Consider the following 282,697-nt stretch of genomic DNA (forward strand, 5'->3'; position numbering starts at 1 on the left):
TAGTTTAGAGCAGTTGTTTAATTGTTTCATATACGTAAAACCAAGAAATTGGCACTAATGTATTTGTAATTTTTTCATTAACACAAAAATACTGCATTAAAAACAATGGTATGGAAACGCACAAAGGCATTTCAGTTAAGGCTTCTACACATATTGCATGTTTTGTAATTAAACATGTATTTTGTAAACTCATTCTGAAACTTTCCAAGTAACTAAACAAAAAAGCTCAGTTAAACTCATATTCCACTGTGAGGCTTAATGGAATGAAAAGTACTTTGTAAAATAGATAATTAGCCATCAAATTTTTTATTAAGTGTGATTTTAAATGGCAACCTCAAACCTCATCAATTTAAATATGCATATACTCAGACCCTCCCAAAAAGATACACTGCAAAGGCAAGCCTGGTTTGAAATATTGATCCCATTAAGTTCATTAACTTAATCCCTGCTCAACCATCTAAACAAACTACTGTATTTCACAATGAGAACGAATCTGGCTCTTGGCTAGCATCGCGTTGTCTAAGGAATACTTGGAAGGCCAATTCCCAGTAATAATGCCAGAAATCAAACAATGATGTTATTCAAGTTTTTCCTGTACTGATGTGATGCCTTAGCCCAGTTTTGCCTGAGCTCCATACTTGGAGGGCAAAAGGACACTTCTTACCATGCCAACGTGACAGAAATGTCAAGCAGCAAAGAGAAGGAGTTATTAGTCTCATCTTCAGGAGCTCAACAATTCTGTAAATCAAACACACCACATCTGGAGAAAGTGTGGTAGCAACCTACACGGGAACACTAAGGAGCGCCTCATCCCCACCTCCTGCAGCCAAATCATGACAAGAACCTCCAGGGCAACACTGAAGGGGAGCGGCACCCTGAATCTCTCTATTTTAATGTACAAGGCAGTGCCAGCCAGAATTTAGCTCTACAGTTTTGCAAAAATACCTACACAAGAGCCATAACAATTTACAAAAAAGGTTAACAGCTCCTTCCCAGAACGCGGCCAACAGCTGTGGAACATCTTTTAATTCTGGTAGAACTCTTTTTTCCCCCCACCCCCCAAGATTACCACAGCATTTAAAAAATGTCATGAACACTGAATTTTTGAATTCCTTAGATTTGCTGGATGGGCATAACAGAACTCAAGTCCTCAACAGGGCAGCAGCAGCAGCCGCCCTAGTTATTCATGTTCCCATCCTTGTTTTAAAGCAACTCAGGTAACAGCATAGGAAGTTACTGGCTCTTTAACATCCCCCTTCAAGTCTTTCATCTGGCTACTCTTAACTTCACTACTAGAAAGTGGAGTAATTCTCCAGGGAACTTTGACAACTGCACACCCTTTACAACCACACTTAGACACACACATTAAATAAAACAATGCAAAATCAATACATATTAAATAACATATAGAAATAGGTTTGGGGTTTCAGGTGATACTTTCTTGAGAAATGGATTTCAAACTAGCTCTTGTCTAGGTCTACTCAGGAGATTGTTTCATCCTGCAATACATCCGTATTTATTCACAGCTGTGATGCTTTCACTTTGCCACTTCAATATAAAAGAAAAAGAATGTTGGCTATCATGATCAAAACCCACCAACTGCCACTATTACTACTGCATCACTACATAGAAGGTGGGTTGCTGCAGAGTTTTTCTTTTGCTTTAGTAAGCATTTTCTTGTAATTTTAGGAGAAGTTTCCCATTCCATCCTAACACAAAACAACAAATATCCTTTTGGGGGAAATCAATCTCTAACAAAATAGGTAGAAGTAGGAACTGTGAAATCCAAGTTTCTTTAGAAGGAGCAGTGAGTAACACTACTGCTCCTGCTATACAAGATAAGGAGAAATCGGAACACTATTCCTGTGAATGACTTTGCAATAGTTATGTGTCCTGACTGTTGAGAAATTACAGGATGTACATATATCCTGTTGGCAAGCCAAAAAACCCCTGCTTGATTAAAGGATGTATTTAGGTATTCATTAGCTGACCAAACTGTTGCCACATTAAAACTTCTGTGTCCTGTATCTACATCAACTTGAAAGAACTTGTTATCATCAAGATCTTTGTCAAGAGAAGTAAATGAAGATGAAGAAAAATGAAGTGTCCTCTTTTAAGGAATTATTAAACAAAATCCCTGACAATCCAATCCCTTATTCTAGCAAATACTTTTTATGACATCTAAACCCAGATTATTTTATGCTTACTAACTTCGTGGTTTTTATGTTTCCTAACTCTGTTTTACAATCTTCCTTAGACTACTTTCTTCATAAGATCTATTTTAATCTCTAGAGAATATTTAGCCAAATCAGGTAAGCCAACTGCTATCAGCATTAGTAACAGAAGCAGGTTGTTGAAGACTGTACAGCAGTCAAAAAAGCACTGAATACCTGATCTTCTGCATCCATCTAGTTTCTTTGGCTATATAGGTACCAATATTTACAAAATCACCTTGACTTTATGCACTAGAGATAATCTACTTTGTAAAATAAAAACCAAAAGTATAAAAGTTTTCAATCACATTTGGAAATTGTAGCATACATAAAAAGATCAAAACCAAATATATACAATATAAAAATACACTTCTTTCTTTATGAAAGTTATAATACATGGCTATAAGACACAACATGTTGAGCCGTCAGTCACAGCTACAATATTTGCAGATGCTTGTTCCACACTATGGCTGAACTCTGGGTATGGTATCTCCCTGGGGAAATTCCTCGATTTCAGCATGAAACATCAGTTCTAAAAGAGAAAGAGAAGAATTATGTTTTCTTTTAAAAGTTTCACCTGAATACGATTTCATTATTCCTGAAAAGTGCTCTGGCATTCCCCCAAGCCTCCTGCTTTTCTTCCCAATCATAATATCAAGAACTCAGCAATGGCAAGGGCCACCACTGTCTTTAGAAAACTACTGTTGCCCCCCAAAATTAACAGAATTAGCAATGATGTTAGCAGATGATCATATGCAGTATCATCCTGCATTCAACCTGGACACTGAAACAGAACTCTAAAGTAGATTGAGGGATTGTTGAGAGTGTCAGACTCAAGAAGGAAGCTTTCTCTTTAGAGACTCATTCGTTTATGGATATATCTGCTCCATGTATCACAGCGTAAGTTAGCAACACTAGAACCTGGGATAGAAAGAATCATGAATGATACTGCTCACAGCTAGCTATCACCACGGTAGCTCAGGAATGGGAGATAGCCTAAGGTCAGCAGTGAAGAGCTCCTTGTGGAGAAATTCAGCTAGGCACGCTAAGCAGCTGATGAGGTAGCCCTTGTGGAGCTCTGTGCTGCTGAGGGTAGAGTTTCTCATATCTGGGTTCCCTTACATGTCTATACTGCACCCTCAACGTAGGTGTACTTTCTGTCTTGCTAACAGCGCATTCAGCATATATACCAGGCTGTTTGCCAACAACTTGTCAACATGGTAAAGTTACACAATCTGTATGTGCAACACTGTGGTTTATCCACTCAAGTTTGAGATTCACATGTTTTTGCTACCTCATCCTTAGTAGACTAAACTTTCTCTACTATTTGGGATAAGTCCTAACAGAATTTCTCTCTTGAAATTTCTGAAGCAGGTTTTCTAATCTTATAAGGCACTTGTAAATATCACAAAAGCTCACCAAAACCTGAGTTAACTGGTCAGGTTAACTTAACTCAAGTCACTGGCTTCCTTGAGTAAGTCCTTATTATTTAAAAAATAGGTTTTAAATATAATTTAAACATCTATTATAAATTTTACTGTCAAAGATTGTAAAGGCTGCCATCTAGATTTTTTTTTAACTCTTCAAGTGAGTTATTAGAAATAAGCAGAGTAACTGAGGCCAGCTGAAATACAGAAATCTGTACATTAAAATTCTAAAGTAATCTTGAAGAAGCACGTTGAATCTTCTTCAGCCTCCCAAACACAAATCTGTGCTTCAACTCATGACACTCTTTGGATACCGGTTGACTTGTAAGTTGAAACTTACAATTTTTATGTACAGCATAGCTTCAAGTCACAGGTTGCATGCACTTGACAGGAAATCTGAGTTATGATACACCTTTTGGATCCCAGTTTGAACAACAAAAGGAAGAAGGCCTAGATTCTAGCAAAGCTTCTTCTAAGAAAAGGGAACGACTTGCTTGCCCTCTCCTCCAGCCTGGACCAACACAAGCAGTCCTCATTTGAAGTCCTGTTCTGCAAGCACAAATCTGACTTTTCAAAGCTCGGGAGTTCCCACAACTACTGCAATGTTCCATTGAAAATACTACTGAACTCGAAACACATTCAGCATTTGCAAACGGAACATTAATAACATCAGGGAATTTTCTAAAACACAAGCAGAATAAATACATTTCAAATATTCAAAATACTGTTAAAGTAAAAATTATTTTTCCCTTCAATGACAAAGAGACACATGCTCTCTCATGTTTCAAAATTCATGTTGCTTCAGCCAGGACAAACAAGGCTTTTCTTTCCTTTTTAAATTACTGTTTTTTCTTTATAAAACCAAACACGGACACCAGCATGCTAAGAAGCACTTGCTTTGGAAAGTTGCTAGGAGATGCCTGTTTTTCCTCAGCCACAAAATTTCTCAGGACTAGTCTTGAACACCAAACGCAGAGCACAGCAGATAAAAGCCTGAACAAACAACATTTTGCCTATTAATGTTTCCTACCTTCACTGTGGTCTAGCTCTGGTCGGTAAGACAAGAAGATCCAACTTGCCCCAACTAGAATAGACACTACCAGATTCACCACAACCCATGGCTGAACAATTTCTTCCTCTGTACCTGCCGTCCTGAGAAAAGCACATCAACCCATCAGTCAGGGGTTCGCTGGTACATACAGGTTACAATAATAACTTCAACGGAGTATCATAAAAACAGGCTTGCTAAGCCAGATGTGAAAACAGAACTACTTGTACCATCCTGATGGTCTTGCATTGCAAAGGTGTGGTAAAGAAAGTGACTACGAAAGACAGCGACTCAGCTAAGAAACCCCATTATCTCATAGAGAATGTCCACTTGTAGATTTCAACAGCAAATTCCTTTTCTTGGCCAAGAGACAGAAAATAAAAATCAAAATGCATGGTCAAATTTTACTGTGGTGAAAGACACCGCACAATGTCGTCAGTCGATCTTATTTTTAAGCACTTCCTTATGAAGCAGCAAGGCAAGTGAACAGCAAGTCAGTAAAGCCTGTCTGGAAGCCAGTGCAAGGTCTTGTGTACAGATGCTGTGGGGTGTATGAGATAGGGCTTTAAGAAGGTTATGATTTAAGTTAGCTGATGCTTTTCTTACTTTTCATAACAGCAGCAGGTTGTGGTTTTGTTACTAGAATCTAGGCTTTTTAATAAACAACTCAACAAACATTTATAGAAGCCCTAAAGAAAAAAAAAAAAAATCTAACTGCCCAAACCAGCAAATTTTCATGTAAATGCTTTTGTTCTACTTCTCCTGGTCTATTTTAAAAACTCGTGCTACTAGAGTCTAAGTCCATTAAATATCTACTTCAGAAAGTAACAGTTTTGGATGTGATCTCCTAGCATGAAACAATGCTTCATATTTAATGCCAGCTGTGTCTGCTAAGCCCCTTGCATCCTGTGGCAGACACACCACTTTTTCGTAAGACCATGACATTAATTTCTTGGACAGACTAGACTATCTCCTTCAAAAACAGTGTTGACTCTCTACGGAACGTCCTGCCCTTGAACACAAAAGGATTACCTCAGTAGGGTCCCATTTCTCCAGCAAAAGAGATTCTTAAGGTTCCTGCCAGATGACATTTTCAGCATCATTACAACAGGCTCTTGTTTGAGGTATAATGGATTTGCGACCAACATGACCGAACGCATCCTTGAGTTCTCATTTTTCAGTGAAATTATCAAAGATTCAGGACAAGGTCAGACAAAGGCAGATTTAGTAATGAAATCCTTCATTAATACTTTCTTATGTATGTTGTGTAACCTTTTCAATCCACCAGTTTGACTAAGGTTCCCAAGTGAGCTATGTTATAATTTACAGAAGTGATTTCTTAAGTTTCCTACCAGATGCTGCCATTTTCCGAAGGTGGTGTGTAGAGGTTAATTCTGTCACATGTCATCTGCTGGCTTAAGGATAAGATAAGAGCAGCAAAGTACACTGGAAGAAATGGAATTACTAGTGTCAGATACAAACCCCCAAAATGCTGTCCCATCATGACATGATAATTATCACTACATTTTCTTTCCTTTCACTCCACTGCCTCCAATGATAGTCTCCTTTAATTCATTCTCTCTTCTTCAACATTCCCCTGACCCATCAAAATCTGGTTTCTGCACTTTTGCAATCCATCAGCTGCATCAAAGGTGGCATCTTGTGATTCTGGTCTTTGCTAGGTCTGTGTCCTGTATTCAGAAGTGGGAAAGGAACTATCTCACTAACAGCCCCACTAATGCTACTATTGCAAATGCTTTAAAAAATACGTAGCAAAGTGTTCATAGCCTTTGAAACCTATTTTCAACTACTGAGCAAGTCACCTATTCTAAAGCAGAAAATAACCAGGGAGGAAGATTTCACTGAAAACAGTATGTAGGATTTTTCCATTTACTGTCTTTTCTGGACAACTTCCTATCCACTTCAAAATACTTACAGAAAGAGGCTACTGCTGCTGGGTCTAGGGTAAGAAAGCCCCTCAGTGCAACTGATGCTTTTGCCAAATCAATCCTGATAACAAAAACAAGTGTCATTAACACAGCCCAGTAAGATAATAATACTGTTCCTCTAACAGTATTCTGTTGTTCTTTTACTTTTTGCAAGATATCTTCTTCTGCCTCTGTTACAGTGCCTTAATACACAACTATATCCCACACACGGCAATGGTCCTCATTATGCCAAATCCAACAAAGACTGACGATGTAAGGAGGATGTTCCATGAGGTCCGTAGCTTTCACACTGCAGTCCTTTCTGGAACAGGGAGAATGTGGAGAGATCTCTTCCCTCTCTAATCCTTACCATTCGTTTCAGTGTCCACACCACCAACCGAGTTATGCTAACATAACTGCTCACATAGCTTACACCAGTACAGGAGCAATGAAGAATAACTCAGGCCTCCTCCCTGCCACCACTCCATGAAAAACAAGTCACAATTTCTTCCATAGCACCGACTCCTCCCCTGGCTTATCATGCTGCCATGGAAACTATCTGTAACTAAAAGAAACATCTATAACATCTATGAATCTACTCTGTTTATGGTCTTTTTTGGTCCTCTGTCTGTTCATTCCCACTCTTAGGCTGTAGTGCAGAAACCCCAGCTAAGCCAGGAAAACTGTTTACACAGCTATGTTGCAAACCTGACTGGGGAATGGATTCACATGAAAAGTAGCCTGATAGAAACATTAGTTATTCTCCACCCCTCTCCCCCACAAAAAAAACAGGACAGCTCTTCCTTCTGGTTCACCTCATGATCACACAAAACAGCACCAGCACACTGAAGCAAGGCTGCAGGCAATGGACAAAAATGAGTAACAAAGGTCTGAATGCACAAGTACACCCTTTATCTGTATAGCCAGCCACATGTAAAATCATTCTTTAAGTGTATCACGTTAAATCATCAACAGTAGATCAAAATGTGCCATAGGAAGGAGAAAGGAACATATTGCACACAAATTACATACACCTTTCAAACACAAACATATTTTACCTGTCAAAGGCTGAGACTGTACTGATAGACAGCAACAAATAGAACAAACTTTGAGCTGGATATGCTAGTGTCTTATACTGCTCGAGCAGGTTAGAAACTGTGGAAAGCTGATTTCCTGCCAAAATGTAGATAACAATGATGTTCCATACAGCATACCCAGCAAGGAAGCCATGGGTAAAGAGTCCTATCACCCTGAATGGAGAAAAGAATATTAGACAAGTTTAACATCTTGACTTCGTGAAGAATTACAGATAGAAAAGGCCTACGAATCCATCTGTTCAACCCTGCTGCCGTGACAGGATCCCAGCCTTTCAGAGATTGTTTCTGAGCGCTTTTTCTGATCTAGTTTTAAAAATTCTAAACAACGGGACTTCTGCTTCCTCCCTTGACAGACTGCACCAGAACCTGAGCACTTAACAAAGAAAACCAAGATATTTTGCCTGATCCTATCACTACTTCACTTCATTACTGCTACAGGAATCAAATACTTTCACTCACTTCCTGTAGCTTCCCAAGACCACTGCCCCTTACACTTAGGCGATGCTCTTAAACTTGTCCTCGAGTCAGTCTCTTCATTATCTTCCTTGCTAAGAAAAAGCTGAGAAGCAAGCGCAGGCTTCCAGATAAAATACACCAGAAAAGAAAATGGCTGTCATCTTCCCATTCTTTATCACAACACAACCACATATTAAAAAAAAAAAAATCATTTTTTGCTATTGTGTGCACGTTTATGCCCCAGTCCAATTTCACTCCTCCCTCTTTTTCACCAACCAGGATTTTTCTTTGAGAACTATCTGAATTCAGGTATTTTTATTCTGGTCATATAGCTGATGGGCGAATCTCATTTTATAACATATTTTTTCTGTAGGTCTCTAATATTTTTGTTATCAGATCAATCTCTTGCTATTCAGATTTTGTCTGAATCTTTGCAATATGATTTCCTTAGTTATAAGCTGCATTTCATATGTGATGTCTAGACTAGAAATAGATATTCTTGACAACAAATACCAAAAGCCAAAGGACTGAGAAACTTTATACCTGTTGCATCCCGAACCACCATTTGTTAGGAATATTCAAAAGAAATAAAGATACATCACAATGATAGAGAAAAGGTGCTAACTTTCAGGGAGAAGGGGGAAAAAAAAAAACCCAACCCTGATTTCTGCTTATTTACATCAAAAGATTTATCTTTCACCTGAAACTTCGGTGCACTGAGAGGGCGACATCTCTGGTAGTCCACGAAGCCTTCACATCCATAAGTACATTGATATTTTCAGTGGTTTTAATCAATTCTGCACGGTCAGCTGCCTGAAAACGCCCTGAAAGGATGAGGAAATCAGTTTTAGAGAGTACTGTTACCTTCCATCGTCATTTCTACATGAATACTTATTAGTGTTAAAAAGCTGTAAGTGTCAGAAGTTCCATCAGAAAATTTCTTCTCCCCACTTCCTGCCCTTTGTCAGCTTACATTTATACCAGGATGCCTCTGTCAGTGTGATGCATCCTGGTGGGTCAGGCTATGAATTTAAGAATGTGAAAAGCGCTTTGGGTAATTACTCAGTGTTCCCTGGTAAAAAAAAAAAAAAACAACAACAAAAAACCAAACCAACTTCCACTTGAAAGAATTCTTGCAATACAGTAAATGATACCTTCTTCTCAAGGTACTGTGACAGTATTAGGTCAAATAAGCTCAGCTGGGTACTATCAAAGAGCCTTTTTCACCCACATCATGGAGTTAAAAAATTCAACCAAACATGCCAGCACAGCAACACTAAACATTCACTGTTGAAAAATTATCACGTATATTTATTTCCAAATAGTTTTTGTTCTGGAAAACCTTTTTTCTAATTCTTCCCAATACTGCAATATTTGGATTTTAAATACAATAATGCTTCCTTTAATTGCAAGAATATCCTTAAATTACTTAAATCACAAGATGTACTTACGATTTTTTTCAACAAACACTTTGCTAACAGGCTGGCTAATTCCAGTGGGAGCAGCAAACACAGGCTGCTGATCTGGGCTCTTTCTGTGCTCATCTTCAATGATGTCTTCCTCCTCCACTTCCAGCTCATTGGAACAGTGCATTTCGGCTGGCCGAGGTCTCCTGTCAGCACAGAACATACAATGCGGCCCAGAAAGAACAGGAAGTAAAATGTAAAACCTGAAGGCTCCTATGAACATTTAACATGTCTAACTTGACTGATAAGAACCGATCAGGCTACTGACCTGTATATTACCCCCGTTTATAATTTCAAGGACTAAAGTTCTCGTGGAGTTAGTTAACTAAACCCATAAAGCTAATCCTTGATTTTGGGTTTTTTCTCTCTATTTAAATTCCTTCCTGTGTCAAACCAACAAGGTGGGAAGAAATACATATCAAGATATTAACAATTAGAAAAAAAATATACAAACTAAATACAAGGCCAAGAAAGTGGATGCTTTTGGTAGAAAGGTGACTAAAAGGTCGCCTGATTTAAACGCATAGTTCTTGGAGAAAAGGGAAATAAAAAGGATGAGAAAGCAGTTAAGTTTCTCATAAAATTAAGAAAAAGATAGTAAGAATGAAAGAAAGCAGTTACACATTCTAATATTTTCATGTATGTGACTGAAATATTAGGCTCATGTAAATGTATTCAGAGCTGTAATGCATCCAGGTATGCATAAAACAAACAAGTGAAGAAAGTTAAGTCTCAACCCTGGAAAGAACTGCACACATACTATTTATTGCACAGGCTGAATGGTATCGTGGGCTTTAAGATTTTACATTTTCGTAATGTGACAATGTAAAGTACTACTCAGCCACATTCACTATCACAGTTATTCCAAATTATGAGCTATACTAGTTTTGTCTCACTTTGTTCTTTTTCTCTGTTTGCGGATCACTGTTTCTTCAGCTTCAGGGACATCCATGCCATTTCCATTCTGAAATAGGGATGCAACATTTTGCTGGGTAAAAGAGGTCTCAGAATCTGAAGATTTAAAATAAACCACATGAAAGTTTCACAGCTTTCATAAAAATGGAAATACATTCACTTAAATACGTAAGTAGTTATTATATAAACAGTGGCAAAAAAAAGTGATGGTCTTCTGAGCTTTGAATGATATAAAGGATCTATTTTATCACTTCCAAAACTGTATTGCCATTATTTGCATGAGGGCTTGTACCCTACGGAATCTGAAATCAGAAACTGAAACTCTAAGCTACCATTCACTCAGAGATTACTTTCAGCTGTTGGAAGTACAAAAGCACATGAAATGTTTTAAGCCAAAATACAAGTTGGCCAATCATATTTCTATGTTACCAAGTTTTATTCAGTGCTCTTTTCAATCTACAATTATTTCACGTACCTGTAGGTACTTTCTTCTTCTTGCGTTTCCTCTGAGGAGGGACATCATGAGGTTCAGGAGTTAGGGGCTCACTGCTTTCAGACTGCCGACGAACCGCTGCTTGGACGATGTCATCTGAAAACCAGATGAAAAGATCCACCAACCTTAATTCAGAGCCACTGAGAAACAGGCAAGAAAAAGCTGCCTTTTGCTACATTGTGCAGAACGTCTGTATTTGCCCAGCTTACAGCTGAGATGAAAATATATTGGCTAGGAAACAGAAGAGTTGGGAAACAAATGTGGTAAGTAAGAATATACAAAGGGGACAGCTGACAGCCCTCCTTTCACCCTGACAGTTTCATGCCCAGGAGGAAATTTAAGTACCCAAGAAGTAGCACAATTCCCATTTGGGCATACAACAGAGGACTGATTGAAAGAAATCTACCACAGGAAAGAACTATACCTCTATATTTTTCCTTTCTACATGCAAAGATTATAATGCAAGGGACAAGAAAAAATTAACAGTTTGTTACAAGCTGATTCACACAGATACGTGCTAAGGCAAAATAGCGTCATATCAAAGGGAAATTTAAGCATACACCACAAGAATAAAGGAGGAGCAGAAAAAACCAACACTGAAGGATGTTTACTCCAGTCTGAGAGATGAATTACTGCGCTTTGGAGGAACTACATTTCTGTGACAGGTTAATATGAATTCATCAAATATTCTAGCAGCAGTAGCATCAATTTGCATGATCAGAAGTAGAAAGACAAAGTTACTTCTCCATTTTACATCACATCTGCCTTTTTATAGCTCTTCCAAGTACTGCATTTTTTATGATAACAACCAAATCTATCTTTGTTTTCACTTCGAGCACAGGTTTTCCCACCTTTTATAAATCTTTGCTGTGCTAAAATACAAAATTAACCAGCAAAGTAATGGCCAAAGCCAAGGCGTACTTTGCACCATCATTCAGCTCACTGAAAACAACAGTAAACAAAACTTGATCCTTGGGAAACCCTGCTAGCAACAGCTCTACTTGTTGTGTTTAAAGGTCTTTCAGTGAGGCCTCAACTGTACACTCTTTTAAGCAAATAAAGGAGGTTTACCCATCAAACCATCATATGGACCCAAGTCAACTGGTTTACAGAAATCCACTAGATTCTATCAACACATTCTGCTTTATCAAAATAGATCACACTTGTAATCTTGCTTAAAATGATATGTTTGTTCTGCAGATCTGCTTCTTGTAAAAATACAAAGCTCTGGTGCTAGTCATCTTTTAGGCTCTTAACTCTTCGATGATAATGGAATGATTAACTTGTGACTTTATTTAGCCAAGGACTGAAATTGAGCCAATTTGTTGAATTAGTTTTATCTTAGTTCATTCAAAAATTCAAGCACTTAACACATTCAACATAACAAGCAACTTACAGCTGGAAATGACTATTTAATGAAGTATCCAAAAAATTTTAAAAAGGAAAAAAAAGCAGGAATAAAAGAACTGTTTCAGTTCAGTATCAAGACATGCTGTATTAGCAGTACCAGGAGAAAGAGCAGAGGATGGAACAAGTTACTTTAGTTAGCATTACAGACCTGTTTTAAAATGACACCACTTTGGGGAAAAAGATTGCAGTCATTCAATATAAAATAAATTGTAATAAATTAGCTGAGAACACTACTCAAAAATGGAGTACAAGACTGAAAGCTGTGTATCTGTCAGGAGCTTGGCTACAGCACAGGTCTCACCCAGGATTACAAACACAGTTTTCAGTCTTGGCAGGACCTTACCTAATGGAGTCTTTCCTTTGGGTTTCCTTTTTTTGGGACGACTGAGTGGAATTTCATCTGCAGAACATAAAACAGAGGCATAGGTGCACAGCATGGAGAAACTTCCATTTCTTTTTTTTAACAGCCATTCCACTGCTAGTTAAGAAAGTGATTCCTTTTTACAAGTGAAGACATCCTTCACCTTTTACAGGTGAGATGACAATTCACCAATTCACACGAGCAGGAGGAATACAGAAGGTGGCAGGAAAACAGGATAAGAAATCTGTCTTAAGTGCAACAGAGGCTAAATATGCACATGCACGTGTGTTAAGTGAAAAACTGAAATACTCTGAATAATGCTCTGAAGAATAAAATTCTTGTTTAGAGCACACTGACAACATTTCAGTTACCTTGATTCAGTATGGAAATAGCAAACAGTAAAGAGAACAAAGAAAAACAACAGACAGTTCTAGCAATGGCAGCACAGGTATGCATGCACTTTAAATAATCAGCCTGCATTTAGGAAAAGCATAAGGCTCTTTAGCATCTTTAAAGAGAGGATGAAGTGACACCAAAAGGAACTACCAATGTTTATAATTCTCTTTAATGCCAGAGTAACTCACCTTGGTTTCCACTTCACATTTAAGGAGAAAAGGTGTTGAAGAGCAGTGTAAAAGGAACAAAGATGAGAAGAAAGTTAATTTTGAATCAATTACAATTCACAATAGTGAAATTCACACTGCTGCTTTTGTGATGCATTTCCTTATCCCCACTCCTAGTTCTCTTTATGAGCAGTTGTGTGCAACAGGGTTAAGGGTACGAAGCAATCGTCAAGACTCCACACTTTGTTCGTGACTATGCACAGTTTCTTCATTGGCTAGCTGTAGATCAGATTAAAAGCTTATCACCTGGCTAATTAAAACTTGTCTTACTGCCTGATATGTAACAAACCAACAAAAGTTATGAAACATTTGAGCACGTACATTACTAAAAAGACACTATATGTTGTCAATCATGAACATCATATTTGCTTTTAGGTACTTTGAAGGAATTCTGAAGTACCATGTCATAAAAACTATATAACTGCCTTTCCTTCCACACTGAAAAAAAAGCCCAAATTTTTCCCTATACTATGTTGAACTAGTAGACACCTATACTCCTATTCAAGAATATCTAGTCTAATTTCAGCAATTCCTGTTCTGAAGGATTTGTGATTCAAATACACTAAAGAACACGAAACAAAACAAAGAGGGAAAGAAGAAGAGATTGAAAAGGACATCAATAAAACTAAAGTAGATGTTAATAAAACTGAAGTAGCTATTTGCCTGAAACTTTTTAAAGGGTTTATCTCTCAGAGTATTAAAACTGAGGTAATATAGTAAAATTTCTCAGCCTTTGTAAAACTTTAAAATGCCTTGTATTCCTTGTAGGGGTTCTGGGACAACAAAGTAGCAAGAAAAGCAATTACTTTTAAAGCTGTTATGACTACTCAGATGTTTATTACACTTATTTCTCTTAATTTCATTACTTTTAAAAACACTGCAGTACAGATTCATGATCAATTCCACAGAATGAACTGATTTTACCTTGGCACCGGAGGGAGGGCACGAGGCGGGCACTGAAAGACAAGAGAGACCAAAGTCAATGTCTGTCAGTGTGAAACCCTCTCTCAGAAAACAGCTATTTCCAGATATGGTCAGAACACACCAAATTATGTTTCGCTTCGTATGCCTGTTAAATAGCCAGAGACTCCTGATGGAGATGTTACATAAAGTAATATGTAAAAGACGCAGGAATAATATGCTTTTACTAGAGTTCTGATGGGCACCGCATTAGGGACATGTACCTAACAGCTGTGTGCAAGGCACAGCTTGCATTTCAATTTCACTTGAATAATTTTTACTTTTCATGTAAGGTACTGTTTTCATTGGAAAGTTTATCAGTCATTCTATTTAAATATCAAAATACTGCAATAATTTATGCATTCAATATACTTGCACAGTATACAGCGTGAGCTGAGTATTTTCTGTTAATGAAGTTGTAAATTCAGAACAACAGTGAAAGCAACAAAAGCAAATAAGCTTATTTATGAAAAACTTTTAAATATGATAAGACATTAATTTTCATATGATTTTGAAAACATTTACCAGCAGGCCAAACACAACTAAAATCTAAAAGTGTCTCCTGTTAACAATCTGAAACTGAGCTCTTGCACTTTCTCTCATCTAGAAAAAGGAAGGCAGTTTACTTTCAGATTTTGCATTATATAATTATATTGAAAGAGTATACACCAATAAATATTTCCCATGCTCCAAAAATTCAGTTGATATCAGAAATAAAAAAGGCTGTAAGACTGGTAAGACTCAAGGATCCACAAACTTACCACTTGTTTCTTTCCCATATCATTTGAAGCTGTTCCCTGAAAGAGGCACTGTGAACGGGTCTATACTCCCTCACACTGCTCACGCTGAACCTCAGCTAATTCTGAACTAAAAATAAGCTTCTAGCAGCCAGGATTAGCTGGACGTGAACCTTCCTGCCCCTGGGTTAGGGCCCAGTACTACTCCCATTTGAAACAATGGCAGTTTGTTCTGTGGCAGCAAACGTTACTTGCACTGAAAAACCCGTAACTCCATATGCTGGTACAGGTTCCAGTGAGCAAGTTTTACTCGGGTTTGTTTACCCAAAACAAATGGGACACCTTCTGGAGGATTAGGCCTCAAATCTCTCACTTGGATTTTGGCCATGCTGAATACTGACAGCAAGTGCCATTTACGCAGGTAGAGAACAGCACACCCCGAGCGGTATCCAGCAAACTGGTCATGACTGGTTACAACATACAGGTGCACCGTAAGGGAGAAAAAATATCGATAAAGGTCAGAGCTCATTACTTTTATTGTTTCCTACATTCTTGTGGCAGTAATTATTAAATGTTCAGGATAGTTGATATTTTAAAAAACTAAAATCTAAAAAAATCCTAAAAACTACAAAAGCCCCTTTTATACAGCATTCACTGCCTGCGCAGTAGTATGTCTGTGTTCTGTAGTACCTATTTTGTTACCTTCTACAGAACAACTGAAAAGTGAATTAATTTCTGTATCATTTAGTCCTTGCAACAAAGGAAATCACATGCAAGCAGGCAGTGGTGAATACTTATCTGTCCCATCTGTATGAAAGTCCCCAACTCTGCCATAAAAATACCAGCTTTACTCTATTAGTTTCCAGCTTCTCAGAGTCTGAAGGAACTCACTCCAAGCTCCATAGAAAGGGTGAGTTTGGGCACAAGTTTCCAGGGACATTTCGTTACTGACAGAAGAGCTGCCGAGTGCTAAGGCAGCCATAGTGCCCCCGAAGCCAAGACACTCCCACAAACCAGGTAGCCGCTGCCTTAGTGAAACCCCGTGTTTACGCACATGAGCCAGGGCACAGGACGGTGGGACACACCTGGGAACCCTCACTCGGGGAAAACCCAGCCGCCGGGTGTCCGTCCATTCAGGGATGCAGAGCAGAAAATGCTTTCACTCGGAAGTGCGGCTCGTATGAACAGCAGCGAGCAGATGTATTTACTCTCCGAGCGTGGGGAGCTAAGCTGCCACCACCAGACCTCGAAAGCGGTACCGAGGGGCAGTTAGGTACAAACTCGAAGGTTTAAAAACATTTAACCAGCCTTTACAGAGTTAAAGCTTTGCACACGTAGGGTTTTTTTGAGAGAGAGATATACGGATGAAAACAATGAGGAAATGCTTGCGCCCCCAGCAAAGGATGAGCAGAAGCGTGCGACCCTGCGGCCGGCTACATCCCACCTCTCGCGGGTAGCAGCAGGGCGGGCACCGCCGCCTCCTCGCCGGAGCGGGGATGTAGGAGCCGCGCTGCCAGGGCGTCCCGCTCCCGCGTCGTACTTCAGCTCCGTCTCCCCGGCAGCAATTGCTGCCGCTGACAGCCCCGGTACAACTCTTCAGCAACAGTGCTCAGGGCGGACCAAGCTCCCGCCGCCGCCGCCGCCCACAGCCGGGCGCTGCCGCGGCCACCGGCACTTTGCCGCCCTGCCGCCTGCTCCCCGCCCGGCCCCCTCCAGAGGCGACCCCGCAGCCCCGCCGCGGGCAGAGCCGTCCCCCGCCCGCCCTGGCCCCGCCGCGCCCTCACCCCGCCGGGGCCCGCCCGCCGCGCCGCCATGCCGCGCCCGCCGCCGCCGGTCTCCCGGGCGCCGCGGGGAGGAGCCGGCGCTCGCTTCCGCCCCGCGCCGGGGCTGCGTCCCCCCAGCGGCGGGGAGGTCCGGCCTCCCACTCCCACCCGTGTTCGCGTCGTCGTCGTCGTCGGCTCCGTTCGCAGAGAGCGCCCATACCGGCGCGGCGGTATGGGACCGGCTGCTGCCGCGGGTCCTCGTCCCTCGGGCTGCAGGCGAGCAAAATCAAATGCACATTAGTAGGAAAACGAGGTTTCTAGCCTACTACAATTTGCACAGTAAACAATTATACACAGTAAACAGAAAGAAAAAAAAAAGTGATAAAATTTTGTTCCAGCACAAATGGCCACAAAGCAAATGCAACTCTGATGAGAGCATCATTCTTTTCTAGTAGTGAAAGCAGATCTGTCTGTAAGCAGACACATGAAATATAGGCAAGGACAAATGCTGGACTAGGCAGCAGAAGTGAGGAGCTGTCATGGACCACCAGCACAGAGCTGGCACCAGTCTCACCCTCCACCTGTACTTATGCCACACCAGTGATATACCTCTCCAGTTTTACCTCTAAACAAGGAATGCTAGGCCTGACTCCAGAACAAGCAGGCATGCTGGTAGCTGCAATATTCAGCTTTGAATAAACACTTTCTAGACTGTTTAAATTGCTTTTCTTGATTTTCCTCCAAGGTGAGGTAGGCCAACAGCATAATCAATCTGTGTTCCTCAGGGGGCAAGACAGCTGCAACGCAAGGTGAAGAGAGCAAGGAACTTGTTTGCCACAAGCACTGCACCATTTGATGAGTACAGCGTGCTACCATAGAGCAAACCAATAGGAAAAGGGGCTTCTGACTTTATTTGCCTCTTAGGTAAGTCCATGTTCTGTCAGTTTTTACTCACTTGAGTTGATGGAACAAAAGAAAAGACATGCTACATGTATTGTGAAGATAACTGTGGTTTCTAGAATCATTTTTATTGTGACACCACCATTCTGCTCCTGTCTTAAAAGGTAAGAAGGATAAGCAGCAAACCAGTACCTTCATAAATAACACTTTTTGCTTAAAGAGAGCATGCACTGGACTGAATATTGACTGAGTATCATTTTTCAGTAAGGCTTCCAGAGTGTACAGGTATTACAGTACCAGAATGACCATAATAAAAAGGAAAGGACTTTTCCATAGCTATGTACGAGTAAATTATGCAGATACATGCAACAAAATAGATTTTTCTTTATTCTTGTAATTGAGCGCTCACAATATTTCCTTTTTTGTACAAAAGTGGATGCAACTGAAACATAAAAAGCTGGAGAGCTACGCAGAACATAGTATGATTATACCTCCTGTAGCAGCTTCTTTCCTAATCCTCTTCCAAATCCCTCACACACAAAGATAAATTCTTGCAATCCTGACATTAGGATTATTCTTGAAGTAAAACATAAGCTGTAATCTTTCTGAAGCTGCCTGCTGCTCAGAATTAGGGCTGCGTGTCTGAGCATATCCATATCGCAGGGACCCACTGGGGCTCATCCTGTGCACGATGGACTGCAGACAGCAGCTGCGCAGATGCTTCTTGTAAATTGTCATTCACAATCACTTGATCAAAGTACTGACCAAACTGAGCTTCCATTTTCTTAGCTGAATCTTCCATCTCCTGTAAATCTTCTTCCTGTGAGACACAGAGTAAGTCTACAAAGTGTTGTGTAGAGAAACATACCTGCAGAGCACCTTGGGCCACGTAAACAAGAGGTGAGTAGATAGTGCCAGTGTACTTTATTTCATTTACAGTGTGCTATAGTAAAGTACACCCGCTACAGTCAGTTCCAAGTCTCTGAAACAGAGCTCACTGCCATATCCTTCCCAAGGAAATACCTTGGGTCTCAGTATACTCCATTTGCCCCAAAAAGGTTGTTCTACTGATGAGTGCTGGCAGAGGATGTTAGGGACTCGAAGGCAAATCCACTAACACTTGTGTTCTCATTCCACATTTTATTTCCCCAATGTTCATGTTTGTTTCTGCCATAGCAATCATGATTCATCTCCATATACAGTTATGGACTGAGGTTGCCAAAATTTTAAGATGCTAAACTTGATTATGTTTTGCATGGAAACAATTGTGACAATGCACTAGACACATTGTAAATGCAAGATATGCATTTCCTACAAGCAGGATTAGTGTTTTATCTATAGAACTTAGTATAGAATTGATATTGATACTGTCATTAGCATACATGAAATAGCAGTACATTCTTATAACTACATGAAAAAATATTTGATTAAATTACTGAATGAAGCGCATTCCAGGTATTTCAGTGCAAACAGTAAACGTATGTGTTGACTCAAATCTTGTCACAAGGCACTTAATTAAAACAAAAATATAAAAAATAGCCTCTCCTTTAAAGACATTTTAAAGCAAAATGCCTCAATCCCTTAGGTACAAATTACAACCCTTCTGCTTCAAAGCAAATCTGGAGGGGGAAAAAAATCCCAACAAACCAAACAGAAAAAGACAAGAATAACTTAGATTTGATCCTAAAGACACAATAATCGTTTTAAAAGAGTTAACATAGTAACATAGTAGAATGCATTATATTCTAAACACAGAATCCCAGAATAATAAGCTGAGTCTTTTCCCAAATCTCACCTTGAATTTCATGTTCACATAATAATCTGTAATGATCCTGGCATTTTTACGAGTCTGCCTCATGCAGCTTATGCTGGATGGCTTGATGAATATAATGTAGGGCTTTAATTCATGAGTCCGGGCTACTTGGATGCCCTGCAAATGAAGAGTAAAAAGAAGTTAAAGTATTTCAAGTGTATTCATCCCAATTTTACTCCCATAAAAAGCCAGTTGTTTACAACACGCTGTTATCTCCAGACCTAGCAGTAATCTTTTTCAGGAACACCTACTTTAATATGACCTCACTAATAATCCAGACATTGTTAAGCAACTGTAGCATACCAATCACTTAATTCTGCTTGGTAACCTTATTAGGAGATGCTTTCAACTCCAGGGAGTGACTGGACATTGTCATTAATGGATCTCTACAATCAGCATTAAAGGTGAATCTGAAATCTGTTTTTTTAACTGCTGGGGAGCTACCTTTGGAAAAAGTACACCTTTATTGCCCCATACTGGAAGAAAGTATCCTGCTTTTGGAAATCTTTGTGCTGTGTAACATTCCCTGATGCTAATAAGCATTTTTAAACTACTGCAGAGCAGTGGAGGGAACTAGAAAAAAGAAAATAAAAAAGGAAAAAAAAGCACAGCATGTAAAGTTGGCCAAGCCACCAGATTTAAAATACAAGTATGCAACTCAGCAGTAATTCTCCTACCTCACAGCAGTTACTGAAGAGTAGCTATGTGCCATTACTTCATACCCTTCCCAAAACTTGTCCTTCACTCGCACCTTAAAACACTGATAGTGGCACATCTGTTCAAGTAGCAAGACTACATTCCCCCCCCCCCCCCCCCTTCTCCCTTTTGTTTAGGAGAAGTGTAGCAGAAGAAACCAGGGACATTCTTAGATCTGAAATGAAGACTAAAGTGTGGCCTAGTCTGCCCCTTATAGCAGTTTGGATTTTGAGTAGTACCCCACAGGTCATGTAACTTAACTTCTATTTTAAACAGCACAAACCACTGCTAACCTAAGGCTCTGACTATACTGGTTCTGCGTAATTAGAGGGAAGTCTCTGAAAGTTACTGAGTTATGGTGCCTCTCTTTATATTCAGTTAGAAGAGATGCTGAAACCCAGTAGCCTAAACAGCTCCTAAGTACTAAATATGCAAATAATTCAGAGAAGTTTAGGGAGATTTTGCTGGACACAGCTTTAAGTCTCTTAGATATTCACAAACTCAGGCCTTTATTAGCCTTATCTTCATCAGCAAATTCAATGCAAAGAGAGAAGGGGGGGGGGAAGTAGTGTCCAAGTGAAAACATTAGCATGGTAAGTACTTCTGAAAGTGTTAGAGGTAATAAAAGTAATTAAGAAAAAAAAATACAGAAGAATGCAAAGATTGCATTCAAAGTTTTTTTGCAATGCCCAACATAGAAACATCTGGTAATCGCCCTAATATTTGAAGCACCTCTTGCCAGTATCTGCTACAGCATATACGCAAGCTGCCTTTTCTCATATAGTAAACATTTACAAACTCTGGTCCCTAGATAAGCTGTGGTCTACACAGCAAGCACTCGCTGGAGGTTCTTGTAGAGCTGTTTGGTCATGTGCGCCAGCAGCTTACTCCCAGCTGTTAAGTTACTTCTGAATAGAAATAAATGCGTGATATAATTCCCTGCTTTTGCTCGATTACTTTAATAGTTGCTGCTTTTACCAAAGGGTGTTCAGAGATTGCTAATGGAAGGATAGAACTCTCAAGTAAGAGGGCTTGGAGGAGGAAGAAATCCCATGCAACAGTCTCCACATGAAAGAATAATCCTTGCTTTCAGCAAGTATGAAAACTCATTTGTGTACCATTCCACCTGATAATGCAGCTCCTGACTTGGAAACAAATGAACTATACTGATCTGTACATACCTGTCACTGTAGTATCCCCCCCCCAAGCCCCATGCAAAGAATAATCTATTAGTAAGCACCATGAGCTCAAGTGAAAAACAAGACAAAGCAACTAACACTGTTCTAATAGCACAAGAATGTACAGAGAATTATTTTTCCTTCCAGGAGATACGAACTCTAGATTCCCTGCTCCTTTGCAACTCACCTGTGGTTCTAAATCTATTACACAGATCTTCCCTTCATCGAGGACTGTTCGCACTGCATCAATACTGGTACCATACAGGTACCCTCTGTATTCCCCATATTCCAGCATTCTGCAACAGTGGTGAGGAAGGAGGAAAACGAAAGAGCACTTCAGTCTCAAAAAGGTTCCATTTAAGGGTGAAATCTTCAAATGTAATCCAGTGATCAAGACTGAATGATCATAAAACATAGTGAACACTGGTGAACAACCTCCACCTTTGCTCTTCGCTACAAAATCAGAACCATTACAGTTTGACATCTCCAAAGCATGCATTTTTTACTCATCTTGTTGTTGCAAATTACGTGTTTAGAGGTTGCGATTCTAATGATAAAATGCTTGTCATTTATATAGTACAAATAACTTCATAAATCAGAAGATCTCAAAGCACTTGGCACAGCTCAAGGAGTGTAGCTTCTGGTGCTGAGCTGGTCTGTCTTAGAGGAATTACTGATGCATAGAAAGGAGCAGACACTTTTGAAAGTTTAGCCCTTACAGTTCGGCTGCTTATGTGGAGATTGTCATCACTGCAGAAATTCTCCAATGGAGTTGTAGATCAGGAATAGGTCTGACTCACTGCTCAATTTTAGAAAACAGTCTGGTTTCCAGGAGAGTTAAACTCAACTTACAAGCACACCAAATGAGCTCATCACTGGAGATCCCACTTTCTTTTAGAAGGATTCTGAGATTAATTGTAGAGGAGCTTATTTGCAACTGCACAATCACAGTTTTTGAAGCAATGGGCTCAAGTAGTTTGACCCAAATTTACACCAAACATACATAGTAAGTATGAGTGGAGGAGCCCAGACTTGGGACCTAACTACAAAACTGTCTTTTCTTGGATCATGTTACATTTTAAGTAACAAAAGTGTAATTCGTCTCTCCTACTTACCTGTGGCTATACACCATGTTTTCAAAAGTTTCCTTTGATACGTAGTGATATTCACGACCGTTCATTTCATAACTCTTCTGAACACGAGTGGTGTCTGAAAGGAGATATACAGACACACACACACAAAAATCAGCTGCAAGTAAATTCTTGTAATTTTATAAATGAAAATGAGACAACTTTCATGAAGGACTATAAATCAGGATTTTCATAAATAATAAAATGAGTTGTTTCCATTTGTTAATCCAGAGCAAAAGCTTTGTCTACTCTACTGGTTGCCCAGTGGCAAGTCCTTGAAAATTAGCAAAGCACATCTGTATTTCTTGGAATGGAAGGAGAGTGGTTTAATCCAAATATCTGCATCTCAAACCAATCAGGAATTGCTTTGGAACTGGTTGCACAACTGTTTTCACTCCTCTGAGGTAAAATTGATTAAGTTCATTCGGAAACATCCCACAAGCCTTCCCACACTTGCACCTTCCCTGTATCTGGGATCTTAAGCACAAAAGAATTCCTGAATTTTCAACCAGTTTCAGATTCATACATTTCCTGTTTGGTTATCCAAATCACAAGAACCAAATAAGCACAGGTAGAAACAATTTCAGTTATTACGTCAGAAATTAAGCTGTGTAAGTCTCATCTGAGACCAGAAGGCTAATAAGGAAAGCTGCAAAGCCTATTAAGCACCAACTTCTGTTGCCTTCATTTTCGTATCTGATCACTTAAACACTATGAACTTACAATATCCCTAAGCAACATTCTTATTTTTAAATCTAGGAAAAGCAAACATCAAGATTAAACAAAATCATGCAGATAATCTACTGCTACATAAAGCTTTAAGGGAACTGTAACTTGAAAATACCTATTATATTTTAATATTTTAAACTAACCCTTAGAAAAGCAAGTGACTTTGACTTGCAGTAGAGCTGAAAAAACAGCCATACAGCAAAGAGTGTATGAATACACAAAGCCAAGAGGGAGGTACTTAACATCTCCTAATCACATTTGAAGGAGGTAGTGGGGGAAAGAGGAAGAACATTACATACGAGGTATGGCACTTTGAAACTCTCGTGGGTTACTTGCGATAAGCCTTCGCCTTAGCTCGTTCACACCAACTCCTGCAGGACCTGTAAAGTTGGAAAAGCAACTATTACTGACAGAGGCACTTTTCGCATGCACCCCCCCTCATCTTCTAACACATTGCACACACACAAATGAAATGTAAATAAGTTCCCCAAAAATGTACCAGAAGCGACTGAAGCATCTTGATTGATTCTGGGTACAAATCGCTTCCCAGCAATATAGTCATACCCAGGGGGCAACTCAGCAATACCATTTTGAAAGAAAAAATTACCATCAAATACTTCCAGACTTAAAAAGTACAATGGATTTGCCTTTACCCAGTTTGCTTTATCAGGATCATGGAACACTGCAGAACCACAGCTTCCTTTCAGTCACTATCATTAAAGACTACTTGAGAGCCTGCAGCCCACTTAATACAGTATTTCCTATAGCAAGCATTATTAAAGGCATCTTTTTAACTTTCCCTACTGCCCATGATTGAGATTTTTCTAGTCTTGAGTTTAATTTTAAACATTCTACCATTGCCATATCCATGCATTTAACACTGGCTGTAGAAATGCCTCCATGTAAAGATGTTTTCTAGTACGCTACAAATGTTTTCTCATCACTTTCTGTACCAGTCCCAACTGAATAGAAAACTGAACCATTTCCCTAGTAAAATTCGTTATCAACCAGCACTCATAACCGTATGGCTTTTTCTAAGGACTTTACTATTATTTTTTTTAAACATTCACTATATCAAGCAAATATGATGATACACACATTAAACTTTAAAACCAATAATGGTGTCAAATTACAGACAGTCATTCTTGAAATGCTGCTTTGAGAGCTACCTGCACAGTCTGCAACCGCTGCAATCAGCAGCGGGAAACCTCAGTGGATCAGACCATGACTGACTGTTTCCTCCCCTCTGTTACAGGTTGTGAAATTTGCATGAGAAAGTAATTAACCTCTTACCCACTAGTATAATTAGTCTGTTCCGGTCTGCTGGGTGCCGCTGGTACCTAACCACCTCTTCATACGGAGCTGCAAGAGTGCTGTAACAGCTGCTGGGGCACCGAGTGTAACATGACTGCTGGTTGGTCCGGGATTTCCTGCGACACAGGCGCATGCTTCTACGGAAACCAGCTGTAAGGGGCAAAGACATCAGTACTGCAAAATACACCCGAGATGCAGGCAACTAGTTCTTTAGCCTAAAGTGTCTCTAAGCCACACAACATACTGGTTTTTTGAGCTTGTTGCAGGGTGAAAGTTAGTGGATTTCATTGTTGCACTCGGTATGTCAGCTTGGTAGAACCTCTGAGCATTGAAAGACAGCTAAAGAGGTGGTCAAATCTCACTGAAAGTCACCTGAAAATTAGCCCAGAATCAAAGACCCCCAAAACATCCCCAGAACGAGCCGAAGGAGAAGTTTCTGGCCACATAAAGCATCACTAGGGAACAGGTCAACTGTGTTTTGATAGCGTAGCTGGTTCACTCTCCTAAAGCAAGTCTGGAACATTTGCTCCAGCCTCCAGAATGAATCCAAATATTTTAAAAGGTCACTATGGTTTAGTAACGGGGGATAGGTTTGTTGCTCCACCTCACCATCCAACTCTGAAAACCTCACTTTTAGGTCTACTTTTCTAATGAAAGCCCTCATGATTACACTCAATGGATGACAGACAACATTACGCTCCAGCACAATTAACCGTGAAGTAAGGGAAATCTTAACAGCCAGTCAATTTAAAATAGTGGTGGCCAGGTCTCAGTAGAAACCTAACAGGAAGAGAGATTTAAATGGTGAGAACAAGCATTAGGAGGAGGAAAGAGACTTCTAGAAGTTTGGAAAACGGAGCAAGTAGAATTCAATTCAGTAAGTCTTTAGGTGAAATAAAGAACAAAGCATTTTATTTAACTTCAGACAAGCACTTAATCTAGATCAAGCCCCAAACATCTTACTTATCTTTAGTCATTGCGTACCAATAAAGACTCGTTGACCAAATTCACCAAATTCTTCCTCTTCTAGAATATGAAGAACAAATACTCATGAAATAAAAAAAGAACAGTGAAAGCTTAAGAGCTAGATGACTAACAATTATTGCTGATCCCAAATGAAAAACAGTGGTTCAGTAAACATATGGAAGTACCACGCCTAATCTAATAAAAAAAGCACAATACTCCATAATATGAAATATTCAAATATTTCACATGACCAATGACTAATTCAAAGGACCAATATTTCTGTAAGAGAAAAATTAAACTTAGAAAGGCTTGGTATTTTTCTAAATTAGATTTGAAACTCAACATTTTATCCGTTTCATTCCTAAGATAACTAGATGCCAGACAATGTTTTGAAATACTTAGTGAAAAAAACTCCACATAATTTAAGCTTTTCAGGTGAAACGTAACTAAAGAATTCTTGTAAGCTATAACATTACAATAACCAACAAGTCAGTAGCTCAAAACCAGAAATAAAAAATTTGTAACTCAGTTTCTGCCCAATAGCATGCTTGGAAAATGCAACATGCATCTGCTCAGATCTTTCAGGCAGAATGAAGACCTAGTTTTATTATTTCTTTTTAATCATCTTTGGATCAGTGATATCTGTGCTCCAACATCCCAGACTAATCTATTTCCTCCAATTCTTTTTGTCCCCATTCTCATGCTGTTCCTTGTGAAGGCTTAACCATTCAGGTGAGCCTTCTAAATCTCTATTTTTTTTTTTTAATGAGATCTCTCCTATAAGGATCAAAAATATCAGTTTTCCAATAGATCAATGCTCTAACAGTTTAGAAACTATTTTATAAAGGTGATTTGAAAACAAATAACTAGGAAAAAAAAAAATGGTGGCAGCAGTGTTTAGATTTCTCTTCAAAAAGGACTCCTGATTTTTCCCTAATCATGCAGGTAGTTATCCAAGCTGTGTATTCCCTTTATTTAGGCCTTGTTAAAGCAAGAATAAGATACAGAAGACATAGGCATATCTTTAAAGGCAGTAATTGTTCCAAGGCAAGAACATTATTTTCATTTGCAAAGCATGAAACATACAATCTTTTAGCGCTAGATTCTTGGATTGACGGTTATCTCATAAGCATGCAAGTATCAAAACAAAATTAGATGCATCTTCTTTCACATCTATACACTTCACTACTTGTTCCTTTAAAATAGAGTTTTATTCCTACATTTTTGTATGTACTAACAACTCCTTGTTTATGACTGTAGAAAAAACTACTTGGCACAAAACTGCTCGTTCAGGGCAAAGGTCAGAGTACTGTTCAGCTGATACATGCCTGTATCATTTCTATCTTCAGGTCTTTTGAGCCGTCATTCAAATCTTTTTGAGCATTTCTGCTCTATCTACCCTCTGTTCTATGGTATGGAGTGCAGTGTGGAATCCTACAGGGAACAAGCAATTAATCTACCGGGTATTGTAAGAGGAGCGGTAGTTCCTGGTAATGCAATAAACACAGGTAAATTCTAATAGATTACTGCTTACAGGAGACAGGGAGAAAAAAAGTTAGTGTTACCTTCTTTAAGCTCCTCTGCACATTCAGACAGAGACAGACATAAAACAATTAGTTTTGAGAAGACAGTCTATACTACGATTAAAAAAAAAATCCAACCAGCATCGTCCAATGCATTTAGGAAATTTAGGAAAGAGGTACTGCAGGCTCTAAATCTAAAATATGCCTGTACGAGCATGAATTCTCAGTTCCCAAAGAATGAGAGACTCAGCTACAGCATCTATGTCAGTATTGTACTTGCAAAATACATCACATGGATGTTCAACTACTGGTTAATTTAAAGTAAAATGTAGGATAGCAAATATTTGCACCTTCATTCCTCTGACTGTCTGGATACAGCAGAGACCTGACTCAGCACTGAGTAGTGAATAGGATTGCAAGAGTAATCCCCAAGTGCAGTTATAAGAAACATCCTAGCCTGAAAACGGAAGACTGCCCTGTAGACCTGCCGGTTCTGTCTTAAAAGCTCTTGGCATTGCTTGAGAGGTGGAAGAGAACGAACCACCTGTGATAAGGGGAGAAGATCTGACTGGCAAGTAGGAACCATGTAGAGAAGAGCAAGTGTGAAGTGGAATGACATTTTCTCCACAAGATTACCAAATATCTCGAACAAGAAGTTTAGCAGTAGTAGATTTATTTTAGTGGAAAAACAATTTATTTTAGAAGACTTTAGTTCTGCAGAACTCTGAATATGCTGTAGACAGGTAGCTGTTCCCTAAAAAAACCGCAAACGACCCCAAAACTGGCTTGGTTTAAAAAAGTGCTGATTGATTATATGTCCTGTACATAAATCATTCATTTTATAAAAGCATTTTTGTTTCTTGTATGCCAGCCATGCACACAATCAGGAATCTAGAACAGCTCTCTCCTTTACCATATCAACTCCTGTGGCACTGGGGATTCAGGCCTCCATTACCCTAAGGTAATCCAATTATCTGCTGACATCAGTGCAGCCCCTGCTGTCACAGCTTGCACGGGTATAACTGATGAGGATTTGATAAACAGAAATGGTACTGATGCAAGAGAAGAAACACACTTGTGGGATAACAGGACAAAAACCTTACTACTAAGGTAATCAGAGAGCAAGAGGAAGACTTAAGGCAACAGAATTTTACATAATGGCTTTTCAAGCCAGAATGGCTTCTAAAGCTAAAATGGCATTCTGTTTTTTGTCACCTGCTTGTTTTTAAGATGCTTGTCTCTGAACACCCTTTTCTCAGCAGAACAATAGCAAGGAATTTGGAGTTAGGTCAGAGGAACTTACCAGACTCAAATGTTTCTTCATCTTGTTTAGTAATCCAGATAGCAAATATATTAAAATAAATTCAAAATTTAATTATTTTCCTCCTATAGAATTTCAGAATCAGAAATCAATTTTCCAGCTCCTATCAGTCTGTCTCACACATACTTTTCCCACTTCCCTCTACACTGAGGTGGAAAAATACAGCTCGCCATACTTGAATTAACTGTCTGGTCTCTCTCCACCCAGTCCTACAGGATCACAGCCCTCCATGAGGGGTTTCTGAATTACCTTGGGAGAAGGAAGAATGAGCTGTGCTGCTTTAGGGAGCAAGTCAAGCTAAGAGTCTTCACATGTACTATTTACATGTAAAAACCTATTCTTGCTCAGTGCCTAAAAACATATCCTCCTGAGATCAGTTTATTGACAATGAATTGTGTGGGTTCTCCGAGACTACAATCATCCGTGGCATTAAATCTACATAGGCAAAAACTACGGTAACATTATGGCCACAGTTGAAAACCTGAATCAAAGATGTTGGATCTCATTCAGGCAGGTATTTTTGGGGTGGTCCCTTTCAGCACAACACTTCACTATAAGCACCGTACACCAGAACTGCAAACAGCTCATTTTAATACACTGATATAGGATGAGGTTTCCAGGGTATGAAAAACAGAATTTTCTACCATTAAGTTCACTAGGAGAATGAGTGTTTTTATCTGGGAAACAAAACGAGGCTTTAGCTACTACCTTGAAGCAAATAGAATAATTTCCAAGTGAATTCAGTTACCTGTTTCCACACACTTCTCATCAATTTGCATGTCATCCTCTACAGATCAACAGAAGGAAAAAAAAAATTCATCTGAATCAGAAAACCACTGGGGAGGAAAAAACCTTACAGATCTTACACGACTGAACTCAGACATCAGAAAGAAAATATTTGAAGCTCAGATCAGCTTTAGGCATCTTTAAGGATTTTAACTGTTAACTCCAACTTACTGATGTTCCCTGTCTTTAGTGAGCAAAAGGCTCTTCTTAAACTAGTGCTCTGAAGGGCTTGTGACAGAGAGGCAAACACATCTAACTTGACTTCTCCTTTTGAAATCATAAAAGGTTTAACACGGCTGTCGCTCTGTTTATCCTGTAGATATGTATTTATTAAGTATTACCATGACAGAACATAATTTTCCACTCACTCCCTTCTCTCCTATAGCTTTTAAAAGTGTGTATCTTTCCAATATGCTTCACTCAAGGAAAGTGTTTTGCTTGGCTGATTTTATTATTATTTTTACAAGGAAGAAAGGGAAAAGAAAAGATGGATTCAGCTCCCTCTCCATCCCCAGACCACATCAATTCACATCCCTGAAACACGATCTCGTGGACGTGGGCAGTCTCACGGGCTCACAATACTGCACTGGGTGTGTTCTGTTCTGGAGTGCCCCTCCAGATAGGCCCAGTAGGAGCTATTTTGCAGTTACAGGGCAATTATCAGGGCGTCTGTCAACCATATTCTGCCCATATGTATCCTTTAAAGAAATACTTCTCAGAGCTGCTCAGGTCAGCTGCTGAAGATGGGAGAGAAAGAGAGGAAAAGAGGAAGAGGAAAGGTAGTCTTTCCTTCCTCACAGCAACCCATCCAAACTGTCAGTTCCCTACCAGATAATGCATAGCTCAAGTTTCCACTTTAAGACAATGTAAGCTTCTACTATCTCAAGTGAAAAAAGGCTTGATTTTGATTCTGCTAAGCACACAAAATGCCAAGAACTTGGGTTTCTTTTGCATGTATTTACCAAACTGCCTCAGTTCTGACAACTTTTTAAAAAGCTTGTAAAACCATCTGCTATACTGATTCCGGATACAAGAACACAATGTTGTCCCGATACGATCTCCTACCTTCTTCCACAGTGCTTACTGCCCACAGCATATCCATTGAAGCAGTTAAAATGCAATATAATAAAATGCAATGGTGAAAGAGAGCCCCAGCTCTAATGAACTAAGCAATCAGTGCAAGAAGAATTCTAGGCAATGAAACACACTCAATCTGGGAGTTATCACAAGAGAAAAATTAATTTTATACTAGTATAGAGAACCATAAAAGAAAATGAGGAGAGAGGAAACAGGAAGAACATTCTTTGTCTGGGAATAGTTGCATGTGTACAGAAAGTTATAGTTGGCAGAGGATAATGTTTCTGGATTGTCACCATGAATAAACTCATGGGCAGCATAGCTTATCTTACACCTCAAGGAAAAAAGTTCTCTCTTTCTCTCAATAGTTTCGATGACAAAGAAACATTCTAAACATATCGCATGGCATCTTCCAGTGCAGAACTGTTATCTGTGTCCATGGAAAGCCAGCCTAGTACAATTGTCACCTCAAGACTTACACCCAGTTCTCCTAGAGAGAACTGGCTCTCCTAGAGAGCTCCTAGATCTTACAGACTTCAGAAGGAGTTGAATTCACAAACTTCTCTCCCAGTCAGATCCCAAGTACACTGGAGACAACAACTGCCACCATCAGTACTCCAGGTACAACTACCATTAAGTATTTATTTTCCTGGGGATAGTTAACACACTTCTGAGGTTACAATATGGCTCCAGAAACAATGTCTTTGAATTAAACGGAATCGTATAAGCTTCTATTTCAGTATCCCTGGAAAGAGAGACAAGACCTTTCTTTACTACTCTACCATTCAAGTAACTTTTCACTCACACATTGATGATTTGAGACAGAGATGGGGCTGGAAAGGCTGAGACCACCAGAATTCTCGCTGCTTCCTACATAGAAAGAAATTTATCACAGTTAAACAAATAAAACAGTCCACAAGCACATTATGCTCCAGTCAGATTCACTGCTTACACATAAGATCAATCAGTACTGAGCTGACAGAACACACCAAGAATGGAAACATTACCAATGTTTTAGCCCACTGCGAAGTCCTGAAAGAAAGCCAACAAGCTATCTGAACTATTTAAAGGCAATTTCCAAATAGCAGCCCAGAAGTATTTAGAATATTTTGAGTTTATATATAAGGACAGGAAGATAAGCCATACTGTGGTACAGTAGAGGGAGTGTGCTACTGCTATGGGTAGTAGTACTACTGCCTCTGTTACTACACAGACCCTCTTGCTTGTAGCCTCAATCACAACCTAGTTTGATTTCAACTTTCATTATACAGACCGCAGCTAGGTTTACAAATAGTAAAAATTGAAGCTTATCATCTATAATTGCATGGCCTTATGTTTTCCTGAGGGTAACACAGACAGGACATGTGGTTAGAGGATCAAACTGAAAAGTGTGCTACAGCCATTTAAGTACTCTGGTTCTGAAAGCATGTAGTGTAAAAATAATAGGCTATTTATGCAGAAAATAATACGCAAGGGATCCTTGTTCTTCCTTGAGCCTGTTTTTTTGTTTTGGTTTTTTTTTTTCCTCTTTCTTTTAATCTGGTCTACTCAGTTTTGACCAAAGCTGAAGAGGTCATTCACGCCTCACAGGACATCTTGGGGGAAAAAAAAACCCAAACAAACCACTCCACTGTTTCTTGATGCAGCTATGCCCTTATACTATATGTTTAGTATCCCACTCTTCCGCCCTGCCCCCCTCCCCCCCTTTTCTTTTTTAAATCATAGATGATGGTCCTAAACAGTTGGGGCCCTTAACTTCCACCCATCCTTCAGCTGCTACACTCCACTAGATGTCTGCAACTAGCATAGAGACTAGGCAACTGCTGTGAACTTCTTAGACGTCAATTTAAGATGATATAGGTGCTTTCAAAAGCTCGTTCTCACATAGGTACTCTTAAGTGAAAGAGAGCAAGAAGTCGAAGAACAGAAAGAGGAAAGATGTTTGTCAGATGTCACTCTGAATCATACTGCTATATAACTTACAAAAATTTTAAATAGCAAAGTCTGAATAACTGGCTAATTCTTGAACTGGAAATCAGAAAAATTACGACTTCTTTACCTTTTAAGAAGATGATTTGAGGGTATAAGTCCAGCACAGGCACTGAGATCTGAAACTTTCCTGGCCTGCCACCAGAGAACATCATTCTGGTCCACAATTTGGAGTATTTCACCCTTCTTAAAAGGCAAACCTGCATCAGCGCATGGTATGGCAGGATCTTGTAAGGGCCAGTAATCTGCCATTGCTCGCACGTACAGCTGGTAAAGAAAATATAAAAGAGTAAGTGGAAGCCATGGTTAGAACAGATACAACATGAGCTTTATAATCACAGGGCCAGATATTGCTGCTACTTAAGTCAATTCATGATGAAGTCAAGTTTTAAAAACCAGATCAAGCCCCAAACCCTATCTGTTCATTAAGGGAGGAAAAAAAAAAATGTCTCGTACATTGTGAAAAGAATTGACCTTCAACCTCTAGATCACTGTGAAGACGTCTTCATTACCCATCAACACAACTATATTTCAGCTTACTATCTTTACTGCTTCGGCAGCGGCATATTGATGTCAGCTGAGAGGTAGCCATAAAGGCAAGTAACACTTTAAGGATTGCAATAAACTTCTAAGCAACACCATTTCTTTGTATCACACCATTGGACATTACTGGGGTAACTGTAGTAACAATCCAGGAAAAAAAAAATGTCTCTTACTGTTGTTTGGTTGCTGACAGGCCGATCAGAAACTGGAATTAATTTGAACATAATTGTCCCCTGAGACAGGGCCTAAATGATTAGAAAAGGATTAAAATATGACTGGTATTCAACACAAATAACCAAACATTGGCAGCACAAGCTTAAACACAGCATGTCTTTGAGGTTACTATAGTGTCTATATTACAAATAGAATTTAGGCAGACAGAGTCAATATGACAATACTGTATTTTTTTCAAAAGGAAACTCAAGAATGAAACTTCAAAGCCTTGCTAAATATTTTTAATTCAATGAAATCTATGTTTCATTATAAATATATATAATTTCAACATTAATTCATACTAAACTTTTCTACTGAAATCTAATTTAAATTAGCAGCAGGGTCTGGTTAGACAAGTGATGTAAAGGGGGGAGGAAAAAATATACATATTTAAGAATTAGGCATTTCAATAGAGTTTGTATTTCTTATACCTAGAAATAGTACCACCAGGGATATAACACATAGAAAGAATTGATACTGATTACATATAGCAATACCTTACTGACTGGCACTGACACTTTGCAGTGAAGAACCCTGAAAGATTGCGGGCAAAATGACAAGTAACAGGGACAGCTCAACAGATTTCTTCATGAGAATTTTGACAACAGTAATTACCACTGCCCTTTTTTGCAAGGCAAGGTATGTAGCTTACAAGCTCATTCACTCTGCTTTAGGGCATTTTGTAACATGGACTCTTATTAGAACAGCACCTTTCCACTACTTTCTTGTGGAATATTAACCTAGTGGAGCTTCCAGAAAAATTATGAATCAGTAAAGCCTGAACAAATTAGTATTTTTCCCAGAAGCTGCAGGTGGAATGGTCACAATTAAGTTAATTTCTGTCCGGAACAGAGGTTAAATTTAATTCTTGTTTCATAGATTCTGATTCCATGAGCAGTTGCTAACTTCATCCACCATAAGGAAACAATCTGAATTTTCTATTAAACATTTCAGACTTTTTCCTCTAAGAGTGTGTGGGTGCGCGTAAAAGAAACGGCATACAGTTACTCTTAAGGTACAAAGTAGAAAAAAGATTCAAGAAACATTCAATACCAGAATGTTAATAACTTGCTCAGGCTCAAGTCCCTCAACGGGAACTCCATTTACTTCCACCAGTTTGTCTCCAGCATACAGCAACCCTACAGTGAAAACAAGGATGAAAGCAGCAGCAGGATTTTGTCACAGCATAGATTATCTTGGGTAGGCAAGGCAGGGACACACAAATATACCACAGGTTTGGAAGTCAGCATTAAAAGTTTCCATACACCAGGTATGCAGGAAGGCATTTTGGATTTAGGCTATATTGCCCCTGGATGGGACTGCAGACTTCTGTGGGTCACAAGAAGCTTGCATGCGTCAGTTTTCTTATTTCCTCCCACCTCCCCCATACAACATGTTTACAATCTATTGATGATTTGCCTTAAAAGTAGCAGAAACATTTTAATATAGCTCCATTTCCCAAAGTAATTTCTGAATCTATTCTAGCTAAACCCATTATGTTAATAGACCATGAGACTTGGAATCAGACCCTTAAAAATGCCAGGTGCAGTGGGAGGCCTTGGGACTCCTCTCTGTCCTTTACAAAGTCTTCACAATATTGTTTACTTTTACATTTTCCTTCAGCTCAATTAAAACATTACTCAAACTAGGAACTTAATCAGCTATTGTCTACAGTTTGAGTTTTCTTCAGTATACAAAGGCCAGAAAATACTAAAAGGAACTATTTTATGATGATTACAGTTCAATTTTACTTCTGATGTTTTACATTTTTGTTACGTTACATTTCCCAAGGAACACGGAACACATTCAATTCTAGGATAACAAAATAGTAACATTTCCAAGGAAACTCCTTGGAAGATAATGCTACCAAAGTGTTTAGTAGCCTAGTGCCAAAAAGTATTACTACATATTCCTTAAAGCCCATTATCTTATAGAATCACAGACTACTGATGTTTTTCATTTCTCCATTAGGGAATGAGCTGCTGGTATTCATACCACACTGCAATTTGGGATATTCCTAATCAATCTCATGACAGATTTATCCAGGTATTGGTGCCAAGAATGCATAATGAAAACTGAATTTGTACCTCAATTCAGTCTCAAACATAGCACATTCATATGAAAATTAACAAAACCAGAATCAAAGTCACTGCAACGTATCACTATTTACAGTGCAGTCCAATGTACACATCTTCTTGCTCTATAATGGAAGACTAATTGTAGAAGCTAAGCTATTATCTTACTTCAAATATCTTCTTTCAAGTTCAATTTTTTGTATCACTTTGTTTTGAATTACACGTACCACTTCTGTCTGCTAGCCCACCATGGATCACACGGGCAACCGTTATGTCACCTGTTATCTCATGGCGTTTAATGGTGGCACCCTGGCAAATAAAAACAAAGAAAAAACACACTGATCACTGAAGAACCCCAGTATGCTTCCTTTCACATCGCAAGTCTGATCTCTGCAATGACAAAAAGGCATTGAAAGGTAACACCACACGGATCTAGTGATAATGTATCATTATTAGTACTAAGTCCTTCAATGTCTTCAACTTCCATCATACTAAAATAACCTCACTGACAGAAAAGATTTCTTACAGTCAATCTCAAATATTACAGCTATCTTTTCCTAAAAGAGATTAGTTAAGCTATACAATGTTTTCCGCTTATAAGCGCAAATGATTTCTAAAGAACCTTTCAGAGTCTCTCCTCCACTTACTATTTTGGCCAAGGGAATAGCTCTCAGTCCAATTTACATTTTCATAATACGAGATAAAAACATCTGCCAAATGTTCAAACCCTGAGCAGGCAAGGCACTGAACAACCTGCTCTAGTTGTACTCGCACTGAGCAGGGCTAGATGGTCTCCTAAGGCCCTTTCCAACCTCAACAATTCTTGTGATTCTGTAAAAACTGGACACGAATGCACACAATCTCTGTGACATTCCTGGAAAGAAACCAATATGCGTGTGATGCATTATCAATGCTTGTGTAAGTTAAAATAATTTGACAGACATCAGAAAGCTCCCTCACCAGAGGCTGGTTGTTTTTCACTAAGCAGACAATCCTCATAGCTTCCTCATTTTCAGGTATGTTGTCTGGCAGTGGTGGAAGGGTTGGTTCAAAGTCTTTCTGGGCCACAGTATCATGAGCAGATAGCAAGGCCTGTTACAAACAAAAACAAGCAAACCAACCAACCCATAAGCAAAGTTCATACAATAGAACAGCTTTAAACAGTGACTGGTCAGAAAACAGAAATCAGCAAATAAGTTCCTATGTGAACATAGATCCCTTTCACACACTGACGTTTTATTCTTTCCAGTTGGAAGTTCAAACTGTGAAATAAAGTTTTAAGAACAGTTGCGCTCTCTGGAAAACTTACAAAAGATGAAACATTTCTATTTGGAGCTCTAGGGTAAAGAATGCAGGTTTTGCAATTACAAGGAAAATTTGGTTTTATATGTCTGCATCAACCGCTCAGAATTTAACTTTGTAAGAAACATCTCTCTCAAACATAGCCCTTAAATAAAATGCAGCCCACTGCAGGTACTTCAGATACACAGTCCACATCTGATTTCACAACTAGGTTAGTTCATGACTAGGAAACTATGTCTCTTCTGGCTCCTTTGCCAATTGTTGTGAAGAGCTGGCCATCTGTTTCCATTCCCAATGCAGACAGCTCTATGAGGAAACTTTTTCTTTCCTTATGCAGGACTTGCCTTTAAGTGTGGAGCACGCAGTAGTCGTCTTAGCTCTTTGATTTCTCCAGACTGAGGGGCTTCACGCAGTAACTCTGCCACCTGATAAATGTAAGAGAGAAAGCACAGAGACTGGTTCTGGAGGACAATTAATTTGGAAAGCTCCAAATTGAACTTAGAGGAATATGGCATGGTGAGAGTGTTAAGCCCCCCACGTTATATGACTCAGAGCATACCCATATGGTTTGCTCTACAATTGGACAATATGACCACAGCTGCACACCACTCAGCCAGGCTTAATTTAGTTCAGGCACAGTGCCATATGCTCTAAATTAGTTTTCTCTCCTATGCCTCAATGAATTTCATCACTAGTGTCAGTTTCTCCACTTAGTCATTAACTCACCCACTAATTCAGAAATTTAAGAATTAATCAGCTATTATGATTAGAAAACTCCAAAAAGCTTGTCCAAATCATCATGTCAGACTGCTTGATTGTAGCCATAACACTGAACCACACAGTTACATGGGAAGAAAAAATATATGGCCAGTAGTTAAATAATTTGTGTTCATTACTCTGGCCAGGGCTCATGCAGTCTAGTGACCACAACTATATGCATTTCTCATCCCCTCCTCTCTTAACAGTAAGAGTTATCGAGTAGTTTGACAAATGTGCAAGGAGAAAATCTTTCAAGTTTATACAGTGTACTCAGACCTGAGACACAAATACCAGAACACTATTATCTGCAGCTAAGTTGACTAATTTGGTATGAGTAAAGCAATACACTATGTACACACAGTCTTACCTCACGATTCAATGCACGTGCCTGCAGCGTGACAGGAACTGGTCTTTTTCCGAGATAGTGTTGGAGGCATTCATAAATCTATTGCATGCCATGACAGAGAAGACAAGGCAATGATGATATGATCTGTTCACGTGATTATACAGATACATACACAACACACAATGGACCATGTTGTATTTCTAGGAATTTCTCAGTCCAACTAGAGACAAAGAGCTTGCAATCTCAATCCTTAATGTCTAATGCATCCGGAATTGAGTCTATAATTCATTGCCTGTCCATACTATCATCCAGCTAGCCAGTTATGCTGTAGCTTTGAATTTTCCGGTAAGAAAAGCTGATTACACAGGGCAATAGCCTGATGGCGTCAATTCTCTGACTTGTAGCTTGCTTTCTTCCTCTAGTTACAGGCATGATTAACAAAGTAAATTTAACTTAAAACAAAATAAATTGCTGTATTCAAAATGGCCTTACAGACATTCTTATCCACTGCAAGTTTTTCTTTACAATTTAAAGATTTTTAAAATCCTTGTTAGAGGAAAAGCAGAATTTGTACAGAATTTGTCCGAGAGATACAATTCTGCTCAAGAGAGAAACACCAGCCAAAACTCTGTTCTATAACAACATAAAATCTTCAACTACACATCAGATTAGTGTGGGCAAAACCAAAAAATATAATTTCACAAGCATCCATGCCAAAAAGTAGGATGCATAGCCATACAGAGATTTAAGAATAGAAGAGACAGCTGAGCAGTGCTGTGTTCAGCCTACATCTCCATCCCCCGGCCTTAATACGGATGTGTAAAGTAGAAGAGCTTTAATGTCTAGGACATTATGAAAGAGAATACTTTTTTTTTTTCTTTAAAAGCAAAAGTGTTTTTGTTCACCTTGACTGCTGATGTTAAGATCGACATTAGGACTATCAGCACTTAGTGTAAATAAGCATTTATTGTCCTGATATGGCAAAATAAAGTAGCTATCCCCTAGACATTGTTCTCTAGGAAACCTTTGCTTTCACATCTAAGTATTACTTTACCTTTAAAAGTGCTTGCAGCCAGCGAGATCTGAGCAGGTCATATAACATGCCAACGCCATTGACATCTCTTTTACAGAGCAAACTCAGTTCTTGTAGCACTAGAGTCAGAACATGAGATATACCTGAGCCCAAGAAACAGAAAAGCGCAAGACACTTCAGTACAAATAGAAGACCAAAGCCAAACAGTGACCCAGGCCTTCAAAAAGCACCTTTCCTCAGTTTATACTTCCAAGAAATGCACTCATTTCCTGTCTGCTTTGCTTGTTTCCTGCAACTCTGTTGCATAAGAGTTTTATTTTATTATTAACCAGCAGGGCTAGGTCAATACTAGCAATTTTCAACTGACCTGTGAGAAAAAACACACAGGGAACTTCACACATATCAGTCTGGGTTCAAGCTTGTACCTCCTACTGAGAAGACGTAAACATAAAAAATTGCCTTGTTCATTTCATAGGCTTTTCTTTTGGATGACACACTGTTTAGGCCAAGGACCATCTGTTTTTCTCCACTCTTGAGAAGTGCAGACATTTTGGAGAATATCACTAATGAAAATGCAAATTCCTGCCAAATACATACCATTGTCACAGACACCCACAACACATACCAGGAAAGGGGAAGAACCATTCTTACTATTAGAAGCAGCACTTGATTTGTTAGCAACAGTATTCTAATACAGTGGGAAACCGAAAAATCCAGTGTCTTTCTAAAATTGCAAGGAGGCAGAAACTAAGAGGTGACAAATAGGTAAGATGTTACACAAAGTCAGGCCTAGATACAAACTGGATTGTTGTGAGTGCATGGAATTTAATTTTACCTCAGAAATGACAACAGATCATTTCTGATATGTGACAGTCTTCCCAAGAAACACAATGTTTGTAACAGCACTAACACAATACCATACCAAATGCTAGGAGTTGGATTCATTAACCTCTAAGGGTTCTTAAAGAGATCATAAGAGTTGGATGCCTGATTCCCACTGCATGTCAAAGGAAAGTAAGTTCTCAACTCTTGTATATTTGGTAAGCACAAGCTATCTCTTTGCTTTAGTGCCAAAGTAATCATACGATACAATTGTAACTGGAGACTTTCCTTTATATTTATCTGTTTACAACATTAAACTTGGCGTGTTTCAATGAGTGATATTGTAATACAAGAAAAATGTTGAAATAAAACCAAGACACTAGGAGCTTCTAAAGTTACATCAGCCAAAGTAAAAATAATAATTGCTTAAAACCAAGGCTCGTCCAGCGGACCCAGAATAGCTGAGTACTCTACTGCAGACAATAGCATCAGCTGCTATCATCCAGTCACCACAGCTAACCTAAACATGGACGCCCTTCTTATTTCTTTCCTGAGCACAATTTTTATAGCCATTGACAGTTAATTGTTTCCTGTATCAGCTCTAGACCTCGATGTTACCAACACTTATGTGAGATCTATCTTCAGCTTTAGTTTCACTGAGGTATTTTCCTTATGCATGAATTTATACAAGTACTTGCCTGCTAAGTTTCCACAGATGGGACTTTTGCCTCAATCGTCAGGCAGAATTATTGAGTATCCAAACTGGGAAAGCCTGGAAATGTACCTCATTATCAAAAGAATCATCTGTTTCTGGAAAGCAGACATCTAAGCACTTACAAAAATGATAAACTCAGTGAACCCTGATTTTCCTGTGGGGCTCACAGTATCTCCCAAAACACCACTTTTCTTAAAAGGATTCTCTTCTACAGGAACTTCCTAGTGCCTAGCAGAACATTACCTTTGGTGGAGACACTTTTTCAGATCTTTTCCTCGTTACTGGTTGCTTCTTTTTGAGATGACTTGTACTAATTATCTCCCAGAATGCTATCGCTACATCAAACTAGGCTCAAATAGACCAAGACGTTCCATACAGAAGCTCAAACCTTCAAACTACAGAGAATCATTTCCTTAAGCAAAAAAAACCCCTCTTGCAGTTAGTAGTCATTCTTGATACAGCTGCAGAGACCCTTGACTTTATAAGCCAGAAACAAATGCCAGGTATTCTTTTCTGACACACTCTAAATTAACTGCATACCACCATTAAACATCAAGAATCATTCCAATTATTAAGTAGTAATACTTCTAGACACATTCATCTCTCTCATGACTCGATGGAAGAAGAGTTACAGAGACCAAGGAATAAAACTTTTTGACAGTTTTCTTTCTCTGAAAAAGAGATGCAAAAGTTACGAGTACCATTATCTTGACTGCAGACTGTTGGCACCTCCATCTTTTCCTTTATTCACGGAGATTCCACCCACTTCTTTGAGTACTGCATTCACGCCAAGTAGGTTTCACAAAGATAGATGCTGAACTAGGGAAAAGAATACACTCATATCAGAATACCATCAGGTATTTTAGATTGATAAGAAAGCAGAATTTAAAAGAAGGGGGGCAACCACTCATATTTGAAGTGCACAACAGGTTGCAAGCATAAATTAAATACATGAGTCCCACCTGTAAATGCAGTTACCCACCAGCATCCAAAATGCAGACAGATGAACCTCAACTGCAATATGACATTTTATTTCCTTCATGGAATTGTCATTAGCTTGCTTCATTAAGCCATCTAAAATAACAAGCTATTTGGTACGTCTTCTGTTCCCCAGCTTTTTAAGTGCACTACCATGGAAAGTTATAATTTTTCCTAAAGACTGTTAAAGCTTGTTTCACATAAATATAACTTGGGAAATAATCATATTCAAGAACATATTACATTTAATTCCTCTTGTTATTGACACAATATTAAAATTGAAAGACTCTAGAGTTTCTACTGAATTTTCATGGAGCAAAGACATCATTTTGCAAAAAAGGGACCCCTGTTTCTATCACTGTTAGAATTTAAGGTCTTTGAAGGATTTTGTTCCACAAAGATTTCATTATTTTCCATTTCTTCACAGTGAATTAAAACACAAAAAAACCCCAAACCCCAATAAAAAAACCCCACACCTTACCTTACTGGTATCATCATCTCTCTCAGGCAATTTATAATTGGTTGCCACTTTCAGAGATGGAGTCAAAGTAGTTATCTGCTTATCTAAAAAAACCCTCCTATATTATCTTTCATTATAAAAAGCAGCATATACTACCTTATTATTTTTTCTTTACATTTTAAAATAGGATTTTTTAAGTAATGCAGGAAGCCAACACTTACACTAATTAATCTGTATTTGTGTTGCACTGAACTTTTCGTGTATAAAAAATAAGCCTTCTAAGACTTTCTTCCAAATTCCTTCCCTCCCTTAAAATTCTGTGGCAACCTATCACTAACCTATAATGTTCCCTTAGACTAAAATGGAGGAAACTCTCCAGTCTACTGCTAATAGGAAACAATGCAGTACAAGATTGCTTCAGAGAATTCTCAGAACTCTTCTTTGCAAACAAGTATGGAAATTCCCTAGGGAACACCGTATGGTGCATTTATACCCCAAAGCATCAGGAATCTATATATGAAAGCTCTGAAGTAATTCAGAGTTGATCCTAGTTGATCTAACTTCAAATGACATTTGATACAAGTTTGAAGATATTGTCATGATTACCAGTATTGTAAGATTACTCTTAAAGAGTTAAACGTTTAAACTGGTCACTCAGGAGATGATTCAGAGTACAAGTTAAAAAACTGTAACATCAGATATCTGAGCACCTCAGCCAATAGTGAACCACAGTGTGACACTATGCACAGTGAATGCTTTATCAAATTCTGTTAAATATACAGTAGTTTATCTCCTGGATTAGTAAAGCAACAAGGCACCCATTTTCCTCTAGATTTTTCTGTGGACAGAAAACATCAAAGGTACAAGCAGGAAAAGTATTATCTTGATCTGCTTATAAAAGCAGAAGGCATTACTGTCACTTTTACTGCACTACTTAATACTTATTTTTAGAACATGCTTCCTCTCTCCTGTTAAATCATAAAACTGCTTTCAAAAGCCAGTGGAAATTAAGGGAGACCCCTCCCCCCCGAAGTTATGAGATTATGATTCAAACATTTTATTACTGAGTATCGGTAATTCATTTCAAGTTACCTCTACAGGATACTCAGTGATACATTTTATTGAAATTCTAATCCAGAGACTGCTTTTAAAATTATGATTTCTTCTTTCAAAGACTAATACAAATATAGTTTGATCCTCCCCCAATACCCAATGCAACTGGGTTTTGAGCTGCAATTATTTCATTTTTTTTCAATAGTCTGAGTTCTTTTCCTTTAAGAGTTTGCCTTCCCCTTTGTTAAGCTTAGTTGATCTGCTTAATGATGAATTTAACAAAGCAGACCATATAAATCCAGTCATGAATACCTGTTTCTTAATTACTGAAGACAGAAATCTTTACTGTGGGATGGTACAGACATGGAAAGAGGAATCCCTATGTTGCAAAGTACATTCAGGACAGTGGCGCTCCTGGTTTTCACTGAATAACAGCAATATGCAAACACAAGTAACTCTCAGCTTGGCTGATCTCTGTCCCTCCCCTGTTTTTGGAAACTAAGAGTCTACAGCTCCAGATTCAGTAGCAGAAGCATTTACAAAAGCGATGATACTCAATCTGCAAGTTATGTCCTAAAAGAAACTTCTTCCGACAACTTATCCCATAAGCTACATTTCAGAAACCCCATTTCCTATTATTATTACTAATTCTAAAGCTTCTCTAGCTTTAGAAGGATTTTTTGGTGTTTTTTTAGGATGGTTTAGGTGATTTTTAGGATGGTTTTTTCAGATTTTTCAAGAACTAAAGACAGACCCTGCTGACATTTGTTGGTTCCCACGTACAGTGGCTGTTTACTTTGCTTTATATAGTCTACACAGACATCCAACAGCATACTCCAATTCAAAATCCTGATTACAATTTTGTGGTAAAGGATGTTTGAAAACAAAAGAAAAGAGCATGTCCAAACATTTCAGAGGTACTATAAGGGAGCTAACTCCTGGTCTATACATTGTATTTCACATACTGAAAGTCCAGATTTAAAAATCTCATCACATACATCCCTCAAAAAAGCCCCAAAACCAACCCAACATTTTTCCCCTCAAAAAAGAATAAATGTGTAAAATCCCTGTTATAATGTAGCTGGGCTTTCTGGGACAACTGCTCTAACCCTAGCTGAATTTGTTTGGCCAACTTACATCTAAAAATATATTCTGGTTGTCAACTGTGATCAACTGTACTTATTACTATGCATCTGTTACCAGATACATGATTTTATAGCAGTTTGTTCACTCAAAGCATATATAACTTTTATCCATAAAGATACTCTGCCACCCAGAAGGCTCTCAACACATTGTACTTACAGTAGCTTCCCATTCAAAGCCCAGTTCTCTCCAGAATAAAACTCTAGTTATTTCAAGTCTAGATCTGGCTCTTCCTATGTTTTGGCCTATTTAGCTTCGAAGCATCAGACTGCGTGCCCTGTAGGCATGTAAGTAGGGTAGGTCCCTGCAAACACATATAGGCAAACATGTGAAAGACAAGAAACATTTCCAAAAGCTTTTTGGTTTAACTAGTTAAAAGAAAGTTTAGAAGACCCCTTAACCTCAAAATAGACAAGCAAAACCCCTCAATTTTTTTGTAGAAGACTCCTCAGATGCATACTGAAAACTGAATCTTTTTTCTTGTGATAACTGTAGTGAAATTACCACAATCTTAAAACCTGCTTTGTTCAAGTAGTGTTGTCTACCAAACCAGCATGTCACCATATTGACAATTAGCACTGCTTATATTGTATTACAAAACAGAGAAAGGAAAAGAGGAAAAAAAAAACCCCAAAACCACAACCATCTCTAGTATAGTCTTAGGAATACCTTAATCAAGATCCCTTTCAGCCTCTGGGAGCTGGATCATATTTATTTCTTCTTAGCTAGGATAGATCTTGCACAGCACAGTGACTCAGAATGGGAAAGAACTAAACCAAAGCAAGCAAGCAAGTTACCCTGTTGCTGTCAAAGAAAGAATATTCTACAATCTTCCATTGAACAGTTATTTCATTTTTAAATACACCACTGAGAATCATCCTGCAAACAGAGACAAAGAAGAACAGTTCTGGAGATGCTAAAATACTAACAATATTGTTACCCCTTTAAAATACTCAAGAGATTAATTTGTTTTTTTTCCCACAGAGACTTGTAGCTTCTGGTATCACTACTGCTTCCACAGAGAACAGATGTGGGATTAACTTGAGTGTGTTTAGAAATTTTAGACACAGTGTTTGTCTTGAAGGGCGACGTCGGATTTCCAAGAAAAACTGAGAAAGCAACTGAATGCTGATTGCTTGCCTTTTTGGGTGAAATCCTCAGGTATAGCTATCAGAGAGCTGCTAGGGTTAATAACAAACATGGAGTTAGTAACCTTTCCATCCATTGTTGCCTTTTTAAACTACAGAGTTTATGCTCACACTGACAGAAGCAGCATTTAAACATCAAAGTCTGTCAAGTTCTTAACAACACAGCTCACCTCATTCATAAAGTAGTAGCTGTTTCATATTTTCACACAACAAAAGGAAAGCAGCTTCGAACCGTGAAGCCTGGTTTCAGCAGCTGTCAGTAGCAATAGATGATTGTCATTTCCAGAAGAGAGGAAGAATAATATCTTGCTTCTGTGCAGTTTTTTAGAAAAAGACCTAAATTGCTTGCTTAAGGGGAAAGGTCAGAGTTCAAACAAACTTGTAACTACTACTGTGCCTTCATTTCCTAAGACTTATATCTACACAGACTATAAGGCCAGAGCTCAGGGTCTCCTCATCCCAGGGATCTAAATAAATTAGATGGAAGTTCTTACTAAAGGGCTTACCTGACTAATCTCCCAGCCAGTGTAAGGTCCTTCCCATTCACATGCATTGCACACAATTACAGATGCTCATTAATAGAAGACATTTCTCTTTGCCTGTTATTAGGGACAGAGCTGGATATCCACGCCGAGTGTGCCAGAATTTTGAGTCAAAGGAGTCCATCACCTCATGTCTACAAACATCAGTTATCCCAAATTTGGGCTGCAGGGCTTACTTCCTTCAGCAGCAGAATGTGAAATTCCTTGACCCTATTTGTCAGGCAGACCAGAAGGTCTTATTGATACAAGGCTAGAGTTGCAAGGGAACCCAAGCCCTGCTTTTAATACAGTTTTCAGAATTGTCTTTAAATGGACAATTTCAGATGCTGTCAGGCCTCTAAAGGGGACAACACCAGAGAACCTGACATTCAGAACATCAACCCCCCTGGCTCTTACAAGCTGCTTTGGTTAATATGCTTGACAAGGTTATTGAGCACTTCTAACATGGAAAACTACTCATATCTTTAAATTTGTCAACATTAATGATTTGGCATATTGACGACTGCAAATTAGCTTGAGGGCAGGGAACACTCTGAGAAAGCTTTTGTTGTAAATAAGCCAGTATAAATCAGCAAACCGGAGTAGGCAAAAAATGGTAATAAGAGGCATTCAGCATCTCTCAAATGACATGCCCTATATTCAGGACTTTTTTGTTCTGCTTTAAACAAACTTAATTAGGCTAGTCTCATCACTGAAATCGGTCAGCTGCTTTTTCTAGTGTAAAAAAATCTTGCTTTTTGTACACTTTGAAACTTGAAAGTGTTTTAACTAAAAAAGCAACCCTAAATATTAGTGGAATAAATTGACACATTTTAAGCAAAGGTAGATACCTGTCCTTTGAAACCACATATCCTTATCTTTACCTAAGAACCACTTATTGCAAGTCTGAGGTTGTACAGGTTAAAAAAAAGACTGAATAAATTTTATGTTCATGTAAGGCATTCTGTGAGATTTAGATAATCACACCTGCATACGTAAGGTTGCCGATGGAACAATTTATGCTATTACTCTTTGTAATCAGATATATTCAGTGATGTTTCATTCCACCTCCCTCTAAAACAAAAGCTTACAGCTCCAGTGGTGGTGCGAGTACATTGTTTACATGGGGTAAATGCCACTAAAGCATCGCTTCCTAAAAGAGCAGCGCATTCAGAGAAGAATACTTGAGTGCAGAGCACTGTAGTCATGTGAGGCAGCCAGCTTTACTTCCAGCTGTTTACTGCCAGCAGCCTGGCCTCACTAAAAAAACCCAAACCAAACAACTACCTGACAACACCGCCATATTGATACTAAATCAACTTAGAAGTACATGGCTAGGTAGTTCAAAGAAAGGATTTGTTTTACAGTCCCGTATCAGTCACATATCTTTCCTCTACATTCTCCCTCAACATACCAGGACAGGTGGTTCCCCAAACTGCTTATAAAAACAAATACAGTTAGGAAGTGAACCTACTTTTGGCAAAATAAGTCAATAATGTATAGCACCTGGCATTCAAGTCAGAATACTTTGTGAAGATTAGGAGCGAGGAAAAAATTCTCTTTTGAGCTCCTACTCCCCATTCACACATATCTCTAATATTTAGCTAATGGGAATTAAACAGATATCAAGTTTAATTAGCTTTGCTGTAGCTATGCGAAGAAACTAATTTCACAGTTGCATGGGGGAAATGCATCTGTGCAGTACAATGGTTTCACTACAATGCATATTTTCTTACCTGCAAACACCACAGAATACATCATGTTCAGCTCATGCAGAAATTCCAGAGGGAAAGAGTATTTGCTGGATGTTAGTAGAGCAAGTAACCTCACTGCCCTAGCTAATCTATGGACATCCTCTCCTTTCTAATCCGCAGAAACCTAACCTTAGAACTACTCATTACCAGGGAGAAGAGAACAAATCCTCTTAACCCTTTTCTTGCATAAAAAGCCTACTTTAAGTTGTCTCCCACTTAAGTAGTTTCTTATTCTCAGCAACTTTCCCAGTCAACAGAGCACGCATCTCTTAGGGTCTGTCTGCAGCTACCATGCCTGCAATTACAATGAGAATCTGTAATACTGTAACACTGGTCTTCTGTTGCTGGTTATAGGATTTCTGCTGCAGCACAAGAAATAACCAGCTTTCAATTTAAGGAAAAAAAAAAAGAGAAAAAAGTAATTACCATGAAGCAATACAGCTGGACAAGTCCTGCAGGTTAACTCATTTCTTTGTTAGCTACAGAAATACAACAAATCAAAAGCTGGTCTGTACTGATTTCCTAATGCATCACAGCCCACATAGGCTGTAAAGTGGAATCTGTGTCAGAAGCACATTTAATCCTAGGATTCTCTTCAGCTAATAACCGAGCTACATATCGGAAAGGCCAAAAATAATCCAGCCCAGGCTGTCTGCTTCCATTAATCAGCAAACTAAATTCAGTAGCGATACCACTACTTTTCGTAAGAGGTTGTGTATATACATATGTGTGTGTGTATATATGTAAAGACAGATGTATTCTTTGGTTTTTTTAGTTCTCAACTTTGCATCATTCACAGTGAATGAAGTTAAACATTTGAAGTTGCTACATATTTGTAGATACATCTCCTTCTTGAAAGGCAGGAAGATTATGGAAAAACTTCCCATGTTAACCATTCTCAGTTTAAGGCACAGAATCAATATGGGAGTAAGGTCATATGAAACAAAGCTTTTCACACATCAAAGCTGAAGATTAAAATCCTTCCTTTCTTCTGAAACGTCTGAAGACAAACACACACTAACACTGAACAGTTACAGGGGAAAAAAACCAAACCTGTTTTTAATGATTACACTCCTACAAAAGGTGAAATAAATCCTGAATTCAGATCTTTGCAGATGAAAATTATTGCCATCGATTTGCTCAGTTGTTCAGCGTAGCTCCTTTTCAGAGAGCAGTTCTGCTCCAACAGGTTTCAGTTAAATATTTTTTGTACATTGAGTTCTAAGAGATGACTGCCTGGAAAGACTACATCTAGCACAAAAGATTAAGTGTGCTTATACCTCATTATACTCTCCATCCTTAGTTGTGTATCTTTTCCCCTCCCGTCTCAAATTAACTTTTTATAGTTTCCCTTTTATTCATATTATTGCTTATCTCTCCTCAAATTATTCAGTATAATTTAAAAAATAAGATTAAGCTTACAAAAAATTGTTTTCAAACATGAAGTCTATTATCTGTACATTCTATTATCACTATAGTCTGTTGCAAGTATAACAAGTATAACAATAGTTTTAAATGTCATCTTGCCAGAATTACTTTCTCCTCCTCTGATAAAACTAAAAATAATTTCAGAAAGACCAATCATTTTTACTTTATTATGAAAATTGCTACATTACAGTCACTGTTCAAAACAGTACTTTGACATACGATTTCTTTCCATTTAGGTGCCAATACACAAGCCATGATTACTATTTCAAAAATATGATTAGCATTATCTATGGTAGTTTGACATAACTTAAGCCATTATAACATACTATAATCTGTTCCTCCCTCCCCCTTTTTTGAGTCAGCCATGGTAAAGAACAGTGCCTACAATACCCAAGTTACCCACTAGTGTTATTGGTATAAATAAAGTTAACCATAAACCACAGAAGAACACACACACAAAAATTGCCCAGGGAAATTGCTTGTTCTCTACATGTTCAAAAATGCAACAAGGTTAGCTTTTTTCACTCTGACACATAAGTTAACCGGCAAAAGTCTCAAACCTAATCCATTGTCAGCTTGTTCAAGAGCACGTTCCCATTCTCCTATCACATGGGCTTCCAGAGAAAGCGTTTGTCCTCTGACCTCAGGGTAATGAAACTGAACACTACAGATTTCAAGTATTTAATTCAGTGCCAAAATTTGAAGTGGTCAGTGCCTTTCATTTATTTCATAAACAGAAAGAATGGTGAATGCCTGTATATTTATAATTCTAGTAAACAGGGAAGTCCATAACAGTGTGATTATTTCCACAACAGCACATTAATACTGCATTCAGCAATGCTGTTCAACACAGATGCCTCAAAACCTTTACAGTCAAACACACAATAGGTTACCCATTATAAATACTAACATATTTCTATTTTTTAAATAAACAAACATAATAGCTTAATTCAGGAAGACTGAATGGTTCTGTGGTGCAATTCATTTTCTTTAAACATCTCTGTTGACAAACCAGGAATAATAAAAACAAACCCACTGTTTTAGAAGCCATGCGGTCCAGACTTTCACATGTACTCTATGTAGATGCCATGCCTTTTTGCAGCATTGTTAATTTAAAAGGAGTAAATAATCTTTCTGTTAGAAGAGGAAATTATTTCTTCTTGGCAAGTACTTGACAAACCAAGTCTCTAGCTTCATCACCACTTCACAGATAGCCTCTGGCTGCAGTTTTCCAATCTTAAAACTGAAAGTTCAGAAGAAACAACGGAATATTTTCATCTGTAACAACAGAACTGTAACAGAGTATTTTCTAAGTGCCATTTCAGGGAAGAAAGTGGGTATTAGTGAAGTTCCACTGAGTAGATTATCCCACAGAGCCAGGTCGTAAATGATGGTCTAGGTAAGCTTTTCATGTTGAATCTGGTAGTAACATGCCTGAATTAAAACAAAGTTCAGTTTAGCATACATACCAGTTCTCAGCAAGCTGATAAAGCATCATACACAAAAAGGTTGATGATTTTTTTTTTTTCCTATCCAAGAAAACAGAGGACTAGGCTTTCTACAAGCAGTGATGACACAGTGACACTCAACACATGAGAATCTTCTGATATGTAAACCAGCAAAAAGAACAACAGGAGATTTTAAGTTACAAATTATGTCCAACGCCTAATGAAGCAAGATAGCATGATTTGGGACTGTGAATACTTTCACAGCTCCCAGCTTTGCCAAGATGAAGTACATTTTTTTGCTCACAAGTCTTTCTTTGCCCTTTGACAGAAGGACCCAAAAAAGGAAATATTTTCTTACAGGACAAGGATGCAGGGATTAAGCGTTTCAAAAGCACTCAGACTGAAAAGCAAAGGTTTCTATCACCTAGATAAATACCCTGACCTGCTGCCGATAGCTATTCACTCCTTAATGCTGGTTCAAATATGCGTTGGGTCAGCCATGACCAGAAACTTACTACGTATGTCTCAGACAGCACTTGCACTCATGGAAAATAAGATTCTGCTTCTACTACACACATTCTTTGATAAATTTTAACCAACTCAAACCTTCCCTTTTTGCAGCACTATAAAAATAACAGGTATGAAAAAACCTCTGCACCCAACTATTTCCAATTTGCACAGACAGAAAATACAACCATTTTCACCTAGCCGCTCAGCTTACGATTTTTATTTAAGTTTCAGATTAACAGCCTCCCTCCAAAACAACCCCACAAAAAAACTCCACACAGCTGAACTGTCACAAGACCCACTTGTTTGAACAGTTTTGAGGTACCAAAACAACCTATTTCTATTATGGAGGTCCTAGTGTACACTAGGATATTCATCAAAACAGATTCTTTTCCTTTTTCCATACTTAAAAAGAGAAGAATACTAAGCAGAATGTTGAGAGTGACACAGTAAACATCCCCCCCCTTGAATTCCTGAAGCATCTTGATGTAATGTTAAACATTATTGGAATGGCTAGTCTCCAAAGCAGCACTTCATTTCAATTTTTATAAAGAGAATATGGTTTGTTAAGTTGCAGGGGAATGACAAGCTCCAGGTGATCACTGAGAACAGTCAACAGCAAGCAATATTACATTTGAATAAAGTACATTTGCACATTGCGCCATTTTATTAGCGGTACCTGCAATTGTTAGGTTATCGTAAGTTCTAAGTTAAGTTTCCTTGCTTAGCCTAGCTAAAAAATTCAATAAAAATGTCAAAGAAGTTACAACCTAATGTTCATACAATTGTCCTAAGCTGATCATCATTGCTCAAAGCTGATTAATTTCCGAAGAAAGCTTTTAATAACCTTGAATAATTTTCATACCTTCAAGGTAGTGAACATGATGCCTTGCTCCCCATGCTGCAGATAAGGATCCATCAGGTCTTCAATTAAGTGCACCTCAGACCCCAAATTCCTTATCCTGTCACATGGGGGAGAGGGAAAGACAATAGGTCAACAAAAGATACCATTATAATGTTTTTACTTTTTGTACATGGTGTTGTGCAAAAACCATGCTTTTCCCTAACCTCATTCTGAAGTCACAGCCATTTCACAGTTAACCGTTCAAAACTTTTTCAGGCCAAAGCAAACAACCAAAATGGAAAATTTACTAAGTTATAAAAAGCTAGCAATTAGTCCTATAACAAGAAGCAGGAATGTTTAATATAGGTAAAAGTACTCATACTGCCTATGCTCAGCTTATGACCGATGCCACTCTTAGTGCCTACCTGGCTCGTAGCACCACATAGAGAAAAACAGGAAATAAGTCATCCATGGACCACAGAAAATCTTCCTGAAGAGTCTCAAGTACATTCTGAGAGATCTCTTCAAAAGTCTGCTGGATCACCTTCAACTTGTCAGCTGGGGTAAACGTGGTACTATTTGGAGAGCAAAAGCAAAACAGGATAACAAGTTACATATCTGCATCTAAACTAGGAAGGCAAATTTGCTTGCTTGCAATAGATGCCCCGCTGCCCAAGAAGATAAGCCAGATCATTCGCACCACAACAGCCATGGCTGTGTAGTACCCCAGGCTATAATTACTGGATTAAGACACACTACTGCAAGTGAGACTGTCTTCACAGTTTTAAGATGTTTTAACATAGTGGTAAAGGGGCAAAAATTCCTTTCTAAACCCCTTTTAATTTCTACTTAAATTATTACAGCAGAATTCCTTATGTCAGCTAACAGACACAGAAAAGCTCCCCATGCACAGGTCATTTTGCCATAACTATTTAGAAATTCACATGCATATTTGATTAGACATCCTCACGCTTCTGATTCTAAATGGTGTCCTATGGACACATCTCTGTCGCATTTATGAGGCTATACTTCATTCCCCATTGGGAGAATTTGCTAACATTCTTGGCAGGAACTCTGAAACTTCTTGGTGACCTCTCTTACAAAGGTGAGCAAAGAAAAGCTGACAGATAAAGGATCACAATCAAGTAAACTAGATACTACTATAGCAGGAACAGTAAAACACTAAAAGACAAATTTCAGGGAATTACCTGATTTGCTGTAAACATTCAACTGCAGAGGCAAAGCAGGCATCTTTTGTATTTGATGATACCTGTGTAATCATGAGAAGATTTATCATGCAGGTTTAACAACCCCACTATTCAGCAGCAGAAGAAAAGCAAAGTATCATGCAACACTGGCATAAAAGAATTTTTCTTCAGTTTTCCAGTGCAAAGAAAGGGGAATGTGCCTGGACACTGAAGTCATCCAGGAAATCTGCCTACATATAATTTGTATGAGTTTCATTTAAAATTCAGAAAAGCCTGTACTGAATTCCTTGGTATGTTACGAGAATCAGGTTTTGGATATCTTTCAGGTCAATAAGATTGAGAATCATTAAATCTTAATGGTTAACAATCGAGAGGGAACCATAAGACTGGAACAGTTGAAACCTAGAAAAGTCATAGCAGTCAATAATCAGAGACTCAGGTTTGGAGCAAATGGAAAAGAACAAATATAAATGTTAGCTCTTAATATGCAACTGAACCTAAGTCTTTCTGAATGGAGCAGGTAGAGAATGCATGCAAAAAGACCTAGAGAAATTCACAGAAATGAGGAAACTGGACAGAGGAAAGAAGCAGATAAACATGATGTCTTGGCTAAAAACATCCTGTTTAACTGAAGAAATGATCCAGCAAATAAGGTAAATGGCTGCAGAGACCATCATATACTGCATAATTCAGAGAAGACACGTGCCACATAGTACTTCACAGTGGAGGGGCTCTATTCTATAACCAAAAAAACCAGTCAGAAGTGTGAAGGATTCAGACAGCTGGTAAGAATTTTGCCCAGTACCTAAAAATACAGAAGATCTGAAGTAACTCAAGAAACATGTTATTGCTGAGTTTTGTAACATTTAACATCCGAGTGGAGGTTTGCATCATGTTTTCTCAGGTGAATCTTCAACTTCATGATTTGGGAAAAAGGGGACTTGTCTTGCTGGGAACCTGTAGCCTCAGGGGTGGGGTTCAGCAGCAGCTTTGGTTATTATTACAAACGTGTAACACTCAATCTCTATCAAGGAATATCAGCTTGTCCGTGTGCAGCAACTACTATGATGAAAGCCATGCTTCCAATTATTACAGACTTTGCACAAGCCACAGTTCTAAGAAGGGAAGAGGTGATCTGAAGGCAGGAGTATCTCAATGATTTAAATCTAAATGATCTAAAATTTCAAATAAAAGTATACTGATTCATAAACAGACATGGTTTAAAGTATACTGTAAACATTGAAATTGTTCAAAGTTATGATTATTAAACCACTCTTACTGCAGCACAGAGACTGAGTACTACACTATTACCATCTAAGACCAGTGTTCAGCCACTTTCAGCAAGATAATGATTAAGAATAAAAACTATACAATTCTTCTCCTAATCACAAAGTATACAATGATATAACTCGCAATCAAGCAGCTTGAAAATTTCCTTGCTAGACTTTTATTTTCCTACTTTCATAATTGGAGACCAAGCAAATGTCTTCCCGAATTAGAATTCATTACAGAGTAAGGCAGTAGGTGACAAAGCTGGACTGACAGCTATTGTAAGAAATCACTAATGTAGCTTTTAAGTAGCAGACAAATTTTAAGGAAACAAGATAGCATAGCATCTCTTGAGCAAAAACAAGATAGCATAGCATCTCTTGAGCAAAAACAAGATAGCATAGCATCTCTTGAGCAAAACCAAGATAGCATAGCATCTCTTGAGCAAAAAGCCTGGTCAAAAATTGTTTGACCGCTTCTTCATGATCTTCTTGAAAGAAGCACTGGGCAAAGCATACTGTACGTCAAGGCCCAGTGAACATACCTTTCTACTCTCTCCAAGGATGGATACAGTTCCTGGCCAAAATTTCCTGCAAGAAACCCAACATAGTCTATTGAGAGAGCATAGTCTTAAAGCATTTTTCACCCTATGAAAATGAAGTCGTCATGTTCTTCTACAAGATATAACAGCTTTTTCTACAGGATCAACTACAGCTAGCACAAATAGCTGGAAAATAGCCTGATTTGAAATGCCTCGCTCTGGTTTTGTAGCCATGCCAATCTTTTTTTCCTTCCTGCCCCCCCCCCCCCCTTCTTCTTCTAAGTTCTGTTTTATTGTTGAAGCATACTCACACTTGCACTCCAAGAAAACTTAGAAGAGCCATATCAGTTTGTTTGTTTAGACGTAAAACACATTCCCAGTAAATATCTTCCTCACGCTCGTTGTCTAAGGCATACAACATAAACAGAGGAGGATAGAGTCGTGGCAGCAACACAGGGAGCAGCAAGCCAAAACTGGTTACCACATAGCTATTAAAAAAAAAGAAAGGAGGGGGGTGGTTTGAAGAGGAGGACAGTTTACAAACCTAATTATCTATAAAAATTGAATGAAAAAGAAATCATTGGAACAAATCTTTCATTTAGTATGAGCCTATTCCATGAGGGATAAGAATAATAAAATAAGTACAAATCCATCAAATGGTATCTGTGCTAAGAAATACTTAGGAGTAATTTTCCTTTACAGTCCACATACAGGTGGGTTTGGGGTGGGCGGAGTGGTTGTGGTGCAGGTTTTTTGTGGTTTATGTGTTTTAAACAGAACATTGGCTTTCTTCCTTGTATAATGTAAAAGCTGAATACTGTACTATATTATAGTTCAAGTTTTACCTGTATCTTCATGCTAATCATTTAGCCCCCACATTCTGAGCCACTCTGCTGACTGCTGAACTTTCCCTTCAAAGCACAAGCTAGAAGATAGGCTAAAACCCATTAAGTTACCTGACCTAGCTCCACACACTCACACTCCAGCCTTCATAAAGTCAGCAGTTGGTTGGCATCAAGCTGTAATCCTAATAAGGAAAGCTGAACACAAGGTGCCTACTAATACCATCTGCACAGGTCATTGGAGCCCTTCTCAGAAGACTGTCTCTACTGATCCCTCTTCCTTGTTTTGACCACACCTGAGGCTGCTGTGGACAGGACAACGATGGACTCAAGGGTGCGCTCCATGTGACTGGCTATTTGTGATGCAGTATATGGGCACTGGACCTGCATTACCCCCAGTGCTCATATCCCAAATAGTTTTCTGAAGCCCAGGCCCAAGCCTGCACTTGTTTATCCACAACAGACAAAAGCAAGTTTGGGCTTAAGTAAAGAACCATTGCACGGAACAAGGATGAAATGCTTATTACAACCATCACATGCAAGTTTGCTTATCAGAATCTGTCATAAAAACCAAAGGAAAAGAAAATCTGCTTATATCCATAAGTTCAACATGTGCTTATCTTTCTTCCCCCACCCGAGAAAAAACTGTGAACAGAAATAAAACGAAGCCTTCATTAGTTAATTTTTTCCTTTATGTACCCCGGCTCAGGAGATTCTGATCTGGAGTCAGATTTCCCACTGCAAAATGATCGCCTTCCTTTTGTCTCTGTTGCCAGAAATGGAATTGTGCTGCCCTCTTCCGGAAGATCAGGAAACAAGAACCTAAATGGCAATACACATAACATGATTTCATTTCAAGAAGTTTCCACAAATCACAGCATTAGAAGGCAAGATTAGAGAGAAAAGAAAAGTCATCTGAAATAATACACGGTGGACTAAGACAGTATAGCTAACAGACGTACTGTACCATCTACCTGGGAGAAAACTTAGGAAGGGCAACCCCTCCAATGCCAAAGATACCTTTCCTACCTTGACATCACTTCCCTCCAGAGCAGGCTTCTAATAGTTAATAATTTGGAGCATTTTGGCTTTCAGATTGGCAGGACCCAATTAAAGCTGTAATTGCTCTCAAGAATCTAAGCAAATACTTCATAGGAACATTGCTCATCCATGTTGGCAAGAACTGTAATGGAATACACTGCGAGTCCCTGTCCTCGCTATTCTTCTATGCCCTTTGAACACTGTCTTTTCACAGCATGGATATCCAGAGACACTAAATTGGAAATCCACATTCAAGATGAGCTTCCTACAGCCACATTTTGAAGTACAACGTAGGATGTAATACACTGTGGTGAAGATTTTAATTTTTCTATTTTGACAGAATATTCAAGACTCCTTAAAAAGATTAAGGAAATATAAAGCAACTCCCAAAACAGAGTAAAGATACTGGCACACTTGGACTGCATAAAGACTAGACAGTTTCACTACACAAGACATCTTTAATTCAGCAGTAGTTTGACTTGAAAATTAGAGTCTCATTACCTAACCAATTGGAAGATGCGTTTGAGGTAGGACTTTATCTCTCTTACAGCCTCTTGCAGTAATCGTCGATTAGCTCCTACTCCAACATAGGTCATTCTGTAGACAGCTACTAGTGTTTCCACCAGCTTGCCCAATGGATGGAGAGGAGTATCACAAGCCTGAGGTGAAAGATATTAACTGGCCAGTCAGATAGGTCAATGCCAGACAAGTTAAAGAAAAAAAATGGAATTCAAGAGAGATGGGTCAGAGATCCAACAACAGACTTTGAAAAAAATTATTACAAATACACCAAAAAATGAGCTATATTTAACAAATTGCCATTTGGATTATAGAATTTATGTATTAGCTGAATACAACTCAGAGGAGTCAAGACAGTACAAGAACTTGGGCTATTACTTGGACTAGTCATCTGTCCAGTACTATTAAAATTAACATGCAATAATTAGCAAGTATTTCAAGATGCTTTGCTGGGATCCAATGTATAAGAATTAAAATGGTAACTGAGCAGAAACTGACTTTAATGCAGTATCCATTAGGTATACAATGATTTTAGTCTTAGTTGTGGATTTTAATTCAATAAATTAGGAAGTTATGAGCAAACATGAATGAATACAACATGGATTACAAGAGTGCAAATATGGAAGGAATTAAGGAAAACTACCACAAAGTGAGCTTGATGTCATGCCTTACCAACAAGCTATGTGAGCATTTGAGAGTCACAATACCTTTATCAAATATTTTTTTATATTTTCATATTTTTCCAGGGTGAAGGCACCAATGTGTTGTGGAATGAACTCCAAACTTTCCAGTGTCTGAGTATGTGAGCGGCTCAATAATTCTGGGCTGCAGTTATAAAAAGGACAAAGACATTGTACAGATTATTTATGAGACATACAGTAGGAAAAAAAACCCTGAAACTAACAACTGAACTAATTCTAAATGTCAGTATGTCCCCGAAAGGGTTTACAGTGCAGAGTATTAAGAGTTCAGATTTTGTTTAGGATTTATTGTTTTAACTGAACTTTTACAGTTAGAGTTTCTAGTCTAGAGTAGAGCGTGATTCCAGTTTCTTTCTCAATACTTTCTTTGTCTTGCTGACTACATTCTCTAGGAACCAACCTGTCTTTGTGCTGCCGTCGGTTGGTGGTCAGGGCCACCGCAATGTTGTCCCAAGCCTTCCATCTGTCCCCCTGGCCCGGGCTCTCACAACCAAGCTGGTTCCAGCATTCTTCAAATACTGCCTTCCATTTCTCATCGGGAGGCACTGCCAGGATCCCGAGTTTCCGCCTAATAAAATGACCAGTTAGTCTATTAAAATCAAACAGTAGTGAAACAACACATTCAGTTACGAAAATCACCCATGGCTAATGTCAATCTAACATCTCATACTATTTTACCAAAAGCTGATATACTTAACAGTCTCTACTGTGAACCAAGTTTATCACTAAGAATAAACATAGAACCTACTATTTAATTGATGTGTTGACTTTCAACACCTTTAAAAAAGAACTTACAAAAAGTTATACTTATCCTTAATTTTTTTTCCTTGCTAACTAACATACATTAATCCATGTAACATATTATAATGTTACAAGATTAAAATGTTTTTAATACCAGCATGTGGGAACAACTATGAACCTTATTACATTAGACAAGCCAGTCTTAATCTTTCTTGTAGTCCTCCAGCAAATGGTTTGCTTAAAACCAAAAAGGACTGGTTTGATTTCCAAGAAAACAGGGCATATTGCACTTGACTGGGCTTGTCTTCACCACTGGTATTCATTCAGAAGGCTCAGGGCACATTCCCATAGCAAGGACATAGTACAAATATGTCCCAAATATCTCACTATCCTGGAACGTACAAATAGCATGGCTACACAGATAAATACCAAGGATGGATATATGGCTTCTGCCCCTACAGTAGTATCTACATATGATGTTGCATGACATGTTAGGGATGTGCTGGTAGAGAGTAAAACCAGCTCAGGCATCTTTTCACTGACAGCCAATGCTTAGGGATCCTCCATAGCGAAAAGAAAACCAAGAACTGTTGTTCTCCCTATACATAGATAGATATCTCAGACATATAATGAAATTTAGGGCTTTGAGAAGCTTTTGTAAAGCAAATAAATGCTGTCAGAGTTAACAGTTCTATCTTGATTTAAATCAAGTGTCAGAAATCATCAGACCTTTCATCAGTACCTTTTCCACCACATTTGAGATGAGAACTAGCAACACTGGTATTCCCCCATGCTTCCAGTTTCACAAAGCAGAAAAAGTAGGCTCTAACCCTTTTCACAAATTATACCACAAGATTTTCAACTTCAAGAGAGCCTGAAAAGGGTAGCTGAAACCCTTATTTCACGAGCAATCTTCACAAATATGTACATACATTTATTCATAGACTCCCTACTGGAGTAAAAAGCAGACAGCTGCTAAGGTTGCAAGTGTTCAGTTCAGCAGGGAGGCCTGCTTAACTTTGCATCCTGTTGCAGGTGTCAGCACTGTCAAAAGAAATTACCAGTGAATGCTTCAGGAAGCATACTGAGAAGTAATCTACGTAAAAACATTAGAGTTGTGTTTCCCATTTTAATCTGAAATTTGAGAGTATGCTTCAAAGATCTTGAATCCTGTACAACAATTACTACTATTGTAAACCAGTATATAGCGCTACCAAATACTGAGATTTCAACAACAATTCTTTAAATTTACTTAAATTTCTTCTACTCAAAGATGTCTGTTATGACTTAAATAAAACAAACATGTTTTTTTCCCCAGAGACAATTAAGCAAATTGACCTAATGCATCTGCTATAAATAGGGTTATATGGAAACTTTTCAAAATTATCTTTGCCAAGGCATTAAAATGCTCTCTTTTGCAATTCAGCAGATTTTTCTACTATTTTCTTATGCATTGTTTGGAAGAGGTGTATTAACTAGCTAATTCTGTCCAAATGTATCCCCACTGGCATTATTAAATTACATACTAAGTGAATTAATTTACCAACAGAATAATTCGCAGAAGGCAGAGAGGTCTGTGATTGACTTATCACTCCAATGTAACTTAGTCTTTCTCAGTACCTCAAAAGTCATCAGCAGCTGTGAACTCAGGTTCTAACAGTCAGTTCAGACATAAATAAAAAAATTCTGAGACTGCTACAGCACAGTAGCAGCATGTCAGCTATCCTGTAATTTCATGCTGTTACTTGGGTATTCAAGTAGTAATTAAAGCAAGAACAGCTATAAAGAAGATTTTTATCTTATTTTATTTCCCAAGCAGGAGGGAAGAGGAATGAAAAAGGGAAAGTGTTTTCAAAATCTCACTGTTTCTTTGGAAAAAATATTTTTAACTGGCCTTTGAAAAAAGACAATAGTTATGTTCCAAAGTATTACTGAACCATCTTATTCAACACTCACAATGCTTTAGGTTTGTCCTTCTCATTCTCATACAAACTAGGTTTGAAGTAGGTTCCTGTGATTTTTATTCCAGATCCCCATTCTCCACTGAAGAGACCTTCAATATAATCTCCATTTGGCAAGGTCAGTGTTCCCTTGAGAGAAGATAATAAAAAATTTAATTGAAATCCATTGGGAACCAAATTACAAGGGAAGAGACTTTTTTTTAGATGGTAACAGTTTACAAGTGACAACTCTAAAACCAACCTTTCCACTCAGAGTCCAGTTATCTGAAAATTCCCCCTCATAGACTGTATCATCCTCAGAAAGCAGAATTCCGGTCCCCTATGAAGAGAATCATAAAGAACATAAAGTGGTAACTGTAACAGAAGGCCAGGCCGCAGATCTAAAGATACACTGAAAAACCTGTTACTAATTCTTAGCAAATAATAATTTTTTTAAAAGCAGTTTCTGAAGTAGTCCTAGGTAAAACAGAGCAGGGATTATAAAGACAGTTTAAAAAGCCAGGACAATAGAAGGTTAGAAGAACAGAAGGTTTACACAGCCTAACATACACTCATCTACCCCAGAACGCTACCACACTTAGAGGAAAAGTCACTACAGCACAAGATCCGGTGTTCAACTCACCATCATTTTGTTGGTGCTGAAGGCTCCTTCATAATATAGTCCAAACTGAGTAACCACAACACCGTTGCCTTGGCAAAGATCATCTTGCCACATTCCCATATACTTTTCTCCTCTGAAGAAAAATGAAGTAGGAACAATACAGTCTAAGTAGTACACTTATATCCTTTCTTTGGCTTAACTGCGATATTTGACCATTACAGAAACCATTAGAAAAGAGTCATGCAGCACTTGCTTCAGGTCTGTCAATCTAGTTTCACTAGCTTCATGGAAATAAAGACTCTTTGTGATAGAAGTAAACTATAGTGAACTTCCTTTCACAATTCACATTACAAATTGGCCACATCCAAGCAAACTGTTCCTGATGATCCGAAACAATGCTGAAGCCCCATTAAGCCCAATTCCTATCAAAGAAACCTGAGCAGTAGCTACAGCACATAAGAAACAGGGAAACTTGTTAGCTGATCCAGATCAGCTTTATCTAAGATTTAAGTTGCATATGAACGGGGATCTTCGGCTTCATCAGGCATCTACCTGATGTATTTAAGCGTTATTTAGAAAAGATGCAAGAAGCTTATTTTAGGCATTTTTTTTGCCAAAGCTTTTGATTTCTTTACCTAAACTCAGATTACTCAAATTGAGAGGATAATAAATGAAAGAAACCAAACTGTTCTACTTGGGGGATAGGAAGGAGACCTACGCAGTCATAGATGACATTTTGAAAATATCAAGAGTGCAAAAATTGTAAGGAAACAGATCACGTTGTAGAAAGTTTCTGGATAATAGCCCAACAAAGGTCATGTCATAAAAAAATTAGACAATTAAAGATTGCTCACAAATAAACATCAGCCTCTTTCAGACTACTATTTAAAATATTTTTTTTGTGAGTGTAAGTCTACAGAGGTCAGGCTAGAGTGTTTGAAACTAAGTGCAAGTACCAAATATTTTGAAACAATCTATTTTTCCAGTTGTTCTGAAAAAGAACCTGATGTTTTCACCATACAAGTAATAAAATAATTAACTTGTCAAGGATTTTTTTGTTTCCTTTTAGAGGGAAAACAGTGATTGATTTAATAGAACTCTGCTTATTATGGAGTATTTTCCTTCTAGTACCCAGGAAAAAATATGGTCATGGTAAAGAGCAAGCCCAGCCATTAATGTGAGTTCAGGGGTATCTTCCAGCTGATTGGACCCATCACCTAGCAGAACGCTGGTCTGATTCATCACGCCAGCTACAGGGGTCTCTGTTGGGTGAAGCCTTCTTGAAGAGACAGATGCAGCATACTCAGTTACCAGGATGGAAACATAACAGAGTAGAAGTCCTACTGGCTCAAATGACTGCTTTGCAGTAATGACAGCAAGTTATAAAGAGCGTCTGCAGCTATTCCTTATTTGTCTGGGCTGAAGAATAAGAAGTGAAGAAAATTAATCCTTAGGCCACAAACATATGCACATATCCTTCCCTGAGACCAGAAAGAAAAATACCATGAGGGCAGCTCACTCATATTTGAGTAGCTCTGGAACAGAAAGCAAATGCCACACTCCTCCCCCACCATGAACTGCCACTGCATTTACAAATTCTGGAGGTGAGAGGACCTGTGAGGAAAGCTGCCATCTCTTTAGTTTGTCCTAGGTAAATAAATGACTAAAAGTATGTGGAGACATCTTGACACTAGAGTATAAGAACAACCACCACCACTGAGCAAGACTAGATGCAAAACTGACATCAGAAAATACCTAGAGATGCCACAATAGCTCTGTTTCAGAAAAATATCCACATACACACTCCTCCGCACACCCCCTTCATCTCCAGACTTCTTACTATTCTGCTTTTTAAGTGGGCTTTTGGTTCAGTTAAACCAAAACCAGTTTTCTTCGGCTGTCACCAAAAGCTCTCTCTTCAGGAAAAAAACCAGCATTAAACTGGTGACTGAAAAAGCAGACTATATTGATCTGTGCTCAGACAGTATTCATTTAGTGCACATATTTAGTGTAATTCTGTTTCTGAGACCATCATTTCACTAGTCTGCCCTAAGAGAAAGCATTTTCCCTCTGCTGCATTGACAGAATAAGTCAATGGAAAATCTGAGCACGAGCTGAAATTTACCTAGTCCTGTATATCCCATCACTGAACAACTCAGTCTTATAGGCCTGAGATGAAAGAATACTCCTCACATGACATTCATAAAACTTTCAGCACTCACACAAGATACTTCAATAAGATACCATATTTAGTGCTAGTTTTCAGGCAGGACTATGATAGCAAAGCAAGGCAGAAAAAACCAAAGCAAAACAAAAAACCCCACTTTTACTCCAGAAGCAGCACAAAAAAGCAGTCTCTAGACCCAATTCTTTAGATCACCAACCCAGAAAGCCTAGTATAAAGAAGGAAAGAAAAAAGAAAAAAAAAAAAAAAAAAAAAAAAAAGACATGCAGTACTACTGCTACTAACAGATCAAATCCTTTCCTACTCTTTTAGCAATTGTACATCATACCAGTGTTTTAAGGATTTGTGGAACTGCAGCCTTACCTTGTGATATCATCAAAAACTCCATAACCACTCTTCTTATCCATTGTCCACTGTCCAATGAACATACTGGGAGAGGAAGAGGTCAGCTTCCCACTGCGTAGCAGACCATGCCCATGACGCATGTTATCCTGAAAACACCCTTCATACACCTCACCAGTAGCATAGCTATAATGAAAAAGACAATAAGATTCCTATAATCTACTTTTCTGTTGTGGGTTTTTTTTCTGTTGTCGTTGGTTTTGGGTTTTTTGGTTGGGTTTTTGTTGGGTGGGGTTTTTTTGGTTTTTTGGGTTCCTCTCCCCCCCCCGCCCCCAAACAAATAAGCCTCTCTTTTTCCTTCTAGGAATTACATTACAGCCACATCAAGCAGGAACTATAGTAAAAATATATTTGGGATAAAAGTGAGCCTTTAATTCAAGTCTTTTGATGCTTTGTTGTTTTAAAGCCACTCTCTCCCCAACAAGCAAGGCCATATTTATCTCAGAAGAAAGAATCCTCTATTATTGAAAGGTAGTAGCAACATCAGAATACATATTAATAACAGAACACTGTACAAGTATGCATTGTGAGCAATCTACCAAAAGCAAAGCAGAAAATAAGCCAAGCTAACTATAATCACAAGTCTGAAATGTAACAAGAAAGCTACATACAGAGGCTTGGTAAGCAGTGTGCCAGAGCATCAGCCCTGCTCTCCCTTCTGCAATGACAGCAACACAAGTTCTACATGTTACCTGTAGACTCCATGCCCACACATTTTGCCTTCCTTCCAGTACCCCACGTAATGGTCATCCTTATTCAATGCTTTGTTTGGCACTCTGTATTCACCATACCTGTTAATGCACAGAAGCGGAACACAAGCAGCTATAAAGCTAATGCATTTCATTAAAAACAGGAGCAGATACGTATCACAGACCCATTCTAAAATCAGAATGCTCTATATCATTTTTAGCGCATCTCTTCAACTACAGCAGTTACAGATTATTTGTTTAAAGAGAAAGCAGGAATTCCAGCATCACTAGGTCAATTTAGTCTGCACTGCTTTTCTCCTGTTTGATTGTGGCATGTTTTAAGTATTCCCCTCTCTACCGCACTGCAGCATTTTTCTCAGCTTTCTAAAGGCCACAAGTCCTCTCACATCCTAAGACTGCTTCTACCTTTGTTGTCTTCTTCAGGTCTTGATAATTCAAGCACACCTTTATTCCGGGGAAAGATCAGAACATATATTGCTACAGAGAATATTTAAAAAAAAAAAAAAAAAGATGCTAGCTTCCAATTATGCTCAAACAGTGGCACAGAATCGTTCACAATTTCAGTATGCCTGAAAAGAATGAGACGCAGAACTTTTATTTATTGATTTTAATCTTCTGAGATTAAAATCCAGTTATGAAGGTTCTCCTGAGAGCACGTCTAGCCCAACAAGACATTACTATTGTTAAGTGTTGAGACTATGCAGTGTTCAGCATGCATGCTGAAATACAAATATATGCATTTGATAATCCTAGCAATTACAGCGAAATACCAATCCATTTATTTCTGGTGGGGATTTGTTTGCAATATATCCATCTCCAACAACCCTAAAATCACCAAGGTTAGTTACACTTATTATTAGTTACAAATGACCAAAGCTCTAATCTGGTTTTATAGTTTGACATTATACCAATAGCTAAGGTGCATTTTAAAAAGCTGTCAGCAGCCAGACCACATTTCAATTTCCCCTCCAACTCAATACTTTGAAAATACATCTGGAAGCCAATAGGACTCCTCATATATTTTTATCCTGCCCAGTACAGACATGTCTGCTCACAAGATTCATATAAAAATACCTTTGGAAAGAAGTTAACCTCTTAGCCTCAATAGTGCCCTAAGCAGATTCTTAGCAATGAAATCCATAGATTAATTCAAAGCTGTGTAATAAATTACTAAGTTACTTTCAAGTGGTCTTATTTGTTTCACCAGATAATTTGGTAATGTCTAGAACTTCCGTTCATCCTATTTTCAAACTCCTCTGTACTAGTTATCTTAATCACCAGGATCACATACTCTCATTAGTTTTGTTTTCATCACTCAAACCCTGAAGTCTCAATTCAAGATTTTGTTGTCTCCTCCCTGAATTATTAAACCCTTGCTCTACCAGAAACAGAGCAAGGAAAACATTAGAGAAGATACATCACTACATTGTATGAAAGGCATTGCATTTTCTAGAAGGATTAAAAAAAACAATACCAGAACTTTTGAAAGAACATCACAACACAGAAAGTTAATAGTTACCTATACAGCAGAAAGCTGACTGCAGACTTTTCAACTGGCTTCCTCTGCTTAGGAGTTTACACCCACCCACCCATTCTTTCTCCTCGGCTGTTTTACCATTTCCTTCCTCCATCCTACAGCTGATTACCCCAATTAGTTTCAGTTTTTATGAAAGAGCAAGTTTTTAATCACGCAGTTGCGGAGTCTGTTACGAAGACAACTAGCATACCTCTGGATAAATGAGAGATTATCTATATATCAATATATAGATATATCTTGCTAACATACATAACCCCAAGTCAGTAAGATTCACTGCAAAACCTTTTAATTAAAGGTTTTTATCTCCTACAACAAAAGGTATTTCTTGCCCTCTGGCTCCACAAGTAGTGAGAGGATCTTACCCATCCTCCAGCCCAGTCCGGAAAGTCCCAGAGTACATTCTTCCATCTGCCCACTTTAGGATCCCTCTGGAAAAAATACAAAGCCATACACGTGTATAAAATAATCAGTTCACTTCGCACTTCCCAAATTACTTCTGTGAGTGAGTCTACTTATTGATACAGCAACCACCTCATTTTATTTTCAACTGTTACGTTCAAATGCTTTTACCTGCCATGGGGTTTTCCCGAAAGCCATCTCCCATCATAAACAGCATCCTTAAATCGAGGGTCCTTATAGAAGGTGTATTTGGCACTGCGAGAAATAGGAGGTTCCTGTCTTGGCACATTCCCACCAGCTCCATATAGAATTAAGTCAGAAGTCCCTTTAAGGGCCTGATCCACTGCTTGGCTTATTGCCCTCAGCCACTTGGTCTGAAACAGAAAGTGTTTCATCACAGAATTTAGCTAACATCTGTCTTTGCATTGAATCTCACCTTTACAGCAACTACAATAATCTCCTTTGCACTCCTCAGTACAGTGTTGTAAAATGGAGCACTGCTACAGTCAAGCACAGTGTACAGTCAACCTGCATACCAAGTTGTAGGAAGACTTCATTCTTGGTGAATACTTAGGCAATACTTGTCCCTATTTGGTTTCACAGTAGGAGAGAAAAACTCACTCATATCACTGAAGCCATGCAAAATTTGTAGATATGCCTACCTTTTCCTGTGGTGTTGAAGAAACAAGAACAAGCTGTTCTTCTGGTGTTGTAATCTTCAATCCATTCCTACATGGGAGGGAAAAAAGTATTTTAATCTAGTGAAATTTCATACTGAAAAAGGCAAAGTTTCTTAAAGCATGAATATTGTATCTTCCCTCCCCACCCAGCTAGCATTCGCTTTAAGTCAGCAGTGAAAAGAAGCAGCAGGAAAGACTACTCACTTCCCTCTTGACTACCTTATGCTTTCTGATGTTTATACAACCTTTTTTTTTTTTTTAAAGACATAGAAATACAGTAAGTTTCCTGAAACAATAAAGAGGGGTATACATGATTGCATCCAGCCTATTCTGCTCCTAGGTTACAATAATTGGTTACAAAATGCTCATCCTCCCTCCCAAGGTATCTGACTATTTCAGCATCACAAGCAAGAATACTCACACATTACCAGCTTCTTCTGAAAGAGCTTCTACCCACAGTGTGGACAAGGGAAAAATATGGTGCGTTGAGAACTGTAAGCAAGGAGAAGGAAAAGGGAAACTTCACCAGGTACTGATCCATTACCCCTGCCCCATGTTTTTTCCTGAACAGTTTTTTTCCTTTTCTTTGAGGACTAGGGAAAACTGAGCATTACAGGCTCCTTATATGCACCTTGCTCCGAGAAACAGCCAACAGAAACCACGCCAGCCACTGGGCAACAGCAATCAAACATTAAAAAAAAGTACATAATTTCAAATTTATTTGTAAACATGAAAAAAAAAAAATCACTTTTAAGTGTTCAAGCAACATTGCAGTGAACGGTGCAAAAAAACTTACCTTCACTATATGAAAAATATGCCATCTTGTTTGAAGCAGAGAAAAGGTTTTGTTCCTGGATACAAGCTGGCTTACCTGAGCATGTACCAGAGCATCATTAAAGAGGATGAACCAGTTTACAGAGAATCTTCCAGCATGCTGTAGGGACAAGCCCCGATTGCTGCTTTCACAGATTAAACGACGCTCTGGCTTCCGCAAGGAATCCTACAGGTAGGGTTAAAAACAAAATTTCAGAAGCTTACTGCTCACTGATTGTATCTTAAGGTCAGTGCTAATTGTGACTTAAGGTCACTGCTATTTGTCTTTCATAGTAAAGGTGCAACCTTTCTAAAGTTAAGAGTACTACAGCAACACAAATTAGAAAAATGAGAAGTGTAACTGGGACAGTAGCATCAGTAATAGACACAGGGTACAATGCTAACAACAAGAGATTCAAGCTGCTAGTGGACAATTGTCATTATACCGTCATTTTCCCAGGAAAGGTCTTCCAGAAGCCAAGTGTGTATTCTGCTTCTTTCCTTTTTCTGCTAAGATGGACAGCAAGGCTTTCATAACAAGAACTAGAATCCTGTAGCTTCTGGTATTCTGGAGATGCCTATAGGGCACAAGGTAAGACAGACCTGAGAGCGTTTCTGAATGCCTGTACCAACAACACTAACCAAGCTCCAATGCAACTGCTCATTTTATTAAATCAGCACCAAATGCATGACAGTCGGTCTTGTTAATAAAGCAACAGTGGAGGCTAAGTTATTTTCTTGGTCGCATATTCTGTTGGTGTGCTGGGAGTTTTTAAAATCACAAGAGTTCCATGAATGTTAAGAGGAGAATGATTAATATACAATTACATGATCTACCTTCTTACAGCTTAACAAGCTGTAGCAGCAGTAGTGCTAATACCTGCAAGAGGAATACTTTAAATGACTATATTGGGATAAATGTAGAAGTAGTTATTGTTCCTGTTTAGTCATCTTTTATTTCAAAAGAATGCAATTATATAAATCTAAATGGGTGGTAAAAGTCTACCTAATATGTATGTAGTATTTTTAGTAGAGTATTACAGCCAGTGATGTAGTAATGATGCCAGATGGAACTGAAAAGCAACAGGCAAACATCAAAATAATATATTTGCAATTAAGCACTCAGGCACACAAACAAGTTCTGGCAGGGTAACAAGTTTCTACCTGTGATGTGATCTGTGCAGGTGTGGTGTAAGATTGTGCAAATAAATGTGCATGATCTTCCCTGCAGCAAATGCAAGTCCAAGGTAGCTTCTCTGAGGACTAAGCTATTTCTAATTACCTGGCATTTGCTTCACACAGTTACTTCCGAGCCATAAGTTTCATGTGTATATTTATTCAGATATAGATAGCAAAGCCAGCTTACCACTTCAAAACATGTGGCAAGCTTTAGCAAAGTTCTAGCATAATTATGAAGTCGTCCAAATGGCATGAAAAACAGAGCATTCAGAACTTCCACTAGCTGGAGGTTTTCCTCATTCTTCTCAGACAGTTTCTGTAACAGCTCCTGGTTTTTACTCAAGAAGTCTCTAAATGATGGGACCATTGGGGAACAGAGGGAGGAGAGAAGAAATAAGACAGCAAGGCATCAGTGATGTTTTATATCAATTAGCCCAGAATGCCCCTTTATAATTTTTATTGGTTTATGATAATCCAAAAAGGCAAATGCATGCTGCTTATTAATCTATTCCCAATTTAGTTTAAGGAAGTACAGTAATACAGACATGTAGCTCTCTAACAACTGCAACACAGGATTATTTTTTTTTTTACTTCTACTCTCATATGCTCAGTCATTAAACTGGTTGAAGAAAGTTGACTAAGTTGCTCCACTTGGAGAGTAACTAATTGCCTTTTTCCCCTTTAACACTTGATTAGTAAAAGAGCTAACAGATGGCATGACTTCCCCATTACTGTTAGAGTAGTACATTTCTAACACTGTTGATTCATACAAGAAGGCCTGAAAGAATCTTAACTTTGCTCCAGTGCACTTCCCTAAATATATCCAAATAATGTCTTCCCCACCCCTGCTGTTCAAGGCAACTGACCAGTTTTTCCCCTAACTAGAAAAATTACATCCTACCTCAAAGAAAGGCAGGAAATCTGTTCAATCCTCAGTCTGATTTCCAAGAGGGAGAACTAATCTATTTCAGAGAAGAAGAGGGAAATGATTCTGAAGACAATGCATTAGCACACAAAACCAGGATTTCTTCATTAAAAGGAAAACAAACCTACTTTTCCCTCTCCTTCACCATATCTGTGTGCACACATGTGCTGGCACATATGACACATCTCCATTAAAAGACATCCAGCTGGGAAGCATTTAAACCACAAGCTGCAAGAATCAGGCAAGGCTGAGAAAGCAGGCCCCAGGGACAGCGAAACAGATCAGAGAATTGCACAGCAGGGTCCCTAAGAATTCTACATGATTAGTAAGATGCCATTTCACACATCAAAATAACGTACCTTGCCTAGGTCTGCTAATGATATTTAAGAACCCTCTTGTCCAATAAGCCTTAGGAATAAAGTCTTCTTTAGAGAGAAGACCATATTTCTTAATTTTAAATTTAACCATCTGGATGGCTTGCATTTTTAAAGTGCTTCGAGATCCTCACATGGAGGTGTCTCTGTAGAAAAGTGTCAAATAATAACAGATTCATAACACTGAGTATAGCTCATCTACTCTTTCAGAGGACGTGCTCAAAAACCTGCCAACAATGGAGACTTCTATTGAAGCTAGCACTTTTTTAAAGTTGGGACTACTTCTAATGCATTCATATTGCAGAATATCCATAAAAGACAGGCTGACATCATTAACCATTGACTTAAGACAGTATCCCTCGGGGAGGGGGCAGGAGGGAAATTCATCATTATCAGCAAAGATATTCCTGACTTCCCTTTGCAAAACAGGACAAAACTTCTAAGATATCTCTTCCCTGAAGATTCAGAACCTGAAAAAGTGTTTTTCACCTGATGAGACCCTGGTTGCAGTAGGAGAAGCTGCGACACCTGACAGTGACAACTGATGTCATGAATTCAGTACAAGTAATTTCAGCATCCAGAACTCTTCAGTACTAATTATAAATATGCTTATACTTGAACTAAGATTTCCTGCAAGTCACCCTAAAAATATTGACCAATGCAGAAAGATTCTCAGTGTCTCTCTGCAGTGGGACTTTGTATTTAGTCTTTGGCACTGGGTCCTCAGGTGCAGAAGATTCTTTGCATTAGGTACCCTGGTGTTTCAAAAAACTTCCAATACCATCATTTACACTACATTTAAAGTGCTCTATAAACAGCTGTAACAATTACTCCCAGATTACAGAATTTAGGAAGGAAGGAAAGCTGGCAATTCCTCAGACAAGTTAAAAAATACCCTCATTGCAACAACTTCATCACAGCACTAGAGTGAAAGAAGCACAGTGCGTTACTTTATTTCCTAGACAAAAATACTACTGAACTGAGAAAAAAGCTTTACTTTATGATCTATAAACTTCAAATATACTGTCTCAGGCCTTAAGGTACAATTTCTTCCTCACATTTAAGAGCATCTATGCATGAAATAGAGTAAAGCAACCTTGAGAGGCAGAGAAGATACATCTGCAGAAATGCTATTTTTGCATCATTCTAAAGTGCTTCCATAAACTTAAAGAATTCAAACGAAAGTGAATTCACATTATCTACTCTTACTAATTCTTAAAGAAAAGTTTGCTGTTCTGTATTTTCTTGACAGCAACATCTGAAAGAATAAAATATTAACAAACACTGAATAGATGATGAAAATTTAACCTGAAGACTAAGCTTTCAAAAAAATCATTATCTGAAATCTATTTATGTTTCTTTCAAGGAATTTACAATAATTTATGCTTTTTTCCTCCTTTCTCCCCTTTCAAGATAAAATAACTGAACTCATTCAGCAGCATTTTAACCTAAATTTTTATCACAGTTGAGAGGAAGTAACCTTTTCTTCATCCAATGGAAAAGGAATTGGTGTACTCAAGTCAGCTGAGACCAAGTCTCTGCATGCTCATTACTACAGACATACACACACAATTCTTTAAAGTACAGTTCTTCACTAGTTCATCAAAAACTCCAGAAAATGCTAAAGGCTTGCTTACATTGCTGGCTTTGCAAGGAGCATGAATCCTCCCATTACGAGGAAGTTTGTTACTGAAGTACAATACCTAAAATAGGGAAGAAAAAGAACTTCAGTTACAAAATAAGAACATCCCTGGAAATAGCAACTGTTGTCATTTCCAACACTTTACCAATGAGATCTATAATATCTTTTACTATACAAGTAATCTAAGTACTTGAGAAAATATTAAACAGTGAAACACTCAATGTTACTGGAACACTTAGTATTCACTTTCCACATGGAGGATAGAACATGCATTACTATTCCACATTTCTGCTGCCATTAGCACAATGCAGAGGGCTTACTTTGCAAACGAAACTTGAATTTTTTTTGTTTCCCCCAAATTTGGGCATGTACAGAATAGGCCATCTGTTTCAACAGTTTAATACTGCTAGCTTCTAATTACATTCAAGATGGGAATTTCTCTTTTCCTGCTATTCAACATTCTACCTTTCACTCCTCCTCTACCAAAAAAGAATACCATTTTAAAAAAACACCTTTCTCTGAGGGAAGAGGTCTCAGCTTAGCCCAATTAACAGATAATACTTGTGTTGCCTGACAGATCCTTGGAAGATGCTCAAGGCACTGTGCTGAGGAGCATGCATAGGTTCTGATGCCATACACAGAAAAATGTGTAAAGCATTAGAAAGCAAAGGGGGAGAGCAGAAGACAGGCAGTAACAATGAGAACAGAAATTAGGTATTTCAGTCTGACAGGGAGGAAGAAGAAATTAAAAAACCCTTCTGAGAAATGAGAACCAATTCTGGAAATCCAGGTTACAAGAAAAACTGAAGACTAAGTAAGAAAGGGAGAAAATACATATTTACAGTTACGAACAACCCATTTGATAAACGGAGAAGAAAGCTTCTTTTAGGGTGATATGGCATAAGTTTATCACTGACCCAGTAAAAAGTGCTAACTGTGTTAGAAAAAAGTGCAACTAGCTGCACATTCAAAATGCTACTGCATAACAACTGAAGTTGATGATCTTGAAATTTTGTTCCCTTAGAGATTTTCAGATGTCTGGTAACCAAGACTACATTCAGAGAGGACATTTTTAGACTCTCCCCTCTGTCAAGCCAATATTTTTCACAAAAGCCTGTAGGTATTAAGTATGATGAGACTTCTGCTACCTTTGGATGAAATTATCCAGCAACTACAAAAGTTATTGAGGAGAAAGACAGCAAACAGTGTGACTGCATAGACTTCCTCTCCCAAAAGCATTAAGCTAATAAAAATAATAACCAGGATAATTCAGACTTAATTCTGAGCACTAAAGCAGCCCTGTCTTTTGGGTGAAAGGTGTAATGCTAGCTATTTAGCAGATATCAGGACAGAAGAATCGTTCTTCTGGGAGACAGTTTTTAAGCTGGTGACTATTGAAAAGGCATTTTGTAACCACAATAAACCCCCAAAGGAAGCTTTACTTAGTAGCCTAGCCATGGTATCTCTATTACATTATATTACAAGATCCTTACTATTAAGTAACGAACATTTCACTTTTTACAGGTATATATGCAGCAACCAAAGAAGAGTTTGTACGTAGAGTTTTACATTAGGGAAGCTGAAGCTGTCCAGTGTGCTCCACTGGCAAAGACTTCGAAATATACAGCTTACTACAAAATGAATTAGTTTGTGTAAAACTCTCCATACATTTTAAATTGCAAGGATACAATTTGCACAACAGTTACTTATGTAGCTTTCCTTATGATCTACTTTCCCCTAACTCAGGGCTTGTTGTGGTCAGTAGATTAAGCCTGCAGAGACTCAAGATGAGAGGGAATTGGATACTTGCTCAGTGTAACTATCCAAAAAGAGACTGGAATGCTTCAGGATGGCCAAGCTCCTGGCTTCTTTTACTCCATGAAGAAAGCTACTTAAAGAAGCTCCATGTTGACCAATGAGATAGCATAGCTTGCTGAACCTGCTTGCCATTTCCTGCAACAACTGGATTGTATTTGCATTGCCCAAATTATCTGTAACAGACCAGAAAGCAATTTAGCTTACCTTACAAAAGAGCAGCACCCATTAATAAAGAGAATTACCACAAGGTGCTGTTTAGATGTTTTATCAGCAATTTCACCCCATGGCTACATTATCCAGAATCAGGAATTGAACAATTTTAGACTAAATACAGCTCAAATAATTAAATTATTATTTCAGGTGAAACAGTCAGGAAAGCGCAAATACTAATAACATAATGCAGATGTCAAAATGCAGCTGTATTTCACCAGTTCATCCAAACAGGGGAGAAGAGTAAGACCTTAGCTTTATCTTAAAAATATATAATTACTTTTAAATTTTGCGTAAAGAAATTTATTGTGGAACATAGGGGAAATAATATCAAAGAAAATATTAAAAGAAGTTCTTACCTAAACCTAAAAGAGGTCTAAGAACCTGAGATTTGATCTCACTCAGTTTGAAATAAAACCTTCTCTCAGTAGAAGCCAACTCATGCAAACTGGCAATATATCCCATTACGTTTTTGTCTACTAAGACCAGACAGTTGTCACCACCAGCTATCACATTGCTTATGTACCCTATCTGAAAGATGAAAAAGAGAAAAGAAAAAACAGCAGCTTTAATATTTTTTCTTTTTACACTCCAATTTAAAAATAGGGCAATGCAGAATAAAGCATATCTTTAGGAGCACCAAGTGATAATAAGTATTAATTACCTACAGTGACAAACAATCCATTCAATACTGGCTTAATACAAGAATGATAAAAGTAGAAGAAACATAGTCAATGCTGTTCATTTTCCTGGTACTGACAGAGCCTAAAAGGCAATAAATAGACCATCTTTTAAGGAGACTCATACAACCATTCCATGTTTAAGAAATAGTAACCTTATGTTCAGTCACTGTTAGAACTGTGACTCGAAGCACATACTTCATGCTTGTATCAACAATGTTGATATTAAACAGTATCATTATATCAGCTATTTCTCCTATTAATTAGGAAGTGAGAATAACAAGGCTTTACTATTATGGCTGTGCTCTAAACTATAGCCCTTTCTGGACCTGAAAGATGTCAATTTATTGATAAGAGTAATATTACAGTATCAATAAACTGGACTAATACTAATAACTACACTAACACCACAAGCGGTATTAGTGTAGGTATTAGTAGGTATTTACTTTCCACAGTAGTTGGAAGCAAAATTCTTCTCGAAGGTCAGCACAAGTGCCGCTGATGCACCGTGGCTCCTCGCTAATTCTGGTTCACACGCAATACCATACAGTAATTCAGTGTTTGAGCTCTACTTTTATTTTCTTTGTTGTTAAATAGAGGATTCATTAGAAACATTGAGCCAGAGTTGTTCAACAAGCAACCCACAGGGCAATTCTGATATGCAAGAGCCTACAAGTCACCCTAAAAGAGAAGAGAAGGGAATGGCTAGCAACAACCTTACAGAAGGAATACAAGTGTGTGTGTGCGCGCGCACACATACATGTGTGCACATGCATGCACACACATGCATGTGCATATACATCGATCCAGTGTCTAAATCCCTGTCCCTCCTCAAAACCACTCTCCAAATGCTATTCTGCTCAATCTAGGGAAGTAGCAATGAGACCCAGAAGAGCTGAGACAAAGAGCTGCTTTCTACCTTCACCATCTCCTTTTTGTTACCTGAAACTCACGTTGGTCTGAAATCATACAAACAACTTGGAAGAGGATGTGCAGAGTACACACTCCTCTACCTCATGCCAACTTCAAGGCAGATAGGAGATTCAGCTTGATGAAGAAAATTGCATAGGGGCACCTCCTCTCCCCCATAAACACGCAAACGCACATTTTGGTGCCTGTGCTCAGTTCCCCCTTTACACCCATGAGAAAGGGAGGGAGAGGGAAGGACACAGTGCAGAACTCAGGGGGACCTTCTGCCCACTCACAAACAAGATGCATAGGAAGCAGAATGGAACAGAGCAGGCAGTACCCTCAATCACTTGAGAAACAACAGGAAAACGAAGAGCAATAGCAGTGAAGAATAAACACATGAAGACTGTGGTGAAAACAGAGCACAATGTAAGGGTGCACTTCTGCAGCATGCACACATGGAAGGAAATGGGTTAGACACACTGGAAACACCTCCTTGTTCCGCAAACAGAAGGAAAGACCAAGAAACAGGCAGGGAAGAGAACAATACTAATTAGGCCTCCTCCCTGCCCTCCATAAGCTGTGATCCTGATTTGATTGCTGAGAACCAGTTACTTGACACCCTTAAAGCTAATTGAACAACCAGCACTGTGCTATTTCCAAAAAGCTTCAGTATGATTTGCACTACCTTAAAGCAAATACCACTCACCTTACTACAGGATAGTAACAAAACTGGACTCTTAGTACAGCTATTTTCATACAAATTACTTTCTGTTGTTGTCTCCTGGCCACTGTAATATAATCCAGGTTGGAAGTCTTCCTCATCTGCTAAGAAGAGGGAATAATCTAGCCCTGCTGCTGTACTCCAAACACCATCGCCACATACCTGAAATTCACGAGGAAGGAAAAGACATTAGAAATCATCACCCAAAGCTGGAAGGAGAGGAGAGTACTTAATTCTGCTAGCCACACATGCATGTAAATACATCTGCCAAGAAAAAGTATTGCAATAACTGGTAACTTTTCAACTTCAGCATCTCATAACAAATACATTTCTTGCATGTATACTGAAAATTATCTTTCTTTCCAGTCTTCTTTCTAATGGCTTTTTTTGCCTTTAAATTATAAGTCAGTTTTATTTTTAAATGGGCATCAGGTGAGCTTGATTAAAGTTGGGACACTATTCTCCCCTCTACATTTAACTGGGAAACCTATAAATTTGGGAGACAGTCAACATGCTGTACATTAATTTGCATAAGGTCTAAACAGGAAAACTCTGCAGCTAGTTTTCCACTAAGACAAGCACCAGAAAACATAGGAAAGGGTCTGGTCTAAGCCAAAAATCATTTGGCTATTCACTCACTGTGATGAAAAGTTCAAAACAAACAGAAAACCCACTGCCAAAACAGCTCTGGAAATACAGAAATGAACAAATATGGTCATGGTCTAGCAAAGCTAAAAATGCTGGAAGCAATTGTTTAGAATAAAAACAGTGTTCCAAAGTATTTAAAAGTTTCAGCACTGCAACATCAATATCAGAGAAACAAAATATAAGGTAGAAGTGAAATTTGATAAGATACAACCAGTCACGTTTCTCAGTTTTAGAACTTCAGTGTGGTCAAAAACCAGTGGAAGTCTGTGTAAAGGATTTCTTGGGTAGATTTTCACAAGCTTATCTAAGAATCGTATTCACAGTATAAGCCAAAGAAATCAAGGGCCCTATTACTACATAGCACACAGATCCATAAACAAGGTCAGTTTTTAGAAATTGCTTTGCACTCACTTGTATAAGAAGAGACCCTAAACTGAAAGAAGAAAAATACAGAAAACAGAAGCTACCTTTGCAAGACGAGGGACTGTTGTTGGGGAGTTCAAGTGACCAAGCTGGCCAGAGATATTACTGCCCCATGAATACACCTGTAAGAAACATAGCTAAACATCAGAATGTAAGTTTATATACATGGACACATACTGAATTGTAGTAGTACAACACATAAAGTGTGCAAACACACACAAGTCAAGGGTATAAGATTCATGTACCAAGAAGCACTTCCCTAATTTTCACTGTCTTCCTATATTCTCAAATTGTCTTCTCATGTTCAGACGTGGAACACACCAAATCAAGTCATGGTAATCTTTAAACATAACGTTGATGGTACATGCAGAACTTTGGCAGAAACAGAATTAAAATTCCACACTGCTTCCAAGTTGCCTCCCACAAACAGGAGCAAAAGTTTAGAAGCAAAAGAAACAAAAACCTAGAAAACACCAAACATTACAATTACGGCATAGATAAGCAATACATGATATCACTTGTACCTGGGATTTGGCAGTGAGTGCTAAGGAATGATGGCCACCAGCAGAGAGGTGAATCACTTCTTTACCATCTAGGCTTTTCACACATAGTGGCTGAAGCCTGTCAATCCCCAGAACCCCGGGGGGGGGGGAGAAGAAAAGATTATCAGAGGTATTCTTAACACAAAAATAAATTCCAAGTTTTATTTTTTCCACAAAACAAATTAGAGAAAACAAACATACATGGAGTCTTTTGGCAATAAACCAGCTTAGTCAAAAAGGTCATGAAGGGCAAAGGTTGATGACAAACCTCAACCCAATTTGGACAAAGTCAAAATATCACCCAAACTCCTAGTGATTACAAGGGGAAAAGTCATAACTGATTGACATTCAGTAACAATACAGCATAGAACATGTTACTTGGAGGAACTTAGGTCACAACACTTAAAAGAACAAGAACACAATGCAAGGTAGTTGACCAAATTTGAGAATTTGAGAAAGTTAATACTCAAAATTTCCTAGTGACCTACTGAATAAAAAAAAAAAATTATCAAAGAAATCTTACCTTGGCAGAACATCGCCATGCCCTAGCTGTCCTTCCTTCCCCTTTCCCCAGCTCCATACCTCCGTTCTTAGAGAGGGTAGAAGAGCATCAGCCTCACCGCTGTAGGTTGGAGTCAGAGCTACAGTCCTCATTTTTGCCCGCCCTACCTTCCGTAAGAGCCTAGGAGAAACTGAAAACAGGCCAAGAGACAGAAAAATTGCTCATCATTTTAGGTAAATATATCACTCAGACTGTGTTACAGAGTAACAGTACCATTTAGGATAACTGATCAAGACTTCCTAAAGAGGTCTTAATTAAGATTGAGAGCAAAGGCTGAAATGTAAGATACATTACTGATATGCAGAAGTAACATATGTGCTAAAAGTAGACAGATCCCAACTATTTTTTACAAGCTATTAAAGGATAACAGGCATACGAGAACTATGCAGTTATACTGAAGCAAATGAACCAAAACAAACTATACATTTAAAAAAGTATGTTTTGAAAGAAAATATATCCTTGCAGTGAACAAAATATTTCAACACTTCCCAGAATCTCCCCTCAGATCCAAGACCACTATAGAACTAAACCATGTACCCATTCAGAGCAATTAACAACACTAAAATCCGAGGGAAGAAGGTCATTAACTTTGAAGTTTGGCGGTGGGAACTGGAATATTTCTAGGTCCCTCGCTCAAAACCAGCTCAGTGCAGTAGGGATTACAGGCCACACAGATTTTTATCTGCAATGCAACCTATATGAAAGATAGTTTGCCATCGTTTTGCAATAAGATGCCCAGACTACTACAATGTGCCCACTTTACCTTACTTTACCAATAAAGAACATTCCTAAACCCACTATGCTTTTGGTTTTCTTAGCATGCAGTATCTGCCAGTCTTCACTTCCTCCACCACTTTCAAGTCCTAAGATATAGTTTATAATTCATAAACACCTTTGGTAGATGATTAGATCTGTGTTCAATAAATATGTTTTATTTTCAGTTATAAACCTCCACATCCTTATAACTTTTCCAGTTGGTTTTCCCAACATGCTTTTTTACCTTGTGACAACAAGCCAGGCAGGGAAAGTCTTCGACTCCCTCCTTCAGATTCCTCCTCTCTAATATCTACTAAACTGGAACTCTTCTTCCCCTGCATGGATTCCAGTCTGACCTGCTCTTCTCGACTGTCTTTCAGAGCTTCAGGCCCTGGGGAGCCGCCGCCAGACTGAGATCCTGGTTCACTTGAAGGTGTGCCATAGAAGTTCATTACTTTCTTCAGAGACAATGCTCCAGCTTCATATGTAGCAGCTACTCTCACACCAACTGCTGACGCACAAGAGGCCACCAAGCTGTTCAAGGCAGATGTGCTGGTACCTGGAGGACCAGGGATACAAGCACTGAGTTGTTCTTCTTGAGAAGGCTAAAACCAAAGAAAAATTGAAGACTGTCATACCAGACAGCACATAACAGTAGGATGATGATATACATATTCACTATTCAAACTATGTGCTATACTGAACAAGACATTATGAGGAAACCTTTTATACTTAAGTGTACATCTATTCCTCAGAATCATATTTTTAAGGTAGGACCAAGCACCATTTCTACATGGACTGAGTTTTGTCTGTTGCACTTGTCTTGTAGCTCATCCACAAGAGACTGTGGGTCTGGTTTTTTTTAAATTTAAAAAAAAAAAAAAAAGGATCTTTGCAAACAAATATAAAAGGGATTTAATTTTCGGGTTATTATCAGCTTCTTCGCCACCAATTAAAGTGCATCAGTGAGCATGCTGTATTTAGACAGATAAGTTCTCTCTGATATATTAAAAGGAAAACAGTGATTCATGGATTCATTTTGCAAGGTCTACCTTAAGACCAGTCTGGGCTATGTGTCCCCTTACGCTACTGTTGTATCCGTATAAAGCTTAGCTAGTAATCATCAAGTCACACTAGGGACAAACTGTCTGAAGGCAACTATCAGTACCAGCACATGATTACCTGTAATAGCAATCAATTTACCCACCAAAAAAGAAATAATGCACAAGATTATATTTGCCAAATAGTTTGAATGTTAAAACAAAGACAGCAAAGTCCCATTTTTCCACCTAATACATGGTGGGAAATAATATTATTATAAATATTATAGCTCATTTTATTCTGCCAGAAGGAAAACAATCTTTGACTTCTCTTTTTTGTGAAAAGTTAGGCTAAAGGATTGGGATTGGTCCTATTTACTTGTACTTCATTCCTATTTATAAATGGCATGCCTAGCAATACAGAAAAGCAAACTTGATTTGTGTAGGAAAGCAAAGAGAAACAAAGGATTTTACTAATGCTGAAACATTACATTAGTCCTCATCTCTGCTCTTTACATGTATGCTCAATTGTGTTAAGATTCAGTGAATCAATTCCAGGCTTGTTTATTCCTGGAACTGCGTGAGGGAAACAGTACTCTGGAAACATTCCAGGAACAAGGAGTTGAGAAAGGGAGCATGAAACTAAGTGTTTCAGTCATTTCCTAATGGCAGGAGTTCTCACATGAGTCTGAGGGGCCCACAACTGCTAGAATGCATTCGTATTAGCAAAAAGCAAAAGGAAGGACAACTGTGTTCGCACAATGTTTATTTCTGTAAAATAAGTTTCCCTCAGAACAGGAAAACATAACTTGCTGAATCACCAAGTTACTGGACAGTTTGTTTTGTTTTTAATACTACTACTATTTTTTTTTTTTCAATCAGAGGTGATAACAAAAATCAACTATTTATTAGGCACTGTGAAATTTATCTCGCAGAACCATTGTGAAAAATTTCTTACTGTAACTATAAAAAAAACTGTAACAAATTGATGTCTACACAACACTTGAAATGACAAAAGAAAATTTCAGAATTCTGCTATGAATTTTGCATATTGGGCCACAGAGCGGCAGTTTTCCTTACAGACATTACCTTTACCATAAACCATCCAGCAGGACAGTACTTACATAGGGACTGCCAGATTTCACTGCAAGATTTTGGATTACTTTTCTGTCTAATAGCTTTTGGGTTGCATCTTCTTCCCCCCACCCCAAATAAGATTTTTTTCAAAAAAGTGAAAAACATAGCATTTTGGCAGGGAGCTGGGAACAGCTCTTGAACCCTCATATCAAACACTTTCTGATGCTTATTAAGAAACTACTGTTCTGTTATAGCATCAAAACAGTGTTGTTGAACCATTTTCCACATCACACTGAGTAGTACTTATGTATTTCCCATCCCTGTTTACAAGTTTATGCCACCCCTACATGATTAACATTAGAAGCCTTTTGGTCAATGCTTTAACATTACCTTTACAATCTTTACTTGCAATCTAGAACTTTTAACTGATTAAGCAATTAGACAGACTTGTGAGGGATTCGTTCCACGTACGAAAAAGAAAGTTTTACCTTAAAGGTAAATTAGACAAGTACCAGCTTACCGCCCCACACAAATGGGAAACCCATGCATCATAAAACAGCTAGAGAATGGGAAATTGGCTTACGTGGTTCTAGTACTGCAGACCACAAAGAGGAGAAACTATAGCACTGTCAATGCTGCTCACATTAAAGGCTTACAATTGAACACAGATGGAGGATAAAAATCTTCCACTTAAAAGTTGAGAACCATCACAGAGAAGAAACACTTTGAAACTATATGAACACCACAGCTACATTAAACTGGAAGATTTTTTTCATTTGTGAAAAGAGTAACATTGTCATGTATACAAGAGGAGTTGTAGCAAATTAAGAGCGAGTTACTAGGTACCAACCTGCTCAGGTTCTGTGCAGATGTTTTTCTCCAGGCTCTCATTTAATGAGTGATCTGATAAACTGATTAAGTACTCTTTCACTTCTTTTTTGTCTGGGAACAGAATATTTCCAGGACTAGAAATTCCACTGTCTTCCTGTCCATCATTGCTGGAAAGCACACTTGCTCCATCAGATTCTAAAGCAACAAGCGTATGTTCTTCCGCAAGTGGTTTCTGACAGTCTTCCCGTTGGCTACCTGTTAAACTTTTTCCTTCTAGGGTCTCCAATGAGGGACAGAAGACATGGTTTTCTGGTTGGTTATCAGACAGTGCTACACCCAGTGGGCAACAGTGACTATCTGAAATGATTACATGATCTTCCTTGTCCGTCATGGTAATGAGGAGTTGACTGCAATGATTGCACCTCTCTGGGATAGGCTTCATTTCCTGCACAGGGAGACATTGTACCAGAGCCAGGCTGTGGTATGCTCCACAAGCAATCTGGAGCACAACGCGTCCTGCCAGGTGCTCTACCTTCTGTGGCTTTGTCACTGGGAAAGTTGTTGTTATGAGACCGAGCTGGCAGCCACTCCCCCAAGCCCATATCTCTCTGCTTAGTGATAGTGCCAGCGTGTGTTCCTCTCCACATGCTAGCTGCAAAATCCTTACTGATAACAGAGGACTGGTTTCAGAATCAGAAATACTGATGGGTTGTGGCTCTGGCACACATGGCTGATTAGCAACTGCACACTGGCCAGCAGAATTGTTCCCCCACATGTACACCACACCACTTTCTGTCACGGCTCCATTATGGAAGCTGCCAGCTGCCACTGTAATAACATGATGCCCAAGCAAAGTATTTTCTAAGATAGGACTATTAGCACATGACTCCTCCGGTCCTGATCTCCAGGGCAGTTTTCCAAAACTGTAGACCTCTCCGCCTGAGAGAAAAAAAAAAAACCTAGCGTGAGTCTAATGAAGTTAAACCAGTACAAAAATTTGAAGAGAGATTCAGATAAACAGGTATCAATTTTTAGCTTATTCCAGGCTCAGCAAAACTATGGCTATTGATATATTAAGACTGCTAGTTGCTCTCCGCTATTGCTGCTGTTAAGTTCTATATCATATGTTAACATTACCCTGTACATGCATGCACTGTTGAACTAAGTAATGCTTTTCTGCTAAAAATTCCACTATACCCAAGTTAATTGTATTTATTGGTCTTTTCTGTTTTAAGAACATACAACATATTAAGGACATAAAACCATGCTTGAAGAGCATGACAAAGTACAGAGCTCATATTTCCATACAGAGATCTAGCATCACCAAACTGTACTGTTTGCCACGCTACAGTAAAATACGATTGCCCTATCAGGTGGAACGTGGGAGAGGATGGGTAAATGCATCTTGCCACTGGTTTGATGTTGTACTGCAGCCTCTCCAAAATTTCATTACCTTTACCTGAAAAGACTGCAGCAATGCCAGTTCAAGTTACTTTGCTAATTCTAAAGAAAAGCAAAAATCTATTTTTAAAATGAACAGTTGTTTTCACAGTGATAGAAAAATGGTAAATCATATCCACAAACAACATCCTTCATGGGGCAAGAACACACATGCAAAAAGTCATTTTAATTATGAAAGAAACATGTTCTAAAAACCCCACTGGAGTTCCATAACAACTCCAGTAGAGGAGAGGTGCTTATAGCAGGCTCACCAATAACCTGGAATCTTTCCTTCAAAAACATAAGAGAAAACTCAAAGAAGCAACTTCCAGTTCAGTCTTTACAACTGTATGCCCATTGATCAGTACAAGTAAGGACCAAGCTATGCAAACACTTAAAGGGACTGGCTTTTAGAAATACTTTGATTCACAGTGCCAAACTGCTCAAGAACCAAGACTCACTCTAATGCATCTACTAGCCACACATTTTTCCAGAAGCACACAGAAACCAAAGCTCTTACACATCAAGAGAACCTCCTGCTGTACTGTCTTTTTTGAATGAAAGACATTACAAGAAATGTCATTTTCAGTTAATATGGTTCAGATTACATTACCATCTTTAAACAGGAAATCCAGAGCCATTGTTAAAAGAAAAAAAAGAGTATGAAAGACGACACTATGCATATAATTTCTATTCCAACACAGTTTTAAGTAACTTATAACTAAGAAGGAAATACTGGCAAAGTTAAAAATCTAACCATTTAAAAGTTGTGTATGAGACACAGATAGAATGAAAAAAACTAAAAGAAAACTTGACAATAACTAAAGTTTGTTATTGCCTCAAATCTTTACAATTAAGATGTTTATTACCTTCTGTTAGAAGTAACCCATGATGTATTCCAAGGGCTGCCTGTAATACAGTCTTTCCACTGAGGCCTGGAAGCCTTTCTGGGGTTAGAGAGCAGGAACCAGCCTTCCAAACATAGACCAGGCCTCTCTCTTTGGCTCCTTCTGCCTCTTCTGAGCTACAAAAAGATTGGAAGAAATACAAAATCAGCTTGAAGTCTTCTGTGGTTCAGTAATGCATAGTTTGCTTTTCACATATGTAGGAAAGGCTTAGTAGTTCAGGTACTAGTTTGAATTTCAGGAAGTCAATATATTTCATTTACAATTTGGTAGTCTTAATTTAAAAGTTATTTAAATGAAAAACAAGTATCTTCTGTTTGAAATCATTAGCTTTTTTTCATTTGTACTTTACAGCCTGAAAAGCAGCTGATCTTGTCACGAGTAAACTTAAAGATACATTTATTCACAACTGATATAGCCTTTATATTATATGTTGTATTTGTTGCTCCCAGCAAGGAGATCAAATTAATACACAATTCTGCCATTGTATGCTGAGGGAGCTCATTGCATCAGTTCTACCCACATGTAAGCAACTCTGTTCCTATCTGAACAGTGAGATTTATGATGTTAACTCTTCCTGTGTTAGAAAGCAGAAAGAACATTTCTGGTTTATTAGGTTTTATTGATGTTTTGTATTATTCAGCTTTTTGAAATCAAAATGCAGGAAAAACAGCCTTATAATCATGTTTTTATCAGTTACGTAGAACATCAAGTATGCTGGAAATACACATAAACGTCTCAAATAACATTTGCTTTAAAGGTAATTAAGGAAAGGATGTATTGTGTGCAGATTTTACCATGAACCAATTGCTCCCACTCACAGTGTCTTCTGAACATTACACCTATAAGGGCTCATCCTTTATATACTTTCATTTCTACCTTTAGAGAGAAAAATCAGGTTTTGGTTGGGTTTCTTTTTCCTCTTAATTCTTAATGAGTTTCTCAGAGTCAAATGAGCCAGTCATTCAAATCAATTGAACCAGGAAAAAAAATTATCCTGAAAGACAATGGACGTATCTGGGCTTGCAGGAATGACTGGAACTATCCAAAGCTGGTTTAACACTTCAACACGCTCTGGTTTGAATGCTCAGTCAGCAACTTCTCCCGTTCAGCAGAAAGAAATTCCTCAGAACTTTGACAACAAGCACACAGTGTTAACAATTTGTGGAATCACTTGATTTAAACACAAAAAGTCATTTTAAACATCAATCTAGACTGACAGCATTACAAGTTAAATTAAGAGTTTTCTTTAAATTTATTTAAAACTTTACATAGAATAGATTGGTATCCACCCTGCAGGAAAAAGTAGGTTTAGCTCCTCATTTGCCAACAGTCAAGTCATTTACTCCCCAAATAAATCAGTTCTTGCAGCTTTGCATGAACTTGTGAAGTTAAATACATAAGACAGCGAGAAAAGCTTTGACGGAATGGCAATTTTTTCTAGAAGAAAGGGCACCAGAAAAATCACATGTATTCCAACACTGTCCTGGTTTCGGCTAGGATAGAGTTAATTTTCTTCCTAGTAGCTGGTATAGTGCTGTGTTTTGGATTTAGTATGAGAATAACACACTGATGTTTTTAGTTGTTGCTAAGTAGTGTTTATACTAAGTCAAGGATTTTTCAGCTTCTCATGCCCAGCCAGCAAGAAGGCTGGGGGGGCACAAGAAGCTGGGAGGGGACACCACCAGGACAGCTGACCCAAACTGGCCAAAGGAATATTCCATACCATATGACATCATGCCCAGTATATAAACTGCGGGGAGCTGGCTGGGAGGGGCGGATCGCTGCTCAGGAACTAACTGGGCAGCGGTCGGCAAGTGGTGAGCAATTGCATCATGCATCACTTGTTTTGTATAGTCTAATTCTTTTAGTATTATTATTGTCATATTATCATCATCATCATTATTTTTCCTTCCTTTCTGTCCTATTAAACTGTCTTTATCTCAGCCCACGAGGTTTTTCTTTTCTTTCGATTCTCTCCCCCATCCCACTGGGTGGGGGGAGTGAGCGAGCGGCTGCATGGTGCTTCGCTGCTGGCTGGGGTTAAATACCCAGCAAAAGCTAGTCTGATAGGCCACATTGTGGACAACTTACGCAAGTAGCACATTCAAAAGCCAAAAGGCCCTGTTCATGCAGACTACTGATTTTTTAAACGAAAAATTTTGCTAACTGTGGTGCATAGGATCAACAACACCTTTGCACAGTCTGCCTCTGAAACATTCAAGATGAAAATAACTAAGAGGTGGAATTATCTCTCTTCGCTCCTGTGCCCATCCCTAATCTCTCTTCTTTTTCCACATAACAAAGAAAAAAAAAAAAAATCAAGAAAAAGGTGACTGTCAAGAACTCTTCTAAAATTCAGATAAGTAATTTAATCCAAACAACATATACAGTATTAAAACTCAGAGTCCATCTTGCATTTTAAATACATAGGACTTGTGTTTAGAATAGAAGTACATTAAAGAGGAACCAATCAAGTAATATATAGGCCAGAAAAAAAAGTTAGAAAAATCCAACTTCATAGTTAGGACATTTACCTAAAATCAAAATATGGATTTTACTCAGATGGGCAAAGCACACAACACAACACAATAATATAGAGAGTTTTTATCAACACACTGTGCATTAAATTCAGTGTAAAGCCTCATATTTGGACTTTTATCCATTTAATAAGTCTTCAGAGAACAGTGTAAGACAAATTTGGACATTCACATACCAGGATTTATTACAAGACGCTAATTTTCCACCCCAAAAACATCTGTCAGGTATCTTAGTGGAAGAAACAAGGAGCAAAAGAATAGTCTACTGCAGGGCTATTGATCCAGAGTCAAAATTCACAGGTGCAGGTAACAGATATAATTTACTGTTCACCAGAGAATGTAACTTTCAAGTTTGTAGCCTATGGCTATCCCTCCACAAGTTACAACAATCAACTTAAAAAAAAAGTTGCTGTTGTAATAAGTTGAGTGTTCCAGACATAACTGAAACTAAAGCTAAGTTACTCCTTTTCTTCCCTCTAATGTAACATAAGTTAAGCTGACATCACTTAATAATTTTACAGGATGATTGTGAGCTGATTTATTTCAGGGAGCCTCTGTGGCTTCACCTAGCTGCTCGTTCTCACCTTCTTTCCTGTGAGTCCATCTGTCAGTGGCAGCGCTCCATCACCACCAAATCATTCCTCTTTCAAAAGGAACAATATAATTTCCACAAACTGTAAAGCATAAAAACCAGCTATTTAATTGCAAATAATGTTAAACCTGAAAAAAAAAAACCAAACCCAAAACCCAAGAAGCAAAGCTTTAGATCCCATGTTTAATAAATAACCACTTCCACAACACTAGGATGGTTGAAGTATTTAGTTCACTCACACTGAGTTGGCAGACAAAAGCTGAACAGACACACTTGTCCTACCTACTCATCTCACAATAGGTCTATTGTGAGGACAGAATGAACAAAATCTAGTTCAAAGGCAGAAATTAACATCAATCTCTCTCTATAATTCTCAGTATACCACTCAAGAAACATCAAATTGATCCATTTTCAGTCTAACGTAAGATAGAATTCTATGCTCAAGCTAAATTTATAAGGTAGACAGATTTATATGAGCAGAAAATGGTTAAGAATTCAATTCATAACCATATTCCTGAACCAAAGCACATATTACCACTAAAAGGTACAGTTCTATTAAAGCCTGTGCAGAAATGCAGAAAGCCAATTAAGAGTTCAAAACATTTCTTCATGCAAACTGGTAGCAGAGTATCTATGAAGCTATGATAAGACCACGGAAGCCAAGGAGAAGAAAGTGGCTACTCTATTTACGCTTTTATCCTTTCAGATTTTGAATTTTGCAAGTTCACCCTCACACCTTTCCGTCTTCATGAAGATAGCTTTTTTTAATTTTCCTTGATCTACTGCCTTACTAGGTGAAGTATTAAAAATTTTAGTTACATTAATGCATGTGTGTAATCATATTTATTCAAATAAAGTAAGTTCCATATGTAAAGTTTTTAGACTTTTGCTTCATTATAGTTGCTGTCTGATATCCACTGTAACAAAACCAGAAAATAAATTATTTAATATAATGGTCTTTTATGACCATACATCTCCAAGAAAAGATCCAGAATGAGCAGTCTGAAGCTCTTACATACAGAAAATAGAAATAAAATATGGCCAGTCTTGATTACAAGAGACAATATATGCAAACCTGTAACTTGCATACAGAAGTTTCAGTTCACACTTGGAAATAGTAATCATCAAGTTGATAAATAATTGAAACAACTAACACAAATTCCAACACTTTCACTAGACTGCTCTGAATAATGAAGTAGCAAGGAGATCTTTATAGACAGAAACAGCAACACATCATACCAAATGTTTCCAGCTTTCCAAATACAGGACATTAAAAATAGCGATTTGGGCTTCAGGGTTGGCAAAGAACATATCACAAAAAGGTAAGGAGCCACGAAAATACAAAATCAAATTAATATGATAGAATAGTATTGTGATAAGTCATATGCACCTTGCTCTAAAAAAAGAGATCAGAGCATACTTTCTAGGAACAGAAAGCCACACTTGTCACCAGAAAGATAGCGCTTTCAAGACACTTCTCTCCTTCCTCAACTAAAATAGGAAAAAAAAGGAAAAAAAAAAACCCACCACCCACAACTGTAAAAGTTAACTTTTAAAATATTAACAGAGGAAGTCTCACAAATATAAGGAAACTGTCATGCAATACTTCAGTAACAGAGGTGTTGCTGAAATATCAAAGGAAAATGGAAGTGCATTTTTGGAACTTCTAACTTAGTGATGTGTTCTTGCTCAGAGTAAGTACATTTGGGGTTTTTTTTAGCCTACTCAAAACCACCTAACCCTACAATTCATTTTCTTGAAAATGCTGGCACTTCTCCTCTGAGAAGAACTCTAGCTTCACATATAAATATCCAATGGATCAGTGAATCAGACAAAGAGATGGGAGCTTTGATAGAGTCATCAAAGTATCAACAATTGTATAATTTACATCGTATATACTTATTTAAGATCAGGAAATTGAGGCTTAAAATTATTGGCTTCTATAATTTAGGGATTTTTTAAATTTTTTTTTTTTTTTAAGGCTCAAAGAATTTCTTTCATTTCATGAGCTTCAACTGCACAAAAATTTACTGTAATTCTCATGAAAACTTCTGATTATAACAAAACAAAGTTAAAGCCAGGCATCTGATTAGCTGTTTTGCAAGATCTCCCTTCAAGGCTCAATTGAAAAATGATTTATGTAATTATTAAGAAACCTGCAATACTGGTGAACTAGAAATGAAGACAGTGATATGATAGCGGTGATACATTTTGTTTTCTTTACAAAAGCTCACACTTAAGGTTGCATTACTAAGCATTTATGCATACTAGGGAAAATGACAGTCAAACTGTTTTCTTTCCACAAATGAGACATCTTTAAGACATTTTAAAATCGTTTTCAAGTTCAGTGCAAATTTTCATTCACTCCTAGGACAGCACAACATTATTCCCATTTCACAGCTAATACAAAATACAAGTCATTTGGTCACAGCTACAAACTAAGTAAAGTAATTATAAACACAAAGTTTCTTCCTCCCAATAGGAATATGCAATTTTCCTTGCTGATTTTCACATTTATATAATATTATGTTGTAGCATTACATATACATGATTTCTTTTCCACTAAGATTACCTGAATTGTTATTAGGTTTAATGTTCATAGAAGTGAACAGCCAGGCACAATACATCATTCGCATGGTATGGAAGATCGGTATGACACCAGCACCTGCGCTGCTCTGCCTATACATTTACTTTCTACATTTTTGCTTCAACACTGCAAGAGGAAAAAAGCAAAGAGTACCAAATAGTGCCAAATTATGAAATGGATTTGTGTTACAGACAGATGGTCACTAGCATGACACTGATGTCATACTTCCCACTTACAGAGCAGAATGCTAATTCAAATTCTCCAGAAATCAAACACTACCACACCATAACAACTGCTATGGCAGGGAATGACGTGCAGTAAACATTACTCTCATTACTATGGGACTGCGTCCTTCACTGGACATTGACCATTCTTTAATAAGCATCATAGGTATAAAACTAATCTTATATTCAGTGCTGAACAGGAACAACTGGTTCAGAAATACTGACTGAACTGACTTTCAGAAATACTAGAATTCCCATCAGCCTCATGTGCTTATTTACCTGCTACAGTTAATAAATACTTGTAGTATTTATTACTTCTACAACTTTCTATTTCCACAACAATACTTCTACAACTTTCAGACATGTTTACTTACATACTTACAAACACATTTTTAATAAATTTGTTGCATCATATTTAGCGAGAACTTACACTACCAAGACTGCAAGTTTGTTATACAAATTTATCTACTCAGGTTCTGAAAGGTTACCTCCAAGCTTCCTAATTCAAAACAGAGTTGTCAACATTAGTTTTGCCTACATATGTATCATTTATTACTGCTAACTGTGGTTCACATATAATGCGTTACCAGTTCAAGAAGTCCTTGTGTTTTGGTCAGCACTGGCTAGGTACAACCACTGTTTTTAACACTGTGTGATTAAGTTCTGCTCAGAGTGAAACAAAACAACTTGCTACTCAGATACAGCAGCAATCCCTTCAGATGAGGGCTCAAAGCTTTTAATGCCAGTTCCAGTGAATGAGGGATGGCAGCATACAAGATATAACAGTAAAGGAGCCAGGAAAAAAAACAACAAAGAAAGGGCCTAGTATCAGCTAGAACACAGCTGAAAACTATCTGCTATAGCACATAATTAATAATTTAAAATTTACCAAACTCATGAGACTCAAAAATTTCTGAATATTCTTTCCTCCTCTTTTTCTTTTGAAATTACACCTTCTTAATTTAGCACATGTTCAGGTGCTTCCCCTTCTGAAAACAGTTAACTCCACAGAAGCTGAAAGATGGTAAATATAGCTAGTTTTTCTAAGTTGCTGCACTACAACAGCAGCGATCAACTATGAATCATCTACGACTACTCTAGTTGCTCCCCAGTGTCCCACCAAAATATTTTTGTGCTGGAAGAGGAGGTCTGTGACAGTGACAGCACGCTACGTCATCTGTACACGATACTGCAGCCATGCTAGGACTGTCACTCAAGAGACTCCGAAAGTTGAAACAGCATTTACTCCTGAGCAACCAAGTCATCTAAAGAGAAAGGACTTTGAAATGGAAGTGGAAGGAGATAAAGGGCATACTAGTTAAAGTTTAGATGCTCTCTTCCCATCAGAAGGGAGGACTGCTTTAGAAACCTACAGAAATAAAACTCAAGATCTCTGCTCCACCAGCCTCTCAGAGAGCAAGAAGAGTTGAATAGCCAGCACCTTCAGTCATAGCTGTTCTTTAGCCTCTCCCCCAGCTTCTCAAGCCCAGTCCCTGGCTGAGAAGGGGCCTGTTCCCAATTCGCCAGTGCAGCACAACAGCACTCCACCTCCCGTCCTAGAGCTCAGGTGTGGGAGGCACAGGGAGGGCGGCGAGCCGGCCCACGGCGCTTCGGCCAACCAGGTTCCCGCCACACCGCAGCGCTCCCCGTTTCCCTTCAGCAGAGCGTAGCCATTTCCCTGGCTGCTCCTCATAACCCCTCCAAACTTTCCCCACCTGTTGCCCTGCAGCCAGGGCAGCACCCGCCCTGCCAGAGCGGCTGCCAGGGGAGAGGCTTGGGAGGGGGGATGCCCCAAGCAGGGGCCGAGCGGCGGGGGAGCCGCCTGCGAGAGGCCGTCGGCGGGGTGAGGGAGCGCGCGGGTGACTAACGGCAGCGCGGAGCCGCGGGGGGGGCGGCGGGGGGACCGTCCCCCGCACACCCGCGCAGGTCGGCACCCCACGTGACTCAGGCTCCACTCCTCCCCGCGGCAGGGCGCGCGCTGCCCCCGCATCTCCCCCCTCGCCGCCCTCGCGCCAACAGCCGCCTCACCCGGCGCCGCGCTCGCTCTGACCGCCGGCCTCGCCGCCGGCTCCCGGGGCGCAGATCAGCTGATTCACGCGGGGGCGCGGGGCGGGGCCTCCGCCGCGCAGGGGGTGGAGCCCAGCGTCGACCCGCGCGCGCGCGCGCGCGCGCAGGGGCGTTGGGTACAGAGGCCGGAGCCCGGGGGCGGGATCTGGCGCCCGCGCCGACGGGTCCCTCCCCGGGACAAAAGAGGCAGAGAGTCGCCTGAAGGGAGCGGCCCGGCTCGGCCCGGCCCGAGCCCGGCTTCCCGCAGTCTCCAGCACTACCGGAAAACACGCTCAACTGGTGTTGCTGTTCCCAGCACGTTTAGAGCAGTAAACAGGAGAGTGGTGAAGCTGGTTGTGCAATGCCACCGTTACGGTGTTGGCACCAAGAGTGCAGGAAAGACCCCTGAACATGTATTTTAAAATACTAGAGGCACAAATAAAGAACAAAGCTATAACCTACACAGGAAACCTGATCAATAACTAGCAATAATACGTGGCCATCCTTTCTGCCTCCATAAACCGTCTGAGTTTAGCTACTGGTTTAAATGGGAGCAGGCCTGCACCACAGTTTTCTGATACGTGAATCTAGAGCCTTCCTACAGGACAAGCCTTTTCTAAATCGTTATGTATATGTACCTGTAGATGCGTACATGTGCATATACAAATTGCACACACTCATTTTATGTATGTTTTTATACATGCATAAATTTTACAGAATATGTTTAAAATACATGGACATAGATACACCTATATGTGTATAGATACACCTATATGTGTATATACATAGTACATATATGTTTCTACTTGAACAAGTTTTGTAAAATGTACTTTTTATGTTATGTCAGCACTTAGTAGACTATTTCTTACGTTGCCTGAAGCTTTCCTTTAAAAACTCTGGTTCCGAAGACAGGTATAGGCTCTCCTTTATAAACTCTTACAAATTTTCTAAGGATAACCATTAACCATTTCTATTAGAGTGTTTCCTCTGCTAACTGGAATGAATACTCCGTTATTTTTTGTCAATAACCAGAACCACCAGCTACTACCACGCTTTCTTCATTTACCAGCTCTTGCTAACTGGCAAAAGTTGGATGACTTTTCTTTGTAACAGAGTAATTCCCCTCCCTGACACAAAATGCACCTAAGATTAAAATGAATAATCTTCATATGAATTAATATGTATATTTTATATTGCCTACTTTTTGAGCGTTTATCTTTCCATTCCTTTAAAACACAAGTATTATTTATGCTTAAATGTATTTTAAAAGTCCATTTGTATAACTATGGTCATAACAATAAAAAATATTTTCCAGAATAAGAAACTTCGTACAGATGTGCAAATGATGCTTGCATAACCAGTTTATTACTGAGTATGTTGCATCTAGACAACCTTTCTCATGCCTGGACAGCACATCCAAATTACTGCTGTATTCTGATGGCTCAAAGAATACGTGGAAAATAAATAGAAGACTGAAGTCCATGATGATAGATATTTAGCAAATTATGGCTAACTGGGGAGTGCAAAAGAAAATCATGTGAAAGAAATCAAGCCTTCCAGGTACGTTAGCTCCTTCTTGCCATGCAAAGGCTGGGTAGTTTGGTTGCAATGAGACACAGAAATTGTTCCTGGCTTCCCAGGACATTTTTGCTTTAAAAAATCCTTTTGCTCAAGGAAAGAGCGTTATTCTTAGACACCAAAACAGTGAAGCAAAGGGAAGATTTCACATCATCCATTCAAATGAAAACTGAAGGACCTAAGTGGTCAGCATAAAAATTCCACTGTATGATGTCTGCTCCCTCACCCCTTGCCAGCATTTTCTCAGCGTGGGCTGGGTGTTAGTCCTAGGAAGCTGCACAGCGAGTCCTACTCATGGGGGACTGAAAGAAGGGGACTTCTGTCTGTCCACATCCAGCGTAAGCCAACTATGCGTTGCCTGCTCAGTACATAATTGATGAAATCTATTTCGGGCTGGATTAATCAGTTTGCTCTGGCTATTTTGACATGTGGACAAGACTATTTTCTATCATCAGCCACAACTCATCTCATCCCTTAGACAAGTGATCCAACAGGGACAGACAGCTCCCCATGCTGACATCGCCACCACATCATGGCTAAGAATGTAAATACCAAAGTAAGGACAGTCCATGTCCAGCTCCTGCAGAAAGCACAACTCGGCCACACCGCTCAGATAGCTCAACTTAAAGCCTAATGGCATATAGAATAGTAACTGCTATAGACATAGATGGAAGTCAAGGTCTGTTCCTGTATGAAACCTATCACTTCATTACCTAACATTATACTGAGAGTTGCTTAACTGAAAGAAATACGTACAAGCAGAAAGTTTGGATTTATTGCTTAATTCTCCATCTTTAGGTATGAAAAAATGTTGGCTGTTTCTGGAGGGCACATGCCAAATGAGCTGAAATCAATGGAACTACTCCAGGGGTGAATTTGGATCACTGTGTGCTGGACTTTCAAAGAAAAACTGCAGAAATCACAAGACTGCTTGAGACAGAGACCTCATGCGAGTCATATGAACTGTTATTACAGACAGAGGGAGGAGGAGGAGCAAAGGAGAAAAAAAGAGATACATTTTAATTGAAACAGGACAACATGGGAGACATGTTGTGTGTAAGTGCTGTCAGACCAGGATGCTGCAGCTGCTGTTCAGAGAGAAGGGGCTCCCAACATATCCAGGGCCTTCAGCACATGGAAGCAGCGCCTACAGCAGAGGTATTTAATATCACACCGTGATACTTCAGCATTGACATAAGTTAAGCCTGGGTTCTTCCACTTGTTGTGGGAGTGCAAAACATTCACATTTGCTTCTAACCAGACAGCATCAAACTTTGCAGCTTCAGGCTTGTGAAGCTACTGAAAGAGGACTCCGTGCCTTAGATGACAATAAATGCCTCTGATGTGATGAACGGGGAGAAGATTGCACTCCAGCGAGCTCTATGCCAATGAGGGATTGTAAAGCAGGGAGGGAGCCAACAACCTACAGTTCTGGAGGAGGCAGCATGCCATAGATTACAAATCCTGTTATATTTGAGTCAAATGATAACGCAGGCACCCATCCAATGTAGCTGCTCAGGAGGAGCTTGCAGGCTGCCTGCCAGTCATTACCACTATTTTTATAGTTTTATAGTTTATGGCACTGTTATGCTGTATGGGCCAAATTAACAGGCTGTGTAAATTATACAGTGGTGAGAAAGGCTCAACATGGGGGCGGGGGGGGGCAGGGAGTTATGGAGGAGAAGACGACATAAATTTAAACTTCCTGAAATTTCACTCCTGCATTTGGTTTTTAGTCCCTGCCCTAACAGATTGCTATCTAGAGACGAATAAATCAAGGGTAAGAGAGAAAAACATGCATTTAGAATGGTACTGGTAGAAGCATCCTCTGCAGTTAAGGCAGTTTTATCTTTGTGTGTTCTCAGAGTGAGTGCTACCATTTACCAAGACAGGAACATACAGACAGTTGCTTCCCTTACAGATGGAGCTGAGAAACTGTACTGGAGATCTGTGACTGGTGGGGAGGGAGGTGAAAATGATGTGAAGTGCTCAGAGCCAGTGTAGTGAAGGAGAAAGGAAAGAATCATGTCAGTAAAATGGTGGTTTGCCAGCGATATAGTTTGCCTTCTTTTCTTGTGCCAGCTGTCGGATGTAACCAGAGCACTCCTTCCTCTACCCTCACTGCAGCCCCCGCAGCTCCACACCTTCCAGAGTTGGAGGTACAGGACGCAGAGGCCTTGGAGTTACACTGATCCTTTCCAGGAGCAGGATGTTGTGGAGAGGTTCAAATGGGTGAGTGTGCAGCATCCATAGAGCCAGACAGGAGATATTTCATCCTATGATTATTCCAGCCATGAATCAGTATTTAATTACTGAATGACATGGTAGTAGCTTCTTGTTCTACCCAGCAATCTAAAACACATACCAATTTCTTCATGAAGCAGAGACAAGGCATCCCATTTGGAGCTGCGACATCCTATGTACATCTAGAGAAGCTATGTGAAGGATCTTGTGCAACTGTGTACAAGGGGATCAGCAGGTGAGCAAGGACCACCGGTGCCATTATTGCCTTCCCAGTGCGCACTGAAAACACCCGTTACAGGAATCCGTAAGAATGAGCTTGAAGCTGGGCAATTCAGCGTACTTACAGGAAGATAAAGGCAAATCAAAAGTTCAGCTTTGCCTTAACCAGGATATATGCAAAGCTCCATGCCAATTTTTCAGGGAACTCCTCCACTACAGCCATGGAGGCTCCACAAAGACACTTTGCTCTGCAGCAGCATGCCAGGAGATTGTCTGGCTGCACCAGGGAGGGAGTGAGGGTTTTCCTTGGAATGAGGGGTCCCTGCATGATGGAAAAACTGGAGGTGAGGGCATGCTGCCATCACACGGGGGCAGGAAAGCTGTGAGGGCAGAGTGGGAACACTGCCCAAAACCATGCTCTAGCAATACCCAGTCAGCAGAACAGTGCTACTCTAGCCAGGCAGGCTGGCTGCTAATGAAGACAAGATGGAGGTGGTTTGCAATACCTTTCTGAGTTTGGCCTAGGTGGGGGAGTGAGCCCTAGAAGTTTTGCTTGGGTAAGTGTGGAGCACCCCAGAGGACTGTTAATGTTGTTGTCATGCCAAGCACTGGGGTGCTTCGTGTGACTTTCCATTCTGACCTGACAGGATCAACAGCCAGTTGGTGGCGTTGAAAGTGATCAGGCTGGAGGCAGAGGAGGGAGTGCCCTTTACAGCCATTCGGGAAGGTAAGACATAAAGAGCTTCTTCAAACATTGGTGAAGAGCGAGTGACATCATTCTTGAAGAGTATTTGTTTTAACCTGAAAAAGCTCCATGTGCCGCCTTCCTAAGTCCTTTCTTGCCTACTCAATGTGCCAGCTGTCCTCCCAAAACTCTCAGTTTCCTTATCCCCTCTTGAAGGAGGTCTTTGTGCTGGGCTGGGTGAGCATGTCATGGATGGAGAGGGAAGTTGCTGGCCAGTGTATTCCCTCGTGACAGATGCATCTGAGCTTGTGATAAGGAAAGTGGCGGCTGCAGCCAGAGCGTGTCCTTTCTAGCAGTGTAGGGGCCCTCTTACACCTCCTGCCTGCTACCTGCTGTGTAGTTGCTTTCTCACTCCCATTTCTATACACTAGCACTGCACAGCAGTTTTTGCCGCTGTTGCATTGGGCAGTTGTGGACTGGAAGTGCCCTTTGCACCAGGGTCTCTGCTTGCTGTTCTCACAAACAGTGCCACTTTCCTGTGTGTTGGCAGCTGATACCTGGACCATCACACATCCCTGTTATTAAAGTGGTGTTTAATAACATCTATCATTTCAGCCCAGTGAGAAATTCTTTCTCTTGGTTGTCTTTGTAGAGCACTGGGCAAAACGTCTGCAGCTTTCTCAATTTCTTTGAGAAAGAAATGCTTTTGTTTAAGTGCTTGATTTTGGCTGAATGTACTTACACGTTCCTACAGACCAAGTTCACAAACTGCCTGGTTGATTAAGGCTTCTATTTTCATCTGCTCTACAATCCCAAAAGGATCATAATCTGGTTTCTTCCTTACACAGAAATATGCAACCTTTGTGCCAGTCTGTTGTCTGGTATTAGCAAGAGCTACCAATGTAAGAGGTCACACATACTTTGTTTTTTACTTCTTACTGCAGTTCAAAACTAGGGCTGATCTTGTCACCGTGGGGATGGAGTGTCAGGGACCAGATGTGCCGGCTTTCACAGAGCAGCCCTAGCACAGAAGGACTCTTATACCAGTCAACTCAGAATAACAAGAGAGGTCAGTGGACCCACTCCAGGTTTATAACAGTGTAATTAAGATAAGTTTACAAAGTCCTTAGTCCAATTCTGGGTGAAAGCAGAGAGATACCTAAATATGCCTCTTTACAGAATGGCTTGTGTTACAGTTTCCTGTACGTTCATTTGCTGTGGTGCTTTTGCAGAGCATTTACACTTGTAGCCCACCAGTAAAATAAGCCTTAAAAGCCTTATCTACATAGAACTAATGATGCTCTAAAGATCAGCACCCCTTTAACATGCTCTACTGGACAGGCTGAGAGCCTTAACTTCATTCATTATGGGAGAAAACAAGGGTGATCCTATGAAGGGTCTACTTTAAATAGATCTTTTGTGTACTGCTGAGCTTTGCAGCATCTGACACCTCAAATTTACAATGTAAGTCAGTAGCGCAAACAAAGCACGAGATTTATTAACGCAGCGCATTCTCTGCTACCCTGGAGGAATGCCACTCCCCTGACAAAGAGCCGCTTCACCCCAGGAAGCCCCACAGAGACGAAATGCGCTTAAAGCTCAGTTGTGGCTGTAGCACCTGACACCCCAGCAGGGGGTTGTAGAAGCAACTGAGGAGCAGTTCCCAGAGGCCTGATTCAGGCACAGGGACTGAATTCTCCATATTACTGTGGACCCTCTGTACTGCTCCTCTGGAGCAACAGCTCTGGTTGTATCACAGAGCCAGGTTAGCAGCCCCTTTCCATAGCAGATGGGATCTAGCCAGAGTATCTTTATTGGGTTCATGGGCAATTAGGTGCAACGTGGAGCGTGTTTAAGGTTCATACTGCTGTGCACTGGAAACATACTGGTGGTAGCTAAATGGACTAGCATCAGTACTAGAGGCAGTTTAGCTGCAGCAGCACCAAGGTCTGTGCAAGAACTATTTCCAGTCTGTGCTGCTTCCAGTAGTTATGCTGAATCAAACATCCCTTACTGGTCAGCAGTCTCAGTATTGACATATGCTTAGGCCACAGCTGTGTAATACAGTATATCTGGCTGTAGGGCTTTTAGAACCAGGTGAAATTGTTACGGTCACAAAAGGCAAAGTGCTAATCCAGTATAAATTTGCTTTGGCAGCATGAAACTCTTCAAATATGTTTTGTAGATTGTTTGAAAAACAAAAAGCAGCTTTTATCCAGGACCAAAACTCATTTGGCCTCCCATGGCCAGCCCAAGCTCTGTATTGTGTGCTTCGGCTAATTCAGCAGAAACGAGATTGTATGCCCATGCCTTATCTGGATGAAATTTGTAGCATTGCATGGTCTGACAGTAAACTACTTTGGTTTTAATCAGCAGGGAAGGGTGAGTTTGGAGCAGCTCTGAGGCTAATCTACTATGTCAAAAGCTGAACTAAAATCTGGAGTCAGGGACCCCTGGTTTTGTTGAGCTTTGGGGCTTCTGTCTGTGCACAGTTTCAGTATAGCAGCTGGCTCGGATTCTTCAGTAGTGCCAGAGATCTACAGGCAGAGCGATCCCAGCTCCACCACTTCCCTGCATCCCTCCTCTGTCCAGAGCTACGGCAACTATTATCTCAAACCTATGGTAGCAAATTATGAAGCTGTGCATGCTCTTCCCCCATAAAGACTATTTTTGAGACTTTCTGCTGAGAAGCTGCCTTCATGAGTGCGTCGGCTGGAGCCTGCTCTATCATGAGAAACCTAACGCAAGGCTGAAAGGCTCAGAAGGCTGTAGCTTTTGTCTTAGCATCAGTCAATGCTCTGTGGTCTATATGGAGGCAGAGACTCTTCCACGTGCTGCCCACTCCATCACCACACTCTAGATGTGCTGAGGCTTGGCAAGGGCATGTCAGCACCTAAGGACCAGGGCCACACAGTTGCAATGATGCTTTTAGATGGTTAGGCCAAAAGAAAAAACATGCCAAAGTTGTATAAATACTAACAAGTTACTGTTCACTCAGTAACTTCATCATCTCTGCTCTTTGAGTTTTAAACCGGATAAAGTAACCAATATGCTTTCTCCAAGCTAAAAGCACAGAGCTAAATTCAGAATTCAGCTTAGCATCTACAGTGATTTCTTTGGGCCAATTTTTACACCCTGATATCGTGCACCTGGAAGCTGATAGACACTCAGCTTTCCCCAGAAGTCTCCTAAGGGCCCCGCTGAGGGCACGTGCCAGGAGGCGGATGGGAGAAGGAAGAGAAGCTCAGTGACAGGCCAGGGGCTGCTGCATTCTGGCTCTGGGAGCTCCTAGCCCCTGCCTCTCAGCGTTTGCCTTGAAATTATTTCTCCTCAGCTGAGAAGCTGACAGCTGGGAACTGTGAACTGCTATTTCTGACAGAGGCAAGATCCCACCTCTGAGAGATGGACAGGTTCCTGCCAAGCCCAGAGCACTGATGCTTGCTTCTCTAAGGAGCTGTTCTATCCTCCTACAGAGTCAGTAGCTGCTGTTTCTTACACAACTGCCAAGTTCGGACTATTTCTCCCCAGTTTTTTATTTTCACTGCCTTGCTGTGTGCACTATCTCCTTCCACTTCCAGCAGCAGTGGTTAAGTTGATCTTCCTTTTGTGTTTTCCCAGCTTCTCTTCTCAAGCATTTGAAACATGCCAACATTGTACTGCTTCATGACATTATCCAGACCAAGGAGACACTAACATTTGTCTTTGAGTACATGGTGAGTTGATGTTTTTCTGTCTTCCTGTGGAGCTAGTACTGGGAGTACTGGGAAGTGGCTGCATAATGAATTTACTGCATTATGAGACATCTACAAAGGAATAAGTTGAAATCCTTTAGTGCAATGATTTATTTTCCTTCTTGATCTCCTGCTTTCCAGCCACACAGCCTTACTCTTTTCTTTCTGTATATGTGACAGCTGTATGCAAAAATGATTCCACATCTTGTCGCCACTAGGGTGGCAGACACTATTTACCTCCATTTCTGCCTTGATGTATTGGGTTTGCGTGGCAAGGTTTTGGTAGCAGGGGGGCTACAGGGGTGGTTTTTGTGAGAAGCTGCTAGAAGCTTCCCCTATGTCCAATAGAGCCAATGCCAGCTGGCTCCAAGACGGACCCGCTGCTGGCCAAGGCTGAGCCCATCAGCGACGGTGGTAGCGCCTCTGGGATAACATATTTAAGAAGGGGAAAAAGTTACTGCACAGCAGCAATTGCAGCTGGAGAGAGGAGTAAGAATATGTGAGAGAAACAACTCTGCAGACACCAAGGTCAGTGAAGAAGGAGGGGGAGGAGGTGCTCCAGGCACCAGAGCAGAGATTCCCCTGCAGCCCGTGGTGAAGACCATGGTGAGGCAGGCTGTCCCCCTGCAGCCCATGGAGGTCCACAGTGGAGCAGATATCCACCTGCAGCCTGTGGAGGACCCCACGCTGGAGCAGGTGGATATGCCTGAAGGAGACTGTGACCCCATGGGAAGCCCACACTGGAGCAGGCTCCTGGCAGGACCTGTGGACCTGTGGAGAGAGGAGCCCACGCTGGAGCAGGTTTGCTGGCAGGACTTGTGACCCCATGGGGGACCCACGCTGGAGCAGTCTGTTCCTGAAGGACTGTACCCCGTGGAAGGGAACCACGCTGGAGCAGTTTGTGAAGAACTGCAGCCCGTGGGAAGGACGCACATTGGAGAGGTTCATGGAGGACTGTCTCCCATGGGAGGGACCCCACGCTGGAGCAGGGGAAGAGTGTGAGGAGTCCTCCCCCTGAGGAGGAAGGAGCGGCAGAGACAACATGTGACTAACTGACTGCAACCCCCATTCCCCGTCCCCCTGCACCACTGGAGGGGAGGAGGTAGAGAAAACTGGGAGTAAAGTTAAGCCTGGGAAGAAGGGAGGGGTGGGGGGAAGGTGTTTTTAAGATTTGGTTTTATTTCTCATTATCTTTCTCTGATTTGACTGGTAATAAATTAATTTTTTTTTCCAAGTCGAGTCTGTTTTGCCTGTGACAGTAACTGTTGAGTGATCTCCCTGTCCTTATCTTGACCCATGAGCCTTTCGTTATATTTTCTCTCCCCTGTCCAGCTGAGAAGGGGAGTGATAGAGCAGCTTTGGTGGGCACCTGGCATCCAGCCAGGGTCAACCCACCACACTTGACAACACAATAAAAGTACTGTTCTTGAGTCACAGCAAGGATAGGAAATAATGATACAAGCTCACATCTCAGTTGGGGTCAGATTTGGCACTGACCCCAGTGGCTCACCATGACCAAGCTGTGGGTTGCTGTCATGGGGAGGGCAGGATGCTAATAAAAAAGTTCTCTGCATGAGTCTTGCTACTTCTGTTGCTTTTGCTGATAGCTATCAACCAAATTATAAGGAAAATACAGGGGGTATGTCTTCTTACTGCAGCTTTATGATTAATTCTGGCACAAGGATGAATTCTGTTAACTATCAGCTTCAGGTCATAAACTGCTAGGGTGAGGTAACAGGCAACCAGGCTCCTGATTTGACCCAGCACTTAAGCACATCCTTGTGTGCTGCAGATCAGATCATCAGATCAGATGTTCGCCAAGGTGAGACACCTTTGTAGTCATTGCATATTTTTTCCATTTACGGAAGAGGCCTTGTTGGCAGAAGCATTTTACACCAGTAGCTTTGCCTCAAGTTCTCCTCTTTTATTTAGCACACAGATCTAGCACAGTACATGGGCCAGCATCCTGGAGGACTTCATTCGTGCAATGTTATGGTAAGTTCCTTAGAAGACTAGTATCGCTTAAAGCATGAGTAAGTGTTATTTTCCACTATGTATGGTCACTGTAAATTGCTTACTAATATTTATTTGTTCCATATATGACACAAACTTTGGAGAAAAGCTGCCTTTGATAAAGATGTAACAACCTCCCTCTCAGTTTCCAAAGCCTTTTTTCAGTTAGCCCCTCTTCCCATTTTCTGAGCCTGCAAGAGGACATTCAGCTTTTGTGAACAATGACATCTTGTGGCAAAGAAATCTGTCTCTACGCAAATTTGTATCCTCTTATCATTAGAATACATTATTCATCTCTCTAATTAAAAACTCTCAGATCTCACTCTCTCCTGGAACTATCTTCATATTTACAGTCATTTAAATCCTTTTTGTTTCTACCACAGCTTTTTGGGATTGGTTGACCGGACCTGAGCACAGCTGAAGATGTACCCTTACTTTATAGATTGATGTTATAATAGTCTTTTACTCTCCTTTGTATGCATCTTCACATTTAATTAACTTTCAGGATTGTTGCTGCACACTGACTTAAGGTTTCAGTGCAGATGTCCTCAGTAAATGCCTGGGTCCTTTTCCTGAGCAGCTTCAGTTAATTTATCTTACAGCTGTCAACAATAACTTTGTATCTTATCAAACTGTCTATTCATCTGACTTTGTCAGATCTCTCTGAAGTTCCTCACTGTCACTTCTTATCACAGCTAATCTAAATACTTCTGTCATCTTCAAATGTTGCCACCTTGTTCACATCTTTTTCCAGATAGTTGTTAAGCAACACCAATTATAATGAAGTTTCTTGGGGCCTCAGATTTTAAACATCCTTAAAGCTCAGATATGTCCAAGATGCAGTGTTGTAGTTTTGGCACAGATCTCAAGGGCTCTGCTACCAGGCGGGCTTGTAAAGCACATGGAGTACATGGCTGTAACATGTACTCACTGGCATTTCTGTGAGTAAACACTAGCCAGCTGCTCTGCTTTCCTGTCCGAAATCCTCATTGTCAGCAGGAACTGAACTGCAAAATGATTTACTGCTCCTTTAGGAGGGTCATCTAGCTTGCTTCTTTTTTGCTGGCAAATGTTGTTTGGTTTTTTTCTGAGTGATTCCTATCGAATATGATGCAAGTATGCAGAATATTACAGGGACACTTTTCTGGTACAAAAATGACCTATGGGTGTCACTGTTTTTCCTCCTCTTCAGATTAAACTTCTGGTGAAAAATATCTTTTCCCTGGTGAAGTCTAATTACTTTTGCTGTGTTTTGTTTCCATCCACTGTCCAACTTCATACCTTGTTTCAGCCCAACTTAGTTTACCTCAGGCTTATTTACACTGCCATGGTGGTGGGAGTTAGTTTCTTTCTTGCTTGCTTTCTTGCTTGTTTTTCTGCTTGCTTGCTTGCTTGCTTCATTCATCATATCTTATTTGCTATATCTGTTCAAATCAGGTCCTTGTGTTTTCTCCCAGCTTGAAGATAACAGTTCACATTGTCAAGTAAGTCAGTTCACTGGTCCAGCTTATACTGGGAAGAGGTGGTGTGTACAGCGGCTGCTGAACTCCCTCTGCTGGTGTCAGCTGGCTCAAATGGGCAAGATTTCCAGCTCTTAAAACCTTCATTTTGTTTGGCTGTATGTCTTTGTCTTGAACACTGATATCAGAATATCTGCTGTTCTGAAAGCCGGGTCTGTGTTTTGGCAAGTTGCACTTGCTCCTGCAATCAATAGTCCATTTCTAAACAAAAGTTAAATTTCCAAAATGTGCACTTAGGGACTGCACTATAACTGCCCTCATGGCCAAATATTCCACCCCAAAAACCTCAGAAAACTGCAGGGCAGTCATACCCCAACACAGTTTTCTCTTCCTCAGCCAGCTCTACTAATTTTGGGGATTTTTACTGATTTCTTACTTGCTTTGTCTCTGCTTTGTTCCAGGAGTTGTCCTGAAGTTCAGAGTTAATGTATCAATGCAAAGTCACACAAAATCATTTCAGTTTTTTGCTGGCTTTTTCTAGCTCTTCATGTTCCAGCTTTTGCGCGGCCTGGCTTACATCCACCAACAACACATTCTTCACCGTGATCTGAAACCCCAGAACTTGCTCATCAGTTGCCTTGGTGAGCTCAAATTAGCTGACTTTGGTGAGTCACAGTTTGGATACTGCTAATATAACTGCTCAGACCGAAGCTTTAGCATGCATATAGATCTGTATCCACAGCCAATTAAGGCATAAAAGCAAAACCTCTTACTGAACTTCAGGAAACTATTTCTGTGGTCAATCCAGCCTTTCTTGCCTTTATACTGATAGGTGCAGGGAGGAACCTCATTTAAGTCAGAGCAATTACTGCCACATAAAACTGGTTCAAGAGAATTGAGAATCAACCCCTCTCTTCAGAAAATAGTGTAGAGTCCACTGCAATGTGCTGTACGAAAAGGCTTCCTTGGCATTGGTTTGGGATGGCCGCTTCCATCACAAATGGTAAAGCCCTGCAAAACACAGCATATTGTTTGATCTGATCTGCCCCAGAGGTATATTCCAGACACACTTTCTTTGTCAATTGCTTGTAAACTGCATTGGGATTGCTTGTGTTTAAATATCCAAGAGAAAATAATGTCCTGTTTCCAATTATTACCATCTATGCGTTGTACAGGTAGAAGGACTGTACTAACATAGCAGTCTTTTTTTTTTTTTTGCAGGCCTTGCTTGTGCCAAGTCCATCCCCAGACAGACATACTCCTCTGAAGTGGTAACACTCTGGTACCGTCCTCCTGATGTGTTGCTTGGAGCTACAGATTATTCTTCTGATCTAGATATCTGGTACTGACCAATTTCAAAGCATCTGGGTTCCCTTGGGAAAAATCATATTTATCTGAATTAAATTAAGTCAACCAAGTTATAGCAGATACAGTCGTAAGTAGAGGAATTAACACCTGTGAGCAGAAAATGTGTGAGCAGTGGGGAGTTTTGTACTGCTGGGTTCATAGAAGTTTTTGGGAATGATGTCACTACATCTCAGCTATGGATTTATATAAACCTCATCTGATAATATTTATGAGATATGTACATCTCATTTGGTAACATTTATGAAGCATTTTCAGGTCTTGCAAAGAACACCTTTGCTTAATGCACTTACTGTTTCGTATCTATGTGGTCGGCTGAGTCAATGGTAGCTCTCTACAGCAATGGCTTTGTGAAGAAACAATGGATCCAGTCACAACTGCACCAACAATGACTTTGGCCTTGGTAACAAAAGGTGGCATTAAAGGGTTTCTGAATGGGTGCGGAGATAGAAAGGTGTCTGAGATTTTCATTATTTCTGTAATACTTTGTTCTTCTTCTCAAAGAACATGTCTCAGATGCACTCTGCATCTCATACAGGAGAAGGGCTGTGTTCTGTTAAAGCCTTCTTACCTTGTGAGCTCTATCCCAAAATCTTAATGTGGCTGGGAATCACAGGAAACAAGCCACATGTTAGCGGAGCTGAAGGGAGAGGGGTCTCTGAGAGCAGGCAGAAAGCAGGAAAGTATGAGGGCTTCACAGGGGTCCCACTGGTCCTTTTGGGCTGGCCTGGATGTGTAGCTGCGCCCTAGGGTTCATCCGCCTTCTGGCTCACTTCTGCACCAGCCTGAGCCCGCTTCCAGCAACACAGTCCTGACTTACTCATGGACAACATGTAGCTCATGAAGTTGCAGGAGACCACCCTTATTCTGGGCAATTTTACATCTGTAGGTAGTATTGCTGCTTCACCCTTTCTTCAGACCAGTTAATTTTCTGCATGTGCCTATCACACTGGGACTTTTCTTAACTGCTCTGCAGAGTCAAGGGCTGAGAAAGGGTGGGAGCGCAGCAGGCTGAAGAATGTGCAAGAAGAGGGCTAGGTAAGTTTACAAACAGCAAAGGTCCAGGTCTTCTCAGGCTGTATCCCCCTCCAGAGATCTGCGGCTTATTGGAGACTCTGATGGCCTAAGTCTGGAGGGCAGTTCAGGAAAACAGGAGTTTTTAGTTTGTTCACTTCCCTAGGCCTGCTGCTAATTTAATTGCTTAAAGATTTCTCCAAGGAGGAAAACCTTGCTAAATTCTAATGGCTTCCAGCTGCTAAGCCAGTCTAAATAGTCCTGTCTTCTCTCCCTCTACCTGTCACCTCTCCCCTCCAGACAGTCTCTCAGGAACATCTGCTGAGTTTGAAGAAGATGCCTGCCTAGCAGATTGGAGGGTTTGTATTAGGCAGATGCTGGTATAAGCCTGTTGGTTTTTTTTCCTGAAAGTTGACCCCTGAAAGTCCAAAGACCTGGCTACACACAGAAAGCCTGCCATTTCTGCCTGTGCAAAACCAACATCCCTGCTACATAACTCTGCTCTAGTGTAATGAATAGCAATATAGGAGTGGTATACAAAGATCCCATCCAGCACTCTGACCAGCTCTAACAGCACAGTATTCTCAGTCCCACTGAACTACATTCACACTATAGGCACCTTTGTTATAATGCCTCCTTATAATAACAACATTCAAAGTGTTTGCCCTAAAGAAAGATGTCATGCTGAGAGAATAGAGAGTACTTCAGTGAGCTCTATTCAGTAACTTCCTCTAACAAGAGTCATTTATTAACTTGATGTACACTGCATTTAAGTTCAATTTTTGTCTATTAGGAAATAATGTGAATTCACACAGATGTTACTTGTCTATTGGGAAGAAAGGAAAAAAAAACCCTATGTCTTTTGGATGCTGCAATTTACATGAAGGCAGGTCAGAATGCCCTTGGTAATGGCATGAGACAGTGGGTGTTAAAGCCTTGGTTTAAAGAAACCAATTATAACAAAATAAAACATTATGGCAATTCATGCATAGTGTGCTTGAGCAGCAATACTGTCAGTGGGAGGCACATGGGAAGTGAATGAGGCCTTGAATAGATGAAGAAAGAGATATAGGAGACTCACTCACTCCTGGACTAACTAGAAAAGCTGCTTTAATCTCTCTCTATCTTTTTTCTCTCTCTTTCTCCCTCACTATCTCTTCAGGACTTTAGAAGATTCAATTAAGGGATTTCAGAGGGACTAATGTTTCAGGGAGATTACACTGCATATCAGAAAGATTTTTTTTTTTTTTTTTTTTAAACACCAAGTGCTTTATGCACGTGCTGCACTACTAGCTGCTAACATCATGACTGCCTTAAGTCATGTCTTCTTTTCAGTCAGGCTTTCCTTGTATAATATTCTATTAAAAAAAGTAAAAAAAAAATCATCACAGGAATCTTCCAAGGTAGATTCATGTAGAATAGGAGTTCCCATGCAGTCATTTAATGTGGACCTGCCAGGCCCACTACAGCTTTCTCCCCAGCCTGATTCATGTTGCCCCGCTATGCCAAACTGGGAGATATAGGCTAAGGGCTCCACTGTACAGACCACGCTCGGTGAAGAACAAGAGAAAGGATATATTTCTGGTTAAATATAAAATTGCAATCTCCCAATGCCAGAAAAACTGTGGAGAGGGAACTCTGGGATGCCGCAGAGATATCTTAGATCTTAATCCTGATGAAATCGTCGTTCCACTGTGTGATGCAGCACTGCAGGCTGAGGAGTAAGTGCAGTGTTTAAACCTGCCCCAGGGATTGCAGGCAGATGCAGCCGTGCTGTCTGAACCAGCTCTCTTTATGCTCACTAAATATCCCTATAACCAGTTATATCTCTCCTATGACTTTAGCAGTCACTGTCTTGATTCGCGTGCATATCTGGCACATGCTGAAATATCATGTCTAGGCCTCTTCCCAAAAGACCCCTCCTCTGCCCTAGCTCTTCCCAAGGCACCTATATGGGACTGAGACCCTTTGAGAAACTTGTAGACTGGAAGGGGTAAGAGGACCTTGGAAATGAATATCAGAGGGGTAAGAAGGAAAAGGGGAAAACCAAAACAACACTAGGTCTAAATCTTTAGAAATATTTAAAAGTAAATGTTTTTGAATCATCCTCATGAACAGAAAGATCCTCATAATGCTGTCAGAACAGTAACTGTAAATCCTGTATCTCAGAAGGAAAGTTGAGGCCTCTACTGAAAGGCTAATGTGATGACTAGCACTAGTTTCTGAAGTCCTACTTTAACAGATAGACAAAAATACCTGGGAAAAGACAGGGGTGCCCATACGTCAGTTGTTCTGGCTACTTCTGGCCTTTTTTTGTAAAGAAAAGCATATTTCATCTGGAAACAAACAGAGATAGAAACAGTCATAATGGCCACTGATGAATCAATACAGTATCAAGTAGGCATTAAAGGCAGCTGGTCAGCTGAGTCTCACTACAGGAAACAAAAAGCCCTTCCTTTCCAGCAATTGTGGTTGCTCTGATAGTTTTGTCTTTATTAGAGACACTGAGGTTTAAAGGCTTCCAGAGATAATGGGAATAAACCAGGAATACAAAAGCGAGCTCTACCAGAAAGTGCATTTGTAACAACCAACAAGTTTTTCCTCTCCTCAAACTGACAGCTTGCCCATTAGTGGAAAGACGGTTTCATTAGATTTGAGTTTTTGAACTGTTTGCTCACGAGTAATTCTTAGCAAATGCTAGCTGAATATAGGAAAAAACGTTTCTGCTGTTGCCAGTCTAATGGTCATTTCTAGCTAGGGTATCAGAACCCAAACGGTGGCTGAATGTCAGGATCATTTGCTCCAAAAACACATAGAGCTGATTCTCTTCTCCCTACAAATCAAGAATACCTAAATTGCTTTGACCATATACAGTTAAACTTGTGCAATGGAATCAGTGGATTTCAGCAGCCCCTGTCGTTGCAAAATAGGGTAAGCCATTTGGGTATGTACATCAGCTGTGAAAACAGAGGATTGGTATGACACTGGTCTCAGTAGAATCAATCTGTGGGCTCCAAAATAATATCTAGTGATGTGGTAGTGCTATGAAACACAAAAAAATCTATGTCGCAAAAGCTGTGGGTTGTTTCATGGTGCCTCGGCCCTGTAAGAGCATACTAGACAAGCAAGGAGCTAAGCTCACAAGACCCAAGGTTAGGGTACAGGAAGCTAAGGGAAAGTGCAGCAGAGGTGTTTGTGAAAACAGCATTAGATATGGATCTGCAAACAGGCTTGGCATCACCTGATGTGCAAGGATGACCAAAATGAATACCGCAGATGAGTTGCATGTCAGGCTTTCAACTGACCACAGCCAGGTGGGAAAAGCATCCATAGTATTGCACAAACAGGGTGCAAGGGGTAACACAGCAGTACAGATGACCAGAAAAGATTACCAGTTGTGGCTCAGCAAGTCAAAATAATACTTGTAGAGCCTGTTAGACAAAGCTAGGTTTTCAACATTTGAGCTTAAAGGACTAAAATTTGCTATAACCAAAGAAGATTGAGACTGAAACCTGAGAAATTGGGATGGGGCTTTATGAAAAGATGGGAAACCTAGAAAAAGTTCAGAGGAAAAAGATTAAAAAGTAAATGAACAGAGTTTTAGACCATACAATAAGAGATGGAAATACTTGCAAATAGGTAAGGCTACCCTGACCACAACTATCTCATCATTATTGCCAGCAGGACTAATCCACCTTAGTAAAATTAAGCATTTTTTGCAGGGTTTGGGGTTTTTTTTTTAAAGCTGGCTCGTTTGCTTTGGCACAAGTGCAGAGCAGGGGATGGCATAAAAATAAGAATACTTTAACTTGCTGTTGTCACCAAGTTCTTTATGCTATGACATCTTGCCTTCAGTTTTCCAGTGAAGAGCTAATTGCTTCTGAAGGAAAAATCACTCTAGTGGTTAGTGCCTCTGGGTTCTTTCTGCATCTAATGTATCCTTCAAGCCAATATAGTGTGTAGTAGTTCCCTGTTCATCTTTCCTACTGTTATGACTCCAATTTTGCACCTTTTTCTTATGGAAGACAATGTAGTATTCCACAGGCTTCTGCCACGACTATCTTTTTAGATGGGTTTGTAACAGGATACATTCAAAGAGACCTGAAACAAATTGTTTGGTGCTGGAAAAAAAGATGGTGCTTAGTGGGTTTCTTTTCCAAGGATATCACCTGTCTTGTCTTGCTGGTGAAGGGTAGGGGTTTTTTTTAGTGGATGGTGCTGATAAGAAAAATGAGATGGGAACAGACTTGTATGGAACTTTGACTGCTTTATTTTTTTCTAAAATCCTGGAGGGATGCGAATGTGTTGTGTCTCTGGTCTGCTCCCATCCTATTTGACTTGTCAGCTTTTTAATTCAAGTGTTTCAATCTGTAGGACTTGGATGAGGTTAATGATGCTAAATACAACTGGCAACAAGGGCCAGTTGCAAGTGCTTAGAACAGTGCTGCAACACCAGGGATGTATAAGATGGCCCTTCCCAGAGGAAACTTTCCTGACTTCCCACAATCGGTAGGGTTTTTTATAATGCTGCATCCTGCCTATCACCATACTATAGAGGTATATCAGTCTTCACTGAAGCCTGTATTTATTTACATACATACAGACACCTCACGTCCTGCCTTGCTTCACACACACACTCTCACTAGATGAAATGAGGTGGTTATACAATACCTACACGTTAGACTGGTACTTTTCAGACTTGAGCTGCAATATATAGAGGGTTTACAGCTTATATCAGGCTGCATTTACAAATCAGGATTTCTAAATTTTGATTCCAACAATTATCTCTCTTCCTCTCTCCCCTGCCCATCCCAACAATCATATTATATATGTCATGTATGTGAATGAGTTAATACCTTGGGTTTCTTGCAGGAGTGCAGGCTGTATATTTGTTGAAATGATCCAGGGCCAGCCAATATTTGCAGGAACTTCTGGTACTCATGAACAGCTGGTGAAGATCTGGGCGGTGAGTAAAATATACCCTGAAATGGGAGACAAAAAGAATCTGTTGCTCCAGCCTCCTACTTAAGTTTGAAGTCCTAAGCATAGGTCCCATGAATAGCAGAAATAATTTGGTCCAATCTGCCAAGTTCATAGCAGACTTTGTAACCCATTTTATATTTGGCAACTTTCTTACAGACACAGGAGTAAATCAAATGACTTTCCTTTGATGTTTGTCATCTCATCAAAAATTTAAAGCCAATTAAAGTGACATCAAATTGAAGAAGGCATAAAAGGTGTGCAGGTACTGCAAATTCTATTCCTTCTTGTTAAATCCTTTACTTACTGTAGGATACAGCACACCATATTCTCACAAAGGAGCTCTAATACTGCTCTTAAACTACCTTGAAAATGGCAAGACCCTGAGGTTTTTCAGAGATCCTTCTTCATTTTAACTTGGAACATTTTGTATCATCCAGTTTATGGTGCAGCCCTAGAGACTGGTCTGGCATAATGGAAAGTGTGAAATTACTTCATAAAGGCAGCAGTGAGTGAGAGCAGACATACTCAGGAGCCTCTTAAGCCGTTTTTTCTGCTGGGGAAACTGAAACACAGAGCCACGGCCTTAGTGCGGCTTGGTAGAATTGAGGCAGTTACCAGCACTAGTGGATTCTTTATGTTCCTGACTGCTCGTTGCTGACTCTACTGACTCAACAGGAAGGTCAACCTATAGATTCCTATTGGGTTTCGCTGTAGGTGTCTGCCCTTTCACATCTCCTCCCAGGGATTTACTCTTCTGCATAGAGTGTTTCCCAAACGTGGGTTTTCAAAGGAGAAAGTACAGAAAACTGATATTTGGAAAGTTGTGAGAAAGGACTTTATAGCCTCAAGTCTGTGTACGTCAGATTTTTTCTTCTTAATTCCTTCATCCAGCAACACTCCTGCCTGGTAGGGTTTTCCTCTATGCTTTTAGCTAGAATATGATAAAAAGTCAGACAAGTGGGTCCAGTTCTTAGACTTGAGTTCAGTCCATTTAAATAAATGCTGAATTTCTTTTTCACAGAGAGTGAAAAAAAAAAAAAAAGAATTATTGAGGGGAAAAAAACCCAACCCATACTGGGCCAATTAACAGGGTTCAAAGCCAGGGCAGGGCCCAGTTTCCCAGAGTGTGAATGAAGGGTATCCTTCCACTTATGGCTCTGAAATCTCTGGATACGTTTCCTGTGGTTTTGCAGTTGGAGGGTTATAGCCCTATCGTCATTTCTCTGGTATTATAACTAATACCGTGATTAATAGGATTTGTGCTATAGAAGGCAAAAAAACCTTATTTAAAAATCATGAGGAAGCTTTAAGAGCCATGAAATAATTAGTGCCTTTCACAGAAGGTTTTATGTTACTATACAGCCTGGAATAAGGCTCTGTGTTAGGCCAAGATTTCAAAGCTCCTTAGAGGCTTTCGATGCCTAACTTGAGATATTTTGCCGAGTGTGAGGGTCAGAACGGGGATTCCTACTGTTTTCTAATAGTCAGTTCCTTTCATGTACTAATAATAGAGGCAGCCTGCACTGGTTTAGAGATAGTTTGCATTTGCGTGCATGAGTCTCTATCACCCAGCATGCTTATCTCCACGTAGGACTATTGGTTCAAACACCGTATAGATATGTGGCTGGAAAGTCCCCATTCTGTGAAATGTGTTTGTCCTGTTGAATCATCAGGACTGACTGACTGACTGTCATTTTGCCAACATTTCTTCTAGAGGCAAGTGCCACCTTAAGCAGTCTCCATCCCCCATCTCTATCCCTGGCTGCTCATTCCTGCTCCCGTGTCACCTCTCACATGTGGGACTACATGAACTGGGGAACCTATAACTTGGTTTTCTCCCTGGGTTAGTCTAAACGAGAACAGTTTATTTACCCAGTTCATCATCTGGCTGCACAAACAGCAGCACTGATGAGCAGCAGTACTCATGAAGGTACACAGGAGCAGGACCAAATGGGAAGGAGATGAAGAGGAAGGAACTACTTAGGCCAGCAGTGCTAGTTATGGAAGTATGGCCCGAGTGAATGCGAACTGCATCCAGTTCTCTCATGGCATGGAGAGTAAGCCAACCTGAGAAACTTAAGATCCATCATTCAAATTTCAAGAGATCAGGCCTAGGTTTTGCATTCAAAAACTCCATCTTATTAACATTGTGCTGAGAAGGACTTCATGTAGGCTGGATTAGGCTGCGGCATGCCACCAGCGTGCTTCTGTGGCTGAGCCAAACATGTGACAAGTGCCAAATGAATGACTACAAGGCTTCTCTACATAAAACAAAATATAACTTCCCAACGAAACTAAGCAAAATCAGCTAGGTTGATTCCTTTAGCTGGTTCATCACAGGAGAAGCAAGCAGTTAGAGGGCAGAGAGAGAGGACAATGATTTACACCAACTTAAAGCGCTTGCTGAAATGCAGGCATTGTAAATATGTTTCTGGCTGAAACTATACTGCTTTCAAAGCAGACTGAACTGCACCAAGGCTTTTCACTATAGTAAAAAGTGCCTGCTTGGAGAAGCATAGCAGAGAAGCAAGTATAGAGAAGCTGTTTTGCTTTGATGGCATGGACCAGAGAGTTAACAGCTAGATTTAGGGTGGATACACAACAGATAAAACAATCCCCAGAGTATAATTAATTTCAATTAAATAACTCATTGTCTGATTTGGCAAAGAATCTCACTAAAGGTCCAGGGGGAAAAAAAGAGGGGAGGGGAAAAAAAAAAGTCACCTGCCCCATTACCTTGGAAATTCAAAAATAGATCCAAATTCATGGGTTGGAATAGCATCTTTGTAAAGAAAACACTCAGAAAAGATAAATATAAATCCATATTCATATGGCATTCAGTGATTGGTGCTCTGAATGCTTTCACACCTCAACTCAGCAAAATTTAAGCCTTTGCTGAAAACCTTATGTAGCAAAGTACAAGCATGCACAAATAACTATTTTCTTAAATTCTTCACCAAAGAGAGGCAGAGTGCTGAGCTGACTCTGGAGAGTATGATTTTACCATGTACTGAACTTCCCCAGCTCCCTCTGATGCCTTTAGGACTGATGCCTGATGGCTCACAAGAAACCTTGAAGAATGAGGGCCCAGATGAATGCAGGGATGGCACTTCAGAACACACACCTGGATTTTCAATGCAGAATATTTTAGAGGTTTTGCTGTGGCTTCCTGGAAAGCTAAGAGGGTAGCAAAAGAGAGCAAATTATGGACTCAGGTTCAGATTCCAACTCTCTCTTTCCTGTGCACACAGAGTTTGCTTTGGGCAGACCTCCCTCACTTACATGATACACCAGTCAAGAATGCATCCTCATCCAGAGCTGTCAAATTACCCTTGGTGCAAGCCACCTTCCAACATCCTCACATGGCTGAACGCTGCAAGACACCTCTTTGGGGAGCTTTCAAGCTTCCAAGACTGATTTTACAGGTGAGCAGAGACAAGGGTCCTACCCCTTGAGTCTTTGCTGTGGCAAGCTGAGTCCATAAGCAGTTTGGAAACATGGTCCACAGCATGCCACCCTAGCTTGCTTCCCCACACAGACCACCATGATAATATGTGCCAGCCATGAGATGCAGTCCCTGCTTGTGGCTGTCTTCTCCAGATAGTTGTAATTGTCCTCACAGCTGTTTCCCAACTGTGAGTGAGAAAAGCAATCAGCTACCAGATGCATAACAACTGCAACAACCAGGCTTTATATTTCTTCCTCCTTTAATGTATTTTTTTACTGATGCCTGTTTTCTTGCAATCTTATCACAAATTTCTGTGAGACCAAGTTCTCCATATCATATATCTCAGCTTTCATTTTAAGGAAAAGGAATTGTCTATCATATGCAAAGTGTAACTAATGTCAGACAAATCTAACGTTGGAGAAGAGAAAGTGAATAAAAAACCCTGACATTTTTCATGTTAAAATTTCACCGTTTTTTAAGGAAACCTGATAATTTTGGAGGTTGTCCGGATGATAAGATTTGAATGCTTGGAGTTAGCAGTACTGATTTATAATACCGTATCACATACTGTGAACTCTTCTTAAATATGTGGCTTTACGTCTTTAGCACAACTCATCCACATCAATAGGCACAAGGCACTTTGCATGCAGTAAGTAATAATAATAACACTAAACATCCACAACTGCAACCGGCACAGAAATCCAGATATGCTTGATCTCACACATTTCAGCAACTAAAATGAGGTTGAAGCAGGCTTTACTGGCCCAGACTTTGCTCAGCGAGGACCTACTTCTGAAGTCCACAATTCACAATTAAGGCCAAAGGCACTGCTGAAGCTCTGGACCCTTCAGGATGAGACACTGGACTGCTTTCTAGCACCTGCCAGAAGACCTGTCTGCCAGCTTTTCTTTTTCACCTCAGAACGGCAGGAGTTTCTGTCACAGCTCTGTGCTGCCACTGAGCATATCAGCTGCTGCCAGCGCAAGTGGGCAGAATAAGTCCCCAGTGCAGCTCTGGCGCAGGAGGACACCTTCAGTGGTGAAAGGGGCTCAACAATGTGACCCCTGGGCTGGCAAACACATGCAGGAGTGGCACCTGGCAGTGAAGCTGCATATGCCTTCACTGATGTTCCCAGCAGCAACAACATTCAATCTCAGCAGGACTCTTTCTGCTATAAAATCAAGTGCTAAAATGTCAGTGTCCTTTATGTGCAGTGGTAGATCCAGCACCAGCCAGGGCAGTGTGAATCTGTGCTGGTTTACAGTAAAGGCCAGTCTCTCTCCATCGAGACCAATTCCTCCAGCTCCACACCAAGGCAGAGTACTGGCAGACAGAGGTTATTGCTCTTCTTACTCTGTTTCTTCTTTTGCACAGGTATTGGGGGTCCCAACTGAGGACACCTGGCCAGGACTTTCCAAGCTCCCCAACTATAACCCAGGTAGGATTTAACTCACAAGAATGCCAACTTTTTCTCTGAGCCACTAGCCACTCAATTTTTGGGTCAGTAATTCTCATTATGAAAAATCCTGTGCTTCAGTGTTACTAAATCCCTTGAGCTACTTAACGATAGTGGTGTTGTAGGACCTACAACAACACTGGGATTGGCCTAGTATACAAGCAAAGGTACATGCGTGGCAAAGTTGCCTCACTGAGCACTGGGTATATGTGAGGCTGATGGAAGATTTCATTGCTGCAAGTGCTGACAATGTAGTTAAGTCTCCACTCCTCAGTGTAAAGGACTGATGTCTCCTGGTTTAGACTGGAAAAGCTGACAGGTACCTGGAGACACAGTTTATCTCAACTCTCCTTATTTTTACGGAGATTGGTTTGGGGGCCTTTAAACCTCACTTTTAAAGGTCACTGTCCCTGATGTTGATGTGGGCAAGGTGAGAAATCTGTGTGATTTATAAAGCTGGCTTCTTTTATTTCCACATGGGCTAGTAGAGAAGTCTGTGTCCTGGACTTCAAAGGGCCAGTTGTCTCTTATTTTGATGTGGGCAGGTTGAGAAGTATGCTTTGAAAAGCTAGCTCAGTCACTCTCCCTCTCCCCCTCTCTCTCTCCTTTTCTCTCTCTTTTTGTTTAATGTTTTCTCTTGGGAAAATATATTCAAGTGTCAGTGAGGGGGAAATGATGAGCACTGATTCTCAGCCTCTCAGCAGGATCATTCTGTAAGAGAAATATAAAAGTGAAATATTAAAAACCCTAGAATGTGAAATCCACCCATCTACAATCTAGCCATTCTCTCTCACTTGTACCCTAAGAGAGTGGTGGGGGGAGCCTGTCTATCTGGAAGGGGGAAAAAAGAGCAGGGGGGAGAGGAGGAGGGAGAAGACGTGCTTTGAGCAAGAGGTTTACAGGTTTAGTAGAGCATAGTAACATCTTTTCAAAGAAGTGGGTGTTGCTCTGTGACCCAGTCCAAGATGCCCCTCCTTTGATTCTGGTGCATGAACACTAAACAGCCCCCATTTTCACATGGTAGCTGCGATTGGCTGAACAATAACCTGGTCTCACAGTCAAAAGGACTGGAATCCTTCACACAATTAGCTGAGACACATTAATCAAACCAGCGTGAAATGGGAATGTGTCGCTGTCCACAGCAAGTTTAATTTGGATAGGGAGCAAGCACAGAGCAGACAGCTGGAGGAAGCACTTTCTTCTCTAGGTTGTTGAAGGCTTGACTGGGTAGTCTACAAGTTGGGAAGGGTAGTCTGGGAGGAAAGAAATGCTCGTGTGTGGGACAAACGGATCACAAAGAATTTTTTTTAGGCCAGTCATCTGCTAATACAAGGCCAAAAACTCTCAGTGATGATGATTAGGTATCCTGATGCTATATAGAGGGACAATTTGGAAGTGTAAGCATTAAGGCTACGCTAGCAAAGAAGCTAGTACAGACAACAGAGAATGTGTGAGCGCCCAGAACTGCCCTGAGCAGTGACTCCCACTTAGTTCTATTTTGTCTGAGTAGCAGTGCTGTCCTCTGCTACTGTGGAGGGTGGCAGTGGCAGGGCTGGGAGGGAGAGGACAGGCACCTAGGCAGCATGGAAATAGCTCCACTAAAGACAAGTCTAGTCATCATAAGCAGTTTTCAAGTCTGAGTTGCTTTCAGGCTTGATAGAAGTTTCCCTAATGGACTCCAGCGGGGCATTGACCTGTGCTGTGCTGTGATCCTGTGATGCTGGTGCCTTTTGTGGCTGGAGCAGACAGAAATGCAGGAGAGTTAGAGGACACCTTCCTATGGGAGCATCCCACCATGCTAGCAAACACATGGGAGAGGGGTGCTAAGCCAGTGTTTGGGGCAATAGCTGTGCCAGCTGGAGAGGCAGCATCCCTTTCCCCTCCTCAGAGTCTGCCTAAGGGGCTCGGAGCTGCTCCAGCCGTGTACTGGAACCAAGCACTTGGCTCACACCTGGATTATACAAACCAGTCTGGATAGAAGAAGGTTAGTCATATAAGGTTGGACTATTTGCCCTAGTCATGAACTAAATCAAGTCAGTTTTTGATGGGGCTGCTGGTAAGAAGGCAAATCAGTCTTTTTGTTTAAAGCTGTTTGCCATTCACATGCTCCTGTGCACTTCCCCACTCCTCCCTGAAGCACAAGTGCTGTTTCCGCCCCCCCAGGACACACTCAGCCCAAGTGGAAGCCGTGGAGTCTGCCTGAGAAAACCTTCTCTCTTGAGGTTATTTCCAGCCCAGTTGTGCGAATCTGAGTGCCTGGGATGGTTCAGATAAGCAAACAAACTTTGGAGCCCTTCCCCAAATCTGATGGCTTGAATGCTTTTAGCTAGTCCTATTGATGTTCGTAGTGAGCGCAGGCAGCAAACAAACAAACAGGTTCCTGCCCGAGGCAAGGAACGAACACGAGCAAAACAAAGCACTGAGGTGTGATCCTATTCTCATTGAAGTTGATGGCAAAACTCCCACTGGATTCAGCAGTGTAGGCTCAGCCCCAGACTGAGGTTGTTACTGGAAGGGTTCCTGGGCCGGGTGGGTTAGTAGGAATCTTTGAAATGAAAGCTGGAAAGCTTTAGATGTTTTCCTGTCACTACTGTGGGCTTGAGCACAGCCTGCTGCAGAGTCTGAAGAGGAGATACGGCATGGGCTGTGGGGTCTGTGAGCCAGGCACACGCAGGGCAGCTGGAGTGAGAGCAGCTCCCCTGCCCCCTCTATGGGCAACTGGCAAGGGATGAAATGTGCAAAGGAGTATTTGACCACCCTATGCCCCTGTGCCTTCTTGCACAAAGTTGTTCAGAAACAGGCCTCATGCCCATTGCCTACAGTTTGCCAAAATCTCAACCTGTGCCTGACCCCAGGTGAACAGGAAGAATGGGTGAGCAACTCTTCCATGGCCAGCCCTACAGCTTGTGATCTCGCCCCCTCTCTGCAGGAGACACTTGGGGTAGGGAATTACATGCAGCCGTGGGGCCTGAAAGCACAGTTTTACCCCAGCCCTGGCTTGAGAACCAGTTCCTGCAGAACATGAAGGGTTGGGAGAGCTCCTGCCCCACGTCTCAGTGCACTTGCTGGCCCTCTCCCTGGCTCCCCAGGCTTAGGAGCCCTGCCCATAGCGACAAGGCTTTCCCCTGTGTTTGTTCATTTGTTCTGTTCCCCTCATTTTGCTTCCCCTGAAAGAGGCAGTTGTAGCTCTGTTAACACTATTTTTGAAAGCTCTCATGCTGTGTGAGCTCAAATCCTTGCATTAATCTACTGCTGTGTTCATTTCACTGCGCTGAAAAGCAGGGAGTTTAAATCCCCTCTAAACACCACTGGTGACACCAGAAGGCCAGTGTTTTGATCCAGCCCCATTAATGGTTACAAGTTTGAATCTAGACAGCAGGGGTCAAGGGCAGGAAAGGATTAGGAATCACAGCCTGACATCAAGCTAGCGCTTTTGCCAAACTGGGAATACTGGAGCACCCAATGTACCAAGTTGGTTTTTGTTTCCTTTTTCTGACATTTGGATTCCAAAGAGTGGGGAACAGTGCTTATTTGTTTATAACATGATAAACTCACTATGAGTGAGCTTTACTCCTTGATTTATCGCACAGGCTGACTAATGAAGTTTCCTATGCCAGGTAGTATCATCTCACTCAGCAGACACAGGTTTTACACTGGGCTTTTTCAGATGCAGCAATGACTTTAAAATTACGCCTAGTTTTTCACCTATCTGCAGGCTTTGCTACGCTGAATGAGATTTATAAGCTTTCCAGCCTTAACTTCTGCTCCCGAGTACAGATGTTTAGTATCTGTTGCGTTTCCAAAATGTCACCAGCAGATGGAGGCAACAAGTAGCAGGCTCTGAAACGCAAACTTCAAATGACATTTTTGAGAATGCAGATGAAGTCTGCACTCCGGGTGCTTTTTTTCTTTCCTTTTTTTTTTATCTCACTTTTTATGCTGATGCTTCATTTAACAAATTGGATGGTTGGAAACCGAATTCTAAAACGATGAAATTTTTATTGTCATAATAAACTGCATGTGGCTTTGATCCCAAAGGGAAGAGCAGCACTGTAACTAATGCGCAATATACGCTGGCCAGGCTGTAGGGAAACTTCCTGTCTGTCTGGCACTGGGCACAGACTGCAGTTTCCAGCCTGCCACACAGACAGAGCTCTGCTTCTGTCCTGCAGCCACAGAGATTTTACTAATGAGAGAAATTTTCTCTGTGAGCCTGCAACCCCAGTGCCATCATCCAGCAGCACTTGGCATTCTCTTTCTCTCTCTTCATCAATTAGGAAAGTTTAACTTTTGTCCTCTGGCTTGCTTGCCTCATTATCAGTTCATTAGCCACTTCCACCTGGGTTTTCATATAGGAAGGTATTTCCTCATTAGCACACACTGCCTTGCATACGGATAGAAAATAACAAACCCAAGCCCTATCTTTCAGATCTACTTGTATTGTTAAAAAAGCCAATCATCAGCCCTACACAATCCCATCATTTTATGTCTATATCATCATTGTAAGATGATTAAATCAGCAGTTCATCCACTTTTTGGAATGATATCCAAATATTCTTTATCTCTTGCCTTTAAGGAGTAGGTGTTTACGTTGTTTTACAATTTTAGATTGGTCTTAATCTTACAGTAGGGAAAATATTTACTGCTTTCTTCTTACCCTGCTCAACACAATGGGGCCTCGGCATTCTCTAAGGGTTTGTCTATATGGGGTCAGTCAGGAGATTAATCTGAACTGATTTAAAGTGGATTAGTTAACTGCATTAAATCCTTGAGCAGAGACTCACTGTTTTCTTACCCATATCTTCCATTTATAATCAAAGCTCTGTATACTCAAAGTGGCAAGTTTGACAGTCCTCACTCAAGCAGAATTCTCCACTGAGAGATGTGTTTGGACAGGGACAGCAGCAGTTGGCTCACTGGCTCTTATACTGCCCCTTGTAGATAATTAACCTCCATGTTATATAAATGATAAATTTAAGTCAAGAGGCTTGCTCAAGACAGCGAAGACTATAATTCAGGTATTCCTCCCAGTTCCCGGTAAGCAAGCTGATATTTCTATCTGTAATGTAAAGAAAATCCTCTTTCCTTTTTGGAATGTTAATCCTGAAAATGCACTCCACAACAACAAAGTGACGTTTCACTTAGATATCATTGAAACCTTTTGCCCTGCTGTTATCAACTGAACGTGCGTTTTTTAACTTTTATGTTAAACTCATTAAAGAATATTAATGTTAAAAGATTTCAGTAAAGTACAATATTTAAGTCATCTTGACATTTTTATTAAATATTAAAGGAAATTGATATATTGTCATGGAATGTTTCCATCTCACAAATCAAAATTTTCTGGCAGAAAGTTAAAACTTCTGAAAGTTTTTGGCCAGCTCTGTGAAGAGCTAAAAATTTCTACCTCATACAAAAAAATCTTCTGCCTTTCCAAACCATTTTTTAAATTGTTTTTCTTCTATTCTGCCTGGAAACTTTACATCTCTACTCAATATGGACAATTTATTTCTACACTTTTATTACAGTCGAGGGGGCAAAGTGAAGGAAAGAGGATCCAGAGAAAATGTTACTAGTGATCCAAGAGGAACGTTCTGCCAGAGTTAATATCAGTGACTGATTTGGGAAGGGGCTATTCAAGATACTAATATATAACTTCTATATATTGGCGATAATTCCAGTGCTCTGGCACCTAAACAGTCACGAATCCCATCCCAGGTTATATTGCCATTTACTGCTTTAGCAGTTACCTTAGTATTTGGATGTAGAACACTTCAATTGTGAACTGTTACTTACCCTGTGATAGACAGGTTTAACAACCTGCTTGCCTGGCTTAATGGTGAAAGATGGCTGCTGGAAAGGTTAAGTGCTGAAAGTTCAGTCATTTGCACTTTTTCAAATTGTCTGTGCATCAAGTGAGACACGGAGTGACCGAGCCCCTGGGCCTGGCACTCTGGAAATGGCCATGCAGGTGAAGGCAGAGGGGACTCCCGCTTTGCCCGCAGCTGGCAGCTTCTGTCCCTGAATGATGTGGCTGGTGCTTCCAGGCAGGAAGCGAGGGCAGATGCTCTCAAACGGTGCAGCATAAGCCCTAGCCAAGCTCCAAGTCTACTGGCAACAGACCAGTGGCACTTGCCTCCTGGTGGTCTCGCTGCCATGGGGAATGCTTGTCCAGGCTGGGCTGGAAGAGAGGTCTACACCACCCTTCCTGCTCTCCTTTCCATGGCTAGAGCACCGTTCATCTCTGCTGTCAGAAATGGTGCTCAGGAAAATGTAGCTGGGTAGAAATTACAGCCTTTCTGATGCAAGAAAATGTCTCTTGATCAGCTCTAAGGGGAAATCTTCCAGGCTTAAACCATTCATACATATCTAAGCCTGAGAAAATTCATGCTTTGTGAGAAAACATTTGAGGAATGTATTCCTCTACATTTTCCACAATGTTCAGAAATGGGTCCTTGAAAAATGGCAACAACAACACAGCCTTCCCAAAACTGCAAACTCTGCAAAGTTCCAGTCTGGTAGAGATGTTTGAATCAGTAAGTACAAAGCCTGCATGAAAATGGTTAACTTTATAAACAACAAACTTAGTGAAGGATTGACAGCAAGAGCAGTGGGCAAGAAGAGAGTGGGACCCAAGTGCCTTTGCTCCACCTCCAGTCTTTCTGCCAGATCCATGCAGAGAAGCCGCATGTGCCCACAGGGCAATACATGAAACTCAGCAGCCCCTTGGTAAGCCAAGACAATTGCTGGGTATTCAGGCCTGCAAACCTCTTCTGCTTCCTTCGTGTGAAGCCTTTAGGGACTGATACTGCTTTTATTGAAGTCAAAGCTAAGACTTGCACTGTAACAGAAGGAGGCCCGAGGCCTATATTCACAGATGTATGAAAGGAAAGGGTTACAGAACTGGAGCGGCCTTATTAACATCAACGCTGGTACGCAAGTCCTATAGGAATAATGTATATTTATAAATACTAAGATGACAGATTCTATAGGGCCCTTTGAAATTCTGAGCACATGTTTTTTGTAAGGGCTCAAAGAATGGTTTTTGGCTTGATTTTCATTTAATCCTGTGATTGCATATTACACTTTCTAGAACTGGTTGCTTCCAGGAGACCTCAGAGACTCCGAGTCATCTGTGACAGGTAAGCTACCTATAACGGCAATGTCAAAATTGCCTCTGGGTTTATTTGTTTCTTTATGCAATCATTTAACTTGAAATGAGCTCTTCTGGCAAGCTCAGGAAGAGCGGGGTGGCTCTGTAGTAACAAGCAGATCTAATGTCAGTTAAGCAACTGATTATGAGAGATTGCAGTAGAGGTAGACACATAGTGGGTTTATTATTCTCAGAGGAGTAATGATTATTCTCAGATAAGCAGCGATTCAATGACATTATGAGCAGCTTTTTGCGGGGCACAGTTTGATTCAGAAGGTCATACTTTCCCAGGCCCTCTTGCCCAGACTGAAGACAGACTTTGCACTGTCCCAATTTTCATTTCTGGAAACAGACTGTAGGAACATTGCTCAGCAGTGGTAAGGAAGATGTGCTAGGACAGCATTTTCATGAGACAATGAAATAATCTTGTGATTAGTTAGGAGGGGAAAAATCACATTCTTCAGTGGCCAAAAGCTATGAGACTAGGGCCATGGTTACATACCTCAGCTTGACCAGGCACACCAACACTGCCCAATCACTCCCTAGTGTGCTAAGAGAAGGGAGTATTTTTCAAGCATATATATGTACACACACACACACACACACACAATGTATATATGTATCAGTGAAAGAAATTTATAATCAGGCAAAGTGCCCTAACCTAGCTCAGAGAGTCATTAAAATCGAATCCCCCCCCCAGCACTGATTTTGAGGTACACAACAGGCTTTATAGATATGTAGGAAAAGACTAGACAGGATTTGTCCTCAGGATTGTGTTCATGCACGGGTCAAGAATCAAATATTCTTGGAGGATGTAACCGCATTTTTCATCGCTGCTGTTTATTATCTGTTCAGCTCATTGCTTGGGATCCGGCGCTGCTTGGAGGGAAGTGTGCTGCCCTTCAGAGCTGGGTTTCCCAGACACTGTTCTGAATGGCTGAACAAACATGCTGAAGTTTTCAGCAAAGCACAGGTTGCCGAAATGCCAGCCATTGTCACACACATCTTCAGAAACACACAAAGCTCAGCATGTCCCAAACCCTGATAACACAAGTCCTGGAACAGAATAAATCCTCTCTCAGACTGAACAAAGAAATAACTATATTCCTTGCAACTCTGCTGTATTGCACTTCTGCTTTTTGGCCGTAATCCCTTGACAGGCCCCATTACAGCCCCATACCGACGGGCTAGCCCAGCGCCTCTGCAGCAGAGCTCTGGGCTGCATGTGGGCCAGCTCCAACTCTGCGTTACAGTGTCCTTATGCCAGTATGGCCGAATGGCTGCCTTGGCATGCTCAGCTCTTGAGAAGGAAAGAGCTGCTTCATACAGACCGCTCAGCCATGACTCTCCATGGCCAATTAAGAAATCAAAGGGGAGCTCTGTGCAGAGCTCAGCCACCACCAGGAAGCCTGAGCCATGGTGGGAAGCACTGAACCATGTTGCTGCCCAGTGTGGGAGCCTGCAGCAGCAGGGACCGAGGGGGCAGAGGGTCTCCAGTAAGACCCTGCCGTGGCAGGGGCAGCCTGTGGTGCAGCTCTAGCAAGCAGCCTCAGGCTGGATGCTTTGGTTCCTCGTCCCATCCCTGCTCCCCAAGGCAGCAGGGGCTCGAACCGTTTTTCTGGAGGTGAGATTTCAGCAGTTACCTACCACAGTGAGGCCAGATACCTTCTATAAATCCATTTCTCAGGATCTCTCTCTCTCTCTGTTGTTTCCCTTCTTTTTTTTTACATTTTATCTCCTCAAAACAAAAATGTCAGCATGTCAAATGTCCTGTGTAGGGAGGGGGAGTGCAGGGGCAGGGGGATCCCACTGCCTGATGTCACTTGGAGGGGAAGCACCAGCGGGGGCCGAAGGAGGAAGCACAACAGGCCATGCTCTGATGGGCCTCCTGATGCTGAAACATGATCAGAACAAACAAACAAAGTAAAAGCTGTAAAACTAAATGACTATTTTTATTTGTTTCCTTGTTGGTTTGTTTTCTCTCTTCCACTTCCTTGTTCCCAGCTGTGTGCTCCTCTAGAAAGCAGCCACTTGGCATTGGTATTTGCTGGGCATCGAGCATGTGTATATTACATCTATTTTAAGCACTCATCCTGAGAAACAGATTCATCTCTGTGAATCCCCAACATGTTTTATAACCAGCTGCCCTACTGGTACTAGGGTAGGAAAAGGGGGAATGGTATTTTCTTTCGTTTTTTAGTTTTGACCTCTGGTCTGCTCAGTGGGCCAGTCAGGTTATTTTGTGCACTTGCATTGTCACTGTAAACTGGTAACACCAACCTCTGATATTCCAGTTACAACATGTAAAATACAGTCTTCCCAGCACCATTCTCCCTTTTACTTACAACCTTCTCTTTACAAAATAACAATTTATTTTCAAAATTCCTCTGAAAACATGAGTTTGAGCTGAAATCCTGGATGCATATACTCCAACATAATCAAACTCACATGGAAAAGCAAATGTCCTGGAAAGCTATATAGCTGAGGTGGGTTTATCCAGCTCCCCTGTGTCCCTCCACTATCTCTGCCTCAAGCTCTGAGAAGGGCTGGGTCAAGTTCTGGTTCCAGCTTTCTGGCTTGTGCTCATCTCCTATGCTATTTTTTCTCCTGTTTTCCTAGGCTGAGCAGGGTGCCAGCAGCGGAGGATTTGGCATCCAGGATGCTTACAGCCTTCCCTCGAGGCCGGATCTCTGCGCAAGATGCGCTTCTTCATGGCTTCTTCAGCCCTCTGCCTCCTCAGCTCTATCAGGTTCCTGCTGGTAAGTTAACTCTCAATTTCATCTCGCCGAGAAAGAACTACTTCACATGCTGTTTATTAAGAGTTTCTTCTGTACTTTGAAAGTCTCTGCCATTCACCCGAACGTCTTGCTCTTTTCTGCCTGCCCTCCCTCCCCACTCCCGTATGCTGCAAAGTTTACATTCCATTGCAAATTTGACAGCTTGTTTTTCTGTTTTCTTCTACTTGACCACAGTGTTAATACTAGAAGGGGACCTGGATGGGCTGCTGCCATGCTACATTTACAAAGCAGAGGTGTATATGCTTTGACAGGTCGTTTCTCCCCCATTCTGTAACCCCAGGGGCCCAGAGCTTTCCCTTGGGTTGGCTCACACTGTGTATTCAGTGTAACTCACATGCTGGTCCCTCCTGATGTCCTGAATTCCCAGCTGCTCAGCATGATGTGCTGAGCCCCAATTCCCTTGGACCACTCCTCCTGCTCCCTTTTGATGTTCAGAGACAACAGCTGTTCCTCGTACCCTGTCGCACCAGTTCTCCCTCAGTTCTACCTGCTTTATTTTCTTCTTCCTTTGCTCCCTTCTCTTAAGCACACAGCTGCATACACACAGATCTGCCTCTCCTGCCCTGAGCTGACAATAAATGCAGGGTCTCTCAAGCTACAGGTTCTGTTCCTCTACCAGGAAAAGCTCCCTCCTACCAGGCAACAGGCCAGAGAGCCCTCGCATTCCCTGTTGCCTCCTGGGCACCCGCTACACTAGTTAGTTTGGTGGGTTTTTTTGAGATAGGGGCAATTAAGAAGAAGCCTTCTTGGACTGTGTTGTCAAGCTATTTGAAAAACTAATTTCTGGCTCCTGTGACACATCCCAAGTGAAGGAGCAGCCAGCTAGCATCTCTCCTAAACCGCTGCCCTTCAGAAGGTGCTCTGTGTGTGTGTATGTGCATGAGTGAGAGACATCTGCATTCCTTTTCTGTTCACCCAGCCACAGAGCACAAATCTACTTTGACACTTTTAGAAAAATGAAAAGATGGAATCTCGCAGGAGCCTGCCTGTGCCGGGGGGGTAGGAGGGGAGCACGCACAGCAGGAGGGAAGTTGACTTTTCTTTATACATATAGGGTTTTTTCCATGCAGAGTTTAAATTATGCCTGATAAAAGGAGTTTCGTGGATGTTTCAGTTCTTTCAAACCCTCCTGGCTTCCTCCCAATTAAATGAGGTTTGTCAAAGCCACAGGGCTCTGCTGCTGCTGGAGAGGCGGACAAGCACTTCCCGCAGTGACATCTCCAATCCCCAAGGGAGAAGATGAAAGTGTCAGTGCCGAGAGAGAGAGAGAGTGTGGAAAAAAACAGGTACAGAGACAGACACTGTGAGAGAAAGGGAGAGAGTGAAGAGAAATAGAAGGAATGAGAAAACGGATTGGCATAATGTGTCAATCTCTCCGATACGCTGCCAGAGAGGGGACAGATTCATTTTACCTGGGTTTACGCATCATCCCATATTTATTATCCCCCATATTGTGGCGAGAAGTACCTTGCAGACAGGAAACTGCATAGCGTTATCATAGCAACCAATGTGTTGGGAACAGCATCAAAGTGCACAGGGCTGAAACAAGTACAGTATCATCATGCAAGACCATATTCATGAGTGACTCATTAAGCCTGTAAAAATTAGGCAATTCTGAATAATTCCCCGTGTAGCCATCCCTATTGCCATAACTGTGTAAGACATTTGTTCTCTTGTGTCACTTTGGCATCACACTATTTTGGAATTTAACTGTATCATTTAAAAATTCTCATTGCTATGATAACACAGTGCAGATTTTAAATATATTCTGTTCCCACTTTGTTCTGGAGGATGCTGGCTATTAGTCCCCATCCTCTGAAGGAGAAAGTTAAAGCAGAAGGGCAAAGAATGAGCTGGAGATGAAAGGTGAAAGGAGGAGGGGGTTGATCCCAAGGTGTGTGAGAGAGTAAGAGGGAAACAACATTTGAAAAAATAAAAGGTTCCCATAAGAAATTATTTTCTATTTTTATGAAATAATTATATCCATAACTGTCCTTTTTATAAGTTGCTATGACAAGCTGGAAGCTAGAGGATGTTTTTCAAAGGTCAATTCCTGGGAAAAAATAATTGGAGAAATCAATGTTTCAAAGATAAGTACCCCTCCAAATAGCATGTTTCTGATTCCTGAGGGGAATGCTAATGGATAGAGGCTGGCTGCTGCCCCTGGGAAGGGGGAGAGGGAGCACAGGGCTCTTTGCTTCCTGGTGGTCAGCTCCTGCAGAGGGGAACAGGTTGCTGTTGCTTATGCTCATCTGGATGCAAAGTGCTAGAAAAAAAGAGTAGCCTACGCTGTAAGAGAGGAAGACTCTCTGTCCCCCGAGTGGGGCTGGTCCACAGATGGGCCTCTCCTAGAGCTGCTCATTCCTGTGCCTCTAGTGCTAGAAGGGGCTGCTAAGGCCCAGGTTCAAACCCCACTCATCATCTTGGTGGCCTTAATTCTACACATGCCACCAGCACCTCTGGATATAGCAACAGAGGAGAGGAGAGGGGATTGTCCAGCTTCCTTCCACTGTGGCTAGTAGCCTAAAGGCTGGCAGTGATGACCTTTCATAAAACTGGAGCATTTGCTGTCCTTTTTCTGGCCTAAGCCAATCCTGAGACAATTATCTTTGTGCAGTGCAGCTCTGCACTACAGCAGCTCTGATAAAACTTCAGTCTAACCCTTTGTCACCTGCTAAAGCAGAATGTTTTCTGTCCAATTAATCACTCCTGGAAGAAAGATGAGATCCTTGAATCAAGAAAGCATGAGCTGTGCTCTCAACTCAGTGTCAGTCCTGAAGTGCAAAGGGCCTTCTGAGAAGGTATCTCATTCTGCTGTCAGACAGGTCAGACACAGTAACAATTGCAGCTTATTATTCTTAGTTATAGATTTGGTTTATTTTCCCTCTCTTTTGCCCTCAAATGCTTTAGAGCAGGCTTGCAAGCAGGGATGGTGAGCAGTGCGATTTGGGGTTAGCACCGGTGCGCTCCCAAGAAAACATACTGCAAGAAGAGCTCTGGCCGAACAACGCAGGCACACGGGCCAGGGAGGCCTGGGCTGGCACCTCAGATCCTATCCCCACCGGACTGATGTCCAGGCTCAGTATAGACCTTTCTCATAGTTCAGGAGACATTCGACCCTGGGCATACCATCGGCGTAGCAGTTAGTCATCAAGTCCAATTTCTGCTCCGTGAGGATTGTGTGTTGCGTGGATGTGATCCTGGCTTTGACTAGGAGGGACTTACTCCTTTTGGGTATGGTTGGTCTCTGATTGTCACCTCCCCCCAGCAATTCAAAACCAGTGTGCCAGGTGGTGATGACATTGCACCATTTCTCCTAAAATAGCCCGCTATTCAGCTTTTCAGAGACAAGGAGGAGGAGGGAGGCTTGATGTTGACAGAGCACTGTAATTTTAATGCCTGTTGCATCTAAACTAATGCAAAGCAAGCGTAGGCAATGAGGAGGTTAAGGCTGCAAGCCATTGCCTACCAAAAATCCCATTACTGTTGGGATTAGCCAGCGCTGGTAGATGTTATCACAGGGCATGTATAAAAGAAGAGCTGGCTTTCATGGACATCTTGTTTGGGTTGGCTGGTTTCCCTAGGTTCTCCTACATAGCTGAAAGGTTTATATAGTCACTTACATTTTTTTACCACTGTGCTTTGCCACCTCTGTGGCAGCAAATGGATATCCTTCACTGCAAATCAGATACAGACACCTAGAAAGTGAAGTTCCCACCAGGTGTATGAATCTGGTTTATAATGTGTCTTAATAAGGGAATAAACCAAAGTTGGTGTTGAGCAGCAAATCAGCTGTCACTCCTGAACCAGAAGCAATTTTTTCAGTGAGGTGATAAAACAAATCTTCACTTAACTCAGGAAAAACACCCCTCACTCCACCTGGCTGATCTCCACAGTGGTGGAAGGTCTGCTTGTGTAAATACCGACAGGACACTGAGGTTTTGTATTCTGTCATTAAGCCACCACCCTAGGAAAGAGCCATTGCAACATCACAGCAGATGCGCGCCAAGGGCACAGGCCTCTGGAGATGTTGCCCTGCTTAAGCTCTTCCCTGGGCGCTGGCCTGGAGCAGACATCATGCTGGCAGGTGCTGGGCCCTGTTTAGGAGCACAGGGCGAAGGGGAAGACGGGAAAAGAAGGAAGGTTTTCTTTGCTCACTCCCCAGCTCATGCTCTTGCAAAAGCACAACTGGCATAAAGTTTGGCCCACATGACTTGTGGAAACAAAGTCCTACAGACATGGATCAAATGCTCTGACTCCCATTGATCTCAGGCCAGAGAATCTCTATAAAGGTCCTATTGTTCAGGGAGATGAAATGCTCTTGGGGGGGAGTGCTGTTAATACCCTTCATGGAGGCAGACACTATTGCATCAGAGGTTAGCAGATGTTTTTCTGTATTTTGCCTAATTGCAAGTTATATCTGAGGTTTCTATAACTTCCATTTTCCCTTTAACACTCTTAAATGCAAATCTGAGAAGATTTAGTTGTCTTGTTTGCTGTGAAAGACATCTGGACTGGAACTCCCATGTAGTCGTTTCCCATCCTCAGGTGCACTTCTGCCTTCACCCAGTTATCAGCAGAAAAGAGCAAATGGGGATGTAGTGATCAGATTTCTAAGGCACAAAAGTTAAAGCTAAGTTTGAAATTGTGACAGCAAGCAACCATGAGCCTAGGAACTCAATTAGCCTGAAAGACAACTATCTCATTATCTTTCCTAAAATGATATAAATACATAAGAATATAAAAACTTAAAATAAACTCTCTCTCTCTATTGACTGTCTAGATGACTGAATTTCACTGCTCATTTTCTTTAAACACCCACTTTAGTATTTATTTATTCTAAGCGTGAAGCAGCTACGATAATTAGACTGTCAGATTTGGTAAGTTAATGAGGAGTCACTGGAGTGGAAGGTTTTGCATTTGTGAGATTGCTGAAGGAGAGAAGCTCCGTGCCTTCGCTCTATCTCTTTTTTCTCCCCCCCCCCCCCCCCTCCGCTGGGTGGGAAGGAGAGAGCTTGGCAGTGTGTAGATCCATTTGAATCCTTTTGATTAGCGGGTTGCATTCCTACCACTGTTCTACCAAATAGTATTTTGCTGGTTGCTCCAAGAAAAAGAAAAGAAACCGTAGATGAGATTTCTAGAGAAGGGTGCCTAGATTAAAGAAATCATTTTCCAAAAAAAATCAGAAGGAACAGAGCTGTGAGAAACAGGATCTTGAATTAGTTTATATGGTGGCTAATGTCACAGGAGAGCATTAGGAAAGTAGCACAGTGAAGGAAAAGGACTGGTTTGCAGCTTTCTCTTTAACCTGATTTTTCCACAGGACAATCAGTGCTCACAGTTCCAGGAGTGAGACTGCAACCTGAAATCTGTGACCTGTTTGCTTCTTACCGAAAAGGCCATCTCTCAGGAGGTTCAAGCAAGTTTTGGTAGAAAGCAGGGATGATTGACTAATTCTTGGGTAAGCACGTAGTTGCCACTGTCAAAGCTGCTGCTATCATCATCCTTAGCACATGAATTCCTTTGTGTATTGAAGGTGGTAAAACAGAACTGATACCCAGGGCTGGATGACCACATCCCAGGCTGAGGACAAAGTGGGAAATCTCACATTCAGAGAGAAGAGATCAGCAAGCCAATGGCCCCCAATGCACAATGCTCAGTGGTATCATGGGAGGTTTGGGTTTGTTTCATCACACTCCCAAGTCTCAGACCAGTGCCCTTTCCTCTGATGCCTCCCCAGTCAAAATATTGCTTCATTCCCCCATTGCTTAAACTGACCAAATTGCTTTGTTCACCTTTGTCCTTGTCTACTGAGTTCACATTTTATAGCTTACTTGTTTTGATTTCACAGACAATGGAACCTGAGCAGAGCTAGGCAAAATCTCCTTAGCTTGTAACATCCTTGGTTTTAATTAATCACTATTTTAACCTCAAAATGATGCTTCAGCATTAACATTTTTCATCTCCTTTTTGTTACAGAAGACCAAAAGATCACTTAAAATCACTGTTGTTGAAGGAAATTACCGGAAAATACCCTTTTATTATATTCTGTCTCTTTGTTTACTTTGTGCATTTGTTAACAGCATGTGTCCAGTCAGTGTCACCGGCTGGGTCTGTGCTTGCAGGGCAGACCTGGGAACTGATCTTGAGGCCAAATTAGTTTGACTGTCTTATTGTCTGCCAAGCTAAGAGGCAACCTAGCTGTGACAGCACGGCAAACCTTAGCTACTCATCTGTGCTTTCAAATGCACGTAGATGGCATGTACCTGCTATAAGATCAGGTCCCAGTACTCAGTGCCTGATCTCACAGCCTCTCTCTACCCCATATGCCCTCATCATGTAGACAACAGCAGGCAGACAGGACAGCTTCAAGTCCTTTCGAGAAGGACCTGACACTGCCAGCCCTGTGACCAGATTGCGTTTTGGAGGCAGCCTGAATACATTCCCTGCTCACCTGCTCAGCTAAGTGCAGACAGGGCGGCTGTTCCCTCTCTGTGATCACAGGAATCCTGCCAAAAAAGCTGGTTGTCAGTTCCACTAAGGCTTCTGGGACAACTCACTTGAGGAGGGCACTCATGCTTCAGTGTTCAATGAACTTGGATTTGGCCAGTTTTAACTGATTTTGAGAGTATTTCACAAATACATGATTTAAAATAGTGAAACCATGAAAATAGTAGGAGATGCTCTTAAACATTTTTTTTTTATATTAACCTGGCCTCAAAGTGATTGTGTGCCTTTTTTTAAGCTGCTTACAAAACATACTAAATAAACTTAAATGTCAACTCAAGTTTTCTTCTGCACTTCATTACAGGACAACATTCTATAAGTGATGCTGTTCATATTATTAATTCTCTTTTTAAAAAAGGCATCTGGACTCAGACATGCAAGCAAGGTTATAAATGAAACAATAATTTTTTTGTCATTTTAATAGGCTACCAATGGAAAGCAGGGGGTTCTGTATGCTTTTTCAAATCTAATCAGAGGTAGATAGGCATCTAAAACACAACAGCCTCATGCTGGCACATGACAGAATGGAATTTCCTGGGAACATAATGAAACTGGCCAGCCTTCCTTCATTGGCCAACCTGAGTTAAGTTACAAAAATAGACAAAACCAAAAAACTAAACATACCAGGCTCAACCATGAATCCATGGGCCCTGAGCGACACAGCAAGGGACGAAACATCATCACAGTCTCCTCCTTGTTCTCCTCTGGTTTCAGGAAGGGAAGAGATAGTGCCAGGCATCTATCCCAGGGTGATACACACTCCATGCCAACACTCCATCCATTTTCTACCCTATTCCATCTCTTTCCCTCTGCCTGCTGAGAAGGAACGTATGGATCATTGGAATCTGTTTCCATTCTCATGCTGCCTCTCAAAATGCAGATAAATAATGCAGTGCCTCTTATATGTATGTGCTGCTGTACTAGCTAAGTGTAGTTGAATCTACAGGAAGATTAGAGCTTGTTTTAAACCAACGGTTAACAAGCAAAGTAACTGAAGTCACTAGCCCTGCAGAATATTTGTAATTAGGATTTATTTTTCCTTTTGATTCAGGACTTAGGCCATGGATTTTTATCCTAACACAATTCCTTTGCAACAGGGGCAGATTCCACCCTCCATTACACCAAGGACCTTTGAAATAACTCTTGATATTGACAAAATGAAGCAAAATCTTTGAGAGTATAAAACAAGGGCAGAGTTTGGTTGGAGGAGGTATTTTTAAAAATCACCTTTCAGTAGAAGAGAATGAAATTGTGCAGATGTCCTGCCTTTTGTTTTTCAGAAAGCAATGTCAGAAAGATTGACGTGACAACGAAGATGTAACAGCACAGTCTGGACACTGGACTTGCAGAATAAACTCAGCCATGTGTCACTTAATAGAGAGATCCCTGGACCAGAAGATCGATGTACAAACAGGACAGATGGGGACGGACAATTGAAAGAATGTAGAGGCTGATCCAAGGCTTACAGAGACCTGTCATTCCTGGGGCTTGCCTACAATCTCCTTCAACAAAAGAGCTCCTGAGGGAAGGAGGGGATTAGTCAAAAGTTGAGTGAAGTCTCCAGGGAAGATGGTTTCTTGGATAAAGTTGTCAACAAAAGGAATTGTTTAAGACTATTTGTTATAATTTCCTAAAGGGAGCTTCTGCCATTACTAACAGGATTACCAGCATACTGGTTCCACACCAGCAGAGCATTAGACATGTGCATTGCAGACTGGTTGCTTAGAGCTGAATTCAGGGGTCTTCTTATACTGGCTCCCAAATGTGTGCAGGTGTTGAGCAGAGGGGAGATGGCAAAGAATTAAGATGCAGCCAAACACAGGCCATTTTTGGTCCAGCTGTTGCAGAGAGTCCTGGATCATTAGTGAGTTACCAGGGTGTTTTAATGTCCTTGATCTCAGGGCTGCTGACAGACTAAGAGAAGGAAAGGTAATCTGATGTGAGTGCTGATCAGGATACATGGAGAAATCAGAGGGTTCTTTCCCAACTACAGTTACTGTGAAATTTCTCATAGAATTCTTCCTGGAAGAATCAGGAAAGCAAGTAACTTAGTGTGTTCATGTACTAGTCCACTTGGTTTCAGTTATCTGGGATACTTTTTCTCAGCTCTGGGACATCAGAAACCAGAAGCCTTGGTGTAACCTCACAGCAGATCTGGGAAGAAAAGGAAGACAAAGATAAATCATTAAGGTGCAGGCATGCAAACCTTCCTGAATACTTCTTATTCATCTGAGTAGTGTCACTGGCATGACTGGGAGAACTTCTCTGAGCAAGGATTATGCAGAGCATTGAGGCATTGGAACAAAACCAGTCATGGAGCTACGGGGAAACACCAGAGAAATGGGTGGCAGCCATAGAAAGAGCCGGAAGGCGACATTTTAGTGTAAGGGAGCTACATCTCCAGCCCCACTCTACTCTGTTGTTTGCTAACCAAACACTGCAGATCTGGGCAGGAAGCAGCACAACTGTTTATGTTCCCCTTTGCCCTTGCTATGGACATAATTGCAGGAACGTGTAGATTAGCTACATAAAAGAGCACACAGACTATCTGCAGGCACACAGACTATCTGCAGGCACTGCTCAGTTAAGAGGACAAGAGGTATTCCTTATGTTACGTGACAGTCCTTAACGTTCTCTGCCTTGATGAAAAGGCAAGGTATGTCCCAAAAGTCTTTCCATCTCTAGATTGCTTGGACCCAGATCTCCCAAACACCAGCCACTCTCAAAGTGAGTGTGAATGCCTGACCTCCCTTTGCAATACTGAGCAGAAATTTGTCTCAATTAGGACCTTCTGCCTTTCATTTGCTCTGCGATGAATCTGGAATAATATTACAGTGACCTCACAGCAGTATAAGCAAGATCAGACCAGAGTATCCTACAGAGTTCTACTTAGGCATGTGTATCTGTGTCAGCTTCCCATGTGCATGTTTATTTGTGGAGAGAAGGGCATTTGGGACCTTTTTAGAAGAAAAACAATAGTTCTTAAGCACATTGGCACTGGCTGTTGCTTTGCAAAAGCTTCTAAGAACTGGTACAAATAAGAAGCTTTTCTAAAGTGGATGGCTGGCTGCATAGGTAGAAGATAGCTCTCCGCTGCTGAGTTATGCTGCATTGTCATATGCATGTTCAGAGCAGCTGTAAATGATGCCCAAGTTGGGATAGGGGTGTTCTGCGTTCCTTTTGCACTCTTGGAGATGGCTGGACTAAGAGCAGTGAAGAAGCAGGATCTCTAATGCCTGCCATGGGATGGTTATGGCTGGATGTCTGCTCCTAATTGGGAGCCACTAAATGCTCAAGATATGTTAAATGAAAGGATTTGTTATGCATGGGCAGTGAGGGATCTAATGGTGGGAACCGAATCACTTTCCTCATGGTGTCTATCCAGAACATCAGTTGTAAATTTCTTCTGCCCTGGAGCAGCAGAGAGAATGGCTTTGTTCTTTTACATAGCTGCTACCCCATAATGGCCAAAGCTCTTATGCTAAATTGCCAAAGGGTCAAATGATACCTTCTAGCTCTGTATCTGGAGGAGTGGAAAGCCAGGAAGACCCTTGCAAAAGGATGTGCTGCAGCCCAGCACTCTTCTGTTCATTAACTCAACATTAGAGGCCCAATGCCTTAAACATGCCAGATCACAGAGAGAAATTGCCCCAGAACCACTCCTCTCCCAAACTAACAGGAGTACTATTTACATCAGGAGTACTGATCTCAGTAGATTTTCCATCCCCTGGCCTGCACAATCTCAGGGGCAACAGCTCTCAGGGAAAATGGACGTAGCGTTGTAATGAGTCAGGAAGAGCAGGTAACAAGAAACACATCTGAATTCATGTACCAAGTTAGCACCACCCAAAAAGGCAGTCCTGCTTCCCCCATTTCCCTCCCTGCTTCAGGCTTCACAGTCTTTCTCTCTTTTGCTCTCTGGCACTTTTCTAAGCCCTTGATGAGCTGATTTAACTCACTAAACAGGTGGAAAACTATTAACTCTTTTGCTGAGTTAGTTTTTCATTGCTTTAGTGAGCTGAATCAGATTATGAAGGGGTCTGAGAAGTATCAGACTTCATGCGTGGCTGGGTGTGGAGTGGGAAAGGAGGAGCACGAAAAAGCCATGAAGTTCAGACTCTCTTATCTCCAACCTGCTCACATCTAGTTCATGTGGGTGATCATCCCCTGTCATATCTGGATGTTTGATGTTCTGTTTTGAGGTAATAACTGAATGGGTTCTGGTGAGTAAGTAGTCAGTACTGCTATCATGTATGTGGGCCTATCTCAAATCTAGGTCTTTGCTGTTGAAGACCTCACAAAAAATCCCAGGCATTGGCAGAGAGCTGCAGGACTGACCTTTCCTTTTTTCCAGAAAAGACTTTCTCTTGGCAAGGGTAGGATGCCTTGGTAAAGCAGGTGAGAGTTTATGAAGTGCATGTAAATGGAGGTCATTGTGCTCGAGGGTCATCAAACTGTTTCTTTTCACCACCTAATAAAAAATTAAAAACAAATCTGAGATTTTGGAGAAATCCTTTAACATCCTCTTTTATGTAAAGAGAGTTTAACAGCAGACTTAAATATTTGCTTTAAAAACATCTTGAAGTAAATGAAATAACTTCTTTCCCAGGCCAAGATTCTGTTTTACTTCAGCCCAGAGCAAGTTTGTTGGCCAAATTACATACCCCCAAGAAAAAATCCGAGGGCTTTAATACTTGCAAACCCCTTTCTGTAATGGTGCAAGTGGGCAATGCTCTTTAAAGGGGGGAAAAAAGCGCCAGGAAAATCCCCCTCACAAGCCAGAATTGCATTTGGGGAGCCCAGATGAAAGCCCTGATGTGGGTCATGTGACAGGTGTCACTTCAGTAATGATATTGGGGCAGAGATAAAAGTCCTCGCCGGCTGGTCATGTGACACTGCTTCATTACTGGCACAGCAGGTGGTCAGAGAGTCTCAATGCCTTTATTTTTTTATTATTTTTTAATTTTTTTTATTCTGTGATAATGAGAAAATGTTTAAACTTCCATCCCTGTGTTTAAACACTTCTTCATGCTGACAGCACCAGGAGATCCCTTGATCAGCTGTCAGATGGGAAAGTGCAATTTTTCTGGAAAGTAAACAGCATGTTTGCCTGTTGGAAATCATTTTCTGTTTGTTGGGACTGCTAGTCATGGCGTGATGGAGCCATGTCACAGCATCTGACAACTCCGGAGTGGGGAATAGAAAACTGAGAAGAAATAGAAGGCTGAGAGATGGGTTTTAGACTCTGCCTCTGATAACAGGAGCTTGAGATTTTTGATACTTTGCTATTGTTATTGTGGGGAAAAAACCCACCACTTACGGATTGCTTATGAAGCTTTTAAAGCAGTAGCTCGGTGTCAGTGTGAATACGTGGGACCTTCTAAAAGAAGCTCCTGCATTTTAATAGAGACTTTCCTAGGAGAAAAACAAAAAGGACACACAAAGGAACTGAGTGAGTGTGGCGACACGTGGGAGTGAAGGTGGCCAGATCTCATTCCTGGCTAGCAAGAAAAAAAAAGTCTCCTTATATTAGAAAACTTTTCATGGCTCTGGTGTCACATAGGCTTGGGGTACCCACTGGGAGTTTCAGGTGAGACAAGGAAGGCAAATGTGGTCACAGGGTCATGCCAGAGAGCTCAACCCCATCCCCGGGTGGCTTGGGCCTGGGTGAAATCAGAGCTGTTACACTCTCCTTCAGAAGTACCCTGGAACCCAACTAAGTTCACTTTAAATGCTAACCACATTTTTTTCTTTTCCTATTAGACAAATACCTTCTCAAAGTCAATTCCCATACAGAACAAGAGATACAGATATAATGCAATTTTAATTAAAATTAAGGTTTGAATGTGCATATGCAGAGGCATACACAGCATTTTCCCTATGCAGACATAGACAACATCTTATATGCAGAATCAACAAATCAACCTGATTTCAACACTGCGAAAGTTACTCAGAGCACGGCTTGGATCACGTATTAGTTATTTGCAGCAACTATGTTTCATGGAGTCCTTGGTAGTTTCCCAACAAATGCTTTCCTCTGCTGGCTGCACTGCAGCCTTCTCCCTCTTCCTAAAGATCCCCATTAAAAGCTTCCTGCGTATTACACTTCATGAAGTCTTGGCTCATTGAAACAGAAGTTTCGATGCCCAGTTGGTATCTCACTTGCACCAGGAAAGCCCTAGAGCTGGTGCTTTGGTTTCAGCTCCGCACTGTTGAGTGAGGCTGGGCTCTGCGGAGGCCGGTGGAGCTGGGGAGGCGGCTGCCTCCCTCCAGTCCCGCACGGCTGCAATTAGGGGCAGGGCCGGACCATCAGCCTAAACGATCCCAAGCAAAAGATCAGATCAGAATCTGGCCCTTTGTTAGCAGTCATTAAAAAACATTGCACTTTTAATAGGAGCTTATTCAATTAGCAGACTAACAGGCTCCATCAGATAAGCTGGGGATTTCCCTGGGAATCTGAGTCACATACTGCCGAAGCCGCTCTGCATCCTATGGTTAACCCTCTCCGCGCAGCACCAGAATGAATAGGCCAAATCCCAGGAAAAGGTTTATTTTTGGATTCTTATGGGAGAAGGAAAAGGCCTCCACTGCGCCTCGAAGCCCCTGGAGGTGCCAGTGCTGAGTGCGAGTCGCACATGCTGGAAGGACCCAGGAGCATCATGGCACCAAACTGTAGCTGCTGCAGACAGGAGACTTGCCTGATCTCCAATAAACACGCTGACATTTGGCAGCCTGACAGCTTCACAGTCCCATAAGAGGCTTCCTAATTAGAGCCTGGGTGAGAAATAATCCACAACTTGAAGTTTGTCTCTAGCTTCCTTGCTGTACGTTTTTTCCCCTCCCTTTTTGGGTTTTTCTCCCTTTTCAGTGCTTTCTCTCACATGTTCTCAATACAGCCCCCTCCCCGTGGGCGGAAGCTGTTTGAAACACCAAGCAGGAGAAAGGGTCGTTTTTGCCTGACCTCTCAGCTCAGAACAGCTCCCAGCAAAAGCACCCCTCTTGCCTTCCAACATTGCCCTTGAAGGAGACGGGGAGATAAGGCAGGGAAAAGGACAGTACATGGTGAAGTTTATATTGAGGCAAAGTACAACCAGTCTGGAAGAAAACCAAACCAGTCCCGTTCATTCCTAGTCAAACAAGTAGTGCAAAACTAGTGCTCCCAGCAGCAGGGAATGGGGACTCTGGGTCTGGATCCAGCGCTGAATTTTGCTTTCCTCTACAGCAAGCTGGCCCCAAACAGCACATCACGACATCCTGAGTCTTTTAACTGGAGCCAGGGCCTGAATTTAGCATTGCCTTCAAGATGTACGGTACTGTGACGCTGCTGTAGCATAGCAAGACATTCATCCAGCTGGTTGTAAGACGAAATATATGTTTTAGAGATATGTACTGTTACAGAGCCAGATCTTTTAAAGCTAAATCATATTCCACTCATTTACCCCATCACATGCATATTCTCTGAATAGTTCCAGAAAAGCTCTTCAAATGCAATAATCTCTGAATTTGAGATTGCATCAACAAGCAACATCTGCTAAGACAAGTATAACTCTTTTACTGTATTTATTTCCTAGAGGATTATTTGCTGATAGTGGGATTGACTGTTCTCTATTTAATATCCCGAAGTCTTTTCCAGGGTAATGAGACAGGTAGCAAAGCTCTTCAAAGACAATACCCATCGTATACTCTGCAACAGCTCAGATACAGATACAAATATCAGAATCCACTTTATGCTAGAGGGCTGTTCCCCTTCACCATCCTCCTTGGTGAATACCATATTCCCTGGATAGCCACCAGAGAAGAGGGAGCCACCAGCCACAGGGAGAAACTTGGGATTCTCCAGTCTTGGCCATACATTACATCGGACAGCTTTGTATGTTACCAGCATTCAGCAGGATCCCAGATGATGACATGGGACTGATACCTACAGATATTTGACCATTAGCTCTCTCCAGAGCAAAGAGATTTCATTCAAAATATGCAGTTGAAGCTATTTCCAGGACAAACATATTTATTGCTGAGATATACTGGAAGATCTCCATCTAGCATCTCTAGAGTTCAATACGAGTCTTATCCAGAGGACTGGGGGTCCTTGGGGAGTGTACTTTTTTGAGGTTTCACTTTGGGGGCTTCATTATGATTGCTGATGCCCAAGTGTTTCACGTGCTGCAGATGTGTATGTATTGTGCAGCTATGAGAAAAAACTGTGGACCTACACCTCTGTACTGGGGAGAACAACCCTGCATTAGGACTGGAAAGGCCCGTAACATCATCCTCATCTGTAAAGCCTGTACTGCTAAGATACTGAGGCTGAGAAAATTGTTTATTGAACTGATATTTCCAACAAACAGATGTCTATGAAGCAAGCAGAGCTGCTCCCTGAGGTTCTAATATTAACAAATTCCCTGAATAGATTGTAGCTGTGTGTTTTCTACCATCCCTCTCTATAAACTGGAGTATGGATTAGTACACACTATTTATAGAACCCAGCCCACCCACTTGCTTGGAGCACCCCTGAAGCTGAGGGAGATGTAGCTGCATTCATTGCCAGACACCACCTCCAGGGTCCGTGTAGCATCATATCAAAATTCTGCCTTTCAGCATAGTAGAAACCTTGGAAAAAAATAGAGGTTGTTCTGGACCTAAAATATCTGGCTCCGTCCCTGCCCTGATTTTTTTGCATGATAAATGAGTATAGACATGAAGAAGGAGGAGAGTATAGATGTGGGGAGAGCTCTCATGGAGGACTGACTGGGGAGAAGATGAGACAGAGCTGGCTCTGGGTGACTCGCTCCTCGGGTACCTGCGTTCCCTGTCACTGCAAAGTGGGCACAAAGGTCAGAAGAGCAGCATTTTACACACACATGCATATTTGATATGAACCATTTTAAAATTCAGGTGAATCAGATGCCATGAACAGGTGCAATACCACAGGAGAAAAGAAAAACACTGATTCTTTTCAATTAAACTCTGTTTTTTCAGGGTTTAGAATTTCAGTCATTTAAATCCATTTTAGACTAAATCTTAGAAATAGAAGTTGGCAGCCTGGAGGAATTAATTTTTTTATTATTTTATTTTAAGAGATTAACTCAAGTTGATAGATTTAGAGCATTTTTTAAGTTTGTTGGTTTCAGATGTTTAAAAAGAAATTTAAAATAAACAAACAAAATCCAGTTGAAAATTTGGCAAGGGCTGAATCCTTTGAGCAAAATTTTCCCAGGAGAAGCATCGATCTCTGATAAGCAACAGAGGAGATGCCGTATTTCACAGCTGCCATGCAGATCTGTGGCCTCTCCAGAGACTCCCACACACTAAAGAGGGATTTCTTTAGTTTAAATGCCAGATCTGCTTTGGTCCCAGTGAAACTCTAGAAGGGCATTATCTAGGAAAACGGGGCACATTAAACTTTATCATTAATGCAAAGAATAGTCTCAATATTTGTGAAAATGAGAACCATGCGTTATGAAAGGTCCTTCATATCTTCAGTAGATTAAACTCTACTCGCCAGGCTCTCCTAGGCAGTTGGGCCATTGTTTGTAACATCTCTCTGATACACAGATCTTTCTGGGTCTGTGATGAAGCAAGCACAAGCTAGACCACTGGCCTGACTGGGCACTTCCCTGAAGGATGTGCTGGAAAGTTTAGTTTGGTGACTAAGGCTGGAAGTGCCACAGGTGCCAAGGGAAAATAACAGCTCTGAGCAACTCAGTCTGACTTTGGTTTCGATCTTCTCATCAGGAATGGTTGTTGCATTTTCTTTGCAGAACCTTCTATGCTAGTGTAATCTCAGGCCATTTGACATTTTGACTGGATTTAAAATGAAAAGGATTAAAAGATTTTATGCCACTGAACAGGGCTCTTGAGTTTATCACCATGTGACAGTACTGCCAAGGCCAACTATCCCCAGGATGAAGTCTGGGAACAATTCTTGTGAGCTAAACACAGTGCTGTTGCACAGGTATCCTCCTAGGCAAGTAAATAGTCACCGTGGTGATGCTGGTGAGCTGTGGGCTAAGCTGCACAAACCTGCATCCTGCAGTTGGTGAAAAGCTGCAAGACAAACCGCACCATGCTTCGCTGGGTAGATGCTGAAGGCTTCTCACGTCATTAGATGTCTGTTTTATACAAAACCCTCTCAGAAGCCATTCAGCTGGACACAGACCTGAAAGATTTAATTCAGTTGGAAGAAGACTGTCTGCAAGAGACCTGGGAGCCGGGATGCTGACCATCCCACTGTGGATCCTGTGCAGAAAGAGGCGGGAGACAAGCTTGGAGATAGCTGTGAGGCCCCACTCTTGCAACCATGTTTGAAGCTGCTGTGAGCAGAATGACAAGGCTGCCTTGGGGGCTGAGTGAGGAGGCAACCTGAGAACCATAAACTCTTTGAAGGTGATAGAGAGAAACTCAGGAACACAGCTGCCCAGCTGGCAGAGAAGGGACTGTTATCGTCTGGGCGTGACGAATGAAAGCAGAGGGGTCGCTAGCTGTCCCTGTGTTTTCACAGGGAGCTGCCTGTATGTGCCAGGCTGCACCACAGCCCCTGCTGGGGCAGATTCTGCTCGACTTAGTACAAGTGAGGAAAAAATGGCCAGGCCTGGAGGGAAGCATGCTGTGAGCAGTGAGGGCTGGACGCTCCCTGCTAGACAGTGCCTGAGGCAACTGGGGAGATGTCCCTGAAGGGGCTGCCCCGGGGCCCTGGCCTGGGAGGAAACAGCCCCTGAATACAACCCCCTCTTGTTCTGCCCTTTCATAGCAGGCACTGCTATGAGGAGTTCCCTTTGGTTTGCACGAGTGAGGGAGGGAGAACATAGCCTCATCTCAGACATTTCCACCCACCTCCCCTGTGGCTCTGGATAGTTTTGGAGAGAAGTGGAGCAGAGAAGCTCATCCCCAGTTGCAGGTGGCTCTGGGCAATGCCCATTTCAGCGAGGAGTGCAGCGCTTCCGCGAGCCGCGCACCCTTCAGAAGGAACAGCCGTATCATCCCCTTCGGTTGTACCTCGGGTCTCTGCTTCCTTCAGGCGGATCCTCCAGCTGACACTGAGAGGAAAGACAAGCCTTGGGCAGATGTTTGAACCCCCCAGCATGATTGCTGCATTTACCAAGCATCCAAAACACTTTCGAGGGTCTGAAGATATCTTCTATTGCTAGTATGATTACAGCTCTAATGAGATTTGAAGCAAGCCATTTCTTCTAAACAATGGTGCTATCTCATTCTAACCCATTTAGATGATAATCTGCTCTTCCAGATATTAATATTTTCATATTAATGTAGATCCTTTTATCCCTGTAGCTTAGCACTGGGTTCTGATTTATTAATAGCTGGCTCCCTCTGGAACAGGGGAGCAGGATGCTGCGTTGTGATGAGCTTAATAACTCACTGCTCCCCATTAGTAAATCACCGACTGGCGCTTCAAATTTGCAGAGAGAATTGGGTTGACTTTCCCTCATTCCTTGAAGCATCTTAGTCCTGTTGTGCAAAACTACCTGCTAACAATCTTTCTTAAATGAGCCAAGTGCTCTAATAGGGGTTCAGCCCACTTGACTGAACTTTTAACAGCATTTCAGGGAGCACAGGCAAGAGCAGAGTTAACAGATTTCACTGGCTTTTCCCATCAAATGGTGCCAGGGCACTTTTCTGGAGGCACCAGCAATATACATCCAGCAGAATTAATGTATTTATTATTTTAGAAGAGCTCATGGTTTTTTAATGTCTCCCGGTTTGAAGGAAAGGTTGAAAGTAAGGGCAGCCTATTTGCATTGTGAATAAAGTTATCTGCCTCCTCCGCCCCCTGGAATATGCAGAAATAAATGCCTTCTAATGAACCCTGGGGGGCTGAAGCTTTGATATGGATCTTGCCGGGGGTATAGTGGTCGGGAGAAGTTCTGCCAGACTGAAACCCAGCATGGCGTGGGGGGTAGGCAGTCTTCCTCAGAGTGTGAGAGAAGGGAAATTGGATTATCTTGCTTGCAGTTGGTGTTTTTCTGTCTGCAAGAACTTACAGATGAGAGGCCCCAGTTGGGAAGTTAAATTCAGCCCTCTGCAAACAGTAATGGTTTTTTTCCTCATCTAAATAAAAGAGATGATCCCATCCAAGTTCTGGAAACTTTCTTCTCTTGCTCTGCCTGGGTGCAGGGCAGGTGGGTAGAGAAGCAAAACTGCAGGATTTGAATTTTAGTTTGGTGGCTGCTGAAAGTGTTGAGTATGTGTGGCCATGTGTTTGTAAACACAGATTACTCTTTGAATGTGACATCTGGCTTTCAAGGAGCTCCCACAGCAGGCAGAATCACAGCAGTACACACTTCAGTTCCCTCAGACAAATCTATTGTAGGACACTGTTTCGCAGTTTACAGCACGTCGAATAAGCTCAAAAAACAACAAATGCAGCTGAAGCCCCTTAATAGAGAAAATCTGGTTAAATGGGTTGCTTTCTGGGAACAAATTGTTGAATAAAAAGAACACCCTGGCAATGGGAAAGTTTTCTGCGTTGCCAAGAGGTTCCATAAAAAGACCATTTTATAGCGTTAACCCATTCCCTATAGAAGCCAGAGCATACCGCAGAGGATCACATGCTGCCTGGGAAGCAGGAGCACAGAGAGATGAAATACAGCAGCCATTGACAGAAAGGGCGTGCAGCATCCAGGGCGGCTGCGCTTGCTCCCTAGGCAGCAGCTGGCGCGGGACAGTGCCGTGGGGATTCCACCAGCGATGCCAGACCAAGCAGCTCTTCCCTTGGGGTGCAGACACAACGCCTTCCTAACAGAGGGCAATACCAGGAGCGTTGACCAAGCTCCCTGGCACACAGGATGTGCCAAGGAAGGAGCAAAGGGAATTGCCAGATTTTTTTCCTCTCCCAGAGAAGGACAGAGAAGAAATGATTCTGCAAGAGGGTTAGGGTAGACAGGAAGGAACCAAGATGTAATGTGCTGCTGTTGTTTTTCAGTATCAGGATGAGGCACCAGTAAGTTTCACAAGGTTCCAGCATCCTTATGCAACAACTGCTGAGTCCCAGTAGCAGCATTTTAGGATGATTTGCCCTGATTACTCGAGAATTTCTGCAGCTTTTTTGAGAAAGGGATTGCCCTGACACCAAGGAGAGCACTCTGGGCAGGCTCTGATATGAGGCTGTGGTTGCATTTTTGACAACAGGGCTGCTTACATAAGTTTAAGCAATCCTGCTCCCTTTCCACTCCCCATTGTTTCCTTGCCCATACTCCGCACCATCAGCTATGCCAGCACGCTGTCTGTGTAGCACATGGCAAATGAGACTGGAGAACTGATCCAGATAAAAAACAACCCAAGGAAAAAAAAATGTTTATTTCTCAGCTGGATTGGTTCCTGCTCTGGGTCACTGCACAGCAGGGCGACTCAGGGATGAGAGCAAGTGCCGAGGATGGGGTCTGTAAGCTGTCAGTCAGTAAAGGTCCCCGCCACCACTACCCCTTTCTACACCTCTACGTGGTGGTTTAGACTTCATTTTCTGTAGGGTCTTTACTTTCACCCCAAGTTCAGATTCCTCCGCAGAGATGTGATCCAACCTACAACAAGAGCTTGAGACCCTTCCCGTTTCACAGAATAGTCTTGGAGTGTCGGGCTACATCTCACAGTGCAGCTTGCTACAAAGATCCTCAGGATCCCAAAAAATTTTAAAAATTTTGGGGGGGGTTGGACTAGATGACCTTTAAAGGTCCTTTCCAACCCAAACTATTCTATGATTCTACCTCCTGTAAATAGACTTGTCTATGTATGTGCCACCATCCAGCACCACAGAGTGAGAGTAAATCCAGTCACAGGAACAATGGAGCCGTGTTACTAGCTTGCTGCACGCTCCATACTTAGCTCTTTCCTTCTCAGCATGTTTTCTGGTCACAGGGATGCAGCTACACTGCTCCTGGCTCTGGGATTAGTGACTTTTGGGCAGGCAGAGTGGGGCTCTGCCCCGTGCTCCACCGCAGGCTGAAAACACACCCAGCAAACCTCATGAGGCAGCCTCTCACTGGGCTGCACGAGGCTTGTCTGCCTTGTATTGCGAGCGGGCTAGTTTTAGCACCAACTGCTTCAGTACCAAAAGGTGTCATGGAATTTTAATGACCACAGATGGCCACAACTTCTGTTTCATGTCTAATTTGAGCCCCCCACCCCCAAAGCACCACCACAGCACCACCGTGCTCCCCTCGTGACAGGCTGGGGAGAGGGCAGACTCAGGTGAGTGAGTGTTGCCAGTTCCACACCTCTGCTACCTGCTGTTCAGCCTGGATTTCCCTCACCTAATACAGAATGTGTTAACTATATGTAAATATGATGGAGTCAGGCAACAGAAAGCTGTAGGTGAATGTCAAGTAAAACACTTTTGATCCACCTCCTCTAAAACATTCCAAATCCATGTCCTCAGGGTCTTTGAGACACGTATTAGCTGGAACACCTTGTTTTTGTACTGGATGATTAGATTCCCACATTTTTCCACAGGCGAAGGAAGCATGCCCAGATATAGTTCACAGCAACTGTGCAAATTCATTGTAAGTAGTGGCCAGATGTTGGCAAGAAGAGACTGAAGAAAAGCGCATGCTATTTTCTCATTGAAGTATATAGGAAAATGGATCCTCCTATCCAGCTGTGAGCCTTTCCAGAATACATCCCAGAGTACAGCTGATGGATGTGCCTCCCACAGCCCATAGGGTTTGATGCTGTTCCAGGCATGCTTCATGGGGAGTATTCCATTCAAAATAATTATCAACTTGAATAGACTAAGTACCAATCTATGCAAAACCCACTTTGGCTGCTGCCTGGGAATAGATTACAAAGCACATTTGGCTATTGTGTGCATGCTTGTAAATTTTAAAGTGCTGGGTGAGATCTCTGAGTCTGGAGAGCATCAGAGGATCTTGAGAGCACTACTGAAATGTGGAACCCAAATCTCTCTACTTCTTCCTCCCAAAGGAGTCCCAGACTGTATTCGGTAAAAGTCACCACAGCTTCAGTAACTCCTCATAAATCTTACACTAGCTTCAGATTTGGGGAACCCACACAGGAAAAACCTGCTCCCAAACTCTCACCTCCCATCTTGGTTACATTAATTTCTCCTTGTGGTCTTTCCCTGACATCCATAATGCTCCACCTCCAGTCCAGACAGATCAGAGTAGTGCAGGTCTGACTCACACAGCATTGCCACCACATTGCACTCTCTCAGTCCCTCCACTGTGGCACCCTTTCCATCACACCATGTAGCAGGGCCTTCAAGCTCCTCTCTAACCCTGCTCTTTTTTATTCACCCACCAGATTTTCTGTTACACTGCCAATAGGATGCAGCTTCCCACTTCGCTCCTCCAGTGCTAGTTGCTTACTTTCCTCACTGGCCTGCATTTCCAGCAACTGCCTTCTTGTTTCCATCTGCAATGCCTCCCCTCAGCACTGGCCTGCCTCTGAAGGTCTGCACAATACCACCTCATTTAGATCTCTCCTGGATACTAGTATCCTTTGCAGTGGCCATAATAATCTGCCTAAATTAGTTCCAGGCTTCTATACTTCACTTCTCCATGGGTTTTCCTTAAGGGAACCAGGACATTGGCTTTTGAGGTGCATCTCAGTTTTAAAGATCCTGAAAGCAGATGAGATAACCTTATGTGTAGTTTAAGCCCACAACACACTCACTGAAGACACAGTAGGTTAGAAAAGTCCCCGCTGTGCCCCAAATATGCAGCCAGCTGAGGTGCAAGTACAGATTCCCCACATGTGACTGAGGTCTGCAGTCTGGGCCACAAAGTTTCGAGACTTAGGCTGTGGTTTGATTATAAAATAAATCTGACTTTGTGGTTCCCAGTATTAGATCAAAAATGCTACAGCCATACAACATGAAGCACAGATCCAGCATAAACTCACTCCACCAAGTTAAATGCATTTAGAAAATTTAGACAAGTCAGTTTTACATGGCAAGGCGTTGCAGTAGACCGGGTACAGTCTGCCCATGCCACCCTACTTTCCTGCCAAATCAGGTATAAACTGTCCACCACAACCAGCCCAAAGCTGACATAACAGCATGAAGTTGCATAAACTCTGTGTTGTGTGCTCGGGCTAGTTTGACAGAAATGCAGTTGTGTGTACAGGACTGATCCAGGTTAAATGGGGACTGCTGGGTGATCTGTCAGTGCCCAGATCCACAGTGCTGGTGAAACTTGGGCCTTCAGAGTATGGTAGGGTTCTTTCTTCCAGGACAAGACAAGGTTTTCTGTGTTTGCAGCTGCGTGGTTAATCCTGCTGCAAAATCCGAAGCAAAGGGGTGTGGGCTGTAGGCAACTCTGAGACTCCAGTAAGGGTATTGGAGATGGCAGATGTTAACACTGCCAAACCTCTTTCTGAGATGAAAACTCTTTGCAGGCAGAGACTGGCTGCTCTAAAGCACATCACATATTGTGAGTGAAACTGTACTGCCTGTAATAGAAGCATATTGGTAACCAGTCACAAACACAGCCAAGGGTGAGAGTAAAAAAGCTCTGCACCAGGAAACAAGCAAAGGCAGCAGGAGGGGACGCATTCTAAGTATGGGAAGGTGGGTGGGATGGAGTGCCTGGGTCAAGGGGCATCGGGGTGGGATGGGGCAGCCAGGGTGAATGGGGCAGCCAGGGTGAATGGGGCAGCCAGAGGAAACGGGGCAGCCACAGGGAATGGGCACGCAGGTAGGATGGGATGCCTGGGGGTATGGGGCTCCACGGTGGGATGGAGCACCCAGGAGGAATGGGGCACCCGGGAGGGATGGGGTGCCCCTTCTCCATCCCCTGCAGCCTGGGGGAGGGCTGCAGAGCTGCACAGAGGCAGCACTTGTGGCTGCAGAGAAGGGAAGGGGTTAACTGGATTCGGGTACCCCCCTCTCTGTTGAACTCATTGATTCATTTTCTCTGTTCCTATTTCTTTCTCTCACTTTCTTCTTCTCTCTTGCAGACTGATTAAAAACTCTTTGAGTTTGAAGGTTTTTGTGTCAAAACAGCTCAGCTGCCAGCTGGGTGCCAAGCAGTGAATATTCATGGTATTTAAATGTGACAGTGCGGTGGGGGCTAAAGGACGGGCTAGTTAGCTCCTTTTAGATGGAGATTAGCTGCCTCTTTGCTCCTAATCACCACTGTTGTTGAAATATTACAGCTTCTGTTACAACTATTAATGTCTAAATGAAGAACAGGCTCCTCTGAATAACATCAAACATGAAATGGTCACTTCCAATTTCAGCCTGTTTCTCTCTTCTTTGCTAATGTGTGTTTTCATTTTTAACTGGAGACCTGCCTTGGTACCACACGGTTCAGCTGCAAGCCCTGCAGGAGGAGAGGAGCTAGCCTGGCTTGAGGGAGCTGCTGAGAGCCAAAGGAGCATTTGCCTCAGGGTCACTGGTTCAAGAGAGGTCAGTAGCTGGCCAGAGGTTGTTATTTACCTCATGAGGATGGCAGCTGCTTGGAGTCAGGAGTGGGTACCCAGCTGCAAGTTGATCCTTCATGGACAAACTTTCAGAATCTGCTACTCCAGGTGAAGCCCCTGTTACCAGCACAGGATGGAGGCAAGTAAGTTATTTTCTTGCACCTAGCAAGGATCCAGGCAAGTGTGAGCTGAGGTCCACCACCAGAGTGATGTGCAGGAAGGCACAGTGCTCCATGGCCCTCTGGGCTGGTATTCACCAGGGACAAAATGAAAACCACAGCCCTCGGTTCCACCAGGAACACTATAAATGGTGAGGTAAGCTGACAGGCTCCTACTTAAGCTTTACTCAGATAAAACTCTCACTGAAGTCAGAGGCTGGATAAAATCTGTGACAGGGTGGTGTGAGTTGGTCCTTTCACGGCAATACCTGGAGGGAAGCCTGACGGAAAATACTTTGCAGCAAAAACTGCCCAGATGTCCGATGCATGTTTGGCCATTTGGAACCTCTCCGCATTCATCCACAAGAACTGTCCGCCGTTATCCAAGAGCATGCCTGGCAGTGTGACGAAGAGGAGAGAAAACCCATGTGTGGTCCTTAGGCTCTGGCAAGAAATAGCAGAGCAGAACACCAGGCTATTGATTTCATGTTTGCTTTAAAAACAACCTAAGTGCATTCCTGGAGCAAGGCTGGTCTGGAAGCCTAAATAAAATAATATTCTTCAGCCTTGAAAACTGACACTAGACTTCAATGACTGCTTTAAAGTCCTGTCCCCCAGACTAAGATCTGCACATTTCCTAAGCTCTTGTCTACACACAAAAATGGTGCCATTTTAACTAGACCAGTGTGGCTAAAGCAACACATCTCTCCCCTCTTCCATCCCTTTCTCCTTCCTTGTGTGAAAACTGTTAAAAAGCACCCTTATTTTGACAAAACCTTCCTTATTGGAGGAAAATACGTTTTTACCAATACGAGGCTTATTAATATCAGCACATCTAAGTAGGACTAGTGATAGCATTACTGTTTTGGTAGCAAAAAATCACATTCATAAACAGCATACTTAGACTGTCTCAGAAGGGATGCACAGAGCAAACCTACGGAAAAAGGCAAGCAGAAGAGGTCTGATGCATCTTCCTGCTGACAGGACTTATGTGCTGCACTCCACAGAACACAAATGATCCCATCTGAGATAGTCAGGGACTTCTCTGACTCTCACAAGGCAGCACAGTATCTGGTTAAAATGTGTGCTCGTTATTTATAATGTACAGGCAACACCACAGAATTCAGACCTTCCACAGCATAAGCAGATCAACAGAAACTGCATGTTAGCTAAGTTCACTAGAAAACAAACAAAAAAGCCCCTAACAACCAAACAGAAGCCACAATGCATTCACAGATACAAATAATAGATTTGAGCACTGGTCAGTTAGAAATGCTAGTTTCCATGGATGGTATCAGAAATATGTGGGCCTGGCCCTTTAAAATTCTTGCTTCTCAAGGAGAGTTGCATTGGCTAACACTGGGCTCCTGAAGAAAAAGAAAAAAAAAAATTGTCTAGGATATACATGTATTCCATTCTGGCAGAACATCAGGACTATAGATTTCAACAGAATGCATTTGATTTTCAAGATGCTTATGGGCAATGCAGTTGTACAGGAAAACCAACATGATTTCTCATTGGTACCTTTGTAAAGGCAGCCTGGTTTTAATAATAATAATAATAATAATAATAATAATAATAATAATATCAAACTCCTAGCTTCTGTCTTGATAGTCTCAGGATTTTCCTGCATCAACCCTATTCCCACTCAGGCTGAACAACTTCCCAAGGTTCTAAATGCTTTATTTAAAGCTTCACCAATTCTAATATTCTGAGTAATAATATCAAAGCCTTCAGGTGCCTATCCATTGAAGTTAGGATGACCTGAATTGCATTAGATTTTCCCTTGAACAGTGGTTGTTTTATTCTTTCTAAGTAAATCAGATGGTACTTAGTACATACTTCTGGAAGAAGAAAAAACAAAAGACAGATGGATGTGGCTCCCAGCAGGCAGCAGTTTGAAAACATGGCACCAAATATACATCAATAGTCCCAGTCTGTTCTTTGACATATTGGAGTGCCTCTTGCCTTCCTCGGATAATATTCTTCAAAAGTGTTCAGCCCCCACAAATTCTGAGCTCCAAAGTTGTATGAAATGGGAATATCCCCAATGCAGCCATAACTGAAGCTGCAAAGTGGCATAGCTGTACAGTCAGAAATGCAAGAATCCCCTTAATGCACTAATGCTGGTGAAAAGCAGGCACTGTTAGCTAGCAAAAACGAAGGTAGCAGCAACCTGGCAAAGTTCTTCTGGAACAGCCCCTCCTTGCTGCAGGGTTGGGAGCCCCACACTAAGGGGTTGGGCCGCATCAGAGAGCTGCGGGTGTCCAGAGCTCTCTGTCCCCAAAAGGAGCAGGTATGCCGAGAGCTGGTTAGCTAAACCACAGCAGGACAGGAAAACAGGAGAGCAGCTCTCCAGGCGAAAAGGAGACTTGTCAAACAGGCACACATTTCAAGGGTAGACAGTGCATCACATTCCAGCATTCCCGCTTGTCAGTCAGGAACCAGAAACAAAATGATAACCTATGCTGGCAGAGCGTGGGCTATGAAATTCCTAACACCTTTCCTTTCTGACACCAGTGATCACAGAGAACAAACCATCTAACTCTTTGATCAACTGTCCTGCCTCCCAGTAGTCCCACAGGAAGAAAGGACATAGAGCAGTAGGCACTACTTCTCTTGGTCACCAGTGTCTGAAGGCATCCTCTTTCCTTCATAACTCCATTGTTCTCTTAATCAAGGATTGCTTACGCTGTTAAGGAACAGTGATTTCTCAGCTACTGACTGTAAGCAGAATGAACTGAACAGGCAATGTCCACCTCTTCCTTTCACTACTGCTATGTAATCTCATCTCTCCCCACTTTCTAGTTCACCCAAACCTCACTAGTAAAGTTGCCTTCCTCTGTTTCATTACAAGTGTCACATCTTCCCTCTCTCCCCTCCATCTCCCCTCCCCTTCCCTCCTCCTCCTTCCTCTTCAAGACTTCAACTGCTGACCCCGTGCCCCGTTCAGTGCCTTCCCCTTCCTGCTCCCTAGCTCCCTTTGTGTCCTTTCAGCAATTCTGTCTTTATCATGCTGATCTCCCCTCCTCAGCACAGTTGCCCACTTTCAAGCCACAAAGCCTTCCCCAGCTCCTCCAGGGGCACCACTTTTTAAAGCAATCCCTTCTCATCACCAGTATCTCTCCTTTATTACATGCCTCTTGTGTGTTTGTTTCACCGGCCTGAATTGATAGGTGCAGACAAGTTTGCAGACCAATATCCAAATTTGATTTATGAAATGATTGATAATGAGGATTTTTGTGCATGGATGTACACTACAACAGACCTTCACAATTATGAAGTTGTGTCAGGTCCCCACTATCTCCTGGTGGTCCAGGCAACCCAGCTATCAAAGCGTTTCATGTCCTGTTTGGTTAGGAGGTAGATGTCTTCTCTTTCTGCTCTGAAGTCTGCTTCAGACCGGGTACCTGCCCTGCACACTTCAAGCCCACCAGGCTGCTGGCTGAAGCAAAACCCAGCTCAGCTGGGAGAACTCCCACAGAGGTCCCCAAGCTCATGAGGAGCATTGTCTTCCTGCACTGGCCAAGCTGCAAATGGGCTCTGAGGAATACCTCAAGATTCATCTCATTAAGTCCTATTTGATTTAGATCTTGCTGTCTCTGAGACCATCTCCTTTCTTTTCCAACTTTCAGAAGTAAAAACCATTTGGGTGACTTTGTTAACAACCGCTGGGCTACTTTCACATCTGACTGATGCAAGTTAAAGCAAGGACTGAGAGCACCTGATACAGGAAAGTATTCCATGAGAAAAGCTGGAGGTAACCAATCTCCTAAAAATGAGAGCAGACTGAGAATGGGTGGTAAAAATAGAAGCACCTCTCCCCTTTCCCCACAGCTCAAAGCATCCAATTGCCTACATCCCTGCTAATCCTGGCATTATGCCTTCTCCATGTGCATCTCCAACATCCCTGCTTCCAAGGATGTTGTTCCAAAGTGACCTACTTTCCATGCACTCATTTTTAGAAGTATTTACATGAGAAATCAGTTCATAGAGGCTACACAAATGAATGTTTCCAATCATTCACCTCTACCATGTTTTAATTTTCTTGCCTTAATCACCTTGTGCATATCTCCCGTTGGCTGGCTGGCGCACATCCCGGCACATCACAGCCTGGGGAAGGCTGAGGTGAATGCTTCCTCAGTTACAGATTATCTGAAAAACCTGAAAGGACTTTTTTAGATCAGAGTACATAAAATCTGCACTTCTGTCTTGTCCATTCACCAGGACAAACAAGTGTACACCTCACTCCCAAAAGCCCACCTGGTTAGCCTGTGGCAGGAGGCACAACAGTGACAGAAGTGACAGACCTCCCTGACAGCTGCTTGTTTGCTGACTCTGCTAGTGTATGCTCTTCCCTGCGCATGAACCCTCAAGCCTGGCCCTTCCCACCAAGCCAGTGTCCAGCTGGAGAATGATTCTCCATCTTCATTTTCCTCTTGCACTTTCTTTCTGTTGATCAGATCTCTGTTTGGTTACTTTCTAAACTTATTATTTCCATTTTTTAGCAGAGATCATTATATCTTGTTACGGTTTTGTTCATTAAAATGATCTGCATCTGCAGGGGGAGGGGCAGTTAACTTCGCAAGGCACTGCCTCACTACTGATCTGTCAAGCAGCATCAAGACAAGGAGGAAACTGAATATAGGGTCTGGATTCTTTTCACGAAACCAAAGGCCAGCTTTCCTCCAGGAAAGCAATGTCTCTGCGTGTCCCCTCTGCCAGCCAGACCCACAGTCAGGCTCTGCAAGGAGCTCTGAGTGAAGCAGCTCTGCTGCAGAGGAAGCACTTCGTAATGGCACAGTCCCTTACAGCAGACCCAGCTTCAGGATCTAAATCCTGGACAGGACTAATTACCCAGCAAGCAGCTTGTTAGAAGCTATGTTGGCACGCAGATAAGGGGAACTGTAATGGAATCAGCCAATTAACCAGCCGATGGTGCTGAACTAAATGTGACCCCATCGTTAATTGTGGTTGTTTCTCAGCAGTTTTCTCATCACTTTGGGTGCTTGGGAGAGGGGAGAGAGAGAGGGCTTATCCAGGTGCTCAATTTATTTCTGCTCACAAACAGGAATCATGGGATATAAACTTCATGACAATTACATGGCAGAGCTTTAAATCTTATTACACCTACTCTTCCTGAAAGAGAGGGGAGATGAAAGTCCTGGAAAAGCAGAAAAGAAGGCCTCCTCATACTCTTCAGCAGAGTAAACAGCTGTCCAATATAATGAAGCCTTCTTAATGTAGTTTACCTGAAGGTAAATTTTCTGTGTGAGTGGTGTGTGAGAGGAATTCCTCTCGTTCTATCTGCCGCATGGCCTGTGGCCCATCTGCACTGTGCAGAATGGAGCCGGCACTCTCAAAGAAAGCTGACATGAAAAGCTCAGGATGGCCTCGAGCTACAGCTGTGGATCTGGCTCCAGACTTCCTCTCAGTTCAGAGGTGTTTGAATCTCAGCCCCTTGCGGAGCTTTTGAGCCAGATGGAAAATCCAGGAATGAGTTTCCTTAAAGTTCAAGAGGGTTCAAGAGGTTTTGCTTTAAATCCATCTCTGGGGATGACCTAAAGCCGTCAGTGATGCAGAACAAAGGTCTATCTTCTTGTGGATGCTCCCCTAAAGGAAATGGCTGGACAATTCTTTGTTAGGAATTAATCTCACATGCACCTGAACAGCTAACCCTTCCCTGGAGTAGGACTGTGATGAAAGAGCATTAGTCACAAGAACGAGTACATTCATTGCTAAGTGTGGCCTTGCTTCCTGGAGGACGTGGAGTCTGCACTGATCTAGCCACAGCTAGACTTGTAATACAGCCTCTGCCATACCTGCCTTGGACTTAAAGTCCATCTTCTTCTGCATCCTGTCTGCCAGCAGCCAATGTGGCACCTTAAAGCAAAACACAGGAGAGGAACGGGATAGAGATTCTCCCAATTTCCTGCAATCTGGAGCATAGAAACTTCCTGAGCTGGAGGTTGCATCTGCATCCCTGCGTTTAGCATCCCTTTTTAGATTTTACTTTCATGAGTTTTCCAAACCCTTTGAACTCAGCTATAATCATGTCACTAACTTGCGTCCTGTGGTAGTGAGTTCCAGGTTTGGCCATGCATTGATGAAAAAGCAATTCTTTTCACTTCCCTTTACAACTTTTGCCCGATAACTTTGTTTCCTGCCCCCTAGCTCCCATGCTGTGATAAATAGTGAATAATCATTCCTTACTCATGTGCACATCACAACTTGATGGATCTCTAGCGTAACCCTCTCAGCTGTCACCTTTCCAAGCTGAAGAGCCTGGTTAGTCTCCCTTCGTAAGGGAGTAATTTCATACCTGTTGCCTCTATGCTTGTCACTCCTGACCCTCGGCTCTTCAAAATTTCACCCTGTGGCTGCTCCCAGCTCTGTCCCTGCCTCTCACTCCCAGCCAGAGCCCCTTGTCACACTGCAGGACTCCTGCCAGCACTGCCATGCTTTTTCTCATTCCACTACATCCTCTCTGGGGGACCAAGACTGCATGCAGCATTCAAGACACATATGCACCATGGATTTATACAGCAGTATAATGATGTTTTCTGTTTTGCTGCCAGTTCCTTTCTCAACCATTCCCTCCCCCCACCTCCAGTTTGACTGATGCTGCACAGTTTTCCTCCCCAGGATGGCTCCAGATCTCCCTTCTGGGTGGTAATAGCTAACGTACGTACACATTCACTTATCATTGTTTTTCCCCACATTACTTCTACGTTTATCAACATGGAATTTCATCTGCCATTTTATCACCCACTCACTCTGTATCCTGCAGCTCTTTGTTCATTACAGCTTATTACAGCAATCTCATGGAAAAACAAGCTCATTACAGTCAAGAAACTCACGCCTTATTCCACTGACTGAGGGGCTGCCTGTGTTGGAGGTGGTGCTGACTGCTTGAATTTCTTCCCAGCTATTAACAGAGGGCCCAGTGTGCACTCCCATCCCCTACCCAGAGGGGCAGGACTGATTGAGGCTCCTTCATCAGCCAAAAGGGCAAAGGATCACATGCACAACACACCATTATTTCCCTACTGCTGGCAACTTTCTCCCAACAGACTGCTAATGGCAGTCACCTACCCACATTCCCCTCCAATATTACCCTTTCCCAACACCACTGCTTCTCAATAGAGGGAGAGAGATCAGCTTGAAGCAAGACCCTCCCCAGCAGAGCCCGAACTTGTACACTTAGGATCCAAGTGGAGCAAGGAGAAGGGAAGTGCTCTGGGCAAGGCTACCAATATCTATCATAACAGAGAGGTAAAAAACAGAGCAGGGAATCCCAAAACCTTGCTGCAGCAGTTACTTGGACCCGTTACCATGGAAGGGATCAGGGCCAAGGATGTTTTCTCCAGCTGGGTATGCCATGCAAAAGCACTTCTCTCCCCCTCTTCCCAGAGGAGACTTGTCTGTGTAGTGCCCTGGGGAGGAATGACCTAATATTAGTGTCAATCCTGTTCTATAATTTTATCTCATTATTCTTGGTTATAGCCTGTTATAGCCACTTAAATTATTCCCCTCCCTTGTGGAACTCACACCTGGCAAGCACATGGACACGTGTAATCTTGTTTTCTCAGGCTCCTTGTTATCTATGTTGCATTTATTTATTTTTTTTCTTCCCTCACCAATCAGCCTCTCCAGTCCTACAGTACGTCTTGGTGCCTCTCCCTGAATCCTCCCGGATTTATCTATTCCTTTCTGCTGTGATACAGCCCAGAACTGAATGCAGTATATTTTGCTTGGGATCTCATCAGAGGCATTGAGAGGAACTAGTGCCTCCCTCAGCCATGATTTGATGTCTTTCCATACATAGATAAGAATCTCATTAACTGCTTTCTTTTGCTACCATAACACACTGTAGTCACACATGATATTCAATTTGCTGTCTACTATCACACTCCCATCTCTTTTAGCATAACAGCTTTTCAAGTCCCTCTTCCACTAAATCACTATGGGCCAGCTGACCTAAATGGAGTATGCTGATTTGCACCAGTTAAAGATTTGGCCTTTTGTTTGGCATAAGTCTTCTTTAGGCTAACCAGCCTTCTTCAGTCCAGGTCAAATCTCACATCACTTCTTGCTTGTATTGCTAATCTTTGCAGCTTCTGGGGGATTTTTCTCCAACAGAACAGTCATAACTCTTTCTTCTCTGGTATCACTTGTGCATTTCCACCCGCACAGTCCATGGGATGACTGAGTACTGTGCACCTTTAGATAATTTCCCCCCTAGAATATCGCATTTAATTTCCAACTGTGTATACATGGTCTATACATGGTATACTGCTAGTCAGCAGTCCAGGTATGAGAATTCCTTTCCAGAATGACTGGAAATGTGTAGTTCAAACAAAGCTGTGCCTGATTTTCCACTTCTCTACTTCTGGTTTCAGTGGCGGCCACGCCAGCATGCAGGCAGAGCCCAGGAGTGCCACAGCAAGGTCTGTGAGAGCTGCTTGCCTGTGGCTGCCTGCGTCACAGGCTGTCCGGGTTTCAAATTTCATCCAGTCCCATACAGCAGGGCTAGCTCCTACAAAGCCCCTCCAGAACTAGCTCCTACAGTGCACAGGCCTTTTTGCCAGCTGCTGAAAATGTTGCACAAGAGTTGTCAGGATTTAGACCAAGATAACAAGACTGATTTTGGCCTGCCTGTCCTTACCAGGAATGGGAGGCTTCAGGGAAGTGAGTTGTCTCATCGTGCTGCTGACTGCCTCTTTGTTGCCATTCATCCCACAAAGGATGAGATGTTGCGAGGGTCTTTTGCATGCTCTTTGGAGAACTGGCATTCACAGCTGCAGGGAAAAGTTTAGTAGAACCTCCTAGCCACACAACACAATAACCAGATGGAGAGCTGGCTGCAATATGAAAGAATACGGGGGGAAGACAGAGGGGCAAGTATCTAGCCAGCTTCTTACCACACTGGCCCTGAGAACCAAAAAGAGAGTCCTTCCCAGCCTGTATCACTAGCCAAAGATGTGCTTCCCCCTCTATATTAAAGAAACACCCCATCCTGTTCCCACGAGCTCCAAAACTTTGGGTCCATGTTGCAAAACAGCTTGTGTGGATTTAACAAAGCACGTGGGTTCTGGGAGTGCTGGACAGGCAGAGGAGTCAGAAGAATCAGCAACCTGCGGGGATGGCAGGGCAGGGCTGAGAGCCCTGGCAGAGTGCCTGCAGGCTCTTCTCCCTGAAAATGATGGTTGAACATACCGCGGTCACCGCTTGCACGGTTCCTGGGGAGAATGTCAGCTGGCTTTGCAATGAAAGACCTAAGGCAGGCAAAATTTACTCCTCCAGGTCTACTCTTTGTATTTTCAGAGTGGCTATGTTTAAAAGCAAGTAAAGAAGTCCATACAGATGGGTTTGCAATGCTAAGTCTGGCTCTTCATGAACAATTTAAGCCAGAATAAGGAAGCACAAGTGGGGATAAAGGTGCCTTTACACAGTCATACACTCCCTGATCAGTTCTTAAGCTGTTAGGAGCTTTCTTGGTCTTTGCTGAGAGTTACGGCCAGCAGGAATTGATCTCATTCATTCTTGGACTGCCAAAGTCTCCATGAGCTCTTGTAAACTAAGCAGCACCTCAGCTATGCTTGCTATACTGGCAATTTCCAGAGCAAGTCAGCTGTATGTGCTTACCAGGGAATTCCAGGGATTCCTGTTTATAGCAACTTTAAAATCCCCTTAACAACAACAATTAGCACAGATAAGGCAGGTAGCATGGGACAATAGATTTCCTCCATAGATTTCCTTTATCCTCTGCAAAAGGTCTGGTAGACTTTCACACCTCAGCCTACCTCTTCAGTCTGTTCTCAATATCCATACAAAGACAGCGCACAGTGTTACTGCTGTTTGCAGCAGCTGGGGGAAGGCCCCTGCAGTGTGTGCCATGAACCTGTTTCAGGATCCAGACACATCATGCTCAACCCCCTAGGACTGTGGCTCTACAGGAAGGCAGGCCCAGCTGGAGGGAGCCCCGTGCCAGTTCAGTATGAAGCACTATGTATCTCAAACACTTGAGATGTCACTTGCCAGCTCGAATTTACTCAAAAAATGATAAAGAGGGAACTTTGTCCTTGCAGAGTTGATGCTGGATCAGGTATTACATTATTTTCCAAACCTCCTCCTCCTCCCCTGCAGCTGACAGAGGCCAGCACTATGCACTATGCAATTCAACTACCTAGGCAGAAAATCATGTGGGCTCCCTCCTGATGCAGACAAAAGTCCTGCAGCCTCCTGAGGCTGCAGGAGAGCAGAGATCTGGCATTAAAGAAGGTACAGCCATGCTCTTAAACTAAGCACCTACATGCTGTGCAGCTGTACTGGGCAGCTTCCTCCCCATGCTCCCTAATGTCCCCAACGTGTGTGACTGCTTGGTAGCAATGAGGGGCTTCATCCCCTCCACGATCTGGCTCCTGGCCCCAGGGGTTTAGGAGAACATATTTTAAAAACCCTCCCGGGAGCTCACTCAAGCTCTCTGTTTACACAGCAGATTGGTGGCTTCTCGTTTGAAGTCAGGATTTAAGCTGTTCTTTCTAATTACAGAGAGACTCTGAAACCTGAGAGATCTCTGCTGTTGAAGACTAGGCATAGAGGAAAAAAACCCCAGTTGCATAGGTAGAACAATACTACATCCAAACCCTAGAGTTTGCTTTAAACAGAAGGCCCCTGCAGCAAAATAGGACATATGCTGTTATTCGTCCCCTATAGTCTCTTTTCATCACGCTATTTTCTGCTCATCACCTCTGTTCCTTGCAAGTTATCACCAGCACTCAAGGACATTTGTTCCACTTTGTCTACTACAGAGGATGGGGGATAGTAGAAAATATCTGAATCCCAGCGAACTTCCCTAGACAGACGAATGAAAGCCAGGGTATTTTCATGCTCTCCAAACTGACAGCTGCCATGGGATATAACTACATTAACAGATTATACATTGAAGTTCATTTGAACTGATCAGTCACTAATGTTTCCGTTAGGAGAATAAAAGGGAATATAACACCAGCCCATTTCAGAAAAGCAATTACAGTTTTTAAATGATTCTTTAGTAGCTCTTGTGTTTCTAAGAGCCAGAAAGTGCTGCCCCAGTTCCTGTGTGGGTGTCAAAGCTTTTTACACACTCATCCCTGCAAGGAGGACAGGATGGAAGAGATTTGGGGCAAAGTGGGACAGCAATGTTTGCTCCCTCCCAGAGTGCCTTGTCTCTGAAAAGTGTAAGGTTTCCCATGAGCAGGGCTGGTTCTTACAGCCTTTCACATGATGGGGTCCTGAGCCTGCCTGGATCTTCCAGACACCGCTATCAGCTATGTAAGATGGGACACTACCTCAACTCCTTTGCTGTCAATAGCAAGTGTGATGTTTTGGCAGTTGACAGAGGAGGCAGGAGGTGGAGGCAAGGTGAGAAAAGACTTTGGGAACTTTCCCAGCACATCAGAAATAATCCTCCAGCAGCACAAGCCCACAGTTGACTGGTCCCCAGTTCACCTCAGGTGTGTGAGCCAAGCAAGGAATACATTAAATAGAAGGTGGAAAGTAGCATGTTTGAAACAAGCTGAAGCACACGGGTCTAATCACAACCAGTCCAGTTCTTTCCTCACCTGAGCCTCCTTTGCAAAAGAGAACTGCTCTTTGTTGGCTCAGGGCAGTGCCTGTCCCCTTGGCTCACTCTGGACTGAAAGGCTAGCACTTCACTTCAGTAATCAGATTAAGAGCCTCAAACAACAGCTGTGTTTGTTCTCTGAATTAAAGGCAAAATAATTATAAATGACTGTTTTCCTGCAAATTAAAAGACTAACTGTGTCCTCTCCTCCTGATTTCCAATTTGTTCCCTGAATAAGTACATTGCAGCATTAATAGCAATGAACTGTTGCTGCTCGGATCACACTGATCTGTGCAGACTTCATAACATTTATAATCTCTTATCTGAAAATGACTTAAGGGAAGGGGGCCATAAATCCCATTGAAAGCGAATTCCTTCCAGTATTATCCACTATTCAAATGGATATAGGCTGAATAATTGGACCTGATTAATTAAAAGCTGCAGGGCACCAGTGGGAGAGACTAATGTAGGTCTTCACTGAACACTCCCCCCAAGTTTTCTGCATTATTTTAAAAGACACAACCCCCCACTGCCCCGGCTTCATTTGCTCCAGACCAAGTGATGCCAGAGTGGGATACCTGTGACCTGTGTTGCAGCTGCCATGTTCCTTTTGCCCTGCAGAGCAAACACAGCTATCCTCACACCACCATGCTAGCACAACGTCCTAGCACAGGCTCCTCTACTCAATCTAAGGGACTCCTTGCACATATAGCAATGTGCTACAGCTTAAATGCTTCTCCTCCTCGGAGTTTCTAAACATAAATCATTGTTTCTAAGCAAAAAACATTAGCAATAAAAAATTGTTACAGGAGCTTATGTTCAATGCCCTGTGACACAGAGGAATGTAATCCCTGTTTGAAGGTAACTAAGTTGTGGCTGTCCTAGGGATCCAATCCAGATCCCATGGCAGACACAGCCGCAATACCATCTTCCTGCCCACTGGTACAGCTTGGGACGCATGTCTGCTGCAGAGAAAACACCACATAAGTGTAATGGTATTTATGTGGCTGAACCAAGGTGTGATGTTGAAATTTTGATGCAAATTTTCTGCCCTGTGTTGCCAGTTTCAATGCCATTTGGGCACCAAAAACCTCAGTAAAACAAGACAGTGCCAGAGACAGCCTCTACAGGCAAGATAAGTATGATTTGATGGGAAGCAAATGAAAATTACCCCAGTTCTCACACTCAGGATGTTATTTACTTCCATAATCACTCTCCCCTCTTTCCCTTTCACCCACTGGACCAAATCTCAGCCAAATCTCCCATGGGTGTTTGATGACTTGGCAACAGCTTCAGGAGCTGAGCTGTTCAGGATTTGATATTAGGAGCAGAAATTACCACTGTGAAATCTGAGACAGTTTTCACGCACGTAGCAGGAGGAGAGGAGCGCAAGCAAAGAGAAGCTTTACCAGATCTGCAGTGTAAGTCATTCTTCTCCTGTTTCTAAGTTAAAATCACCAGCTTTCCAGCTTGAATATTAAGCATGGAGCAGCAGAGCAGCAGTGAGACAGCCACGGTGATGAATTTTTATTCCTTTGTTAACGGGGAGATACAGACTCTGAAGGGAAAATAGTGAATAAGGGAGGCAGGGGAGAGAGGGGGGAGAAAAAGCTAGTGGATGTTTCTGGTGCTGGGAAAACTGCTCACACTGAAGTTAACAGTGTGAATTTTATTTCAGAGGACAAAAAGCAAAATTAACCCCACTTGTAACACATACACACTTCACCACAGCCACCCTCTCCCTTGCACTGAGTCTGCCCACACAGAGGGAGACCCAGGGACTGTGCCTGAGGTGGGGGACCCTGCTGCGGAGAGCAAATAGCACTGACAGTGCTGATGCTGGGCAGCTTCTCCATGGGCTCCTGCATCACACACCATAGTGCAGTAACTTCTGCTTGGGTAAAAGAGGCTTGTTCCCTTGCTAGGGGCTTCTCTGCTCCCCCTTATATATATGTATGTATATATAGTCTTTGTTCTTCAGTCTCCAGAGTGTCTTTCTTAAAATGCCAGGCAGAAGCAACAGCTGGTTATTCTGCTGCACTTGAGCAGACAACAGCACTCAAAATGACCCTCAGCTCTTTGGGCTTCCCTGAGGTTTTTCTTTTCAACTATCTGTCACAGAAAAGAATCCCCTTTATTAATGTTAAAGCAAGGCCAATGTCAACACTTCTGTTAGAGTAGCACCTGTGTCCCATCCCTGGCTAGCTTGGCTTTAGCTCACTGAGAGCTCCTGAGGGTAAGAACTATGTTTTCTCCACCTGTATGTATTTCTGGTGTTCAACAGAATAAATCCTCTGCAGTGACACTATGGTGAAATCCCCAAAGCTAATTATCTTCATGTTCCTGGGGATTACTGATTGAAATCTACAGTTTAGTAACACCCTCTGCAACTCTTGCTTCTTTAAAATCTCCTAAAACCAGTTTCTGCCTCTCTCTGCTGTCACGCAGAGTGATCAGACACATCTGAAGAGGCCACCAAATTAGAGACTTTAGGAGGTACTCACATAATATACTTGGCAATTACACGGATTAGGAAGTTCCTGCCCCTCTACCTCTTGCTGTTTCTTCCCAGGCCATGTTGCAGCTCCCTGCCTCCTCGGTTGTGGCAGAATGGAAGAGTTCACAGGCTGTGATGCAAATCAGGCACAGAATGATCTGGGCAAAAAATAAACCTTTTTTTTTTCCCCCAGTTATTTTTCCACAATGAAGTGTGTACTAGAAGATGAAAGTGACTTTTTCCTTTGGGATAATAGTTTCCCTACACTACTGTTAGCTTGCCACAATACCAAAATTAAAAAGAAAAATCCACTGATTTATTTGAAACTGTTTTTATGTCTAGAGAGTAGGAGGGACAGGTAGGCCATCAGAAAATGCCAACCACACAGTCAGTGAGAGTCTTCTTTGGGTAAAGACTCCAGAGCTAGATTCCCAGTCTTGGATGACTGATCCCAACATCTGGTTTCATCCAAATCTGCTACAAATTGAATAGTAGCCCCTTAAAATGATAAAACAAATGCAAAGCTTCAAGCATAAGCTCCTTGGGACCCTAATGGTGATGGTTTTCATTGTACAAACTAAAAACCAGAGAATGACTGGTCTGACTCCAGTGCCAGGCAGGTGTCCTGAAGTTTTGTACCAGGTAAGTAAGTGCTTACAATCAGGTGCGGTCTCACACAGACGGACTCCGCACTAGCAGCCCCAGTGCCATGACCAGGGCCCGCTTCCCCCTCCCAGGCACTTCAGAAGGGAGCTGTAGGCTGAATGGCAAGCGCAGGGTAGACAGAGCTGCTCTTCCCCAGACAGTCTCAGACCAAGTGTGAGGGACAGCATAGACCTGACATGTGGTGAAGAAAACCCAATTCCCCAGAGTATGAATGGGGTGGGGTGGGGGGTGGGGGTAGCCTCTATATAAACACTAAAACAAGGTCACCTGCAGTTTAGGGAAAGGTAAAGCCACATCAGAGCTGAAGGACAGTGAACTGTTGGTCAAATGAGGATCAAACAAGCAGAGGAGGAGTACTCCACTTCCCCTTGAGAAAGCCTAAGGCAAGAGAGTATGCTGAGGACAGGGCTGGTTTGCAGAAGTGTGCAGAACAGCATTAGAATAAGCACTCCTTGCCTTTCTAACAGTGTTCAGGACACACAAAGTTGATATAGTAAAATATATTCATTGTATCTGGACTGTTAAAGTTCATGGACTGTACAGACTGGGCAATCTGGAGATTGTTTGACCATCCCTTAAATCCTACAATGTGTCCTAGGAAAGAAAGTTCTGGAGCGGAAAAGTCTGAGGCCACCGACAGAAAAATGAAGAGGTGTGCCATTTTCTAAAGGTCATAATAAAAAGTCAAGAGTTTTACAGGCACTGAATTTTGTCACAGTAAAAACCAAGAAGCCTTGTAAAATGAAAATAAGTCATGTAGCTGTGTGCTGTGTGGCACTTGCTGAAATGAGGACTCCAGTTATTTGTGTGGGGGAAGGGAAGGCACAGTTACTCTATTTTCCTGCCGTGTTTGCTTAAAAAGTCCAGGGCACGTGATGAGTTGATCCTTTCCTATTTAATGACTCTGAATTTCCCTCTCCTCTAACACTGTAACCAGCCCCCTTGCAGGGGCAGTCCATTTCCAGCTCAGGTATTTGTCAATTTGTTCTTCCGAGGCTTGCAGTGAAGGGCCCCCCGATCTGTTGGAGGAATATAGAGTTGTATAGATGTTTTTGCAACCATTACAGGGACAACAGGGCCCTGCCACCCGGCTTTCTGGCTCATCAGCTTCGACTAGGTCTGTCACTCTCTACTGACCAAAGACAGAGCTTTGGGAGGGGACAGCATGGAGACTATACTGAGCCTTTTCTTGTGGAGTGAGAGAGTATATGGAGCACTGACAGAAGGAAGCGGAGGGGGATAAGTAACCCCGATATGGGGGGAAATAGAGGGAGATGGGAAAACAGTGTACAAAGAGCTGGAAAGTGTTAAAAACCTCAGCAAGGAGAAGTTCTGAAGCAGATATCACCTCATTTTACTCCAGAGGGACCCAAAGACAAGCCAGGTTGACACCAGGATACAGACACCTGGGTGGGGACCCAGAAAGGGCAGGTGAGCCCTTTCTGGCAGGTGTGTGATACAGACCATATGGATGATGTGCTGCCATAAAGACGGATAGGTGCCACAGGCTCCAGGGCACATGGTGCTTTCATCACCAAGTACACCTCTTCAACGTTGTTGCGGATCTATACAAACACCTTAAATGTAGCCAGGAAAGCTGCTCCCATTTAAGTAGATTTCTGATTCTCCTCTCTGAGGAATACACACAGCTAAGGTCTCAGTAACCTGGCTTTAGCCTGGGAACATTAGGTTCACCTCCTTCACAAATGCCAGAGGGGCTTTTCAGCATAGTGCAAGAAACCTGTGCTCTTAAACTGCCAAATGGAAAAACATTAGGAGCTTTGTAATGAGTTCCTATACAACAGCAGAAAAACACCCTGATCGTTCTTGTGAATCATCTGCAGTCATCTGCAATCCCTGTGCTGTGCCCCTGTGAAGGTACAACCAGCTCGTGCAAGAAGCAAGCAGTGCCCAAGTGTGAAGCTGTGCCAGGACAAAAGCCCCCGACCCCAGAACTGACCCTCCAGGTCCCCCTGTGCTGAGGGCCGGGCAGAGAGGTGCTGGGGTACAGGGACTGCACCACAACTGGGCAAGGCTGGAGTGCAGCAGAGAACAGGGGGGCTTTCAGAGCACACAGGAGAGAGAGGTTGAGGGAGGCAAGGCAATCCATGAATTAAGGTAATGTATCTTGAAGGCACTCTCTGGAAGAAGTTATCAACAATAAAGCTACTGAGGATAAGGGGGATCTGAGTGTAATTTGCAACACTGAGCTAAGGCTAACCTAGCATCCTGGATCTGTACACCTGGGGCATGTGGAGACTGATGGGATCAGCTCATGCAGAAACAATTGCTTTCTAACTCTCCTCTTTCTAGGAGTGAGCTTTTTTGCCTCTCTTGAAACTGTAGATAAATTCTCATCAGCAACAACAATATCAGGAATTAACACCGCAACATATCAGAGTCCCTGGATCTCATTGTGCTAAACATGACTCTGCCTCTTCAGCACGTTGGTTGCTCAGCAGACTTGGCATAAACAATTGGCATTGGTGGGGTGTCACAGTAGGGCATCTTGTTACTGCTCATCAAATATCAACAGCTTCCACTGTGCGCCGCAGAAACAGGGAGAAAAGTATCTCATCTCATCCAGTTCTCCTGTGTGATTGTATCAGCATTTTTCTGAGATGCAGTTAGTTGGGTTCTAGTACAAAACTGTCACTCCACCTTTGAACAGATGATAGTAACATTTCACCTACCCCCAATGAAAGAGACACTTGCTAGAGATTAAATCATAAACCCTGTCACCCTCTGCCTGTTTAAAAGTGCATGAAGTAATAAACCCTGCATCTCTCTGGCAGTAAACAGCATGGCAATTACTGCAGAAAATTCTCCCTGAAATACTTCTTGTAAATGAAATGCCTGGGACCTCCCCCCAGACTAAGAAACATAACAGCAACAGACAAGAAGGACCAAGGACTTTCCAATGACACTTTCCCATCCTCTCCACGCAGCCCTTTCCCTACAGACATGGGAGCTGGAAGAAGAGCGCTGGGGCCCTGCCATAGAAACCCTTCGCAGCACTCTGTGCTCCAAGCAGAGGAGAACAAACCTCCTGTGAGCTACCAAGGGACCAAGACCCCTTTGATTTTGCTGAGGCAAATGTACTACCTTGCCAGCTCCCATGCATGCTGCAAGTAATGCACTGATTTTCCATCAATCAGATAAATCAACACCAACAACAGGCTTAGCCCATTGCTTCCCGCTGTCCCTGGCTCTGACAGCCCAGCACAGGCACAGCTCACTTTGTTTCCCCTCACAGTGCTGAGGTGAAACACTCCCCCCCCCCCAGTGCACATGGGGTGCTGGATGGTATCTAGTTCCTATTTTCTCTGTTTTTATTCTTTTCAGTGAATGATTTTTTCTTTCTTTTTTTTTTTCCTTTCTCTTTTTTTAAATCAGCCTGAACCCATGCTAGACTTCATGCTTAACACTGAATGACCATTCGGTGTTTCTCCATGTCACCTTGACATGAGCTACATCATCTTGGTGGATTATTTCTTCTACCCTTATTATTTCCAAATCTCAGTATAATTGTCAGCTGCTGAACATACTCCACATGCTTGATGACTTCAGAGTGAGACAGGAGAGAAGCTTCTAAATATGGGTTTAGAAGCCACCTGCAAAACTGAGTAGCTATTTTACAAACCAGTCTGAGCTTCTGTAAGTCCACAGACTTTTGCCTTCACACTAGAAATATGCAAAGAAATAAAAAGAATTAGCAGTAGTAACTGGGCTTATGAAGCAAATTCCAGAAGCTGGAAGCAGGCTTGCTGTGCTGAAGTAGAGTATGCATCCTTTGGGGACACTATTTCTGATTTATAACATTTACCTTTGACACTGCAACAAATTCTAGCTCCTAAAAATTGTGGCTAATATCTGAGAAACCCAAGTCTGGCAGCAAACAGCTGGGCAGAAAGAGCAGAAAAGTCTTCCTGCAGCGTGTGTCATGCAAATGAAACAACTGAGAGCTCCCCAAACTAGAAAATACATCAGCAACATGTATGAAGGATCAGGGTCCTGCCAATACCACTGTCACATGGCATCTAAAACCCTTTGCCTTCAGATACAGAACCTGTGGTTCAGCCCTGGGGTGCTGAGGGAGCTGAGAAAATAATCAGCAAGGCAAGGCTGGCTCCCAAACATCTCTCTGAGCAACTTTCAAGAAGATGAGAATCAATTATATGGATGACGGGTGCTGTAGGGATCTGCTGCAGACAACAAGAGAGAAGGCTACGCTACACACAGATGTAGTCTCGGTAGTAAAGCACTGTCAATGAGAATCATTTCCCCTCTTCTCATCTGCTACTCCCTACTTTTATTCCTCCTCCTGTTTCCCAGCTCACCCTTTCACAGCTAGCCATAGCTAGCCCTCAGGCTACCTGCCAGCAGGCCATTCTCATTCACAAGGAGCTAAAGAGAAGGCACAAAGCCAGCCAGTCAGAGGCATATTAACCAGGCCTCACAAGCAGCAAGTCCCTTTCTGCCCTCCCTGAGTCCATTCAGGGCATGGATTCTTGCTATGCAGAGAAAGACCTTGGATATTTCAAAGCAGAAAAGGCATCTGTGCTTGCTTTTGTCTGGGGATTTAAGCACCAGTTATGTGTTTGTCCCAGAAGATTTAGTCAACAAGAGCTTTAGTGAACAAAGAAACACAAGCCAACCTGGACTGGAATGGGGCTAGAAGGAAAGCAGATCAGGTTTCCAAGGCGGTTATGTAGGAAGCCATCATTAGATGCTGCAAAGCACCCTCAGAGTTTCGTGTTGGAGCTGAACTCAATATAATCAATGCCAGCTGTTCCATCAGTTTCAATAAGATGCTTGTCAGGCCCTGTGAGAGCAAACCATAAATTGGCACCAGTTCTCCCTTCCTGAAAGCAGATGATGCTCTTTTTCCCTTCTAACAACACAGGTTCTCACTTTCTGATGGATGTTGGGCTGATTGCAGTATTCTGATGGCAACTGGTCTGTAGGAAAACCTAACAAGAGACGAAACAGGAAAACCTTGCTTTCCACACTGATTACTCACAAGTGAGTTGCTGAGACTCAGGACTTCCAGCAACTCACCTGGTGCTCAGCTTTCAAGAAGCTACAGTAGGTGCAATTCCCTCTGCCACGCAACAGCACTTACAGTAGCATCGAGGGTACTGAAGATGAGAAGGGTGGTATCAGCAAGCTATCCAACCAAAACTGGTTGGTTTTGAGCATCCTTTCCAGGACACTTAGGCTATACTGTCTTTGTTATACACGTCATGGAGTGGTCCTGGTCCTTGCTAAGTAGGGCAGGCTGCCTGGACGGTGCAGAGCTTCCATGCCCTATGCTCTGATTTCCCCACCGAAAGAAATGCCTGGTACCAGAGTCTGGATTCAAACTAATGTGTATGCAATGCGACTGTTTGGGGCTGAGAGGCTGGAGAGGAATAGTACGGATGCACTGAGTCACCCAGGACATGGAGAGGTAAAAGCAATGTTCTTTGCTCAAGCTGCAGAAGCACAGGGACAGATCCTCAGCCATACTCCAGCTCCCTTGTGGCACAGAGAGTTGGAAATGCAGTCAGATCTCCACTCTTGGGGGAGAAATCTTTAAGATGGTGCACTGCAGCAGTGGCTCTAATACAGTGTTTGACACTGACAAGAGGCCTCTGGCAAAAGGTGCTGTGGGGCTGAGGAGAAAGGACACATGGGGTAGAAGGAACCAAGCTAAATCACCTCTGTAAAATCCAACCATTCCTGACTTAGCAGAACAGCTTTTTGGACCTGGCTGTGATAAGGAGTGGTTTATAGAGTCATCCTGAGACCGTTAAATGACACTAGGATTCAGCAAAATGCTGCAAACAGAAGCCCTGCCTGTGAAATCTCTCAGCTTCCAATTAGGACAATGCTGAGTTCCTTCCCCAGGGGATTCTTATTGCGATCCTCATAACAGCTTTTGTGACTGCCTTTCCACACTGTCTCAGGGATTTAGGCACCAGCTCTATTACGGGTGTTTTAATTCCTGTGACTTTTGAAAATCTCAACCACCATGCACATTTGCAATGTTCATACAGCACCGAAAAGCACAAATTATACAGACAACTTAGTTACCTATAAAATTATATTTGATGTTTCAGCCAGGAGGACTGGGTCGTCTGGGTTAGAAAGGCCTCTGAAGAAGACCCTCACCTTTATTCACATCCATTCTGCACAGTTACAGAGGCCTTTGAATTTCATGGGGGACCTATTTCCTCTCACAAGGCTCTGAGTTTCACAGTTCATGATGGGTGTTCATCTCGTGCTCACTGATTTGGACAGAAGGGTGCATGAAATGGATCAGCCTTCAAGCCAAGGCATTCAATAAGGACAGAGTAGTTAATAAGGATTTAATTGTATAATTTAAGGCCAGTTTGCTTTTCAAAGCAGTTTTGTCACTATGTAGTTTAGAAGCCACTAACTCTTGTTTGTTAATTTCTTCATATGAGCAGGCCTTAAAATCCTTTGCATAAAAAGCTTTGTGCTGTTCCCAGGCTCTTTGCTTTCTCAGGGCGCATGTCTGCTGCTGAGCTTTGTGCCAGGGAAGGAGAACTAAGAAGAGTAGACTTAGCAGAGTGCCGAGTGCCAAGTGCCACAGCCAGAGAAGAAGCTGGTCACTGATAGGCACGAAGCAACTCGTATGCGAGCTGGCAGGGCCCAGCTGCTGTGCCAGCTGCTGAACAAACCCTCTTTACTTCCCTCCCCTCTGCCGGGCTGCCTCCCACACGCTGCGCTGACAAGGGCTGCATTGCTGTGTCTGACACTTCATTCCGTGCTTTGAAAGTCCAGTCTAATTGAGTGACAAAGTCATTCTGCCTTGCATCTCAGCAGAGGATTTTACTCTAAAGACCCTTTCATCTTCTGACCTTCTCCTCTCTGCCCTTCCTGAAGCCTGGCTAGCCCAAGGCCCAAAAGGGCACATGAAGGGGCAGCCAAACCTTTCGAAAGGCACATTGTGTGTTTTCCCAGCCTGAGCCCTGCCACTGCAGTTGGTACTTAGGGGAAGCATCTGGTTGGGAATCAGGAGAGGGAACCGCCAGCGTAGCCAGGCTGCCTGAGAAGAGCCCAGCCCCTGCACAAACACAATGCCATGCAAGAGCCATCACTATCCTGCTCATGGCACTCTCCATCAAAGGACAAACTCTTCTCATGTTTTGCAAGCAGGCTCTGAGTTACAACCGCTTTGACTGATGCTGTTCCCCAAAGGCTAAAAAATTAGGATCAGGGCCCTCTTGCACAAACACTGCGAAAACAGGACCTGGCAAGGTCCCTGCCCTTGCCTGCTTCCAGACTGAACACAATGTAAGACAAGGGTAGAACAAAAGTGGAGATGGGAAGGATAAAGCTTCCAGGAATCAGATAATGTTATTCAGGCTGGACATACTGATCAGTGTTACATGAATCACTTGTCCAACTGCTTAGCTCTTATGTGGCAATTTCTTAGAAGCAAAAAGAGTAGTAAAAGTTAAACAAGACGTAAAAAATACAGAACCATCATGAAGAATTTAAATAAGAGGAATCTAGTATGATCCTTAGGTATATCACTCCCTGAATTTAGTATGAATGCCAATCCTGCCAGAAGAACAGTAGATCAATCCCTCTTACACTGCCTTGCTTTCACAAACTTTGTCTTTAGGTTTTATCATTTCTATCACCTCTGCAGAACTCCCCCTGCAGTCCTGCCATCCCTTTTGCCATATGCTCACATGGAAGAGAGACAAAAAGCAGGAGAATTGTATAGCCATCATGATTCCCAGTGATGGATGCCCAAGTGTTATCTCCTTAGAAGGCATATGTTTTCCATCCTATTCTGCCCAAATATCCTCTCCTTCCCCTCATGATCCCCTATTCTCATCAGTTTAGGAGAGTACAGTCCTGTGGTTGCCCACGCCAAAGCACAAACAAGCAATTTCTGAGACACTTCCCAGCTGGGCTGCCACTGATTCAGTACACGGTGTTTTCCCTCCACAATACACAGATAACCACAGTAAGTGTTGGGGTTTTTTTAAAGAACTGTCAAAATGCCCTGTTGAAATTCTTATGCCAATGTGGGTGATTCCCCTCCGCCTCCCTGAAATCTCCCTGCTCTCCGAAATTGATGCTGTCTTTCTCCACCTCTACCCTAACCAGCACAATCCACCCCATAGATCATCCATCCTCCAAGATGGTCCCATCAGTTCTGCTACCTTTCCAGAGGAGGAGAGGGGAACTGCTGCTTGGGCAGCGTATAGTACACATCGCAGGAGTAAAGGACCAGTGTTTCCTGTGCCTGTGAACAGCTCAGCACTTAAGGGAGCTTCTTCATAAGGGAGGAAGAAGAGGCTGGTGCCATGTTTCTTCCTGTGCTCAACACAGAAGTCAAGTACTATTATACTATTACAACCTGCACAATGGCTCCAAAATGGAAGGCTGGACTAGCCCAACCTCAGCTATTAGACATGATTATGAAGTACTGTAAACACCATGTTAATTCCACACCAGAAGTGGCTTCATTTCCATGGAAGACACAGATTTTACCCTTTGCAAATCTCTGTGAAGAAAAGCATGGGATAAATGTAAGTATAAATTGCAATATATCTTTATATTTATGTCTTATGCAGCACTGTATTCATTGCCTAATAGGTATGTACACATATATACATATTTAATATCATACAATAATAAATATTAGAGAAAGAACCAACCAATGTATAGAAATTACTTTTCTCTTGCAGTGAAGCTAATTATCATCAGATGAAATGCAAGGGTTCTTTTTATTAGCTTATACCCTTCTGGAATGTGGATTTTAGTCTAAGAAGCAATGGCAGGCTCTGTTCTGAGGGTACAAGGGCTACTTTGCTCCTCATACTTTATTCTGTGTAAGCATCCAAAAGGAAACCATCTGGTCTGAAAGATGGCTATGCTATCAATTATCTGTGAGGATGCACTTTCAAGGGAAATTATATCCTTTCAAGGTTTGGCTAGTTTGTTTAGACGACTTTACCAGTGGAGAATTTTCTTTCAGGTGCCTTAAGCGTGTAAAATTTCAAGACTGAATATTTGTGAAATAACAAAGTTAAAAAGGTCAAACAGGAAAGTGAAAGGCAAGCTGCCTATAGACTGTACTATCAATGGCATACATTGTTCTGCCAGAAATCACTAACTGGGAGGTATTCAAATCCCTAGATAAGTGTAGAGAGAATGTCACAGAGAAAGAGATGTCACCTGATAAGTTTATGGAGTGCAGAAGCCAACAGGGCAGATGGACAGACTAACAGAGGAAAAGTAGAAATAAGGATTCTGCTCCTACTTGCACCACAGGAAACTACTCATCCACGAAGAATACAAGTGCCAGTACAGCCTACGGGTGTAGCAGCCCAGAGACAGCCCCTCTCTCCAAAACATGGCCAGCCTTGGCACTGGCATCTACAGTCACAGCTGAATGATGTCAGGGAAAAGAGTATTGCATCTATAGTATTGACTGCTGATGTCTCAGCATCTCTCCTATCCTCTTCTGAAGCACTGGGAGGCTAAGTGTGATGGACAAGCACAGCTGGCTTAACCAGGCTAGGTAACACTTTAAGAAAAACTAAAAGTTTGAGATCAAGAGTCAAATTTGCATGATCTCCAGGGTGCCATACCTACCTGTTGGAAATTCTCCATTATTGTCAGTATACCACAGGCAATATAGTGGTGAATATCTGCATCTGTTAGTAGAATAAATAAGGCCTCTTGGCCTGAAGGTAGAAGGATTCCTGAGAAGTGTTCAGCTGACAGGAAATAACCAGTTCTCAAGTGTGCTTCTGGTCTCTCACAATTTCTGCCAGGGTCAAGTCCATTTCTCAGTTTGCACTTGGGCCTCCCATTTAATGTTTAACTGCTTGATTTTATATCTTCATAAAACACTGTCGTGAGCGTAATTTCCTGAACAGACAGTTGTTGCATTCTTTTCAAATACAGTTAGAATAAACTTTTTAAAACTTATAGTAATTCTGATCTCTTTTTTGGTTGTTTGGGGTTTTTTTGTCATCATGCAGCACAGTCTTCAAAACATATCGATAGCCAAACGCTTCCATTTGAAATGCGTAACCTGATTTTTAGCAAATACTTGCATTCTCACACTCCACACATCTAAGGCACTCCATTAAAACTGACACTACTGCCATCTTGTTCAGCACCAACTGGATTAGTCAGCTGTAGCTCAGCTCCTCCAAAGAAGGGTGAAAAGCAAGAGTAAATATCAGTTGCAAGCACTTAATGGAGCCAGGAAACTATTAACTACCTCTAATTAGTGATACGTGTTTATACCTGCAGCTATTAGTTACAGCTGCTTCTCATTCTTGTGTCCTGGAAAAACTGTACTGCTGCCATCACCTCAGAGAAGTCCTGAGCAGGACAACTGCAGCTCGATAAACCCTCTTAAACCTTCTGTGATCTACCAAGAGTTTTGCTTGAGACCTTGCTGCAGAACATACACATCTCTTTGTACTAGCATCAACCATTCACTCCATCCAGATCTTGCAAGTACAAAGGACGGATTCTGCCTGAACATCTCTTCCTCTGAGTGCAGTTGAATACCCACCTCAGAATTACTCCCAGAATATGGAAGTACATCTGGTTTCAGGGCTCTGGACCAAAACCACTGCAGCCACCTAACCTAAGATGCTCATCTCATGTGAGTTTACTCTTCAAGCTCTAAATTGTTGAAAGAATTGTGAAGGCTTATCTTTGTGTTAGCAAGCTTTGTGCTGGATCAGGTACTTTTGGTTCATGCCACTCTGCCTTTACATGAATCAGGTATCATCTCTCCAGAGTAGATCAGGGAAAAAATATCACCAGTTCAGTTGTGTGGCACAGCTGATTTGGATCAAATGTGTACTCTTAGGTAGGGAATGAGCAAACCAGCAGCAGCAAAAACCACTGTATTCCCACCCTCTGCCCTAGTGATGTCCTCAGACGTTGTTCTCAAAGACTGAGACGTGGTTATTGTCCATGCTCACCCAGAGTCTGTCCTGTGACCTTTACTGCCATTCTACCATGGGCTTTGTGCCATTAGCTATTGCTCACCAGCAACCACCAAACACAGGTCTGTTTGGGCTGATCAGCTTGAATGTGTCCCATCCCCTGCCTCAAGTTCCCCATTCGTTAACAGTATGCAGCATCTCTCAAAGTCTTCAACCAGTACATCAGATCTGGTCCGTACGGCACCTGGCACTGACCTTCACAGCATGATGAGATGCGGCATCCACAGCAGGCAGGAACTACAGTATCTTACTCCTGGTCTAACACCAACTCATAAAATCACCTTGGGGAAGCCACGTCATCCCTCCTCGCCTGAGTTTTCCCAGCTGTAAGATATGGATAATAATGTTCGTTGAAGTCTATCCAGATCCTTTGATAAAGGACAAAGATTTTAAAACATTATTCTTGACTGCACACTCTTCAGGACATGAACTGCATCCTTGGCATGGGAAATCCTCTAGCACACCACAAGTGCTAACACTGCCCCAAAGAGAAAACAATGAAACTCTGCATTGGCTTATCATTACAGGCACTGGAAAAATACACATTGGTTGCTGATACACTCTTGGATTTTGGCAAGTCTGTGTGTTATTTCTGAACACAATCGCAAATTGCTTTAAGTTCAAAGAATTATTCAGTACTGCTCAGGGTTATCTAGGAGGCAAGCCAATCTCCGGCTGTATCACCCTGTGTCCTTGGGAATATTCCTCTGGTTTGATCTGAAGCTGAGTGGACCGTGAAGACACACAGCTGGATTTCTGGACATCATCTTGTACTATACATGCTCCAATCAATGTATTTTACTTGCCTGGGAGAGTTTTAATTTTCTTATTTAGAAGAACAAATTGATGTAATGGGTGTTTACATTGGCTCTGTGCAATCATTTTTTTGTTTTCCTCCCATCACTTAAAGATCATATAATATTTGTACTAAAGCAGCAATGGCAGAAGGAGCATACACAGCTCCAACTCAGAACAGGGAGGGTCCTTCTTATGTCACTGCTGTCAACTTAGGACAAAAACTGCGATGAATAGGAAAAAATAAATAAATCTTTTGTTTTCAAAGCTAAATAGCCAAAAACGTAGCTAGAAAAGTTCCATAAAGGTTTAGCTTTCAGCAACACATAGCGGAAACAAAGCTGATTCCTCCTCTTGCTGTGCCCCCTGACCTCAGAGTTTTATATGTCACTGCCTAGAAGGCCTCTAGTCATGGCAGCCTCTGTGCATGGCTTTCCCAGGACTTTCAGGGTTTTCCTCGGGGGATGCTTGAGTGGGGAAAAAAAGGGCTTTAGCACCAGCCTTCGATTTAAAATAGCAGGGGGAGTTTACTGATTAATATTCATGAGAAGGGAACAGTCTGCTTTTTGTTACTGCAGCCGTTTCCCATGCAAGGTGGGTTGAGAGGGAGGAATACATTAAGGAACATATCCTACTGTCACAAGTACCACCACCTTTAGAGACACAAAAAATCAGGAGCCTAAGCAGAGCTCAGATGGTAAATATTTAACAGGGAAAGGACTTGCCTCCTCTTTCTGTCTGTATATATTAAACTCATTCTTTCATTTTAACAAGGGAACTGTGTTTTCCTGCGCTGTCTACCCCCACCCTTGCCCCCCGCTTAAATTCTGGGCCTAAGTGGATAGTTCACAACATGCTATAAATCCCCTCCACCACTAACACAATTGAATGTATTTCCCTGGTTGGTTGGTGTTTAAAGTCACTGCTAGTCCTTCTCTAGTGGGAAATGTTACTTCTATTCACTAGGGCACAAGGAAGAGCAGGACTGGTTCCCTTGCACTTACACCAGAAAGTTTGTGGGATAACCCAGCTGAAATCCATGATTCTCATACCCGTCTAAAGCTGGCATATGAAAAAAGCACAAACAAGGCAAATTTTTTCAAATGCAGGTGCTGATTTGGGGTGCCTCTGAGTTGTGGTCATTCAGGTCAAAATACTCTGCCTCTCATGTGCAGAAGCACAGAGCATGGTCCCCCCTTGACTTCCTCAGTCCTTCTGTCATCCCCATCAGCATCTGAATTCAGGGATCCCAGAACCAGGAGAGATTTCTGAAAATTACAGTGAAGGGTCCACAGCTTCTCCTGTGAGGATAAGCAAGGACTCCTTAATTTCTGTGCAATCCCTGGGAAAATATGCCAGCTCATTTGGCAAAGTCAGCTATTATTTAAGAAGTCCTTAGAGATAAGAGATTGTAAGAGCTGCGGTACGCCTCCATTTCTGACATCAGAAGTGTATTCGGGGAGGAGCTGAGAGACCTCTCCGACAACAAATTTATGTCTATGCTCATGACCCTATAATAGCAAAGTAGCTGAGGGGGCATCCAAAAGAATTACCATTTGACATCTTCTCCTGTGCTGAGAGAAACAAACTGTGCTGGTACAACCACACTTCAGCTGATACAACCACATTGACTAACTGAGCACCAGAGTAGCGTATATGGGGACTCCCGGGACCTCGCAGGCAAAATGAGCCCTGTGAGCTCTTACACTTGAAAATGTTGATCCGAGCGGATCATGAACAGACTACAGCAGCGCATGACTGAGACCACATCTGGATGCCAAGAGAGCATCACCCTGACTGTCACCTTTTCTTCTTACCTCCACAGAACAAAAGAGCATTAGTGGATCAAAAATGGCAAAACACATGGCCCGTGTAGGGGCCCACCTCCCACAGAGGGCAACAAGGGCTACGCTCTGAGAGCCAGGTTAGCTCTGCCACCAGCTGCTGGCAGTGCCTGGGGTCAGGCTGGGGCTGGATGAACTGTGATCCCAGATCAGCCTCACTGTTTTGACAGATGTCGTTAGACTAAGTGCAGTTAAATGGATCAGTATAGCCAATTTCACCTGGGGGAGGGAGGGATGGGGGAAGGAAGGAGAGAAGAGAGAAATGACCAGTTTCATCCACGGCAGCTGTCCCTGCCCCAAAGGCCCTGCACCAGTGCAATATCCCTCTATTCCTTCAAGATCCAGCTAGAAACTTTTGCCAAGGGAAACATCCTGGGTTTGCACTTTTACAAAGATAAAATCATGAGGTAGCTGTACCAACAGAAGTAGTTTTGCTTGTATAGCATCTCTTCCCTTGGAACTGAAACATGTCACATTGGCAAAGGACATCTACTACCATGAGAAGCTTCATTTCCACTGCTCGGGTAGCAAAGCTGCTCTAGTAGCGCAGATAAAGCAGATGATGAGGCCCAGAGTTTCTCGCTGAAACCGGAGAAGCGAGGTTAGGATTTGTTTTAAGGATGGCATGAAGCATGAGTAGACATTGTATGGAGATAAGAGTAGGTTTTATCACCACGCCAGCCAAGGCTAAGAAGAAAGAAACTTTCTGAACATGGCTGGGGAGAGGAGGGTACCATGCCCCTCGCACCATCTCCCTGACCTTGGCTGCAGTGTGCTCCCAGCCCGAGCAGGGCATGCTTTGCTGGAGCTCTTGCTTTCAAGAACTGCATCTGACTCCAAGCTGATTGTAAATGCAGAGCATGACCCATTTTAAACAGGTAGGCCAAGAAAACCTCCATCTCTCTGCCTTTAGGGACCTGTTTCAGAATACAGAGGACTTACCTTGAAAATGTTTTCCATACTGTTTGATGTTGTGGAACTGTCAGTGGGAATACTGAGAGCATTAGATGCCTGGGTGGCTTATTGATTTGTTCTAGTTTTATTAAATTGGCTAAAGTTCATTCAGAAGTCTCCCTTCCCCACACTCCAATACTTATTCTGAATGCTGCCTTGAGAGGGCCAAACGGGGAAAAAAAAGAAGGGAACTTGAAAGTTGAAAAATTTATCTAAAGAAACCTGTGACGTGAAAATGGACTTCATAAAAAGTATGTATTATTTATATCACTAACATAGTCTTCTGGTTTCAATATTTCTTACTACTTAAATTCTGGGAAAAGTTGGGTTTGTGTGTACATGATGTTTCTAATGACGACATGCACACATACATGTGTGTGTCTGTGTACAGAGGGAGAGAGACCTGAAGAGAATAAGAATGAGTCTACCACAGACTGTAATTTTTTCTTTTGTCAACCAAAGAAATAAAAGAAAACTTAGACCATTGCCCTTTTTTGTAAGAAAGTTGAGAATTACATTCTTGGTAACTTATACCCATGAAGTAATGACAGACAAATTAAATGGCTGAGGTCACACAGACCAGTCCTAGACCTTTCCCCTTCCCCCAACAGTAAGATTAGACACCCCGGGAGATTTCTGAGAAACTTTACAAATTGAAGTGGAAGCTGTGAAAATCGCCAGTGCTCAGCAGCTGAGAGAAGGACCCCAGGATTTCACAAGGGCAGGGTATGAATGGCTCAGGCCCGGCTGAAGGAGCATGGAGAGAGAAGAGGGGCAGCACTGGTGCTGTCAGGTCGTGGGTGCTCTCCCAGTACAGGTGGGACCTACTGCCAAATGGGCTTGCATCAGGCTGGAGAAAACTGAAGATGGGGGGGATAAGGTGTAAGTATCTCCTTGGATCTAATTCCAGATTTATCCATTCTGATGTGATCCAGAGATAACTGTCAAAAGAATTACATCTGTCAGAACAGGTGGGAGACCTGAATTTGGTCCTTCTCTTTGCGTCTTCTGTTGCTGAAACAGAAATTCATTTCCATGTTACTAACCCTAATGATACTTAACTTTTGTCATGGGCTCATTGAGAGAGCAGGAGAGATTTGGAGATTTTTTTTCTTCCCCCTCAAAAACCCCTTTCTCCACCACCTCTGGTTCTTAAGAAAAACACCACACATTTCGTCTGTTACAACTTTACAATTTTTCTCTGAAAAGTAGTGATAAAACAGCTTATTTCCCCTCAGCAGATCATTTAAAGGCACAAGTAGGTTAAAATTGATAATTCTTCCTGCTGTCTAATTCTGGATATATTTTAAGATGCATTTGTGTTTGAATGAGATCTTTTAAAAAAATCATTAATTGAAGCTGTCTGGCTCTGTCATCCTGCCCTCCCATTCTCCACCCAATGAATCAGTAAATTGTAACAAGAGAATCTGGCTAAACAAGTTCCTAATTCAAACGCCATCTTATGGACAAAGAAGTCTTTGAAAATAGTATCCGTCATCTGGCTCCTTGCGATGGAGTGGAAAGTTGTGTTTTTACTGTTCACGGAATTCATCTCTCCCTTCATCACCGTCAAATGTCGAGTGTGGTGCAGTATGAGAAAGCGGAGTTCAGGGAAAGGAGAGGCAAGGGGGATGCCTCTGTCAGAGAAGCCCAGGGCAAGCAATTTCCTGCCAATTAACACACAGCTACTGATAATATTTCTCCCAATAATAGAGTTCCAGATAAGGAGAAATTTTATACCGGTTGATTCCAGGTTACTGATAGACCTTCCTTTTCTAAGGTCCAGTCGCCTTCTCACTGAAGTGATTGACTTCAGTGCGAGCAGTACGGGTTCTCAGAGCACGCACAAGCCAGACTTGCTTTGATAACAGAAATTAGATGATTGGCAGAAAAGTCCCACTTCCTAACAGGAGGAGATTTCAACAGCTGCCTCTAAAGTTGAGTGCACAACTTGTCACGGCTGTATTTGTGTGGGCGTCACTAAGCTGTAGCTCTTCCTGCAAGTCCCGTTTGCACTCACAGGCAGTGTTGCAAAGTTCACTGTACAGCATTACAAAACTAAATTAATTAATCTGTGTAAAGTGGATTCAGAGCCAAGCACTGTGCTATCCACGGTAATAAACTAACCGAACAAAATAATCTCGACTGCTAGTAATCTATAAAACTGATTTCAAATGTGTCCATTAATGTCCTTATATAGCAACCTGCTCTTGGCATGTGTGGCATTTTCAGGTTTTTTGCTTTTCCTTTTTAGCTGTTGGAGTACCTGAGAGCAACAGAGCACAAGGGAATCAGAATAAAAGACATTTGTTCTAAGTATAAATGCACAGGGCATTTTGTGTGAGGAGACCAGACCCTTTTCCTTTACTCTCCTGCATCTTGTAGCTTCTTTGAGGAGGCTGGTGGGAAGAGGTTAAAGGTTACCTAGAGCTGCCAGTAAGAGTGAAAAATGGTGGATAGTGCCCCTGTTCTTGACTGCAAGTTCCTTTATTTCCTTTTGTCATGGCAATACCTTCCCAGGGAAGGCCTGAATGTTGCAAATTAGTGTTCCAACTTATCTTTCTAATTACCTCTTCAGGTGTAACCATGAGCCAGCTGCTTGCATGAACAAAAGAAACTGCTCAGTAGTGTCTGTGTATTGGCATCTGCCACAAACTTTTTTTAGGCTTATCAAGTATCTGGCTTGTTATTAAACAAAAACAGTAACAGGATTTTTCCCCTTTTCCTGGGGAAGTAAAGATCTTTCCCTGACAACTTCAGCCCGATACAAAAAATTCTGGGAAGAAATCTCACCTTATACCAATATTTCTGAAAATGACACAATTAGAACATCTGACAAAATCAAATATATGAGCTGAGCTTGAAGAAGCAGGAATTGTGCACTGCTAAAAATGAGAGCTGGAACTAAGTCCCTGAACATAGGGTCAAGGAGGCTGACTTCTGCCAGAGCTGTGTGAACAAGAGCTGCAGCTTTTATTTTCCACCACACGTGTCTTGGGCACAAAGGAAAACTCCCTCTGATGGGAAAGGATGATGATTTTGGTGACCACACATGAAAGAAGTCTCAGGAGAAACATTCAATCCTTGTGCTTGTTCAGAACAGAAACCTTGGAAACTTGAAACAAATTCCCAGGAATGCTGTCATCTGTCATGCACTCAGGCTGCCTCCAAGTACACGACTCTTCCTGGGAAAGAGGGTGCTGGCTGTGGAAGACTCCTTCCAGGTGAAAAAAGCTGTGGTGGTCTGTAAGAATTGTCACCAGCAAAGAATTGCAGAGACTCAAAAGACAAGACAAAGAGATAATAGACCATTGTTTAGGACTTTATATGTAATCATAGACAATACAGCTTGAGCAGGATACTGAACCCTTCCTGACAGATGATGGTCCAGCCTCTAGCCAGGGAAGAGAGATTAGGTTAACCCTACCACGGCTGACCTAAGCAAGCTGGTAAATCAGGCAGGCACATGAACTAAGGCATGAGAATCTGATTCAAAGTCTATTGTGCCACCAAAGCAGACTGAAGTCTTACTAACAATATAAACACATACACAAAAAAAATATACATTTACATGGGATTTGTGGCCAGACAAGGTCCTTGTCAAGCTATATGCAAGTATGGAGTGTGAGCTGCAGTGAGGTGAAAGAGCTCAGTGCAATGCACACAACGGGGCTGTCTTAGGTGCATGGCTCTAAGTCAAATCTGAATGATTGGGTATCTGGATCTAGCTAGAAATGTTGACTCCTTAAGAATTAGGCCTCAAGCTTTTTTGTGACTCTGGCCATGAGAGTGTATGAATTTTCATTTTCAACACTGACTGGAAAATCCTATCACTAAGGAACTGTTTTCAGAAATAAAAAACTGCAATGGTATGTCAAAAAAACCACCAACCAACCAACAAACCAAACCAGCTTTTGGGTAACAGATAAATGGAAAAATCTTTATTTTATTTATGTTCCAGTGGGTGTGTCTATGTTAGTACGGTGGTCCAGAGCATCAGTAAAGTCTTGAAGCAAATGCAAATCCCCTGAGCATCCCCACTTAGTAGGAATTGGTTTGCTTTGCAGAGTGGTTTTGGTGTGCATCAGCTTGATTCCTCCCGAAGGATTCTAAGCCAGAACTGGTTTGGATGCAACCTAATGAGCTCCAGTCCATAACGGAGACCTGAGAGTCTGAGTCAATGCATGGTCCTTTGGAGAGCTTCAAAACACATCTTTGGTGGGAACATTTAGTTCAACCAGCCAGATCACCTAGTCCAAAGAAAAACTCCAAAACTGCCAACAGGCTAGATGTAGTGGTCTCGGCACCAAGTAGCTTCAATGTACTGATCCACCCATGTTGCAGTAAATTACTTTAGACACAACCTAACTGACTCAAAAGATGCCAAGTGTTTATTATTCCCTAATGAAGAGCTGCAGAGCTGTGATTCCAGCTCACAGCAAATTATTACAGCCAAACTATACTAAATAAATCAGTGTTTATGCCAAGTCATGGGGAAAAGTGCAGCAGATTAGGCACTCATTAGAGATTAATTTCCAAGCTATAGACTGAACAAAGAACAGACGTGATACAAAAGTTTTCACTTAAACAAACCTACAAGGTTCTGGTCATATTATGACAACAGCTAATGCATTCTTAGTGGCTTTTCATGTTTAGCTAATCCTGAATAATGTTATTAAAATTACAGTTTCCCTGTGTATTTTCTGTTTGATTGATAGTTGAACATTATCATCTTGCCACAGAATAAGAAGGAAAAGGTGAAATTCAAAGTGTTTTCAAAAGTTTATTTCAAAATCACCCATGGAGAGCTCTTTGATGGGTGCTGGTGTTGTAGCATCAGAAGTAATTCAGACACCTGATTAGTTCATTCAAGTCCATGCTCAGACAAAGTGGTTGTTTTTCCTCCCTCTCACACCTTAGACTTAAAAAAGTCACTTGTCAATGTCAGGCTTTACAGATAAAAAGTAAAACCCTCTGCACCAGAGGCAGAACTGTTCTTCTAGAAGGCAGAGAACTTTTTTCTGACTACTATTACATATATGGTATAATAAAGACATCCTGGAAAATTCAGATAGCTTCAGATATCGATAGCATTTAATACAAAATACTGCAAATATTTCTTCAGCTCATATGTAGCTTTTCATCATACACTTACTATTTTGTGTGTTTATACAGTTCAAGCATATATGTTCACATCACACAAACAGAGCTGATGCCCACAGTGGGAATTTTCTTTCCTTTTTTCATATAGGATTGTTCCACTTGCTAAAAGCTAAATTCTACTGAAGATGACCTATATTTACTGCATTATTATACAGTATCTTCCCTAGCATATTGTTCTTAGAAGGCTGGGACATTGCATACTATAGGCGGAGGTATGTACAGGTTTACATTATAGATTTCAGCAGCTTAATTTCAGTGACAGAGGGCAATAGAATGGCAGCCAGGTAAGAGTCCTGTTAAAAGCACGTTACTGGAAGGATAAAAAAAAAAAGCCTCCTTTTTCTTTCAGTTTCAGGGAGCTAGGGACATGATCCTGTTAAGCTACACACAGTTACTTAATTTAGTATCAAGACATATATTCTCATGTAAAAAGCCTCCCTCTCTTTGGTGCAGAAAAGCTGTATGTCCAGCTGATTTCAACAAGCCCAGCAGGGGCTTTGCACATAGTGGGCTCACCCAATGACCAGCAAGACTATGTGAAAATGGACTTCTGGAGACTGTAATGCAACTTTTACACCAGGAGCTGCCCTCCTCACAAAACGTAGTTAAGGCAGGTAAATTCTTAATACCAATTTTACACAAAGATGAGAGAGGAATTCTGATCTTGCCTTGTTCCAATTCCATATGCTTCTATAAGAGGGTGGGGATCTGGCTAAGCACTTTGATTTTCTGATTGGAAGGCAATCTCCAGTGAACTGCTCCTCCATCTCTTCCTGCCCACAGTTACCTCCACCCTGCTTACAGAGAGGAAAAGCTGAGGGAAAAAAAGGCCCTATTTCCATTGCCTTAATGCAATTACTAAGCAGCAGGTTCATGATCCGAGAGGAGCCATCTGCTAGGGAAGAAAGACAGAGGGTGAGTGAACGAGGCAGGTACAGAATGAGGCCAGCCAAAACTCCACCAGAAAGTAATGTTTACACCTGAACAGAGCTGTGCAGGGAGAGGAAGTGACATAGGGAAGGCAGAATCCTTTTCCAGACTGGTCATTAACTAATTAAGTCTTGAAATATGATTTTTGCCTGTCTTTGAGAGACTAAGGCGCTGCGTGCCTCTGTGCCATGTTGCCCACAGCCATCGGAGGGGTCCAGGTCAGAGGCCCCTTTTGCAGCACTCTGGCCGGGGGGAGCCAGGGCACCCCAGCTCTCCCCACTCCAGCTCTGGGCAGCAGCCACAAAGCCAAGCCCTCCTCTTCTGGATGGCAGACCCATAGGTGTTCATTCAAGTTATTGTGTATATTCAAAGCCCCAGCTGCAATCTGTATTTCTAATGTGGGAGAGTAGCGACTACCACAGCCATTTAAAACAGGAAATTCTTCTTTGGCGTTATTTCCTGGTAGTTTTTTTAAATTTGGGTGGGTTTGTACGTCACCACCTGTCTGAGGGGACACAAACTGCAAGCAGGGCATTCCAGCCCTGGGAAGGTATTCACTCCTCCTCGTTAGCAGCTAGGGCTTTGGGGAGCCTGTAGTAATGCCCTGTCTCCAGGCAGCCGAGTTGCTGTGTGGGGCTGCAGGCTGCCTACAGGGAGAGAATGAACTGGAAATGTTGATTTTTTGTTTTGTTTCGTTTGTTCAATTTGCAGTTTCAGCAGCCGCTCTGTAGCACAATCAGATCTCCTTCAGTGCCTTCTGATTGAGTGGCCACGAGCCCTACCCTGGGGCCTAGGACAGGTGATAGCTTTTTTTTTTTTTTTTTTTTTAAACACCCTTCTCATTTGGGGAAGTTCAAGAGCAGGATGGTTGGCCTGATCCAATCTCCTGGATACTTGGGACGGATCATATTCAGTAAGAGAATTCAGATAGTCCCAGATATCATGAAGCTAGAATTAATACAAATAAATGAAACTGCTACACACAGATTTGCCACTAAGCAAACACAGTGACTTAAGGGGAGATTATAAACTGGGAAAGAAGAGAATGTGGAGTGGAAAAAGTAGTTCAAACATTGATCCTGCAAAGAACTTTACACTAATTACTTTTGAGAAACACTGAGAATAAAAGGCTGCATCAATATGCTAACATTACTCACAGCAAAGTGTGGTTTTAGACTACCACGCCATTCATCTTCTGCCTGATCTCTCTGCATCTTGCAGACATCTAGCAGACACATTAGAGCAAGGCTAACAGGTCTGAGTTTAATTGGACATGCCCTCTTCTGCCCACAGATTTTGTCTGGAAGGAAGGGAGAATCCGAGGACTTTCTTTACCTTTATGTGGGATTTCTGGGAGTCCAACGGCCCAGCTGGAAGTACTATGCGGTAGCAACCCCAGGTTACTCAGTGTCCAGAAACCCCAGACATTTCCATAGAATCTGCACAGATCGGCTGCAGAGAGTCTGCATGCGCGTCCAACACTTCCCGGAAGTGTCAGAGGGGCTTGTGGTGCATGTTGGAATCAGCTGTGAAGCCAGGGCAGAGTAAATTCAACATTTCCCAAAGCACTGGATTTGTGGTGCATGTGCAGACCATCTGTGCAATGCACAGACAATCTTCTGGCACCACCTTGTTATGTTTTTTTCTCGACAATATCTTTGCCAAGGTTCTGTACAGAGGAGTATAGCAGCTTTGGACTAGAAAAGGAGCCCAAGGAAAAAGATCTGATATGAACCCTGACCACCATTTCTGCTGTAATTAGAAATAAATTTCTGAACTTGCCTCCTAACAGCTATGATGCTAATATACGTGGACCCAGAAGTGCTAGGAGCTCCAGTCTAGAGATCCCATGCTGGCACCATGCAAGTGAGCTGTTGGTATGAAGGCTGCAAAAAATATCCTTCTGGGAATCTGTTTGGGAGGGGTAGAGGATGTTCAGCTGCTGGATATGAACAGAAAGAAAAGGTTACTAAGTTTTACTTTCATTAGAAAGTAAAATGCAGCAGAATATGATTTTTGGTGGACATCAGGGTGAAAAGGAAGATGCAACTAAACCTTTCTAGCCTCTTTCTTGCTTCTGAAATAACTCAAAAAAACTATTTAGAGAGAGAAGAAACTGCAGTACTTTTAATCATCACCAGCAGGTCTTTAACCTCACAGGAAACAGAAGAGGAAGGACAGATTGTAAAATATCCAGACAGACTAAAGGTCATTCTTCTTTCCCTTGGGATGAAACATTGTATCTCGCCTTAAGGACAAATATGCATCTACTATATACATGCTGTCACACAGAACATCCACATCTCTTCACTGTCACTTGATAGTGGCACACCAAGTTTACATTTAAAAATAGAGATAGGCATGGCAGCGGTGAGCAAGCAAGCAAGCAAGCAACATGATAGACAAAGAAAAAACCCAAGACACTTCCCCACAGGGACAGAAGGATTGACGCAAGCCAGACATATTTAGTGGCTGTATAGTTAAAATTATGTACAGTACATCAAAAGGTTACTCTTGTGGACCCTGAGTTGGGAGGTAGGAATTTGGTCTGATGAAGCAGCCCAGAGCAGAATATGCTTCCTAGAGCTCACGAGCTTTTCCCTTCACGGATTTTGAGCAGCTCACAAAGCCTGTGGGACACACAACAACAGCACAGAGCTAACCGGGCTGGCTGGGATGGTCATAGGAGGCTGAGGGGCAACCGAACATGTGACACCCCTGCCACACCTTTTCACCAGGGTAAAACACCTTGGCTGAAGGACAGCTGGACACTTTCCTCCTGAACACATTCCTTCACGCACAGACAATTTCTTTAGGTTCTTGCAGTCAGTTGCTTCATTTTCCAGCATCTAGCCTAAGCCCTGCCAGGGGACGCTGGCTGACAGTACGGCTGCAGAGCTACCACTGTTGATAATTCACACATTAAGATAGGACCTTTTTTCTCTTGAAAGCCTGAGGACCAACAAGGGGTGAGGGTACTCAGAGCCAAGTGCTCGTTCCCTCAGGGCTCCAGTGCAGAAGGGACCGCTTCACTGACCACTCTACACAGGGCTGTTGGGATCTGCTTGCCCTTCCCAGGCCACGGTGTCATTCAGGGAACCAGAAAGGCTCCCACTTTTCATAGCTAGGAGCACAGAAAAGGAAGATTTTCATCTCCAGCTCTTTGTGCCTCCAGAAGGAGGGTGGAGATGGGCCTTCCAGCAACGCATCGCTGCTGCTAATGAGAAGGCAGAGGGGGAGCTGTGGGCAGAAAGCAGGAGGTTGAACACGTGGATGGTTCTTTCTGCAGTGCTTCAGGACCTGCTGCTTACTCTTAGGTGCTGGTAATCTCCTTAAGCAGCAGGAAAAGAGAATACTCTGTAAAGCTTCTCTTAAATGGGACATTATCAACAAACTTACTCTTTGATAATAACATTTAAAGGCAAACGATAAGAAATGACGATTTGGAACCATTAAATGATCAAAACCAGTCAAGGGTGCTGTGCTCCCTGTTGTGGGGCCAACTTTCACACCCTCCATGCCAAGTCCTGTGCAGAGGTGTGGGGTAAGTGGACAGAAGCAGGTCACACCACACTTACACATGGAGAAACGATGAAACTCTGGGTTCCCAAGCCTGCCTAAAAAAATACTTGAAATCCGTGAGCCTTGCCTTAGCTTAACTACCCAACATATGAACATTTCAAAATATAAATTGTCAGTAATGCCCTTGTCCTCGTCCAAGGCCACATGGAATCTGCATGGTCTTTGCTGCTGTCATGGACAAAGTGCCAGGACTGACCTGCACACTCCAAGAGAAGGGAACCACCTAGAAGAGATGCTGACAAAGGCTAACTTGAGCAGCCCGAGCACAGGGACAGATGCCTTGTCAGGGTGTGAATGTCCCGTACGGAGATGCTGCTCTCTCTGCCAGCGCATCCCCCACTGTGCAGCTGCGGTCCTTTCCACAAAAGGCATCCACCATCAGGACAGCTATGTCAAGGAGTTTGAAGACAGCTGTTCACGTGAGCCCTAACATCCGGGGAAAATGGCAAAACCCATTCAACACCTCACTGTCACGGAGTAGAGAGGGCAGCTCCCTCCTCCTGTAGTTCCTCTCCTGCAGGGTTTACAGCTTAGGTAGGTTTCTCTTCTACTGGCTGAGAGAGTTGAACTACTCACCAAGGGCTTTCAGGGAGGCAGAGCCTATGCATGGGCCGGGATGGGAGGAGAGGGCCAGGATAGGGGACAGAGGTAGAGGGGCTGCTGTTCTAGCAGGATTGAGGCGCCGGGGTGGCTCAGCGCACCCTGTCCCACTGCACCCTCCCTGGGAGCCACAGGCTCAGGGGCTATGGGAACAGTGGTGCCACCGGCAGCCAGTGCCTGTCACTTTTGAAGGCTGGTGCCATTGTCCCAGCAGAGGCCTTTGCCAAGGACTGGCACCGAAGTTGTTAACTCTCCCTTAGGGGAAAACAAGCTAGGGATTTCACATCTTGAGGCCAGGCTTTCAGCAGCCACACCACAGAGGGTGGGGGACACAAATCCCTTTAGAGAGAGCCTGAATTGCAGCAGCACTGAACAGCTTGAGCTGCAGAGGGGCCAGACTATCTCTCACTGCTCCACACCCTGTAAATCCTTTGCTAATTGCTTTATTGCCGTTATTTGTGAAGATAAAGGAAAAGGATTAATTAACTAAGAGAGAAGAGCACACATCTCCCTAGATGGGCTTCATTAATTGATATGGGAGGGAGAAAAATCAATTAACAAATTCCTTTGCCTTCCTGATCAGTCTAGAAACAGAGCTGTGGCACTTTTGGGGGGGATTTTGAATGGTAAAAGCCAGCCTGCTCCCCCAGCCAGCTGCAATTTATTCATTCAGCAGTTTGTAGTTTACACCACTTAACCATGGTGGTGTAAAGGCTGTGCTTTGCAGATATTTTGCAATTCTATGACAACAGGCAGAAACATAACAATGTCAGTGAGGTGAAGCTTCTGGGCACCAACTCTCTTTAATTTTAATGCTTCACTCTTAGCAGAGAGCTACTTCATTGTGGCAAGAAAATATAGCTCTAGAAATAATTATAACATGGACACTGACATTGTAAGTCAGCATATGATTTTCTGCAATGCATGAGAAGGAGCAAAAGAAGCAGAATGGACGAGAATACCATATATTGCATGTATTTGTATCATTCCTCTGTCTTCTTGAACCTTTATACAAATTCGGAGCTAGACCCAGACACAGGAATCTACCCAAGATTCCTTTCGTGTGGCATATTAGTTGAAGGAAATGAATGGTCCCCCAGGATAAGGCCTCAGAGGAAAGGAAGTGTTTGATGAATGAGGTTAGAAAGGTCTCAGTGTAGCTGTGTCATGCCTCGGTAAGGGCTTCTCCAGACAAGAATGATAGTGGTTTCCACTGCCTACACAAACAAGGGAGGATATTCAGCATATGTGTTGCAATGTATAAAAAACAAACAAACAACAACAACCATCAAAAACCCAACTCACCCTATTTCTACAGTTTCATCTAAAGCAATTGGAGTAAACCAGATGTAATATATCCAATTGCTTAAGCACTATAAATCATTACTTTGTGTTAAAAACACAGATGGGGGGAGAGTTGTAGTTATCAACTGGCAATTACACAATTTGAATCTGATGTCTTGGGCAGCGATTCTTAAGTATTGCTGTCACTGTCTCCCAGGGACGAAATTAGTGAGTAAAGGAGAAAAAGAGAGCACAGGCACTGAAACAGAGAGAAAAAACTGCAAAAGAGGGACAGAGCAAGCTAATAAATAAAACAAGAGCCTGAAGGGAAGAGCTGCTTTGTCAGAATATAAATATTTCCCTTCCTCTTTTATCTTTAATGTGGTGCGAGGAGCTTATTAAGGGGAAGTGCAGCTCTGTCCCTAGAGTCCATCCACATAACCGTGTAGGGAGCTTGGTCCAACACAACCAGCGCAGCCACGCACACATAAACTCTTCTCTGCTGGAAACAAATCTAATGTACCAAGTAATCAAAGGGAAAGCGGGAACGCACAGTGGTCATTACAACTCTCATCTTGCTGGCCCCGGTGCTGCTTTACATTAAAGGGAGGCAGCGCTGCCAGCGGCCCCGGCCAGGGAGCTGTGCTCTCCTCTGGTCTCAGCTGCAGCCTGGGCTGAACAAACCCTGTGCTCCTGGTGCTGCAATGGCTCTTTTGCAGGGAGAACCAATGTGGCAGTTTATAACGAAGCCAAATTTTGGGTTTGGGTGAATAAAAAGAGGGAGTATGTGAGAGCGTGTGTAAAGAGGGAGACGCTGCACTGTAAAGAGACCACGCTGTGCACTAAGCATTGAGGAAGAAGCCCTTCCTTTTAACCATGGCTCGGCACAGCCATCCCCAGTGGCCAGGCTAGGCCTTGCCTTCCCCCAGTGCCATGCTGAGTCCAGTGTGCAGAGAGGACAGTGAAGCATGAAGCAAAATTTTGTATTAATGGCTCCTCTCTCTCGGAGATCTGGTTTCTGATAATAACTTGATTCCCCTTCCCAGCGCTGGCAGCAGCACCTCTTTGCTGGCCCTTCAAGATGTTCGACCATATGGCTGCACAAAGCTGCACCATCAGTCAAAGCCTCCAAGTCAGGAAGGGGGATAGTTTCAAATTGCTGCCAGCAGATCCTTTGCCACTATTTCCCTTGCCTGAGCTGTCACAGATACAGGTGTCAACCTGGCTCCTTTACTGCCTCGCTCTTTTCATCTACCCTTAAAAAAAAAAAAAAAAAAAAAAGAGAGAGAGAGAGAGAGCACGCACGCAAAAAAGAAGAGCTTTGCATTTCCTCTACTCAGGCCTTAAATTGGAAAAATGAAGGGAATTCATTGTTGGTGCTTGCTGATCCCTCCACCCCTACTGTTGCACCACTGTGGCCCTTTGAGCATGACAAAATGAGCTCCCCAGGCTTGATTATGCAAGGCACTAATTCCTCCTCCAAGTCAAGGGGGTGCTTGGGCTCGGTGGCTATACAATTTGGGTTTACCCAGCTTTTGTTTTTGCTTCTGCTTATAGAGATAAACACTTGGCATTTTTGCATTAAAAATGGACCTGATTTTTCTTTTAACTGTATGCTCGTGAATAAGAAGAAACTCTCATGTACAGTCTCTTTTCAAGTATTTTTCAGAAAAAAAATGTTGGGATGATGTACATTTTGGGTTTTCCCCCATGATGCTTCTACATGAGCTCCTAACCCAATTGTCATTTTTTCATCATGTTTTAAAAAGAGATGACCTCAAATACTATCAGTAAATTGAATTTTCTTGGAAAAGTTTTCAACAAACAATTGTTTTCAAAAGTGATTTTGATAAAACGTAGTGAAAAAATATGTACCTTCAAATCAATACTTTTAAAGATGGACAAAAGCAATAACAAAGTTTTATACAACCCCCATGCCAGTTCTGGGATTTTTTTAGCTGGCCCTGTTAGGAAACAAGGCCTCAGACCCTAGGGAATTCATCTAGCAAAATACCGCTTGTGCTGGCTTTCGGCTGCCTGGCTTCAGTTGCAGCTCACAAGCAGCTTCCCTGGGGTGCATCAACACCTCTGAAGCAGCTCAGAAGCAGCCTGGGTCTCCTCCCCACCCACAGCCCTGGTGGTGGGCACCCAGAATCTGAGAGCATCTTAAAGGGAGAGTCAGTCTTGCCTTAAAAAAAAAAAAAAAAAAAGCAAAAAAACAAACAGCTTTAAGATATGCTTTTGAAGCAAATCTAATTTTTAGATCTTCAATGTTTTAAGCACAGCTGCGTTAGAAACACTTGGAAAACAGAGCCTTTCTCTGGAAAACTGTTGAGCAAATTTGGAAGCTGGTGAGTAGCTATTACTCAGCTGCTCAGGTTGCTTCAGAGAGCCCAAACTCACTATATCTGCATAATATCTAGGGACCAACGCCTATAGACTTTACTCACAAAGAGCTGACCCTTGTGGTCAGGGAGAGCGTTGAGTCACAGACACAGATGAAAATCAGATGGCTGCAGCAGCTCCCTCGCCCTGCCCTGCTGCTCTCCCACAAGCGGCTGCCCCTCACGCAGGGATCTCTGGGCCAAAAGTAATGTGGCTCCAGGAATCACCTCAGTTTGCAGCCCAAAGGAGGGAAGTAAGCCAATGCCAAATTTGAACTGCTCTAGCAGTGGGCCGTGCAACGGCAGTCCTAGAATGGCTTTGAGCTGAGCGCAGATGTCCTTGTCCTGGAGGCAGTGATCCCTGGCGCAGGGCAGAGGATAGTCACCACTTCAGCTGTCCCACTTTCCACCAGCTGTTTCATGAGTCAACACCCTTCTCTACCACAATGAGAATCTGCATGAATAAGATCTTGCTGGGCAGAAAATGCCTTTACTGTTATGTCTAGGAAAGCACCAAGGATCACACTGCACTTGGATAATAACAATGACACATTTCAGAGGCCTATTGCCTCCCTAACCAGGAGCCACTGGCACGATGCTGGCTTCACCCAGAGATGGCCTCTCATTCAAATTCACGTAAAAACAATTTAAAGCACCTCACAAATGCCCACAGATCACTGACCTTAACAAAATGCTATCCATGTTCATATGCAGTTTCCAGGATTAGCACTTGTCCACCATCACCAACGCACCATGTGGGGCAGCTTCTAAGATGCTACTGGAGGACTTGTTTGCTTTGCCCAGAAAGTAATTGTTTTAATATTAGATTTCATTTTCCTACATTATCCCCCACCACCTGCAACAGCCTTTATGAAAATAAACCAGAGGAGTTTGGCAAAGACACCAGCATTAACGTCTCTACTTCTGCAATTGCACTTTAATAGCTATCAGCAGCTGGAATTTCAGTTTTCACACCCGAGGCAAAACCCTGCACCTACAGCAGCAGAGGGCTGGGAGGCAGGGTCAAACAGAGGAATGCCACCTATTGCGTTCCCAGCATCACTTCCTACCGCAGGTCTTGCCATGACGCTCACTCCTCGCTGCACCAGCGAGACCAGCCCCTGCCCGACTTGCATGAATCCCCTGAGTGCTGTCGGAAACAGCACTGCGGGGCAGGCGCACGCCGTGGCCTCGCCGAGCCCAGCGCATGCCTGCTCGCTCACATCAGAAAGAAAACAGTAACCTGCCAATGTTTATGATTTCTTTCAAAATCGGATTCTTTTCCTAGGAGTAGCTTCTGCTCCACGCGAAACCCTCAAACCTGTTCATAAACAATCTTGAGTAGCACAAGTTTTGAACACTTTAGAGTCCTACAATATTTATGTTTTCAGAGATATTTTGTATCTTTGTAATTTTATAACACTGTTGCTTTTTAAAATGGCTAGTGGATAGTCCATTACATTGTAGTATGGATCCCTGCCTATTGAAAAATGCAGCATAAACATGAGCAAGTTCATCATTAAAACCATGGCTTTACTGTACACATGTAGCAGCTGACCAAAATATGGCCTTATGGCTACCTATCAGGTCAATAAGTTATAATCATCAAAAGAAAATAATCTCACCCCAACAACATGGTTCAACAAAAGCCCCACAGCAAATCGCATCCAGCTGCACTTGTGTAAGCAAAGCAAATGAGAAATAGAGAGTTAAAACTTGAGCTTGGGTGCTGTACGTCTCCCCTTGAGGTGCTGAGAGTTTTCATTTATCTCTAAACTCAAAGGGATGATCTGTGGGAGCAACGAGAGCAGGACCTGCTATTTTTAGAAGTCAGGAGTGAAACAGTCTACCACATCAAGCACATAAGAATTTGGCAGCAAATTAGGATTTGAGAGCTCTGAGTACCTTCCCCAGACTGAGTCTGTGGATTACAAAAGATTGTAACCATGTCTCAAGGCACAAACATTTCCTCAGCATTTTAAATCCTTTAAAAAATTTTTTTTCGAGAAAAAATATTAAATACAAATATACACACATTCACAAAAAGAAGCTGAAACTCCATTGTTCTAAGGTCTAGCAAAGAAAAGAAATTGTAACCGTGGTCCAGGTAAACGTAGGGGCTGCAAAGGCCATGCAGTATTAGACTGAATTCAGAGCAGAATTACAGATGTTACTTTGAATTTCCCAGCTTTGGTAGGTGCAAACCAGACATATGATGTTATTTCTTTTTAGCCCATATGAGAAAATGTTACATGCAGTGGAAATCTATTTCAGACAGCAGTGTTTCTTTAGCAGAATGGGATTTCTCTGATGCTTTGCTTTGCTCCATATGCTTCTAATTATTGCTCAATTCAAACAGCTATTTCTGCATTGACTTGCAGGAATCTCAGAAGGCACCTTCTACGTAGGCAAGAAGCATAGCCCATAAATAATTTCAAAAAGTATTAAAGAGGGGAAGCTTCATAGCTTTTCATTCCAATCTGACTATGTGGTATTTAAATAAACCTCTGTGGCTTTCCAGTAACATAGTAGGAACTCCCAGGTGGCAGGGCTGGGGGAAGAGAGGGAGGAGAGCACTAAACATACTAATGAACATGTAATTAAGAAAATGGGCCCTCATTCCCTTCAGAGACTCCATGAGGAGGGAGCTTATTTGAAGTGCTGCTTTCTGGTTCCCCTCCCTTCACGGAAGGAAATCAGCTTAATATCTCCAGCGCTATTCAGAGTACCATTGGTCCCAGCTCCAAGAGAGTCCAGTCAATGCAGGCTGACACCGAGGTAGAAATCATAGTTTAGAAATGACTGGTTAAAGAAAGGTAAAGGAGAGTGTGTGATGCTGGTCCACAAACCTCCTGGTCCCGTTTCTCAGGACAGCTGTCTGTAGGCATGGGTGTTAGCCCTCTGCCCCTTTTCCTTAACAGCATTGCTTCAATGAAATGCACTTTGGGTCACCACTGCTCTTGTGGAAAGGGAAATTCTCCATACAGCAGCATCGCCCATCTCCAGGGCTCGCAAGGATGCAGCAGGCAGTAGCCCCAGACAGCAAACCTTCACGTGGCCTTGAAGCAGGGAACCACCTTGGCAAGCAGGTCTCCAGGGCATGATTGGGACCAAAGGAAGAAACAAGTCTGTTTAAGAGTTTAATTGTAATTGTGGAGGACAAGGGTTAATTTGTGCAAGCCCATCGGGAAGAGGGAAAATAAAAGTAATTAAAATGTTTGTTTCTCTTTCCAATCCAATTTTGGAAGTGGAGTTGGTTAAGGAAATTTCACCCTAAACATAGGATGGTAGCAGTGATTGGTAATTTAAGCATTCATGGGAGGAGGAAAGAGGATTTTGTAAACAGCGGCTTAGGAATTCCTTAGCCTCTTTAGACATCTGGCAAATTCTGTATTGAATAACAGCTCTTCTTCCCTTGTTTTCTAAGCTTTGGAAACAACATATTTCTGGAGGCTGCACTCATCTTTAGTGAGTCTTAATCAAGCAAAGATAAACCATTTGTTTGAACATCAGGCAGTGGCTTCCTGCCAATATGATTGTTAGATTGCAGAACCATGTCCCAAGATAGATGGCAATAGTCCCATTATTCAAGACATTTAAAATTAGACTGATTATACCACCAGCATATGTAATCGCAGGGGCTAAACAATATAATGGGTCTTTCCCATCTCTTATTTTGGGCTAAATCCGGTTCTTCTTCCTACGTAAACAGAGTTTGAGACTTTGATGAGTATCCTGCTCTGTTTCCATTGAAACAAGTGAAACCTTACCCATCAACTCAAACAGGACAAGTGCAGTCTGTGCATTAAAGAGGATTTAAGATACAATCTCAAATAGATCAGTCTATAGAAAGAAAAAAATAAAACAAGGTTGGGCATAAATTACAAAAGACATAGCACAATGCATTTGACCATTGCATCCCTCACAATCAAAGGGTTTCAACAGGACAGTGATCAGAGCAACCAGTCACTACGTCCACACCAACCCCGGTGCTGGAAGCAAAACAGAATTCAGCATTGACAAATATTGTGGCACTTTCTGCAATGAGGTGGTTTGGGAAATCCATGCACAAACTTGAGAAACTTGGCTGTTTTTCATTAAATTGTTACATACCTCAGTCAGCCTTATGATGCTAGAGCTGCATGCAGAAATGCTCCCAGATAAGAGATTGAAGTCACCTTAATAGCAGCTATGCAAATGGGACAGCTATATAGAATTGGCTGGCTGAAGGAAGGAGAACTAGTTTTCTCTAGCTTTTCTGCAGACAGCTGGGCTTTGTAATTGTGCAGTTCCTTCAGGAAGGACTAGAGATCAGGTGTTAGCACTTGTCTTTGGCCTCAGAAACTGAAGGGGGATTTACAGAAAGGGGAATCACACAGAAGGAACAAAATCACTGGTCTAACAGAGAGTCCAGACTAGGTCAAGGATTCATGGTGTGGAAGAGAGGTCTGGAGGAATATAGTTCTGGGAAGGGGAGCTTGAACTACAAAAAGATGCTAGCCAAATTCCTGAAAAACTTTCCACAGTGGTGAGAGCAAGCAGGGAAAGGTATATTTATTTTTGTTTGGAGCTGTAATACTTTTAGGGTTATAAAGCAAGCAGTAACTCTGCTAGAGACCTTTGCAGACCTGTGAGTCATTTTCACAGGCACTGGGAGAAGCTCAGGATAAGCTGGAGCACCCATGAGACTGGGACTCCTGCAGCATCCGAGAGAAGGTGGCCGGCCCAGGGAGCCTGGGGCAGCTCCATCCCAAGCAGTTCTGCTTGTGGTGCTGCCCAGGCTGATATGTCACATCTCCCAGTGTATATGGAATCGGCCAAAATCAGCTACAGTGGTCTGGGAAGCAGCATCCAAGCACAGTGCCAGGACAGAAGCACCTCTTAAGATTTAAAGGATCAGAAAGTAAGTTTGCATGTGCCTATGCTACATCCAGATTCTCAGAGCAGGATCTTCCCTACTGATGGGAAGAGGACAGCAGACAAGAATGTCGTCTTTTTCCACTGTCTCTGGAAGCTTCCCTTCTTCATACCGTGATATTACTGCACCCAGACAGAATGATGACAGGGCCTGGCTGATAATACTGCTGCCAGCAGAGAATTTGTCTTGTTAAAAAAGTACCTAGCTTAAGAAAGTGAAATAGGGAGGGATTGCCTGCATTTTATACCAAAGGGCCTCTGCAACCCTAAAATTGTGAGAAAGCAGATTAAATTCACTTTAAAGAAACAGAGGAATTCAAAGTGTGATGCAAGGGTTAAAATGTAACTGATGTCCTCCCTGACCTGCTGAGTGGGAATGAGCAGATCAACTTCAGGTTTTGTTTTCTTATTCATGGATCTGGGAGATGAAAGCAATCATCAGCCTGATAGCCCATCTTTGTGAATGCTTCCTAATGTTTTCCCCAATTTGATCGTAAATGTGGAAGGCAGTGCTGCTTCCCTGTATCCTTTGGGATACTACTTCATAAGCTAATAATTATCTTACAAATCCATGATGCAACCAGCTTTTACCTCTCTCACTGTGGGAAACCACATCCCCTCCAGCAGTATCCCCTTCCTTTTGTCACCTGTGCCCTCCCCATATGCTCTTTTCAATCAGTTTCTTATGTCTTCAATCTAATTTCAAATTAAGGCTCCATGGTGGGGGGCAGGGACTTGCCTTCCACACTCCCTGCCTGTGAAATACCAGGCTCTCCCGCCTCATTACAGAAAGACTAGATTTCTTTGGTAAGCTCAGACAAGATGCAATTTAGAGTAATCTATCAGACTGATAGAAATGCAAGCAGATATAATACTGTGAACTTATTTTATTTCTAATTATGTAAATCATTATGTAAAATAGGCAAATGCATCATTTCCCCCCAGGCTCCTGGCACTTCCCCACTAAGCTTTAGGGAGTGCAAATTTTGATGTTCTTACCTCAATAGCCTGCCTGATCATGTAAGACTATGTGTAAGTATGCTTCAAAATGTTGAGGTTAAAAGTGTCATAGAAGTTATTTACTCAATGTAACTGCGACAAATCTCACAACTCCGGCGGTTGCACCGGCGCATTGGCAGTGCCAGTTAGCAGGACAGCCCGTGAGGCCCAGCAAGTTTCTGCGGGCAGATGGAAGAAGGGGGAAGTAACGGCCTTTGTTCTTCTGAGGGCAAGGAGGACTGGAAGCCTTGCAACAAGTAATCTGAAAATGTTTGCCCTCAGGCACCCAAAATAAGTGGTGGGGTGGGGAGGGGGTGTTTTGTTTTGATTTCCCTCCCCTCATGGGAAGAGTTTTCTATCAGATGGGATAGGAAACAAGGAAAATTATATTGGCACCATTTAAGGAGGCTTTAAAACAGCAGGAAAAGACATGATGTAGGGATGCCGCTCCTCACTCTGACTTAGCTTGGAAGTTGAACTGGATTTATTTTTAAACGTGTAAAAAGACAGATAATTGCTTGTTCCTAACGATTCCTCCCTATGCATGGTAGTCCAGTCTGAGAGCTCCAGAGTTGGTACCAATACCTGAGACTGTAAATTTATTCTGGTATCTTAGACTTGCCAGGACTTTGCTTGTGAAGGTTTATTGCCGACAGACCATGCGGCATACTCAGAACACCAGTGGTTAGGAGATTTTTAGAGAAAACCTTTTGAACTGCTATGTGGTTGCAATAGACAATTTCTCAGACACTGCAAAGTCTTGCGCAGCACATTTGTTCTGGGTGGCTGATAACCTGGCTAACAGTGGCTGCCTGTACTTACGTGCTGATGAGAATCCCTCCTGTTGTGAGGAAATTTAAGTAATTTTGCAGGCTAACACTCATGAATTTAGATTGAGGTAAAAACAGGAGCACAAGTTTGCTGCCTTTTGAAATGTGGCTGATGCTGCTTACAGAGGTTCTGGATGCTTTGGGGCAACCTGTGTTTCAGAATCCTGGATTTTGCTGCTGCTTTTCTTTTTCTTTTTTTTTTATTGTCTCCTGAAAGCTGTCAGGATGTCCTAGACTGACTTAGGAGCCCGGGATTTTCTTAGGCCACAATCTGCCGTTTTGAGACTGCCATCTCAGATGGGACTGTGTCCCATCTGCCAGGGGGTCTAAATAGGAAAAAAAACCTTGGAATTTGGTAACATGCCCAAGAGACTTTCTTCCTCCATCTTAGTAAATCCTTTTGCATATTCCTGCCATCAGGGATGGCCTAGCAGCATCATTCCATTGATAAATTTACTCTCTTCTTATCTCCCTAAGACATAATCTAGGATACAGCTTTCCTTCCTTCTTCCTTTCTGCCTACCCTTCCACTTCTTTTTCTTTTTCCTTTTGCTTCACTCTGATTCTACATTATGTTCATCATAAGTGTAATGGAGTCACACAGCTTTTATAGCACGTACCAGAGCTCCCAGTCATCTTTTCGTTTGTACCGTGGTTTGGAGGAATGACTCTAACAAATGGGACCAGTAGAAAACAGGGGGAACCACTGATGCCATCTGCCCTGTCTTGTAAATAAATACCCAGTTAAAGCTTGCCACTTGATTTGACATTCCTTACTCTGAACAGTTTCTGTCACTGCCTCCCTATTGCTGAAAGATGGTTTCTTGCAATGCAGTTTTACTAGCTCTGAACTTGTCTCTTTACGTACAGAAATCAGAACAAGTGATGCATGGGGTAGAAAGTTTGCAGTTGCTTTACTTTCTCTACATTGTCATTGTCTGCCAGTGAAACATCTCCTTTCATTCAATGTTTTTCATAGTGAATATCACAAAATGCTTTGCAGATGAAGTCAGTCGTATAAGCCAAAGTGAAAAATAGAGGCTTTAAGGTGATTATTACAGATAGGTGACTCAACGGCTCATGGAGTGTTACAGAAAGATGGGATAGGAAAAGAAAAAAAAAAGAAACAACTGGAAAGAATAATCTTTTTGAAGGTTACTAACAGCCAAAGAACAAACAATAGACAAGTTCATGTAGGTTTGTACCATGGGAGGTTATTTAGGTGAAGAGTATCACAAAAACTTGCTTAGTCACTAGGTGTAGAAAAGTAAGGAATTCAGATAACAAGCCTTGACAAACTGAAAAACTGAAGTTCCTCTAAGGCACTCTCAAACAGCTATAACTGAGAATGAAGAAAAGACTTCTTTCTTTTCCAGAAGCAACTGTTGCAGCCATGAGTAGCTAGTCCTGCCCATACGTATTTTGGAGAGCACAGTATTATTTTTAAAAACATATCCACTTTTAGAGGAGTAAATTTATTTTAGTAAGCCTGTTTATAACTGTCAACTTCTCTTAACAAATGTAACAAAAGCTGCAGCTCCATGGTCTTACTGTCATGAAGACACATTGTTCATAAGCAGGAGAGGATATGGGAAACATTTGTCCAACAATTGCTGTTGGAGTTCCCTGAACCAAACCCTGCTCTCTTGAACTGCCCTGGAGGACAGTACAGATTGGTGTATTTGCTTAGTTGCTAATAGGAGCACAATCCTGAGTAAAGAAGTAAAAGTAAGAATTTGAATAGTACAGTTCAGGGGACCTCTGTCCTCAAAGGGAGGGATGGGGTAGGTTGAATAATACTTGGCCCACGCCTGTCTCTGACCACAGGCTCTCGTAGGCCAGTGTGAAGGAAAAGCAGGTGTTGTTGCAGGGCTTTTGTCAAGCACACCCTTTCTGTGCTGCAGAGGACATGCTCTGCCTGCATGTTCCAGAGGCTGGATGGTTCCAGCAACCTGTGTTTCAGCGGTGCACCTCAAAACACAGCTATGCTGCAAAACCCACACTTCTATCCTTAGCAAATGTACGTTGGTCTAGCTCTAGATCTGCTCAGCATCGCCTGGCAGGCTGGTAACAGCACTCTCCCAACCTATGCCATTTCTCTCTTGCAGGCAGGCTGGGCGCTTCCACAGACGATCTGCTGCTTTTTTACAGCCTTTCCGAGTCTCTTAAAGGGGTTGCAGCAGTGCAGATGGGGATTTAAAATTTCGCGGTTTTGCTTAGGTAACACTGGACGTTTCAAAAAAAGCTGCCTTCCCCCAGCTAAAGCTTAGATCTGCATGAATAAAGCGTTTATTCTGCCAGGAAAAAGCAACGGTCATGCTGTGATAACAAATCAAACCCCCCACGCTGGGGGAGGCGATGGTGCACAGACACAAATATCCCGACAACGCAATCAGCTCATTCTGCAAATGTACCCGAGCGCTGCATTCCCCCCCCCCTTTTTTTTCCTTCTTTTTTTAATAACGCTGGGCACGGGCAGCTGTTTGCATTTTCAAAGCCTGCTCAGAAAGCAGCCAGTTAATTTTAGTTTGCTCGGGCCACCCTGAGCGAGCTGGCTGGGCCCCCCCCCCCGCCTCTTCCCGGCTCTGCCCTGCAGCGCGGGAGGGTGGGGGCCCCGGGGCGGCTCCTCCCGCCCCCACCCCCGCCCCCGCCCGGCCCGCCCCGCCCCGGCGGGGATGGGAAAAAGTTGTTCGCAACTTTTTTTTTTCCCCCGGCGCGGGCACCTCCCCCTCCCCTCCCCCACCCCGCGCCCGCCCCGCCCTCTGCGTGGCGATTGGCGGGTGGGCGTTGCGAGGCCCCGCCCCCGGCGCGGTTTGTGAATGGGGCCGGCGGCGGGGGCGGGGCCCCGCGGCGCGCCCGCGCGTATATGTGTCTTTTTTTTGTGCCGGGGCGGCCGCGGGCCGGGAGCCGTGGCGCGGGCGGTGTCGGCGGGGCAGCGAGCGGAGCGGAGGGAAGCGAGGCGAGGCGAGGCGAGGCAAGGCAAGGCAAGGCAAGGCAAGGCAAGGCAGGAGGCGCACGGCTGCCCTGGACGCACAGCCCGCAGCGGCGCCCGTCGGGAGCGGAGCCTAGCCGAGCCGCGGGGAGGATCGCACAGTAATTGGATTTTAAAAGTTATTTAAGCCCCGGAGTAAAATACACGGCTCAGCCGGGCGCGGTAATAATCCGTTTAGCCGTAACCTAAATCTCCGGCGCCGGGGCCGCGCAACCGGGCGGGGAGCAGCGCCTCCGCCTCCCCGCCGCCGCCGCGGGACCCTGCGCGGCGCTGGCCAGAGCCGTCGCTGGGCTTCGCGCGCGTCTCCTGTCTCGCCGCCGCCTTCTCCGGCGGGAGCCGATCCGGAAACTTTCGCCGAGGGAAGCGCCGACCCGCCGGAGTCGAGGAAGAAAGTCGCGGAGGGCCGGCGCGGAGCCGCCGCCGCACCCCTGCCTCGAGGAAGGGGCCCCGTCGCTGCCCTCTGGGCGCTGATGCCCCTGGGGCGCCGCGCCGCTCGGCTCTGAAGGACTCCCCGGGCCCCCGGCCGCCCCGGCGATGCGGGCTGGAGGAGGAGGTGGCGGAGCGGCCGCCGGCGGCTGCCCCTTGCTGGGCCTGGCCGCGCTGCTGGCCGCCCTGCTGGGGACCCCCGCGGGCGCGGCGGAGCAGCAGTACCACGGCGAGAAGGGCATCTCCGTGCCGGACCACGGCTTCTGCCAGCCCATCTCCATCCCGCTGTGCACGGATATCGCCTACAACCAGACCATCCTGCCCAACCTGCTGGGCCACACCAACCAGGAGGACGCGGGCCTGGAGGTGCACCAGTTCTACCCGCTGGTCAAGGTGCAGTGCTCGGCCGAGCTCAAGTTCTTCCTCTGCTCCATGTACGCGCCGGTGTGCACCGTGCTGGAGCAGGCCATCCCGCCCTGCCGCTCCCTCTGCGAGCGGGCCCGTCAGGGCTGCGAGGCCCTCATGAACAAGTTTGGCTTCCAGTGGCCAGAGCGGCTCCGCTGTGAGAACTTCCCCGTCCACGGCGCAGGCGAGATCTGCGTGGGGCAGAACACATCAGATGCCCCGCCGGGGCCTGGCGGTGCGGCAGGCCGGGGGGCCACTGCCCACCCCACGGCTGGCTACCTCCCTGACTTCCTCACCCCGCCGCAGCCCCCCTCCAGCTTCTCCTTCTCCTGCCCCCGGCAGCTCAAAGTGCCCCCTTACTTGGGCTACCGGTTCCTGGGGGAGCGGGACTGCGGGGCCCCCTGTGAGCCAGCCCGGCCCAACGGGCTCATGTACTTCAAGGAGGCGGAGGTGCGATTTGCCCGGCTGTGGGTAGGCGTGTGGTCTGTGCTCTGCTGCGCCTCCACCCTCTTCACCGTGCTCACCTACCTGGTGGACATGCGCCGTTTCAGCTACCCGGAGCGGCCCATCATCTTCCTCTCGGGCTGCTACTTCATGGTGGCAGTGGCCTACGCAGCAGGTTTCTTGCTGGAGGAGCGGGTGGTGTGTCTGGAACGCTTCTCTGAGGACGGCTACCGCACTGTGGCCCAAGGCACCAAGAAAGAAGGCTGCACCATCCTCTTCATGATCCTCTACTTCTTCGGCATGGCCAGCTCCATCTGGTGGGTCATCCTGTCCCTCACCTGGTTCCTGGCTGCTGGCATGAAGTGGGGCCACGAGGCCATCGAGGCCAACTCCCAGTATTTCCACCTGGCTGCCTGGGCTGTGCCCGCTGTCAAAACCATCACCATCTTGGCCATGGGGCAGGTGGATGGGGATGTACTCAGTGGGGTGTGTTACGTAGGTATCTACAGCGTGGACTCGCTGCGGGGCTTTGTGCTGGCACCCTTGTTTGTGTACCTCTTCATTGGCACTTCCTTCTTGCTTGCTGGCTTTGTGTCCTTGTTTCGCATCCGCACCATCATGAAGCATGACGGCACCAAGACAGAGAAACTGGAGAAGCTGATGGTGCGCATTGGTGTCTTCAGCGTCCTCTACACGGTGCCTGCCACCATTGTCCTAGCATGTTACTTCTATGAGCAGGCCTTCCGTGGCACCTGGGAGAAGACGTGGCTCCTCCAGACCTGCAAAACCTATGCTGTGCCCTGTCCCAGCCACTTTGCCCCTATGAGCCCGGACTTCACTGTCTTCATGATCAAGTACCTCATGACCATGATTGTTGGGATCACGACTGGCTTCTGGATCTGGTCTGGCAAAACCCTTCAGTCCTGGCGACGCTTCTACCACAGACTCAGCACCGGCAGCAAAGGCGAGACAGCAGTATGAGACTCCCCTGTCCCCTCTGGCGCACACAGGCAGAGGAGAGGGATACCCGACAGAAGAGGACGGCAATGGCTCCCTGAAAAGGGAGGGAAGGGAGGCTTTTTCAAACTTTTTCTTCCTCCCAGAGGGTTTGAAAAAAAAAAAAAAAACAACAAACCTTTGCATAAAGGATCAGATGGACTGTGTCCAGTGGTGCTTATGCCCAGCTAAGTGGAAGAGCACAGAAAAAGAGGCTACTGCTGGGATGGGAGAGTCCTTCACCTGCAAGAAGTCCCCTTACTTCTCTCTCCTGCTACCCCTGTGCAGGAAAAAAACCGACCCCAACTAAAACCATCCTGCCTTGCTTTGGACGGGAGGGAGGGGAAGATCTGTTGAGCTGCCCCTGCCGAGAAGTAGCCAAACCCTCTCTGAATTGCTGGGGTCAAACTGCAGCGCAGGCAGGGTAACTCCCGAGCCTGAGCTTACTGCCTGCTCCTTCCAGCTCGGCGGAGCAATCACGTGAGTACTGCACAACCAGCTACAGCCCAGATTGTGTGCTGGTGAGACGCCTCTGTTCTGTCAACTCACAAGTTCCTTTTTACCTCAGTGATACCTGTTGTAATTGTTTTAAAGTGAAAATTCGGCCCTCGGTCTGTTGTTCTTGCTGCTGTGGGGAAGGAGGGGGTTGCTATTCCACACCCTGAAAAGAAATGACTTGTTGCTTTTCAGCAGAAGGCTTTTCCCCCTTGCCTTTGTTCTAGGAGACAAAGGGGGAAACAAAAGTGTTTTCTATGTAGAAAGGCATAAGCATGGGATCGGTTTTTATGGGCAAACTAACAAAAAGAAGTCGTTGAGGTTCACCCTTGGATGTGAGGAGCTCGCAGAAATAAACATTCCTTTTATGAAAAAAGGAGGAGGCAGGATGTTTTCCTACTGTTCAATATGGGTCGCTTTTCTAAGCTGAAGGAAACGCAAGACTTAGAGGGCAAGAAGAGCATAACCAAGAGAACCTGCCGAAACAAGAGCCATTAAAATATATAACGTAAAGATACCATTTTTTTCTTTCCTTCCCATAAACCTGCTTTCTCTCCTGCTTTGCAGTGAGCTCGCTGCAGGTAGTCAATACACAGCTGGCTTCTGGGGACAGGAGGAATCCTTTTGGCTCACGATGGACCCTTTGCCTGCTCCTCAGGTTCCTGAACTGCATGGCAATGACTCGTGGTGCAGGAGGGGGCTGGGGTTTAAAAGCGAGCAGTTACTGCAAGTGAGGAGCCTTCTCATTTCAGCTAAAATACAGGTGGTTAAGTTTCCAGTGATCATGTCTTGGAAGGAAAGACATTCAAAAATTAATCATCAAATGCATCATTTTCATTTTGAAATGTGACAGATTTTTCTATTCTGAAATTTTTATGTTGACTTGTTCATATTTTATTTTTTGCATACTACTTTACCTTTATATTCACTGAAGGGTTGTTTTTGTAAGTGTGTGTGTGCGTGTATATTCTTGCCTAAGGACAAAATGGCAAATTCTGGATTTTTAGCAAGTCTTCACCCTATAGCTGCTCTTCATTTTTGGGGGGGAAAAGTGTCTGGAATGAAACTTAAAAAGAAAAAATCTGTTCAGGGTGAAGGCGCAGACTGCTGCTGTCTGACGGCATACCAGTAGTCTGGGCATGAGGAATGGGCCCATCAACCAAATCCTTCAGTAGATCTGATTTCAGACTTGTAGGGCTTGGGTTTTTGTCTTTTACAATGTGCACGTGGAAGAAAAAGAAAAAAAACATGTAAGACAAGTGCAGTATGTATATTTTGTAAATCTCATTTTTGTAAGAAAATATGTATTTATGTTTTTACCTGATTTTTTTTAAGGTCTGTATGAGGCCCTGCTTCATCCCATGTACAGATCACTAAATAAATAATTTTTAATACAAGAGTTCCAATTAAATTCTTTCAGTCTTTGAACACTCAGCAGGTTATAGAAGGGGGGGCAGCTCTGTGAGTGGTGTCTTCCCCCCGACTTTGCTGTGGGAGATCCAAGAGACTTTTGGGTGAATACACCGTGAATATACTGACCAGAAACTCAGCTGTGACTTGAAACTGGCCTTTCTGAATACTGGCCCCTCACAATAGGAGATCACATTTTGAGACCGTTTTGAATGTTTGCCCTCACTTGAGGTACTTGCATCCTAGCCAAGTTTTCTTCCAGGCTCTGCCTCTCACTGAGGGCAAGCTGATAAACCAGTTTCCTTATCTAGAAAATAAGGATAATGCTCTCTTCCCATTCCAAAGGGACTTTGAGACTGAGAACTGGAGGGTGCTAGAAGTGCTGTAAACTAAATCCTTGCTTTGACGGGTGGAGTGTTTTAGGGAAACACTAAGGACTAGGTCTTTTTCAATAGCTTTTGAAGGGCAGTGTTTTGGACTGGCTTTTTTCTCCCCCAGCACCTTTGCTATCTCTAGTTTTGTTCAGGTGAATTTTACTTTAATCTTAAGAGCTAGCCTAAAGCCTATGTTCTTTGTTATCACAGTCATCTGAAAGCTTCAATGGAATAGTCTGTTTTATTTCATTTTTTAAACTGAAATGAATGTTTAGATCTCAAGCTGTGTTGCTACAATCATGGAAAGTGCCCCAGCAAACAGAATTCTACACCTGTGAAATGATGATAGTTTCCAGCTTTTCTCTTGCAATGATTTCAGCCTATTTATTGGGTTCATCACTCTTCCTTTGCCTTAAACTATGGCTATGTTAAAATTCAAGTTACGGAACAGATCTATGATGCCTTAGCTAGATGCCATCATGGTAGCTGTGGTTGCACTGCAATATTGTTTCATTTACTGAGCACAGTGCAATAGTTGCACTTTCTCTTAGGGCACTATTTTATTCGGACACTGTGCTCTCAAACATAACCTTTTACATTTACAGTGTACAAACTACTGATTTAAAGTTCTTTTCAGAGCTAGCCCCATTCACGCTGCCTCTCTAGAAAAGCCACATCTTTTATTTGAAAACACCTCTAGCTGCTCCCCAGAATCGCTTACTTGTCAAGTTTCCTTTTTGAAAAGGCCTTTGCTTTCCTGTGAGTCAGGCTGCTTCAAACTGCTCCATGACATGAGCTCGCTGATCATTGCTGAGGGGGGGTTCATTCCACTCACTAAGGAAACCTGAACCTTTCTATAAACATTTCCTCCCATTAATCCATCAGTGCCGGCCAGAGCGATGGAACGGCTGAAACAGCTCGCGCTCTGAAGGACTGGGAACCGACGGGAGCAGTGGTGTGACTGACACCCCTGTGCTGTGCAGCCACAGCTGCGTTGCTAAACATGCAATTAATCCGTAATACATCATGGACAGCTAAGCCCGCAATTCATGCAGGCAGCCTGTCCCCCTGCTCTGCTCTCCACTCACCACCCATTCTTGCTAGCTGGATGAGAAACTGCATTTAGGTGTGATCGCTACTTTTTTCTCCATATGTGGAAAAACTTAAATAGACCTTTTTTTTAGTTCACGAGACATTCATATCTGAAAGGAAATGTCTCTGTTTCCACCAGAAACCACTAAAGCTGACTGCTTTTATTTCAGTATTTCCTATTAGGTACTTCTGGATTTAAAGTCACTTATGCAAAACTATCCAAATCCTAGGATTTAAGGTGATTTTTAAAATTTGAGATTGTAGGTGAAATTTGATGCTGGTGTAAAGTAGAAGCAACTGCTATTCACTTTTAAGCAGATGTGACTCGCATGAAGACTGAATTTGCTCACAGTGGAAACAATTTGGAGAATTTCAAGTAGTGATAGCATCTGGCCTTCTGGAATAAAAAATCTCTATTACCATTCTGATAATAAAGTAGCAGTTACTTTCGTAATGGAGTACAATTTAAAAAATTGCTTTGTGAAGCTGTCTGGAAAAAAGGAGGAAAAATAAGCCTTTACTAACCTTTGCTAATCGCTGCAAAATGATTTTTCTTTGACTAATGCTTAAGTCCACTTTCAGTAAACATTTTTTTAAGTTTAAGAAAAGTTTCCTACCCTTCACCTTTGGCTCTTGTCTATGCAGCGGTTTTGGTTCACAAGACCTTGGCAAGTAATAGTTATCATTGATCAATATCCCTGTAAGTTTACACCATATACTACATTTTCATGCAAAATATATAAACACTGGTTCTTAAGTTTCAGAGACGTTTGTGTTACTTTCTAGAAGAAAGTATTACTATTTCAGGCAAGTTAAGCAGGAGGCTTTAACAGTTTGAGTTCATGAATAGCAGCAGCAACTGAACGTTTGTCTCCACAGAAAAAAGTGCTTTTATAATACCTCAGTGTTTGTTTGGGTTTATTTTTGGTGGAATACCCACACCAGCGATTGAATGTTTTTGTCTAAGTACTTCACCCGCAACCAATAGTTTTGCATGCAAGTAAAAAACCACATGTGTCTGTGTTCACCAACTGGCAACAGTAAACATTATTATAATTTCACATGGGTTTAGAAACCAAATTACTACCTTGTATCTTAAATAGTCTTTTTTTTCTGCATCTCATTCTCACTTCCTTCCAGACCTTACAGATACTTCATATACACCCTGCTCTCCATACTTGCTTTCTACTCCTGTTATTTTTTAAAACCATTAATCCAGCCAAAAGAAATTTAGTCTGTTGCTTGGAGAAGAAAAGACGACTCTGAATATTTCAGCACTATGACTGTTCATTTAGATAGACTACTGCCAAGCGTGTTCTATATAAACCAGGGTAATTGTTTCATGCCAACATGAGTGTGTGGTTTTGGCAGCTGCAACACTGCACCGGATAATATAGGATTGGGAGAATAAATACAGTGCATGGCAAGTTCCCAAATGCCCCACTTAGAACTGACACTTTTTGACTAAAATGATGCCCAAACTGTAAAACTAAAATACATATATCAGAGTTTAACACAGCTCAGACAACCAGTTTGCGCCACAGTCAGAGGAGGACGGGGAGGGTTTTGACGCTGTTTAAACCCGAGGTCTAATGATTGCCTGGTTCGGGTGGCTGGGCATTGCTTGTCTCAAAACCAGATCAGTGGAAGTAAGGCACAGCCCTTTCTCCTAATCCAGGTAAAGACTGGGCTCAAGCACAGCGTTACCACAGCTGCAGCCAAATAGGATTCGACTGAATGATGCACAGTGAGAACAGACAGGCCCAAACAGGGTCATGAGTGCATACTCCTCTACATCGCTTGTTCCTCTCTCTACAGCCAGCCTAACCATGCCAGGAAACTATGGGACTGGGATAAATGAGAATATGGATAAGAAGCAGGAATAAGCAGGGCCTAGAGCATATTTTTAAATAACAATTGTAAATTGGGGGGGATCACTTATCCATATTAGTCAGGAAATCCTGCTAGCAACAACTTGTTCATTTTGGCTGCCCCAGCTGTGTCACAACTTAGGTTGGTTATACGCAACCCTTTGCTTAAGCATGTTACTCTTACAAATACAGGTGGAAAATCAGTGTGTGCTGCCTAGGCGAGTAGTCTATATGAGTAGGCTTTCACTGCCCAGGTCTTGGAAATTAACCCCATCATGTGGCCACCAGGGTAGCCATAACCTTACTATTAACACTAGGATCCCAAAGGCCAGGATGACAACTAGAAAGAAAAAAAGAGGCTCAGTTCTCCCCTACCTCCAGCTTTACTGGAGGTATTAGCAATTCTAGCATTGTTCTCAAACCAATCTGCAGGAAGGCAATGCTGTTCTCAGGGCAGGCAAGGAGTAAGACTGTTCCCACCATGCTGCGCTTTTCCTCAGGCTAACATACAGAGGGGCTTCAGAAAAAGCTTGTGGTGAACGAGGAATTCTGATGGGAGTTGTAGCAGAAGAAAAATATGTTCTCTGGCTCAGATGGACACCAAAGGGTGTTCTAGCAGTAGGCAATAATCTAGGATTTGGAAGACAAGTGCTTGATTACCTGCACTGTCACAGATCGTGGACAGATCACTTACAGCCAGACTTTCAGCAGTATTCAGGCAGCTAAAGACGCAGGCAGGTACATGGAAAGCATTTTTCATAAGCGCTTAAATTCTTGGTGCATGTCTTGGTAATTGACTGGAAAATCTCATCTCTGTCTCTAATTCCTTGTCTATAAAATTGGAACAGTGGCACTTCCCTATATTATAGGACCGTTATGAGAATAAGTACTCTCAAAATTAGAAGAAATTAAATACAATGATAATAGGGTTTGTATAAATACCTCTGTCAGATCTTTGTCCCATAGTCGGATGTTTTGCAAGTAGGTCCCATTCTAGAGAACGCCAAATTAAGACCACCAGCTAGAATAAATTATTTGTATGTTTTCCAATATCTTCTCTAAAACTAGGCAGGCTGAGCACATGCTTTCACAGGAGTATCACTCTAGGCAGGGCTCAAATATAAGGTGTGAGAGGGTATGAAGACACAAGGTAGGTAATTAGAAAATTACACTGAACTGGGCATGCATTAAAATCAACAGCTGTTGACTACAGTCAAACAAAATGGACTTGTGCTATACTGGTGCTTAGGCATAGCAGAGATAAGGATTTGGGCCCATCGGTGCTGGTGCTATAGCGTGCTTAGCTCTTCCAGTACTCCTCAATCTCTCATTTTCTATATGCTATAAACACAGTTATTACCAACAGGCTCCGTGACACCTCTGCTGTCCCTCTTTACATCATTACAGTTCACTTCAGCTTGCTGCGAGCAGGATCTAAATCATAGTAGTAGGCCTAAAGTAGAGTTGTCCAAGGTTTCATCCAAGCCCTTAGCAGTGAGAACCCGCCTTCCCTGCCATGTTTTCACTTCATCTCTTAGTTCCTCAATGGTTTTTTCCGTTACCATGACCTCCAACAACATTTTTCTCCTTACTAAAGATGGCCAAGTAGAAGAATTAGTTGGCTGTTCGGATATTTTCCTGCCTCAACAACAGGGAACAGCATGAGACTACTATGCTTCTTTCACCAATGAAATATGGAGGCATCTAAGCTAACTGGGGTAAACGTTTGTTTGTTGCCCTGGTGCCAGCCTTTCCTGTGGGAGATTTCTGCACCCATTCACCTTTATCACACATCAGGTTTTTATTGCTAAATAAAGTAAACCAACAAACCAAAAAGGATTCCTAAATGCATCAAAGCATTCTCTAAGTTATAAATCCCGCCCCCAAACAAGAAAAACCATAACTTAAGAGTTTTTATGGAAGACAGTCAAAGGGAGCTACTTCCAAAAATATTTACCTAAAGCACGAATCAGATCAGATGCCTGACATGGCTTCCTTCCACAAATTTTCCACACGGGGTGTGCGTGTATATGTGTGCGCCTATATGTGTGCGCACATGTAGTGTAAGTGCATGCTAGTCTAATAACTACGAGTTACAACTATAGGTAAATCTCTCATCAAAAACCCAGTGAAGAGAGAAAATCAAAAGGCCCTTGCCCAATGCAGCTGCCTGCTAATTAAACACTGATGTTAATTGCAATAGTGTGCCTGGACCCCACTCCCCATGTTTGTTGTGGTGCCTGTGTGAGCTCTGGATCGCTCAGAACTTTCACATTCTCACAGAAAAAGAAACTGTCTATAAAAGGAATGAAAGGCTGTGATATGTATATATATCTATAGGGCTATTTTTAAAGAAAAAAAAGATTTTTTTTGTGCGTGCTAGTTCAAAGCCAACTTTGATTATCTAAAGCAAAAGTCAGTCTTTAGAAAGGGTAAAAAACTAAATGTAAAGATGGAATCTTTTTTTATTTAATCCATGATGAAAAGAGTATTTCTTATTTGTAATGCTCTTGCCTCTCAATTCTTTTTTTTTTCTTTAAATTAACAGCAAAATGTAAAAGTTTCAGGCAGCATTTCCCGTCCTTACTTTACGAGATGTGCAAAGCAGCATTCCATTAGGGCCAACAGTCAGTAAAAGGGATGTCATTTGACACCCTTACACAACTATGCATACCAGGCTGGAACCGAGCAGGATTATGTGAGTGGATAGAAAGCCCTTCTAGAGAGAGGATTTACTCACACTGTTTTTCTTTACACATTCTGCTCTCTGAAGATAGTAAATCAGCTATTGCATTTGCAGAAACAACTCTCATGACGGCTAAAGAATTCAGGCACAAAGTAGATGAAGGCAAAGATCTGGCCTCTCCAAAGCAGCTCATAGCGACCACGGGAAGAGACCGAACTGCACCAATGTCTGAAGCGGCTAAACAGTGCCTGTGCCTGAACCATGTTGCTGTTCTAAGCCAGGGGCAGGAGGTGGGCTGGGTTTCCAGAGCCCAGGCCAAATCCCACAGCAACTTTCTGTTTTTATGGTAGGCTAAACCAAAGTCCTGGATCTGAACATTGTGAGATTTAAAAGACCGTACTTTACAGTTACTGTGAGCCAGAAACTGTCTTTTCTGGTAAGAAATCTCTTATCTGCAAAGATGAATTAATTGGTGGATAGTTTTGCTTTGTTATGAAGGCACAGAGCTTTGTACCACTGCCCACAGACAGGGATCTCATTTTCGTCTTTGAGATTCCTTAAGGTTTTTGCCATTTGACTAATAGAGTCAACATTAACTAACAAAGCTAACACTTTTACTCCATGTCTCTCATTTTCCTCAAGTAAAGATCTTACAGCACTGAATTCTGAATCAAATCTTAATCAAAACCTCTCAATACGAGAACTGAAAATAAATGTTTCTCAAAAAACAATCTCAAGAGACTCAGCAATTTTACTTAACTGACTCAATTTTGCTATTGATTTTCATTAAAACTAGCTTTGTTAATAAAGTATGTCTTGGTCAGTATTTCACCACTGCCCTCAGACTCTAATACATTACTTGAACACAGACATTAAAGGTGTAGTAACAAGTTATATACATAAAAATAAGCCTGTGAAGGACTGTGTCATGATATTTGTTATTTTCACAAGCTCCACCTCTCAGCGTCATCCCTGGCTGCGTGTTGGTAAAGTTTAGCTGGTAAAGTTCTTTGTACCAATACCAGCCTATTTTATTTGTCCTTAAATGTAATTCTGCACAGACAATGACATTTTTATTAGTAAATGAGAAGCAGTGTGTGCCAGCAGACAGGGCACCAGACTAGGGGTCAGGAGACTATCATACTTTTCCCAAACTTGCCCATGGTCTGCAAATTCTTCCAATCATCCTTACCTCCATTTCTTTTTTGGCCCTTCTCTAAAGAGGATCATGCTCTCTGGGACAAAAAAATGTCTCTATTGTCCCCACGTACATGTTGGTACTGTTCCCATCTTGCTGGAGCCCTGATCTTGATGGGGGCCTCTCAAGATTCGGCACAATGCAAGAGGTTCCAATTAAAAATAATTGATCATTAAGAGGCAGAGAATGGTAAAGAGTGAGCTGGCGCTTTACTTTCTATGGGGAAATAGTCAAACACTAGTGGCAAAGTAGAGACATGTGTGATGACACTGAATCTTCCCAAAGAAATGAAAGTGGGAAGTGTCACTCATCACCTTTTGGGCTTTTGTGTAACATGTGTAAGGAATGTTCCCTTCTCTGAAGAGTCTCTGTGGACTCTTCAGATGTTGGGATTTACTGTCACATGCCCTCTTCTGCCTGTCTTTTTTTGGTTGTTGTACAAAGTGTTGCCATGTGGGGTCTGTGTGATAGCACATACTGCAAAATATCTCCAGCTGAGTGGAATCGGTGCTGGCCAGTCGGATTGTTAGTTGGCTGACTATTCCCTAAAAATGAAAACCAGACACTGAGGAAACTATATTGTTCATAAAAGGAAAATATTTATCTGCAATGAAAAAAAACCCCAAACAACCCCAAAACAAAATAACTGGCTGGATATTTCATTAAATGATCACTAGTGAAGTGATTAAAGAATTGAGCAGCAGAGCAAGGAGGAAGCCCACTACTTCCCCACACACCTCCAAAACATGGATTTGAATTAAGCAAAACAATTTTCCAGTTCACTCTGAACTGCTTCAATTGAAGAAGAAAACAAAGCGGAAAATGTCTGAATGTTTTGTTTAAATGCTTCTTAAATGAAGCAACTCCAAGTTTGAATTTGAAATGCACCCAAAATGAGTGAAAAACATGAAGCAATCTTCTAAGGTTCAGCTGGAATTAAGGGGCAGACTAAGGGATGGACCAAGGCTAAGACGGACAGGTGAAGGGAGGTAGCTTGGCTTTGGAACCACGGGGTGTTTAAGAGAGACGCAGGAGTCAGTTTTGCCTACAGCTTGCCCCATATCACTGAGAAAGTCTAAAACCACTTCACCTGCACCATGTAGACCTGGTAATAAGGGACATAAGGCAGCAAATTGAACATTTTGCTTAATAAGATTATAAATGGCATATAGGGAAAAGTGTTTGTGGAGAGCAGAGAAAGAGGAGTACAATAAAAACAATTGAGACTGAGAAACAAGAGGCATAGGGCACAGATACATGTACATCTGCTTTTCTTGGGTTTCAGGCTGGCCAGAAAGAAAACAACTCTGGTGCAAAGCCATGCTTCTGTGAGGGCTCAGCCCAACGCTCTTGCTAACTGGCCCTGCCTGCTACCTAATGCGATGGGCTGGCTTGCAGACTGGGCTGGCTCATAGCCAGCCATCCCAGAGCCCATGCAAGGTGAACGCATGACTGCCTGCCCCTGTCCAGGCAGGTGTTACTCTGGGATTCCTCACGCTGCCTTTTTAACAGGACATACATAGCAAAGTACTGCCTCTGTCACCCATTAAGTGTGGTGAAGTGCCCAGGGTGCAAAGGAGCACTTAGTCATACATAGCTGCAGTAGCCTCTCCAAGGCAAACTAATTGCTGACTGTAAACTGCTGCGATCAACATGAATGCTCACCAAACGATATTCCTCCCGTAAATTTTCAAAAGTAAGAAGTTTGCTGACAAAGAAATTCATGAAGGTTACCAGGAGCATGGAGTGCCTTTCTAGAATGTCGGTCCTAGCTACTCCCTTGGAAACCAGTAAATAAAGAGTTAAGGTATGAGCAAACACAACCTTAACTATGCTGTTTGAGGGATGCCCCAATATGGCCATAACACACAGAGCCTGTGCTATCTCAAAGGCAGAGTGCAAACATTTGGGGAATAGGGCACATGACCACAGGACATAGTCTGAAGCTTTCTTTTTACAAGGGAAAACTGGTCTGTACCGAAGCCGCAGGGACTGGGGGCAGGGGGAGTGCCGACACCAACCTTACCCAAGAGACAGCTGGTCTCTTCCTCAGGACTAACACCTACTCACTTTACAGCCCCTGTCCTCACAGACTGCCACAGGACTACTCGCTCCACCCTCCAGCACTGAGCCCACAGACCATCCTGCCCGCACCCTTGCGCACTTCTGTTAATTCCCCTGGGAGGAAGAGCTCTAGGCACTGTTATTACCACAATTTACAAAGTCAACACCAAAAGGAGACACACTACTGAACCACCCACATGAACAGAGGAGGCAGGGAAAGAGGCAAGCCACTTTCCAGAGGGACAAGGCCTTTCTCATGTCAAAGCCCACCAGTTTTCTTGCATCACAGCCACAAAGCAGCCAAGCGCTCCAGCTCTGCCAGCTGGAGTGGGGCAGCTCCCACAGCTGACCTGCACAATCCCCGGCAGTACAGCCAACCCCAGCGAGGCTGTGGGGAAGGTTATTCAGGCCCTGCTTTTCAAAAGGCTTATGGCTCACCACATTTGCCAAGATGGAAAGGTATAACATGCTAACAGACAACTTTGCTGCTGTGTCAGTTAAGGCTTTTTTTTGGCACGGGGTAGGATGGCAGAGAGAGTGCCATCTCTGCTACAGCACAAACACTGCTCTGAAATGCGTGGCCATAGACAACCCTGCTCAAACGCTCTTTACCGTGGCAGGGGTATACTCAGAAGTGTTGCGCTGTCCCTCTTCTCTATTTATTTCTCATTCTCTGCTCCCTAGGAAACTGACAATCACATTAGCGTCTCCCCCTTTTTTGTCCTACTTTGAATGCCGAGTAGCTAGCACCCATTATTCTGTGACAATGTCCCATCTTACTGACATGTATTGAATATGTACATTTTTATACTGCTTTAATAGTGCTATTTTAGACTTTAAAGCCTGTCACTTGTCCTCATGAAAGTCAGATGGAAAATAATGCTATTCTCATATTTTTCTGGTCTTTACATCCAAAGCAGCGGTCCCTAGAGCAAGCCTCTGTCCTCCTGTTGGTAAGAATTTCTGTAGCCAGTTTGCACAGTACTGTCCTGCGACTACAACTGAAGGGCAAATCCTAGTACTACAATTACAGCACATCTGCAGCATGTGAGGGCTTGTTCTGTGATCACTTACAACCCCTTGATTTGGAGTTTTGGCTGAGCAATGAATGCAGTATCAAATGAGAAATAAATACAGCAATCAAAGACTACAAAGCTAAACACTATTTATGGCTGTTCCCACCTTTGTATGGACACAGGTATGTACTACTAGTGGTACACTAGTATGAGATCAAGAGGTGGACCACAAAGCTGAGTCTTGAATCCAAACCTCCTCCAGTCCCAGAGGCCCAGACTGCAGTCTCTGAATACAGGCACATTCCTACAGTTTGGGTTTTCCCAAAATATCTCATAAGGAAGAGACTTTCCATTACCGTCTACAAAGAGCCAAAACGCAGCAGCTGTCCTACAGCAAGCTGACAACAACATCCTCGTGTTCCTCAGAAATACTCTCCTGACTCAGGGGTGAGGCTGCAGGGCTGCAGACCCTACACTTAGACTTGAACACTCTCAAGCCTCAATCCCAAGCCGTGGGTGCAAAAATCAGCCGATTGGCTCAGGAAATCAGGCTAAGGCCTGTTCTGCTTGACAAAGAAATGCCCTATGGTAGTGCTGGCTAGCAATAACCAACATAACCTGGCTGCATTTCATGTGCAGGGGAAAAAAGGCTAGTGAAGACCGCACAGTGTTGAGTCCTAGAGCTGTCTTGTCCTCTTCCTAGTGATAACCACTGCATTTTCATCAGAGCATTTGTCACCAGCAAATTAAGAGTTAACCAGGAGGGTGGACTGAAGAGCATATATCTTATTTGTCTCATCCTGTAGTTAAAAAGTCCTCTTAGATTCAGGTGTAAATGTCCCTTTTCTTGACCTACAAGGTATTTGCCATACTGTCTGTCTCTAGGGTTAAAAATCTCCCTGGCTGTAAGCGCTTCTGTAAACACTCCCACTTTATCTGCAGAGAGTGAGAATCCCAGCAGTACTGGAAACAGATATAAATGGAAACTGTTAAAAAAATTAATTAAAAAAAAATCGTTCAGCATATGCTAAGAGTAGCAGTGATTTCTAGCAAGAATTAATTAAATCAGATGAAACATTTCTGATACAATTTGTGCTATCAGATCATTTAATTAGTTCTGGCTTTTAGTTCATCGTAACAAGCTTCCATGAGGGTGAAAAAGAAATAATTGTTTATTCAAATGGCAATAATTTGAGTTTCTTTAATTGATTCCTAGTGTGAAAGCATTGATTCCTGCTGTTTTACAAAAATGCTGTGGAAAAGTTTCAGCACGATGTCCAATTCCAGAGGCCACCGAGTCCATATCCCACTGCAGCCTCCCATCTGCGATCTAGCCCGCTTCAGCCCTATTGCTTCTCCTGGCTTGTCTGTACACTGCTGAGCATCGAGGCAGGGCTTAGCCGTTCTTGAGTGCTAGTGGGCTTATTAAGTATTCCTATGCAAAGCTGATGATGTGCTCATAAATAATATTGGTGGGACTGAAATATGTTTTCTTTCCAGCAGGCTGGATATTCTGGAAAGGAAATGTTTTAAAAAGAAAAAACATTCAGATACGCAAAGAGTGTCTAAAAGGGAAGAGGTTTTAGATAATACAAAATCTTTCTTTAAAAAAAAAAGTATCTCTTTCTGTAAATTTAATTCACCAATCTTTGCCCAAGGATGGGGAGGAAATTAATTTTGCTTCACTATCAGGATACAGTGTAGAAATGTCACTGAGCCTACAAAGACACATGCTAGCAGTTTTAAAAGTCAGGCTGGTAACTCCTGTTTCTGTTGATTGCTAATTTGTTGGGTGCCAGTCAGTAAAAAGGTCATATAATTCCTGCTGGGTAAAAGGTGGTACAGGACTAAGGCATGCAAAGAAGCCAAAAAAAAAAAAAAAAAAAAAAAGGCATTTCTGCAGTTTGAAACTCCATGGAAGCATATTGCAGATTTATGCCTAACCCAATGCTGAATTATGGGTCACTGCTGTAAAACCAGAATTCTTTACATTACTTAATCTAACGAGGTCTGTGAGAGAAGAAAAAGGCCCCAGTTTGTAAGATCTAAGGGGCTAAGACCTTATCTGCACACTTTCCTGTAAAGCTCCAGGTGCACTGTGAGATCTATATCATCAGTTCCATGCTAAAAACTATGTTGTTTAAAACAAAACAATCAAAGGCTGAAAAGCGAAGCTCTCAAATATCACGAAACAGCAAAGCAAAGGTTGCCTAACGTAACCTTCTTTCTGCCTCCAGGTTGTATGGTATAATATACTGTTTCAGTCTCTGACCAGGTACTGCCCCCACATTCATTTTTTTGGCAAGAGCCCCTGCTTCACTCCAGGCACAGGACCAACAGGGCTCTGCATATAAAGCAGCTCTTCAATATTCTTTTTAATCTCGGCTCTTCAGCGTGGGGCTCCGGCTTCATCTACTACAAACTGTCGTAACACTGCATGAACAACGATACTTTTCCATTCTATGCTGTTTTTTCTTTGCTGTTCAGCCTCAGAGCCCCGAATGCTTTGCACTAGTTAACACATTTATTCCCAAAACGTCCCTGTGAGGTGAGGAAATATTATCCCTAATTTAGAGAGTAAGATTGAGTTACTTTCTAAAGAAAAGTAGAAGAGAGGCAGGAAAAGCGACCAGATCTCTGGAGTCCCAATCAACCACCTAAATCATCACTTTTACAACAGGCCTCTGGCCTTTATTCACACCACACAACTTCTGCTAGAGGTTAGGCAGCAGTGCCAGAGACATAGCCCCATTCACTGACATAACATAAATCTACTACCGTGACTCCAGACCAATATATTATATGACCCTGCTCTAGGTTTACTTAGGGTGAAATTCAGTCCTGTGCAGAGGGCCACCATTTACATCCTTTCTCAAAGGTTTGCAGTTGTGTGTGTGCCTCATGCTTACCCTCTGATCTTTTTTTGGAAAGAAAAAAGTCATGCTGTTTATCCACTAGACACTGTGATCACATAATTAGAGGCACATGTGTACAGACTATGATAAGAAGGGGCAGAGTAAAGGTAACACTGGCTTCTTGAAAGCACTTCGATAATCTGAAAAGTAGGAAATTAAAATAGTAACACAAACTCTACATTAAAAGTCATTTTACCCAATGAATTAAGGAACAAAATAATCTCCACCTTTCAATCATCATCTATATAGCAAGAATGTGTTCTGCACACTTGAATACCTTCAACCTGCAAATCAAGAACCTTTTATCTTACATGCATGTCTTGCTATATGAAAGGAAAGGCCTCAGATTTCTTCACAGAGGTACCTGCTCAGTTATGTAAAGGAGAGGACTGAGATGGCATACTGGTCTCATTCCTTCTGCACTTTGCCAGGTTTACATATTTTCAGCTATCCATCTGCGTGGCCAGTGGAAGCTTGTGAAAACCCCTAAGCAGTGGAAGTTCCCTGTCCCTTTATATCCGCAGGTGATTCCCAAAACTCCTTTGTTCCGAGTTCATGGTAAACCAGTGTGCAAATAAAGAATGTTTTCCAAAATCATATCTAAACCAAAACAACTCTGATTTTCACTGGAGCGGTGACATCTACCAATTACCTCGCTAAAGTCACATTTTCATTGCCTGCTTTGAGGCCCATAAATCAGTCAAAAGGTCAAGATTGTCAGCGCAGCAGAAAAAGTGTAGCTCCTCACACACATGCATGCACATGCACATCCCTGGTCTTCTGAAACATTCCGGGAGGGGGGAAGCAACAACACCCCCCACACTCAACCTCTAAAGCAAATTTACCAAATTAGACATTTAATGTTCAAAACAGGTTGTTTTTACAGTTCTAGTACCTGCCACGGGCTCCTTTTTCACTGAATGGGTGTTAATAAGTTTAAATAAATTTAATTAACAGTTACAAGTGACTGAAGAAAACAGACCTACCATATTCAGAATACCATTATTTGCTGCTGTCATTTCTAATTTTAGCTTTTGAATTTCCTCCTTTAAAATATATTTTATGTTTAAAAATATGCATAGGCTTTTCAGGGTGGCTTTTAGCCATGCAGCTACTAAGCATCTCTCATATATTAAGGATTTATCTTTGTAAGAGCCTTCTGAATGAAGGGAGAGTTATTCCCGCTTTGCAAGTTGTGCAGCTATTGTACCCTGTTGGTCCCATAGCTGTGCCTGTACGACATTACCACATTTCAGTCCCGTGCCTGTATTACTGTGCTATCTGGGGGAGCCAGGATGCTCCTGGCTGCAGCAGTGTTGACGCAGGGAGCAAAGGCTGCACCCCGAGCAAAGACCCTCCAGCTGGACTGAAAGGGTGAATTGGACACTTGGAAGTCAAGACAGAACAAGCTTCGGGTTTCTCCTCTGTATGGGCAAAACTGAGTTTTGCTGTCCTAGCATAAGTGCCAGCCTAGTGTTGGGCTCACAAAGCAGCTAGAAACAATCACAGAAAACAATCTCAGAAAGTCTATTAGTACAAAGACGCAGTGCTGGCTCAGGAACCCACCGAGCTAATTGCTAGAGGTGCGGAGTGAATTTTGGAGAAGACTCACACTAGGTTTGCCCCATTCTTACTGCTCTTCCCTGGCATTTTTTATTAGCCAGTGTTGGAGACTGACTATGGGCTTAGGTGTGTCCCCCTGTGGTTCAAATCACTGTAGCTCTGCTCTTACACTGTTATGTTATATCAGGGCATTTCAGCCATAGGGAAAAGCTAGGGCAGAGATGGGAACGAGAGCTGGGGACTGAGCCTTGCCGAGTTGCACTTGCTGCTCCAGCTGCCCCTGAAAAGATAAGGGGGCAACGGCAGCCAGGCACTACCCTGCTGGCTCTGCTTCGTCCTGGCAGCAGCAGCTACCAAAGCAGCTTCCCCAGGCTCTGCCACAGCCAAAGAAGTCACCACAGCTTCACTTCTGGTTTGGCTGCCCTTGGTAATTGCCTATTTTGCCTATGTCCAGAACTTCCCAAGGCCACACAGAGATGAAGCTACTCCCAAATCCAAGTCTCAATATAGTAGCTTAACCACAAGACTGTCCTCTCTGTCTTCTTTCTCAGGCGCATGTTGCCTCAGTCTCTCCATGCCAAATACAGCACAGTGTCTCACAAGACAAGGTTTCCTTCTCCCCTCTCCCCAGCTTCAAAGCAATATGTTCACTTACTGTTTTAAAACAAGGGATGAACTCAGGGAAGAGCTCTATCAGGAGACTGCAGTTTACCTTAAAACCTAACCAAAGCAGGCACAAATTCAGTCTAATATTCTCTGGCAGGGTATTTAATGACTAAAGCCGTGCTGCTGAAGATGTTACGTGCTCTCCAGCCCACATTCTTAAATCCGTGTTCACTCTCCTGCCCCACAGCACAGAGATAAGCAAAGGAAGGGGGTTGTCTGGCCTGTGTGCTTTGCCTGGTAAACAAGTAACCACTGTAGCACACAGATTACAATGCACACACTATCTCTCCTTGTGCTTACCCTCACCTACGTCTCTGCTCTAGCTGCATCATTCCTGTGGAGTGCAATGGTCTCTGACGGTTACAGAGCACCCTCCAAGGTAATCTCCCAGACTAGGAAAATAAGGGAAGAATTTCTGTCAGCTGCCGAGTCAATGAGAGCTTCAGTAATTCAAAAGGCCATTTCTAACTGTGGAAGCATGACGGAGGGCGTGCTAATGCCCAAGCTTGCTGATCACTCTGTACCCCAAATTCTGCCAGACACAGGCAGGCATGATTGCTAGAGGCTTTCTCAACTTTTATGCAAACTCTGAATCTCCAGAAATCCCAACATATGTAACCCTTGAGGAGGCTCAACGTGAATTCTTTGCTCCCATTGTTCTCCCGTTCACATGTTGGGAGACTTCTTCCTGCTTCCTCCTTGTCAAGGGAGACAGCTTCAACAATATGGATTTTATTGTACACCCCCTACATCCCACTTCTGCCCCTTGTCAATAGCACAGAGGCCCAAACTCCATCTCAGCTGCAAAGAGGAAATGACTATTCACAAGACACAAAGGTTTATGGATTTCTGCCTAACAAAAGATTATTTCTAAGCAGACTCTTCGTGTCCTGATGCCTCATCTCTTCCAGTAGGAAAGCAGACAGCCTCCAGTATGCCCAACACCAATGAGTGAGAGCACTCTCCAGGGCAGGTGTACTATGCAAGGTAGCCTCTTAATCTTCTCACATGCACAAGCGCTATTTTTCATACCAGCTGCATCTTAAACACTCGGTTAAGATGGTGATTAGTGGTGGTGGTAGGGTGTCACAGTGGGAGCTTTCTTAGGAAGAAAAGGCTTTGATTGAGCCAATGAAAGCTGTTGCCAGGGAACCAGATGCCATGAACACACCACTCCAGCAGTGCAAGAATACAAACCATGTGAGTGCTGGACTGAGCTTTAAATACATTTGCTGCTTGAGGCCTGAACACACCATTAACTCTTTCAGTACCCGAAAGAGTTCACACAATGAACTGGGAAGATGGGAATCTGTTACAAACGCAGAGGAGCAAAACATCTCCCAATATCTCTCTATTACACCCTGTTGATCCAAAAGAAAAACAAAGGGGGGAAACTTTTGACCTTCAGTTTTTGACTGGCAAAGGAGGTTTATTTGTTTTGTAAAGTATGTAAGGAAACTTCTCTTCAAAGTAACGCTTAGTTTTACACTAATGTGAAAAGGAATCAGATAAGTGCTCAGATAACCCTATAAAAGTATTAATTTTGTTTTTGTAGGGGATGTTACACATGAAGTTTGATGTGCACAGTGTGCTCACCACTCAGTTCCTCTGCAAGAGGAACAGAATAGCTTAGATTCCATTTTTCCCAGATCTGAGCTGGTTTCCAACACAAATGTTACCGATTTGAACTTTATCTGATCAGTTGCCAATTTGTTTCAAAGTTAACTTTCCACTCTGATTACTAAACAGCCTTGTACTCTACCGACAGAGCATTTTTTTCCTAATGTAAATTCCACAGTGCTCTGCAACCCTACCAGTAAAACGCAGCTAAAGCTCTAATTAAAAATCATGCCTGCCATATGTCAATTCATAAGAACTAAAATTAAACTAACAAGGGGCTGTAACCAAAACTTTTTTTGAACACAAGAGCCTGCCTGCTCTGCTCCATTTTGAAGCAGTAACATGTGGAAGCCTGGGTAGTTCTTGCAGGACAATTACTAGTCCCAAACATTTTCATCTTTGGGCTTCCAGTTCAAATCCAGCACAGGTTCCTAAGTACGAAAAGCCATTCCCACTCTGTAGCCTGAGTGGAAGCCCCTCCACTCCCGTGTAGCCAGTACTGGCTGCATAACTGCTTTGATCCCACAGAGTCGGTAACTGTGTTGAGCAAGTAACGCGTTGCTGGCAGTATTATAGCGAACTCCCCCTGTCAGTCTCCATTTCAGCCTTTTTATATCCTGTGGCAATGCCAGCCGTCTAGTGAGCTCTGAGTTGGAGTCCAGTGTACTACTGCCTTTTTATGCCTCTCCCACAGTGCAGAAGGCCTGGGGGAAAAGGACATAGCAATACCATTATAATGCTTAAGTGGCCATAAAGTCCCAGTGTGAGTCCTAACAATCTGAACATAAGGGACAATAAACCTTGGGCCCCTCAGATTTATTCCAGGGGATTGGCAAGAGTGCGTATAGTGCAAACCTGACTTAAAATCTTCACGCAACTCCCGTGCCAATTCCTGCCCACTTGGTGATGATGGAGAATTGGGCTCCCGTGTGTTCACTGGCCATCACAAGCACAGCTGTCAAGATGACACCGTTCATCCCCTCAGAGCTCCTTGGAGTCCCAGCTAACAGCTATTCCACTGCTGTATTGCATAGCTGAGGACTGGGAGAACACACATACATATATGGCAAACTACAATGCTGAAAAATGCACCACACGCTCGTACAGAGCACTTCTGTCTCCCTGGATTCTGCAGTGATTTACTTGAGGGTCCATGGGCCTGCTGTGGGCTTGGCCCTGAGACCCCGCATTAGTTACTGTGTGGCTGTGAAGAGGGGCTGCCTGCCTGCTTACAATTTAACTTCTCGGTTTAATCTGCAGATACACATGCCAGGCTTACTGCAGTTGTTCCCACTGCAGAGCCCCCGTCTCAGGCAGGACACAACCGCCTCTTTACAAAAGTTCTTGCATAACCCTCGTAAAACAGGGAAAAACAACACTGCAGCTCAGCTTAGGTTAGCAGTGAATAAATGAAGAACTGGAGATTTCTAGAGGCAGAGCAGAGTTATCTAAATACAAATTTGGCAACATATGAGGGCTAACAGGCCAGTTTTCTAACCAGTTCCATATAAAATCTCTAACGATCAAAAACAGTCAGTGTCTGCACTTTGTATTTTGAGCCTAAAACATACATATGCACAGCTAGATACTGCACAGTGGCAAAGGAAGCCATTCTGGTGTACTGGCTTAGTGGGACATCAGGATTAAAGTGTCGCTTACTGAATAAACATGGTTCCGTGGCATGTCAGTGACCTCTCCAGAGCTCCCGTCAAAGATCCCACGCAGATGTGATCCTGCTCAGTTTGCAAGAGCAAACAGAACTGCAGTGCAAGATGGTGTTGTTACAGAGGCTAATAATCCAGTCTCTGTACTACAAAGAGGTGCAGATGTACTGGAGTTACCATGCTGGAGAGTGATATTTAACACTGGCTATTGTTGTCCCCCTCCCACAATGTGTTGCTCAGCTCCTCACCAAAGATAATCACCCCCAAAAATATGTATTCCTTACACTCACACACACACTCGTGCTGCTATGTTAGAGGACCTTAATTGAATTTACAAACTGGAGCCTTCAGGAAATACGAAGTGCAAGATGTAATTACCATGTTTCCAAAATGTATTTCCCTCCTTCCCATATGCATCAAGATGTAACTCTCAGTTGACATAATTGCATGTTCTCCACACACTGAGGATCCAAGCCTCAGTACAAAGATTACACCTGCTCCAGGACAAAAGTGACAGTGTCCTGTAGGACTCTGATATATCCTTTTTGCAGCAAGTGGAAGATGCACAGCTAGTGAGGCAGAAGACAGTGGGAAAACAAATGAGAGCTTCCGGGGGGGAAGCTGAGGGAGCTGAATGCTGCCCTGAACAACTGGACTCTGTCCCCAAACATGGCACAGAGTCTCTGTGCTCAAACCTCAGGCTCCGTACCCAGTCCAGAGCCCAGCCCTCTGACCAACCTCCACAAGTCCATCCTCCCTCTCCCCTGCAGCCCACATCCTCTTCAGCTTTGTCCCCACTCATCCCTCAGTCCTTCCTTTTCCCTTCCTCCACTCCCAGCCTCCCTGGGGCTCCCCATGTCCTCTTCCTCTCCTTGGCATGGGCAACAGATTTTCCATTTCCTTCCTCAGATCCTACTCCTGTTTTCCCTGCTCAAATTGTTTCCTCCTTTGCTCTCAAGCTCACCTACATTCAGATCAGCATCTGGTCCGTCTTTGAGTTAACTTGTTATTTTTTCCCAAGCAAACCTCTCATTACAATCATTGTCTCAATGAGATACACTCTGATACTCATTGAAAATGCATGTTTTCCATAGCTGTTCCATATCTACAGATTTGGAGAGTTTATTGCAATAATACATTATTCTGAATTTACACACATTTATTTTAACGGCATTTAAAACAGATCTGACATAGCACTCGAGTGCTGGATTTTTAGTTGTAAAATATATATCCTTCTAAGATATAAACTAACAGTACTCACCAATAAAACTGACAATCAATCATAAAAAGCAATTGCCAATACAGCCCTTCCCCACAACATTAATGAAATGTAATTAAGCACTGCTTAAAAACTATGTGGCACAGTGTTGAAGAAGAATTGCTAAAGAAATGCATAGCATAGAATCAACGACAGGCTTTGGAAGTAAATGTAGATTGATATTCTCACCTAAATCTCTATTTTCTTAACTTAATTTATGTTTGGTTCAATTCATTATAAAGTCATGAAGAACAATCATGCTTGGAAGAAAATTATCCTAAGCTGGGGAGAATTTAGAACGGCTCTGCCAGTACAGGCTCATTTCTATTGCTGTTCTGTTATGGAAAGTGTCATTTTTGCCAACTGAAGAAAGCAGCTCCTCTGTTTGAAGACATATTTGTTTTGTACATTTTCTATTGCTGTTTGTATATTGTAAAGCACTTTGAGCACATGTAGAGTGAAAGACACCGTATAAAATAAAGTTAAAAGTTGTAGTGTTGTAATACGCTGTAAGTCTTTGTACATGGCAGCAGGGGGCACTTCCACAAGACGATGCTGAAGTGCAGTTGACAGACTATGCTGGTTTCAAGACCAGGCAGAAGTGCTCACAGTGTGTTCACATCCCACTTCTGAAAGCAGAGCATGCTTGCACTTAACAGCTCCCCACCCCTCATGTTCCTACTAAAAATTCTCAAAGCAAGTTGAGTAGCTTAGTGAGAAAATTAAAGAAAGAGAAACCTGTACCTTTTAACAAAGTATGAAAAGGGCAGAGAATTGCACATCTGAGCACTGGAGGAAGTAAATATCTGAACAGGTCCTGCCATACCAGTGCTGATGTGGGGGCTAAAGAACAGGAACTCCATCATGGGAGTCAGGAACACAATCGAGAGGGTGAGACTCTTACCTTCCTCCGCAGTTACCTAGGAAGGGTGAAATGTTCCTACACTAAGTTTCTGCAAGAAAACAGTTGAAGAACCAGAGAAAAAGTCATTCAGGTTACATAAAGACCTACACAAACCCATAGAGGATGAGTGTTCTACAAAACAATCCCCAAAACTGGTCTCTTCCAGCTCTAATAATACTGTTTTTCTCCATTCTCAGCTAATAATGGAATTTGGAGGGTGCCATAAAGAAAATACAATAAAGCAGCTTGGGAAGAATAATGTTAATCTGTCACCTTGGGATATTTACTGCAGGGCAGTCCATCCTTTAAGTCTGAACCTGGCCCCTGAAGTATTTCTGTGCTTACTTGTGCTCTCCCTAGCTGATAGTAAGGATCCTAATTTCTGTTTGCCACCATAGCAACAGAGAAACCACCCCTGATCATAATAAGGAGGAGGAGACAGGGGTTGTTCACAGATCCCAAGATGTTGCAAAGCAACAAAAACAGAGAAAACAAGTGCACGGGACAGACAGGAGGGAAAAAAAGTAACCAACTGCACCACATCTCCCTCACACTTTTCAAAAACCCAGGACACTAGTCTGGCTTTTCTGCTATTTGGAGTTGCACGTTAGCAAGGCACAGAGTTATGAATTAGCGCATTTCTGAACAAAGAATCTGGCTGAGCGCTCTGACAGTAAGTTTGCAGTTCTAGGGGCAAGACATGAGCTCGCTGATGTTCCTGGGGCTCAATGCCTAATCTCTCCCTGCTAAGCTGTGGCATTGGGCAGGTGGTGAAAAAAGACCAGGAGAAACTGGAAGTGCATTATGAACCAGAGGTGAGTTGCTGTTAGAAAATTCTCCACAGTAGCTCTCAGGGATTAAATATTTTCCATTTCAGAATGTTAACTAATGTTGAAATAATCCTTTTAATGACAAATTATTTTACAGTATCTTCTTTGCAATGAAAATCAAAATGCGATAATAACCAATGGCATAATATAATAGGAGATATATATGTCTGCTGTAGCTAAAACTGGAGAATCTTAACAAAATTATTTTTGGGAAGCCAAAATAAACAAAAAAGAATAGATTTTCAAAGGGATAATCATTGTCTCTGTGTGTTAAATGTCAGATGAATAGGTAAGCCTGCTAGTTCTAGGATTTGTGTATTTTTTTTTTGAGCCTACATCTGTTATACTGATTTAAAATAATACTTTGTTTGAATAGCACATTCCATCAGAGTTTCACGGCAGCTAAAAAACCAGACTCATTTACATGATGCACTGCAGTGTTGCAATGAGAAGTGAATACATTAGAGCCACAGCCAAAGACAGCTTTTTCCTGTGAGTTCACACCAACAGCACTCTGCACAGCAGCCCTAACCTGACTCAGTGGATCTTCAAATTATTTCTGAAAGGATCATATTTTGATCCAGTTACACAGAAAAACTGAAAGACTAAAGCCTGCAGGATGCAGATCAAAATTTACCTCAAAATTCCCTCCTAGCTTCAGCACTGCAGTTCTACTAGAGTCAGAGGGGCTAGGAAGAAAGCATCAGCTTTGTGTATTTTTCATCCTGCCTTGAGGCGGATTTTGAATCTCTGCTGTACCTCCCATAAGAATCAGGACTGTTCACCCTGTTAAGCACTGCTATCAGAACAGTTATTCTAAAATGTAACTTTTTGTCATTGGGAGCCAGAATATGATACCCTAACTTTACATCAAAGAAAGTATGTGAACACCCCAATTACGAGAATAATTTGGAAATCCGTGCCTTATTAGTTGCATTCAAGAAACCAGAGAGTTTCCCTAGAGAAACACTGTATGCTTATATTACAGTTTTCTCCCAGTGGCCCAGGACAACTGATCTATCAGAGCCCTTCTCACCTACCTCATTCAAGGCACACCAATGGACAACAGTCTCAAAGCCTCTCTCTCATCTACACCCTTTCTAGGGCAGCCATTCCTCTAACCTCTGAGTGTATGGGGACACATCTCAGGCGCAGATGGACTCCCTCAGCTAAGACAGTATAATCTGTTTGAGATGCATGTCTGTTGTTGCCTTTCCTACAAAAAAGCACGCTAGAATTTCTGAGGGAAACTCCAGGTTTTTTAAAAAGTCCCCCTACTAAGACCATTTTACAGCAACTCCCTCTTCATTGTGTAATTAATCTCCTCTCTGCTGCTGATGACTTAAGGGCTTGCGTGAGGACGAGAAAAATCTCTCGAGCTAGGAGGGGACAGATTTATCTATTCACAGAGGATACAGCGTAAAAGAGCTGTAGACCAATTCAAATGCTACAATAACACAGTTACTATCTCTATAGTATAGCAACTACTTGTCCCACCTGAGGCTGGGGCCATGTTTCTGTTCACGGTACACCCTCTTTTCTAAAGAGATCAATTATACAAAGAGAAAAGGCAAAGGGAAAAGTAATTTAAACTGAAACAGATAACAAGTTACAATTGCTTTTTATTTCTACGACATTTGGTCCCTGTACTATTACATTTCAAATCCATTAATTTCCCAATTAAGAAAAAAGAAAATGTTTCACAGTAATAGTGGTCATGGATAAGATGCAACACACCAACATAAGTATTCCAGTCTGTGACCCATGGTCTTGAGGAACCAGTCTGATACAAACCACATTGAATACGGATGTGAATATGACTCTAGCATGCAGGCTTATCAACAGACATTTTTGTCACATTTCTCAGCACAGCAATATACTATGCATGACACTGCTTGTATGTAGAACACTTGTGTTTTATGTGTTCAGTACTGCCCCCGCAGTACTTCCTACAGTTAGGGCACTCCTCAGATGCAGTCAGAAGTATCCTAAAAGTACATTTGTTTCAATTTTTGTATTCCATAGCCCATCAGACACCCTGGACCCCAGATAAAAACTGTGAAGTATCCTTGAAGCACTTCTAAATGGTCATCCTTTGTAAATTTGTAAATGCAGAAGCCTGGGCCCAGAACTGTTCCACCTGCTCCTCAGCATTGCAGGCAAAACAGATTGCTCCTAGGGCTGAAGGGCTGCTGTGGGAAGGGGAGATACATCAGAAAAGGGCAGAGCTGGGAAGAGAAAGCTCTGCAGACATAGGCTTGCTGCTCTTGCTGTCAGTAGGATAAAAGGAGGGGTAAAAGCCACAACTGCCACTGTCAGATGAAAACTCCACCCCAGTGGCGGCAGCAGCAGCCTGGCTTTACAGGGCTCTGGTTTTAGGCAAAGTATGCTGCATGCTCACAGTCACTGCCCAACGCATCTGCTGCCCCAAGCAAATGCTTACCGTATCTTTGTCTAGGGCAGGACTTGTCTGGACCTAATCCATAAAACCCTCTTGCAGTTGAGAAGAGGCCAATTAAAGTCCCCACTGAAGTCATGTAGTGTGTTGCCAGATTAAAAGTGGGCAAAATCTTGGTGATTAATTCACAGCCTGAATTCTGGCTTTTCAATACTTCCTGCTGTAGGTGGTCTATTGGAGAACACCACGGCTCAGGTCTTAGCTGTGCTGTACAGTAGTTCTTAGGTACAGACAACAGAGCTTCATTTGATAGATTTGCTGATGACAGCAGATAAAGCCACAATGGTGAAAGCATGTAAGGAAAGAATAATTTCCTGTGTAGTTAGTAAGCCACAAATTGATGAACTCCAAATTGATTAAAGGTTTTGTTTTGCTTTTTCCTCTCCACTGTCTACCCTACTTCTTTCCTTCTCTGTTTTAGGATTATTTTAACTGGATTATTTTAACTCCCATTTTAGCAAGACTTTAAATGCAAAGCACATCATGAAGGACTGCTTGGGTCTGTCTCTTCCAAGAACCTACAGTAGAAGAATGGGTGCACTGGTTCTGCGCTCTGAAAAACTAGCTAAGCCTTCGTGGAAAAAGGGAGGTAGGAGAACGGGCCTGCAGGGCCACAGGCATAGAAGCAAACTACAGATGGAGTTGCACACCCTCCAAGACTTGACAAGAGCCACCTTGGCACACGGAAGAAAGCAGGTAAGAACTGACAGATTACATGAGGCCCCTGGCTCTGTTCCTCTAGATGTTAACTACACAGCAACTCCACAGAGCCTCAAAAAGACTACTGCTGTTCACTGATGTTAATAAGCTGCTAATAAAATTAACCTGATATTCAAACATATTCTTTAGCATCATCTTCCCTATAATCTTCCCCTCTTTCCTTTGAAAGTTATCAGCTATATTCATTTGTCATGATTAAATTTGTACCTGTTCTGAGGTTTTAAATGGTGCCAACATGGTCTCTGTGCCTCCACAAAGGGTGAGTTATTTCTCAAACACATTGCCGTATGGAGAGTTGCTTTCTTTGAAGCCCACGTGGAGCTGGATTTTGGCTCTCAAAGTCTGCTGGAATTTTGCCATCAGCATCAACAGAGCCAGTTCATGTGTGGATTTTGTGTCTATGAACCCTGACGAGGAACAAACCTTCTCTACTTCTGTTCAAGTGGAAAAATTTTTCATGCTAACTAGCCGAGGCGTTTTTTTTTTTTCCTTGGATTGCAAGGGAAAGTGTCAGCCATCCCACATGATACTCATCACACTGGCTCCCATATTTCTCAAGTCATGCTATAATATTCAAAGCAATTACATAATAGCATTTTGTATTCTGCATAACTCATTGCCATTAAAACTAATAAACTACACCCATGCCAATGACATGATTTTTTTTCTGCAGTGCAGCAACTCTACTTCAAAAAAAAGGTAAAAAGCACAATGAGGCTTTTTAAGAGGATGAGACTTATCCAGCAATCTCTGATGGTGTGAGATATTGTAGAGCTGCTACCGACATTTGTCTGGGAAGACTTTGCTTAACTCATTCTTCTTGGCTCCACCATCAGTGATGTAATGAATTAATCCCAAACTTGTGGCAAGAATTTTTTTTTTCCAACATCCTACATCTTGATCTGTGCTATATATACACCCAATGATATGTTCACAGATGTCTACAACAGTAAATTCTCAAATTAAGCAAGTCCATGCTATGCCACTTTCCTGATGACACAGGATATTAGTAAGTTAAGATGAATATCAGGTAACAACGATCCTCATCCAGCATCATATATTTTCATACTCTGACAAATGTTTAAATACTGCTTGCTTTTACATTGGAAGACAAGTCAGAGCTGACCAAACAGTTTAAAAACCAACCAATGGTTGGTTTTTCTCCCAACCATTTCCTAGTAGTTGTTCATTTTGCTTTCCTATGACTCTGTCTCCATGCTAAATATCAGAGACCTGAAGATTTGACATCAGGCTGTGTTGTGCCTACAGGAGATAACAAAGACAAAATCTTCTCTCTTCATCTGCACACTACTTCATGAACTAGGTACAGACCAGAGTGAGGGCACTGACATGAGTTAACGGAGATTATATAGCTTATAAGTACTGCAGCAGGCCTGATGGTGAGCTGCACCCAGTTTCTCATGCGACAGAAAGGGTCATGCACAAATATGACTTGATGCCACCTTTGTAGTTCCTTGATCCTGGAATTAAGTGGCTTAATCATCGCCAGCACAACTTACTTTGCTGCTGCTGCCTACCAGTTTCAAGAGAGCTAGGGGCAGCTGAGGATTTTGGCAATGTCTTAATGTCTCTAACTAAATCTCTTATTCTTTGGGGATGAGACTAGGGAGCTCCTAGCTTGACTTTACAGCACTTCACTCAGGGATTTCCAAACACTGAAGGTATCCCTTAGGACTCAACCAACCTTGGAGACCAGTTAAAGGGACAAATTTAACTAGACCTGTAATTTCTTATTCCTGCACTAAGCTAAAAGCAGCAGACTAGAGCCAAGGATCTGCTTCACAGTGATTTGATAGGGTCAACATTTCCTTGTTTGTTAGAGCATCTCTGCACTTACTTTCTGGACATAATATTGCAGTAGGTTGGTCTTGATTTAAATGAGGCATGGGTTGAAGCTTGCCAAATACATTTTGGAAGCGCACCCTGAGGGTCTGGGAGGGCACGGAAGAAAAAACAGAGATACTGCCTTGCAGAGTCTGCCACTAGCAAAAGCTCTGCAGGATCCAGCTGACACACCTACCACCAGACTGAGACTGCCAGACCTGATGTTCAGAAACACTCTCAAGCCTGGCTAAAGTCATCAACAGCTGCAGGTGTTCTGAAAAAACTCTAGCTGCACAGAGTAGATGTTTCCTGAAAAACAGCATTGGAAGGAGGAATTCAACCTTTAATTGGGAAATAAATTACAACACAACTATTTCCCCTCAAGTCTGTGGCACAGCATCTTAACAACCTGTGGTCACAGCCCTTAAGGCTTTCCTTTCCTTGGTCAGCTGTCTATCCACACTATTATTTATCCTGTTTCATTCAAGAAGAGTAAACACAGTCTCGAGATTCTGGAAGAGGAAAATGGTATATAGCATTCGCAAACTGGGGGTGTGGGGGGGTGGAGGACCAAGAATTTTTCTTCCTCTTTTATATGTTAGCTGAAGTTAACTGATTTATCGAAATTCACACAGAGCAGGGCATAAAAACACTGGCCTGGGATTCAGAAAATTTGGGTTTAACTAAATGGTCACCACCACTGAAACATAGAGAACCAGAGCCTTTGACGAACAACTGCATCACTTGTGCAGGAGACCTGACAGCAAACAGCAAGTCTGTGATAAATCTTGGCAAAGCTAATTAGAAGTTAGTCAGCAGACAACTCTGCAGTAGAAAGATCTGTTTTTGTCTTTATCCTATGACATGCTGTTACTGTGACAGCTCACTAGAAAAAGCCCTGCTACCATCTTTGGCAGCCCTGGTAACCCTACCCCAAAAAGGATCAGCCCAAAAGGTTTTCCAGAATTCATCAAATCCATGAGCGCAAAGGGCAACTTCAGTTACTTATGCAAGGGACACTCACGAAAAAGCAAAACCAAGGCTTCTAGCTTATCAGCTATAAGACAAGGAACATCCGACATGGTATTTGCAATGAAACAGCTAGATTTTTTTTTTTTTTTTTTTTTAATTGTTGAACAAGATTGAGATTGACTTTGGCATATAAAGGGTCAACACTCCCCCAAGGTCTACAAGCTAACTTCAGAAGCTGTATACTAATGCTTACTGCCCTCCAGAGCACGGCCTCCCTGCTAAAGTTTGTCAATAATTAAACGAACTATCTGTTCAGTGGTAACTGGACCAACATGACCACTTAATATTATGTTCTCTCTTTCACATACAAACATGCATACCCAAGCCATCAACTGGCAGCAATGTTTAGTTACTACTAATCTGACCAGACTGGAAACAACAATCAAATCCCTCTTATGAGAGCACTGACTTCCATACAATTTCTTAAGGCTGTCTTTATTTTCTGGTTTATTTCTCATTAGCCTACAAGGTGTTTGTAAAATGATTCATACACAAGGCAGTTAACTACAAAATACTCAAGAACAAAAGTTGAAAGGTCCAATTTTTTAGGAACTACATCTTGCAAAATCATTTGGAAGCTTTTATAGTTGCCTCATGGATGTTTTTATTTCTTGATAACGCCAGCTTATTATCTAGGCTCCAGAAATATCCAAAGACCTCATCTCTATTGTGCTAAGCACTATACAAACACATAATGAATCAACAAGCCTTTCTTCTAAGAGCTTATACATGAAATTGCAATCTTCACTGAACACCATGAGAAATTTAAAGGCATATGCCAAAGCTTAATGTTATTTGTAGGTAAAACATTAGGAGGAGCCTAGAATATTTCAGCACTATCACAATCATGTAGCTTAGAGTGAACAGCAAGAGCAATGTTTAAATCACAGAAAGCAATTTGGTTAGTCCTAATGATCTCAGATACCAAGTATTCCACACAAAATACTTTGTATCCCAGCAACCCCCAAATTGCTGTTAAAATCTTAATCCTACAGCTTTACATATGATATGAAAATTTGACCTTTTATACAAGCGCATACTAATAATACCAGCTAAACAGTTTGAAAGGTGAAACAAAATTCAACCTATTCATATGCAGAAATGAACATTTTTCACATTACTAATTAAGGTCATTTTAAAAAACATGCATGTGCACTGTATGGGCAGGAATGACTGTGCACACACATACACTTTTCAGTTCTAGCATTTGCGTGAGCCTTAAGCTAGCTCTATCACGTCTTACATAGTAACGATATCTGCAGAGATAAAGAGTGAACCTTTACAAAGAGAAAGCCTTTAATCAGTCTTCTAATCAGAGTCTGAACTAATGAGGAAAGTCTCAGTGCAATCGAGATAGCTCTTGCTTAACTGCATCTGACATTTTGGAATAGATTAGGTTCTAATGGTCTACGGCAGAGCTTTCTCTTTAGAAACCGTGGGATGTCATTAATAACTATTGGCCATCATATAGGGACTCCACACCTCTGTAGTCGAGACAAAACATCTTATAGGAAATCACTGCCTACTGTGTCATGAACCACATCAGTGAAGCCAGGCGCAACATCCATCAAAGATTAAAAGAGCAGAAAACGAACACTGCTGTGACCAAACACTTGAAATCATGTGCTGACTGCCACAAACAATTAGAATTCAGCAGGGGTATTCTCAGGCATTCACAAATCATGACTGCAGGAGACCTCAGGAAATGGGGCCACGATTAACCCATCCTGCTGTCCCCAGCCATAACAATGGCCTGTTATGGGGAAGAAGCTGCAAGCTTTCTTGTCATGAAAAAAGACTCATTTTCATAAAATCTCACCTTCTGATCAGGATGTGAAGAATAGTCTGTTATACACAGAAACCTAAAGTTACAGAGAGCAGGAAATCTGAGCTTAATTCTCTGGTTTTTGAGGAAGGAGGAAGATCTGCGTTAGGGTTCTCATTTGGCAGCAAGGGGAACAGCTCAAAGGCTGAAGGCTTGGGGTCTCCAAGGAAGGCAGCTGCTCTTGTCCCCCGGTGTCAAGTGACATTCTCAATGCATCTTTGCAGAGCACTGATAGGCTCCATTGGTTAGGACCCATCTTGTCCTTATGCAGAAAGCAGATCACTACAGGAAGACATGTTGGACATGACATTTGCTGATTCTGGGTGGGTAAAGGAGAACGGAAAGCCCGTCTGAGCACCAGAGCACATGAAAAATTGTACAAACTGTAGAATAACAATCCTAGGTTTGAATAATACTGGGCTCACAAAAAAACCAAGGCCAAGATATTTGGGGTATTATGTCTACAGACACACAAAAATTGTGGAAAGGCTCCTCTTTTTTTACTACTTTTTATTTTAAAATGGGTCAGTTGAACTTAGTTCTATATTCTCAAATTTGCTGCAAGACTCCCTGAGATAGCCTGAGAACTGCAATGGGAACTTTCTCACCTGCCATTTGAAAAGGACATAGAATCGGATTTTCACCACAACAAAAAACCAAAAGGGCTGGAAAGGCTGGCCCTGCTGGCTAGCACAGCCTCACTGCCTCTTGCCTGTACCTGGACACCACAAGCTCTGGTGCCCCCATTCAACCATCTCTCCCATAGCCTCTTTACAACCTCGTTCATGTAGGCCCTCCTGCAATGCCTCAGTAGCTGTAGCTGGCTGCGGAGCTGTGCAAGACAGGAGCTTGCAGAGGAAGGAGTTTTGATCAATCTTTGGAAGTTTTATCTTTTTTAATGTAAGTTTAGGCTTCCCAATATTCTCACATGCAGGCACATTTGTTGGCAAAGGCCTGACATGCTGCCTGACTCCAGCATGGGAGCTGAGAGCACCCAGTACCTTAAAGTCAAGTCTTGCACATTTTAAGAGGGCTCTCAGGGCTGGACAGGCTCAAAAGTAATGAACACCATTGATGTCAGTGCAAGTTTTCTACTGCATGGTATCAACCTGTTGTTTACAATGGCTCTCGCTAGAAGAAATGATTGAATGCTGAGGAGAAATATATACAGAGATGTAGGAAAAGAATAATTAAATGCAGTAATTGGCTGTAGTACAAAAGAAAATGGACAGGCTTCAACATGCCTCCTATACTGTGAAACACTTGGGCAAGTACAGGGTGGCCTGTTTTGAGAACTGCCAATAAATACATTCCATGAATCTACACAAACTAGAAGATGACTAACTGACAGACATGATTATAATTTTACAGAATTTGCAGTTTATGGAGATAACTACTGTTTAGAGCTGTTATTCCTACAGTTCATTTATTTCTTTTCTAGGAGAGCATTTGATTTTCCATTTATGTCCTTTCCATTCTTTACACGCCAGCTCACTGGGATGTAGGGAACCCAGATCTTTCAAGCCCATAAAGAGTAACAGGTCTTCCCAGGTTAGTCCTTCATGAGCCACAGGAGTGACATGAGACACTCACCCTAATCAGGGAACAAGTACAATACATTGCAGAGTACTTGAGATAATAACACCTTCGCACCCATACCTCCATTTCCTGAACAAATCTGATAACCAGATTGACCGACAGATTTGCCCAGGCTGTTCATCCAAGAGGTACCTCTTCAGACTCTCCCAAACCTGGGATCCTGGCATAACAGACAGGCTCCAATGTGCAGGTCAGTGGCATACAAAGTTAAATTAAAAAAAATAATTAAAATGGTCTTTCTTAAAATAATTTTTTTATGCTTAAGAATAATGCAGATGTTTCTGAAGTTATTACTGGGAGGGGGGGGTTGAAAAAAAATCTATTGCATTATATAGAGGGAGTTAGAAGAGGAAAATGAACATTCATGCACACATTCCTTCCCAGCTGAGTAGAAGGAAAATAGAGGAAACATTTTTCTCAGATAGCAGGATTCACAGGATTTGGAGACCAAACCAGCTTCAATTCAAATCAGTGAACAGATACCAGCAGACAGGAGTTTAGTCAGACCTCAGATTATTCTTAATATCGATATACAAAGTGATAGTACTGCATAATTGAGCCTGGTAAGTTAATAATTTTACTGCATGTGATACAGGAAAGGGACACAAATTTGGGACTTTCCAATCCATAAGCTCTCACTTCCATGCTCTCCAGACATACCAAATGAAGACACATTAAGACAGAAGAGTTTGTATTCTGAACAAATCTGTGTTCCCCAGATTTGCCATACAAATTTTGTCTCAAAGCTATAGTGGATAGCCACAAAGCTTGGGTATATGATCAAGTGATAAACTTCCAGACTATTCAGATACAGTATTTTGTTTGGAGACAGCCTTCAACTGGAACCTCACTTTACATCATCTACCCCAGTTCAGTGGTCAAAGCAGTTTTTGTTAAGCTTTTCAACCTGTACACATTTATGTAATTTCAACTCCAATGACACAGCTGAGCATGAACAACTGCAACAGATACTCACATTTCTGCTATTACTGTGAGTGATCAGAATAGTTTTAACAAAGTGTTTTGAGTGAAAACAAGTATATTAAAGAAAGAGCTGTATTAAGTATTTTCACTTTTTCAGATGGTTTAACAAAAACCTGTTTTTCAGTCTATTGGGATTTTTCTTTTTCTTCCCTTCATATTTTTAGCAACAAAATGAAAAAAGAAAAAGTGGGGGGGATTACAGTTTATTCCCTTTCAATGTCTGAGGGACTGGAATGGACTGGGCTCTTCAAAGTTCCAGTAGTCCCCCAACAATCTGTGAACACATACACTTACTTAAACAACCCATTTTTCTCTTCCACACAATCATTTCTCATCAATTATTGCCAACATGATTAACATTTTCTGTTCTCCTGCCCTAAGCCATATATCTCTCTACTTGCAATCTATCCATTCCAGAGTGTATCAGCAATCCACTACTGTTTCAGGAATATTCCGGACTTTATGAGAAAACACTACAGGACCTGTCTGCTGTTCCTGAAAAATATCACTTTCTGCTTGTACCACCATCTTTCTGCAATGAACTAAGCCAACAAATCCACTTATGTATTGCTCAAAAATCTTTAAACAGAAAACATGATCTAAGTCTATGCAATCATAAAGAGCATGGAGAAAATGAATAGACAGTTTATTTGCCATTTCTCTAAAAAATGAAAACGTTGGGGGACATTATACATTATTATTAGGCAGATGGGAGAGGGGTTTTTTTTCACACTATGCAGGTTAGCTGTAGAACTCATTGCCACAAGATATGGATCCTTGAAATGCACGATTAAAGAAAAAGACAAATCTATGGAAGAAAAAAAAACAAAACCAAAACTAATCAAGGACTATTAAAACTACAGACCCGCTCAGCTGCTTCTTGCCAAGCGCTGAGAGAATATAGTAGGAAAGCAGTTAATATATTTCTCTCATTCCCTCCTAAGCATCCGTTACGGACCACAGAGAGACAAAATGTTGGGCTGAAAGGACCTCTGGTCTGCCCCAAGCAAGGCCATTCCTATACAAGCAGATGCCCCAATCCTAGCTGAGGCTGGGTTTAATTTCTCTTAACAGGGAAGCCAGCCTGCAGCAATAGCGCAAAACTGCTGAAATTCAGAGACTGTGTTCCAAGCCAAGGATTTCTTATATGCTGCTGTTGAAGTAATGGAAAGGCCATATAAGCTAGAGAGTGTGAGGAAAATTCCTGGTACAATGTGCCTCTCCCTACATCTGCCTCAGGCTTTTAAATCTCATTTCCATAGTAATTTCCTTCTCAACTTGACATTGCTTTGCTCCTAGTTCAATGAATACCTCCCCTGTTTGGTGAAATTCCTGCTAGGATACAGGATGTAAGCGCTTAATACAGTTAGCATTCAAATTACGTTTCTATGCCTTCTTCAGGATACATAGTTTTAAATTCCAAAGTACTGGTCAACACCTTAAAGAAAAACAAAATCGCTGAAGCAAAACGCCACTTCCTGGAATGCAGCATGAATTCTCAATTAGATTATAACTTAACCTGTGCCCATGCACATTAAGAGAGTAAACAAGCAGCTTTCCACGCACCACACAAGAATCAAATCTCAATTGCTGTCCTTGAGTGCAGACTGCTGAAGCCCAGCCATAACAACTTCTTCATGAATTCATAAACCAGCATCATTCAGTTGTCACTGGATGCATCAGGATGGATAAAGATTCTTGCAGCCAAACCCACAACCTACTATCTTACAAGGCAGCATAGCTTTCAGTGTTGGACAGGAACGTAAACTCACAACATTTCAACCTAAAAAAAATTAGACTTGCTCTGATCTCCCATTGATGCTGCACTTCTGCTTCGGACCTCACAAACTTCTTTCTTGTAGGACAGAGTTATTTGTTTCTAAAGGACCCTGAGGACAGAGAAAAACTTGCAGAAAACTATGGAAGCCAAGAAACACCTGGCAGGAGGAAAGCCCAAGTACCTGTTCCGGCATTAGCGAAAGAATGGAGACCGGGGGCTGCAAAGGACACTACCTGGAGCCAAACTGGCTCCTGTTCAGGAGTCCCACAGGTACTCGTTGTTCACTGCTCCACTTTGCTGCCTCTCAGGCAGTTCCTGGCCTGCAGCTCTGAGTCCCCTCAGGCACCCCCAGGACTGGTACTCAATGGGCACAATGGAGTCTGTCTTACAGCAAAAATTGTGCCAGCGTATACTCTGGCTTCAGCACAAAACAGATGGCAGTCACATTGCTCAGCATACACTGGAAGGTGTTTAGAGACTAGAAACATCCAAAATCTCAAAAGGAAATAAAATGTTTGGGGCTTTCTGACTGTGCTGAGATGATGCAGGGAATGTAAGTGAAGTTTATGATACTCTTATCTTAAAGTCTGTTTCTCAAAACTGTAAGATTATTTTGCTAAGTAGTGTTGTGATTGCTGGACTATTCACTAAGACTTGAATAATATACCTGCTTACAAATAATATACTGAAAACAGTTATAGAGACTTCATAGAAGAAAAATATCTTGCATCAATGTACCTATTAAAGTGTCACCTTTTAGGGGATTTCAATCTATTACATTGAAGTCAGTGAAAGTGCTGTCAAGCCCCTCTTGAGACCAAGCACAATTCCTTGGCTAAATGGTATATAAAGTGCAAAGAAAAAGTGTTTTAAAAAAAAAAAAAAAAAGGTTATCTATTTAAGCACTCTAGCTAGAAACAAAGAATAGAAAAACTTAAAACTTATTCCCTCTCTTTCCTGCTCTAGCCGTACAGTCTTACTCCCTTTGTGCCTGCTGTGGTATTCATTTGATTCCTGGAAGAGCTGATTCAGCTCACTAAACCAGCAGAAAAACATCCCAGCCAAGAAAAAAAACATGTGAATAGAACTCAGACTCAAAAAAAAAATCCTTCTATAAAAGATCATTTTGATTGGAAACTGGGTTTTGGACTAAGCACTTCTTGAGAGTGTCTGCTTTCTGCGGAACATATCAGGTTTGTGAAAAATGAAGACTGTTTTCAAGTCAAATGACAGAAATTCAAAGAAAACATGGAAATTGGCCCCAGAAGGGATGGAAGAGCACACTGTTCTGACCAGTGCTTCTTTGAAAGTTTTCCTTCTCTTGTCTCCTGGAGCATACGGCTGAAAGGCCTCCAGGTCACAAAGGCTGTTATGGCAGAGCACAGGCACAGGAATGAGCAGAACTATATAGAAAATCCAAGGGACATTGAAACTCTAAAAAAACCCACAGAGGGCTTTGTTAGGAACATCACTATCAACATCTCATCTTCTGAGTGAGAAATCCCATTCCATGTTCTATGAAAGCTATTTCCCTGAAAGAAAGAAGCCCTACAATAAGAAATACATGGGTTTTTTTTTCCATGCCACATAGCAGGCATATTTGTCCTGAACTTGACAGATTCCTGAAGAATGACAAGGCGTATAAACATGTAGTATACAAGGAAGCGTTGATTTGACAGCCACTGCTGTCACTGTTAGCTGTGACTACAGGGCACAAGGAATTTCTCAAGTATACACAACCTAATGGTTACAGCTGTGTGTGGCAACTCCACATAGGAAGGAAGCACTCTGTTGCAAGGCAACACATTTAAAAGTGTCATGAGGAAACATTCCTCCTCCACAGGGGCAGCTGGAGTGCAGTGCCTTTTTTCCATGATAGAGTCAGTGTCAGGATAAGTCTCTCATTTGGAGGCACTGACCTGTTTTTATTTGCCATTCTTCTTTATGCCATCTCCCATTCTGTCATAGCTAAACAAGGATATGTGAAGAGCCAGGATGTTAAAGTAAAAGGACTTAACAAAAATAGCTTTTTTCCTCCTATCCCATCTGCTACAAGCTCAGAACAAGATGTGGTAATGGATGAACATAGAAAGGTCAGTTTTTTGGGTTTTGTGTGTGTTTGGTTTTTTTGCGTTTTTTTTAAATGCTTCTGTAGTTGGAATAGCTTATAAAATGGTCTCAGGGGTCATAACTTAAGCATGACACATAAAATGTGTGGAACTGAGACAAACCAGTGATCCACCTGGTCCAGGATCTTGTCTCTGACAGTGGATAGTATTGGACACTTCCCAAGAAGGGGCCAAAAGTGAACAAATTAAGAAATTATGAGTGCTTAGTTAGTGGACTACCTGTCCTTAAGGAAAAAGTCCTTCTTGAAAACCACTAGTTAGAGATTGGCCTCTGAGCTCAGGGTCCCAGAATTAAAATACATAACAAATAAGTATATGATCTTTTTTGGAATAGAGTTTGTAACTCCGCAAGTACTTAATGTTTTGAAAATAAGGGGAAACTAAAAAGTGCATACTACTCCTCCTTTAGAGCTGCAGACAGCAGCAAAATGCTGGAAAGGCTGTGTAGGGGTATTTGTAAGTTCATCCCTGGGGCTGATCTAAGCACCTGGGATAATGACATTTGAAATGCAACAATAGCAAGTGGTGTGACTAGAAATATGCCAAGGAAAAGCTCTTAAAGCCCCACCCCATGCTACGAAGACAAGCAGGGCTGTTCCGTGACATCGTTACAATGCTGTAACTGGGCTATATGTCTAAGGTTATATTCTAGTTAGAACATGATCAAGGTCCCAGCCATACTGCATATTTTAATCATGCTGTAATTGCACCAGGGGACAACAGTAGGATAACCAGGTCCTAAGATGCAGACATATTTGAGGTGGAGTCAGAGAGAGCAAGAGAATATCCAGGAGTAGAAAAGATAGCACAGTTGAAGTGCCTTAGGGGAAAAGGTTCATGTCTGCCAGAAAGTCAGAATAAAACAGGGCTTGGATAGAAATTCCGTGATAGATTTGTCAGTGCAGCAGTTTGATAGGTTTACTTGCAGGTATAAATTCATTAAAACTTGCTCTGGTTAAAAAAAAAAAAATCAACCAAACAATATGCCTTGCAGTGGAAGCAAAAGAAGTATGCCCTATAATAAGAACAGAGGACTGGTGAGACTTCTCAAGTCTGTATCAGAGACTTTTTGACTTTCCTTCCTACAGTATTCCTCTGCAGAAACCCGTGGTTTGATAGCTGGATATTCCCTTAAAAGCACCGGATCAACCTTTTTGTCTTGCCTTTACCCAACAGGCTATTCCTAGTATACCGTGGTGCCACTCCTCTCCATGAAGCTGTTTCTACAGAAAACAGTGAGTGCTGCAGAAGGGAGTCAAATCAAATAACATAGCTGTGCTTGAAAAGGGAAAGAGAAAGGAAAAAAAAATAGAAAAGGGATACAGAGATAAGAATTCGCATTATGCAGTCTAAGAATTCATATTATGCAGGCTAACAAGGCACCCCTTTGGAATCAGTGGAAATTCTTCAGATGTTGGATGAGGCCAAACATGCTTACTTTTGTGGTGCTGAGGGTTTGACAGGTGTCTTTATTCACTGTCATCTCTGTTGACCAGGTACTTATTCATTAACGGCTCTTCTTTATTTATGTATTTATCCTCACTCTAATAGCCAAAGGTTCCATTATTTATCAGGTTGAGATAAAAGCCAGATCTCAGGGTTCAATAAGAATTATAAATAGAGCTAATACATGACCAAAATGCAGCCTTGAGAATTGTCTCAAAGTTTCAAAATATACAAAACATCAAGCAGAAAGGAGTAACAGCATCTGATTTGCCTTCATGCAGCCTTTCATGTAGTACCCATACTATACAGCTACACAAAAAACTAAATCCAAGTAGTAATGTTTTTTTTTTTTTTATGTTAAGCGTGCAAAAGTGCATATGTATGTAGATGTAGGGTGACAGAGAATATGTCAGCAGGAACTGAAGCATAACCATGATCCAGCAGCAACTGCTAACTTAGGAAGCCCAAGATCCTAAGCAGGACAGCACTCCAATGTGAAGCTCTTTTCTCACATATAATGTCATTTCTACTCTTTCCCTACAAGTCCATTATTGGCCACAGATTGAGATTGAATACTGGGCCAAATGGACCTCTTGGTCAACCCGATACAGCCAGTCTTGTGGTGTCAAGTGAAATTTACTTGGATTTTAAAAGAATATGAAAAAAAGCTCTTCGCTCTACTGAACTTTCCTTGAACAAGACTACAAAGCAAGAAAGAAAGATGAGAGATAATTCAGGGCACTTGACATCTTGGTTTCGTATTTTACAACAGATACCGGAAACAACAATCTCAGAAGAGTCACCCAGGGTTTACACACTCCCTAAAAAACATCTGAAATGCAGTGAAACTCCAAAGGAACTCCTGGTCATGCCTTTGCTTGTTCAGATGCAGACCCAGCTGAGGACCAGGACCCAGAAAGGTATTGCTATAGAGAAGCTAGCTGCATGCAAACCACCTTGTAATGTATCTAGCCTAAGACTGGGAGAAAGGGATTGCTCCAATCCTGAACTGCATCCAAGCAGAGTCAGCTTTTGCACTCTTAATCTGAAGGCATTTCAGAGCAGGTATCTTAAATTGCTCATGTCCAAAGGTGTGCCAAAGCTCCTTCCTCAGCTGTCCATGTCAAAGTAGGGTAGAGTCTCTCTCCATGTTGGACAAACTTTAAAAAAATCATATCAGATCAACCACCCCAAATTTCAGACTGCTTAGCCAAAGCTTGTCTGAATGAGCCAGGTCTCTTTGGCAAGTAAAAACTGGGCTGGATGTCTTGCAACAACACCCTTTCTTGAAGCAATCAGACACTTCCAAAACTTTTGCCCATTCCTGCGCAGCACATGAGGGCAGCCATCTTAGAGGAGGTAAAAGTAGCATCTGGAAGAACCCAGAAATCAAAAGCAGAGTTATTCAAAATTGTGAGCTATCATGCTATATACCAGAATCCCATTGCAATACTGGATAGGAAACAAAAAGACAATTCCTTAAACTGAGGGGCAGAGGAAAAGGAAAAAAAAAAAAATCCAGCCTGTGGCCAGAGCTGCACCTACTTTGTGTTGGTTGGAGCAGTCTGTAGCCACCTTTATCTTGAATGCTGAGGTGTGGCTCATGTAGCTAGCACGCCCTAACATGCAATGCACATCTAGATTTGAGCGTGTTCTTATCAGATCAAAATGGAGCACTGCTTGCTGGGACCTGTAGTCTCTGAGGGCCATATCTCTTTATAAAAAGACAGAGGGCCACAGGGCACATCACAGGACTCTACAGATTGCATGTGGCCCTCCCACGCTTAGTTTGCAACATCACACACTGCCAGAAGAAAGATCAGGTTTGGAATCTGGGCTGCCAAGGCAACAAAGACTGAAAATGTTACGAAGACAGATCTCTCAGCTTAGGCAACGCAGAGAAAGAAAACACCTGAGATAAGCAGGTCCTCCAGCAGGTACATTGCACTTGTGCTTTTTTCCCCCCATACTAACAAAGCAGTAGCCATGTCTTTCATTGCAATTAGTATTGACACAGTACAAAAAAGTAAGGTGGGGAAATACCTTTGCTCCCTCAAAAAACACAACAAGTTGTTAATAGCCATCTGGTCATCTCCTCCTTTCACAACTAAAGAGTTTAATATCACCAGTCCAGAACATTGGAGACCTGTGTCTGCCAGTCCTCTGGGTCATATTGCATTTTACATCAATAGCATGACAGCTTTTGGGATACGTTACTTGAGATGGCAGGGGGCTTTTTACTTGTTTTGTGAATAAGAAAATAGAAATACCAAGGGAAAGCTTGGTTTGAAGCTGTTTCTCAGCAATCACTGTTTAATGCTTAAATGCTTTTTCCCTTTAAATGCAAAATTTGGAAACTATTCTTCTTGTCACTTACTTGAAAAGGCAATGACTTTCCCCAGTATACCTGGCATTAACGTGACTCTTGAACTGCAGCTGACATACAAAAAAACAAAATCAGGAGTTTGCAAACTGAAAACAGAGCAAGGGAGTTTTTCCATGTATACTACAGTCCTACCTTTCCCTTTAGTTCATCTCCTGGCCTCCTCGGTTTCCCCACTCCTTCTCCTGCCTGTGCTTTCACAGAGTTTTAGAACTAGAAGGGATCATTAAGAGCCAGTTGGTCTGTCTGCATCTGTAACATAGGCCATAGTATTTTAGTCTACACTTGTGCTTTTCCTTCTCTGTATCGTGACTGTCATCCTCATCTGCCTGTTTGCTCAGGCAGACTTGTCACCCAAGAGGAATAATTTTCATTTGGCTAATGACATCCACTCCCAGAAAAAGTGCACCAGATCAACAACAAAAAAAAAAAATCACAGCTGCTTTCTTAAATATTTTTACATACTAGAAGGAAAGTCCAGAAAACATGATAAAAATACTGTAGTATAACACAGGTTATCATAATCATCAGCATAGTCAATTAATTTACAATGTCACTTAAGAAATCTAGCAGAAAAAAAATCATTGAATAGGTGTTCATCACCCCACAATAACTGCAAGAGTGCCAGATATACATCTAGGAACAAAAAGTAGAGGCACCATCCTTATTACTTTAGGGCTGGATTCCCATACGTACAATTCCTGATCAACTTTATATGAGTTGCATTCATTTACCAGTATGAAAGAAACTTCAGTCCCATTAATAGACACCTCTGATTTGAGTAAAATGTCTATTACTACTTAATAATCAAAGGTAGTTGAGGGAGAATAGAAAAACGTGTGTGGAGAAGCCCACCATGCAATGCAATAGGAATAGTCACATCCGTGTCACATAGGCAACATATGCAATTTTCCCCCCAATTTCTAAGATCAGAATGGTAAAACAAACATTAGCATGTGCTCCTAATTTAACTCCAGCCGGGTGGGCTATCCTAATTGGCAATTGCCAGTTCAGCATTGCACAAGGGTGAAGAATTAAGTTGTATTTGTCAGGTTCCTGATATGAACAAAAATTTAAAGATGCTGCTCAAAGCTATTGTGCATTCTGACTGCGAAGTCCAGTCTCCTCAAAAAAATACAAAAGAACAGCAGGAACACAGCCATTTGGAAACTATTTTTTCCAAGAAACTGGTTAAGGGAATGAGTCACAAAAACACTGACTAGTCTCTCCATTTCATTTACCTCCCTTACTCCAGGAGCTCTTTGTTACACATCCAAGCCAGAGACCAGCGGCCATGAGAACTCGTTGGCTCCTGCCCTGCATGATCTCATTTCTGGGCCAGAAGGTACAGCTAAGCAGCACCAGATGGCCATTGGAGGCTATCCAGACATACATCAAGGTAGCTTCACCCAATCCCAAACAGGGAATCAAGAGTTTGCTCTGGAGGAGAGGAAGGCAGAAGCAAGAAGGATGAATGCTAGCATGAAAGGCCACTACAAGAAAGGCCAGTCAGCCTACATCAAAAAAGACTGCCTAAGTCATACTAACTTAATTTCAGTTATAAAACTAACAAGTTCCTAACTACTCACCTCTAAATCTCATCCCTCAGCAAATGGCACCTGATTGCAAGCACATCAGATAGTTCAAAATAACTTCCAATTGAAATATACCTGAACTGTGCTTTGCATCTACATTTTGCACCATTCACATGACAGCAAAGTTTGATTACCATCTCTGCTGCAGTGGTAGTTCATACCAACACTTTAGAAGGCTCAAGACATTAAGCACATTTTAAAAATAAGATTTTATGTATATATAATTATAATGCTTTCAAATCTTTGTTAAACTGTGGCCATTTCTGATGAGATGTGGAAGACATTGCACATGCTTTTAATGCTGTACTGTACCAAAAACTTCAGGGGAAGTTTCAGTAGAGAGAATGCGCAAACTGACCAGGAACTCAGGCAGAAGAGCAAGCGCTCTCTTTGCTAGTGCTCTGTAGGCACCCTATTGAATGGCACAGCATCCCTCAGCATCACAATTACACGCAGTTTATAGCTTTTAGGAAAGATAAATTACAAGCGAAACTATTTACAGCGTTCAAGTTAATTCATTTAAGGCTATCTCAAATGTGTTTGTGCTGCTATGCAGCTATTTATGTGACTGAAATGCACACAGATTTTCTAGAAAAAGGTTTTCAAATTAGTGGAAGAAGTCTATTAATTAATACTTCCTAATTAAAACTTTTTATATAGGAAATAAGTTGTTTCTGGAAATGAAGCCCTGACACAGAATATCCATATAAGAACAGAAAGTGTGGTTGTGCACCCAATACTTTACAAGTATTAAGGCCAGTAAGGCAGAAATTGTTTTCTATAAGCTAGTGACTGACATTAAAAATCCAGTACTCAACAGTACACACAGTTACCCAGTGGAATATAAGACAGAACAGTTATTTCTAAGAGCAAAGGAAAAACATGGTTTCTATTATAATTTCTCAAAAGGATACTATAAAAACGCCTTTCTACATGCCCCTATAAATGCAGTAGCAGATCCGTTACTTAAATTTTGTAGCAAAATCCCATGTTCTGTACTTTTATTTAACAAACACTAATTTAATTCCCTTTAAGTTACTACAATTGATCATCTTTTCAGATTGATAATTGTAAAAGAAACAACACCTGCAAATGCCTGCAAAAATAAAGATTAATTAGATGGCTATGGATAAAGATTACCATTTTGGAAATCACAAGTTACCTTACATATTTATTAATTTCTAAAGGCTTTCTTTGGATTATTGGTTTTTGTTTTTCCTGTTTAAAAGCATACCTATTTTATGCAGCATTTCATTATTTTCCCTGCTGTGCCTTTTCTGCTGAAGATGGTGAGCTATGTACCCAAAACAACGTCCCAGCATTAGGTCTCCTGCCACCCTATAGTTGTAAAGATCTGGCATGCCAGGAGAGCAGAGCCGGTGCGAAAGCTCCCAGCAGCAGTGATGTCCTTCCAGACAGCACTTCCAAGGCTATCCCTGTAGGGATTGCACATGGTGCCCTCCTGGAAGAGTGAAAAGGTAAGTCACTGCTGTATGTTTGTTCTATGAAAGGAATCTATAATTACTGCTTTTGTTTAAGCCATGGAGACTAGTGTGATATTTTTAGTAGGAGTCCTGGGAATTTTAGGAACTGTTTTTATTTTTAACTTGTGTGCAGAGGGAAAAGGGGTTGGGGATTCATTTCTGTAAGTTCACATGTGCCAGATGCTATTGAAAAAGCAGGAGAATCAAGAGGATTAGAACTCCTTTATATACCCTATACTTACACATCTTTATATATTCCAATATTCCCATCAGCACAGAAGAGACACCTCTGGTGAGACCCCACCTGGAGTACTGCATCCAGCTCTGGAGTCCTCAGTACAGGAAAGACATGGACCTGTTGGAGGGGGTCCAGAGGAGGGCCACAAAAATAATCAGATGGAACACCTCTCCTATGAAGAAAGGCTGAGAGAGTTCGGATTGTTCAGCCTGGAGAAGAGAAGGCTCTGGGGAGACCTTATTGCAGCCTTTCAGTACTTAAAGGGGGCCTATAAGAAAGATGGGGACAGACCTTTTAGCAGGGCCTGCTGCGATAGGACAAGGAGTAATGGTTTTAAACTAAAAGAGGGTAGATTTAGACTAGATAGAAGGAAGAAATTTTTTATGATGCGGGTGGTGAAACACTGGAACAGGTTGCCCAGAGAGGCTGTAGATGCTCCATCCCTGGAAACATTCAAGGTCAGGGTGGACGGGGCTCTGAGCAACCTGATCTAGTTGAAGATGTCCCTGCTCACTGCAGGGGGGTTGGACTAGATGACCTTCAAAGGTACCTTCCAACCCAACCTATTATATGATTCTATGAAGTAGTAGGACAATCCAGCCATGGGTTTGGGTTTTTCCCTCTTTCCAGTGCACAAGGCAAGGGTATCCCATCCCCCAGCTTCAGCTCAGTGCTGGACCACCTCCCTGTCAGAACCCAAATGCACCAGACCTGCCTGACCGACAGATCACACTGCATCTTGCACGCAGTGAGCCCATAAACCGGTCCATTGCTACAGGCCATCATGCGCCAGGTAAAATACCTGGCACTTTGGGTGTGGAAGTAAGAGTATTATGTGAGAAGCAGGAAGCCTGGAAGCCAGCAGGGCTTTCGTCCACATAATGGATGAAAGCAGGGCTGATAAAAGCTGCCACATTCACTGCAAACCGTGTAAAACTCTGGCACAAGAGTCATTTGCACATCTAATGCTCAATGTGCAGGGCTTGGCAAATCTTGGCAAGAAAGTTAATAACTCACTGAGGAAGAACAACAGGAAAAAAAAGATTAGTGGTAGAACTAAATTCCAAAGATTTTCCATAAGAAAATTATAGGCAGCAAAGCCACCACATTCAGTGCAGCAGGCAGGTGTTCCGTTACATGCCTACAAAATACATGCTTTTGTCAATTGGTAGCTTTGGATTCCAGGCCAGGCTCACCCCCAAAAGCGATGGTCAGTTAGTATCCATCCCAGAAGCCGCTCACACACCAGAAAGAAGAGAGAGTAAAGAAATATACCTCCACTCAGGAAGTTTACAGAAGCAGCAGAAGGGCATGGAAAATCCAAATAAAAGATCCTATTTTGTAGGTCACTTTTCATTTTTATATATATTCAGGAGTTGCACTCCTGTGCATTATGGACAAAAATACCCTGTACATGAGCTTTGGAACTGAGCACCCAAATTGTGATACAGAGCTGCATTTTGGTAGTCCTTGCTGAAAAAGACCAAACCCCAACACTAAAGGAAACAACCAGTACATTTGAAAACACCTATCCAACTGGATTTACTTTTGTGCTACAGATCACCCCAGCCCTTTTCAGCCTCATCATTCTCTGAATTACCAGATGACAATGTAAACAATAATTTTTAAGTGCCTCTAAGAATGCGAGAATCCTCTCTCCAAAAAATGCTTCTGCTTTGATGATACAGATTGCTAACAGTGCTTGTTTTTATGTTTTCAAGAATATTACAACAGCACTTCACTAGGCAGCCTCATCATGGTTCCTAATGAAGTAGTTTGTCCATCATTATAGGAGTCTGTCCATAATTCAGATGTTCCTGTTCCATTCAGCTTCAATCCAGATGAAGGTAAACACTAACAATCCAAAGATTACTTTTCTTTTTACATAGGTAGCTCTCAAATTTCAGACAGTCTTGAAAAACTGAAGAACAGGACCCAGTCAACTTTTTTCTCAGCAAGACAGAATCCCTTCTGCTCATTCAGACGCTTCCGCTAACGTCTGCACAGCAAGCTCACTTGTCCGAACAACAGGAAAGATTGCAGCACAGCTATGGAGGGGTTGGGGATATTGTATGCTAACGAGCATCAAAGCTGCCTTGGAATTTGCCAACTGTAAATCATGTGTTCCTTTCCCTTGCAGAGTCTCAAAAAAGGAAGAGGCAGCTAGTTTGTAATCTGTTCAGGTATTTCTGCTATGCACCTCAGCTAGCCAATGCGAATCATCTTCTGACAGACAAGTTATGCAATCTCCAAAAAACTAAGTTGCAGACTAGTTTATGGGAAAGGAGTAGGTCTTGTTTCTGGTAAGGGCCATCACGTACACAAAACAATGTCCAAGAGTGACAAACGCAAACAACAACAACAACTAGAACTCGTGTCTCTGAGAACTTTTTTGCTCTTAGGAATAAGCAGGAAGTGTGTTAGGGTTCAATGACATGCAGCACAGCTAGTGATTACTGCTGCAGTAATGCAGTCAATGCAGTTTGGGTTTGGGAAGCTTTAAGAGGAAGATTACTGCAGAAGCATGTGGCTGCATCTTTAGCCATGTGGGCCAGATCACCTGACCAAAGCCCACTTTGGTTATGACAGCCATGTAAACTGTAGTCCAGCCTGCACTGACCTGTGAGCGTTCTGGACCCTCCCTAGGACACAGAGACAGCACAAGCCAGAAACTCCCCAGCCCCTCAATCCCTCCTCAGTCTCTTAATGTCCTTTGCAAAAGCCAGGGCACGTTCAAACTGCTGCTGCACTACAGCTCTACCCTCTGAAGCTGCAGGCAAGCAGGCAGAGGGGCAGAAGCAATCAACTCCTAGTCAATCTATAAAATAACAATAGAAAAAAGGTAAAAAAATATTCTCCCCACTTCTTTCCTTTCCTGGTTTTGCACTATCCTGTTACTGCACTGACACATTCTCTATGCTGCCTTTTTTTATTGGTAAAAGGATTTGCTCTGAGTTTTAACAGCCCAAGCCATGGCGGGTCATAGCAAAGCCAGCTGCCAGCAAAAATTATGTTTTCTCTAACGGCATTTTTCAAACTTGATCTGGTACCTGAACATCAACTGTGACTTTCATTTTTCTTGTATCATGCACAGTAGCAAAGGTCTAAAAGGTCAACTTATGCCTCCAGTTACACACGTACAGCTCCACGGAGTTCATATTCCACCCCCCCAAAAATACAGGGAAAAACTCAGTGGGGGTAGGGGAAATGGCATAGTGTAACAAGCTGTTCTTTGTTACTTTCTTGGGCAATAGCAAAGTTGGCAGTCAGAAAGCCTATTTTAACTAAGTTTCTTACAAGACCATTTACTAATTTTACTATGACTCAAACAAAATTCTACAGTCAGTGAGGGTCAATGTTTCCACAACTCACACATGATTTTTGTACATTCTTCTGTGTTTCCTGGGTATAGATGCATGTGAAGGATCAACTTTGCTTAGCTTTTCTTATTCCATACAGAAGGGAAACACTTCTGCCCCTGCAGCATCAACTTGAGCTTTCTGCCTCTCAGTCAATCACGCTCTAGAGGCCTGACTCCACACACAGGGAAGAAGTGAGGTTGAAGTGAATGAATATTGCCTTCCTTGGGGTCTGCTGAAGACAACTTAACCTTCATCTGCAAACAGGGACGTCCTCACGAGGAATTACTCTCCTAGAGCCTCTTCCAGTGGGTTTCAGAAGCAAACAGTAACTGTACATCTCCAGTATTTGATATGAGGGCCTTCTATGAGCTACAAACCAGCAACACAGTTAATCACACGGCACTTTTCTGGATACAATGAAGTGTCCTTTAAAGCCTTTAAACTCCTTTAAAGAAAAGGAATTCAGAGTAAAAGCAGAGATGCCCTTCTCACCCTAAGCGTAAGAAAGCATCTCAGCTCATTTCTGTTGCACAGATGAAGTCAGGCACATGACTGGGAAACACACTGGTAGACTCACTCAAACCTATTCGCACGCAGTCAGCCTTCCTCTAGGTTGCACAGGATAAGAACATATGCTGTAATTGTATTTGGGGGAAAGAACTCTAGTTTAGATCAAAATATATACATTTTATTGTGAAACGTTATGTTCCAAGTTAAAACTGTATTACAAAAAAGATCAAGATTTATTAAGGTAGCCTAAAAACAGCAAGAAAAACCCAAGAAACCTCCCAGCAATATTTATTTAGCAGAACACCTGTGAAAAACATTTCTTTTAGGAAGAGACAATGCAAGGTTTCAAACAATTCTCTTAAGCGAACAGGGAAAACAATTCTAGCACAGTGTTAAAGGTGTCCCCTTTGGTAAGAAACATTACATACATGACGCTTTAAAAACACGTGAATGCAAACTGCATTAGCTATTTCTTCTAAAAATAAAGCTTCAAGAATAGTTATTTGCCAAAGTAATACCTCTGCTAGCATTTAAACCATTTTGAACCATTATTAAAGCTGAAGATGTCTGACCTTTGTTAAAATTATTAAGAATGAATGTTATTTTGCAGATAGCTTTAGTGCTGCAGGATGTTGATTGAGACTATCAAAAAAGACACAGATCTTTGTCAGATGTGTGGTCACAGAAGTTAAGATTTCCTACAACCACTGAAATATTTTTAAACCATAGCAATAAACTATAACAGGGTACACCTTATTAAGCTACTGGGATGTAATCCCAAGTAGAAAACCTACTCTGGACTGCAGTGGGAATTGGATTAGACCATTGATGCTCTGAAAGGCAAGAATAAAAAGCAAAACATTTTCTCTGATGACTTGTTAAGACATATCTTTAATAATTACATTAAACTGTAACTTATGCATTTTCAAGTCTTATGTGCACATGAATAGTGATAGTGGGGCTAGGTAAAGCATCCTTCCAGGAGAAGCAATTCTGAGGAAAACATTAAGACAAAAGAGATAGGAAAGCAATATTAATGGATTTTCTCCAACTCTCCTTTACAAACATCACTGGACTATGTAAACAAAAATTTCTCAAAGGCTTATAACTTGATTAAATTTGAGGGACTTTTCACAGGAACAGCATGAGGTACACTAATAATAAAAAAATTGCCCCTTATTCATCAAAAGACGTCAGGTATCTACTCCAAAGCACGAACACATTTCAGCTTTGCAAGAAAGCTATTCTAAATTTTTCTCTACATTTACTGTCAGAGACAACAGAATCAGTTTTAGGTGTCAAAAAAATTACAAGCCACTAAAACAAAGGTTCTACTAATTTCCAGTTATAAGCATTATTCCTTTAAGTTCTATAACAGCCAAAAAAACCCTCCAGGTATACCAAGCTTTCAAGAATGAAGAACTTAAATAAGGAAATAGTTTAAATAATTTTGGAATGCCTTTTTTGCTAACTTATATTTCAGATCTTTCCCCAAAACTACCAGAGGTATATCAATAAATAATGGAAATGAGCATTCCCATATTCATTTAAAAGCAAGAACTTTAAGGTGAATATGTAATGAGGTAAAATGTGATAATATACAAATAACTGACTGGAATACTCTAAGAGCTGTGTATAGCTCACACATTTTCTTCTTCATTATCAGATTTTTCTAGAAAGCAGTCTTTGTTCTGAGAGAGAAAATTAATGCTTATTATACTATTTGTCAATTAAGCCATATCTTAAAACCCAGTAATTAATGAAAAATAAGAATGAACAGTCTCCAGTGCGTCTACCCTTGAACTCTACAATCAACAATTAACATTAATTTTTTTCTTTCCACAAATGTTTGTTCCCAGGTTCCCAATTTAACATGCTGTTCAAATTGTCTCACTCCTTCAATCCTTTTAAGCACAATTATAAAAACCCCACAAATATTTTAACCAAAACCAGAGAAGTTAAACATTACAAGCTCAGGAACAGCTAAAATACATAAGGCAGCATTTAAATACTTATTTTCTCATCAGGCAATTTATTTGTTAAATCTAAGTGATGGTGACTATTTTTGGAGAGCAAGAAAAGGCCAAAAATGGTTTTCCTTCCAGCAGTTATCACTAACTCAACACACGCCTTTCATTCCAAGTTACCATAGGCACTGCAACCAAAGACCATAAAAAAAACCTCCAAGCTCTGCTTTAAGATGGTTCACCAGAACATAGATTTCTCCAATCTGAACTCCCAGGGCAAAATCCTGGCTTCAGTGAACTCAATGGTAAAACTGCCACTAGTGCAGGAAGGCGAGGAGTTCTCTCTAGCAGTCCATGGGAGACCTTTTGAAGACAGTTACCTCTGCACCAGCTCCTCTTTGAAATGCACTTTTCTTAAGCAACATTTGCCCCGGCCAACACTCACCTCTTTGTGGGACTGAAATAGTTTAGCTGTTAAGCGAGTTAGTCCTCTTAACAATGCATGTGTTAACAATCCATTCCCACGTATTCCCTTCAGACTACACTGATGGCCATATTAGAGTCTAGCATCCAGACACCCCAGGATCACACTGCACATCTGTGACACACACTTGTCATTCAGAGTTCTTGCTTCATCTAAGCAGATTTTCCCTGCAAACAAGTGCGCACTCTTATGTGGTCTCTCTCGTCTTTCACCTGCGCTTCAGAGGAGAGTCCAACTGAAGCGGGTTCTTTCACTGTCATATACCATCATACTTTCCCCAGTCCCCTGAGGTGAGACATTCCTATCACCACAGCTTACCTTCCTGTATCTTTGTCTGCAGATCTCAGCCACATTGCACGATGGTCAGCTGTTCAGTACTGCATGGAAGGCGAGTCTTCAGTGGGGGGCTTTCCATACTCTATTCTGCAGTAAGAAGCCACTCAGTTCCTCCAGGATTCAAAGACACCTGCAAAAGCAAGAACATTTCCATTAGTGAAAAGCTCCTTAAAAACGAAAGCCTCTCCTACAATGGTCCCAACATTGAAGGGTCATCAATGTCATACCTTAGCAGTTAAGGAGAGTGGACAGATAGTACTTTCTGCCTTCAGATACTACATCTGTTAACTTTTTAGGATGACACCCATACCTGAGACAATGATTTCATGTTTGTAATGATGTGCTTATAGTTTAGTAATTGTATAGACGTGAAGGCAGAAAGGAATCTGATTTTTATGTCAACCTACATAAACAGTGATGCTGACTATTAACATTCATGTCAATATTTCAACTGAGGGGGGGGAAAAAAATCCTAATAGATTTGTCAAGGAATAACAGACTAAGCTAGAGTCAACAGTTTAAAACAACTGGCTTGCAGGTTAGTCACAGTCTGAACAAAGATTTTCTTCCAAGTTGGAATAAGAAAGCCTTTCGAATTTTATTTACAGTTTTTAAGTATTCAGAAACAGACTCTACTGAAGAACAGTGGAGGTTTTTTCCCATCCTAACCAAGAGAGTCACAAGGGATTTATGAAGGTTTTTTTAAAAACAAGTAAGAGTCATCAGGTCACAGATACCAAGTTGCCCTCTTATTGCAAAAATGTAAATGCTACTGGTCTACAAGAATATTAAGAACTTCCTCATTGTACCACATATAAAGCAAAGTCTTTATATTTATTGTTATAGAACAATCAGCTACAGGGCCCTAGTATTTTAGAGCAAAAGCACATGAAATTTTTAGCAGCCATTCTCTGGAGGGAAATTTCAAGGTGACTAGAACAGTCCTTTATACAGATTAAAAATATGCTTATAATTAGAACATACTTCTTATACGATCATTTTGCATTTCTTATTCATGTTAGCAGATTGCAGAAAAGGTATAGATACTTGAAAAGACACAAAACTGTAATTGATGTTATTTTAATTTCGTATTATAAAGAAACAACCTACATCATCTTGTTGAGAACTAAAAAGCTACACTGCCTCCTTCTTGAAAGTCTGAGTGGCTATGGCAAGCTATTAATTCGTAAGTAGGTAAAACCACACACAAAGTTGACAAGTTATTCCTGAGTTTCACAGCAGCACTTGAAGATTATCACACAAGATGCAGCAAATGAGGCTATGCAAGAATTTGAGAAGTGAGGAGGTCTCAGATGAAAGGGGTAAGGGCAAGCTCTGGTCCATGGACTGTCACATTAAAATTGGCCATCTAGAGTTTTGAGTCATTTCTACAGGAGTTTGTGACTGTGACTCTGCTCTTGATGCAGCCAGTATTTTAACTATGGAGTCTACCTCCATGAGTGTCTAAGTACACTCAGGCAGCCACTAACAGGGGTCAGCTGGAGACAGCTGCTTTCCCTCAGCTGATAACCAAATCCCCTAGTTCAGTCTCCCCAAGGAGAAACACAGAAGATGCATCCTACCCCCCTCATTGCCTGTATACACAGGAGAGAGGGGGCAGACCCTCCACAGAGTTCCAATACATGATTTTTATTTCACCAGTGTGAAGTTAGCCGGACCCTAACCAGTCTCTTCCTTGAGCCTACCACCACGCAACTGCCTCTGCCACTGCTTCATTAAAGCGGTCTAAGATCTACATGGACCCTATCCTGTCTTTGGGTATTATTTTTATATTAGTAGGTTTGTGTACCTGGGGACTGGCACTGCTTATGCTGTCCCCTTTCTAGAAGAGAGAAAACAGATGAATTTCTGTTTCTGGGGCCATCAGTCTAGCTTGCTTGCTTGTTCTGTTTGTGGTTTTGGGTTTTTTTGTTTTAAACAATAATGCTATTAAAACTCACTCTATAAGCAGAGATATAGAGAAAACTATATAGACCCTGATCAAGATGCTCTCAATTTCATTGCAGGAGACTTTGAATTACCTTTTGAAACCAGAGCCAGTCTTCACAGATATTCACATGAAACCTCTTTGACTGAAGAAATGAGTAATAAGGTACAAGCCGTATCTTCTTATAAAATTCAGTATGAAGTAATACATGAAACATTTATGGGAAAACATAAGCACAAATTGCATTAAGTGGGTAGGTAATTAGCAGACCTGGAGAAGGGCTTGCAGGCCCAAAAGCTTATCTATTCTCCCTCCTCCCAGTTATGTCAGTCAGTCTAATAAGAGAAACTGCTTCTCCCTACAAATTTTCCCTTGCAGAAACTTGGACCTACTTTTTTCTACAATGCTCTGGTCATTCCCCCCACATACACCCCTTTGTGGTTTGTACAGACATCCAGATTAAGCCCTACCCTGTTACATTCAGGAGAAAATGAAATTTTCAGTGAATATGCAATAATAGACAGTCCTGAAGACACGGGATACAACAACCGCTGAGTCTCATCTGAGGAAGCAGGGTTTTTTCCTAATAAAACTTGTGGATCAGCATCTAGCCAGATTAAATGGAGGGAGAAATGAAGGATACCAGGCAGGAAAATAGAGGTTAAGGTAGAGATTTAAACAGGAATGCTTACACTGGAAGGTGTGCATGATCTTACACAAGGGTTAGAAGATGGAAACTAGTCTAATTTACTGTGGAGGATAAAAAAGGGGACGGAGCATCAATAGTCGTTTAGGCTACTTCCTTTCCTTGCCTTGGGCTTGCCTTACACACTTGCAATTTAAAAAAAAAAAAAAAAAAAAGCTTTGAAATCAAGCATATGAAACATCTCTGTTTTGCTGCAAACCTTCTGATACAGCAGCCATTATCATGTTAAGCATAGGACAGAATTCTCAGGCTGTGAAGGGAATCTTTTTGCTGTGTCCTTCCCTGGGGCCTCACTTGGTCTCTCAATGTACTAAATTAAAGGCTATTTAGTAACAGTGGGAAGATTATTCCTATCAGTCACTGTTCAGTCCAGGTCCTCAATAAGGTGTTACTGGCAAGGCTGCAAAACCTCAGAGCACAAGCTGGGGTATCAGGATCCAGTTGCATCAACACATTTCTTGTATAAAGAGATGCAAACAAGAAAGCCTCATATCTGAGCTGGCAATAAAACCCCTCAAACTTGGGAGCAATGCTTGAAAAAGAAAAAAATTTTAAGATAAGTATCTCATAAAAGTAGTTATTTCTCTCCCCACACAGTTCCACCCACTTCAATTATCATTACTCTGAACTGCAGAACTTTCTAACAAAGCAAATAATTGAGTGACAGCAGAAGGGTGGGGGGCTTATTTATTTATGCATTTATTTTTTATTACAGGAAGTTCCTGGAATGCAGGCCAGACAGTGATTTCAATCTAACAAAAAACTGGTGAGTAAATAGCTACTGGAAGATTTTTCAGGATTTATGAAAGCAACTGTCCTCTACAAGAGTCAGATTACAAGGAAGAGGAGACCATCCCCAATGCAGCAGCAGGAAAACATGACTGGGGTCACTGTCACTCCAGCCTAATGCATAAGTCTGTTACTTTGCGATCAAAAAATCAGTGGCTGCAGTCATAACCACTGTCCTGGACCCGCATATTGCACAAAGTTGTCCATAAAATTACTCATGTGCATAAGTAGTCCCACATGGTTCAGTGGGTCTCATTACGTAAGTGTTAGTAGGGGTCTTAGGTCAGGATACTGCATTCCTTAAACCAGACAGATTCCCATTGAAGTGATTAGGAGCGCTTCATTTGCCAAATAGAAAGAATTCCACAGGTATTTGTTTGAAGTGTGATACAAATTTACTTTGGCCACATTTCCACCTTTCTTTAATGTTTGCAGGAAAAAGCTATTTGAGTGCACGAGTATTAGTGACCAAAGCAAATTTCAGACTCATATTCACAGCTATTTGCACCAGAAGTTTGTGTACACAGCTACTACCACACACATCTGACCAAATCATAACAAAGCAACAACTCAAATTTCTGTCTCTCACGCATATTTACTGATTCCTGAGAGCATGTGAGATTTTTGTTAGGTTTTATACATATGAAGAAATCGTTGCCCTTTTGCAACTGAAAGGTGGGCTACATTCAGTGCCAGGTAAATCGTTTGGTTTGAACAGTGAGCAAGAGCTGCAACAGTGAAACACAATAAATTAAGCAGACATCTTGCTAAATCAGCAACACAGCATTGAACCCTTAGTGCTATTCACTACAAATGGATCTATTGGATTATGGGTCATTAGTTCAACCACTTTTAACAAGTACAGCCAAATAGGAATGTTATTAAACATTTATCTTCAGGGGCAGATTTACTGGAGAAGATAAGGAGATTGTAGAGACTTTTCATTAGCACTGCCTATTTCAGCATGCATTCCTGTCATAAGCACCTTTCATTCATAAAAATATCTCAGGAACCCAAAGCATCCTACAGATGTCTGCCTTTACATGCTGGTGACTGCACCCTGGCACCCTCCAGACGCTGACCGGTTATTTCCAATACACATTATTTGATAACCTCTTGCTGCTTTCCTACTCCGTGCTGTCAAGACAATAGGGGCAAACCTTTTTGAAAAAATACAAACTAAAAATTGAATTTCCCAATATTCAGTCAGTCCTAAGGACACGGAGATACTGTGCTTGCTCCTAACAGCAGGCCACCCAGCATTTTCTGAAAACCAGAACAATTATTTAGAAATGTAATTTCTGTCTCCTAAGGGTTTATTTAACTCTTACCCCGGACCTCCACATCTGACCCCTGCCTCCTTCCGACCCTCCCACTGACTAGAGCAGGAAGGCACAAGGCAAAGAACAGGGCCTGCCCGTGAGCCCCGGGGATCACTTAGAAAAAACCTAGACAAATTCTCCCAGATCTTTTGCAGGTCTTAATTGCAGGTCCTGAACAGGCTCCTGAACTAATCTGTAACACAATGGCACCAACAAAAGCGACAGAATGAGATCCCCCTTAACAAGAATGGTTTGTCAGGGCAAGGACAGAGAGAGAACATCAGAAGAGAAACAGGAACAATTTACCACGTTGGCTGTAGATGGGAATGGATCTTGCCAGCTGCAGCTGAAGTCGTCACTGACTTACTAAGAAAGAGGGTAATTAGACACACAAAAGCAGTCTCTCTCCTTTCCCTCTGAGGTCAGTCTGGGTTCTTAGAAATTTGTACCTTGGCCCACGTGCCATACAAAAGTAAGGAATTAATTAAGCAGGAGGGGAGTGCAGTTTTCACCACTTTGGTCTATATTTCAGCCTCTGCAGACACTAACATTTGTCACTGCTACAGTTTACACTCCTCCATATTTGTGGTTTTCCCACAAGAAATCAAAACTATTTAAATTTTCATCTAAAAGTCAAATTCCAGAAGAAAATAATCATGCGAGGAAGGATGGGTCGGGAGGCTTTTTGTTGCAGGTTCCAAGCAAGAAGGTTGCAGCCAAAGGCAGAGTGGAGTTAGCTACCTTTGCCTTACCCTTAGTCTGATGGTTTCCTCATTGCCTTGAAAGAAGGCTTTATCCTGATTTTAAAAGTTGTATTAGTCCTTCTAGGTTTGAAGCTATGAAAGAAGGAAGAAGCTTACTATAATATCCTCAAATTCTTTGCATTATTGAGAGTCAAGAACTAGAAAGCTGGGTGATAAATAGAAATTGAGCCTTTTTTAGTTAATATTAAAACAACAACTCTCATTCTACCATAAGCGATACATGAATTACAACATCAATAATTACTTTTGTTACAAAACGGTTGTGACATCCAGGTCAAGCTGAGCACCCATGACTATGCATCTAGTCTCCAGAGAGCCAAACTTAGTCCTGATTTTATGAAGAAGGCAGGACCAAGAACCTGAACAAGCCTTCTCTTCCAAGACTGAGTCTCAGGCCTTTTCACATCCCTTTAAATGGGTCAAGACTCAAGCAAACTAGATTGTTATTCCATTCCAAAAGTCTCGGACCTGTTTTTAGTCACAGAAATACATAAACTGCACCTTAGCCAGCCTTGTGATATGAGGGATACCTAGCTGAGAAAGAGAACAAACCAAAACAAAACTCAGTCCCCCAGAATCAACTCTTGAAATTCCCAAAAAGGCAGCATATTTCACTGCTGAAAAGTGCGTTTTTATGGAAGGGTGTTGGCTCCGTTATCAACTGCCATGCCCTTACTAGCTCTTAAAAGTAGAACAAATGTTAGGAAGGGTTTTATGACTGGACGGGGAAAGGCAGGAGATAGACTATTAAAAAAGGTATGGGAAGGAGTTAGCACAGAGCCAAAACAATCTTGCAGCTGCATTACATTATCCCAGTGGGAAGTTGCCAGGCTGGCAGTGAAATTAAGCTCTATGCTCATGAAAGTGAAGCACTGATACCACCAGCTACAACTTGCATTAAATGAGCTTCCCACACCCTCTGTGCCAATCCAGCTCAGTCCTGATCTGCAACAATTTTGCTGTTCCAGCCCTGGGCCTGTTTTACACAAAGGCTGCCAGTCAATCTGAACAAACTGTACATTCAAACTGTGTAGTGATTTATAATTAAGCTTCTTTCAAACCATCATGATAGTGAGGATTGTTATATGTAAGCAACAGCTAGCAGGATAGGTACTTCTCTGCAATCTACAAGCTGCTACCCATCCCATCGCAATCTGATCATAACACTTAGGAGCTCGTTTGGGTTATACATTCTATGTTATTCATGCTAATTATTTTATAGTACCACAAATGTACGCAGTACTTTTTAAAATACAAAATAGAGACATTATCTTTTCAAGTTGGGAGAGTTTACATTAACCCAAGATAACAACTTTGGAAAAGGAATTTATAGAAATAACTGTGGTAAGAAAAAACATCTTGGAAAAGTTTCATAAGGTAAAGCAGGATCAAGAAGCAGTACAATGGATGAATATCAAAAGGATATGATATGCTATGCATAGGGTAAGATATGGCAGAAAGCCTGAAACTCTTTTCATGTCTTGTCAGCATGACGGTGGCTTAGCATGCCAGCTGAATGCTTTCTTTCACCTGCAACTGTATCACCATGGTCACCCACTAGACCTTTCAACACCGTCCAAAACCTACTGCTTCCAGACACTGCCAGAATTTGTGGAGACCTTCCCTGCTGATGTAAAAGTGAAGCCATAATGCAAACAGTAGTGTGGAACCACAGAAACACAACCAACCTGCTTCTAGTTCTTTACTGTTTCATAAGGATGCAGGCTATGTTGTTAGTTTACAGTTGTACAGCTCCTCCAGGTTACACACGCTCTCAGGGAGGAACAAATGTCACGATAATAGAAATTTCTGTGCCATTTAATTCAAAGCACTTTATAAACATTAACAAAAACAAGCCCTGAGCTATAAAAGCATATTATAGATGGGATCAACTCACTAGTGAAATGCAGCTGCCTCTGCCCTGCAAAATTGCAGCTAATGGTTCACAGCAACATTACACCACCATCCAAAGCCAGGAACAGGACTGGCTATCAAGCCATATTCAGGAGTTAACTTCTAGTATTTGCAGTTACGAGAAATATTTCTGAAAATATTTCAGATATTAAATATCATTCATTGTAGGTCATGGCTCTGAAATTCTTCTGGTCATCTTCACAGAAAACTCTACAGTCTTTGGAGGCAGCTGTCCAGAAGAAAGGAGAGCCTCAGAACTTTAGAAATACAGAGACAGTATGTTTGGTTTTTGCATGTACCATTTATGTGAGTGTGTTGTCTAGTATGTTGTCATATACCTTTATGACAAACTTAACTCGCCAACTGAAGAAAAGGGAAGCTTTCGGTTGTAAAAAACAAAACAGCAAAACCAACACATACAGGACAGATGATGGAATTTTTCAGTAACTAGTGGGCTGGATAACACATTTCCAAATAGCGGAGCAACTAGCATAAAACAGCTTTCATAACATAAGAGATTATATTTACGAAACGGGGCAAATCTTCTGTTCACTGGTGTTTGCAGCCAGGCAGAAATCAGTTCCTTCACAGACAGCTGTTCTTTATCAGCTTTATCTGAATGCTCAGATAAAGATGTAGAATGATCATAGACAAACATATCAAAGTTGGGAAGAAGTAATACCCCAGTATTTCATTTCCAAACTAAAGTTTTGCTAGCTTGAGGCATGTTAGAAAGGCCAGATTATACTTTACCTTTTGTTTGTTTAATGTCAACAGTTTACCCTATGCTGAGAGGAACATAACTAAAGACTTTATGCAAGGGATCTTATAGTCCGAGGACACAACAAAACTTCCATAAACAGAAGTCTACTCTCATAGATCTTATTGCAGAAGCAGTGTCTGAGATGACAGTCAGAAATCTTCAAAGACACAGTTTGATATAAATTTAGAAGAATAGGAAAGAAGACTAAGTCCTCTTCCTGCACTATGTATCCTCCCACAATCACATAACACTATCATGCAGCTGCAGAGTTGCATCTGCCACCAGAACAGTAACATTTAGCACTTTCAGAATGCAAAGAGCAATACAAAACCCAGTTTATGTAGTCTAAACACATGGTTAATATTCCTATGGGGAAACAAAGCCCAAAGAAATGAATATACCTTCTAAATTCCTTGCATTGACTCACAGGCCCCAGTTTAATGCTGTTCTTGGTGCTTCTGATCTTTGAACAGTCTAGTAAATAGGCTAGAGTTAACATGTCAGTGTTGGTGAGTTAATCAATTCTTTGGTTATAGTCTCATGCTGTCTCCAAACTCAAGTAGGCATTGCATCACACCGGCTTACATTAAATATATTTTCCACAGCTCTTTAAAGTATAAAAACAGAGCTTTGTTTTGATTAGATTATTCCAGAGCAGAGTTCCATGGGAGTGGATCCATTTTGTAAATATAGAAGACATGGACTCCCATACACTTAGCTGTAGTTTTCTGTAATATGTTGAATCTACTGCCCTTTAAGGGGCAAATGCAAATACATTTCTTTATTAAATGTATTGATTATGGTGCTCTGGATTACACCTTCCTGACTTGATCAGCTACAGCTCCATCCTCTCTTCCAACAGAAGATCGCCAAAGATGCAGAATTACATAGGCAAATGATTTAAAGAATGTTCTTAAGAACCACTAGGGAATATTTATTTGCAGACAAAGAAGGTTCCCAGTTGTTTCGCTTATATCTTTGCCTTTCCCTGAACAACTTTAGCATTTACAATAGGCACTAGTCTCTTTTCTTTTGCTAGGTTCCATATGGATGCATAGATTCCTTCTCAAAAGTATCCAGCCACAATACAGTAGCACTGGAGGGAGAATTTAATGGAAAAATGCCATCTGTATTTGCAGAGCTCTATAAACGAAGATATCACCAATCTGATACTGTAGGTCAACTCTTCCCTTCTTCAGTGTTCACTTTTCAGCAACTGAAATCACAACGCATGAAGTCAATAGATATTTAAGCTATTTAAATAGCACCAAGGATAAAGGTCATGCCTCTGATGTGATTTATCTTCACAGGAACCCACTCAAATCTTGGAAACCACTGCCTTGGAGATAGGAGATTCTGGGGGTTGTATAGATAAGAGGCTGGTATATTCAAACTAGAGATAGCCTTTTCCTGAGTGTATTTACATAGCTTAGAGCAAGGTCTTCAGTAAAAACAAACTAACAACCCCCCCCACCCCACCCCCCAATGTGATATACTTAGGAAAATGCCCACGAAGTTGTGGAGAGTTGCTCTCTCCTGCGCTGGCCAAGAGGCTGGTGTTTTCCCAAGCCTGTCACAGTAAAGGAAATCAGCAGTCAGGTCTTCCAGTCACTGCTGCCTCATGGCCCAGCACTGTTTTCAGTCCTGCTCCTTGCTTTACTTCTAAGGTAAGAATAATTCTTGTGTGCCCTAGTAGTTTGTCCCTGGCCTAAAAAGGAGGGAGACAGCTCACCCCTTTGCAAACCTCAAGTGCAGTTCAGTGAGCCAGGCTAAACAGCTGACCATGCCAAAACAGGTATCCCACACTGCCATCTTCCCCCAACCTACCACACACTCCTCCTGCTTCCCTTAGGTAAATGCCTAACTTCTGGCATCACTTGTCCATGAGTCCATCAGCTTGCTCACCCAGCTGCAAACTAGCCCAGGGGAAAAAAAAAAAAAAAAAAAAAAATCTTCTGACAAAGTAGCAAACTGGATCATTTAGTCAAAGGTCAGTCAAACATGAGAACCGATGCCAGTGAGAAAAGGGAGAAGGGAAAGCCTGTGGCTCTCCCTGAATGTCTCAGGAAACCAGTTCCTAAAGAGGTAGCAGAAATAGGCAACTCCAGCACCACCACTGCACAGCCACATGCAAACATGTCAGCAAAGAACTTGGTAAATAATAAAAAAAATAGTGAAATTAGACAAACCTAGAGAGGAAGGGCAGTATCTCCCTCACTTTCTGTGCACATTACTACACATACTTGAAAAACAACTGTTCACATGACTTTAAAAAGTTTTGACCAGTCCTGTGAATTCTGCTACAAAAAAGTCTCATTTTTGTCTCAAGTTTACTCTATGAAACAGAACTCCAGCTTGTGTAACAGAGAGAGCAATAGCACAATTAAAAAATTCCACCTGAGGCCAGCTCTGTTCAGCAACCAGATGAGAGGAAGAGAGCTAATTAAAACCATGTTCTCTAAAATCAGAAGTGGTTAGTTGCACATACCAGATAGAACATAGTATCTGTCACAGGCGACTGACCTCAAAACAGAGGAGGGAGCAGGGGAGGTGAATGTAGTTACAACAAAACACACAGTCTGAAGGAAAAAGTGATTTAAGAGCTACTAGAAGCACTGGTATTTGTGCTTGGGTGAAAAGAACAGCAGATGTGGAGCTAAGTAGATACTAAGGGCGCGTTCATGCAATCCTGGCACAGATAAAACTGATGATATAATTGGGAGTTTTGCCTATTTTCTTTGAGATCAGTGTCTCGGTAATTTATTAAGTTCTCTTAACCAGTCAGTCCAGATAGGAAGGATTTCAGATTACTTAACTACAGGCTTAAACCTGCAAAGGGGCATTTTGCATCTCAGAGACCACCTCACACCTTGCAGCAGGAGGGAGCTGGAGGTATCTTTTGAGAACAAACATGGGGACCATTCCTGTTCAGTTTGAAATTTTCCCTGCATTGCCCAAATCTCTGTAGACTACAGCAACTATCATTTTTGCTTCTACGGCAGTCAGAAAGCTCTTGAATCATTAACATGGGAATATCAGCATTGCTATTACTCCCAGGCATTTCTTTCTTCACTTTCCAATGTTTTCTCTGTGCTGTCATTACCTTGTTTTCTCATTTTCCTTTTCATTAAAGATTATTATTGAAGGGAGGAAATGTAGCACAGTCTGAGAATTCATTCAGCATGAATGGAGAGAGACATATGGTCTAGTGACTTAAGCGGAGGATCAGGAGCCAGGCTGCTTGCAAGACGTCACCTGACAGTCTCCCTCTTGGTCTGTGTGCAAGTCATTTAAGGTCAAATACTTTTCCCTTCCCACAGCCAAAAGTTCAGTAGGGTTCAATTCCTTTGGACTGGAGAAAGGGTTACCCCACTAACATTGGTACTCCAACTTCTATTGTAGCTACGTTGTCCTTGTGTGAAGGGCAGATACTTCCTTTAGGCTTATCCTCACCACAGTGAGAACACAGGAGATCACGAGCTCAAATATTTCATGATCACATCAATGCATAGCATGGCTTTACAAACGCCACAGGCAGGGACAAGCTGTGTACACTACATCAGCTGGTCAAGGCAAATTTGACTTGGATGAGAGCCTTCTCCCAGCATGACTGAAATAAAGAACATGTTTTTTTCTGATCTGCTCTAGCTGCAAACTTGTGTGTTTGCAAACATCACATAACCAGTCCCCAGCGATAACTAGTGCTGACTGGTTCACCACAGTCATCCCATGAAGACAACTCACTGTGGTTGATATCCAGTGTCCTGGTTTCAGCTAGGACAGAGTTAATTTTCTCCCTAGTAGCTGGTATAGTGCTGTGTTTTGGATTTAGTAGGAAAATAATGTTGATAACACACTGATGTTTTTAGTTGTAGCTAAGTAATGTTTATACTAAGTAAAGGATTTTTCAGCTTCTCATGCCCAGCCAGCAAGAAGGCTGGAGGGGGCACAAGAAGCTGGGAGGGGACACCGCCAGGACAGATGACCCAAACTGGCCAAAGAGCTATTCCATACCATATGACATCATGCCCAGTATATAAACTGGGGGAGCTGGCTGGGACGGGCGGATCGCGGCTCGGGAAGTAACTGGGCATCGGTCAATGAGTGGTGAGCAATTGCATTGTGCACCACTTGCTTTGTATAGTTTAATTCTTTTAGTATTGCTATTGTCATATTATTATTATTATCATTATCATTGTTTTTCATTCCTTTCTGTCCTATTAAACTGTCTTTATCTCAACTCACAAGGTTTTTTTCCTGATTCTCTCCCCCATCCCAGTGGTGGGGGGGAGTGAGCGAGCGGCTGCGTGGTGCTTAGCTGCCAGCTGGGGTTAAACCACGACATCCAGTCACCTCTTGTCTCCTTCAGTCTCATGGCACTGGGATTAAGGAGGAATTCCCACAGAATGAGGGTCTGCAATGGACAGTGTGTGTGGACTCCAGGTACAGTCCCCCATGAGCATCCCAGCCTTCCCATCAGATTGCTAAATCTTCCCTGTGCACACACAGACAGAGCAGCAATGCTTCTTTCAGCCTGCTTTAGTTCTCCAACTGGATAGAATAATTCTCACTTGCTTAACAATAGAGTTGGGAAAAATACAATAATTAATTTTAGCATTAATGTGTTTGTGTTTCTTTTTACCACACAGAAGAGCAGAATTAGACAAAGTAGATCCTTCTCAGGAAATGAGCTAGTTAAAAGTAAGTTATGTGAAATTTAGTCTAACTCCTGTGGCACCATTTGTTGGGTGCATGGACCTATAGTAATTTTCTCTCTCATTTTTCCTCTAGGAAACAGGAGCACTGTTGGTGAATTCAGAGCACCACAAAGTCAGGATTGTCTCTCTGGAAGCTTCAGATTAATGCAGGATAAACAGACTAAGTCGGACTTTGGTTCTCCGCTGCATTCCTATGACATACCACGGATACCTGAAGCATAACAGCAAGGTAACATCAATTCTGTGAAAGGTGCAAGATTTACAATCAGTTCCTATCTTTTACATGCAAGCTAGTACATTTTCAAAGCAGTAAGGGTGAAGGCAATAAGGGTGAAGGAATTTTCTTAGTAAGGTGAATAGATAAAATATGGATTAGACTGAATTAGCAAGACTTTTGTTTCCTGTTCCCTTTTTCCCCCCCCAAACAGATATTAGCTTGAGAGTCATTGCTGCACTTTTCTTTCCAGGTTAAGAGAAAAAACAACCATCCATCTTTCAAAGTTTCTCCAACAGTCAGGTTTCTTTGTCCAAATTTTCTTTACAAGAATTCTGAGCAAACTGAGGGTTGTCCAGGTACCTTACACCTTCAGTTCACAGTTTCAAAACATGGCAAACATGAGCACTGCCACAAAAAACCCAAACAAAACCACAGAGCAATACCTACATGCCCTCCCTCCCTCATTCCTTCTCCATGTTCTCACTGATGCTACATCACCTCTTCCATATATGCCAGCAAAAGAATATGTTTGAATGGATTTGAGCTTAAAACTAACCAAGTAAAAAAAGGGAAGGTTAGCAAACCTCAATCCATTTCACTAAAAAGCCATACAAACCTTTTGGCCAGGCTCAAGTACATAGTATTTTAAGTGTGAGCTGTAAAATATTAATGAAAATAATTCTCAAAGCGGCATTATACTGAAACTCCCTGATCTAAACCCCTACATATCCAAAGCTGTATTGAGAACCGAAATACAGGGACTTTTGAAAACATACTATTTTCCTCCCTTCTGAAAAAGTAAGCAGAATCATACTTGTCACCTTCATGGACAAAGGCAGAATCCTACTAAACATCACTCTTAACACTAGTTGAGAAGAGGAAGTTTGGGTGCAAGTTTAGAGGGCATTGGCTACTTGGCATTCACTCATCACACAGGCATTAAGCAGAATGTGATTTACTTTACTTTCAAAGCTGAATGAACTGCCACAGAGAAAGGCACCATTACTGTGTGCTAAAAATATCCAAACACAGGGGGAGCACAGAGGAGTTGGTGCACTGTAAATTCATATTCTAACATATTGCACACTAACTTTCCTGTACAGACAAGCCCTTAGACTAATAGGCACCTGGGAGTCTTCAAGTCTGAGTGCCCAATAAATAAAAAGGCTATTTTATTTTTTTTATTGGTGCTCTGGAACCAAGCTCTGATGTCCCTACTCAGACAATGCTTCCATTGAAATCAAGTCTTGGTCTATTATTAAATACCATTTCTTTTACAGCTGCAAGCTTTCCAGGTTAGAAGATAGGGATTTCATATCAAGCCAAATCACTAATCTCAGTCCAAAGGGGATTGTGCAGGCATTTATTTTGATTTTATATAGGTACCTAGGTACTGCTTGATTCAATAGACTTGCACTGATGCCTAGTGAAGTAACTCTCCTCATGTCTACCAATTCCCAACTCAGATAAACTCAAAAGAAAAACAAAAAAAAAAATCAAAATTCAAATTTAATCTCATTTTAAAAACTGTTCCAGATTCAGATTCGTTTGGGACAAAGTTGAGGACCACTAAGAAGTTTGAAAATCATTAGCACAGCTTTCGATTCTAGTTTCCCAAGCTTTAAGTGCTTAACGGACCCTCAGAGCAGAAAATGGTGTATGTTTGAAGGCTCCACTGCACTGAGTTCATATAGCTCTGATCCTCAAGTTATTTTGAGCTGCTCCCTGCAACTACCACAGCAGTCTCCCATACTGACAGACAAGGCTTGAGGAGAGTCCACTGAACTCAGTGAAACACCACTAGAGATGAAGTTAACTCACTGCCAAGAGTCCACAACCCAATTTATCAATTCCCCAATCACAGTGAGCAGTCCTGTTTCAGGTAACCTGGCTACTCATAGCCAGGCACTACTAGGAATTATTTGCAATTCTGCGGAGCTGCAAGGAAGTGACTGCAGAGGTGAGCCCTAGGCTAACAAAGCAGACCTGGCCAGCATTTGCTTGTTAGCTCCATCTGCAAGAGCTAACAAGAGCCTCCATCTGTAGGAGCTCCAATCTGCTCAAATTCTGACACAAGAACCCATTTCCCCCCTTGAGGTACCCAGCCAACACGATGGAAACAATCACTTACATCCATGCTATTTTAACTTCCTTCCTGCTACACTTTGTGCTTTTTTAGAATGATGGGTCAATGACAAACATTTTCCTTCTAGGCAGTTCACTCACTTATAGTGGTGTGCGTGGAAAGTTTGACAGCTTTATCTTCTCTCTCAGCTACTTACAGCTGTGACTCCATCACTTTGAAGTCAACTTGGATTTGGTTGGAATGAAGTGCAGACATCAGTGGCTTGGGCTTAGTGTGTCACCTGCATTTGTTATCTTGCAGTAGACAATTTAATCAATTATACTTTTTTGTCTAGGCACAAGACAAAAATGCTGATCAGCATTTCACAGGGTTGTTTCTTCGCTGCTAGCAAGCCATTTAACATCTGATAGACCATACAAAAAGGTCTTCCCAGGGGCTTAGAGTGTTTGGGTTGTTCTTTTTATAGTGCAGAAGGTCATTAATGAGCAAGCGAAAGCAGCGTGGAAATAGCTAGACAAGTCTTGTTGAGTTAATAAGAAACTGTCATTCTGCTTCAGTACTTTCTCATTAAGCCTAGCAATGTTCACGTCTAAGGAGACTGATGGTACAAATCTATTTTAATGCTCAATTTAGTTCCCCAAGACTTGAGTCAAAGAGTTTACCCCTCCTTTTTTTCCATGACTTTTCCAGTTCAGCAATTTCTGAGGAAAAACACTACATTAATTTTTTTACAGATGCAGCTCAAAAGCTGAAATTCAGATTTTTTAAAAAAGAGCTAGGTGTACCTTGACTTTTCTGAACAGACGACCAGTCACCCCAAATCAAATTTTGTCCTCCTGCTCTTATAAAACAGTCTATAAAGCTAGTTACCATATTATCATACTTTGCATATTTTGCTGGACCAGAGTCTTACAACAGCTTTGTTTGAAATTAATTCCCCATTGCTTAAATAGGAGCAAGGCACAGACACCACCTTTAACGGAGTCTTGAGTATCAAGGGTCTGTCATGCAACATTAACAATGAGTCCAGAGAGCCACTTCTTGCTAAGAACTACATTACAAGAAAAGCTTTATTAACTCTTTAGCTACTCTCCTATGCCCCACTTAATTTTGGTGCTTCTGACTAGAATCTTAACCGAATTCACTTGCCTTTGTTCTTGCCAGGTATCCTTCCGCAGAGGATCAGTTACCTGTTCTTCAGAGCTTTTGTTGCCAGATCCAAGCCCTTTCTCTTAAGCAGCTTTTACTGCTGTGCTTACTATTCCAAGCAACTGACTTGGTGGAAGCTCAGCATCACACAGATCACGAGGAAATGCAGCTCAGATGCTTCAACTTATGCAACAGGGACCTTCATGTCACACTGAGGTTCCCATCAGCCTTGTTACACAATTCATTTAAGTGAAGATATGGGGTAAAACATAACATCCTTCCTTGCTGGCCAGTTGCTTGGTCGCTGCAGGGTCAGTCTCTACATATCATCACCCCAGACTGTGCACAGAAAGCTATGCTGGCACTCGTGCAGCATTTGGTAACTTAGGCCTAGCTTCAGGCATATGGAAGTGCCCAAAGAGAAGAGGGAAGGAACAGATTAGAGTGAAGTTCAACAAAGGAAACTGATTGAAAAGAGCTACATGTTCCCTTTTGTACTTTACATGTACAAAACCTTCATGCGTGTATCAGGCCAGAACTGCTAACATTGAGCAATACCAGTTCTCTCCTGCTGTTTTTAACACTAAAGAAAACAGTGCAGTGCATTAGTGAGGGAGTTTCATTCTCTTATCTGTTATTCTCCAGCATTTGTTAGCTAAACCTCTTAACTCTCCCAGCTACCCATTGCTCACACCAGGGAAGTTCCTAAAGCACACCTTTTCACACAGCATGGGTTTCATCTCATAGTTGATTTCTCTTTTCTGAACTCCACACATACGGAATTTCTTGTTAGTAAGCCCATAACGACTGTACATCCCAGCTCTGAAAACTCCCTCTAGAGCTGTTCCCACAGCACTCATTTTTATGTTAGTTTCTTTTCCTTTTCTTCTCCTTACAACAACCTTCCAAAAAGTCCCTAGATCTTTCAAGGCAAAGTACTACTTCCTGCAGCGCAGATACTGTGGGGTAAGGAGCTGAAGTTGCTGAAGGTTTGAAATCTCAAATCATTAGGGTCATACAAAGGTGAAAAGCATTTAAAGGACTGAAAAAGAGGTGAGAAAGATAAGATGCATCCCAACATACCAAAAATATTGCAGGATTCCAGTAATGTAAATAAACGGTTTTCATTATAGGCCATACTGGTTTTGTGGGATGCTTCAGAAACCCACTGATCTGAGATAACTTGAGAGAAGTCTCCCATTATTGTAATTCCATGAGGGCTTCCCACTATCGTTCACTGTTGCAGAAACAGTGCAAGACAATTGCAGAGTTTTTTTCCCTCCCAACTACACTTTTGCCAGCTGAGCACTGGTAACTTTTTTAGATTACCACAATCTACTCTGCACCATGTGAAGACACAGTGGACAATAGCATGAGACCACAGAAGCAGCACTGTGGGCTGGTGGAACTGACAGTACATACCAGTAAGTGATTACTTCATGGTCAAAAAAAGACCTTTTTTAACTGCATTTTTCTGATGAGGGCAAAGGCGGCAGCAAGGCAGCAGAAATAACATAGCCACTAAGACCAGTAAGAGCTAAACATCCAGAGCAGCAAGGACACATACTTTGATTGTGTTTCTGATTCTTTCTGCAGCTGGTCGGCTCTGTGACATAAAGTCATTTAAACTTACTACAATGTGAAATAATAAGAAATAAGCCTGCAAAAAATAGTAGTGAGAATTCATGCAAAGCTTAAGAGCTTCTGAAGGATCAAAGAGAAATGCAAAAAAAAAAAAAAAAAAAAGAACATAATCTCAGGAAATTTCTTTTTTTGTGTTGTGGTTGTCATTGGAAAAAATGATTTATATTTAAAGACTTCTCTCTATTTTGATATTTTTATTACATAGCCTACATCATATAGGTTTGACTTTTCTTAGCATATATTGCTGATTCTGGATAGCTGAAGTAGATCTCCTTAAGTCAGTATTTCCCATTTAAAGAAGGAACTCTGGCAAAAGGTAGTTTCCTTGCATCTGCACTTCAACTTTTAGTGACAATTGCAAGATATGTCAGCAAAACTATTTTTCATGCTGCCATCACTGCTTCCTTCTTGCTGTCTCATCAGGGCTGGCCTTAGGTTGTACAGGGCTCTACATGCCAGTATCACATACAAGCTGATATCTGACTCCTTCCTCAATTATGATTAAGTCAATATAATCAGCCAGCATAGGGGAACTATGCAGGCGTTGCCTCCTTTCTGGAGACAGAAAGACACTGGAGTTTTTCTCCCCCAGGCGAGAAATGAGAAGTGTGAGATGTGATTTGTGATGAAATTCAGAACCACGCAAAACTTGCCTGGTTTCAGATTTCATTACCCCCACATTAGAAAGATTTGGCAAGGTAAGAGATCCTCTGCCAATTAAGGACACATAAGATCAAGAATTCAGGAAGTTTCCAGCATGCGGCAAGGTGAGAAGTTGCAGCTTCAGTCAAGTCTTGTGTTGAGATTTGTTCAAGCTCTTAAGTCCTACAGGATTTTGCTCATGGGCCAAGAAGCTGCCAAGCATCTAAACATGCCCCAACAAAAGTAAATAGGCCCATTTCAGCTTTGCAAATGGTCATGGGTAACAGAACAGCTGGGAATGCTGTGTTCCTTCTTGGGCTTGCAATATCAGTCTTACAGTCAAAATAAGCCTGCTGCACACTCTCAGAAGGAAGCTCAGAACAGGATGATAGCAACTCCCCCACACTAAGGATGCACCATTTTCAACAGTGCTGACAATGTCTCAACAGCAACTGACAACTTCAGGAAGAACAGTTCATGCTGTTACATTGAATTTGATCCCCACAACATTTGACATAAGTTCCGAGACTCATGACTACATATTTAGTTGGAATTCGCATCTCCCTCAGCCCTTTCCTGACCAACATCCCATGGCACGTGAGATTGCCCCCACTCTATAAGCTCTTTTGAGACAAGCTCTGCACATATCCTAGGTAACTTATTAAAGGCTATACATTGCAGGAAGCGTAAAAAAGCAGAAGCATGGATTTAAGCCTTTAACTGTTAGGTGATCCTTGTGCAACTTTGTCCAGATATTTGGGGCAGGGGGCTTTAGGAGGGGAAGATCCTTCTCTACAAGAGTTTTTATCTGCTTAAAAATTTATGTGAGGTTTTACAGTAACACACTTCAAGTGTTGTGCCCTGACAGCAAATTGTACCATCTATATGGCTTTTCACACATCCTTGAAACAATGGCTCTCTCTACTGGTGCCTTAACATCCTATACCACAGGCCAGCTCTGCAGAGAGAAGTACTGAATACCCACAGCAGAACGGATTACTTTTTTCAGGGAAAATCCTGCTCCTTCCTCTCCAGGCCTGAGGTTCATTCTTTTAGTAGGTGTTTCCAAAGTACTGTCCTTAAATATACATTGGAAAGACAATCTTCTACTGCTAAAGAATTGCTTACTTCTACAGTTTAATCTCTTGGACTTTCAGCTGATGCTAGCAAGAAAATTGTCTCCTGAGGCTTTGTCAAGAAGAGAGAGAGATCGCTGTTTACAGATCCGCTTGCCTTTTTTTATTATTAATATACCCAACAGTTGAGGTCTGGTAATTGACAGCACCACAGTGTTGATCTAGCAGCTTCAATCTGGCTCATAGGTCACCTGTAAACTTTCATTTTAATTTAAAAAACAATCCCTTTACTACTGCTGCCTGATAAAAGACCTTCAGGGGACCTTTTACCTATCTTATCATTTGAAGGCTCAGTACTGGTTCAAAGATTTGGAAGTACATCTGAACCTCAAACTTTCAATTCTAAAATACTACCTAAAAGCACCCAAAAAGGAGGGAAATCCCCTCCTCCCCAAAGCCGTACTATTGTCGCTTTTGCCTCTAGAAAGTCTTTAACCTTAAACCTAAGTTTGGAGAGATATTTTGGTTTTTTGCTTTGTCCCTCAATTCCCAACTAATTTGAGCATGTAACCACTAGTTGTTCTTATTTAATTCCTTATTAAGACATATTAAATACTTCTTTTCACCATCCTATACACTGAGAAAGAATACATTTGATAGGACTATCAGAAATCCGTAACTCAAGCCAGAAGAGACTGCAACATCAAGTTCCAAATTTCTCTTGGGGTGAGGGAGCTAAACATAATCACTATTTCCCCCCCCCCCAATGTCAAATTTAGAACTAAAGCTATTCTCTCATCTTATGGTTTGGCTACTTATTTACTGAGACCAACAGCACTGAACCACAGCTGCAGCACAGATGTTCAGCAAGGAAAACTATTCTGCACAAATCTGAGCCTGGCCTAACCTGACCAAGAGTTGATCTTCACTTTTACAGATCCAGACAAGCAAATGGACAGAAAACCTGAATGCAGTATTACACAAATGGAAGCCTGCTTTACCCATACAACAAACTTTAGTAAAGAGATGTAAGTTTACACAGAAACACCAGGTTTTACAATTTTAACTTTCATTTCTGAAAACAAGACTCAGACTAGGTTTCCACTTCCTTTGTTTCTATTTTAGTCAGGCATCTTAATTGCATTATTGTCTAGCACATTGTCTAACACAGTGAAGCATCAGAGTGGAATTTCTCAGCAATTGTACCCCAACAATAGATGCTTCTAAGGCCCATATTCATATCGAGAAAAGACAGTCATTCCTCCTATTTATACAGTCAGAGACAGATCCCCTGTCAGAGTCCTCATTAAAACCTTTGACTGCTACAGCATCTAAGCGCTTTTAGGGTGCTTTGAGACCTCTTAAAACCAGGACTGAGAAAAAATAAAAGGCTACATGAAGTTTACTGCTCAGGTGTAAATCAATTCATTCAAGTTAAACACATAACCATAGACTCCAGTCTGGACAGACTTTAGAGGAAAACTAATGAGTTATACAGAAAATGTATACCAGAAACAAGCTGCATGGTGACACCGCAGAAAACTTAATCAGATAGTTAAGTTCCACAGGCTTTGTGCTACTTGGATGATACAAGACAACTATAAATTAGTCTTAAACAGCCACTTAAGCCAGGTTTATGACTCTTCTGCGTAGTAATGTGATGCTAAGTACCAGGGACTCTGGAAACACAGAGAGAAGACATACTTAACACAGATTGTTCTCTACAACTCCCTATATAGGCCTGGACAAGTCTCTCAGCATTTATTTACAGTAGGTGCCCAAGGAGAGGGTCTTCAGCAGAATTTATACCAAATGACCTCAAAGCAGAATCAGTTTTTAAACCAAAATGAAAATAAAACTAATATCTAAATAGGATTAAGATTTTTTTTTGCCTTCTCTCACCCTAGTCAGTAAAATAAGATGTTTTATAGAGAATTTGTGTTAAGCCAAATAATAGTTATTACATTCCATGCTCAGAATAACATTTGTCTTCCCCCCCACCCCCCCCCACTACTCTGATATTGTGGCAAGAAGTGCAATGCACCATGATAGTGCTAACTCTTTTATACAAAATCCTTACCTTCAGGTCACACCTCTCAGAATCAACTGCCTGCTCTAGACCAATTTACCCTAAGATAAGAAGCAAAATAAAGCCTCTCATTTTTCTTTTAATTATGCTATTGATTTACAAATGCACCTCTTAGAGCCATGTTCAGGAAATACATTCCAAACAGGACTTCACAGAACATTCATACAGAACTTATTAAAGCGTGAAATGTCATTATTTGTAGCTTGATCTTCAGAGAAACTGAGCACTTGCTGCTGCTAAAGTCACTGGAAGCTATGGGTTCACATCACTCCTAAAATAAAAATCAGACCATGAGTTTCTAAAATACTTCAAGATCTGTGGATGATAAGTGTTACAGAAATGAAACTGTAATTATTAAAATATTCACCATTATTAAATATGCAAGACACCTGCAAATGAGTCTTTGGATCTTCATTGCAGCATATGAGAGAATGGGACTCACTTTCCTCAGTAATGAGGATATAAGTGATCTCCAAGGAGAGTAGCAGCTACCTGCTAGGGCCATTACAATTACATGAGGAGTTCATTATATAGTACTGACAAATTATTCTGAAGAGTTTCAGGGCTTACAAATGTGCAAAACATGGTGAGAGGTTAAGGCAGGAGTGAAACCAAACCTCAAGATTTTTATACGCCTTCCCAAGTTTTTTTTTTTTTTTTAACTGGAATCAAGTCTAAATTTTTAATGGTTAATTTTATTGTTGCCCTCTCCCAGTTTTTTAAATACAGGCTATAGAGCCTGAATCTGGATCAAGAGTTTTGAGATCTCCCAGTCATCAGGAAATGCAGAAGGAGACATCTGGAGTAAAAACCAGTAACCCTGGAAAGCAGTATGCAAGAGAAGAAGAGACTTCCCAATGAACGAGAGCAGGAAAAAATGCAGTTGGCAGCAGCTTTGATATTGTAAGTCCTATGGCAGCAAAACTCCCTGCCCCTTCTCCTGGAATGTCTTTGACTATATATTAATGTTAGAGACTGGTTTCAATCATGGTTCAGACACCAAATGCAACGCAGTAAGTGCTGTCTCACTTGCGGTATAGATTCTGTCTGCTTCATACCGTCAGGATAAAGTTAAGGTGGCAAAACAATCATTAATTTGCAGATGAAATTGTATATAGCCAACTGCTAAGGGACATGACACTACTGATTAATGGTAGAACACCATTCTTCCTTATAACCCCTCCATAGGGCCAGCAGCACTGAAAAAATACAGCTGGAGTAGCAGCAGACAAGTTCTGGTTCAAAGTTTGTTCTGAGATCCCATCTATTTTCCCTCACTGGTCCAATGTCTGGTCTTAGGGTAAGGTGAAACAGGAGGGTCCCAGTGCACAGTAAACAGCCAATCTGGTATTAGAAGGAACTGTAGGAGCAGTTATATCAACAGCAGATAATAGACAAAAACAAAACCCAACAACCCACATAAAGCAAACAGCAATTCTTTATGCAATCAATAGACATTGGTTTAGCTTTTAGCATAAATCCTAAACTGTAATTTATAGAGGAAAATAGTTTCCTTTATCTTTTCCTCAGCTATTCGCCATCAGTGAGTACACAGAGCAACTTGAAGTTGTCTTCATGTCTCAGATTTTCAAGCAGTATTTTTAGACCCAGTAGCACAGGAATACGTTTCATTTGGGGTGCTTGTACAACAGTGGACTGTAGCAGTTGTGTGAAGTCCTAGCGTGCAAATCCTGAAGAGATACGAATATTCTCTTATCAGCAACTCTTGTGAGGTAACTAACAAATTGGTACAACAATTTCAGCATTTGCTGTTTGCCAGATGAATCAATACTCCTTATCACAGTATATCATGAGTGCATACACTTTGACACTTTTTTCCTAGGATGTGGGAGCTGCAGAGACTAAAGTCATGAAGAGTATCAGACAGAAGTTGACAAAGTTGGATCCAGCATCCAAATTGCAGAAGAAGAACAGTAATAAAGACTGGCAACACCACAAGGCAGAATTTGTTATAGGCAAGGTTAACGAACAAAAAGCAGATCTTTTAGCATCTTGCTGAACATCATTGTATGCACCTTTCTAGTTATTTCAGTGGGAGATATAGCAAGGGTATATAAAGGATTAGCATGTTATAGTCAATTTCTTCAAAACAGAATGAAAGAGAGAGTCCAGCCAACTTTATTTTTGTGCTTTTGCTTGGTAGTTGCTTGCAAGATCAAAGACCAGGGAAAATTCTTGTATTTAGGAATTATTTTGTAGTTTTTGTGAGTGGTAATAATCAACTGTTATTAAAACTAATTTCATTAATATTAAGCCTCAAGATATATCAAGCATCACTAGCAGTCAGAAATATTTTAACCACACTTAGAGTTAAGTGTAAGGATTTTTTTCTTTTTATTTTGTATCAGAAGTCAAGGATTACAAATCGTATTAACAAGCAGAAACGGTAGCTAGATTTTTTTTCTCTCTAGACTACACCTGTAAAGCAGAAAATCCCCAAGTATGTCTACTAGAGCATGCACTTACAATAAACATGGTTTGAGGTTATTTAGGCACGCCTGTTTGCATTAAGGTCATAGCTCAAAACAGAAAGTTGGGTTTTGTTGGGCCTTACACTGTATGCAGGAGACTTTCAGAGACTGAGAAAACTTGTGCAAAGTTAACCAGCAGGCCAGAGGCAGCAAGAAGCTCACAACTCACCTGTCTCTCATTGCAGCTTCCCTCTGCTGGATATCAGGGCCTTCTACCATTTGTCCACAGAAGAGACTAAGTTAAGTGCGAGCATTTAATCTAGACAGACAGCCGAGAGCCTCAGCCTTTAGAAGAGCAGTCAGAACAGCAGTACCATTGATTAGGAGAAGATAATTTACTATAGGTTAATAGCTGTCTGCATCAAAGTCTTAACATTTTCCCCCAGTTTTTCTGCCTGAAGTTCACGCCAGTCCTGATGATGCATTTTTTGCACCTTTATGACCATAACAATGAAGATTCAAAATAAGATTCTTGGTGTATTTGATTAACTCAGGTGGAGCACAAAACAGAATAAAGGCAGAAAGACCAAGAATAAAAGTTTAAATTTTAAGAGTCACCAAGTTATATCATAGAGGAAATTCTTACCTAGAATGAGATTCAGGTGAAAACACAACGCTTTCATCCTATTTCTGATTTGTTCTGACACTTCCCCCACCACAAAAATATTACATAAATCCAAAAATAAACACATTAACAGAAAGAACAGATTTACTTCTAGACTAAAACGTTTGTACTGTGAATGAACAATCACCACAGTATCCACAGCATCCAAAAGTGTATCACCCAGATCAACAACATACTACTACAACAG

General features: G+C 41.9%; 5 protein-coding genes across 6 annotated transcripts; 2 read left to right on the forward strand and 3 right to left on the reverse strand.

The window, feature by feature from the left end:
- Positions 1-1,064: 1,064 nt before the first annotated feature.
- On the reverse strand, positions 1,065-16,948 carry TMEM237 (transmembrane protein 237). 2 transcript variants are annotated; one of them, XM_050899840.1, is made up of 13 exons: positions 16,919-16,948; positions 14,362-14,393; positions 13,399-13,409; positions 12,797-12,853; positions 11,026-11,139; positions 10,532-10,646; positions 9,621-9,781; positions 8,870-8,993; positions 7,675-7,866; positions 6,625-6,698; positions 6,041-6,134; positions 4,671-4,792; positions 1,065-2,745 (listed from the first exon to the last, which is right to left on the reverse strand). In XM_050899840.1, exons 1-13 carry the CDS (start codon positions 16,946-16,948, stop codon positions 2,678-2,680), a joined length of 1,194 nt encoding a protein of 397 aa, XP_050755797.1. In that variant the 3' UTR covers positions 1,065-2,677. The 2 variants fall into 2 exon arrangements, with proteins under 2 accessions (XP_050755797.1, XP_050755796.1); XM_050899839.1 differs by lacking the exon at positions 16,919-16,948 and adding an exon at positions 15,159-15,213.
- Positions 16,949-18,084: 1,136 nt separating this feature from the next.
- MPP4 (MAGUK p55 scaffold protein 4) lies at positions 18,085-40,883 on the reverse strand. Its single transcript, XM_050900163.1, has 21 exons — positions 40,829-40,883; positions 38,612-38,733; positions 37,579-37,656; positions 36,797-36,877; positions 36,111-36,242; positions 35,378-35,459; positions 34,129-34,214; positions 33,036-33,107; positions 32,390-32,586; positions 31,136-31,200; positions 30,319-30,336; positions 29,216-29,254; positions 28,450-28,470; positions 27,189-27,203; positions 25,642-25,683; positions 24,637-24,807; positions 23,643-23,723; positions 22,600-22,693; positions 21,672-21,780; positions 19,593-19,727; positions 18,085-18,617 (listed from the first exon to the last, which is right to left on the reverse strand). The coding sequence occupies exons 1-21, from the start codon at positions 40,860-40,862 to the stop codon at positions 18,426-18,428; spliced, it is 1,866 nt and encodes a 621-aa protein (XP_050756120.1). The 5' UTR covers positions 40,863-40,883; the 3' UTR covers positions 18,085-18,425.
- A 7,874-nt stretch (positions 40,884-48,757) lies between these two features.
- Positions 48,758-90,020, reverse strand: ALS2 (alsin Rho guanine nucleotide exchange factor ALS2). The gene is made up of 34 exons (XM_050899707.1): positions 89,951-90,020; positions 87,371-87,460; positions 84,211-84,365; positions 81,921-82,840; positions 79,198-79,558; positions 78,159-78,327; positions 77,618-77,714; positions 77,138-77,215; positions 76,008-76,184; positions 74,069-74,240; positions 73,492-73,672; positions 71,677-71,742; positions 68,928-69,090; positions 68,008-68,139; positions 67,620-67,748; positions 67,170-67,240; positions 66,731-66,797; positions 66,240-66,442; positions 66,032-66,097; positions 64,115-64,213; positions 63,384-63,548; positions 60,857-60,968; positions 60,476-60,553; positions 60,230-60,363; positions 57,933-58,100; positions 57,539-57,656; positions 56,814-56,971; positions 55,971-56,093; positions 54,741-54,917; positions 54,433-54,478; positions 52,620-52,681; positions 51,837-51,986; positions 51,433-51,529; positions 48,758-50,046 (listed from the first exon to the last, which is right to left on the reverse strand). Exons 2-34 carry the CDS (start codon positions 87,388-87,390, stop codon positions 50,008-50,010), a joined length of 4,953 nt encoding a protein of 1,650 aa, XP_050755664.1. The 5' UTR covers positions 87,391-87,460; positions 89,951-90,020; the 3' UTR covers positions 48,758-50,007.
- Positions 90,021-94,860: 4,840 nt separating this feature from the next.
- Positions 94,861-131,815, forward strand: CDK15 (cyclin dependent kinase 15). Its single transcript, XM_050899708.1, has 13 exons — positions 94,861-94,971; positions 95,896-96,045; positions 96,195-96,292; positions 96,924-97,003; positions 100,580-100,674; positions 102,625-102,687; positions 104,707-104,830; positions 105,387-105,507; positions 111,417-111,510; positions 116,350-116,413; positions 123,525-123,573; positions 126,204-126,343; positions 131,706-131,815. The coding sequence occupies exons 1-13, from the start codon at positions 94,861-94,863 to the stop codon at positions 131,813-131,815; spliced, it is 1,299 nt and encodes a 432-aa protein (XP_050755665.1).
- A 72,118-nt stretch (positions 131,816-203,933) lies between these two features.
- FZD7 (frizzled class receptor 7) lies at positions 203,934-207,686 on the forward strand. The gene has a single exon (XM_050900342.1). It carries the CDS (start codon positions 204,027-204,029, stop codon positions 205,746-205,748), a length of 1,722 nt encoding a protein of 573 aa, XP_050756299.1. The 5' UTR covers positions 203,934-204,026; the 3' UTR covers positions 205,749-207,686.
- The last annotated feature ends 75,011 nt before the right edge of the window (positions 207,687-282,697 follow it).

Source organism: Gymnogyps californianus, chromosome 7, assembly GCF_018139145.2.
Source record: "Gymnogyps californianus isolate 813 chromosome 7, ASM1813914v2, whole genome shotgun sequence".
Classification (NCBI taxonomy): domain Eukaryota; kingdom Metazoa; phylum Chordata; class Aves; order Accipitriformes; family Cathartidae; genus Gymnogyps; species Gymnogyps californianus.

Excerpts from the sequence above, each read along its gene's own strand:
- TMEM237 (XM_050899840.1), bottom strand. The coding sequence starts at position 16,948 with ATGGCGGCGCGGCGGGCGGGCCCCGGCGGG. Across the intron at positions 14,394-16,918 it reads GGCGGGCGGGCCCCGGCGGG|TGCCCGCCTCGTGCCCTCCC; the intron begins GTGAGGGCGCGG and ends CTTGTCTTTCAG. Across the intron at positions 7,867-8,869 it reads TCAGTGCACCGAAGTTTCAG|GGTGATAGGACTCTTTACCC; the intron begins GTGAAAGATAAA and ends TTCTCCATTCAG.
- ALS2 (XM_050899707.1), bottom strand. The coding sequence starts at position 87,390 with ATGGACTCACAGGAAAGAAG. Across the intron at positions 73,673-74,068 it reads TAGACCTCTTTTAGGTTTAG|ATAATTTGGGCAATGCAAAT; the intron begins GTAAGAACTTCT and ends GGTCTGTTACAG. Across the intron at positions 66,098-66,239 it reads TCGGGAAAACCCCATGGCAG|AGGGATCCTAAAGTGGGCAG; the intron begins GTAAAAGCATTT and ends TATTTTTTCCAG.
- CDK15 (XM_050899708.1), top strand. The coding sequence starts at position 94,861 with ATGTTGTGTGTAAGTGCTGTCAGACCAGGATGCTGCAGCTGCTGTTCA. Across the intron at positions 97,004-100,579 it reads CTTTACAGCCATTCGGGAAG|CTTCTCTTCTCAAGCATTTG; the intron begins GTAAGACATAAA and ends GTGTTTTCCCAG. Across the intron at positions 111,511-116,349 it reads AGCTGGTGAAGATCTGGGCG|GTATTGGGGGTCCCAACTGA; the intron begins GTGAGTAAAATA and ends TCTTTTGCACAG.
- MPP4 (XM_050900163.1), bottom strand. The coding sequence starts at position 40,862 with ATGGAGGTGCCAACAGTCTGCAGTCAAGATAATG. Across the intron at positions 37,657-38,611 it reads GGCTGCAAGCACTTTTAAAG|ATTTATGAATGCCTCCAACA; the intron begins GTAAAGTAATAC and ends GGCATGCAATAG. Across the intron at positions 21,781-22,599 it reads AACATGGTGTATAGCCACAG|AATGCTGGAATATGGGGAAT; the intron begins GTAAGTAGGAGA and ends CCACTGTTGCAG.
- FZD7 (XM_050900342.1), top strand. The coding sequence starts at position 204,027 with ATGCGGGCTGGAGGAGGAGGTGGCGGAGCGGCCGCCGGCGGCTGCCCC.